The sequence below is a fragment of the Aythya marila genome (assembly GCF_965140915.1).
Source record: "Aythya marila genome assembly, chromosome: 12".
Taxonomy (NCBI): domain Eukaryota; kingdom Metazoa; phylum Chordata; class Aves; order Anseriformes; family Anatidae; genus Aythya; species Aythya marila.
In genome coordinates this window covers 2,606,043-2,894,400 of record NC_139053.1, presented here as the reverse complement: position 1 = coordinate 2,894,400, position 288,358 = coordinate 2,606,043, and the positions used below count along the sequence as shown (strand labels likewise).

The window sequence follows — 288,358 nt, the reverse complement described above, 5'->3', positions numbered from 1 at the left end:
AATGAATTTTCACATATTATCATGAGCAAAGCAATAACAAGGTTTCAGAATTATCCATATAAAGAAATCATTTTCCTGTGAAAGTGTTTTCGGTTTACTATTTAATTAGTATTGCTTTTTATCTGTTCTTAAAATTTTGCCTGCTTCTTCCTCCCTTCCTATACCCCCTCACCCCACCCCGCCCTTGTAGCCTTTCGGTGTTAATCAGCCTGGTCCTTACATCATGTATACAACTGTAGATGCAAATGGATACCTGAAAAATGGGTCAGGTAAGATAATCTCATAAGAATACACATGACTAAATAATAGCAATAGTCTAGGGGAAAAAATGTGGATATATTGCATCATAAATCAGTGATAATTCTCTCACTTTGAACACTGTGCTCAGAACTGTTTATTCCACCCTAGAAAAGATAAAGAAATAAGATATCCTGAAATATGCAATACTTCTGTATTCATATGTGCTGCGGGCTTGAAAGTATTAACCTATGTTTGTTGGTTAAACCAGTAATTAATGCCAGTATGAAAATGCAGAGTACTCCTTCCAGGTGCACAAATGCACTTTAGCAAACTGCTAGGATTAGTTGTGTTCTTGGTTTTATTGCTCTGAACTTTTTCTTCATAAGCAAAATCTAGTAAGAGCTTACTTGTTTAGGTTGAAACTCAGAACTGCATCGTGAGCTTAGAGATTTTCAGGTAGTCTGAGATAGCACAGTATATCAGACTCATGCCCTTAGGCAGCCAGTTCACATTGGGTAACAACTGGCATATCTCTATGATTGCAAATTATCAAGATGAAGGCTGGCAAACTTTGTCAGAGCCAAGTCACAGTACAGCCTTTTTAACCATACTGGAAAATACTGGCAAAGGCTTGTACAGGATTGCTCTCCTTATTTCTTTAGAAGCCTGAATTCCTGTGGACACAGAACTTGCTTCAGTGTACCGTCTTGGGTATTTGTAGTCCCAGATAACTTGAATCTGTTGGCCTACTGAAGCCAATTTTAATTGAAACATATGTGCCTCAAGTAAAACTTCACCAGTTCTTTAAAAATCAAGTTCGGTAGAAAACAAAATTCCAGGTGAGAAAAAGACTTTACTTAGACCAAATAACTGTTGATCTCTGTTTTGTCTTCAGGCTGGCCATGTGGTCAATGTACTTACAGTTGGAGTTAGCCATAGCCTGGAACGTTCTGCCCAAGCAGTAACAAAGGAGCATAGCAGACAAAAGCTTAGTGCTCTGTGGAGGGATTATAGGGACATAGATTGTAGGGCTAAAAAGCATTGCAGGTTCCAGCCAGGAAACAGGACTGCTCGTAAAGAGATGCGGGATGGATATCCATGCAAATACAGACATGTTTTATTTCACAGTTCATGTCCTGGTTTTGAAGGCATTTTGACTCAGGTGAGATCTCTAGAGGTACCTGTTGTGTTGTCCATTTTACTTTATTGCTTATTGGAGTGCCTGTTCTCTTCTTGATGGCTGGGTAACTTGGTTTTTGATCTGTTTTGCTTACATGTTGCATATTAGTCGTAGAGTTCAGTTATGAAGATGTATAGAGACATTTTATTGTACTCATTCCTTTTTTTTTTTTTTTTTTAAAGACCTAAATTCTTGATTTTTTCAAAAGAGCAAAAGTGTAAACAGCTTGGAACCCATTTAATATCTTTATAAAAAGCAAAACTCCTTACTTTCACAAATTTGTGTAATAAAAATTGGTGTTCACTCATCTCTTCTTTCTGCTGTTAACTAAACTTGCATTTGGTCACTACCCCTCTGTACTCTTCAAGGCTACCTTCTTGGAGTATGGACCCATTAATTAACTTCTTGACAGTTGCTCTCACAATTGCTGGAATTTACTATAGTTTTTAGATTAGAAAATGTCTTTCCAGACTGCCAATTAAAGTTCATTCAATGTATTCATTGAATGAATGTGCATCTAAACGAATAAATCAGTGGGTTTTAAGTAGTGTAATGTATTTACTCCTTCAGGCTCACTGGGACTTAATGTGGGCCTGCCTAAATTTGGTACACACATGCAAATATAAACCAACCTAATGAAAACGCTGCTTCATAGTTTCTCTGGCCATGTGACTTTTGAGTAGATACCTACGCACAATCTTACTATCAAAGAATCAGAAGTACTGCCTATGTAACAAAAATACTTTTTTGCATAAGTAAATAAACACATTAGTAATACAATCAAATGGAAACTACTATAAAGTAGCTATAAATCAAATAAACTACAACACAACCTCTGCTCAGATCTAATTATACTCATTTAGATTCATTGTTCACGTAGTTGGAACAGTTTTTCACTCTGCTACATATCTGTAGTTAACACAATTTCAGACTTAAGTCCTATATTTTAAGTGAGGTCATAATATACATTTATAAAACCATGTCTAACAGCAAGTAAAATCTGTATTATTAAATCATTAAACACTTCATATATGTGGGGGACACAATAAATGCTGTAGAGGATTGCATGTTGGCAGACATGGATGATTTTTGATATACTGCTTTTTAAAATAAAATTAATTTTTATAAATTGACTTAGTTTTAAGCAGAAGATGAAAAATAATGCATTTATGGGGTCTCAATGCAGAATATATATTAAAAGCTTAATTCACAGAAATATAAGCTGATCTTAAACCTTACCTTGAGGAAATGTAGAATTACAAGTTCAGATGGGTTTGGTTTGTGTTTGACCCTTTAGCACTCGTTATTTATGCAGTATTATAAAATAACCTCGTGGCAAAATAAAGATGATTGTACTACTGGCATCTGTGTCATGGAAGAATGCACATAGCTTACACATTCATTTTATCTGTGGTGAGGAAAGCTGGTTTAAAATTTGGACCTAATTTATGTATCATTCTTAATCTTTGTTTTCTACTTTCCTCTTCCAAGGAAATTAACCTTTTTCTCCTTAAAAACATTATCTTAGGTTTGGTTGTTTGTGTTTTTTTCAAAGGGGTTGCTTTTAGAAATTGAACGTTTTTTACAATTTGTGCTAAGAAACAGCTAGCAAATATGATTTAATACCGCTACAGTACCATTCATCTTCACTACTACCATATTTACAATAATAAAAACTGAGTCAAATCGTGATGAATTTCCTTTTCTGTTTTGACATTACTGTTATTTCATAATGAATTCCAAGTGTATTTATGACCCTTGCAGTATTGCTACAGGGAATTTTATAATACTCTTTGATCAGTTTCTGAATTGTAATATGTTAATAGATTTGTCTTTAATTTCTGCAAGTACTTCTCAAAATTGAATTTTCTGTAGCTATTATATTAAGTTTGTACTTAAACTTTCTTCTCTTTCAAGTCCTACTTGTAAAATTCAGTAAATGTTTCTCTAACTGGAATTTTAATGGTATACAGGTTACTGTCTTGAAAAGATTTGCCTGTTATATCAGAATTGTGTTCTATTTGACAGTCAGGAAATACCTCAAGCAACACTTTCATGTATGTGTATTGGTTGACAGTACCAAATCCAGATAGTATTTTTGGGCCATTTATAAACCTACACATAATCTTTTCCACATTAAGTTTAAACAATATAGCATCAATACCATTCTAAAGTTATTTTTTGTCAACTTATTTCAATTCTTTATATAATACTATAGAACAACCCATATCCAAAGCTTTGAATTTTATGAAAGCAATAATGAGGGAATCCAATAGTTTGTTACATTTTTTATTATAATCTCTTTCCCAAAAAAGTAACATGAATAACAACATTGTTCTTTATCTAACGAGAACGGTGTTCAGCATTCAATTTATTTTTTCATGTCAACTGATGCTGCTTGTCTTTACCGCTGGTCTTAGCGTAGGAACAGTTATTGGCTGGACCGCTGAAGCCAAACTTATCTATTCTTAAGTTGCCCTTCCATCCCTGGGCTAAAGCAAATCGTACAGTAAATGAAGAAACGTTCACCATTCTGTTTCTGATGTTCCTAATTCTGCAGGTCTTTAGTTCTGAAATATGGTATCTTTCAGGTATACAATATTCATGCAAAAAGTAGAATAACAAGGCACATATGACTGTCCTTATCAAACTCATTTTAAGGCTCTTTGATCTGCCAAGTCTTAACTACAGGAAATTTGCATAATTGAAAGGGTTTTTTAAAACATTGTTAGAATTACTCTCTCTACTATTAACATTCCAGTGTGCTGTTAAAAGATAGCAGAATAATAATTAGTGTATACTCAGTGCTTTTACTTCTACATTGCTCAATTCTCTTTTAATCTTAAACAAGAAATACTGTTAAATTAGTTACAAGGAATAGCAATTACCAAAATAAGCATTAGAATTGAGAAGTATTGGGTCTTACATCTTTCGTTAACATCTCCACAGACCTTTCCTCTCTGAGAAGGAATTCAGTTGTACAATTTCTAATATTGAATCAATTTTATGATCAAATCAAGGTCTGTTGTAAATCTGGGAGAAGTAGGCAAACTAATTTCAGGCATGCACTCACATCTCCTCTCTAAAATCTGCCTTCTTCACTCCCTATTTCTCCTGTTGGAGTTGTTATTTTTACAGAGATTCCACAGCTAAGTGTGTGTCATCCAGGATTTTTAACTCTACGTCTGCATTTCTGGGTTTTTATTGGCTTCTGACACTGCCTGACAAAAACTAGAATAGGCTGAAGTTGAGCACAGAAAAAAGCTGCTCTTAAAGCTGCTCTTGTGAGTTAGGGGGATACAGGAGATGAATTTACTAAAGTTAATTGAATGCAATTTTAGGGGCTTTTTTTTTTTTTTTTTAAGGATGCTGAAGTTTAAAATACAATGAGAAGCAAAAAGTCAATTGTGATAATAAAATAGTAGCATTACTGAATCTCACAGGTTTTGAATGTGTTTGCTTGAGGACTGCAGTAATACTGGCCTTATCAAACTGGTATCAGTTTATACAGCTCTAGTTATTAACAGCTCTGACCTTGGCTAAACTGCAGTTATGTCATTTTTGCAAGCTGGAGTGGTCCACAGTAACAATAAAAATGACTACCTACTTGATGTTTTTGGTTTCATTTATTTTATTGTCAGTAACACAAACTGATTTTCTTAGAACTAAGTGTCCATATGGACTCAGAAAAACATAAATAAGATCAGATACTTTAATGTAGAGCAGCTGGTTAATTTACTGGAGTATTTTCATAAGCAGCACAAGGCCGATTTCATATTGTAGAAAAGCACAAGAGAAGCATTTTAAATTTATTAGATTGTTGCCTACTCAAGGGCTGAACAAGCTGAATGGCAGGATTGTCGTGAAACTTCATACTATGAACATCTGGCTACCTCTAGCCATTGCCATCTTTTTACTCCGTTTTTCTTCCTCTCTGCTACCTCTTCCCTCTTTTACCACAATCTGATTTTGTGTTCCTGCTTGCTTTCTCCCTGTTTCATGCAACATCAGAGACCTCAAAATACCTTCTCTTTTTCTCCTTTGTGTGAGGGCCTGGCCTTGAAGTCTGTCTGTCTGCTGCTTTACACTCAGGTAAGGCTAGCAGCTCCATAACAATAGCAGTACTGGCTGACTCCTTACCGTGGTGACACGCCAAACTGCCGAGGGAAAAATACAGTTCCTTCTAGATCTTGTTGTGGTAAGATCACCTTTGGCAGAGGGAGCCTGCTGTTTTATGCAGTGTGTAGCTTACCAAAACTATTTTTGATACATTTTTTGATGTACCATGTCTTAAATACCAGACAGACCCTTACACAGGTAAGGCTCAACCTGGATGGAACTTCAGGTTGAACTGTTATTTCATGTTTTCACTTCAACCTTTTAATGTTCTCTCTTGAAATATGTCAATAGACTTATTTTTGACTTTGTAGTTAGTATGAAATGAATAGGGTCATAATTACAGCTCGTGTATACCAAAAATATTAATCCTGTGGGCTAGGAACCACAGAACAATAAATTATTCAGGTTTACTCAAAGACCAATATCCATGACTATGCATAACATTACCCTATGATTAGATTCTTCAGATTACTTGTACGGATCAAGTCATGATTTGTTTAAGCAGCTGTATGGCTGAAGTTGTATGGACTGATAATTTTTACAATCCTCATTTAAAGCTCTTCCATTTTGCTGTTTTGGCTTTGTCTTTGTTTTAAGCCTTCTGTGATAGAATGACTTTTTACATGCTGTTAAGTCATGCCCTTATAGCTTTTGGAAATCTGCTTACTCTTTGTTGTTGCATTGAGGTCTCATGCTGTTTAACTAAATTGGATTGTGAGGTGGACACTAAATTCATCGCTGTAATAGCTGCTAGACACTACGTAAACATTGCAGTGTGTACAAGACAATCAAGGGAAGTTTAATTTCCATAGTCAATTGACATTGCAAGATTCATTAGGTAGAATTTCACTGTTCACTATATAGAAGGAAGACTGTGTTCATAGTAAAAGCTTGAATCATTTAGTAAATGAATACCTGAATTCTGTTAAGAGGGGTTTTCTGGTTGCTATATGTGCTGATATAGTATGCAGTACATTTTTCTATGACTTCTTTTTGTATAGAAACCATATTTGAACTCTAGCAATATTGCCAAACTTCATATATTCGGGTGTGAGTATGTGCAGAAAGTTTGAATATCAGCAATATTATGATTTAATTGTTGCTTTACTTGAAGAGTTGGTGTTTCTAGTTTTAATTGTCTAGTTTTGTGGTGTAAAGTCATTTTTAATGAAAACCTATTCTAATGTAGTTACGTCAGCCTTGGAGCTTGGGCTTTCAGAAGTATCACAGGTGTTAGTAGCACTGTATATAATAGGCATCTGAGTTGCAAGTGTGCACATTCAGTCCACTCTCCCCTTTTATTTTCAGGCCTGAATTCCCTGTGGTGCTTATGAGATGCTAATATTCGTGCTGTGGAACCAGATCACTTGCTAAGAGGCTTTCTAGGGAATAAAAAAAAAAGGGGGGGGAGGGGAGTCCCCATAGGATCTGGATCAGTTTGCCAGAAATTGAGATTACAGGAGTTCTACTTAAATGGAGTAATTGGCTACCTTAGAAGTAAGATGTTGGTGAACCTGCAGATAGCTCCAACAAAGAATGTTGTTTTTCCCTTACAGTCTCTCACTTAGTTCTTTATAAATTACATGTTCTTGTGAGGATGTAACTTGCAACCACTGTAATCCTGTTGTCATTAAATCCAATTATTATTAGAGAATTTATGATCATTTTCTTAGCTAATTTTCTAACACAAAAAAAAAAACAAAAAAAAACAATAGTTAGTGATTACTACTACTAAGGATGTGAACCTTCACATGTTGAGTCTTACCTTGTAAATCAGTGAGGAAAGAGGCTTGGCACTAACCATATCAAAACAAACATCAACAGCTCATTTCTTCTTAACTAGTAACAAATAATAGAGTTTGACATAGAAGTGGTGCTCAAAAGAATCATCTTATCTAGAAATCTCAAGCATTTAAGCAATTCTCTAATGCCCACGAGTAGTTTGGAAATGTGGGATTGAATCTTTAGGAGTTAAATAATCATGAGGTGGTTCAATTTTTTTTAAAACGTTTTTATGGTTGACCCAGAAATGCATGTTTGTATTGAACAGCTTGTTTTGTTCTGTCTTTCAAAATACTAACTTGAATTTCCTTTCTAATTTTATTGCAGCTGGGCAACTTAGCCAATCGGCACATTTTGCTCTCCAGTTGCCATATAATGTGCTAGGCTTGGGACGTAGTGCTAATTTCCTCGACCATTTGTATGTTGGCATTCCTCGTCCTTTAGGAGAAAAGGTTAGTTGAAATTTAAGATTTGTCAAAATTTGTGGTGTTACCTTTCCTAATAGAGTTTAGAGAGAAATACTACTAGGGACACTTATTTCGGAAGTACAAATATCAAAGAAGTTTGCCAAAGAAACACCCCATAAGGCCTGGTTTTGGGGGTGAGCGTAAGCCCTAAAGCTGTAACAGTACAAACAAAAGATGACTGGGATTGTCTATAAATGTTAGGAATATGGTGCTTGTTTGTATCATAAATGCATATTAGGCCTGGTGGATTAATTATGGCCTCAGATGTAATGTTTCCCTGGGGCTGGTCTGGCTGGCCTGTAAGCTCAGAATCCTTTCTGCTTTCTGCATGGTGCTGGCACCATGATCAATATGATGGGAGGTGGAAATTGCCATGATAATCTAAATTTCAGGTGAAACATGAAAGTAGGGTCCTGACCACTCTGTCTTTAAAAACCTAATGGTACTACTTTAAGGTATTTGTATTAATATACTGTCCAAATTGTGATTTGGATAATTGCTTTGCCTGCATAAAATTCCTTTGCAGAATTGGATCTTTTCTTCTTTCCCTATTATGTTGTTACCTTATACTTTTTTAAGCAGATGCTGTGTTTCATGTCAGCAACACTTATTTTGCTTTTTTGTTGTTGTTTTTGGAGCTTTTAGAAGAAAAAGCTTGAATGGACGTAAGGGAGTAATCACTTATACTTACAAAGGGAAAAAAAAAAAAAACAGTTGATTTTTGTTTCAACAGAGAATTTCAGAATTCTTTGCTCTTAAATTAGGAATTGTTTGCTAGGAAATGACATAGTCTTTGTTTTTCTTTCAGTCCATAAGAAAACAAGAATGGACAGCTATCATACCAAACTCCCAGCTTATAGTCATCCCATATCCTCATAATGTACCTCGAAGGTAATTTCATCTTGAATTGAACTTCACAAAATTACGTTATTAATGCCTATAAAATTAAGCATTACGTGTAGGTTAAAAAGATACTTGTCTAGAAAGTAAATCAAAAAACAACCAAGAAGGAGGGAGTTAGCTCTCTTCATGTCGTTGCTCCTGTGACTGGGCAGAACACTTGGGAGTATTCACCCAGACTCCTATGTAGTAACCGTTAACAATCAAAACCTATTACCAGCTCAACTCTTGTAAATAATAACTTACTTGCTAGAATTACCGGCATTATTTCTGACAAATTGCAAGCATGGTAATGATGGAAGCAAGCATTTTTGTTTCGCCAAACATGCAATTTCTGCCTAGTTGCATATAAAAGCTTTGGTTCAACCCTTCTGAATGGTATCTGTTGCCATAGGTATGAATATTTTTCTTTAAGTAGAGGTGAAGGGGTTACTTACACAAGAGCTTCAACACTGAATTCATTTTGCAATTAAAATGTTTATCCCAGAAAGCAAGCATGTTTCTGTCTTTGCTGTTAGAGAAAACATTAGTTGCATATTCCAGCTGCTTTTTGCCGCTTGATCTACTAGTGAGGTCAGTTGCATTTATCATGCAGAAATGATTCTGACATCAGTTTCAGCAGCTAATTTTACTATAGAACAAATAACAGTTGAGAAGCGATGTGCCACTTGAGTTGCTAATTAACAACCACAGGAATAACATCTGCTGGAAGTAGAAAATTTCATTAGAGACTTGAGGTATTTAAAGGTATGCATTATATAGAAATTTTCTTAGTTGTCTTATCCTTAAACTATTTTTGCTTTCTTATAGAGAAAATTCATGGACACTGTAGAATAGTGGAGTATAGAATTCCAGGAGAAATCAGATTTCATAATAAATGCTTCTTAAATTCATATTTCCTTTTAATGTAAGTGTCATTTCCTGAGAGGCCTCAACATAAGGGATCCTGCTGACAGCTTTCCCATGACAGGAAGCCTGGAGTATAAGCATGGTGTTACTGAGCCTCAGGACCCCACAACATTCTGGAGATGTCTTCCAGATGGCCTTAAGGTGCCTAGTTTATTGCTCTCCAGCATCTTCCTGACATAATCAACTGGTTCTTTTGCCTACAACTACAGTTGTCCCTGGGTAAACTTCAGACAGAATCCTAACTAACTGTTCCCCATGAGCCTGTTCAAGAAGAGCTTCCTCTGTGGGGTAAACGGTCTGTTACAGGTTACTTCACCCTGCTTCTCCATCTCTCCAGGTCCCAGGCAGTTTTATGGAAGGCTTTCTTATGCACTTTACTTTGTCCCAGGCGGACAGTGTGAGAGAAATCTAATGAGGAAAACATCAGTCCCTGAGGATATCCATGGCATTCCTGGATAGTTAAATAGCAACTGAATTTCAACATGGCATTACATGAAAATAATTATATTAAGCCATATATTTCTAAGTAAAGACTATTAAGCTCCATTCTTCAAGTATAGCCATTAGGTTTCTGTGGACCAAGTTGTTACGTGTTAACACTAGAAAGTTCTTTTCATCTTTTTAAATTAGATCTATTTTCTGCTTCCTAATGAAGGGTATTAATGTTTCCTTGGATTTTCCTCTCTTGTATAGCTGGAGTGCCAAGCTGTATCTGACCCCAAGTAACATTGTACTGCTAACAGCTATAGCATTAATTGGTGTCTGTGTCTTCATCCTGGCAATAATTGGCATATTACACTGGCAGGAAAAGGTAAGCTTAATTAGTAGTATTTTTTCTATATTTTCTATACTATTTAACATTTCCTGATATTTTATAGTGTTGTATGTTTTTGAGTAGTTTTCTGCAGTATAACTTGACACATACTGCATTAATTCCTAAAAGGTATTTATTTTTAATCCAGTATTTATTGTGAGCTTAAAAATTGGCATTGTTTATTATTTAAACTCTAAGACACTTAAAAAGGGAAGTGACGAGAAACATGGATAAGCTTTTGCTATTAAGCTGTTATTCCCAACTAAATGCAAAGTTTTTGTTTTATATCTAAGTGTTCTATTTTGCAGAGTTTAAAGGAGCACTGTACTCAGAAAATGGAACATAAATTCAATTTACTTATCTTGAGTTCTGCTGGTAATCTGAAAAAAGGAAAAACATCTCTTTCTCTATCTTTGTTGATTGCACTAACATTAGCATTCAAGACGGTATAGGGAGTCAATCGTGTGCATATTGGCTGCTTGCTCTGTGTGTCTGAATTATACATGCAGTGTATAGAAATCCATTGATTTGAAGAAGCATTTTGAAAGGGGCCTTTCATGTCACAAAAGAAACGCGTTCCCATTTTTCTTAACTATGTGCAGTTCGCAATCATATCCAACTGGCAGAATTGCCAATAAATGCTACTACATACCCAAACCATAATCTTAGCTGTCAAATAGAATTACTGCACATTTTGACATGGTAGAACTGTTTGTTATTTTGTGCTTCTGGAAATAAAATGACCTTGTTAAATATATAGATAGGCTTTGCGCATGCTTCATATTTAAATATTACTTGTCTGTCATTCTCCACTCTTCAAAATGTTAAATACGGTCTCCAAATAATAGCAATGCTGGGTATGAAACACCCAAAGCAAGGAAATACAAATTTTATGATGACTGTCCTTAATGCGTCCTAATGTACCAAGAAAGCATTGCTAAATGGTAGCTTGGACTATGCACTGGCTGGGTTTAACTCTGTCTTCAAGACATCTTGAGTGATGAGTAACAAAAAATATATATATAAAAAAAAGGTTTTTAATGATTATCTACATACCAATTCTATCTGGAGAAACTGAGGTTTAATGTCAATGTTGAAAACAATTCTATATGTAATAATTCATGTATTTTAATGTAAAGAAGCACTCAGCCCAGAGTGGTTGCTTTCTGAACCCTTTTAAGCCCCATTAAGTGTATGTGAATGAAATGGTGTTGCTTATATGTTAGACTCCTTTGCAGCAGCTGCATCTTGCTCAAAATAGGCACAAATATTTAGATACATGATGTGTATTTCCAGAGTACTGTATAAATACTTGTGAATTCCAGTTATTTTCCAATGCCCTCCCATTGATTTTTACCTTCCCAATTTTTAGAAGAAATGGTTGAGGTATAGCATAAGAAAGTATCCTGACCACAGCTGAATTGTGCACCACTGGCACGACTGGGGATTAAATTTCAAAGTTTTTCTTGTTTCTGAGTTTATGCTTGCTTTACTGCCTCTTTCAGTAATCTTCTCATAAAAATACTGTTCTGCCTAAATGCTGTTTTCCCCTGCAGATTTCTAGAGTACCTATCACAAAGAAAGAAAGGGGAAACATACAGGCAGTTACAATCTCTCCTTTTCCCCCAGAGGATATTGGTCTGTAAGCTGCAGTGTTCTCTTCAGTAGTTCAAATAAACCAATGTACTTTGACCTCTGCAGATAAGTAGTTGAAGTTCTTAGTCTACAGTAGTTCTTATGCACTCATTTACCAGCCACTACTGTATTGTTTAAATAACTGTGCCATTTAGGGATATTATGTTGCTCTGTCTTTCCTTCGAAATTTTGTATCCACTTAAAAAAAAAAAAAAAAAAAAAAAAAAAAGGCTTTCAAATGTCAGTTCCTAAGTTCCTAGTTTTTACTATTACTCCTCTTACAACAGTATAGTCTGCTACATTAGCTAAGGACCTCGATGCTCCTGTATTCTGATTCCTTTTCATTTGCTTTGTGGTGTTGGCGCTATGCATTGATGATAATCCTGCTAGGCAGCTTTCGATGGATTCATCAGAATATAAGTTGGTCGAATTTTGAAGTGGTAATTTTTTCATGAAGCAGACAAAAAATGGAGTGAAAATTACTTTCTAAGTGAGACCACAAAAAATCGTGGAATGTGACAAGCATTTCCATGGCAGAGTATGCCACTCCCCTTTTCCCACCCCAATTTTGGCATTCAGAATACTACTGGCATTGATAAAATCTCTGCCAAAAAGCCAGGCTGATGTATGTTAAACTTTTCCCTGACAGCTCTGCTGCTGCTACAAAATGCAATAAAATCCATAGTGAACCCAAAGGAATCGCTGTCACGTATAAATGTTGTGTGATGAGGAAGTCTTTGGCCTTGAGCCAGAGCAGATGACAAACTTTCATGGCAGAACACATGCACTGATTTCTACCAAAATTGTCATGTATATTTATCAACTTGGGTACAAATCTGAATGCCCACACAACAGCATACTGTAAAGGTTTTTTTTATTTTACTCATCATCAAAAAAAGTATAAGCAAGCTAAAAAATGATTTAAATCTGCTTTTGCTGATTTTTCTTATGATAAGATGTACAGAGACTTGTCTGTCATGAGAAAAATGCTGGTTTCTAGAAAAGTTCACAGCGCGTTCAAAATCCTGGAACAGCGGCTTTCCTACTCTGCCACTGCTTTGAAACACAAGAGGAGGCAGGTGGGAGAGGGCATGTAATAGCACATTCCCTGGATTCTAGGTACAACTTAAATATGCTTCTCTTTTCCAAGCACCACCCAAACTACTCTTTCAGCAGATCAATGTGTGCCCCACATAAATAAGCAGGGGAATACATCCTACCTCGCATTTTCTCAATAAAAACAAAAACATGGAATAGTCTGTTTTTGGCCCAGCTTGGTGCTGTTAATTGTTGAACTGCCATCTTTGTCTGAATTTGTATTTAACAATTTTAAAAAAAAAAAATCTCATTTCAAGTGTAACATAGATGGCAACACTTACAGTTAATCTAGAGTAATTTCATCTCATATTTATAATATAGACTAAATAAATACACAGTAGCAAACATATTTTGTTTTTAAAATATTCTTCTTTAAAAAGCGTTATATGAAATAACAGAAAATAATGGGTCATAAATACAAAAACGGCTGAGCATTAACAGCAGCAGCCAATCTTGAGTAGATTATTGCTGTTACAAACTGACATCATTTAAAAGCTAATTATTGAGGCTTTTACTAAGCTTTTTGCATTTTGTCAAATGAGTGACTTGGAAAAAATCAGCCATACTCTGACATTTGACAACTCATTTCTATAACAGCATTGCTCTAGATCCTGTGAAGTGTTTAATTATTTTTATTTTTATTTTTCAGAAAGCAGATGACAGAGAGAAGCGACAGGAGGCTCATCGGTTCCATTTTGATGCTATGTGACATGCCTTAATATTTGTGAAGGAGCTGCTACTCATTTGCTTAATTGAAATACTAAATTCTGATTTGTAAAATGATTACTGTGGAAAATATTGCTGGTGTGCTATTTGTAAATGTTGCATTATTTGATATTTATTTGGAACGTATTAAAGGTAGAGCTGAATGTCTTGTAAGGCCTTCTGGAGGGGGGAAATGTATATAATAGCATTCGGTCTTTATTTAACAAAACTGTAAATTTATTTTTCATAGTATGAGGGATCATATTGCATGTACCATTGTTTACATACCACCCATTCTTTAGTAATAATCTGACAGAAATAAAGCTGTGTAAATAACGTTTAGCATTTCAGTGAGCAGAATACTTTGTACCACTTGAATGGGTATTGTCATTTATACATTCCTGCAAAGTAAACTGCCTTTCTGAAAATTCATCTTGAGCAGTTCCTCAGATGATGTAATTGTTGATTGATTGTACTAAATGGTGCTCAACCTGAAGTAGTCTGCATTTTTCTTTATTAAAATCCATATGTGCAATAGAATTTAGGAATTGGAGAACTAACAGAAACCTGCAGAGTTGATGCTAGGTCAGTAACTCATGGCATAGATACAGTATTTATATGTTGGTTTTGGAGAGAAGATGACATTTGAAAATACATATATGGTCATAAAATGTATTAGCATGGCACAAACTGCCTTTCTAAATAACCTATAACCATGCTTATTTTAGGAAGGCCTAAAGTCATGGAAGTTACTTTTGGAGTGATTTTGCTATTTATTTTTAAGAAAGGTGAGGGAAATGTTGTTTGGTCAGATGTTCTTGTCTTTTAAAGAAACTTTAAAAAGAATTTTGGAGTGGAAGGAGAACAAGGACTGACTCCCTAAAATTCATTATTGATGGATGAAATTTGCAAAGATTAAATCAAGAACATGATAGGAAGCTCAGAATAAGCAATGTACAGTATGCCTAAATAGTATAAGTCTGTAATAACCACAAAAAAAAAAAAGAACAGCTCAACTCTGTATTACAGTAGTGATTCATGTTAGAGTGGCTCACTATATTCAGGACCCTGGTATACTCCCTAGAAGTAATCAAGCTTGTATTTTTGATAGTTGTTCCTATTTCCATAGTGATATTAGCTTGTTTATTATTGTGCATTTAAGTCTGTCAGCTTGCATTGTTAATAAATACTGTTTGATAAATTAGAACACATTTTCTCAACAAACTTAAATTATAAAAGCATTGGTCTTACAGGCAATCACCTCAGTAGTGTTAGTGATCAGTATCTCCTCCACCCTGAAAGCTGGTATGCTCGTCAATACAGGAAGAGTTAAGAGAGCAGGTACAAAACTTGAACTGATTGTGTCCACCCTGAATCACAACTCAACCCCTTTGTTATGGGGCCAGTGCTGAACTGGCCCATTACAATAGCAGCTCCAAGCCAAACTTGAGAAAAGTACTGAAAGTCTCCTCCGTTACCAAGTTTTTATTTGCTATTTCTTATATGAACTGATAAGATTCCAACAAAGGAGACTGTCATATTACACTCCCCCAACTATTCAGAACAGCATATTTTCTTAATACACACCTTTAATATTTCTCTTAAAGTAGCATGAAAAGGTAGATTTTTTTTTTTAGATAAATTCCTAAGGCTATTGTATTTGTTAAACCCCATTGATAGAATTCTCTCCTAATAGCAAAATTAATAAAGGGTTTCATAATTAAGAGGAAGCACAATTTAATGTGTTCTTTCTCTTGGATGGTTGGAGAATAAGGCTAAATGCATAATGCCACTGTGGCAGCAAAGTCAGCCGTAGCTCTCTGTCACAATATAACAAGCATAGATTAGCCTCCTTATGTTTTTTGGAAAAAAACAATTAGGAATGAAATAACCTCATGCTGACATTTAAGCTGCTGTCAAGTTAACAGAACAATGAACTCAGTATCTGTTGCTTTAAGGTGGTTTGCATGCTCAGTAGCGCATCACTGCATCCCTTCATGTACAACGCTTTTTTGGAGCCTTAATAGCTTTCTTATAATAAACTTTATGACAGATTCTAACTGCTCAGAGCCTGGCTTACAACAGTCCATGCATATTATTTTGAATTAAGGCATTAAATAGTGTTAAACCTCTTGTCAAAGGTTTTGTGTCATACTTTGGCTTTCTTTCTATTCCATAGGCATCAAAAATTTGTTTCAGGAAGGGTGTTACCCTTCTGCCAGCAAGTTTAAGAAAGCAACATCAATTAGAAAGTGTATTTCCAGGTAATCTTCACTGGAACTGAAAAACAGTTTTAACTGCGTAAATTTTCAAAATACATCCACCCTAATACAGCCCTGGTGAGAAATGCTATTGGAAGGCTTCTTCGGTGTGAAATCTCACCTATATAAAAATACTGTTGACATGCCAACTGACAGATGGCTGTTGAAATACCAGCTTGCTTTGTTCTCATTTTCCATGAGAAGCTTTAAGACTGAATCTTCCTGCTAGATTTATCATTAATGCAGTATAATCCCCAACAAAAGAACTAACTTTTCTGCTGCAGATTAATAGGCATGTTCTGTATAGTAGGGGATCCTTCCTCTGATGAGGCCATCTTTAGTAATAGCTGCACTAAAAAGATTTGCTACAACTCATTGAAGAGTGATCACTATAAATGCACCAAGTCAATTCAGGACTCCTAGAACTTCTTTCAGATAAGTGCCACTTAATAGAACAGAAGTCAACCCATACACTTCCACTATATTTTTTTTTAAAGTCGTCAGAGCTTAGTTTTGTCAAAACAATGTTGAAAGGGCTGAATGTGCTAGCTTTAAAGGTATTGATAACCAAAGAGAGAGATTTTTTTTTCCCATCTATTACTCAAATGTATTCTAAAGGAAAAAGCAAATTTTTTTGATCAAAGACTCAGATGTGTCAAGAAACAGAGAGCTATTGAGTTTTTAAGTCTGAAATACTGCTCTGCTGCTTCAGTAGCCATATACTATCCATTTGATTTTTCCCCCATTTTGGCAACCGGATCTTTTTGTTGAGGCTCTAGTAATACCAGCCACAGCTGTCACAGAAAATATCAACCACATAGCACCATTATTGTAATTAATTCCCGTCTTTGGTGAAAAATGGAATCCCTTCTGTGATGCAATCCTTAAAAAACGTAAAATATATTCCAACCTTGTTGCATGACTTGTGCTAGAGAAGTTTTTAGATGTATTCTAATGCTCAGATCTAATTATATTGCCTACCAAATCCAGAAGTGCACAGTAAGCTTCCTGAAGACTATCAGTATCCTTAATGACTACTAGAAAGTTTTCTCAGTTACTTAACTCAGTAGTAAATAACAAAGTCAATTATACATTTCTGTATGATTACATATTATATTGCTATACTGAGGCACCTGCATCTTCCATCATTTTCTAATTAGAAATCATATGTAATTAAGATTTAACAAATGCACCTAATCCTATTGACAAGCCCAAGCAACAGAACAGTTAAAATGCTACTCCTAACTTCCTTTCCTAATTACTCACTCTTAACATCTGTATTCTTGCAATCTCTTTTAAAAACAATACCCAGGTCATCTCAAACAAGTTCAAAAACTGACTGTTGGTCCAAGGCTATTTGTGATGTACAATCTGCTACCTGAAAGCAGCAAATATGTTAGGTAGTGTTAAAATTTAAACTTCTTTGCAGAACAGTAAAACCAAAAGAAGTTTTAAGGAAGAACTATTGGGAAGAAGCAAAATCAGTTCTAATAATGGAAATTGGCTGAATATGAGCCAGCTGAATCAGCTGAATCAGTTCTAATAATGATCGTCGGCTGAATATGAGCCAGCAGTGTGCTCAGGTGGCCAAGAAGGCCAACAGCATCCTGGCTTGTATCAGGAACAGTGTGACCAGCAGGGCTAGGGAGGTGATCGTCCCCCTGTACTCAGCTCTGGTGAGGCCGCACCTCGAGTACTGTGTTCAGTTTTGGGCCCCTCGCTACAAGAAGGACATCGAGGTGCTTGAGCGGGTGCAGAGAAGGGCGACGAAGCTGGTGAGGGGCCTGGAGAACAAGTCCTACGAGGAGCGGCCGAGGGAGCTGGGCTTGTTCAGCCTGGAGAAGAGGAGGCTCAGGGGCGACCTTATCGCTCTTTATAAGTACATTAAAGGAGGCTGTAGCGAGGTGGGGGTTGGCCTGTTCTCCCACATGCCTGGTGACAGGATGAGGGGGAATGGGCTTAAGTTGAGCCAGGGGAGTTTTAGGTTAGATGTTAGGAAGAACTTCTTCACTGAAAGGGTTGTTAGGCATTGGAACAGGCTGCCCAGGGAAGTGGTGGAGTCACCATCCCTGGAAGTCTTCAAAAGACGTTTAGATGTAGAGCTTAGGGATATGGTTTAGTGGGGACTGCTAGCGTTAGGTCAGAGGTTGGACTCGATGATCTTGAGGTCTCTTCCAACCTAGAAAATTCTGTGTGATTCTGTGAAAATTCTGTGATTCTGTGAAATCCAAAGGTTTTATTGTAGCAGTTCAAGGGACTCGTTATTTAACTGGTTGTGCAAGTATTTAACTACCTGTATCAAAACGAGTGGTCCCATTCCCTTCCAGGAACAGCTCCCATTCGAGAATGATGACAGCTCAGTAGAGCAGCAGAACACACACCTGGCCATCCAAAAGCAGTTTTTAATCTCTGTTAACTACTAAACTCAAGCTTAATGGACCTGACGGCACAGCATTCTCTTCCCTGGAAGAGAAGGCACTCTGCAGGCTCAGAAAGTGGGAAGCGAAAGTTTTTTCAGACCTGTCAGCAGTTTACTGTACAGTATTTTAAAGCACCACTTATCACAAGAATTGTAATGAGACAAAGCAACAGGGATGTCCAGATGAGGAATTTCTCTGAAAGCAGCAGTAAATGGTAGCAGAATATGTCACAAATGCACGAGTGGATCCTGCTACCCAGGTCTCCCACACTGACAGATGGATGCAAGCCTGCAAGAGAAGCTGGAAATGCTCCTACGCTTCCCCAAGTGTGTAATAGCTCTGTCTGACCTCCTAATGGACAAACCAGAAGTGCAACTTTTCAGTTAAATTGGCTATAGCAGCCCGGTTCCTTGCAATTACTACCAACTCGTATTGAGCACGAGATTACTGTTTTTTCTTTTTTTTTTTTTTTTTTTTTTTTTTTTCCGTGAAACAATTGACTACAAATCGTTTACTCAAATGCACATTCAGCTTGCAATCTGAGAATCAGGCTGCTTGTCTCATTTCTTGTATCATCAGAAGCAATAAAAATACCAGAGCCAAATGTTGCCATCAGCTACATTGTGCATTCAATAAATAAATAAATAAATAGATAAATAAATAAATAAATAAGCACCCCCTAACAATCTGCACGACAGCATAGTCAGTTTAAATATTTTGCTTATGTACTTCAGAAAGGATACAAACCTGTGGATGACTACAGATACAGTAGAAATCATTACTCTGCTTGGTATTTTCTAGGGTTGCTAAGGTTAAACATTTTTGTTAGCAGAGAAGAGCAGCACAAAGCAGATCCACCTAACGAGGACTACTTTTTACATAGGAATTTTCACTGTAGAGTTGAACATTTCCTCCCACCGCTGTAAAAACGTACAGTTAGGAGAGGAATAGAAAGCAACTGCTTCATTCAGCGCTGGAATGCAGCAGCTCTTGAACAGTTCATGGGAAACTCCCCTTCGAGAAGCGACCGTATCGGCTCTATTTGAAAGGACAGTTCGAGTAAGCGGAATAATAGAATTATGTAACTTGGGATTTTGCCACAACATCAAGCTTAATACTTCCCATCAAGCTGTTTGTAACACTGAAATGGCTCTGTAATGCCCAGAGGCGCTGGGGACCTTTCCTCCAAGGTCTCGGCTGTCCCCTTCAGGCCGCCAGCCGGGAGCAGGAGCGCGGCGCGTTCCCGCAGGACACGCCGAGCTTTGCCGATTGAACCGCAAAGCACCGCGAGGCGAGCGGAGCTTCACGCCTTACGCCCACGCTCGAGGCTGGAGCAGGCGGCCCCGCAGGCTGCACGCCAGCACCTAAAGGCCCGGCTGCCGCCTCCCTGGGGTGGGCTCCAGGCTGCTTGCCCGAGCCCCCCCGGGGAGCCCCCTGCGGCAGGCGGGCAGCCCGTGCCCGCTGGCCCACCTCGGGCCCCGCCGCTCCTCTCGCCGGCTGCCCCGAGGTGACGGGGCGGCAGCCGGGCGGGCAGCGGGCGCCCTTCGCTTAACTTCGTGTCGAGCCCCAGCTCCGCGGGAGCCGTCGCAGCATCCGCACAAAGGGCGTGTGCCGGGCTCCCGAGCCGCAGGCAGCACAGCGCCGCCGGGAGCGAGGGGGAGAAGAGGGGGAACGCCCGGCGGAGCGGGGGCCGGCTGCCTGCCGCCCCCGGGCAGCCACAGGCGGGCACAGCCCTTCGCCTTCCTCCGGCCGAGCCCCCGGGCCCCTCTCCGCAGCCGGGCGAACCCCAGGACTCGGGGGGCCGGGGGCAGCCGCCCCGCGCTGCCCTCCCGGGGCACGGGGCCACCGCCCCCGCTCGGTGCCCGGCCCGGCGGGGGGAGCGCGGCGGCCCCGGCGGCTGCGGCTGCTTGCGGGGCTCGGCGGGGGGCGGGCACATGCGTACAAGCGGCTGAGGCGAGCAAACCCCCCTCGCGGCTCCAACCGGCTTCATTCAGCGGCTGGGAGCCGCCGGGCTGCGAGCGGAGTGGCTCACCCAGAGCCTCCTCCCCGGCCCCCGGGGCGGGCCAGCCCCGACGGTGCCCGCCGAGCCCCGCTCTAGATGGGACTGAGCGCGGCGGCGGCTCCGGGCTCGGGAGAGGGAGGAGGAGGAGGAGGAGGAGGAGGAGGAGGAGGAGGAGGAGGCTGAAGCTCCGGGCATGGCCGCGGGCGGGCGGGGGCCGGCCGAGCCGTAGTCGCGGGCCACAGCGCCCTCGCGGGGGGCCGCCGCGCCCGGCCGCGGCCATGGAGCGCCGCTGATCGCCGCCGAGGGGAAGCCGCCGCCGGGAGACGATGGCCCCGCACCAAGTCTGCTCGGTGCTGGAAGGTAGGAGCCCCCCGCCGGCCCCGAGCCCCCCGCCGTGGGAGCTGCCCCAGCCCCGCCGCCCCTTCGGCTGCCCCCGCCGCCCGCCCTCGGAAACTTTTGGCCGAGGGGCCGGGGCTGCTCCGCGCCGGGGGAAGCCGGCGGCAGCTCGGGGCGAAGGGGGCCCGGAGCCCGCAGCCACCCCCGGCTGCCCCCGTCCCGTCCCGGCCGGGCAGGGTCGGGCTGCGGGCGCTCAGCGGCCGGGGGGACGCAGCCGCGGGTCGGGGGATGCGGGGCTGCCCCGGGGCTCGGCCGTGCGCCCCCGAGACGCGTGGAGAGCTTCGCGCTCCATCTTCTCGCAGCCGGAATGCTCTGGCTGCCCCCCTAACTCTGCCGGTGCGATGTGTAACTGTGGGCAGGGTAGCGGGCTCGCTGTCGGGAGCGAGCTGTGTTTTCAGCGAGGTTTTCACGAAATCAGTTCCTGCTTGACCGGTATTCACCTCTGCTTCACTTGCTCTTCAGGCTTGTAAATCCTGTGCCTAACTACTTCAGGCGCAGAGGTAAACAGCTGAGGAAAGCCAGCCTCCCCCCCCCCCCCGGCCTTTCCTTATCTGTGCTATTATTTATAGAGCCCGACGACAGGCGAAGGGTCTCTGATGGAAAACAAAGCTAAACGTGGCAGTTAACCTTGTGCCTCACGAGATGGTTCCTAGCGCTCTGCATCTTCTTCAGCAATGCCAGACGTGCACCACCAGGGATTTTTTTTTATTAAATTATTCCATTAGGAAATTTTGCAATGTCTGTTTGCATTATTTAAGCCATCGAGGCATTATTGCAGTGGGGAGAACTGTTTCTGATGTGCATTGATGTCTTTCCACGGTATGAAAGTTGTAAAGAAGTCTGTTTTAAATCCAGAATGTTTCCTTAGCCCATGAAATCCCCTGTCTCTGATCTGAAGGATAGTTATCTTGAGGGTTTAAATAAATATTTTTCATTTATTAGCATAATAATTGAGAGAGAAAGTCTTTGCTTTCCGCAAATGCCCATTATATAGAAGTGTTAACCATCCACTGGTTTTAGACACCACAGGAACAAAAGGCTTACTGGGTAAGCCCCAAGAAAATGTAGTTAGTTTTATTTTTCCACTTCCTCTGTAAGTAATGTAGCACATAGTTAAATACCATAAACCATGGTAAAACCACCATAAAATACAAGTGACAATTCAGCTGCTTAATTACTTTCTACGTACACAGACTTGATTGCATTTCAGAAATATCTGATTCTTCACAATTTGACTACAGGGTTTCTCCTGAACAGAGCTCACTCTGATCGTTTATAATCACACTAGTGTCCAGTTAAAAAGAAAAGCACTTCTAAAGGAAGTTTTTAGTATTATTTACAATAAATTGCACAAAGCCATTAGTCAATAAGCTGTTAGTATTCAAAATGCATCACTTGCCATGGCTACAGAAACAAGGTATCATTACTTAGCATCATACATGCCCTTTTATCTCTTCTTCACTAGAAGTCTGCATATAGTCAGTCTTACAGCTAATCATGAAGCAGAAGAAAAAAAAAAAAAAAAAGAAAAAGATTCCTATAAATAGATGCACAGATTTAATCCTAATATGAAACTATGGGAAATAACATTCAAATCAAGCCACCATATTTACAAACTGCATCTTAAATCCTGCATGGAAACTCAACCTACAATGACAGTAGGGTTTTTTTCTCTATATAAATGGCTTTGTAATTTACTTACTGAGTTCTGCTGAAGCCCATAAGAAGCACCCTGAAGCTCAGTACATTGAAAAACCCTATATCTTTCAATAATACTTAAAATGGTTTCAATCAAGTTCTTAACATGAAATGCATGCATACATTTCTGTCATCCACAAAGGCTGTATTTTGGGCTGCGTACCCCAGGGCAGGCGCATCATGCTCACTTTGGGGCAATTCACCTTTCTTTTATTATACTTGTTCAGAACTATAGGTTATTCCTCAGCTATCAGCAATAAGGGCTGACTAAAAGAAACATTTTAATATAATTCTTATTGCCTTTATCCATAGTGTTCAGCCAAACTTGTAAAAGCCTCACGTTATGTACCAAAGCCCATCTCACCCTGATTGTTAGCTCCCATCCAGACAGTAGTGCTGAGTACCGAGGCTGCCATAGTGCTGCAGCTTTTGTCAGAGTGGAGCCCAGCCCACGTCTGCCTGCTCTCTCAGTAGCACTGGGCTACTGGAGGCCAGGGTGCTCCCTGCATTTTGCCCCTTTAAAGGCAAAGCCTTTTCCTCCCTTCTGAGTTCGCAGTGAGTTTTTGACCAGCACTAGAATCATTCTTGAATTCTAGCACAGCTTGCAAAATGCAACTGCTCTGCAACAATAGGGCATTATAGCCCTCTATTTCATACGAGAGAAAAGCAGCCGCTTTCTTGATAAGCCATGTTTCTGCTAAGCATTGGAACTAAATATAGCATCCTGAATTTCCTCATATCTTCCATTCCCCCAGAATGTGTTGGCTATGGGCGTGTTCCCATTTTTCAGCTATGCTCCCCTCCTTCATTTCCATTAAATCCAGACTATGTATTAGTTTTCCACTGCTTTGGTTATTATACTAGATCACCTTAAAAAGCCAACGAGAGAATTCTGTAGTTTCTGTCCTAATTCAACAAACAGGGCTAAAACAAATTACCGCTGCTCCCGGAAAGTCGACATTCCCAGCCTTGCAATGCAGTCCAGAATTATTTCCAACTCTGCAGGTTGCAAGAATGTGGACTTCTATGATTAACTTCCTGCCGTTCTGCTCAGCCCCCTCATTTGCATTTTGGCATGATTTTAACAGCTAATTTCTCACAAACAAGTAGTGTTAGGATGTAAAGCTTCCTTCCACGTGAAAGCTAGGAGTTACAGTCTCCTGTGCCCGGTCAAAATAACAGCCTCCTGTGCAATCAGAAGTTGTACAATCAAAAGTTGTAACAATGACCCAAGAAGCTGAAAGCAAGCAGACAAAAATATAATTCATAAACTATGTTCCTGATTTCATGACTTGTCCACTGAAACCAACAGTGAATTACTGTTTGTAAAGACTAAAGTGGCCCTAATGAAGGCTGTAGCAAGTGTAAGCCAGAATTTCATTTGTTTTTTACCTAAAGATGGGAATAATTTGCAACCATTTCTGCTGCACTCAAAAAAAGAAAAGCTAAGACTGCTTGCACTGTTAAGCAATTAAGGAAAAGTAACTCAAGTAACTATAGAATATTTCAAAAAGGTGCTGTGTTAAATACAAGATTATTTGGTGGTATGCATTATGCCTTTTAATACACATACAAACTTAGTATCCAAAATGTGCTGCTCCCAGAGTAGCATAACTTCAAAAACATTAGCTTTCTAGTTTTCCTAAGACATACTTGACAATGACAGCTAAAATTTTTACAGAATAAGCTGGTTACAGGTGCATTGCTATTAATAGAAAAGTTCAGTCTGTAAGTCAGGTATATAGATGCAGTTGGAGTACAGAGTAACACCAGGCTGAAGCTAAAGGAGCTACTGAATTATGTATCTCTATCTCATGAAAAGCTAAGATGATCTGCACCTTCCCTAAGGTTTAATTCATGGAGAGAGATTAGACAGAAAGATTACTCCCCAAATGCAACTTTATAAGCTATTCATCATTTGTGAACCTGTCAGAAATTCACATTATAATTTATTGCAGGGATGGCGAAGGGAGCAATTAAATGTCTGCAGTTGTACCAGAAATCGCACAGACTCTTGTCCATGTTATTTACCCCCCGAACAGGTTACACATGCAGTGAGGGACATGCTTATCTAGACTCAGGCAAAGTCTTAATTATAGTATCTTGGCTACAGTTGGGGCTCTAGCACTGCAAACAGGCTTGCTGCTTTTCTGCCTTGTATACTCCAATTTGGTTTTTAATTAACTAAGCACTTAGCAGTCTTGGACAACCTACATAGCTTGCTGCCTTTCTTGATACGTGACTGACAACTGCTGCCTCAAATACAGCAAGTGGCTGGGGTGGGGGAGTGTAAATTTTTCAACAAAAAACCAGCAGGTAACTTTTCATGAAAAAATCCACATTTCTTTTATTTTAGCTTATCTTTGTGCTTCACTCCATGTTCCGTTATTACAAAGCTGACCCACTATGCACCAGGAAGGGACTGCCAAGATGTTAACAATACCTGTCACAAAACCTCCTCCTTTAGCAGACAATAAAATCCATGAACACAGAGCAGTCTCTTTTCCAGGGACTAAGAGCAAGAAGCCAGGAAAAAATATTTATGCTCTACATTAGCTGCTCTCAGACATGACAGAAGACAGAAGAACATTTAATATTAATTCCATGACAGATGTTCCTGAAAAGATCTCCACCGAAAAAAAATACGCTGTATTGATAATAAAGAAATGAAGGAATAACAACGTTTGGAACAGTCTGATCTATTTCTAAGTGAGAAGTATCACTATCCAACTGTTCTAGGAATAAGTAATCTCTGGGAAAGATGTATTCAGAATAGTCATGTACAGCAGGATCAGTTCTGTCAGCTACAGGGAACCCATCTGAACTTTAAATCAGTGTATATGTTTTAATAAGGTTTTTGGAACCCCTCATCAACATGGTTTGCACATGCAGCCTTCTCAGCAGTCGCTTGCTGCACACAGCTTGGAGATGAAAAAAGATCTTCCATATAAAAAGGAAAGTATCTATTTAAAAAGTGAAAGATATTATTCTTCTGGCAGAAGTTTTGCTGGCAGAGATACACAGGATTGGATTATAAGTATCAGGATGTGGAGCAAACTGGTAGAATGAAGCAACCCACAGCTGCTCAAATATTTCTGATGGAGGAAGGGATCAGAAATGTTAAATGTTTTGGGCAAACCTGGAGGGGACTCTGTCACAGATCCATCCAAGCGTGAATTACTCTGCAGATGATTTTTATGAAAGGGAACTGCCTGTACCTCCTGAACCAGTTAACCTAATTTCTCTGCAGACATACAGACTCCCAGTTTGTTTCTCTGGCAATCTTAAAGAGAGGAATCCCTACTGGAAACAGCCGGAGTGAGATGAAACTCTTATCTGAGCATAGACCTGAGTGCATTCAGTCTGCTGGCATGCTAATGGCTAATAAGATTTGGATCTTAGAAAGGCACTAGAGTCACTGTTAATAGCTGATGAAGCCCACTTCTGCTACCAACATTTGTGAGGAGGATTAGAAATGGGTTGGCAGCTCCACTAGCATGCTCTGGGTAAGACTTACAAACAGCTGAAGTACATCTTGCCTCATGCACGCCTTCATCTCTGTTACTTTATTCTCTTGCAATCCTGCAGTATATTGCAGTAGCTCAATAAATATTAAATAAATAAATTTAAAATTGAGAAAATCACTGGGGCTGTTAATAAGCTAAGTTTTAGGCAGCCAACTTTATTGCTCTCTGATATTCATTTTAACAATCTGTGAACGTCCTGTTGAGACCACAGAAAAATCAGGGAGTATATACAGACTGCGAACTGTAAGAGCATGTGAGATTCGAAAACTGCTGTGTTTTCATCCTCAGCAATAGAATTGTTTGCTTAAAAAAGCAGCAACAGATGCAATCCAATATTCCTTTTATCAACTTGCAAATGTCACCAAATGCTAGGAAGAGAGGAAAAGAAAACTTATTCCCATGGACTTTACAGTTTGTCTGTTTCTGAGTTAAAAATGGCTTGAATCAGAAAGGCGCTCAATTAGCTTCCTGAAAGAAAAGGAGGTGACCACCCACACAGAATTGCACAAAGTCCAGAGTGCCTCTGTTTTCCTTTTCCCACTTTACCTTGTTTGTCCAAGTTGAAAAAGTTATTTACAAAACCTGTCAAATACTTTGCATACAAGCAGCATCTAACAGCATGGGTCCCTATGCTTGATCAGAGTCCTTACAGGCAACTAAAATGCATATGAACAAATTATGCTGTACGTGTACTCTCGGTCAGAGAATAAGATAAAATGTAACATCACAAATGCCTCCACTACATTAACAGCTAAAATTGAAGTTTAGACTAATGTGGAAAGTCATTGGATGTAATGCTGGGATACTGCAATTAGCAGTTACTGAAAGTAATATTAATTTTAGCATGCAGGGGGGAAATTAAGAGCTGAGTTTAAGAATAGTACACAGGAAAGGACTCATTCCCATAAGGCAAAACACAGTATATAATTAAGATCAAGCATTTGTTACTCAGGGCTGTATCTGCCAGAAAGAAGCAGGCATCCTGGCAAGATGTTCTAACATGCATGACCTGTGTGTTGCCAATTACCGTCTGTTTGGACTTTATGTACACAAGGTGCTGCCTAATCCAGGGAGTACAGCAGAGAGAAAACAGTGAATCCCGCTCTAAGCAACGTCTGTCAGCTTCATCCCTAGGATTCTGACTACCACAAGTACTAAGAACATGTAATGCTCTAAATGATTAAGTCTTCATTTTTCAAATGGTGGAATTTTTCACTCTGTTTCTAAGTTTTGCTTGATTGCTCCCAACTTTGATATTCAGCTTGCCCTGCATGCATAGATGCCCCATTGTTATCCCTGAAGACAGACACTGCTTGCAGAGCTACACAGCACATCTACTGTGTTTTCTCTATATGTGAAGATCCCTAGAGCATGCAGAAAAAGCGGAGGAAAGACGTACCATAGAGAGCTCAGAGCAGTAGTGTATTCCATGAAATCTGAAGAATGCTTCTTGCCAGAAAGTACAAGCATATGTCAGATTTGCAGCCTACAGCACTTGTTTCTCTAAGCAAAACACTGGTTTCTTAATGTTGGTTGAGCATTTGTTTACTATAAAACTATATTATTCCCATGTTTAAAGAGAAATAGGAGCCACTCGTTTTTTAATCTATATGTGTATATACTTCACAAACAAATTAACAGATATTTTTTGCATCTTATATTCGTTTTAGAGAACTTTAAGAAACGTCAGCAAATAAAATCTTGACTCCTGCAAAAAAATGCATGGTTTATTACACCAGTTCAGGGGATTCTTTTATGTTATTCCATAAGCCTATTTCAACAACCGAATAGTGATGATAACTTGCAACGTATGATTAGTGTCTTCACGCTTAAAAGTCTATATTACTGTCTGCAGGCTATGTGATCTAAAACATTTCATGCAAAGAAGTGAAGAAAATGAAAAATAGATTGTTTTAAAGGCAGAAAAAAACCTTGCTGCTTTTTCTTTATTTCCAGTTAATGTCACACAGGTAAAAGCTATCAGAGCTTTAAATGGTAGTACATAAACATGCACCATAATTTGTCTGTAGCAAATACCAGATTCATGAATAAAAGAAGCTCCTCTTAATCTGTCTACCTCAATGGCTTTGCTGCTGTTGGTTTAATGGTAGCCCCTTGTACAGTTTAGATAGGAAGGAGAAACTTAAAATAAGTTGCAGAATCACTTGTCTCTATTGTCTTTAACAACTAAATACGTGGAAGTTTATAGGTCAGTCTCCACAATCTCAGTATTGTCTAGCAGAATTCTCACCACACTCCTCCATGAAAAACAACCCTAAACACCCTTCCGTCTCTTTGATATTCAATGTAGTCCTGCAACTGTGCACTGGTTGTGCTCCTGCTTACATTATCAAGCCACCTTCAAGCATTTTGGGGCACCTACTACTTCTGTTTTCCATACCATAGTAGAATACAGGGCTAAGTCACACATTACCTTTCATCCACACAGAAGAATGTCGTGTCTCAGTGACACCTAAGAGACTTTAAAAGATGAAAAAAGGAGCAACGGAGGAATACTGTGTCTCATTTCAAATTCAGGTGCATTATAACTATTTGAATTTCAGTTTATCAGAAATAACAAGGTGATTTATGATCCTTCTGAAAGTGCTACAAGACTTTTAGTGAATGTAGTTCAGTACCTCCGCATGTCTGCTCTAGTCACTGTGCCCGTGTTGCTGTATGCACTCTCAGGACACCAGTTTAGCACTAGCTCTCCACTGTGCCGTCCTACAGGATCTGTCTCTTCCCTTGACATCTTCCTTCCTTGTTACTGGTTTAAATTAGTCTTTGAAATTTGAAAATGTTTTCCAGGAAGCAATATAGATTTGGGACACCAAATGACTGCTTTGTTGTTTTTAAAAATTACACTAAAATGGGTTAATGGAAGCAGTCTGAAAGGTTTAAAAATATCCTGGCTCATTTTTTTTCCTTCTTTTCTTTTCATCCTGAACATTAATAGGCCTTGTTTCCAGCCAAAAAGCTCCCATTTGCTATCATGCACTGTATTGTGTCGTGTAAATGCACCCAGTTTAAGGCAATGCTGCCTTAGGGGTTTCTGCCCACTACTCTCAGGAGGAACAGATATACATGTAAATATAAGTCCTCTCTCCACCTTTTCGGTCACAGAGATAAGGACAGCCCACCTAGAGAATATTAAGCAGTGTGTTTAAAAAAAAAAAAAAAAAAAAAAAAAAAAAAAAAGATGTGTTTATCACCAGGGATAAAGGTAATGGCAAAGGTTTGCCATTAAAGATTTGCTACCTGGGCTGCTTTGAATACATCTTAGGGATTGAGAGCAAGAGAGGGAGCATTGCTAGAGAAAGGCAAGAGTTGGAAGAGATTTAAAATGAAAAGGATGAAAAGGGCAGGGAACAATGAGAAAGTGGCATATACTTACTATATCCACTCATCCATATAAGATGACAAAATTAAGGCAGTAAGACAAATATTCAGACCATTTATCCTCTATAATTGTCTGCCTACCCATGCTGTTCTGCAGGAAACATGCACTGTTCCTTTGCACTTACACACACACAGCTCTGGGCTATTTATAGAAGTAGCACAGGCTTTAGTGAAAACCAATCAGATTTTCTCAAGTCCTTTTAGGAGGCCTGTTTCTGTCTCCACATCATTTCAAGAAGGGAAATCACTGGTTAGTACAACTGAGTATCTGTTCAGATGTTCTTTGTACCTGTAGAAGAGACCACGGTCACTGAAATAAACATAGATGCTTATGGATGTTCTTAGGGGGAAAAAAACACACAGACCAAAAAAGGTATGCTATAACAGCATTAGCCACAGTAGATAGCTATACTAAAAATAAAAATAAAAATAAAAATAAATGCAGATTTGTCTCTGATAAGGGACTATCTGCATTCATTCTGTTAGTCAAGAAAGTATTTATTCAAGATTTCCGTGTTTGTTTGCTTTATGAAAAAAAAAGGCCAAAACCCATTTTGCATTTTAAGAAGCAGCACAATAAAGTGGTCTAAATTGATTTGAGCTTGCTATGTCCTTGCAAAATAGAGGGTGGTCATCTTTAAGAAATGGAAAAAATGGTCCTTGTCGAGTTGTCTCATAACCATGTGCAGTCTGTTTTAATATGGGTAGAAAGAAGAGAGGGCAGCAGAAACATACATAATAAAACAGAAATGCAAGACTGACACTTCCAGGGGCAGACTTTGATTCCTTCCATCCCTCCCCAAGATAATAGATCTGTACCAACATTACAGTGGCATCTATATGAATTTAGTCAAGATCTCAGTAGTTCGTAGTCAGTGCATGCTCCCTCTGGAGCTCTCAGAAGGGCTGAAAGTCTAATACCAACACAGAGAATTTGCAGATAGAGAAACTGCCATTTCAGCATGAGCAACTAGGATGCCTGAGCAATGAGAGGGAAAAATCGGGAAATAGAATGAACTTCTTGAATGTGACAATGGAGTTCCTGTTGAAATCTTTTTTTATAGGGATGAGGCTATGCCAGTCTGACTTGGTATTAACAAATCAATTAAGAACACAGGAAGGGCCATACCAGGTCAAATCAAAGGTCCATCTAGCCTGCTATCTTGTCTTGCACAAAGATGCAAAAGCAGAGGTCTCAGACTGTAAAAGTAGAACAAATGATATTTGCCTCAAATTCTATCCCAGACTCCCAGCAGTTTATGAATCAAGGGGTTCTTGAAGCAGAATCTTCCACTCTAAGGATGTGTTATGACATTTGTGCATTAAAATAAAATAATCTTAGTTTACTCTGAACATGCCACCTGCTAGCTTTGTCTGATACCCCCTGGTTCTTGTAGTGTAAGAGAAACTAAGTGCTCTCTGTTCCCTGTCTCAGTATGATATTACAACTTGTATTCTATCTGCCCTCAGCCAGCTTCTGTCCGAGTCCTAGCCTGCTTCACCAGTTCTCTAATGTTTAAAATTAGAGGTATTCAAGATGGAGGCAAACCAAAGATTTGAAGAGGGCATAATAATATACTCTAACTTCATTCCCTTTTCCCTTCCTGGTAATCCCTAACAATTCAAGGAGACAAAGCATTTTAGGAAAATCAGGAGATTAAACCTGCTTTAAAGCTGTTGATGAATAGGGGAGTGTGGAATCCTTAGTGTGTGCTGTTCAGACCAACTCTTCTTGGGTGCAAGGGAAGTGTAATCATAAGGCAACGTTTGAAAGCAAGACCATTGAGACAGCTTCTTTTCATGGAAGGAAGGAAAAGGGTTGGGGGAAGAAATATAGCAGAAAATCTTTAACAGGTCAAATATCAGTTCAAATCACAGGTTAGTTCAAACCTAGAAAATGCCAGCATGTAACAAAATGCATCAGCAAACCAGCATGCTTTCAACAGTGTACATCCCAACATCATAGCTTCTGTAACTACTCAGAGTAAATCTCACCATCACGAGAACTTGCACCTGCACTGTTTGCAGAAATCACTGCTATGGGGTTGTAGCAGTGTCACAGCAACCAGTCTTGCAGATACAATTCTGTAGCACTCCTGAAACCTCTGTAGGGATACGACCATGCAGTGTCTCCTGTGGTCCTAATTAATTTTGTGTAAGCTAGGGAAGTCTGTTGTATACACATTATGCATATGGAGGTGTAGGATAAATACTGTTCAATAAAGATGACAAACATCTCTTTCAGGATATAAAAATTATATAGAAGATAGACACCATTTAACTTTATAAAATGTGTTCAGATCTGTAGACCCTCTATAAAGGATTCTTGAAGTCCCTTTAAACAATAAATGATCATTTTCATAAAGGCTTTCTTAAGGAACATGGAAGAAGAACCTGCAGTGTACTTAAACTACACTAGTTTCCTAAAGCTGAAATTAAAAAAAAAGGACATATATGTGCTTTTATGTGCATGTATTTTTGTATGTTCTGAGTTGTTTGGGCTAGTGATTCTAGGATTTGCATGAATTAGGATTGCATAAAATGGTCTGTAATTTTGTTCAATTACTGATGCTTTTCCTGTTCAATTTCTCTTACCAGTGTTGCTGGTAACAATCCTTGTAGTGGAAGGGATTGCCATTGCACAGAAGACACAAGGTACAATTTTGGTTTGATGATTTTCTTTCCAAAAATGTAAGAGTTTAGTAGTGTTGAATTAAGCAATATAAGTCAAAGTATTCAGATTCTCATAGGTCTTGAATTAATTATATGAATTCTGGTATTGTCCATCCCTGCCCCCCCCACCCCCCATCATTTACTGCATTTTTTCCAGTTGAACAAAGCCATCCAGTCACAAAGAACATGAAGGTTCATTTACCCCGTTAGAATTCTATGGTTTTAGAATTTAGAGGTGGGAAAAAAACACCGCGGAAATTCCTGTTTTCTCTATCTGACAACAAGCTTTTCAAGCAGTCCACCCACAAATATTTTTAAAGCCTATACCTCCTGAGGGGGGAAGGCAATAGTTTCACAAACCTTATTTTCTCATATGTGGGATTCATCCACACATCGGAGAGAAGAATTCCTTGAACTGACACCTACAGAATTTCCTTGAACAATTTCTGCAGGAGAGACGAAGTTTTCACCCCCGTAAATAAAGGCTGCCAAGATATCAGTGGAAGGTGATGTAATTTGCAACTTACTGTAGGCAGCTATGACCTGTATCAGCACGGACTCCCTCTCAAAGGTCTGCAAGGAAAAACTGCATAAATATAAATAACATGATGAGAGCACCCCGGTGAGATTTAGGAAAAATCTAGCAGAAACCACATATTCTGTTTCTTTCTCTCTTCAGTTCTGCTGATATCAAAGAAGAGGGTCAAAGGTACTTAATAAGAATGTTAGAAGGATCATACTGCTCCCAAGCCCCTTCTCCAAGGATAAAGAAATCTGATCTAACAAAGCTTCTGTGAATGATCCAGCATGGTGCATGATCACAGTAAAGTGCAACATCTCAGCCACAGATCGTATTTTCCTGCATCCAGAAAAAGAGAGCTTTGATCTTAAATGAGAATCTTAGCTACCAGTGCAATCTACCTACTGCTATTAATTTTATTAACTACCATTGCTGTATTTAATTTATTTACCTATCATAAGCATTTTTTATTCCAACAAACTATTGTAAATAGCTTAAGGGCGATATGCTTTAGTATAGTCTGGAATCAGGGTCAAAGTAGTAAATGCTGACAAATAGTGTGGATTACATTTGCATAGGAATGGAAAAGACACAGGACATAAAATAAAGCTGTTCTATTGGCAGCCACTGTAACTATATGACTTAGAAAAAAGCATCAACAAATCTAAACTCATGTGGGTAAAAAAAAATTTACTCCCTCTCTTCCCTTCCTGAGGATTACTGTACAGATCTTACATTCAGAAATTGTGATCTCATCAGGATATACCACACCACTAAATTGACCAAAAGATTTTCCTAGCTAGATATTAACAAGTGGCATCTATGATAAGAGGGTTCTCAACCAAAACAAATTACTTTCTTCTCTTATAGGCTGTGTATTATGTCAATGTTTTACCTTTGCAAAATCAAATTTGCATGCTTCCAGGAGACATTTATTTGATCTCTTTATTTTCCCTCAAGGTGGGCAAAATATTGGATTGAATCGCATTCCTCCTACCCAGTGCGATAATTGGGTGCGGACTAGTAATGGAGGACACTTTGCTTCACCAAACTACCCTAACATGTACCCACCAAATCAAGAGTGCATCTACATCTTAGAAGGTACCAGCTATATTTCTCTTTTGTTGTATTGTAACCTTACTGTTAAATTGATTATGTTGAACTGTTAAAACTGTCGTTTTAACATATCATCAAGTATCATATAGTCATATTGGTAATATAATCAATTCTTTAGTTACTTGGTTGAGTGAGAAGTTAAATGTACTCTTTTGGGTAACAACAGCACGTGAATATAAAAGGCAAACATGTAGGAATCATCAATATGGAATAAGGCATAACCTCACAGCCAGACAAAGCAGCATCAGATCTTCTGTAATCTATGAAAGCACAGAACTATTAAGATAAAAAATGTGGCTTATCTTAATATCATGTAGAATATTGCTGATAATAAATTGGAAAAGATGGCTGAAGAGCTATCTTTAGCATTTATCAGATCACACTATATTAGTCTAAATCTATCTCAGGGACAGCAAATCTTTATGCTGCCCTTTATTAATAAAAACCCCACACCTGTCTGTCACAGTAGCACTGTACTAAAAATGGACACTTGTCCATTTTTGCACTACTGAAGTTATGCAATGGGGATAAAAAAAAAAACATTAACTAGAAAAAAATACAATCTGATGGGAATATCTTGGATAAAGGCTGCAAGACTTGGGACACACTAATTATTTTTCCTCTTCCTAGATTGCATCCAAAACCCACTGAAGTCAGCTAAAAACACTAGTTTGCTTCATCATTAGATTCATATCAATTAATTGGTGTTTTTCAAGTAACAAGTTTCAGCGAGTTTTTATTTGTCCTGATTAATATGGACCCTCATTTTTGTTTCCATGCATGCACATTGGAAGTTTTGTATCTTCCCTGCCACTGAATGCATGGAGAGCAGATATCCTGCCCAGCTTTAGAGTTCAGACACACTAGATCCAGTGCTGGATCTTCCTTGTACAAGGCAGTTTCCATGGGGCACAGAAACAGCTTCCATGCCTCTGTTCTCACTGTCATTACACAGGAACATTGTGGGAACCTGAGCGAGAAAAAAGTCCTCCACTAAGAGACGGTCCTTCCTGCAGACCACTGCCAATATGTGCAAACCAACAGCCAGAAATATTTTTAACTCATGTATAATTAAGGTGTAAATGTCTAAACAGTGTTAAAGATGTATAAATAAATCCTTTTTGCATCCAGAAGTAGACAGCGTATGATTCATTAATGCTGTTGTTCCAGATACCAAGTAGTATCTGAAAGTTCATATAGCACAATAGATGACACTAGCAAGAAGCACTAAGACTATACACACAATATAAAGGCATGGTTCCAAACTACAGATGTGAAAGCGTGCTCTGATCAGCGATCTGATCCAAATCCTGGTTCAGACTTACCAACATCTGCAGTCATTCATATATTGATAATATATGTTAAGCAATTACACTTCTCTGAGAATTCTACTAGAAGACATCTCCTGCTAAAGGATCTCCAAATTTGGGCTTAATGTTTAGTAAATATATCAGCGAGTAGTAGTTCTTGGTATCTTTTTCTTTTCCATTGTTTTCTGTATCCCTCAAGTTTTTTCCTTTTTTTTTTTAATGTACTTTGTTCCCAGTACAACGCTAATTTATATTTTAATATTAAACCTTGCTTGAATACCTTCGCATATGTGTTGATATGTGTTACACATGATGTTTTAAATTTATGTCCTTGCTGAATTTTCAATTTTAAAGGTCAAAGAAAAAAAAAATCCATGTCATTCCATGAAAAAGTATCTCCCACAGAATCAGTTTTAGAATTTTCATTAGAGTATATCTAAGTTTTTGTGGCAGACTACTAGGCGTATTTTGAGAAGTGTCTAGTCTCTTTATCTTGCTGTTTTGGAGGTCTCTCTCCATTTCATGTCTTCATGTGTGTTTTATATAGATCTCCATTTAATCTTTTGCTCAATTTTTTATGTCTAGCTGCTCCACGACAAAGAATTGAGTTGACCTTTGATGAACCTTATTACATAGAACCCTCATTTGAATGTCGGTTTGATCATCTGGAGGTTCGAGATGGACCTTTTGGCTTCTCCCCTCTCATTGATCGTTACTGTGGTCTGAAAAGCCCTGCATTAATTAGATCAACAGGGAGATTCATGTGGATCAAGTTTACTTCTGATGAGGAGCTGGAAGGAAAGGGATTTCAAGCAAAATACTCATTTATACCAGGTAAAGATGCCTAAAATTAATGACCACATTAATGACCATTTGCTCCCATGGAACTCTGTGGATGTGTTTATTCTGTCAGTCTAGAGCTGTATTTCTTCATAAGTGCATATGAAGGCAAAGTAACAATGCAATAGTTAGAGGTGTCTGTCGTGCTAATCCTGATGGATACCTGAATAAAATCACTTTGGGAAATTGACCAAAGGGAATTACAGGTCTGTACTTTCCTAGTGAAGAAGTCAATTGATCTTGTTTGTACTGAAGGCTTTAGCAACTTCCCTCTTTGGTATTCTAATTTGTACCAACTCCACCAGGGAAGTAATGGAAAGAGCATTTATGTAGACTAGCAGTTTGGCATTTTCAACGGCCTATCTTCTAAGGAATATCAGACAAGATGACACAAAATATCTGAGGTCAATCTATAATAGCACTTTCAGCCAGATGCAAAACATTTTAAATTTTCGTTTCTGAAAAATCAGAGATAATATCTATACAGCCCAAATATCAACTATTGATATAACTAGATACCCTCAAACAATGGACTCAGACAACAGCATTGTTCTTTGCTCAAAGAACTGTAGTTTGCAGGGTATGAAGGAGAGGATAATGCGCTTACAGTGCCTTTAGACAGACAGAAACTACACCTGCTCTGTTGGGCCACTTAAAACTGGCAAGCATTCTTTTTACAAGTGAATTTGAACTGATATCCTTGTGTAATGCTCTATTGCTGTACTTCATAGATACAATACGTGGGTAGCTAACAGCATTTTATCATCCTTTGGGACAAAACACAATGTACAAAAGCTAGCTCTACTGCTACTATAAATGCATAGACATGCATAATTTTTTTATGCCATCTTTACCCAACTGATCTTTAACCCTACAACACATGAAAATACTATACACAATTCTATATTACTATTTATAGAACTGTACACCTTGCTAGGGATTTAGACTTGGAAACTCTCCACATTAACGTAGTAACCAGTCCACTGAGAGTGATCTGCTAAAATATTTCCATGGGGACAGTACTTATGCATCTTGCTAAGTCCGTTTCCAAAGCATCATTAACATCACTTTCAAAACTAACTTAGCCTAGTTCCAGGCTGAAGTGCTTTCTTTGCGTAGACTACCGTCTCATGCACATGTACACACTACGATGTACGTGATTTGCTTGGTGACTTTCTACGCCACACCTGTGATGTAGAAAGTCTCCATGCATCTTGTGAGTTTCTGTGTGATTTGTGAGGAAACACATATCGCTGATATGTGAACCTTGGACAGCCCAGCCCATTTTAGACCCATTTTTAGCCAAGTCCTAGTCCCAGTAAAGTCAAGTACCATTGTTTAACCATTATGAAAAAGTGTATTCTTAACTCACTAGTAATTTACATACAGTATGTTACCATAGTTTACTACACAGACACGTACAATACATTCACTGTGCATTTAGAAGGAGGAACAATAGAAGGAGGAACAATAGAGGAGCAATCAACGCTAAATTCTGCCCTAATAAATGATACCTAGAACTGTGATACTTGGCCTAATATAAGCAGCATGGGTACCCAAGGAAAAAGTATCTTTAGTATTGAGCTGTCTTTTTTTATGTTCATTATTAATAGCAATTAGCAATTTCAAAACATCAATATATTATAATCTACTCCAGTTCAAATTGTTCCCAGACATACAGACAACAATCTGATTAAAATGATGCACACAGAAAGATCCCTGTACTCTTGTGAAGCTCCAGTGATTTCAGTGAAAACTGGCGTAGTTAAAGTTAAGAATGTATCATAAGGACAAAATACCTAATTATAATTTTTGGTGTTAGACTGGAAATCCGAACTGTTAGCATAGAATTACAACATCAATCTTCGTGAAGTAATGTATTATCTAAAAAAAGTTTGTCTCTGTAGCCTTCAATTGATTCAACAAACTTTCTGGCAATTTTTATTGTGACATAATAAAAATGGACATCATCTTCAGATTATAATAAGCCTTGAAGTGATTGTTAAGAATTGATAGCCCCCGTGACTCATGGCTTCTTTCTATTACAGATCCTGACTTCACTTACCTAGGAGGCATTTTAAATCCCATTCCAGGTCTAGTATTACAGTACCAATTTCTTTATATATGAAATTTTAAATTAATATCATATTGCATTTGACAGCAAGGTATATGTTCTCCCTAGACTGCCAATTTGAGCTCTCAGGAGCTGACGGAATAGTACGTTCCAGTCAAGTAGAACAAGAAGAAAAAACAAAACCAGGACAAGCAGTTGACTGCATATGGACAATTAAGGCTACTCCAAATGCTAAGGTGAGTTTCATTCATATCATTCAGCATGTAATGGGTTTCCAAGTAATTAGTAACAGGTAATAGTGATTAGCATAATTTCACACTTTCATTGAAATGAATTATGTATCAGTAGCTTAGGAAATTCAGACATAATATTGTTTCTGAAATGCAACATATACAGCAAGTCCATCATGTTATCTTCCTATTATTTGAAACTTTAAATACAAAATAACCCTGAAAACTGTTAAAGCAACATTTTCCAAGGACATTTGATTTGGCCCGTGGTTTTATTGGAAAACTGCAGGTAAAAATGCTGGCTAACAGCTTTGATAAACTACAGTAAATCTTGCTGCTATGATTTAAAATTTTGCTGCCAATAGTTCTGCTGGAGGATTTGGTTCTGTTCAAAGTCAGCAGAACGTGTACCTGGCTCCTCCCCAGTCTAATTCACAGTCCAGCACCTTCACTAAAACCCCATCTATCTCATCAGCAGTCTGAGCTAAAATGAAAGGTTTTACCTGGAAATGCCTGAGGAGCTATCACTTTTTCTCTTCTGACTTTGCTATAGGATCATACCCTCTGAAAGCGCCACAGTAAAATCTGGTTGGACTTTTCTGAGTCCCAAAAGGCGCATGGTAGCTGCTGGAGTCAAAAATCAGCAATAGATATATAGGTACCTGATATTTGTGATTGTGTCTGCAGCATTACTTACGAATACTACTTATGAAGACTACTTATGAAAAAACACACTATCTTATAATCGTTAAAAACAACTTAAGCTTTATTGTTGTGCAGAGAGAAGGATTCCAAAATACAATAACCTGAGCCTGTTTTCAAAAATAGAGAAGCTACATAACATTTCAGAACCATACACTTGCTAATTACTTACAAATTGCACTGAATATGTAATTTTTCTCTGTATAACATACACATCTGTTATTTGCTTCTGTGTGTGTATTAAAGCACATATTACTACTTGCCTGTACCACATGTACATAAAATTTTAAAAATATGTATTTTTAATAGCAGGACTTGCCAAGCTGACAGTCATTCTTATCCACTGCTAAGAGTTAATTAAGTAGCCCTATTCACCAACTTCCAAATCAGTACTGAAACAGCAACCTAAAAGACAGAAATAAGAGGACAAGACAAGAAACTAAAACTCCACTAATATATTTGAGCCTTTGAGGAAGTGAGTCAACCCCCAAGAGCCCTGTACTAGTCTGAGTAATAGTAGCAGTTTTCCAGAAACAATAATAAAACCATTTTCTCTCTACATTTCCACTTGAGTGCACCAGGTCTCATGCTTAAGTATTTTAATAAATTATTGAATGTTACCAGAAGGCACAGTTGTAGTTGGGTCAGTCCTGAGATTAGATCATCATCCTAAATTATTGAGTTAAAACATTACAGAAAAATAACTCTTCGTATTCTAAGAGTGGTTTCTCGAGCTTCAATTTTGGCAGAATTATGGTGATAAAACCCATTAGATCTGATATGGTTCCATCTCTTGAAAAAACTAAGCATAGACATTTTTAATTTCCTCAATTTGATTTTGCATTAAAAATATATTTTTAAACTAACAATTACAGCAATGAAAGGGCTTACAAAATCTGCATAAAATAAATTTAATAAATCACTCCAGATTTCAGAAAATTACTAGAATTATCAGTATAATCTAAGAGCAAAGACCTTTTATATTTACTTGCCTGGCACACTAACTAGAAGGAGCTTTTGCAGAGCTGAGCCCTTTCAATGGAATTATTCCTTTGTTTTCATATGCAGATAGCTCTACTAAAAATGTGCCAATTTATTTTTAGTTTCCATTGTAATTTCACAGCACATACATAAAGCCAATCATTAAATGAAAATACCAGCACATGCAGCTCAAACCCCCCAAGTTTGTGAGATAAAACATCAATAGAAGATGGGTTCTCAGTGTAGCTGAGAACTTCCACTTGTGAATCTAAGACAGTGGGAAAAAAAAAAAGAAAAAAAAAGACTATTTACAGAAAATCACTTTGCAGATCACAATGCTGAACATGCATAGAATCACATGTGTGTTCAGGAAACATACTTAGGTACCAAAAAAATAGCATTTTCACAGAATAGTGAGATGAAGCATGAGATAGTGCACAGGCTGCACCTTATCATAGAATGTGCAAGGGGAGAAAATGCTGGCAGCCTGCTTCTGGAAAACAGCAGAAAGAAAGGAGAAGCCAGGCTGGACAAGTGTAACCAATTTTTTATGTTCTCTCTTACTGTGTTTTAAATAGAGTCTGTTAACTGTAGGTGGGGGGCATGTGTTGTTTTGTTTTTTTTTTCTCACTCAAGAGTAATGCTTTTGTTTTAGTGAGTTCTTTACAATTCAGTTTTCACGCTAGTTAAGTTTAAAAGCAAGAGATGGTAAAAGGGCAGAAAAGCAGGTAATATAGCAATAGTATGATATTCATCCACACCGTCACAATCTAAACAAGAATTTGAGATTCCTGTCAGTAGGCAGATGCATGAAAAATTGTGCTGTTGAAAAGGTCTTTAGTATTCGTGGTGTCAGCCAGACAGGCCATTTTAAATGCACGGTCAAGACTCGGGCTTATCTGAGGAACGCACTGAGGACCTGATGGTTTAGAACCTCTTCTCCCTCAGCCTCCACATGGATAGATTTCTTCTCTGTCAAAATTATGGACTGCTTGGGAATTTTAAAGATGGCTTTAATTTACAGGTGGCTTAATTATGTATCTCTTCAACTTTCACTAGAATTTTGAGAATTCCAATATAGACCTACAAGGGATTAAAAAGCCCGATGATCTTTCTATGCAACTCTAACTTAATTGCAAGCTTTCTCAAGCTTCCTGCCCTAGCAAGATAAATTGTTTGCTCACTCTTCAAGTACCATGTTGGTCTTCCAATTTCTTTGCTGCGTATGGTCTACCACTTATGTTGCTTTTTCTTTGGTTAGATTTTTATTTTCGGAGGAGTTAAGATTGGCTTAATTTTATTAACTCTTCCTAGATAGCCAGTTTACTTATCTCCTGCTTCCATCTTTATTCAAATTACCCATGGTTTTCATGGTTTATGTCTTTCATAACACAGCTATGTATAAGTAATTAGCTTCCATTCTGAAGCAACAAATTTTAATTTCCTTATTTTGCTTCAGAGCTTTGCTCACAAGATTTCTTCCCTTATATTTTAGCCCGATTTTTATGAATTAGAAAGGCAAGAGAGCAGTCAAAAGACCATTAACTGTTCTTTCAGGACATTTATGTGTTCCTTGCATCTGTTCTAGGGTAACAGACTGTACGCTTAGCAGAGCTGCTTAGACCTTTATTCAGCTCGTGTGTTGATTTTTATTTATTTTTTCCCCAGGGGGAGCAGAAATACATCAGAGTAAATTATTAAGTAAAGATTGTCTGGGGAGGGGGAATGAAATGGAGACACTTATTACAAATTCCAGGTACTATCCCACATTGACCTTTAATGAGAGGAAATGCAAGTTTAAAAGCATTGTGAATCCGGAGTTACACAAATGTATATGGGGACAAAACATCTTATTCAAGTCTAAAAATCAAAAACTGTCTTCTTTGTATTACTTTTCCTGGAGATACTAATTTCTCTTTTCCAACAGATTTATTTACGATTTCTGGACTATCAAATGGAGCATTCCAATGAATGCAAAAGAAATTTTGTTGCTGTCTATGATGGAAGTAGTTCTATTGAAAACCTGAAGGCAAAGTTTTGCAGTACTGTAGCAAATGATGTCATGCTGCAGACTGGGACCGGCGTGGTACGAATGTGGGCAGACGAAGGCAGTAGGCTAAGCAGGTTCCGAATGCTGTTCACTTCATTTGTGGATCGTAAGTACATTTTAAAGTGCCTATTCTGGTATCACGGCACTTCAGGTACTTTAGGAAAAGCCATTAGCTATGTCTTGTGCAGCAGGAACTTATACTATTTCCTTCACATACAAGTAGGTAAGTTAAATACTTGCTTTATTACAGTTATGAGCATGGTTCCTGAAGAACGGCTTTCCTCCTTTCTTAAAAGGTTTCTTTTTCCTTTGAATTCAAGAATAATACAGCCTTAGGGAAGGTCCTTCTCGATGATTTCTACAAACGTGCACAGACTTACTTAGAAGACAGCAGTGAGACTTCCGTAAATATAGTCATTATTCTCATTGGAAATTAAGATGCTTCTTGAAAGCATCCTGTCTGTGAGATTTTCTTCTAAGCACTTTCTCTCTGAACTTAATTGAATTTGGTTGCCTCACATATTTACAAACGACAACATAGCCCACATTGCAGAATGTGCAAACTGCAAAGAAGTGTCATCTTCAGCACAGAAGCAAACTGAGTTTCGAACTGCACGGCAGGCCTGAGATATACGCAGAGAACTGAATAAAACATGTCGCCACTTCAGGAGAGCAGACCTATGCTTGTGCTAAAGGTTTTCAGAAAGCTCTGCTTGAAGAATTAGTAGTACACATTTGCTGCCAAAGACGTAACTGTTTTTGACAGAAGTAACATGTCTGTAGACAGTTCTGAAACGGATCCTGGTCACCATCTTGCAAAAAAATACAAGTTACAGGTAACAGGTAGTTTGATGTTCAGCTCCATTGAACAGGAAAGTTTAACGCAGAATGAAAGATAGTTTCTGCACAACAGCCTTTCTGAAGTAACAGCGATTGATAGTAACTGTCTTATTGCCTGCTTTGTGTACATGGTAGTAAGAACCAGTAGAAAGAACATTTCACAAACTAGTCTATTGTTTAACCTAGAGTAGGCATTTAATAAACTTTATTGTGAATTTAAGTATGTTTTAAGCATAACCTGCTTATCAAATTTGTAACAGCTTTTCCAGTACTTTTTACTTCAATACAATTATTAATATTAGTGATGAAAGCTGGAATTAATTGCACTATCTCAAAAAATGCTATGAACTTTTCCAGGGGAAATTATCCCTATGTATTTTAAATACTATGGAGCAGGGGAGGAATGAAGTGCAAGAGGCTGAAACAGTAACCACTTCTTGAGCTGAATAATTTTCCAAAGTTAGAATTCTAAAGGAATTCAGAAGTCCTTGCCAGAAGAAAGTCTGCAAAGGCATGCAGTTATTTATCTTCTAACTTGAGATACTGTTTTTCTTGGGTAGGGTAATTCAAAAATACGTGCCAGAAAACTAAGTGTTTCCTGTATTTTTAAATAGTCTAGTGATAATCAAGTTTCCAAACTGAAAATAGTGAATCTGGGTTTATCTTCTCTTCAAATCTCTAACCTATTTTTCTCTTCTACCTTATTAATGATTTGTAATTATAAGAAGGCAACCATGAAAACAATCAATATTTCTGAAAAGATTTACATAAATGAGCTAATTGTGCATGACAGTCACCTAACACATACCTAGTGCTGCTTGCAAATTTGACTAAGTAATTCAGCTAACAACATTAAAAATCAATATATTTGATTTCTGGCTTGATTCAGTGCATGAATAATGCTATATATAAAGAACACTGTGAACACTGCGCAAGTTTTAGGTAGCTGTTATGAGAGGAGTCCAGCTATGTCCTTGAAGTCCTGGACTGGAACCAATCAATCACTGTGACTGGTAGTCAGACTTTGTACTCCCCATATAACAAACAAAGGAAAATGAAGTCAATTTGTCCCATTTCCATGGACCTGTGAGCAAAAGCCATCCCTAAAAAACATTAAAGAAACTACACAGGAATGTAAAATAGAGAATGTGCTGGGGGATGGAGAGGCAGCAGCAGAATGCGTCATCCAAAAAGATACAAATGGAAAAAATATGGGAATAAGAAAAGGAATGTGTCTTGCATCACAATTCTTCCTCTATGCCTCCAAAAGAACTACAACTCCATACAGATTGGTACTAAAATACTAACAAATACACATGGATTCCTGACAGATGCTCTGGACACCAATTTCATAGACCTTCCTTTGTCTCAGATATTTTAATAGATGTTGTAGACTATTACATACACAGCCTTTTAAAGTTATTGTATATAAAGGATAAATAAGATCAGTATTGAACTCTGGGGAACACCTCTACTGACTGCCTCCAGCTGGACTTCATGCCTCTGATCACATTCCTTTATGCCTCTCAGTTGAGTCAGTTTTCAGTCCACCTTGCTGTTCTCCTACTTAGTCTGTAATTCATCAGTTTCTCTACAAGATTGTTATGGGATACAGTTTTGGAAACCTCACTGAAGTCAAGATATACAACAACCACCACTCTCCCCATATCTACCAAGCGAGTTTATTCCATCCCAGAATGCAAGCGGATGGCTCAAGAATGACTTCCTTATTGTAACGCTAACGTCTCATTCATAACTGGTATAACTGGCATGAGCTATAACTTTCTAAGCATTGATAATACTTTAAAGCATGTCCTTCATTTTCTGAATCTACTTTCCAAACAATTAAATTCTCAGTTCAATTCAGTAATTATTACATGTGTCTTCCTCGCTATGACATTTTAAAATACTAAAGTTATGCAGATAAATTCTTCCAGAATACCTTCTAAATAAGTTCTGTAGTATGTTAGAGGAAGAAGTACTACAGTGCTTGTACTACAGTTAAAGCAAGCTTCCTATATAGGTCTTCTTGCCAGATTGTCAGGGGTTAAAATTAACATGAAGGTAATACAAAAGCTTAAAATGAATGAGTGGAGATTATGAAAATTAAGTGCAGTAAGAAATAGGAAGACACATAATTGGGTCAGGAAATACAATTTCAAAATTAAAGGCTTGAAATTTCTTTTCTTCTTTAGGCATGACTCCCAGTTTTGTCACTGAGTCTGAAGCCTAACAGAAGGGATAAGTGAGAAACATGCGGTATTCAGGACTTGTCACCCTCCTCTACTTGTACCCTTTGGGTTTCGCTGTCGGTTTCAGAGAATCCAGACTACTCAAGAATAAATTCTTTCTATGAAACCAAGTAATAGAATGTCTATCACATCTATGCTATTTAATATATAATTGATTACACTAATAACAGACACTTCTGTGATAAAAATAACACATTACTGAGACAGAAAAAATTAAAAATAAAAATCTTGTCTAGTGCCCTGAAGTCATAGAGAATTTCCCAAGTATATTATTTAAAATATATATATTCTTTTTCAGGATGTTCTATAAGGATTTTTCTAACATCAAGGAGCTATAACAAACATTGATGCAAAAAATCTTTAGAGCAACTTTCTAGTTAAAGTATTTCTTCAAATTTCCAACTATATATAGACAGATAGATAAAAAGATGGACTTTACTCTCGTAATCCTTGCATTAGTTCTGATAGGAGGATCTAAGAGCTTTGATTCACAAACAGGAATGACTTAGATGCCTCCAGTTACTGAAATCTCTTGCAGTTACTGAAACAGTCCTCTGCAAGCTGAAATCTGATTTGTCTTAAGATATTAATGGGCTCCAAAATGCAGATGTTCAGGAGCTGTTTCACAACCATTTACACAGCACGTACACAGCAGACTGAATAAACTTATAATTGATGGTGAACATGTGATTTAAGTGTTAAACTTTTAAAAATAAGTATTAAAGCCTTCTTCCATTATTTGTGTTGTGTGGCCATCTTTCTGCTACCCATTTTGAGCAAGAAAGTTTTGTTTGTAGCATTGATAAATACACAGGAAACCAACCAACCAACCATGGAGTAAATAATCTGATAATTACTGATGTGCAAAAGAATTGTTTCAGTTTGAAACTGTAAAGAGAAAAGAACAAATATGCATGTTAAAGGTAACAGGAATTTACTATCTTTTTTTTTTTTTCTTTTTTCATGCAATGTATGACTTACTGAAAATTCCTAACATTTTCTTCCTCTTCTCTACTGCAGCTCCCTGCTCAGGCAACACTTACTTCTGCCATAGCAACATGTGCATCAATAATTCTTTAGTCTGCAATGGCATTCAAAACTGTGCATACCCTTGGGATGAAAATCACTGCAGAGGTGAATATAGTGCGAAGTATAGCCTTTATAACCCAGCCTGGTCAGTTTGACTTCCAAGAAAGTCCTGAAATGTCCTTTCCTGGAAATATGCTGAAGACAGCTATTCTAATCTCAGAATGGTGTTCCAAATTTTTTATTTAAACTCAGGAGGCATGTAAGCTTACTGAGGATTGATCTAACTGCTTTACAAGTAAATCTCTTCCTCTTTAGCATAAGCTTTTCATTTTAAAAGAATAATAGCTTAATAGGAAAAAAAGTGTAGTATTTGCCAGGTTCCATCATATCCATTTTGAGTTTTAAATGAAGCAAGTTGTAGGGTCAAGTAATGCCTTTTATTAGGAAAAAAATTGAAACAGCTGGAAAAAGACAGTTCTTCAAGCATAGTCTTTTTCCAGTCTAAAGTAGAAGCAGCAGTCTCCAGAGATAAATGCAAATTTAAAATATTTGTTTTTGTTTTACGTTCTTAATCATTGAGACCATCTCAGAGTACATGCACCTGCTGCATGTGGTGTAAGAAGTGGTGGGAGGAAGGAGGGATTGGTAGGATGTGAAGAAGTCATCACTTATGGAAAATAGAGACATGTAAAGCACTGCTTCTAGAACCCCAGGCAGAGAAGTATTGTTTAAACTGTCACAACTACAACAAGTCATTTCAATATCAGGCTTTGTACAGAAAGTTCTCATGATTTGAAGAAATTACTATTCTACTCAAGCACAGATATATTTATCTGTGTTTCAACAGTAAGCGAATTTTCAGAGTTGAAACAAAAACAGTTTAAGGTCTATTTTTTTCTTGCTAAAGAAGCAGAACAAGAGCTTGTGCTCATGTGACAAATTGAATGGCATAAGTAGGTCTGAAAAAAAAAAACTGAAAGATTAAAATATATACTCAGTTTCAAAGAGAAAGTCTTAACTGTAGGAAGGGTCAAAACCTTCTCTAGCAAAAACCTTGAAATAAAATAGTGTTTTGTTATTATTATTATTTACCAAAAGACTAAAGTTTGATTTCTGTACTCAAAAGCTATTTTGCAATTGTATTTTGGACAAGCATTGTAAAAAAATCACACTGCTCTAATACACTCTAACGGAAGGTGCATGTGTTACATATTCTGCAAGTTTTCCAGCTAAAAAGCATGATCCATAACAGTTAAGTTTTCAGTGGATAAGTAAGTTTCCTCTAAATAATCCTTACTCTTAATAATATTAAAAATATTCTATGTTCCCTACTAAGTGCTGGATCTATTTCCCATCTCTAAGTGCTTTTCTAGAAGCTCACATAGAAGTACACCACTAATGTACTATAGTATTTCAGAAACAAAATTTTATGAAAACTATATCATTAGATTAGAAACAGTCTTTCCCAATCTTTGTACATCTGATGATGAATAATCTACCATGTTTTATGTTGGATACAATTTAAATGCTGCTTCAGTAGTTGCACAGCACATAATTAACGGATAGTTGAAGATTGGATCCATCTTGTCAGCTAAGGCAGACTTAAGGAGACTGATGAAACCAAAAGAACAATTTTAGCTTTGAAAAGAAGGCTTCTCAATTGTGCTCGGTTCCCAGAGGCACCTAGAGTTCTCATTTAGTCCATGTCAGTGACTCCCTAAACCTGATTATGCTGCAGCCTACCTTACGCCTAAGGCCAGTGGGGCATACAAATAAATAGCTAAAAAAAAAAAAAAATAAAACCAGTCACATGCAATTTCTTTTAAGAGACTGGGGAAGACATCACCTTTTGATTAAGACCTTGATGAAAAAAAGTTTTCCAAGAATTAAGAAACCTAGATACAGACGAGAGAACTACTATAGCATTGAAATTTGTATCTCCCACAGAAGTATGCTAACAAGAGCCAAACTGGGTAGGACAAGGGGAGATTTGCTCATTCATATTAAAGCAATAAATGCAACTCAGAATAAATAGGCTAAGCTCTGAAGCGAAACAGTATTTCAGACATGAGGTATTAGTCAATTCCTCAGGACTCTGTTCAGTATATGGGTTGTTTGCATATGGTGGTGTGCAACTCCCTCTATGCACTGTGTGTGGAGTACCTAAGTGTATAACAGACATACCCAGATGCCAGAACCCTGATAGCTGAAAATATGCAACATTTAGGCAACATTTTTTTCTACAGTTTTAAATGCTTTTTCCCCTCGCTAGCAAATGTTGCAGAGTCTATCACTGGAGAAATCTTGCAATCCTCTAAGTGAAGTATTTTTACAGAACAGAAACCTAACTGGAAAATTGGAATCTCCAAAAAAAAGAATTTTAAGTATGGAAAACCATCTTGTACTGATGCTGCCATCTTGTGCGTTTCCATACAAAGTACTACCCAAAAGTGCCATATTGTTTAGGTTGGTTGAGGTTTTTTGCTCCCCCTTTCTCCATACTCTTTCCCTGAGTTTATTACCATCACTAAAGAAGACGGGTAACTAGACTTGCTGAATAAATGCACAGATCTAATATGACAAATCATACAGGTCTAGTCTCTAGTACCATGAATTCATTTCATTAACAGCACAGCACTTACGTGGCAATCACACTGCAGCTTGCTTTATTCTAATATACAGTCCAAAATATGAAAATATGAAAATATGAAGAGCTCTCATAATCCCCATTTTTTCTTTGCAGAAAGGAAAAAAGCCGGATTGTTTGAACAAATCACCAGAACACATGGAACAATCATTGGTATCACATCAGGGATAGTTTTAGTTCTTCTTATCATTTCAATTCTCGTACAAGTAAAGCAACCTCGCAAAAAAGTTATGGCTTGCAAGACTGCTTTCAATAAAACTGGTTTCCAGGAAGTATTTGATCCTCCACATTATGAACTGTTTTCACTGAGGGACAAAGAGATTTCTGCAGATTTGGCAGATTTATCAGAAGAACTTGAAAACTATCAGAAAATGAGGCGTTCTTCAACAGCTTCCAGGTGCATTCATGACCACCACTGTGGCTCTCAAGCCTCCAATATAAAACAAAGTAGGACAAACCTCAGCTCCATGGAACTTCCCTTCCGCAATGATTTTGCACAACCTCAGCCAATGAAAACATTTAATAGCACATTCAAGAAAAGTAGTTACACTTTCAAACAAGCGCATGACTGCCCCGAGCAAGTCATAGAAGACAGGGTGATGGAGGAAATTCCATGTGAAATCTATGTTAGAGGAAGAGAAGATACAGCACAAGGTTCGTTATCTATTGACTTTTAATTTCCTAGTTAAGGTGGTATCAGTGTACATAGAGGACGCTTGTGTATAAGGACAGTGTATATATTAAAAGTGTATTATATGCAGCGTGTGATGCACACACTTTTAGCTAATTATACTTCATTTGGAAAAAAAAAAAAAAAAAAGAAAGAAAGAAAGAAATCTTCATAACTAATTTCTGCTGAAGAACAGTGGACTTCCTCGCATCCTCCCAAGCTACCTGCCCGGTGGAGCAACAAGCCAGACTTTGCATGGAAATTGGAAGTTAAGGATGTTGGGGGAAAGACAGCAACAACCACCACTGTCATTGATCAGCAAGAACAGTGACTGCTACCCTTCTCTTCACATCATTTTCTCTTATTTAGATGTCTGCTTTTCAAGACAGTTTTAATACCTCAGTTACATAAATAAAAGTAGTTAAGTGCACCACGTATATGTCAACATAGGTGTCTTATTGTATTTGTCAAATTGAAAGAGTTAGTGTTAAGTGCCAGTTAAGACTCAAGAGTTACATTACAGCCATCTGTTTCATCTTGCCTGCCATTTATATTGCCTTTAATTATCAGTTCCTCACTCTACGCTTTGTGAGAAATAAGTGTAAGGGGTTACTGCCTTTTTAAAAGATATTGAGGTTTATTAATTTTAGTACTTTTGGGAACGTGATCCTCGCAGCTTGTGGTTAAACACAAGCGCTCATGTTATTCTAGATGCAGACTTCAAACTGTTTGCATTCAAGAAGGTTTAGGATTCTAAGATTCTGCCATGTATTATAGATCCATGTGGCTCCACTGATTTCATCACTCTGTAGTTAGAAAATAATTCTGTTCCTGTGTTTTCCAAGTATTTACATGAATAGACTGTACTGTACATCTCTCTCAAAATAGCCTTTTAGTCCTTATGCAGCCAATCTTCCCTACTGAAATCAGTGATGATACTTTTAGCTCGTGTCCTACTTGCCTGAAAAGGATTGCTCTGACATGTGTGATCACCAGGGAAACAAGGAGAAATCAAACAACTCTTATTAACCTTTATGGAACCTTTCTCGTGCCCCCCGTTGCCACTTGAAAAATTGCACATTTCATACCTTTTTTAATGGTGGTTTGGACCTAATTTTAACATTTTTACAATATAGAACAGTTTTTTCAAATACAAAATTCTCATTGTGTTTTTTAGACTTTTTATATAGTTTGATACTGTACAGACTATTTATTAAATCAATATCTAGCACCTGTACAACAGGCTTGTTTCACTGTCCATTTTAGCAGCTCCGAATAACATGCAGTTGCTGCCATGTATACCACAATTTGCCAAGCATACTTAATAAGACTTCTGCATTAGCCTACGTTTTATTCCCTGGTTTCACAGAATCACAGAATTGTCTAGGTTGGAAGAGACCTCAAGATCATCGTTTGTTTGGATTTATTCTGATATTTTTTTCACAAGAAACCTTTTACTAAATGTGACCTACCAGCTCGCACTAGTTATAGCCTTTATTTGGAAATGTATATAAAACCATATTTACAGTGAGATGTTTGTTGGGCTGACTACAGTACAAAAATTAGTATATGACCTCAGCAACTGAAACCTCTTCTCTTAAAAACAAATGAACAACAGTTAAACTGAATTTTCATTAAATGGAAAAAAAAAATAAAATGTTTATAAAACATAAAAAGAAATGCAAAAACTTACAAAACATAAGAAACTGGGGGGGGGGGCTGGGAGGAGGGGGGGAAGGAGGAGGGATTTGATTGATTATCCTCAACACTTCCCAACTTCAAAATTAAGCCTGTTGTGTATCTAAAAGAACTTAGGCAGAAGGTCACAGATCAGACCCCTAAGGTTATACCCTGGTCACAGTTTTTGTGCTTATCCCAGAACATATTTCAGCTTGAAACAACAAAACAAAGTGGGCTTTTTTTTTTTTTTTTTCAGATGCACTTCATGCAGCTGTTAAAAAAAAAAAAAAAAAAAAAAAAAAAAAAAAAATAGCTAATTTTGACCTGATCTTTTTTAGTATATTTCATTAAAACATTTTTTTGACATATTTCATTTACTTCTCATTGATTTCAGTAAAAAATCTCTCATCATTACCTGTATGGAACAGAATGTTATTTGCTTCAGACTTAGTTGCAGATTCTTTCAACAGGAAATACATAGTTTTACATGAGTCCTTTTTGTTCATACAACTCTGGTAAGTGCTAGGTTTGCATGAATAAGTTTCCTTTATAAGGTATATTTGTCCATGGGATAAAATATTATGGTCCCTTTTCTTTCCTAAGTTATATTGTCTTTGAACACTAAACCTGTAATAATAAAACAAACAGCAACCCTGCAGAGCGCAAGTCTGTGGAGAAAAGGGAAAAGCTTTAGTGAAGAATTCTCAGATGGCCTAAATAATATTTTCATCTCTGTTGCAACTTCCTGGTGACATGGTCAGAACACAGCTGCTTTTCTGCTACCCTAGAGCAGCTGGGTGAACTTCCTTAACCAGTTACGACTTGTAAGCAACATTTTCCAATATCCCCAGGCCCAGCACTTTGTAGTTTGTAGCATAAAGTTGAGATACCCCTGTCTAGCTAACGCCTGCCCGTTTCCCAGTACAGAGTAAAACTCTGAAAAAGGAGAGTTCCAGTATTTCAGTAGCAGCAGACCCAACCCGTATTGTGGCAAAAATCCATACCTTTTTAGGAGCATTCTGATTTTGCACTCATTTTTACCCATATCACCAATACCTTCTGTTAGCTCTGAATGCATGTAAGCAAAGAAAGCAAAGATACATTTCCCTATATACATGCTGACCAGGAAACAGTCAATGACATGACTTATAAATACCAAAACATAGTTAATTTTTATCTTCTATAGTTTAGACATAACACCATTTAACGTGAAGTATTCATTCTCGATAAAAACTGTAAATCTACAGCTGACATTAAAGTAAGTGAACAAGAACCATGATTCTAGAAGCTCTGTAAGGAGATGCCTACGTTTGCAGATATGACGACAGTGGGAATTCAGACTTCATGCTGGTAATGACTGAAGTGTTTCAGTGACCACAGACATATTAATCTGTCCTTAAAAAGCATGAAATTCTCTTGTCCGGAGTAGAATTTATGACTGTAATTGTACACACAAATTATAGTGGTGTATGATAGGAAATACTTTCCATTCTTATTAAACCAGTAAAAAGAAAAGTTATGGAAAGACTTGTCATTGACTTACAAGAAAAAGTGCCTGTCATGTGAACACTTTGCAGAATGTTTGTCATTAAAATATATTTTGTTTTGTTTTTACTTGGTACAGAGAATTCTGTTTATTAGCAGCCCATCTCCTGATACTTGAGGAAAAAATGCTTTCCTTATTTTCAAATCAATTTAGTCCTTGAATAGTTTTTTTTTTAATATCAAAGATCACAATAAAATTTACATTTCTGAACTATTTAAGTATAATCTTTTCACTAAAGTGCTACTTATTAACAGCATAACTAAGAAAAAAAAATCAGCACCTATATTTGAGAAGTTAAGAGCAAATTACATCTTGAAATGGAACCACTAAATTCTTATGGCTATATTGAAACTTTCTACTGAGTGGCTGACTGCATTTTACTGTGAATAGATACAGAGACGGATCATCCAGGAAGATTTATTTATATTTAGATGTCCTTCCTTCAAAGTTTATGTATGAGCCCTAAGATTGCTCAAATCTATGGACTGCTTGCCAAAACATATTTATAATCTATGTCAGACTGAAAGATGAGCTGATTTTACATTATTTGACATCATGCCATTGCAGCTGAACATTAATTTTAAAATCCTTACCCCATTATAACTGAAAACCATTGAGTTAATTCATGTTTTGAAAACAAGTATTTACAGCACCTATCTCAATCTAACAAAATAAAAGCTAGAATCCTTAAGATTTCTGTTCCTGGGGTTTCCAATAACTATTTATATGTGGGATAAATCCTATGAATACACAAATAAATCACATGTTAATATGCTCTAATATGTGATTCTGTGTCATCATGGAATTGCAAGTTTATTTTCTCATTCAAATTCCTTTGCTACGTTTTACAGAATCAGCTTAACAAAAATCTGTTTTCCATCTGTTTCATACATTAACACCAACAGGCATTTATTACTTGTCAGCTTGTTCCCTCTTATCTATCTATCAAAAATAATCCACTATATACCAGATAAAACAGCTTAATTTTTTATCAGTCTGTCTCTTCTTACAGAGCCAAGCCCAGGGAGAATCAAAGCAAGAACTTAATGTCTTAGGATGTCTTTCCATTACCATCATGTAATTTGTGGTAATAGTTCTTATACAGGAGAAGCCCATAAAATTTACATCAAATTCTGCTAAAGAAAAAAAATCCAGTCTTATAATAAACCAAATAATAGTACATAAGACCTGTACACTTCAAAATTAAATATAATTTGCTATTTTGTAATCTCAAACAGACCTTCTGAAAGGTAAGATCTGTCAATGCTGCCAGAGTACTTCACTGGTAGATACCATACTGTTTTATCTCAACAACTACTTCTTCTCCACCCAAACAGATTTCATAGAGATCTTTGATGTAATGAAATCTTATTTCATTACTTTATTAACTTATTCATAGAAATATAATATTATTTACATCTCACAATTAGCCTCAAATTACATTATCACCTACATAAAAGTTGCTTCTCTCTTCCTCCCAGATATGTTTAGGGAACAAGAGTTATACTATAGAAGTATACTGAAGAAATTAAACCCCAGAATTTCAGAGTTTAAACATTATGCTAATTTCTGGTTTTCTAGAGCACCTTATTTGTCACTGGAGAAGTAAGAGACTATAAGAAAAACTCAAAGCTCACAAGATTATCTCCTTAACCTCAAATTAATATGGCTGAACTGGAGCAAAGTAAATTGGTTTTCTAATACACAAAGTCTAGTATTTTATGGGAAAACATTATCAGTATTTAAAAAGGCTTGTTCTTTTTTTTTTTTTTTTTTTCTTAATTGTGAGAAATTGTGAGAAAATGGGCTTCGTTTCCCCTGGTTATCACACTCAGTTTGCTCGTAACACTTGCCTTTAGTAACTACCACATTCACCTCTGAATAACACAGAGCGTAGGCTTCCTGAAGCTGAAAGTTCCACTGGTGAAGTACATCAAAATGTACAAAAACAAGAAGGAAGAAAACAGAAGGGGAGCTGAAAATAAATAATTCTTTGTTCTAAATACAAAATGGGAGACAGCAGAATACTGACCGCTGAACATTTCTGATGCAATGTTTAACTCACCCTTCAATGCACTCAAATTGCTCTCCAGGTAATAAGGCATACAATTCTATTTAAGCAATATGTTAGTTTCCCTCACTTCAGTAAACACCCTCAATACTCCTAATAATTCGGAAAACGCCAGATGCTAGTACTGAGAGTTTACTGGATAGCATTCTCAATTACTGCTGATTATTATATAAAAAAGACTATTCAGTGATTAATGGGGGTGGAAAAGCAGAAAAACAAGAAAAACACTCTTGAAAGCAATTATGAGAATAAGAGATTCTTAGAAAGACAAGTCAATAAACCCCAACTCTCACAGATGCTGTAATGAATCTTCTATTTGTAAAGAACAAACAGGCAAGGTACATAAGCAATACTGTTCATTACTGGCTCTTCCACTGTATGTTTAATAACCCAACAGAGCAATTGAAGGCCTGAGGTGAAGCCAAATCATTTTAATTTTTCAATAGTAACAAAATAACAAAGACCAAAGAATGAAGATGTTTGTTTTGCACTTACCAGAAGCATAAAAACTGCACAAGCCATTTTATCTTCTATTGTCATTACGTTTTATCCTGAACTGTGAAGGGAATTCTGGAATAGACAAAACCAGCACAAGATATGCATGTAAAATTCAAGTGTATAATAAAGTAATAAAAAAGTAATGGATGCTTAAAGTAATCTCCTATATTGGGTAGCTTTTAGAACTCTGTGACTCCTAAGGTTATCATATTCTCCCAGACGTTTCTGCATTTATGTCTGTTTTGACAAATTTCAGTACATATACTTTAGCATAAAATTCATGCAAGAGAGGTAGAAAACTAAGTTATTTGCCTTTAAGACCCAGAACTAATAATTAAAACTTCAAACTTGGAAAGATTTACTGCACTGCAGCTCCCAGATCAGAGTGGGAGTAAGGACAGCATATGGGAAACACATCCTTACTTGAACTAGCAGAACACAAACATGAGATATTTCTTACTGATTATTAGAACAAAAGTGTTGTTGTTTTAAATACACACACACTATAGTCTCAACTTTAGTTAGCATCAAAAAACAAAATGCTTTTCTAAAGCAAGCATATGCATTCCTTGTCCACAAAGCTGTAACAAACACTGGGTAGATTTAAATATCACACTACTGTGTTTAAACTTATGAAACAACTGTTTTGACATCAACTAATAAAAGTATCAATAATTGCATTATATACATTCATGGAAGAGTTTACTTTACAACAAGTTACCAGATGTGTGACATCAGGATTTAATGAAAACATCTGGGCACCACATATAAATGTAACACTCTTTTGCTTCATTTGTCAAATACTAATGCTCGACAAGACAAACAGAAAGCACAAAAACACTTCTTTTGCAGTACTCCCTCCTCCCCTCAGCAATACAAATAAGGCTACTAAGTGGTTTATAGCAACAGTACCATCCAAGGAGCTCAAATTAACAAGCTGCCCTCAAAGTTTAGTGAAAAGCTAATGAGAAGTAGAAAGTATAAAAGATATCCCTAGATTGATTTTGTGTTCCTAAAAAGGTTGTGGACTGTGGTTGTTTATTCCTAAAAAGGTTAGAAAGAAAACAAAAATACCCACAATTATCAAACAAACACTACCAAGGGAAGAAATAACTCACTGAACTGTTTTCCTTGAATCACAACTCAGGGTCGTGGCTTATCCTTGTCATAGAACTAGACAGAATTAATATTGCCAAAGAAAAAGGAGATGGAAAAGTCACTTGAGATCTACAGTACAATGAAAAGTTATTTCTGTAAATCTGCAAGAAAATACAGATTGATTGCCTTGTTGAGTGGTTGAGCAGGTTAGAATGGTTGAAGGAACTGGCAGAAAGTCAAGCCAATCTCAAAGCAGAAGAAACAGTCTGCCTCATATAGGAGATTTGCAAACTAGTCTTCTGGCTGTGAGGCAATCTTCTTTTCTTTAATTACAGAAGCACTTCAAGTAACACTCGGAGAATATCTTAAAGTAATGCTAATTTTGCTTGTAGACCCAGGGCTAGCCTTAACAAAAATGTCTAATAATGTATATCCGGGGGGGTGGGTAAGGGAATATATCTTTGATTTCCTCAGACAAGAGTTAAAGTTTCAGGGTCTGATATAAATCCTGCAAGATTTAGCGGATAAGCATCCAGAAATCAAGGGCCTGCCCAGTCGCCTACAACATCAGAGAAGGGGAGAATACGAAAGGCAATAAAGCTGCCTTGAGATCCATGGCTTTGGAAGTAAGATTTTCTGCAAGTCTTTTGTGGTTCCAACAGTTAGAAGTCAATCCTCTCTGCATCTAGCTCCCTGGCTGTCTTTCCAAGAAGGAAAAATAAATCAAAATGGTAAAATAGTTATCCCCTCTTCCTCCCCCTTGTTGTTTTTGTTGTTGTTGTTGTTGTTTGTTTGTTTGTTTGTTTTGTTTTGCTTTGCTTTGTTTTTTGCACACAGCATAGAACACTAGCTATGATGTCCAGTGTAGCTCTATTCTGTTGGATATCTGACTATAAACTGGAAATTTTGATGATTTTTTTTCAGATAAATTTGTCTAATCTCTAATCAATTATCATTATTACTAACGTACAAATATTTGCATTCTCTTATGACTTTAAGGTTGAATAACTGCTGATGACTGCCGTTGCTAAAATATGAAGAGCTTTTTAGAAGCTAGAGAGTTCTTTAGAAAACATTATCATGCTTTACATCAGTTATATTTAAGGAATGCAAAAAGCAATGAATAAGCCTGCAAGAGCATCTTAGTGACAAAATGTGTGTTCAGCCTCCAATGAAGAAGCCTCCTGTATCATAAAATAAATAGCTGTCTGTAGCAGAAAGAGATAAGCAGAAGGAAGAGAGCTAGCCTGGCAAAAATATATTAGAGGTAACATATTACTTTCAGACAAGGAACTGCCTGAAAACAGATTCGGCCTTGAGAAGCCAAACTATTTTTAAACATTGGTACAGACATTTTGTTTAAATGGTGATGATTTGGTGCCTTTTTTGTTTGTTTTGGTGGTTTTGCTGAGACAGAACATTACAGTATCATAAGATTGTTTCCAGTCGTATGCTTTGAAATCTTGTTTTAAATTATTTCATCATCAAATATATCTAACTAAAATACAGCCTGTCATTTAGAAAAGAAAAAAAAAGTCTAATGCATCAGCAGCAAAATTTACTTTGAGATCATTTATTATTTATCTGGAGATGCAGGTATACAGGAAAAGTTTCATATCTCTAATGCTGTAGTGCTTGATCCCTTACTAATCAATTAATATTAACTCCCAATTAACTCCTTTTCTGCCTTTGTTAATCAACATTTTACCCATTCTGTACCATTCAATGAAAGGTGCCTAAGTAAATCTAATCAAAGCACGGATTGGGATTCCTCCAAATTCTGTATAACTGTGATGCTGACTCTCCCTCCTCCTGTTCGCCTGCTGACTCTAGTATTTCTTTGTTCCACTCTAAGCCTGGTGTCAGGGACATAAAGCTCAGAAACAGGCAGCTGTCCGTCACACAGGCAGGCAAACTGGCTATATGAACTGACTGCTTCAGCAGGATCCTGGTTCTGTCTGAAAAAATGATAAAGGCAAACATCTCATTGTGATGTGCATGCTGCATGCTGAGGAGAGTCCTCATGCCCTGACTTATGACTGATGCCCTGTTTCTCCCCACCCCAGCACCCCATCCCTTTGCTGCAACTACAAAAACTTTCAAAGCATCTTCCTAACTTACTGAACAACAAAGGCAACTCTCAGGCCAAAGGATACAGACAACCAGTTATATAAATGCTTCTTCTTATCAGTGTGGAAAGATATCACTGTACAGCTTTATTGCTTTGTATGTGGTATGAAATATAACACATTTTATTTCAGAAGTACAGTAAGTCATTTTGCCAGTCACCATATTGCTTTTTTTTCCTTTTATATATATATATATATATATATATATATGCATATACATGAAGTCAAAGATTTGCTGCTACTTTCTCTTATGTTCACAGCTTGCCCACAGGAATGACACTACATCCCATACATGCAGCTAATGATTCTTTTTCAATACCTATGCTTAATAGAAATTAAATTTTGCAAACAGCCACAACCAATTTATTTCAAGAAAATAGCTATTCAGTATAGCTATTATGGGATAATCATTTCTTTTTAAGAGGCTTTCATTGTAAGATATTCAATGCCCAGTTCAAGTGATATTGTCACAAAAATCCTTTTTGCTGCCTTTGTTAATCAGAACTATAACCCAGTAACATCGGTCTTCAAGTCTGGAGTGTTGCAAAACAAACAGAAACAATTGTTGCCCAGGAATTCACAAACTACTCATCTGAAACCTGTGCCCTCATCATTTCCTGCATTACATGACATCTGCCTATGACACTATGGAGAGTTTGTTCTTTGTAATAACCAAAAACTTTGGTATAGTGCTCTTCAGCCACTAGCCCTCCAAGTGCTTCAGAGAGTAGCTAATGCTCTACAGTTTTCTAATGGTTGAGGTCATGTTCAGAGAATGAGACCATCTCCCCAGATTTCTTCTACCTTCAAGGTGATTAAAAATAAAAATAAATGACTAAAATATGTACTACTCTAATAAGCCTCTTGAAAAGATCTAGGAATATGTCTGTGGATTTACTCCACGTTTTATAGAAAACGATCCTGACTAACATGAGATGATTTTTTTTTACAAAAGTAAAAGCCCCAGCGATACAGACTTACAGAAGGACAAACACAAACCTCAGGACAAGATGACAATATATGCGTGGAGATAGTTCAAACCCTGGGGAGAAGTCCTTCTATTCATATAATTTGAAATAGATTTTAAAAATCCATTTATTCTAAGAGTCAAAGCTATCATATTTCTGCACTATTCTAACATAGCAAATATCAGCATTTTCAAACAAATTGCTGTCGGCTCCTAAGACAGCATCTTTAGATGCTATTTTAGAGGCAGCACTATCCCTCTAGTTAGAGAAATCATACTGTCAGATGTTCTCCCACTCCCTGGCTACCATCAGCTTCTTGAAATATTTGCATTCTTGGGTATTCATCCATCACCTCTTTCTCACTACCTTCATCTCCACTCCTCCCCATCCACCCTCTAAGTAATCTACAACTCAATCTTTACCAACAAGGGAAGCCCAAATGAACACCAGCATCAAGCACTGAGGTCTAAATTCATTGTCCTATAAACTTTCAATAATGAGAGGGGAAATCATTTTACCTCTCAGAATTGGTTATCTACCTGTAAAATAAAAGTAGTAATACTGAAATACGGGAGTGGCAAGACCTATTCAGGCATTATCTCCGTATGCAAATATAGGTTGCATGTTAGAGAAATGCCAAGGTCACCCATGGGTCAGTTCAGAAACATGACAAGTGGTGCATATCTTCCCCTAAAGTCCTGAAAAGGTAGATTCGGTTATTTGTAACTAAACTCCAAGGTTTTAAATTGTTATAGTTATTACTAATTATGAGCCCCACTAGTACAAGTTCAAGAAAACCCACCCTTCTCTACAATTAAGATAACGCTATTGCTTGTTTTTAAAGTCCACAAAAAGTTTCATATAGCATCTCTTTGGCTATTAAAAATATTTCTTCACCTTTGGAGATGGTGTTTTTTGTTGTTATTGGTGGTGGTGGTGTTTGTGTTTTGTTTTGTTTTTTAATAAAATTGTTTTACTACAAAAGCATTTAAAAATAACTTTGAGTTAACTCCTCTTTTCAGATACACTGGCATAAATGAAAATCCTTGGTTCCATCCAGATTAGGACACCTGAGACCAGAAACAATCTCATTGAATTTGAAGTTCTGAGACAAAAACAGACTGTCTCAGGTCAAAAGCTGACTAGAACAGAGAGACACAAATGTTGCCAGCAGAAAAGGAAAAGAAGCCATGCTTCTGCTGCGCATTAAACATGAGGGATTCCTAATATTAACACTTCAGCTCAGAATGGTTCAAAGCTGGTTACTGAGATGCTTTTTCAAGTTAACAACTTCCCAAATAGAGAGCAAGAAGCAAGTCAAGGTAGGATCCTATCTTTCTTTTACCTTTTATCCAAGTAAATTAGGTCAGCCACACAAACTACAGTATTCTGTGGTGTGGTACAAGATACAGGCATAGTTTAGACAGAGCCACATATGATACAGCCAGAAATCTCTTTGATATTTTCTTGGTCTTCCTCCTGGTCCTCCCTCCAGGATGCCTCTCTCCTCCTTGTAGCTGCCCAAAAGGGACAGCTTCTGTCATTTTCAGAAATGTTCCTAGGCCTATTCCTAATTGGGTAACAATGAAAAAAGGTGTATTAACTTACTTCTCAATGTTTAAAATCTTCATTGATTTTATATTAGAGATCAGTAAAAAAGATCACCATGAATTAAAAAAATAAGTTTTAAAAGAACATGAAGAGCTGAAAACACAATGAAAAGTCAGTAGCTAGTATCTGTCAGATTCTCATTTCTTCCCCTGCTCTGTTTGATATTGGTACTACATGACGAACACAGCAATACCATAGTGCCAATATTGCTAAAAGGCCACAAGGACGTAGTAATTCTCATCTGGGAATTCCTTTACATGAAAAAAAAAAAAAAAGTTTACTGTAACTGAGACTGACTTGCTCTAAAAGTGTTTCATTTGAAAAAGATTGAACTTATATTGATAAAATAAAAAAGCCAGCAATTTCTAATTGTCAGAAAAATGACAGAAAATAATATTTGGGTGCTATATAATTTTGGGGGGCAAAAGTCATACAATCTCCTAAGGAACTAAATCTGTATCCCCTGCAAATAATAGCTAGACAGTAGCTTTACTGAACATACTAAAATATTTTTCAGTGCTAATCTACATACAAGTTTAAGGATTTCCAGAGAGCTCCAGACATCTAGAGTGTTATTTGGAAGAGTAATATATTACGTTAGCAACACTATTGATTAACAGCACAGCCCTGTTACTAAGGTCAGATGTGCTTATTGATTTTTTTCTTTTTCTTTTTCCTTTTTTTTTTTTTTTAAGGAAGACTTTGTATGAATATTAATGGCTAATAATCCTAAACTTGAAAGAACAATTTGCCAGTTGAATTAAATCAGATTTTCTGTCCCCAGCAGCTAAGCTAAATAAGCAAAATGCCACATCTGATCAGGTGATTATTCCTACTGCTTTGTAAAGGTTTTTGAAAAAAAAGTCTTTGTCATGAATCTTTCAGAAAGGGAAAAATCTAAGTAGGAAAGTGTGTGTATATATATATACATGCACACACACATAAAGGTTAAGTTATTGAGGTATCTGAACAGATACTACACAATGACAATCCAGAAAGGGGTGAAAAAGTCAATTGCATATATATAACACAAAGCATTGCACTCTTAGGTCTTTTTAACATCAAAAGAAAGCTGAAAATTGGGAAAAAAATTACCTTTCCAGAGTTAAAACAACAACAAAACCTACAGCTTTATTGAAACACTGCAGTCTTCTACAGCAATATTTGTTTCATTTATTACCAGTGAATGTTATCACCCAACTAATGATCTCATTTTCCTATGCTGACACCACTGGATGTTTTACTCTAACAATAGACTGCAGAGATGCTCACATCACTCATGATCCTGATGCCATGTAAAATAGATGAAAGATGAAGTTCTTTGTTTTTACTGCTAAAAACCCTCACAAACACAGACAAATCTGATTCCTCCAAGAATATTGCAAAATAGAACACAGGAGGTAAGTATTCCCTGTTTTATTAGCAGCTTACTATCAGCATTACCTACTAATAATGTATGGACATCTAGAAAATAAAGATGTTCAAACAATGGAATGGAGAGGTAAGCTTAAATAACTCATCACATCAGTCTTTAAAGAAAAAAAAATTAGCGTACGTTATTGTCACAGCTTTTGCTTTACCGTGTTATCAGTGTTTAATCTTTTTATGTGAAAGACCTGGAAACACCACAGAAATTTCCTGTTCCAAACATTTACTGAGAAGCCATTTTACTCGTTTGTACTTTTAAAAACAATTTTAAAAACAATTTACTTTTAAGCCGCCTACACAGCTTACATGGAAATAGAACATAAGAATATTCCTCTGAATTCTGAGTTACTCTAGAAGGAATAATGCCTCAGTTGCTTCCCTCCCAGAACAGAAGCTTTTAGAAAATGCTTTCACAGGACAGTAGTTTGCTTATTTGCTACATTAATGTACATTTCAGGCTTTTAAGTCAGGGGGCAAAGGCAGAAATTAATCAAAAAAGAGGGCACGCAATGCCCGTTTAACAATTACAATAACGATTTTTTCCATCTTTGACCATGAAAGAGTTCTTTACTTTATCTAAATTTCTCATTCAAGTTGAAAGACTGAGTAGGAAGAGAAAGAGATAAATACTGCTTACTTCATTTACCAGCTCACTTATTTCATTAGACTGGCCACAGCTTACAGTGGTGAGAATCAGAGGAGAACCTTTTCTTTTACATCCTGATAAGCATACAAACGGAAGGCTTATGTTCCTCCATTAGTGCCAGTTAAAGCATGTTGAGGACCAAATAAATAAGCAAAGAATGGACTTTAAAAAAATATTTTTTGTCACGCGATGCTCTAGTAATACCTAGTACAATATCATAGCATTAATATAGAAGAAGAGTCATTAGCCAAGTACCTAACTCCTGCACCGTTACATTAGTGGACTCTAATTAGGAAAAGTCATGAATACAAGTGCAACAGTTGGTGCATAGGACTACTTCCTGCTGCTTCTAGGTGAAGTACAAATACTCTACCATGCTATAAAGCATATGTAATTGTTTTGTGGCAAATTGTTTTATGGCATACGGTTACATAAAGTGCAGAAAAAGAAAAATGTGACCACAGCATCTCTTTAATGGTAAAAGGCATGATGCTCTTAACATGTCTCTATCTCAGATAGCAAATTTACAGTTTAAAGAAATTAATGAGATCTTTAAAGTTATATTTAAAGTTGTCTACAGTGAAAAACTGCAGTGGAAATACATTTGCAAAAACATTAAGGTAGGAACAATAGCAGGATCCTGACTACATAGATATTATATCTTTTATGGTTTTGATTTCTTTATGCTTCCTTGTTTACCCTAATCCTGAACTATGAGAAATTACAGTGTATTATATTTAAATAAGGAAAGGAAAGGAAAGGAAAGGAAAGGAAAGGAAAGGAAAGGAAAGGAAAGGAAAGGAAAGGAAAGGAAAGGAAAGGAAAGGAAAGGAAAGGAAAGGAAAGGAAAGGAAAGGAAAGGAAAGGAAAGGAAAGGAAAGGAAAGGAAAGGAAAGGAAAGGAAAGAAAAGAAAAGAAAAGAAAAGAAAAGAAAAGAAAAGAAAAGAAAAGAAAAGAAAAGAAAAGAAAAGAAAAGAAAGATTACCCACAAAGTTGAACATACAAATAGTATATTAGAAAAAGATCTTTTCAAGTTGCCTACAACCTGGATACTGAAATTTTTTGTGCTATAGGGACTATGCTGATGCTAGCATTTTGGCAGCAGATTTGGCAGCAGGTGATGTTCGTTATTCAGGTCTTGTTTTTCTGGAGTAACAATTACAGTTTACATATAGTCATTTCCTGGGCTCTCAGGCACTCTCATGTAATCTGGTTCTGGGTATGGTTCTTCCCACTTGTAACAAGGATAATACTAAAAACAAAATAAAATGCGGTCGCAAGACAGATTAAACTTTTGATGTGAAGGAGGATAACAGTAATGAGAAAAATCCATTCTGGAGCAGAGAAGGCCAGGTGAATTGTGTTCCTTTGTCTTTCTGAAGAAACAAAGACCAGACAGGCAGGAACAAGAACAAACTCTGTTTCTGTACAGCATCATCCAAATTAAAGCTTGGTAGCAACTGTGAATTATGATTCAATTTAAACCAACACCATTCCATAATAGTTGGAATAGTCACAGAGAATGGCAGCAAGGGTTAATTACTGTACTTGATATTAAATTGAGGTATCTCATTTTGCTGGCTTACATCTATTTAACTTGCTTTTTCCCCACTTGTTTCAAGTCAGAGTAACTAGTGGATGAGAGCACCAGGGGAAATCTAGATAGCTACTAAGTGTACCTAACCGTTAACACATATGAAACTAATTACAAATTTTTAATTGGTATCTTTTCCATGCCAACCTTCTTGCTCCCTTCCCTCCCCCCATACTGACTGCAGTTGACAATACTGACTACACAAGTGTTGACTTGGAGTGAAATATTTCATCAGAAAACATCATCATAAAAGCCACCACTTGACAGCCACATGTCATTGCCCCACCTAGGAGCCCCCCAAGGTGGCGCCCAGCACAGGACCATGCCTGCTGTTGTAGGTGCATGGTGGGCTGGCGAGGCTGGTCAAGTATACCACTGGGTGGAATGGTTCCATTAGGAGGCAGGAAATGACAGTTGGTGTACAGTGAGCAGTCATCTTTTAGGTAGAAAGTAAAAAAAAAAAAAACAACAGTGCAGGCAAGAAGTCAATTTATAGGTTATAGTATTGAACAAAACATATATCCGTTCCCTGATCAAACAAAGCCCATAACTTTTCAAGAAAAAAGCATCACAGTAATGGATTATTTAAAGCCTCCAAGAATGCTTTGATGGAAACTAAGCAGAAAATTAGAGAAAATGGAAACAAAGATTTCATTTATACCTGTGGCTATGAAAGTAGATTACAAAAAAAAAAAAAAAAAAAAAGATGAAAGGCTGTAAGTTCCACTGTTGCTTATAGAGAACCACAACAGGAGAGAAAGCTCAAAAGGATATGCACACATTTCGCTCTCACAGGGAAGGAGGGCTAGAATAGAAATTACAAACTCTATAGATGATTTCTATACAAAAGCTACATAAATAGCTCAATGAAATGAAAATCAGGTAGCACCTGCCTGCCTTTCTCCCCCTGCACTCCTCCCTCCCCTCAAACTGGTTACTAAATATAATTCTTCTTTTTCTGTAAGAATAATTATTCTAAATATACTACATTAAAGGAAAGCAAAATATGGAATACTATGGGATGTTTCTAGCAACTTTTACCAACACTGCTCTAATATAATTAAACTATAACATTCCCCATCCCTGTTTGAAAATTCTGCTTCTATACAACCCAGGCAAAACAAAGTCTCATGCTACTTTATTCAGCTTTCAATCATAGGCTTTAGAGATGATAGTCGAACATCATTAGCTTTTGTTTTGGCAAAGCCTTGTTCATCACATCTATCGAGGTTGCGCAGTGAAACAGTATCATAAGCTCTAACAACCCTGAAGCATATATGATATCTTAAAAGAAAAGTGAAGAAAAGTCTTATTTCTCTCTGACTGTTTTCTTTTTCTTGTTTTGGTATTATTTACAGATAAGCTACAAACAATACTGAGATAAGCAAAAGGAAACTGAACTAAAAAAGCATATGACAGTATGCAGTTTATCAGTAAAAGTAATGACCCCTCCCTGCCTCATTCAAGTTAAAGGGGTGCTAGGACTTACAGGATGCTGGATGAATATGCTTTAAAGATTTGAAGGAGGCAGACTCCTGGAGAATGTGATGGCTGCTAAAGTCTAGGTACGGGCAAAGATATAGGAACAGTCATTATCTGCAACTAGGCTGGAAAAAAGCTCCTCCAAAGTATGAAGTGAAAATCGGCAGGGCTGTCTCACAACAGGCCGCCCTGCCTCATCTCTCCGAGATGACCTAGCAGCCCAGTGCAGTGATTGAGGGCACTATGGAATATAACACTTCACAGATTGTGGGTCAAGCTGGTTTCCTCCTTTACAATACATATTCAGATTCAGAACAGACAGAAAATAAAGATACTAGAAGGTAAGTGTAACATTTTTCTCTAGATATCTCAGACTTGGATGGTACAACCCTCTGAGTAGATGGCAGTATAGATTTTCTCTTTTAGTTTGATTTTTTTTTAATTTATTTTTTTTAATCTCTACTAAAATGAAAGAACTACTACACAATTGGATCTTGCTGTTCCTGTGGAGCTATCACCAAGGTTGGATGTGAAACATCACTAATATTTATACACATAAAGATTACCTTTAGCATATGAGGTTGTCAGGACAGTAGAGTTCTAGAAAGTATAAATACATTTCTGAATATAATTTACAGAAGGAAACTATTCCTACGCTCACCCCCATCAGTTTTCTCAGAAAACTAACTCATCCTGTGCTGTCATACAGCCTCTAAAGGACACAGATGCAAAACACTAATGCAGTTTATATGCTTTTTATTATTGAAAATTAGGGAAAGGATGATTGCTCCTTTACCATAATTTTTTACTTCAGTTTTTCAACCATCAGATCAGGAGGCTATCTTTAGCCCTGTAATGAATGCAGTAACATTTTCATAGAAGGCAAATTGCTGATGGGTGCTATACAAGTTTCTTCTGCAAATTCTGCTCATGCATTCAGCTCTGCTCTGCATTATCGATTTTATTACTGGCCTGGAACTCTAAGAGACCAAGGCTTTTACAAGCTGAGACTAGTAACTAAGTCAGGCAAGTCAGGCAGTGAGAAGAATTTTTAGGGTATCTTGGTATACAACTGGAAGTGCTGCATTGGTGTCCAGGTGCCACTGGGATAGCTCACAGAGCAACGAAGTCCTGAAACGTCAAAGGAACACTTAAATAAGAAGGAGAGCTGTATCAGCCACCTAGCCTTTCAGGATGCTATCTTGGAACCAAGCTATTGACGAAGGTCAGAAAGGAAGTAATGAGGTTGCCCTGAAATGATGCTGAGCAGACAACTACAAGACTGTACTTCAGACAATATTAGATCAGACAGTACAGCCTTACATAAACACTATTGTAACAGCGACAGCAGAACCACAAAATCAGTTATTTTTCAAATAACTTTTTGCAAACATTCATACATATGCATTATCCAAATTTACCAAAGCAGTAATCATCACTGGTGTTTTAGCTTTTATGAAATTACAGGCATTTTTGTTTATAACACACAAGGCCTCTAAGTATGCCTATGCTATATAAATGCAGGTCTAAACTTCTGGAAAAAAAAAAAAAAGAAAAAGAAAAAAGAAAAAAAAAAAGTTCTCATTAAATTTCTTGCCTGCAAAACTGCTATATGCACTCTACTTCTATACCCTTCCCCAATTCCCAGTGCCCTACATTCCATTTTAGTTACAAGTTTACTTTCCTCAGTGTTTCCTGAGGCTTACAGGGAAGACAGAGCACAAGAGAAACATACTCCTTTTTTTTTTCCCCAATGTTTACACTGGTTCTTGATTGCAGCAAAAAGAAATTGCTATTCTTGAAGATCCAAGATGGAGTATGCCAGCTGTAATTTCACCTCTGCAGCAGGATTTAATATGCTAACTTCTTAAAGGATAAGACAAAATTTATTTTCTGCAGCAAATAAAGACAACACAACAAAAGGATAGATATTATTAAGCAACTTGGAGTTCAAGTGAACTAAAAAACTACTTTTTTTTACAGTCTTTTTATGTGAAATTAATACTAATACAGTTCTGGACTAAACCCTATTCTTGTGGACAGGTACTAAAACAAAAATTAAAGCAAACATCCCCATGTTTGTAAAGAAAAGCAATTGCAACAGCAGTAAAATTTGTCCTGTTTCATCACTGTAGAAGCACAAGTGGAAACTGGGAAGCTCCTTAAACAGTTGAGAATTTGGCTGTATTCATAAGAACTTATTCAGCTGTGGAACTTAATACCAGCAGTTAAGAACACGAGGCATATTTGACTGACAACACAAATAAGAGTCCAAGTTTAACTATTCATCAACTTGAGAACATTACAAAATATATAAAACTTTTAGTGTCAGGTTTTAATTAACCCCCCCTTTTTAGATATTTAAACTCACTCTTTAATGATACACATACTTCAGGAGCATCTTACACTTCATTTACAGGCATCACATCAAATAGGACATTGGGATATGAAAGGGAAAAAAGAAGGTGTGAAGTAACAGATATGGAGAACTAAGTAACAGTGAGAAAATGGACATTGCTGTTAACAACAGCTATTCAAAAATTTCAACAGAGCACAGGTCTCTCCTCACAAGTGACCTACTGATTTCAAGCTAAGAATACCTCAGCAAGGTCTTAAAGGTGAAGTTCAATTCTTTGCAAAATATCACTATAAATCCCACGCACCAGGTGGAGTTTACATAGAATTTAAGAGGTACATTACTCTTGTGTCAACTTTCTACTCTGGGATCAATTCTGCCTTAACATACAAAGTAAACATTGAGAGAAAGGTTATTGCATAGTATTTAAAAGAAAATACGACATTCAGGAAAAAAGTAAATACCATCATAGTCTCTGTAGTCTTCACTACCTCAGATACTTGTAAACTAAAAATGAATAGTGTGGCTCTTCAGTCAATCAAGAGGAGTCTGCATACTACATGTAAAACAGATATACAATTACATGCATTTTTATATCAAATTCAGGTAGGTTTTTTTTTGGTAGTTGTTGCTTTTTAACACGGAAATGCAGTGAATATTCTTGAGCAATATTACGTACTCCACCAAAGACCCCAAAGTTCTGTGTTCTCTGGATGCCAGAAATGCCCAGATGACTTCTGACATTTATCCATTGCTCAGACTAACAGCATGAAAAGAAGGTGAAGAATCAGCCAGCTAATGAGCTACTTTCCATTACACAGAATCTTACCCAATTTCTTAATACTTATTGGGCTGACACTAGCTTGTTTTTATATTACGTATATAGAAAGAAGATAATAGAAGACTGATTTGGATTTATGTGAAAGAGAAACAGAAATTAAATATATTCTATCATATTTGTGTATTTTTCCAGTGTTGCTATTATGATCTATATTTTCTACATTTAAATGGAACCTTCATTGGTTCTGCACAGAACTTAGAGAATCTACTAATAAACTAGACAAACACCTTCAAAAACATATTCAGGAAAAGCAGAGACACTATAACACAGTCTAGCGTTATTTAAACAGCTCAGGAAGATTTATTGCTGATTTCTGGGACATATGCTCATCATAAATGGTTTGCTTACTGATTTTAACATGCAACATCAGTATGATCAGTATGATGTTGCATGTTAACTACTTGATTTTTTTTTACTTAAATTTTCAGCATGTGTGAATTCTTGTGTGCTATTGCTGCTATTTCCTGCAATTCAAAGGGTCTTTTTGTTTGTTTTAAAACTCATTTTGGTATATTCTAAAGTAAGCTGATGTGCATTAACATGTAAATTTTTTTAAAGTAAAATTACATACTGCAAAATAAATGGCACATTCAGGATTCTTATGTCATTTTTTTATTGATGGATATCAAATTTGACCGACTGTTTGCACATATTCTCTAACAAATTCGTTCACTAACTTTTGACTACCAGTGTAGATACACAGCAAATCAACTCAGGCTTTTTCACTACTGCAGGCAAAAAAAAAAACACAGTACCACAGTACAGCAACAAAGGGCAAAGAGCAGAATCAGGAGTTAGTGGCCAGGCCTGCCTCTTGCACTGCCATACATCTGGTCCTGCTGTTCACCACCACTTCCCTGGTGATGCAGAGCCATCACTCTACCCACCCCCTGAGTTCTATGATTACATAACGTACAAGAACGCAAGCCTCTTTTTGGCTTTGGATCCATGTTACAAACCCTCAACTTTACAGAAACAGATACCCTATCTGCCCCAACATTTTAGCATAAAAATTTTGGGGGTTTACAATTCCTATTCACACCCATCACAGCCACAAGACTGGGAATAACTGGCACAAAGAGTTCTAGCTGATACTTTTTATCAACTCATTTCATTCAGAATCTGTTGGAAAAAGGTCATTTTGGGGTTGTCTGTCTTCTAAAGAACACGTATATCAAATTTATTCATTTTCCTTGAAACAGCCAAGAGGACAGACTTCAACTTTCATATATTCTCAAAGGTTAGGCCAAGGAGCAAGCATGGGCAAGTGCTCAGAGTATCAGGCCTAGAAACAGGAAATATTCACTGAGTTCCTTTTTCTTACAAATACTTTCTGTATGATCTTCATAAAGAGTCCTAAGATGGTTTCTTTGTCTCAGTATCCTTATGCATAAAACAGAATTACTCATTGCCTAATCCATTACAGTACTCTAAGACATCAACGATGATTATTAATAAGACTCGTAAGTGCCAATTTTTGCTTTAAAATATGTACATACAACACCTCTTAATCTCAAACCAGAAATTTCCTTCATTATCTGACAGAGAAGTGAAACTGTCAGTCTTTCAAATCAAGATTGGAAGTATCATTTAGCTGCTGCATCCTTCTCATACTTACTGAGGCAATGCAAAAAAGGGAACTGGAGGACAGAGCTATTATTATCTCCAGCATAATTTTAACCTTAACAGTGTTAGTATAAGTTTGCCAGAAGTGTATTTTATCACATCCAAATGGTTAAATTTATTTTTATTGGAAAGAAAATTGGAATATAGTAACAAAATATATATATACATAAATCTTGCTGTTACTATCCATAGTAATATTGGACTAGAGTGGAGAATGATGTGAAGCTGGTTGCACAAGAGATCTTAAGCTGTCTCAATAACTATTTTAAAATCACTTCGCTACTGCTCCAAAAATAAGTTTAGTACTGGGGTAGAATTGATGGGAAGCTTAGTGCACAGGTCTCAGGAGCTCACATTAACTGTTAGAATAACAGCAGACACTGCACTTTACGATCCTAATTTAGAAAGTAAAAAATCCATTTGCTACAATTTCTCATCTCTTTAGGACACCATAACCGTATGGGATGTGTGTTTACTTGAAATTTAGAAATCCCTAAATCTTTCTAGTTGCAAAGTAGTCTACAACCTTCATTACCATGTTCTACCTGGAACAGTTGGCTAATATATTAGTACATTAGTTCTAGAGACAGAGGTTCTTCTCATACAGTCTAACTGGTATGCAAAACCCAGCCTGGCTACTCAATATTCAGTTCAGTTGTGTATTTCATATAGAACTAGCTAAAAGAATAAGGCATTGCTGGCCAGCTAGCAGAGAAAAAAGTATGATATGTTCTCTAGCTTAGCAAGATTTCATGCAAATATTTACAACAAAAGAAAAAAAGTATAATTTTTCACATTTATATAATCAGTTCTATTTTATGCCTCATCTCTCAGGACTAACACAGCATATTTTCTTTCCAAAGAATCACTAAATCATTTTCTAAAGGGTAACTCCCTCTTCTATTGATCTCTTCTAGTCATATCACCCTTTTGACACAGCTTTTGCCAGCAGGAAGAGGAAACTGTTATTTGATTTAGCTCATTTTGATGCTGTGCTGTAGCTAGGCTCTTTGCCCTCTCTGTCAGCTCAGAACTGGCAACGAACTCTCCTTCTCCTACACGTTATGGCAGTGCAAGTCTATACCCTTTTGTACCCATACATCATTAGCTGAGATGCTTCCTGTCGGGAGCACTCAGCTGTTATTGCCCAGAGGTTCCTACACTTGACAGGAAAAGGCAGTGCTGAAGGTACAATGTTTGTGGGCTGGAGCAACGCTGGAGGGCATCTGGGCTCATTACTCACTTCACCATCTGGAAGCAGCATATTTATTGTTAGGAGACCTTACCTCCACCAGGGCATCTTATTTCCGAGGTTATCAATATACTCTATGTAGGCCAGCTGCTCAGTTAATTGTCACTGTGCCAAATCCACGTACTGTAATTCTATTGACTGAGCAAAATCAGCTTGTTTGATGAACTGTGATTGTTTCTGGTTTTAGCAAGTAGAACTGAATGACTTAAAGGCCCCAAGCTTTCAGCTATTTTTCCCTGAATAAAAAGCCAAACTGTTTTAAAGCTTAATAAGGTGACAAACACTTAGTAATGCACACAATGTTCCTGCGCGCAGACTCAACAAGCTCTTCCTCATAGTTCTGTGAACATAGTTAAGGAGCCAGTCTGCAATACCTCTACTATGCTTATTCTCTGCTTTTCCTCTACTGAATCCAAAACATTGGATTGTCACATTACATAGAATTTAAAAAGCAGATCTTTCCACAAGTCTTAGCTGCACTTTCACATAGGTCATGATAGATGAAAGAGTAAAGTTGAGTCTCTTGAAAGGATGCATTTTAAAAGGTCTGTCCACAATACTGAACCCACTTGAAATCATACCTATTGAGGTGATGCTAACCCACAAGCAGGAGTTTTCAAGGCAAATCACATTTGTTAACACTAGGATCAAAACTTAATACTAGAATTGAAAGGTCATATTTCTTAGTGAAGTAAGAATAAGTCATACCTACGAATCTGACAATCTTAGCAGCCAGGAATAAGCACTATGGTTTCTACATAGTACTTTAATGTATTACTGAAAATTTTACTTTTTTTTTTTTTTTTTTTTTTTAATGCACAAACAATACAATTGTTAAATCATCTTTTGTTTGACTTTCTACTCTATAATTCCTCCCCACATGCAGCCCAGTGGTTTGACAGCAGAATGCTTCATCCCTGTTGAATGACAGACTACATTACTACAGTCAACAAAGATACAGAAAGAGCTTCTCTCAGTCTATTCTGTACTTTAAATAATTGAGCTTTTCCTTGCAGCTAGTAATCAGAAGACCCAGGATTCGTCCCACATTTATTTCTCTTGGATACCATGCTTGATATTCTTAATGCAAAGGTTTCCCCTATTTTCCATTTAGTTCCTCCGTTATACTCATTTTCTGAACTAAAGGCTCCAAAATATTTCTCCAGAATTTACAGAATACCAAAATGGTTGTCTTCATTGACTCTTAAGTCTTACTCATAAGAAGAGTAAAAAAATAGCAAAATTTATTTTGGGTGTTCAAAATGTTTTCTGATCAACTCTTCCCCAAGAAAATCACTTAAGTAACTGTAAAAAAGGATTATGTGATACAGGCCTCTTTGGAAAGTTCTTTCTCATGCCCTAATAGATAGTCTCTGCACTTCTGAAAGGCCCAATTTTTTTTTCCTGTTTCCTTGGTGATGGATCAGGAAATAAAGAAAACCCTTCACACACAATGCTGTGGTCTCCAGTAAAAGACAATGTAGGGTGTTACAAGTTCTACCTATTTTTATGAGCTGCTCCTGAGAGATTGTTACATTTGGCATTCAAAACAGGAAAGTAGCTCTGGCAGCCAATCTCCATGACACAGCACTTACCTAAACTTTCGTTTTACCTCGAGATATACAGCAAATACCACTCAGCCTTTGACCTCAATTTGTCTGCCATTTACAAAGCTCCTTTTTATCCTTTTTCTTCCCTTTCAGCTATTACCTCTAGGTTTCAGACTGTATGCTTTTCCTTTCACTGAGAGCATTGCCTTATTTCTTCCTATTATTATTTTTGTTACCAGCCTCCAAGTAGAAGCACTGGATTGTCTGACCAGACTGTGGTACAGATTGTGTGCAAGTTTTCACTTCATTGAATCACAGAAGCCCCATTAAGCTCACTACAAAATTATTCAAAATTATACTAAATTTACCAAAGTTTGGTAATTTATACAAAATTGCCAAAATTATTCCTGATTTAATTGTCTATCAACATAATAGTCTTTTTTTTCCAAGCCTCTATTCTCAAATTACTGTGGAAATAATCCTATGTCCTGATATTTGTCATAACCAGACAATCTGAGATGAGTAATTAATGAAAACTGTTTAGTTTGACGAAGTGAAAGGTTTTGTTTGGAAAATAACTTTTACGTTAGGGCACGTTACAGGCCCATAAAGAAAGGAGTAAAATTATTTAACAAGCAAAAGCTCCCTCTAGCGGAAGGATGGAAGGAGGCCCAGTAACAGCTGCTGAAATTAAAACTCACAGCACACATGGCCTGATTCCTCATCAACATACTATCATTCTCTCTAAAGGGTTACAAGTATACAGACACAGGAAATGTGAATTTCTTCCACAAAAGGAGACAAGAATTAAGATGATCAAAACAGTAAGAAAGTTCACAAACTTAAGTCAAGTGAATTCCTAAAAAGGTCAGCAGCATCCCAAACTGCGACAGTGCATCTATTACTTTAAAATATAAAATAAAATTGGAGAAGTAACATAGTTTAATATCAGGCCTTCCCCCCTTTACTAAAGATTTGATGATGAAAATGAGAAAGAAATTGTAATGTTTTTTGAACTACGTATTTCAATTTTATTCAGAAATGATATATGCCCAGTTCAGAAGAACTAATGCTTTCAACTATCTTGTTTTAGGGGAACTATTTTCTTCACTGATAGAAATAATAGATTGCAAAGTTCAGAAGTTTATCTGAATATATTCAAGAGGAACGACAATAATTGTTTTCATGCTAGGACGACTGCTTCTCTGATAACCAAGGGAAAAGAAGACTTCTAAATCTGAAAAACTAAGTATTGTTATTGCTTCTCCTAGAAAAATTCAATTCTGTATTCACTTCTTTCTTCCCCTTTAGAATTACAGAGAAGTTCGTTGAGTAACAGCAAGAAATTCTATTTCCTCACCTTTCCCCCTTAGCAAATGTTTCATAAGAGGTCATAAAAGAGTGATTATTCAAGTGAAAGGGTATGTAGTCTAGTTAACACTTATTTTTCCCACATTTTAATGGAGTAAAAAGGTAACAGGTATATAAATAGCAACTTCTGTTATTAAGACGACAGAAGACCTGCAAAACAATTTTATTATTTCCCTCTGCTAAGTCATGTATTGTTCCCAAACGCGGAGGATTTTGTTGGTAGCTGAGAGAAAGGCAGACATCCCATGCTTTCAGATAGTCCACATTATTAATTCAGTGACAGATAAAGCTATTCATATTTTAGCTTGATATTCAAATGTTTCAAAATGGCAAAGCTTAGACAGGCATTTGGTAAAGCTCCAGACTTTCACTTCTGTTGAAATCAACAGTAAAACAGATTAAATTCATCTGAAGCAAGACTAAAACATTATGAAGTAATCTTTAGAACAAAACCAAAGACACAAATTGGTGGATTGTTAAACTAAAGAAATATATATATAAGAATAGAGTTGCCATTTAGCACACGACTTCAAAACAGCACTTTTAAGGTAGTCAGAAAATATCATCCTAGCTTGTAATATTGTTTCATCCCAGAAAGCTTCAAGCGTGATGATTCTCTGACTTTATCTAAACGCAAAAACCTGTTTGTTACCTAAAACTTCAATCAGATGATCCCTCTGCAAAATAACACAATTCTAGGCAGTAACTTTTTTTTTTTCCTGTATAAAAGAAAAAATTTCAGTAATGTTAATAACTAGGTGAAGCATTACTATATTTTATTTGCAGTCTTTATACAGTCAAGGAAGTTACTGAAGTAAAATATTTCATGTAAACAATTTTATCTGAGACAGAGCATGAGCATGTGCAATGGAAAATATTTATAAAAAGCTGATATCCAACAGCTCCTAATAAATTCCTTATGCTTTTCCTAAACACTGACTATAAAGGATCGTATTTAGCAACACTTTGACTCTTGGCTGTAATAAGAATAACTACAAATACAAGCTCAAAGCATAGAGGAAATAGCCACAAGCCATCATTGAGTTGTAATTCAGTAACAGCTCGGGGGAACATGTTCCACGGACAAGATTCCATGAAGAGCTGAACTGGCTTCTTTTGAGACAGCCATTGAGTGATAGATCATTGGTAGACTAAGGAACAAGTCTTTTTCTTTTAAAAGAGTAAGCCAGCTAGAAATAGCCGACTACTTCTATAAAATGTTTCCGTTGCATTCTATATACATGTATGTCCTAGTCTCAAAACATTAAGAGCCAGTTATCTGCATCTTTGCTGCCTCCTTTCTTCTAAAGGGTATAAAGGGTATACCCTCTTGTGGACAAGCACATTCAGAGGCAGTTTATTACCTCAAGAAGCCATATATAATTTTTTGCTAAAGCATTCTGAAGACTATATATTTCTTCATTTTCCCTTGCTTCCCCTTCCCCTGTAAGTACTTCCTTCTTCCATGCACCTACCCACCTACCCTTTCCTTTAGAAACCCTGTAACAGCATAACTTAGATCTGACAATAGAGCGAATTTTCAATACACTATCCAATTTCTGTTGCTCAGAAGGCAGGCTTCTTTATTATTATTTTATTTTATTTTATTTTATTTTATTTTATTTTATTTTATTTTATTTTATTTTATTTTATTTTATTTTATTTTTATTTTTCCCTGTATTTTAACTGCAAGTGGAAGGAACTGTACCCCATATGACTATTTAGAGATTACATAAGGATGATTCACAGATACTTGTGGTCTCATCTGAATAAGGATTAAACTGATGTTTGTCTCCAGTTACCTTCTCTAATGTTTTCTCTCATCCTTGCTTAAGCCTTTGTACAGTCTGTTCAGCATTACCCAGCTTACCACACTTTACTCCACGGTTTTTACCTTCTCATATATTGTAAATTTAGAGGGCCTAGTGTATTTTATAACAGTTGCAACATACTTTAGGAGAAATATTAGTAGATACAGAAGTATTGCAACAGTATCTTCAGTTACCTGACAAGAAAGCATCCTTCTTACCCTGCCTTGAAACAAAGCTGTTTGTTCAGAATATGCCCTCCAAGTAATAACCAAGAACATATTTTTCTTTACAGAGAATGCTTACACATATTACATAAAACAGGACCTAATAGGACAGATTGCTAAAAGTGTATGTTTCAAGAACATGCAAACTTTAGTTACATCCAAATTAAGTCTGAAGGTATAAAACCTGTGCAAATATGTCTTTTTATACAGACTGTTTTTGCGTATGTTTTACAAGATGTAGCCTTTTTCTTAAGAAAGCCTTCGATTCCCACACTACTCAGAATTAAGGGCAAAATCGCCATGACCAACAGGACTTCTGAGTAACATGCATAAGGATTTCCCAGAGTGCAAGTAAGTTAAAATTGTTAGTAGAATTAAAAGATCAGATACTTACAGCTAACATGTTTGGTTTTTGTTGAATATCACAGGATACACTGCACACAGGAAAAAAAAAAAAAAAAAAAATATATATATATATATAAAAACAAGTATAACTAATATCAGAAAACATAATTAAAAATAACAATAGTTGGCAAGGCTAATTTTCATTATAACAAGGGCCTTACTTGCATCTGAGCTGTTACATGCAATAGACATCCTAATAAACTGAAGCACTTTTTCCAAATACAAATCTTATTAAAAACATCTTGTCTAGTCCATTTACCAGCAATTTCTTTGCACTAGAACAGGAAGAAAATTGGGTCTTGTTCAGGAATTTAAACAATAATAAAGAGACTCCAACAGGGTTAGCAGAGTTTTTCAGCTTTGATTGTGATGAATTGTCCTCCAAAACTGTATTCTTGTTATTTATTTTTATATAAATTATAAAATTGAAATTGATACATTCTTTCGTGAAAAAAATCATTGTATACTTGAGATGTGAATCACTTTTTGTACTATCCACTCACTCTTTGTTAGTTAACCATGTGGTATTTTTCCCTCATTGGCTTTCTATTCATAGTATAAAAATTTAAGAAATCAGACTGCATATAACACCAACTGCCTAATCTGATGAAATTGGATATCAAAAAGGTTCAAAGCAATGGCCAGTTAGGCTCTTGTAGTGGGTTTATGTGGCAAGGTTTTGGTAGCAGGGGGCCATAGGGGTGGCTTCTGTGAGAAGGATCTAGAAGTTGCCCCATGTTTGGTAAGGGCCCCACTGCTGACCAGAGCCAAGCCAATAAGTGACGTTGTTTGCACCTCTGTGAGAGCATATTTAAGACAGGGAAAAAAACGCTGTGCCACACAGCAGCTGGGAGAGTGAGAGGAGTGAGGAACAGCCTTGCAGGCACCAAGGTCAGTGAAGGAGGGGAAGAGGTGCTCCAGGTGCCGGAGCAGAAGTCCCCTGTGGCCTGTGGTGAGGATCACGGTGAAGCAGGATGTCCCCCTGTAGCCTATTGCTATAAATGAAGATACAACTTAATCTGAATTTAGTAATATTTATAAAAGGCAAGTAAACAGCGCTGGGTGCGTGGGGAATCTACGCTCTACCAACACGCACACACGAACATTGAACTTTCTAAATATACAGAACATTGCTTTTACATATTAAGCCCGAGTATGCCTATGCATATGTACAATCAGAAAAGGTAACCAATAGTTGTTAACAAACAATCCTTTAAGTATAGTACTGTTAATGTCCATGACTGGGGAGCATAGTTGGAGCTGGTAATCCTGGTTGAAGCGCTCGCATATCTTCCATGACTCATTAATTTCTCTAAGATCATATAACAGTCTCCATTTTCCATTCCTTTTCTTGATTACAAACACCAGAGAATTCCAGGGCTAGTCGTGGGAACAATATGCCTCACTTTAAGTTGTTCAGCAACTCGGCCTTCAGGCCTTATGTATCCTATTCTTACCGGATCGAATAAAAACATATCCGTCTCCTTTTCAGGGCCAATATTTTCTCCACGTTCCTCTTTGAGGAAGGGGAGTGACAGAGCGGTTGTGGTGGAGCCCAGCCGCCCACCCGAGTAAAACAATCACAGCTCTGTAATTTTTAAGTGCATAGCTGCATTCTTATTCAGGAAGCTTTTAAGCAGAACACATTATAATGATTGTTTAAATTTGATTGTATAGCACTAGTTTTAAGTAGGAGTCAATGACGCCTGCTCATACACTCATCTGTCTAGGAAGACTGTTAAACATATAAGGTAACTTGGTACGTTTTTGAAGGGTGGGGGTTTACTTTATCACTAAGGTGAGACCAAGCTCTGATTGTGATATGCATGTATGGAGTAATAATTCGTGTCAAGAAGATGGTTGATGTTAATAAAGGGGGAGATGTGGGAGTGTGGCCCTGGGGGTTGACAAGCCCCATGGTTGGTGATAGCATCAGACTCTTAACAATGAGGCCATCGGGAATGTAAAGAGTTTAGAGGGCACACAAAAGGGTGATTCAGGAGACCCCATGCTGTCTGGGGTTGCTTGTTATCCAGCTATTAAGGCATGGAAGTTGGTGGGGGTTTGCTGGTTGAAATTATTAATATTTATTGTTTAATGTTATATGATAATCATATTATTAGTGTGGTTTCAGAGGTTAACGAAACACGGGGAAAGACGGTCTCGCATGGCTTGGTGTCAATCACGTTTTGTTGCTTTCAGGAACTTTGTGGAGGGCACAGTATGCGCAGAAGAGGAGGGAGGCAGTTGAGGCCGCCCCTGCGGTCTGGACGAGATCCAGGAACCCACAAGGTCTGCGCAGGAACCAAAGGCTGCTAGCAGTGATGGGGGAGAACCGTGAGCCTCCATCCCCATGACCCCAACAACACCACTGAAAGACACTGCAGGTGCCAAAAGGAGGAGTTTGTGAAAATACTAATTATGATACCAAGCGGGGATAGGTCATACATGTGTATAGGTGTACTTGGGTTTCTTATGATTATGTAAAAGCAATGTTCTAGATATTTAGAAAGTTCGATGTTGTGTGTGCGTGTTGTGTTGGTAGAGCGTAGGCTCCCCGCGCACCCAGCACTGTTTACTTGCCTTTTATAAATATTACTAAATTCAGATTGAGTTGTATCTTCATTTATAACATGAGTCTCCAGTGACTAACATAATGAATTCTTACTTGATTTTTTAAAAATCTTTGTAAAATGCTTCACCTGAAAAATGAAACTCAACTTGTACCACACAAATAACGCATAAAGGTCTGAAACAAACTGAGTTTAAATGATCCCTTTTGGAGCCCTTGTAAAGCCAAAACAGTACCTTGAAGAGCTAAGAAATATGCTATTTAAAACAAACAAACAAACAAAAACTTCATATGGCAACTGTTGTAGTTTTAACATAGCTGCTTTTCATCACATTATGTGAATATAAGTAATATTAGAAACTAAATGATTAACTTACCTGGAGGAAATCAATGAAGAAATAACAAATAACAGTAATAATAATAATACATACAAAAGAAAAATAAACACAATGTGCAAGTGTTAAGAAAAAGTAGGGGACAACTTTTCAGCTGTGTGCCCAAAAAGTTCCATCAATACAACTCATGAGTAGGGTGTAAAAGCTATTCGACTACATTTTGACTTAATACAAAAATAATGATCCAAGCTTGTGGTTTTTAGCTCTACTTCAAAATAGAACATAAAGTTTCATCCCTGAGGAGTTTTCTTATTGTTTATTGTACTACATATTGCATTAGCATTTGGCTATGTAAGACATAAAACAGGACTGTAGTAACAGGGATGTTTTTAGCAAAGGAGAAGCAAGTATACAAACACTGCTTCTAAACTGCCTCATTAGCTTGGGCTCAAGCTGATATGCCAAGCTCACCTCCCATTCCTGTTATCCATCATTCCGCTGGTTTACATTCTGGCATGAGTGGTGAGCAAGCTGCTCAGCTCACTGGACGGGCAAGCCTGGGCTGAATCATACTTGGTGAACATCATCCCTACAGACATAGATAGGAATGGTACCCCACTGGTTTCAGCTAGGTTACCTTTCCTGATCTTCAGTTTTTGCTTTTGTTTTGTTTGTTTTAAAATGCAAAGACACAATCGCATGCTACCCTATGGTATTTTAAATATTGCTTGTTCCAGTCCTACTGATTCTGCTTAGCTCCTAAACACATCAGGTTGATTTGCAGAAAAAAGTGCCCCTCTACAGCCTTATAACTTTTCTTCCTACCTGACTGCCCACTAATAAGAAAATCCTGGATGACAAAAAAAAAAAAAAAATCTAGAATCATACAAATCAGTGAGCACAAAGGAAAATCGCCAAGGTAGGTGTACATGTCAGACAGTTTGTAAAGTAGCTGACAAGTCTAAATACTGCCTTACCAAAATAAAAGATTAATTTAGGTAGTACAAGACATGGGTAAACTAAATGTTTTACTAGCCTTACTAGCATCGGCCACATATGTTAATCCATACACTTATTGAAGACTGTGCAGACAACTTCTGAAAATACTGAAGAAACATACCTCTTCTTATTAATTTTTTTTTTTTATTTCTTTCTTCATGTCTCTGAGCTAGACTAATAATTAGAGTCTATGCGACTGTCTTTCCAGTAGCTGTTTTCTATCCTGTCACTGTTTTCCTCTCTCTAAAGAGAGTCTCCATTTCCCTTTGAAGTTCTTGACTGCTGCCACACCTACAATACCAAAGGCAGATATTACAATGACGTACTAAACTAGATTGTGCCAGACTTAACAAACCCAATGATGGAATTTAGGGTTCTGTAAACAAGGAAGGAGCAGAGAAACCAGCAGCAGACTGCATTTCCCAACACAGCCATTGCAACCACAAGCTATAGCAAGGAACTAAAGACGAAGTCTCCCTCCAGATGATGAGGAAAGAAGCCTCCAAGCGCACAGATCTGCTCCCCTGAGGCAGAAGGCCTACTCAGATCTCTATACCTCAAACACATGAATCACTTCAAAGCACTTTTTCTGTGCTCTCTCTCATGGGCCAAGTCACTTATCCACTCCAGCAGACTCCCCCCCAGGGCCTGCCATCACCCACCCAGTCCTTCTGCGTGCCCTCTCCCAGACACGCTCTAGGCTCGCCCCGGGAGCAGCCAGGAGAGTGTTTTCAGTCCCCTGCCATCTCAGGGGCCCGGCCCACAGCCAACTCCACCTCAGCCGAGCACTGCCCATGGGTTCTGGGGCTCTCTGGTGGCCACTGCTTGGTGAAGGGCTGGTGGCCACACCTGAGGAGAGGCACCAGGTGAGGAGAGGCTCGAGCTGCTGCCACAGCAAAGGGACTAAGCACTATGAAGCGCAACAGGGCTGTTTATTTGCTGGCTAGAAGTGGTGTCTTTCTGGGGCATCAACACTGCTTGAGCACAACTAAACAATCTAAACATCTAAAAGACATTTAGATGTTGAACTTAGTGATACGGTTTAGTGGAGGCCTTGTTAGTGTTAGGTCAGAGGTTGGACTCGATGATCTTGAGGTCTCTTCCAACCTAGAAATTCTGTGATTCTGTGTTCCTCTGAGTCACTCCAGGCCTGGCACCCGGTGCTTTTTTGAGATCGCAGGAGCCGAGCAAAACCCTCCAGCACAGGGAGCAGCTGCGCACCCCGACGAAGCCTCAGCACCCCGAGCCTGAAGGCGAAGGACGCCACTCAGGCGCCGCCCCGCGGGGCTCCGTCCCGCGCGGCCCCCACGCGCCTCCCGCCTCCCTCCCCGCGGCCGCGGCTGCCGGCGGCGCCCCCTGGCGCCAGGCGGCGGCACTGGGTCAGGCGCCCGAAGTGGGCCGAGGGGGCGGGGCCGCGGCGCCGAAGGGCGAAGGGGCGGGGCGAAGAGGCGGGGCGGGGCGGGGCTCCCGCGGCCCCTCCCCTGGCGCCTTCCCTCCCGGCGGCGCGGCGCGGTGACGCGGGGCGTGTGCGCGTGACGTCGGCAGCGGCTCTCGTCCTGCTCCCGGGCTCGCCCTCGCCGCCCCTCGGCCCGCTCCGGCCCCGCCGCCGCCCGCTGCCGCCATGGCGAACGTGGCCGACACGAAGCTGTACGACATCCTGGGCGTGCCGCCCGGCGCCTCCGACAACGAGCTCAAGAAGGTGCGGCCGGGCCGGGCCGGGCGGCGCCGCCGGGGCTGAGGGAAGGCCCCGGGCTTGGGGGGGGGAGGGGGTGCGGCGGGGCCCGGCCCGGCCCGGCCCGGCCGCGGTGTGAGGCCTGGGGCGGGGGCGGGGAGGGCCCGGGGCCGGGTGGGCCGCGGGGGAGGGCGGCGGGGGGGGAGGAGGGAGCGGGGCCCGGCGGGGGCTCCCCGCGGCCCGGCCCGGCCCCGCCAGGTCCCCGCGGCGCCCGGGGAGCCCCCGCTCGTCTCGCCCCCGCGGCGCCGCCCGCCCGCCTGCCCGCCCGGCTCCGGGGCGGCGCTCGCAGCCGGCGAGAGCTCCTCGGCGAGGAACGGGCGTGAGGCGGCAGGGGGGGGCCGCTGCCATTGTCTGCCCCACGTGTAGGCCTCGGTGGGGTCCGGCTGTGCTCACGGCTCCGCTCGTTTTCAGGCGAGGTGAGGTGAAGAAAGGAGCGAGGAGGGAGCTCGGGGCCGGTTCATCGTTTACCGCATCCATTTGGCTCAGTGGTGCAGAAACCTTTTTCTTTTTATTTATTTATTTTTTTTTTCCTTCCCCAGAAGAAATTAAGCACCGTTTACACGTGAGGGAGGATAACTAAGGAGGCAGTTTACTAGCAGTGACCTGCTTCCGCTGCTGGGTGGTGCTGGAATTACCGACTCCCCCGTCATGCATGTGCTAGCCCAGTTTGTGCAGGGATAGGCAGATGCAGTGTTGAAATAGTTTTAGAGGTGGAAGGCATACGGCAAGAAGCTCCTGAACACAATCAAGTAGATCTTTTTTTTTTTTTTCCTTGCTAAGTTCTGCTAAGGGCCTTTGGTCTCCTGTAAGCACAAAGAACTTGTAGCAGTCCTCCACTCACTAATCTCAATGTTCATTGCTGTATGTTATGCTTGTCTTGGCATGTAAAATTTTGGGCTGCCCACAGCAGTGAGAAGTTCATCCATCTCTTATTGTCACAAAGAGATTGTGTGGATGCTTTATTCGTCTAATATTTTAACTTAGATATAAAAGTATAGAAGAGGTAAAACTAATAAAATATATAATAGCTTGATCAAAAGGGTCTGACTGAACACTGAGGAGATAAACTAATTTCTGTTGAAGCTATAGTATGGTGTTCATATAAGCCTTGATTCTGGATCTGTTTCTGATTAAATAGTGGTAGCTTGCTTTTGGGCCATGAGTAGTCTAAAGGATTGCTCTAAACCAGTATGCTGCCATAAGCCAAGGCATTAGCTCTCTTTATATTTTTCAAGATCACCACGCAAAAATCATTTTTAGCTGAATAGATAACATTATGTAGGTTTTCAGTTTAGATGTATTTTTTTTTTTTGCAATTATACTTCCTAAAATATGGGGGAAATCCATTTTTATTACAAAATATTCAAGTCTGTGGAAGATTAGGCTTTGTTACTGATGGTTAATTCCTACTATAAGACCTATGAATTTGTTCTTTACTTTTACTGTGTTTTAGAATGTTTGACTTGTAATGTTCATTTTCTGTTTTGCTTCATTACTTTCTTATCAAACTTTATTTCTTGGTTGCATGTGTAAGTACAGAATATTTCAAGGTAATCAGTAAACAGGTAACTGCAGATACAAAAAAGGATTTTGATTTATCCCAGTACAAAATGATAAGTTGGGATCTCTATAAAGCTTCGTGTGTAAAGCTCTGTTCAAGCTGTAGTTCTATGGAGTTTGTTTATTTAGATGCTCAGTTCTACAGGAATAGAGCTATTAAAAAAAACACCCTTAAGAATTGGTGCGTTTCAATTATTTGCAGCTGCATCACTGTAGCAGATTTTATTAATATGTATAATAATAATATTAAAAAAAAAACACTTTTATTAACAATCAGGGGACAGATATTGGGGAGTGTTGTGGTGGAGTGGGGAAAGAGTTGCAGTCCTTACTGTCAAAAGCTCAAATTGTAGAAGTCCTGTTATTTGCTTTTACCTCTAAGGTAAAAAAACAAAACAGAACTACTGCTGTAGAAAGTCATGGTCCTGAAAATCGAAACACTGGTCAAAAAAAGCATACTGAAAAATCTTCCCTGGGAATCTGGTCTGGCTGTACTTACTCCTCCAACTATTTTGGAATGATGAAATTAAAGAAAAGCAGTGATCTGTACGTTCTGCGCTTGTAACTCATACACTTATTTCAATGTGAGCTGAAACTTTCCATTATTAATAGGTAAGGAAGAATAAAAATTGATGTGGGGATTGACTGATAGACTTGGGTGAGAAGCTGAGGCAGCCATTTTGTTGTCTTGGTGTGACTGAGGTGAGATGTGAATGGGTTGAAACTTAGGTTGTGGATTTTGAGGGGGATCTGTAGAGTACGTCATTTTAATGAAGCACATTTTCCAGTGTAGTTCCTAATGCATGTTAATGAAGAGAAGCAGGCAAACTAGTTCTAGCTATCATGTGCTGTAGTTGTGTTTAAATCCAAGACTGAGTAGTTAATTTACGCCTATAGTAAAGTCAGAATTTTTAATGTACAATTTCAATGTATGAGTCACTTCAAAACATTCATTTTTTTCCCACTTTATTAGGGTTTTCTTTCTTACTGAAGACACTACTTGAATTTCTCAGAAAAGAAAAGATTATTCAAGACTGAAACTAATTTTGTACCTCTTTCAACTAGGCATACAGAAAGCTGGCTAAGGAATACCATCCTGATAAGAATCCAAATGCAGGTGACAAAGTAAGGCTTCTTTTTAAACTATTGAAGTTTGCTATTACAGTAGCATCTGAGGGACTGAATAGAAGTTTTGGGGGCTGGGTATTGCAGTTGTTCAAAAAATATAAGAAATGTGAAAGGGAAGTATGTCTTGTCTACTTCTTCCCAATCTCCCTGTGTACCTCGTGACAAAATGCACCAGTTAAGTGAGTCAAATTGGTTGAGAAGGTAATGCTGAAGGGAGAACTGCTGCTTTTCATCTGCCAAGATGATGTCAGCTGTCACTAGCATCTATATAGGTATTTCAAAAAGATGGACAGCCCGCTTTCCAGTTCTTTCCAAGTATGCTAATATGTGGAAAAATGTACTTGTGGAGAGACTTAAAACTGCAGCATAAAACACATCGTATATGTGGAAAGGTTGTATTAGATATATTGTACTAATTGCAGCTAAAAAATGTTAATTCAATTTACTCAGTTGATTCTAGCAGAACTAAGTTCTGATGGTTGTTTAGAACTCAGCAGGGACGACTGTAAAAAGATCTGGTTTTGTAGACAAACGTGTTAGTGTGCATTTTATTACGTTGTTCAGGTGTGAGCCTATTCTAAGTGCCTAACAAGTCTTGCGGTCTTTGCCAATAGTGTATAACTGCGTTTTTGCCTGGTGGCTACTTCAGTATTGTGTACCTGTTTTTTTTTTTGCTGTTTGTGCAGTGTCTTATGCTAGGATTAATAAAGAGTACGTCAGTGGCTATTTGCAATAAAATGTCATTTGCTTATGGTAAAGCAAGAGGTAACACAACTATGCCCAAATTTGCTTTCCTCTCCCTTAATATAGAGGGGGTAGAAAATTGTTCTGTTGTGTGCCACCTTTATCAGGTGTATGTGCTGGACAAGAAACAATAGTAAAATGCTCCTTTGAAGTAACAAATTACCGTGCACTGATTTGACTCTGTCCCTCTTCTAGTTCAAAGAAATAAGCTTTGCCTATGAAGTATTGTCAAATCCGGAGAAACGTGAGTTATATGATAGATATGGAGAACAGGGCCTTCGAGAAGGTAGCGGTGGAGGCAGTGGAATGGACGATATTTTCTCCCACATCTTTGGTGGTGGATTGTTCAATTTCATGGGTGGTCAGAGTAGAAGTCGTAATGGTAGAAGAAGAGGAGAAGATATGATGCACCCGCTCAAGTAAGTATCTTGATGCTGCAATTCACACTCACTTTCAAGCTTTCCTGATTGGTACTCTAGTTTGTGTTCTTGGTATGCTCTTCAGGTAAGATTCTGCAGTCTGTACCTACTTTTCAGACCTGGACTACTTTGTCACATGTAGTCCAGAAAGCCAAACTCAAGTTCCCTTGAGTTACTTTTAATGTTTGGTTGATCTTGTGTCAGATACTTTGATTTGCCTGGTTATTAGCCTGTAAATACTAGACACTTTTGTCATGGTATAGCTCTTCAATTATGTTTGGAAGTTGTAATCCGAAATTGCATTAAACAGACATACACTGCTTAATTGCTGGATTCTTGCAGAGGCACTAAGTCTCTTGAAAGACTTGCATTCATAGCTTACCAGCTGGAAGTGCAAACTACATAACTAATGGAAGAGTATTTAAAAAAAAAAAAAAAAAGCTTGAATAGCATATCTAAATTTTATACATCTTTGCTTGCAGTCATGACTGGCTTTTTACTTGCTGAGCAGCTCCTTTCAGACTTCTATAAGTAAAGCTGCATCTTTTCTGTGTTTGGCAAGCCATGCTTAAAGTCTGTTTACTTTTATATGTTGCTTAGGTTAGTAGCTAATACTGTGCACTATATTACTAATGAGCTTTGGTTTTGTTACTTGTAAACACTGATGCCAGGCAACCTTTTATAGCTCAAAATACATAGGAATTTCTGTCCACTAACTTGAATCCTTTCAGGAGGAGCACTGTTCATAAATGTCTATCGATATATGAAGGTTATTGGAGTTCACTAGCGTATTTAAGAGCTGGGGGGGGAAAAAGTGTGAACAAATGTAAAGAATTAAATAGCCTTTGGGGACATGTCCCCCCCCCCCCAGCCCCTCGAGTATGTTATGCTTTCCAGTGAAAAGCTCAATACAGTAGTAAATATTCTGTGTATATTCTTATGTATGTGTGCTATACGTACCATCAGGACAGTCTAAGAGAGGTTCTTTTTTCACTTGCTTGGTAGAACTTGGAAAAAAAATCAGATGTGACTAATCAAACAAAATACTATGTCTGCTTGTTTCCTGTTGAGAAAACAAACTAACCTGGTTTTGATTCTGCTGATTATATTGCAGCTTTTCTCTGAATTATATTTGGGATTATGTCTCTGTTTTCATGTGTGCTGAACAGTTTTTAAGGATTCCTTGTGAAAGCTAAAGTGATGCTTTCAAGGGTCTTATTTTAGTAGTGTATTTAGATTTTTTGTTTGTTTGTTTGTTTTTTTATGAAGAACTGGTTTTCTATAACTTGTCCCAGGCAAGTATTTTAATTCTGTGGGGAAAGTAAGCTGTTAAATGATAACCCAGGAGAAAATGTTTTATTTTGCAGAGTTTCTTTAGAAGATCTCTATAATGGAAAGACCACTAAACTACAACTTAGCAAGAATGTCCTTTGTAGTGCGTGTAATGGGTAAGTTTGGTTATGCTTCTGGGTCCTCTGGTTGCTTTGTTGACATACAATATAATGAAGCATATTTTGTGTCAGATTTCTATCAGTATTTAACTTACTGGAGTCTGCTCTCACATTAGAAAACCGTTGAACTTGAATTTTACTGTTGATGGAACTGGAATTATTCAAGGGATTTGGGGGGGTGACTAATTGTCAGTATAATTAGGCATATTAACCGACTGCTGTAGATGTTGTCATGTTTCCAAAAAGCTTGCTTTTCATGCAACTGGTGCTTTCTATTCTAGTCAGGGAGGGAAGGCTGGAGCTGTTCAAAAATGTAATGCTTGCCGGGGTAGAGGTGTACGTATCATGATCAGACAGCTGGCTCCTGGAATGGTTCAGCAGATGCAGTCTGTATGCTCTGACTGCAACGGAGAAGGTAAGCCAGCTATTCTGTATTCCTAAATGTGCTTGCTTGTAAATATTTATCTTGACTGTTAAGAAGAACTGCTTCATAATTTCTATCATATAACAAATTTTGTCTCATCCAGGAGAATTTTGCCCCCATCTAGTCAATTGGGTCTCAGTCTGGTCCCAATATGGAGAAGTCATCCTACTTAGGACACGAGTGTTACTTGTTAATACTGTTCTTCTGTTAAAGACCAAGATTTTGTTTTTTAGAAGTATTTTTGATGGAAGGATTTTTTGATTTCTCCTATTATCCAAGGACAAATATAGGTTAGAAAACAGAAACCTATATTTTTAGAAGTTGAATTCAAGGTTATAAGATAGGATTTTGTTAAATCTGTTGTGTTTGGGAGAACAAGTTCAGCATGTGCTCTGTACTTCACGTGATTTCTATTTGGATCATCTGCAATTTTCACAGTAGTAATGCTACCTTGTAGATATTACTCTGGATGATACCTGCAAATTACAAAGCTGTATTTTGTAGCAAGTAAAAATTTCGCAAATGATGTTTTTGAACATGGTTTTCACAATTCAAATACGTAGTTCCAGCTGCATCATAATGTTGTGCTTCGTTTCACAGAAAGGTGTGGTTTAAGCTGGAAAATTTTGTCTTAAGCCAAGTGCATCCACTTGTAGCTCTTAAAGTAGTACTGTAAATAAGCACTGAAAATTGTAGAGTGTATGACCAATTAGTCTTTCTTTCTGTACAAAGACGTTAGCTTACTTGGAAAAATAAAGACCAAGTAGAGGAGAAGTTAAGGCATGTTGGATAATTATCATTAAGCTTGCTGGAAAAAGTGTGAAAAGCTGTTCACTTTTGGAGTAGTATAAAAGTGAAATCCCGTTTATACCAGAAGACCCTAGATTCATCCTGGAGGAGAATCTATGTATTTCCCTTATGCAGTTGATTTGACCAGCTGTCTTAGCCCCCTTTTTGTGTGTAAGTCTTCAGTTTTACTAGCTGCATTTATGTAATACTTCAGTGTTGTGGTAATATTCTGCAATATGTGGCTCTCCCAGTAATCCTTTTTTTTTTTTCACTGTTGTTAATAGAAATGGAACTAAGCTTCCTAAATTCAGTAGTCTGAAATTTGTGCTCCAGCTTTTAAGGGAGGGGAGGCGCTTCTGTTCAGTTTCAGCTTCATCCTTTCTTTTATAGTGGGCATCCTCCAGCATAACAAAGAATGGAATGCAGGCTTTTTTATTTTAAAGAGAAGTTGAGTGGTAAGGCTACTGGAATTGAACTTGGACCTAAAGAAAGGTAGAAATCATAGACAAAAGTCTTGTTTTGCCTTTCTTCTCCAGAGCACATCCACTTTTCAAAATCCTTGATAAGACAGCTTGGAAGCTTATGTGTATCTCTGTATTCCCTTTTTTGTTTTTCCTTCCCCTTCTCCCAGCCAGGTTAAGTTGAGCCTTCCTTTCTTGTGAGGAATTCTTAAAGCAACATTGAAATAACCAGTTCTCTTGCATGCATTCTTCAGCATACTTTAAAATTAGTGTGTGTTTTCTTCAGAGTTGTATGCAACTACGTGGAAATCTCTGAACTCCAAATTTGTATCTTTAGGTGAAGTAATTAATGAAAAAGACCGCTGTAAAAAATGTGAAGGGAAGAAGGTGATCAAAGAGGTAAAAATACTTGAAGTTCATGTAGACAAAGGCATGAAACATGGGCAACGAATTACATTCAGTGGAGAAGCAGATCAGGCTCCAGGTGTGGAACCAGGTGATATTGTCCTCTTACTCCAAGAAAAGGAGAATGAGGTAATACTTTACAGTTTATATATTAAATGCCTTTTGTTCTAGTCTTTTAATATTGAAATTATATGGATGGCCATTCATTTTAAAGTAAATCACGTTGTTGCACCTCTGGGAGAGATGGGAAATAGCTTTTAATAGATCTATAGCAAGTAATGTGGCTTTATTTGTGAGCCAGAAAAAACTTCTGTAAGACTGCAAGTCTTAGCCAGAGGACGTGCAGATTCCGGTGCTTCCTCATGCTAATAAATTGTAGCTTTCTCAGAATGACTTTGCTAGACATAGGCACGGTGAAGAGCCATTCGGGATTTCAAACTGAATCTTCTTTGCTTGTGACATTTACAATGTTAAGTGTTCTTTTTATTAATCTTTTGAGACATGGCAGGGAACTCCTATTAGGCAGCACAGATGGTGCTTTCTGTCTTCTACTGGATCTGGAAATACAGCGCAGATATTCACAGATCATTTAACAAAATACTAAGAAATGAGAGTAGTTTGTGCTAGGTGGTTAAAGCTTTATGTTATTCTGGAGTATATATGTTGTGCTTTTGAATTAAATATTGCATATGAATCTTCTTCTAAGTTCAACCTTCTCTTAGGGCAAATTTGGGGTGACTTTTGAATGCTTTTGTTTCAAAAGCAAGCTATTACAATGGAGAAATAAGGGTGCATTTTACTCTGGGGGAAGAAACTGTCGAATGAAATGGTGGTATAAAAATCAAAACATTCTGTCTCAAAAAATAGTGTTGGGTACAAATTTAAGTTTTTGTCACCTATACGGATATCTTGGTTATTTGAAGATTAGGTACTATGTAAACTTTTCACTGTGGACTGCTGCTTTGTCAAAATCAGTGTTGTAAAGCTGCTTACACTTCTCCCGGGATACTGGATGAAACATGAAATCTTGTTTTTTTTCTTTTTTTGGCCAAAAAGGGAGAAACAATCTGTAAGCATACAAAACAAATGTGCATGACAGCATCAAATTCCAGACGGCAGATGACACTTCTGTCTTAGTCTTCTAATAAACTACATCTGGCTTTACAGTGTTAACCATTCTGAAAAATACCGTACCTTGTGTCCTACTGAGTAAAACTAGACTGATTCTCAGTCAAGCTTTTAGTGTTCTTAAAATCTTTCTTGAAGTGGGAAGGTGATGAAAGCAATGTTTTTGGAGGTCTGCCAGTAGAGAAAGCTTAATATATTCTGATTAAGAATCCAAAGTGCAATGGTTTAAAGATCTCTTAAAGACAGCAACCTGCCCTATGGGCAGTTAGGAGAAGCAGGTATGTGCGACTATTGCTTAAATGCTGAGAAACAAAAATGTGTTGTTGTGTAGGAGGAGTAGTGACAAACAGCCATAAGCTTTGTTTGTAGGTAGGTTGTGTGGAAGACCTTGGTATAAGGAAGCACTACTGCTATACAAGCTGCCTTGTCTAATTTGCACCTTCCATCATACTATGTACTGTAGCTGGCATTATCTTAGATGACATTTTCATAAGGTAAAAACTTTCCAAATGTGTTAAATTAGCTGATGTTAATAATTATGCATTCTAAATAACAAGTCTTGTGAAGGTACAATTTTAGTACTAGAAAAAATCCCTCATAATTCTGTTTTTCAGGTGTTCCAGCGGGATGGAAATGACTTGCATATGACACACAAGATAGGACTTGTTGAAGCACTGTGTGGATTTCAGTTCACATTTAAGCACCTTGATGGGCGCCAAATTGTGGTTAAATATCCTCCTGGAAAAGTAATTGAACCAGGTAAGCCTGACCAGATAAGAACTCCTTTTACCATGCTTTTGTGGTTCTTAAACACTTTAATTCTGTTCTTGTTCTCTTGTTACCTGAACACAGGCTAAGAGAAATGAAGAGAATTTGATAGGGTGAGACTTACTCTGAAGTACTCTACAGATTACTTCTTTGAATTACAGGTTGTGTTCGTGTAGTCAGAGGTGAAGGAATGCCACAGTATCGCAATCCTTTTGAGAAGGGGGATCTTTACATTAAATTTGACGTTCAGTTTCCTGAAAATAACTGGATTAGCCCAGAAAAGCTTTCAGTAAGTAGTCTTTCAAGCATAAACCTGGTGGTCTTATTGGACAGCTTATGCAAAGTGCTTGTGTTGTAGCCCCTGTATTTGTTTTCCAGTGCTTAAATTTGGATAAAGTACAACTAATTCGTTCTGTTAATATTGTTTGTAGGCAACATGTAACTTGAAAATACCCATTCAAGTGTAAGTTTCTGGAACCCATTTTTAAAAGCTAAGTGGGTATTGGGCAGATGAGAGTAGGAGGAATTATCTTTCTGCTACCGTGTGATAAGTTTTCAGAGTGCAACTGCATTTACTGATTGCATGCTGGTTGACAACATGTGGAGCTGTTGTGCGTTTTTTTAAGAGATGTCTTCCAGTTGATAAAAATACTCTTAAATGACTATGCACTTGGAAGGCTGACACCAGCTTAGTCTTAGAAACCAAACCTGCTCTGAGAAGGAGTTTTGAAGTTGTGGGGGAACTATTCATTTTATTTGGAAGCTGCAGATGCAGTACTGAATGCACTTCTTTTTTTGGGGCAGGAACTTGAAGATCTTCTGCCAGCTAGACCAGAATTTCCCAATGTAATTGGTGATGCAGAAGAGGTAGATCTTCAGGAATTTGATACCACTCGTGGTTCAGGTGGTGGCCAGAGACGTGAAGCTTATAACGATAGTTCTGATGAAGAAAGCAGCCATCATGGACCTGGGGTACAGTGTGCCCATCAGTAAACATTTGTCTAAAAAGTTGCACAAGGATTTTCTTTCAAATTTTGCCTGACTTGTTTTCAACAATCCAACTGGATTGTATAAGTAATCCAGATGAACCAATGGACATCTATTGCTGTATGTGTAACTTTTAAATTGGTCTATAGTATCTACAGAGTGTAATTTAAACTAACCACAAAGCTTACATCTTCATTTTGACTGTGTAGCAGAATAAAGCACTTGAAAGGAAGACGAGACTCCTTTTCACATGGGTTTTAAGTTTGTCCTCGTATCTGTGCTTGATTTTTACCAGTTTTGTGTAGATCTTAGGTTTCATATTTTAAATTTGAATTCTACATTGTAAAGTTTGTGTACAATTTGTCCTGAGGCTTGGTATTTGGCTGCACCTGCATAAGCTGCTACAAGTAGAATAAAGAATTTCATAGCCTGTATCTATCATCTAGATGCATGGTAAATGGGCTTTGCACATAATGGGTTTAGAGCTGACTGGGAACAATGGAAGACTAAATTAGAAGTGGTTGTAAGTTTTTTCTACCATCTTGTGAACGGTTTCTGAAATAAATAAAAGCAGTTGGTGTATAATATAATTCTTTTGCCTTGTAACTTTTACTTTTCTAGTGGTTTTAATTGTTCTATGTACCAACTGACTCTGAGGTGGACATTTTACAAACAGGGAGGCTGAATCTGCTTTAAGACGTGGGTTTAGATAAGTAACAATTGTGTGCTGAGTAGAAGTCTTCTCTTGAAATGAGGTTATGAGTAAATGAGCATGGGGGAGGCCACAGCCATGACCCCGCTGCATGAAGAAAATAAAGAGGGTTTCTGAGTGCCATCAAAAAATTTCAAAACCTCTTAAATTAAGATGATTAAATCCCCCAACAACAGTATCTTACAAAAATGAACACGATGCCTGGCAACTTATAGTTGCATTAACATAGTTTGTAAAGAGATTGAGATTAGCATTCTACTTGACAAAGTGTTTTGACCTCAAAGCATACTAAATGTAGCTGGGTTTGTTGCTTGTTCAGCAGCTTCATTTTTTGTCATTGTTGCTTTAACTGTTAAGGTCTTGAGTTTCCCAGATGCAGTCCTGTTCCATTTTGTATACTTTTAATTTTAAAAGTCAAAAAAAATCTTAAGTAAGTATCAGGTACAGCTATGTTATTTCCTCACAGTATTAAGGAACAGTGTGTCAGTTGCTGTTAGCCACTTTTATGGTGTAGTTCCTTTCCCTCTTGAGTAGAGGAAGCTGAAAGATACCCCTAATTTTCTTTAAAAAGCTGAAGGGTAGCTTAAATGTCAACAGTTATCCAAGCAACTATTAACCAGTAAGATTAGAGGGACTCACTCCAAGATTTTTCCGTGCACTTTGGTAGGCATTGGCATGTTGCTGAACATCCTTGTAATGAATTCTAAAACTGAAGCAAGAATAGAATACTGCTTGACCTGTATTTCAGTATTGATTTGTACTGTGGCAGTCTCATCTAGTGAATTTTTGCTTATTTTTACTTACCAAAACTTCAAGTTGATTTTGCATGAAGCCATGGTTACATGGTGATCCTTCTCCTGGATTGTTTTGCCAAGAAGTCAATCAACTTAAGTTGCAGTGCTTAATAATTAACATACTTGTCTTCTGCTCTTATGTAATAGTTGTTTTTTTTTGTTAAGCAGTGAATATATGCTAAACTTCTATCTTCTGATCTTCAAATTGTTGATCTGTTTTGGGAGGGGATTCATGGTAACTTCAGTGGCAGCACGCTGAACTGAAGGCGGTAAGGGAATGTAGAGTTCATCGCTGTAGTGTGAGTTAGTTCAGTTCTGTTTGTGTTTGTAGTCAAGTTTGGTTTGTTCACTTAGGCTTCTGACAGCAGCATCTTTGTGATGGCTTTTTCAGAATTGCCTTTATTCTAAGCATCCTCCTCTCTGCTAAGAGGGTGCCCCTTTACTAAATTGTAGTGTAGTAAAAACTATATATAAGTTTAACATCTACACTGCCTCAGTTCCAGTATTAAAGTTGCAAGTAATACTACTACAGTAACTAATGCTTTTTAGTTTACAGCTAAACTTCATTGCTTTACTACAGCTACTAATACTTTAAGTAGGTCAGTGTGATTGTCCTATGGAAAATAAACATTAGTTTAGTGTTGTCTAATAAACAGCTTCAACTAGAGCACTTAGTCCAAAGGCACTACTGTAGATGAATGAGTATTCCCTGTGCTGGCAGAAGAAAATGTGATCACCAGAATTGTAGTAAAGCCACTTTAAATATTATTTTCATGTCTTCATATTAGTATCAAAAAGCTGAGAGAATAAAAAATGAGGTCTAGTCTAGCTTATTTCAGGACAAGTTTAGTTGCACATGTACAGTGACTAAGATTGACCTAAAGTTGGCTTTTATGGAAAGTCATATTTTTCCTCTTGAATGCGCTTAATTTGCGGAAGTGTTTGCAGGTGAATATTTATTGATAAGCTGCTGCCAGTGGTGTGATTCTTGTCACCAAAAAAAAAAAGTAGCTTTGTTCTGCTGAAGATCTGTTTGCAAAGAAATTGAAAAGTACTCAGCGGAGCAAGATTACTTTTTTCCCCCCCAGACACCAGTATGTCAGACTTAATATTTTAGAATATTTTAGAAGCCTTAGAAATTTCTGTGTATTAAGGAGGTAGTTGAACATCAGGATTTTTTTTTTTTTTTTTTAGTTACTAACCCTTTTTTTTAGCTATAGCCTTCCCGTATTGCCTTAGGCTAACGGAAGTTAAAACAATTGGTATAAAGGAGGTAGGAACAGAGTGATAGAAGCTTCCTAGCTTGGTCATACAAGAGCAACTTGAGTTGATACAAAAGCTCTGTTTTGTTGGTGTATCTTGTGAATTTGCCTTGTTAGAGGGCCTGGAAATGCTTCCCCAGCTCTTGAAGTTAGCTTTGTGACTAAAAGGCTATTAAATTTAAAACCTCAGATACTTTAACAGAGCAGGCTGGATTAGACAATGAGCTATTTTGGTATTATCACTACCTCCATACCTAAACCCCAGCAAGGTCCACAACAAGGGTGTGTTGACCTGTTTTTCAAAGCCCTACCTAACACTATACTGGCTCCAGAAATTGTGCAATACTGCAATTACAAGTTCAGGTTCCAGTATTTGCTTTGTAATTTCACATACGTTAGCATAGTACAGGAGTGAAAGGTTAAATTATTCATGTTGAAATATCCATTTGTCTTCAATAATCAGAAGCAGATACCATGGTGATGTGATGCTCATCAATTTAAGTTAAAACTGACAAAGATTAAACTATTAATTACTCACAACTAAGTTTTCATTAATGACTTAAAGTGAAGACACACTATAGATTTGTGTGTAATTTGAATGAAAGGCTTATTCATCTGTTTTCTGGCTACCAAGTGAGAGTGGGCGTATTTTTTAATAGTCCAGGTTTAAATGTGTATTTTAACTTCATGTTCTTTACCGTTGTCTTCCATGTCCTAGAAAGCTTTTTCTTTTTCCTTAATTGAAATATCTGATCATGGTTTCAGGAAGTGTGTGGTGGTTTTACTTGGGTGGGCAGCCGAGCTCCACCACAACCACTCTCTCACTCCCCCTCTTCAAAGAGGAACGGGGAGAAAATAGGATGGGAAGGGCTCAAGGGTTGAGATGAGGACAGGGAGATCGCGCGGTAGTTATTGTGATGGGCAGAACAGACCCATGGGAGATGGTAAGATTTATGGCCTATTATTAACAAGCTAGAGAAGTGAGAAACAAAGGAAAGAAACCAAAAGCACCCCCCCAACTGTCCTCTTCCACCTCCTTCCCCCGAGCGGTGCAGGGAAATGGGGTTTATGGTCAGGCTGTAGCGCTTCTTCTCTGCTGCTCCTTCTCAGTCACTTTCATTCCCTGCTCCAATGTGGGGTCCCTCCCCTGGGATGCAGTCCTTGCTGAACTGATCTGGCGTGGGCTGCCCACAGGCAGCAGCTCTTCCAGAACTTCTCCAGCTATGGGTCCGTACCACGGGGTCCATTCCTCAGGAGCAAACTGCTCCAACCTGGGTCCTCCATGGGCAGCAGCTCCTGTGTGTGCTCCTCTCCATGGGCTGCAGGTCTGGCCTCAAATCTGCTCTGGCAGAGATCTCCCACAAGCTGCAGCCTCTGTCAGTGCAGCTCTGCCTGCTCCACCATGGCGCTCCATGGGCTGCAGGGGGACATCCTGCTTCACCATGGTCCTCACCACAGGCCCCAGGGGACTTCTGCTCTGGTGCCTGGTGCACCTCTACCCCTCTTCCTTCCCTGACCTTGGTCACTGCAAGGCTGTTCCTCACAACTCTCACTCTCCCAGCTGCTGTGTGGCACAGCATGGTTGTTTTTTTTTCCTGTCTTAAATATGCTCTCACAGAGGTGCAAACGTCACTTATTGGCTTGGCTCTGGTCAGCAGTGGGACCCTTACCAAACATGGGGCAACTTCTAGATCCTTCTCACAGAAACCAGGTCTATGGCTCCCTGCTTATAAAGCCTTGCCACATAAACCCACTACACAGTAAAGTACTGAAATACAGGTTAGAAGTTTGTTTCCATCAACTAAAGGAACTGTTAGAAGCTGGTCTTTATTTAAGTTTTAAAAGTACATTTCTTCCATACTATTTTTTGTCACAGTGAAAACACTTTCACTGAAGTCACTACTGGCAGAGTAAAAGCCAAGAGCATCCTCAAGTTGTAGAAATAGTTAAGTAGTAACTGGGACTGGCATGGTAAAGAGATGTCAAAAGTCTTTCTTTTCAGTTACTCAGAAAAATATTATTAGAAAAAAGGTCCTTCAGAGGAAAGCTGAATTACCATGATCTAATATATTAGATCATAGCATAAGACTTAAGAATTGCTTATGTCAAAATTGCAAATATCACCAAATGAAATTACATGGTTTTATTCAAGTTTTTATTACAAGTTTTATGCAAGCACTTCAAAACATGCACTTCACCTTAAGTCCTGAGTTGAACTCAAGGCGATTGTCACTGGGAAGACCCCACAAACAGTAAACTAATAAAATAGTAACAATGTTGGTTGTGGCATGCATGGAAGAATGACCTTAAATAGCTCTATGTTATGTAAAAAAATACTATTAAGAATATCAGAGTTAAAACCTGTATTCTCCATCAATCTATTATTCACTTTATTATGAATTGAACTAAAATGTTAACTAAGCTTTTATGAAGTTGGGAAAGTGGAAGAATTTTCTTCTGCATTTATATGCTTTACAGAGATAAGAACACATCACAGTTTAAGCTTTTGTATAAATTTGTATAAAACATTTATTGGGCAGTATACAGCTTTATTAAGACATTATAAACATTCTCTGAACACTTCAGGGGAGGCAAGCAAGAGATGTCATACAATCCTTCAGTCAGAAGACAGTTCCATTAATTTGGTTTAGCTGTGGCCTTTCCGTATAGTACAGTCAGCTCGCTCTAAGGGGGGAGGGAAATAATTTAGTTCAAGGTACCAAACGGTTCTTATAAAAAAAATAGAAAAATCACCATTGCTAAAAGCAAGTAGTGAGCAAGCACTCCCTATTCTCTACCTACAGAGGCAGGACCTTGATATAAAAATAAAGCTTCTAGGTCTAAAAATACAGCTTCTAGGTCTTTATCCTAACTCATTATAGCTGCATTTGAATTAATACCTGCAAGACTATAGTGATTAATATTCCTTAGGCCTAGATAGATACTTACTGCTGCAGATTAATTCATCTAAAAGTCTGTCTTTAAGAAAGTCAGGCACTATATGCAGCAAAGTTCTGTTCCATTTCATTCCGTTTGAAAACAGTTTACTTCCTTGAACCAAAAGTAAGGTAGGTAGTATTTCAAATACAGCAGAGAATTATCAGGAGTAGTTCTTACACAACAAGGGACACTGACTAATAGATTGTAAGAAGAACTGAAACTTAGCTGTAGCTTTGTAAGTCACTGTGAATGGGATAGAGAATGGCAGCTTGCACCCAGGGAAGGACAGACAACAGAGCAATCTAGAAGGTAGAGCTTATGCTTTTGTTCTCCCCTGGACAGTTACCAAACTGCACATGCTTCTAAGTGTTCTTTTCTACATTATGTATGTGCAGCACTTCTCCCCTCCCTGTTCCTCCCTTACCCTATTTCTCCCTCCAGCCTATGCCAACAAAATCAGGCTTAAACCCCAAAGGATTATGCACTTAGAGCTGACATCTATAACAGTGTCTCGCGTGAAAATCTCAGACAAGGTGTTTGAATAATTGCATGTAAAAGCCTACTAGTTTAAGCTTACCACTAAGTTATGAATATGCTGTACTGTATCTTGATTTAGTAGTTGCACATCAATGTTACGGAGGTCTCCACCAGCCATACAGAGGGTCTAAACATGAAGAGAAACAGTTTTAAGATGAAAAAACTACTCTGAAAGTTTCTATTTGCATGGCCTATTTTTCTGAAAGCCATGTGCTTCCTGGCTATGTTGTGGAATTTTAGGAATTGTTCTTTCTTTTGCATAGCAGCATCTCATTTAATGATAATAACAACTATTATTAGTATTACATGATTCACAGATTAGCTACTCTAAGTTGAGAAAACTTTTTAAAAAGAAGTTTGATACCTGTCCATCAGCCAAGGGAATGTTTACAAATGGAACAGTTCTGTGTTGGGGTACTGATCTGCTTCTTAGTAACATGCTTTGAACTCTTCCACTGGTAGGTGCAGTTCTCGAGACAGTCTGTTGTAGTCCAATACTAGAATAAAAGAAAAAAACATTACTTTAAGGTTAACTTCCTATGCTCCGTAGATTTTCACACATGAAATAAATGTATGTCATAGCAAACATACCTAACAAAAAGGCAATCGTGTTTGCCTCTTCCAGTGCTGCCAGAAGCACCACTAGGTAATGTTGTATGTCCATGAAACACTGCAGTAACTTTCTAAGTCCTTGTTACAGGCCAGGGGGCAAGCTGACATTTGGACCTCTCACTAACAAGAATATCCACTCTTCAATATCAACACTGAATAAACAGTTTTGGGAAGAGGAAACTGCATGCCTCTGGGCTTAAGATAAGTCTGTTTCAGAGGCAGGTAGTAAGAAATACTGAAGCTGCTAGCTCTGAGGTACAGGGCATGCCTTATGTCATACAAAATAACTGAAGTTCTTTCTTGATACAATTGTTTATACTCCACAAAAATGTAAGATTTGATTATCTTCTGCATGGCAACAAGTCTGACATTTATAGTAAGCCAAGATGAAATGGTGAAAGGTGCTGGTTCCATGACCCACTTAACTATCAAGCTTCTCCTCTCTCTCCACCCACTGCAATCTGGTGACTTCTGCCAAAACAGAACTCTGTAGTATATGGAGAACGGTAACTGAAAATCTGGATGGTTCAATGAGGGAAGAACTGATGGTCAGTTTATTTTTAAACACAGGCATGCATATTGGTCACATTTCAATCAAGCTTATGCTCTGAGAGGTAGTCTAAGCTGTAAACTATATCTTTAAAGAACGGTAGATGGGAATAGAAATTAGATTATAAATACATGTTTTGGTTTGTGTTTTTTTGTTTTTTTTTTTTTTTTTGTAAATGTGGGTGTTAATTGGCTCAGTTACAACACTGCATCCTGTACCTTCATGAAAACCTAAGTAAACACCCACACTCAAAGCAGATGTGACTGGTTCACATCCTCACTACCAAACTTAATGGCAGACCATAAAGATCTAGTAAATCTAGAATAATGATTAATTAGTATCTAGATTTATATTCATTTAGGTGTACAGTGTCTTGATACTCCTTACCTTTTAGATGTCTTTGGCGTGGCTTTTAAATTTGTAGCACTGCAATCAGAGGCAACAGTCTTAACAGCCTCAGAAGAGTGAACAGACCTGAAAAAGAATTAAAGTAGTGATTTGTTTCTTGGTTCGTTTTAATTTCCTCATCTATTTCTAGTTTAGCTTGGATGAAGATAGGTGGTGAATTAGAGAACGTTAAAGTGTTCCATGATATATCTAGTTATATGTAAGTGAAAAAGCCCTCCTGAAGTAGACATATTAAAACCTAATGCCATAGGGAAATGAAAGGATTAGTTATATTAGTAGGTAAGGGAGGGCTGCAGTAGCTGACTTGGGGATAATTAAGGGATCACCCAGAACTTTGTGTGAAAAAGTCTCTTGGCAAGTTCCTTTTTCAGCAGGATTTAATTTTACACGTTCTTAGGACATTTGTTCTGTGTGGTTGGCCTGAATATAGAGAATAATTTCTTTCCAGTTTTGGGTTTTAACTCCATTCACAGAAATTTGAATGACAGCAATTTACTTCACAAGCTCCTTTTGCCCCCTTTTCCCATCCACATTTTGAAGATACTGTAAAGGCATGGTTTTGGACCAATGTTATTGTACTTGAATAAACACAGTCTTCAAAAACTGAAAAGCTAGACTTCCCCAGGCAAAGTGGCCTTCTGTATTTCAATTTCATCAAGCCAAAAATTCTATAATCCCAATTCAAGGAAATAATGTAAATAGGGCTAAGACTATCTAATTTCTTTTAGGCACCTGGATACATTATTTCAATTGTCTTTCTGAATACAATTTGAATGTATCAAAATAAGTGCCAGTGGGTTCAAGTATATATGCCAGAGGTAGAACAGGAACATCTCAAAGAACTTTTTCATGCAGATACCCACTGTTTTTTTATTTATTTTTAACTCATTAGATCTTATAGTGAGACTTGAATTTGGTCCATCATAGTATTATCTTGAAGGTGTGTTTGCAAGTGTCTATTTCCCCACTAATGACAACTTCCTTTCAGCTATGTTACACAACAGTTTATTACTCATAACAAGAAGCAACAAAGATGTTTCCCTTACGCACTCTGTTCCACTAGGTATTTTGTTTGGAAAGCTGTACTGATAACTTTCGCAACTGTGCACTGTTCAGTGAGCAAGATCTTTTTGTCAGCTAGAGGTACTTTCTTGTTTAAGGTTCACATCGCTACAATACATCTGATACAGGTTATTAAAGGCATCTGGATCGGATTTATTTTTATCAGGCTCAAATCTCAGCTACTTTATGTGAAAATAATTCTATTCAGTATTTATAAGTTCAAGTAAGTTACACAAGTTATAAAAGGCAAGACTTACCTAGAAATAGGGTTCAGTTTGCTATTTAAACCAGAGCCCAATGAAACCAGTGACTTTGTTCTGCATACCTGAAAGTGTGCATATTAGACTGCAGTTAACAGAAGTGGCATTCTAAGGCAACACAATAGATATTTCCAGGGAAGAATACTGTAGGAATTCACTGTTTAAAAAGAAGTTAAGCCCTATAGTGCTGCCTTTTATAGTTTTACATATATTTAAAATGGCAGGTATGCATTCTAAAACAAGAGATTTTTTAAAATGTCAAACCATGTTTGTTCATACTGAAGTTCAGTACAAACAACAGCCTTTCTAACATACACCCTTCCAACTTGTAGCCTTCTTATAATGAATGCCTGTAACTCCACATATAATCTTTTTGCCTTTGTTGAGTCATCATCTTTACACTTACATCAGTGTCTGGCTGAGGCACTGCACAGAAGGACTGAGGTGGTAAAATTAATACACCTTTGCTGTTTGTTTTGGAGAGCAATGTGGATAAAGTCATACAAACATAGAAAAACATTTATTGTAATACAAGGTTCAGTAACTAGAAAAAGTTTCAACAAAACACGATTCCTCAAACCATCAAGACTTCAAAAATCAAGAGAGAATGACTACTTCAGTACTTGAAAGTCTGAATGAATTACTGAAAGTGCAGATCCCGTGTTTTATTATGAAGTTAACACACTATGCAGTTTAGCCTGGCTTAACTTACTTTAAATTGAATTTGAAGCAATTGACTTTTCAAACGAACAAGCAACAGGTCATTTGCCTGCCTGGTTATGGACCTAGCAGGGTTCATAGCAGGTCTGATTAGACCCTTATGTTGTTTATTTAGGACAAACTTACTTTTTTAGATATTTTCTTTGCAGAAGTATGCTTGGCATCTTCATATTCAACAATTGTAGTTACCTTAACTGGAAATATATTAGAAAGACGAGGAAAATAAAGATCTCATGAAGATCATAAAACACCATTTTTTTTTCCTTTAATGCTATTTATCCAGAGTTATGTATCAATTCTGTTATTTGATGGTCATTTGCCTGGGACAGAGTTCAAAGCAAATTGTGTGTTTGTCACAGACATGGTGACGCACTGGATAGTTAAAAGGCACTAGATAACCCTTTAACCCCCAGATAAAATTGAACTGCATTTCAGTGGTAGTGTCCTTCTTATCACAGTTCGGAGTACAAAGAGGAATGGTACTTTCCTTGCAAGCTTCAGGTCAAAGCAGAATCTATGAGATAACATGGCAACATTCCCAGCTCCTCTGCTATACTGTGATGCACTGACAAGTCACTTAAATCTGTCTCTTCTCACTATTTTCAGTGATAAATCCAAAGAGTGGGAAACTCTCATGTTTTCAAATACCTGAACAGTAGCATAGCTCATGATCCTCTGCACCAAAAACTGGTGGGACCTTTATGTTATATTTCTAGCTACACACTTTACCCTTTTATATTCTCCAGGCTTAACATTTGCAAATATTCAGTTGAAACCACTAAAATCACACAAAAATTAAGAGCAAAAATATATATTAGTAGAGTGACTTGCCTTTTTTGCTGTTGGTCCTCGTCAGTTTGGGATTTGGTACATCTTCTAGAGAAGAGTCACTCTACAAAATGTTTATCCAACAAAGAGGTCAACAGTTTTTACCCAGCAAATGCATATTATCTTACAGAAGGCAGTGAAACAAAGGGGCATAGAAGTAAGTGACAGAAGTAGGATTGGCTAAATGCCAGCTTGTTTTTCAGGAACATCCGGATTGCTGCCTACAGATGATCCTAAATCTCTAGGTAGTGTTCATAACCGCACCATGCCTGGCTGCATAGCCTTTTCATCTCATCTTCTTTTTAAACATATAGCCAAACAAAATCATTTGCCTGAAATCTTTACAGTAGGAAAAAAAGATCTCTAGTCTGCAAGGTGTGATACACTTACCACTGCAGCAGCAAGAGCCACTTCCTCCCTTCCTTGCAAACCTGTAACACAAGCAAGTATAACCTGTTCATATACTATTTCTTGCATAATTGTTATCTGCAGGTTCTTATCTTACAGACTGTGAAACTGAATAAGTAATTCCAGATTGCAGTTGCTTAAATAGATAATCTTAGGTAACAAGTTCTTTAGGATAGTCAGTTCACTAAACAATAATAAAGAAAAATCTTTGGCTACTTCAGTACATTTAATCTTTAAAAGTATACTAAGCTTAGTCACACAGTATATAGCCTGACTTCAGAGAACAATTTTTTTTAAAAAAAAGCATTGCACTGCTGAAAGCCAATGCTTTTAGGTAGAAGCTTTCAAGAAAGGCATTCGAATGTGCATTCAGCGCAAAGGCTTACAGTAAGTTCAAGGTCTACAAGAGTCATAGGTTTGATCTTTGTGTTGCCCCTGCAACTTCAGCTGCAAGGAAGATTCCAAAAACATCAGTTCTCAGCAGAATATACATCTGATGCTGAGTGTCCACCACAGCTTAAAATGCTGCATAAAAATGAGGTTAAAATTAAAGTTGTTCATGCATCACCACCCATAAACACTACGTGAGAAAAGCTCAATAGTCAAGGACTTCAGATTAACAGAAAGACAAAACAATCTCTGGGGCTAGGATGAACATGTTCAGATGAAAAGCAGTTCTTAAGTTTTTAAGCACAGACACTACTAAAAACTTGTAATCACTCCTTGCCTCTTCAGGCTCTAAGTAAGATGACTTAAGAGCACAAGAAAAAGACAACTCCAGACCAAACTGTTACCTACGAATTCTACACCCTGCATTACACAGATCAGTCTACCTGAATGAGAGTTTTGACTGGTCACCTGCAATGTAACACCGCTGCTTAAAATATTCAGCAGGCAAAGAAACCTTTTTCATAAAAGTCCCCCAGCTTGCAGCTTTTTCTCACATTAGTCAAGGGCACACATAGAAGTTCTGATGTCTGATTTGCTCACAAATACCAAGTGCTTTGATCACACATACTTACTAAGCAAGTCTTTTCTTTTCATTTTTCTGATGGCAAGTGGTATCTTCAGCAACTCCACTGTGAACGCCTTCTCAGCTGTTTGCAAGAGCGCATCAAGCTCTTTCTTCATTTCCCGGATGCTTTCCTTAGCTTTAAAACAAAACCGGCTTTTATTGCCACGCGTGTTAAATATTTCCGAGTATGAGATCTGCTGGATCACATAAAACAACTTCATGTTTTCGATAGGGTGATTTGACTTGGAGTCAAAGCGATTTGCAAGCAAGCCTCCAGTTCAGGCAGCTCCGCGCAGCTGCACCTGTTTCCGAGCGGATCGATGAAACACTGACATCTCTAACACCAGAGCAGGTTACCCTCTTGCCCACCTTCTAAGGAGAAGCGTGGCAGCACCGCGGGCGGCGCAGAGACGTTTTAAGGGCACACCGGCCACCGACGAGCACCCCGACACCACGAACGCCTCAGGCCGGCACCGGGGGAAGGCGCCCAGGCCGCGGGGCCCCTCAGCAGCCCCGGGCCCCCGCCCCCACCGCCAGGGCGGCCCCTCACGGAGCGGCGGCGCCCGCGGGGGCCGCTGCTGGGACTCTGAGCTCTGCCCACCCGGCCCCGGCCCTACCCTGCTGCTCGAAGTCTCTGAGGAAGAGCGCGGTGCGCTGGGCCTTCTTCTCCTGGGAGAGCGCCCCGCGGTCGGGCTCCACGCCCGAGTCGGTGCTGCGCCGTTTGACCGGGGGCTTCCTCACGGGCATGGCTGCGACCACCCAGGGACAAACGAGCGGCTCCTGACCCCGGGAGCTTTCCGAAGCGCGGGGGCTTCTCCCCACCTGCCTCCCCTCGCTCCGCCCCGGGGCCGAGGCGGGCACGCCCTGGGGGCGGCCGTAACGGGCGGCCCCGGCCCCAGACACGGGCTGGCGGCTGGGAGGGCGCGGGGCGGCCCGGGGCCGGGGGCTGGAAGCACCGGGAGGCCATGGCCGGCCTCGTCGGGAGGGAGAGGGGAGGCGGCGAGGACGTCCCGGGGAGCCCCGGGGCCAGGCACGGCCAGAGAGGCGCAGCGGGCTGCCGCGTCCTGACAGGAGCCGAGCGCGGCAGGTGGGCGGGTTAGGCGCGCACAGGCGCTTTCTCCTGGTGGAGAAAAATGAGAAATTCCTCCTAAAATACGCTTCTATGAATTGCTCTGAAGCAGGCGCTGCTGGCCGCTGCACCGGAGGAGCGGCGGTAGCGCCGACGGCCGCTTTCGTCCGGCGGGGTGAGTCGTACCCGGCGCCGGGCTGTGGGGTGCTGGTGGTACTGGTGGTACTGGTGGTACTGGTGGTACTGGTGGTACTGGTGGTACTGGTGGTACTGGTGGTACTGGTGGTACTGGTGGTACTGGTGGTACTGGTGGTACTGGAGGTGGTGGTCCTGACGGTACTGGTAGTGCTGGAGGCCGTACTGGTACTGCTGGTACCTCTGGTGGCGGTGCGGCTGCCAGGGGCGGGTGCCGGGAAGCCGCGGCCCCGTTCCTCCTTATTTCACTGCTCGTTCTGCCACAAGGCGTTATGCAAATCCCTACAGTTTGTGTAAGCTCTGACCGGGTGAAAGGAGAAAAATGTAATGGTGTGGAGCATCAAGGATACACACAGTACTGAATGCATTAAAATATTCAAAGGTATATTCTTAAAAATGTAATTCCTTGTAGAAATGTGTGACCTTATATGAATTCAAATAATAATAATAATAAAAAACACACCAGAGGTTTGAGTATTTTAGGTTTTATACAAATAATCTAACCTGTATTCTTTACTGATTGAGGGCCTGCATTAAAAGGAATTTAGATAATGTTGTAAAACACTAGGGTTTTCTTCATACAGTGTACACAATTCATGTTGTAAGCTCTCCGAAGTTAGTAGGTTCTTCAACTCTTCTTATGACTGGCACAACCTCAGGATCTACTGAGCCAGATGGGACGGACTACATCACTCAAACAAACCTGTGAACTCAGACTGACAACTCGTAGTATCATTTTAGATCAGCCCATGTTCTTGTTTGTAAAGCAAACAACCCCACCACAATGCCCCCAAATAAGTGCCCCCAAGTAGATGCTTCAGCTCCAGAAAACACTCCAATACCTGACATAAACAAGGATATAGCCAGCTTTTGCTTTTGTTTTAGTGGTGCAGTTATACACACAAGCAGGACTAGCTTCCCTTTCCCTAAACTGTATTTTCTTTTGAATTACCAAACATCGCTAAAGATATTCTGAGGTATCACTGCAAAAAAAGACAAGATCATCTTGCTTGGTATGTTTAATCTCATACAAACCATGTAATAAGACTTAAAAAAAAAAAAAAAATACCAAACAATCCCCTCACCAAACCTTTCAGGCCACAATTGTTCAGTCTTAGTCAAGACTGATCCTCTCTATGAGGAAATAAATCTGTTTTGCTTAACTCCTGGTTACAACTCCTTAAAGAAAAATATTTGATTAATTATGAGTATGTCTAAGATCATCTGTATGTTCAATTCTGCATTGGTGAGGAATAGTTTTGTGACAAGTCCATCAAATTTCTAATCCGTAAATTGGAGCGATGCATAAATCAATGGTCTAATACATGGATTAAAGTAAATACTATTTCCAACATGAAGTTAAATGCTTCAAATAGTGCAATCCAGGAAATCTTGTTTCAGTAACATAGGAAATGGAGAACTATTGCTCTTTCTTCTTTTCTTTTCATTTTTTTTTTTTTTTTTTAAACATGTGCTTTATTGTTTGGAATTCTCATACATCTAAAGTACCATTATAAGGAGCACCTGTAGGAAAATCAAACCTAGAAGCATGCACTTGAAAGTAAGGATTGTCTGTTATTAATCAAATATTTCATAGACATTGAAAATAAACCTCCTTTCTTAGCTTTACAGGATTGACCCACAAAATGCACATCTACCTTATCACAGTACATACAAATATTGTGGATGGACAATAGAAATCACCACTCTTCCATATGAGATGCATCAAGAACAAAGCGTTATTTCTTATAATGTCAGAAACATAAAAGGCACCATAATAGAATGTTAAAAACAAAACAAAACAAACAACAACAACAACAAAAAAAAAACAACGCTTCAGTTTATGCCATTATATTTTGGTTTAAAAGTGTAAGAATTGTGGTCCTGACGTAAAACAAAAAGCCTTTGACACCTGTAAAGTATCATTAGAAACTTGTAAACCTTTACATTTTTCCAGAAGTATCAGGTGCAAATGCAAGGCAAATATAAAATCTATCGACTTATTAAATTACAAATACTACCCCAATGAAAAAGCTGTAGTTACAAAAATATAAAAAATATTCTAACTCCCATTGTTAGATTTTAGTTTCAATCTACAAGTTTCAATCTACAAGTCGAAAGCCAGATCTGATTTAGACACATTTCTAGACTAGGAAAGCGCTGTTTGTCATATTTTTAAATCAATGTTCTAACCTCTTACTACAGTTTTGCTTTATAAATTTGTTTTATTAGTGCATGTTAAGGATGCCAAGGGGAGAGTGCTAACAGATAAAAGCTTGCATTTATCAATGGATAGTAGCAATGTGAGTGTTCCCTGTCTGCTGTCCTCCCAGAAATCATTTCACCCATCACAGATGAAAGTAAATTTTTTTGTGAAATGTTTTTTCCCCAAGCTTCCATACATACATACTTTGTGTAGCAGCATGTGATTTTCATTTTTGAACCTGTGTCCACTGGTAGACGATTGAGAAGTGCTAAGTTTTTTCTCACAACCTTCTGTGAGGAGCAGTGAGAAGTATACCAACTGCCAATGCTACGTCATAGCCTAGCAGCTGCTGTAGCAAGGACAATTATTGTCAACATCTCTGTCTTCTACATGGTTTGGCACATCCTTTATCCATATCTTGATTCTCTAGCCCTTGGCTTTAGTATTACCTGGATCAGCATAGGATGCTGAAGCAGCTACAAAGGCAGCCTAACAAAGTGCTGGTAGACATTAAAATGAATTTACTTTAATCATTTAATGACTAGATGAAATGGGATATTCTTAATGAATAAACTCCATGAAATGCTGAGCCTAAGCCTGACAAATGTTAATGCTTTCATGGCTGAATACTGGAAGGAAGCTATGTTTCTTCAGTACTTTACCAGTGCTAGCAGAAGGCATCCAGCTTCCAACTCTAGGCAAACTGAAGCCTTCTTTCTCTGTTTTAGTGGAACTAGCATGGATTAGTGGAGTAATACAGCTGTACTCCTAGATGATTACTTGATTTAGCTGTGTTTTAATAAGAGTACAACAGTATATGAAGAAGAAGCTAATATTCCTCATTATGTTTCAGTTTCATACAAATAGGGTTCAAACAGACACCATATTCACTCCTGTGATCAAAACTGTATATTCACTCTGATTATGCTGTGATGGCAGGATTTCTTTTTAACAGAAGTTCAAAGGTATCTACATACATCTGCCAGTGATTTTTTTTAAATAAGCATGCTGTACCTACACGTTTAATCAGATCCAGAGAACACTTCGTACTTAAAAACAAAAAAAGAAAAATCCAGTACCTTGTAGTACCTTGCAGTAGGCTTCTGAATTTTTGTTTAGAATTTTAAGATGGGAATCATGTTCCTAGCTAAACAATTGCTCCGAGCATTTCTGTCTTATAAAAACAACAACAACAACAACAAAAACACCTCCCCAAAAAACAGTAGTAGATGTCATGACCAACTCCTTTCCCCAGCCTGTTGAGTCAAAAGTTCAAGAATGTAACTTCCAATCAAGGCACAAAATCATTTACTGACTCCTTCTTCCACCGTTCTCTTCTCATTTTCCCCTTCCTCTTGAAAGAAAAAAAAAAAAAAAGTTGGTGTAACAATGTCGTATATTAACAGACATTAAATTCAATTCAGTAAGTCTTAGCTGTATCTGAAATAAGTTCTGTCTATTTTGAATTTAGTTTAATTAGATGAACAGCACATTTTCAGCAGATTCTTGTTCATTTTCTGCATTCACCTTGAAGTGGAGGGGATGGAGGAAAAAGCCACAGCAGTTTCATGCATATTTTTCAAGAAACTTTATGTGGAAGTCTTTCATTTTCTCCAGTAGGATCTTCAGCTTTTCTATTGGAGGAAGTATGGTCATTCTGAAAAATAATATTTAGAAGAAAAAATATATATCCAACATTGTCTTCAAAACAAACTGATGTGTAATCTTGACACAGATGTTGACTTATCTCAGGGCAATGCTAGTAATATGTAAATCTAAATATCTGTTTTGATGTGGTGCTCTATTTTTTTGCATTTATGCTTTAATCAAATATTAAACTGGAGCAATTAGTTTCCATTGGTTAATGTATAGGAATTACAGAACTTTTATTTTTTTTTGCTGAGTGATACAAAACATTATCAGGAAGAAAAATCAGTGAGTCAGTTTCCATTTTGGTGGCAGTTATGTCAAATACTTTTTTGTTTAGTATGAAGGGCTGGTGATTATGAGTAGATGTACATTTCTTTCTGAATTGAAAATTTAAATACAATTTAAACAATGTAACATCCCACACTGCATGTTTAAGTCCCCCTTTTCCTTCAGCATAATCTGAAGATCACATTGAGTTATCAGCCTGTACACAAGAATTACAGAGGAAAAAAAAAAACAAACAAACATTTTTCTACACATGTACAGGGATGGACTTGCAACAGCTTTTCCCTGGAGCTGCATGCACCCGGACATCTAACTCAGCTCTCTGTACTGCTGAACTTGCATAGCTAATGGTACCCTCTGTTACACTGCTTCAGACCAAACAAGACTAAATTCCATGATAAACTGCAGCTATCCGTGGCTTGATTCTAATAAAATGTTGTTTATTGGAAGCAAGAGCAATGGACTCTATATTCAGTTTTGGTATTAAAAGATTTAGTCCAATTTCTTGTTTCAGTAAACAAAGTAATTCAGTGTGTGTAGAGCAGATTTATAGGGGAAGGTACTGCATGTTTCACATGATTTCTCCATATTGAAACACTGTTCAATTCCCCTCCGCTTATTAATGCCTTAGCCGACTTTAAAGCTTAGAGTATAAGCTACTAATTATTGTTTTTATTTGTGGAGAAGACATTTCCAATGTCAGTGTATAAAAATAGAATAAAGCTATATCAGCAAGCTGGGAAAACACTGTAAAAACCCAAACAGCTCATCTAGCAGATCAGGTCTGTTCAACAGAAAATGTCAGTAGAGTGAGACGACATCAATGTAAATAAGATTCCTTATATTTAGTCAGAAAATAAAGTATTGGGATGGTACTTAGTTTATTACAGTTCATTTGATTTTAAATCAACAGAAACTGTACCTGAAATGGTAACTTCCTTCTCTTTGGCCAAATCCACTTCCAGGTACAACACAAATTCCAGTCTCTTCCAGAAGTTTCATGCAATATAGCATGTCGGGTGCCATTTTATGAGCCTAGTGGAGTGGATGCTTTGGAATTAATGAAGTCAAAATATTCCAAATAACTATAACTCATTTAATGACTTTTTTTTTTCCTGAAACCTTGTCTTGCATTGTTAGTTCCTATTTTAACTATTACTAAATACGTGAAGAACAATTCCTAATTATACAGTTCACACTTAATTAAAAAATGGTAATTCATGGAGGAGCAAGGGTAAAGAACCTACATAAAACACTTGTTTTGAAAGAAAGCTTCTAGATAATTTTGTTTTACTCCTTGACTGGCTTGTAGCTTTTTGTGAAAAGTCTCAAAATCGTATTTACAAAAATCTAAGCTACTGACATTTGACAAAATGAAATTAGAGCGGTGTGTTCCAGTTCTGTTAGCAGTTACTATTTTTTCCCTTGAATTATCTGCTGACTAGAAAGTCCCCTGATTAATAACTATGGAAGTTCTTACATACATGCAGGTTATACACCTTGTCACAGAATCAGCAGAAAGAGCCCTGTTTTTGCCCTCAGCTATGTAGTTATAATTCCCTTTAAAAAATGTATGTTACATATTGGGTAATAGAGCTCCAGCTAGGAACAAGACTTGTCATTTAGTGATATAATTGACTGACCCCAATGAGGGGAAAAAAAAAAAAAAAGAAAAAAAAAAAGAAAAAAAAGCAATTGTGCAGAACTAAAATTGGTAAGACAACCTCCCTCTCTCTTTCCTATGCTTGCTGAATGTGGCTTCTTTACAGGGTCAGTAGTGTTCAGCTGGTCACAGTCCCAGGCACATAACCTGGCCCAACCTAGCCTGGGCAGGGGCAGCAATCTGGAATGTGCATGAGTCCAGCTACCTGTCTGTCCTGTGACTTTATTTAACACTACCCTCCCTGGTTAGCATTCTCAACCTGGATGTCTTACAAGCGTAGAGAAATGCTCTGTTTATTTTTTAAGTAAAGGTCGTGTTACATTTAAGATCATACATATCCAATGAAGTCCTTTTTTTTACATGGCCTTACTCTACCTTTGGAATAAAAGTTCATCGTTAAAAGTAGCAGGCACAAGCATGTGAAGGTTAAAATGGACTGGAAAAAATGGATGACTGACCTTTGCCTCCTCAATGGCTTTGGCAGGGATAAAGATCCGTGGGAAAGCATACATAGCTCCTTGAAGTGGATTGCAGTGAACTCCTGGTACCTTGTTAAACATGTCTTCTGTCAGTTTTGCTTTTTTGGCAAGATTGTTCAAAACAGACTCCTTCTCCTGTTTAAAAGGAAGGTGTTCAGTTTGGCATATTTGAAGTGGCAGTAAAAATGCTAGAGAAAAAAGGGATGCTTCAAGGAGCCTACCCAGAATTAAGCATTTCTAGGACTCTGCTGAGCTTTCAGAACAAGTGATGCTCCTAAATCCAGTCTTACTTTTACAGCCAGCAATGCAAAAAAAGGCATTAGCAAGATATAACTATGAAGTGTTATAGATAGACAAAAACCTGCTCAAACCTCTATCTGCATGTCCTGTTCTTCCTTCCAAGCGTCCACCCTTGGCTATTTTCAGAGACCATGTTACCTGAACCTTTGGTCTGACTCAATACTGTAATTTATTAAGCCATATTTTGTTTCATTTGTACAGGTGAAAAAATATATGTATACTTTAACACAGAATGCCATATAGTTCAGTGTATAAAGGGATACCTAAGAACCAGGCTGAGTTTATAACTCTGTTTGAACTTATATTCCTCTTTAGATTTAGTAAAAGCAAATATATATATGTATTTTTTTCTTATGCTAAACACAGAAGAAAAGTTGAACTTAGCAGCAGAAGAGGTGATTTAATAATGCCTTCTTAGCTTTCCTTTGGCTCCTAAGCAGAAGAACCATAAAAGGAATAAAAAATATTTTTAAGGTAGATATATTCAGCTAATATAAAAACAAACAAACAAACAACTGCATAGTTCTGTAAAATGAAGAAAAAGGCCTGGTCTCTATGCATATTTTGAGTTCACGGTGCACAGGATAGGTTTAGGAAATGTACAACAGAATAAGCATGTTATCACTGACCTTTATGAACTGTGAATAGGATTCTTCTCCAGGTACTGGAGGATTAACTACAATATCCATTGCTGCTTGTCCTGAGACTGGAGAACAAATGCGAACAGAAAGCAGCTTAACAAGCTGTCCTTTCATTTCTGGGTGCAAGTTAATGACCTCCATATAACCTCCTCTGTAGCCACATCTATGGAGTGAACAGAAAAGATCAGTTGGCCCCAAGTGTATATATGCACTTTTATATGTGTGTGTGTATGTGTGTATATATATATATATACACACATACACACACATATATATAAAAAATACTGGAAAAGCGATGAAAATAATTGCAAAAGTGGCAAGAGAGTTAAGATCTTGCAATATGTAACACACGGGTGTTGAAACAGCTGCTATAATCATTGTTCTAAGATGGCACTAAATACCATGCCATTAAGCTCTAGTATCCCATACAGGGAAAATAGCGTACATGTGGCTTCCCTGTTGGACAAGTTAACTATTAACATGGACTGTTTTCTCTTCAGAACAAGCACATACAGCTGTCACAGAATGCATTTAATCAGAACATTCTTTTTGTTCCATCTCTTCCTCTCCAAAACAACCAAACCCAAACAATTGTAATATTAAATGTCCTAGTGACATTAAATGTACTTAAGCTGTTCTGTTGGATTTTGGAGAGCCTCTTTTCCTTTATCACAGGTTTAGGACTGTAGGATTTCAGCTTTGTGGAACAGAGGCATTCGGTGTCTGAAATAAATACATTCATAATGTTGAACTATTCAGTACATTGAAAACCACAGGGCTAATTCATCACAGCTTAAATGTTTGTTTTCTTTTTCTTAACATTTTTTTAAATTAAAATCAATAGAAGACACTGGATTACCTTCAGGTCACTAATGAAAAATGTCTGTCCAATCAGATTAACAGGGAAGGTGAAAATTTAAATTAAAAATTAAAATTAAAATGTTAAATGAAAACAGACTTACTCGCCCATGTATCCCTTAGATGTAGAGTGAAAAGAGGCCAGTTCAACATTGTTATAGTACTCAGGTCCCATCTCATACAGAATCTTTTTGAAGGAATGAAACTGGCATCCTTCAGAGTACACATTGTCCTGGTAAACCTGAACAGTCAGAAGACATTAATGTACTCTGTTCCTCCAGCTAACGATAAAAGACGGCCTTTTAGAGAGCCAGATCTGAACTGAAGACACAGTTGTTACACTTGAAACTTAAGCCTTTAGAGGACACAAGGTTCTTTGTTAAGTAATAGTTACTGTAATGATGTGTTTTATCTCACGTAGCCATACTTAATAGTTTAGCCTTTGGAAAAACATTGAACTTCTTTATATAATTTACCCTTGACTTGTACATTTAAATTGATTTTCCTTCTGTTGCTTTCATTTTAAGTGCTCTGAAAATCACACAGGTTTTTAGGTCAGTTCTAGCAAAGTCTCTTCCTCGTGTTTCCTGCTTGTGTCCCCTACACTTTCTCTCTAGTTCAAATCCAGATCGAGCCACCTTTCATTAACCCCCCAATATTAATAATCTCATATGTTTGTCCATGTCTTTATATGATAATAGAGAATCTGTTCTTTAAAATGCACCACTACCACATATGGAACAAAGTTACATTTTTTATGCTTACTCTTAGCTCTGCTTTTGAGGGAACAGAATATACCCTTACCTCATCAGCCAGAAGAAAAAGTTTCTCTTCCCAAGCAAAGTGTATCACATCTTCAATGCACTTTCTGCTTTGCACCTGTCCTATAGTTTGATTTTTAAAGCAAGAAAAATAAAGTTAGTGGAGCATACAGACAAATCTTTTAGTGCAGACCTACTTAGACAACTACCTTTTCAATAAGATGCTCCTCTGTCTCAGAAAAGGGCTGTTGAATTTTAGAATACAATTCACTAAGTCTGAAATCGAGGAACATTTTTAGAGGTGTTATGGTTCAAGGCAACTTAGTCCATCCCAAACAAAGGAAGCATGAGCATCAGTAATTTACTAACAGTAGTCTGTGTATAAGTGATCATTTGAAATCCTCACACGTGTAATGATTGAACAGGTTATTTCACAATGCAGTTTAAGCACAAGTTTGACAGATAATTGCAAGGAGATGAATTATTGTGTTCCTGTTTGTGAGCCAAGCCACAGTAATTGACACTGTGCCTTCCTGACTCAAGTAAGATGTATTGACTCAAGCCAACTTTCTGCAGTGAGCTATGAATATATACACATAGATTTTTACTGCAGTTCACCTGACAAGCAACATAAAGACCACTTACGACTGTTTACAGTCATTTAATTTTATTTGTTACCTTCCATCCCCAAGCCACTAATAGTAATGCAAAATAATGTTAATAAACATGATGTGTATAATGATAACTGACAATTGTCTCGTCCTAGTAGTCTCAAATAGGTTGAAGAAAATGAATCTTATTTGAAAGTTTGATTTCTTTTAGCTTGGTGAAGGAGCCCTGGTCCTTCTGTATTTGTCACACTGTTTAAGGTTCCACTTGATCCCATGGAAGCCTTAGGATTTCTGCAGGAATATTGCTGAGATAGGAATCTTCCCACTGAGTCCAGCTCATGCAAGAATAGCTGCAACTCCACAGCTCAAACAAATCTGGAACAGTGCAAGCTAGTTTCTCACTAAGCAACCTCAACTGTGCAAAGAAAGAAATCTTTCCAAGAGGGGCAGTGCTTGCCACTGAGTTCAGAGTCATCTGCAGTCATTGCCTTACAGGCATCTTAGAGACGAGATCCTTGATACAGACCAAAAGTGACTGAAAGTCATTCCCCAAGACTGTAGAAGTTAAATGGAAGCAATGACTTCAGATGCGATGCAGTGAAGTGAACCTGCTCCCTTCTCTCTCCCCAAGTTGCTGGAATTCCATGATACCAAAAAGAAGTTTCTGAAAGTATGCTGTACCATCCTACATAAAGTACTGATCTCTAGAGCTCAGCTTTAAATATTTGATACGTATTTTGGATTTGCCTGCAATGTCAAATGAATGAAAGAGAAACAAAAAATGTATTAGAAAAACATCAATACAAACATCAATACAAGAAAACCACTACAGACCTGTGGGATTTCCTGGGTTGATGATGCAGAGGACTTTTGGATGGCAATATGCCTTAGCTTCATTCAAGGAGCGGCGAAGTTCATTCACATCTAGAGACCAGCAATTTTCTTCATCCAAATAGTAGTTCACCTGGATGGCACCGAGTTCAGATATGGCTGCTGAATATAAGGGATACTGTGGTATAGGGATCATCACTCCTGTTCGGGATTTTCCACCTCCTGAGACCAGGATCTTTAGAATTGTCTGGGGAAAAAGTAGGAAAAAAAAAGTCCTAAGTCAGAATTATTAGTATACTCTAGAATATGCTGTTGATCTTTCTTCTTAAAAGAATCTAGAGTTAAGATAGATTTCTAAAAGCTGACGGTCCTTTCCTTACATCAAAGAGTGTGTTTTTTTTTCAAGTTAAGTTACTGACTGGGTAAGAATGGTCTAACTGAGCTTCAGAGAATTCCTCTGCATGTCACAGCTCCTGAACATGATGTCTGATCAACTTCAAAATGTAGAAAAAAAAATTCTGAGCACAAGGCTAGAGGAAAACTTGGAAAAAGGAATATCTAGATCATGAGTATATGTTTGTTTTAGTTTTTGTTTTTTTTTTACTGTGCTCAATTACAGTTAGAAGCAAAGAAGCCTCAGCTAGTTGTTGCTCATTGCCTTCCACTCGTATTGTCCCAGTGAACACAAGAGGCCAAGAAATAAAACCAAAAATTAGCACTGGGGCACATGGAGGTTCTCCTTTGTAATGGGAGACCTGTTTCAGATTAGGAGCAAAAGTGGCCAGGTGGCACCAAAGCTAGAGACTGGCATTATGCTTTCATGTTCAAGAAATACGAGAGAGCAAAAGTCTGCATATCTTAGGATGCATTATATGCACATCTTATGCATTATATGTAATTTATGCCCAGAAAACACAGGCAGAAATGGAATGCTTGTGCTAAGATAAGTCCAGAGGATTTACCTGTTCCCAACAGCTGTGTGTCTGTGTAGGCTTTTTATGTGTGAATTAGATAAAAGAGTACGTTTGGTGTGGGCAGGGGAAAGATTTCTTGCCTTTAGAATCCATGGAGAACTGAAGTACAGGTACAATCAGAGCAGGCATCATTACCAACATGTTATTATAGTGTAAAAACAGAAATAGCACTTCAGATGTAACAGCAGTACCCTTTAAGTTTCCCAAGCTTCTGGAACAAAATCTGCCTTTCTGTGCCTCTCATCACATACTCACTCAGTTGCTAAGCTAATGATTTATAATCAACATCATTTTATACCCACCACTAGTTTAAAAATACCGAGCATCCAACAAATGTAATCAGGAATTAAATGCAAAATTTAAAATAAAGTCTTTAATACTCTGTGTCCCCCATGTTATGGAACAATGGTTGTTCTATCCTTGGAAGTTCCAAATAATAAGACTCTTTGTACTGCTGACATTTTACCAATGGCAAAATCAAACAAGCATGGTATGGATTTGATGCGCTATGCCAGCTACAAGCTGCCAGTATAACACTCGGCATTGGAAACTCTAGAAAGCCAATTCTCTAAAGTCATGAGGAGAGCTGTTTATGTCTGAACATTGCCATTCTGAACTCTGCCACTAGATGTCATTTAAAAACAACAGCAAGCTTTAACAAACAAGTCTGCCGTAAATAAATAGATAAACAGATAAATAAATAAATAAGGCAAAGAATTATTGGTTGATGTAATATCAGCAAACGTGCCTGTGTAAAGTAAAAGTCTAACAGAGACAGTTATTTCTCTTAAATGATTACCATCTTTGAACATTGGTTGAAGCCAACACCTAGTTTCTCCCAAAGATAGCTATTGAAATGGATCTTTGTGATTTTCACTGGCATTAATCTGCACTAGCAGAGTGTTTATTAGGAAGAAGAGCTCCCAAGACTTCTCACCTCTTTGCCATGGATTGATTGACCTTTAGTGCTTAATGCATTCTAACTATGGAGGACATCATTCAGTCTTAGTGGTCTGTCTCCTATATTTATATTGTAGTGTGTAACTTACACTGCCTATACAAAAGGTACTGGTCAATATATATTAAGAGACTCCATGGGTCTGTTACTTAGCTGGCACCTTAAATCCTCATAATTGGGTGTATTTGTTATCAATTCAGTTTGACTTCAGTATCTATTAGATCAAACTCACAAGAATTTGTGAGACCAGATGTTCAACAGAGATCAATATTTCTGAAGGTAACTAATGACATATAATTTATACCAGGAAGAGACAGGTTTAATTTTAACACTTACAGCAATGCCATCACTTGCCCCAGTGGTAAGATATATGTTATCTGGATCTGCAGGAACTCCTCCATCTCTTCTTTCAATATATGAAGCAACATCTTCACGGATGCAATTTATTCCTTGACTGGCACTGTAAGCTCCTGTGAAAAAGAGAATGAGATGAGAGTTGTGTACAATGAACGTCAGATTTGCTGTTTGCTAGAAAATCCCCTGAGCTGGTGGTATATTATTTTTTTTTAATATGAGGGCTTTGGATCCCTTTTTTTTGCTTTCCAAAGAGCATGAAAGGGAGTTGGATTGTTGGTAGAGCAAAAGCATTTATTTGGGATGAGACAAATACAATAATTATCACTAACATACAAAAATAATAAATTTAATAAAAGCAGGCTTTAAAGGCTACTTTGCAAACTGGGTCAGCAATCCCATTTTTACTTTCTCCCAGTTGCTTTCATTATGCTGAAAGCCATTTCAGGTCAGTCACAATTATTTAAGTAATGGGAACAAAGAACAGGGGTGGCATGTGCAATAGGAGAGAAAATAACTTCTTAAAAATTCATGACAAAAATAAGATTTTTATTTGCAATATGAAAAGAACATGAAACCATTTCTTCCCAGTCTGAAAAGCAAAAAAATCCTGAACTGCTTCCCTCTCCCTCCACAGCAACTCCCTCAACCATTTGCAGTTACCTGTAGCAGAAACATCTAGTATCACACCAGTACACAAGGCTTGTGAAGTTTACAGAGCATAACTAATAATCTAATAAAGTAAGATTTTAGATGCTGTGTGCATCATTGCTGAGCATGTGCAACGAGTAAACAGTAAAAACAAGTCTAAGCCTAAGTGAGGAATGGATTCAAGCTATGAGGCCTAAGGCTGATGGATGGTGAAGTGACAAATGTACATGTAGTTTAGAACACTGTCATGAACCTGCAGAGTCTTCTCTGCCTTTTGGGTGGAGTGGAATAATTGTGCCTGACTTAACTCTTATCGCTCAGTTATATCCTATAAGTCAGCCTAATAATACTTCTGTAGCAGCGCAATTTACAAAGACAAAGAACCTTTGCAAGTACTGTGCAACTGTATGGCACCAAGTGGCTATTCAGGGCACAAAGTTCCCTGATGTCCTAAAAATTGACTTTCACACAACAATAATCTATATTGGGTTTGTATAAGGGTCTTCTACCGCAGCAAGGAAGCCCCTGTTAAAGAGGGGAACAAAGCTAAGCTACCATCCTGTTTTGTGCTCCTTTGAAGGCTGAGTCTCAGTGGGAATATACAGAAGACCTGAATTCAATTTTCAGGCCTATACTTGATTGTACTCAGTTGGTAACTTTGACTAAAACCCATTAGTTTTCACTGTGGCATGCAGATAAATTAAAAAACAAACAAACAAACAATTGAAACCAGTCAAAAAAAAAAAAAAAAAAAAAAAAAAGTCAAAAGAATCCCAGAGTATTTGAACACAATAGAAGTTGAGGATGTGTCTGAGCCATCACATGTGGTCTGGGAGAATGAGACTCAATGCTACTAGGAGGGTTTTGCCAAATGAATGTTCATGAGAAGTGAGGTTATTTTAGTTCATACCCAGAAGTCAAGTAATTCATATTAAATTTGCAATTAATAGATTTAAGCAGGCCAATATAGATGCAAATACACCACTTCATAACATATATAGATTAAACATATATAGATAAAGCTTAAACATATATAGATTGCAAAATCACTTCTGTGTTGAACTGAAAAATGTTTTAGAAGTTATTTAGAACACAGCACTTAAAGCTACGTGGAAGGATCAGTTTTTGACTTCTGATTTTTTCCAAGAAAGCAAATTCCTCTGTCTCGGCCACAGAAAGCAGCAACAGGTTTTCAAACTGTCAGTGAAGTGCTTGGAGTCAGCGCCACGCAGCTGCAATTTCACTCAGGCTGCGTATTTACGGAGTGCTGTACAGAGGCTAGTGGGTACCTGGGGCCGAGAGCGGGGGCTGATAGATGGTACTGAAGAGACGGGTGGAGAGGAAGTGTAAACCAGTAGAGTAGATCAATAAGGTCTACAGTGTTCTTGGTTTTAGGGAATTCAGAGGGACAGATGTTCTTGGTACATACCATAGCAGGGAAAAAAAATATAATCCAAGACTGCAGTTTCTGACTTACAGAACTTACATTTATCCACTGAAATTAAAAGGGTGTATTCAGAATGTTGTGAATGTTTCAGGCCTACTTCTGTGCCTACTAAGCTAATGCAAATTACTTGAAATACGTGATGATCTGCTGAAAGAGAGATTTTGTACAGGATCACATATTTCTGAAATATCATACAAGGCTAAATTCCATTCTGCTTAATCCAGAAGTGTGGGACCAAGACTCAGCATTCTGAGAGCTCTTATTACACCCCCAAACTTGAAAATCACCACCGAAAATGACTGATGAAAAATTCGGTTATATCCCCAGTAACTTTCACATGACAACCAGTATCGTGTTGATGAGTTGTTCCTGAGTGAGCTACGAAAGGATTTCATGGAGTCAGAGTAATTTCTCCGTTTTGGTAACTGTATTTTTTATGTTCTCTGTATAGAAACAAAACCAATGCAAAGAAGGCAAGGATAGAATGCATTCTATATTAGGCTGTGTTGTTAGGAATAGTCTAAAGCTGAAATACTGCTAATATAACCCCTAATTAGGTTTTGTTTATTTTATTAAGTTTCACCTACCCTAAAAGTATGCCAGAGCAAATAGCCACTGCGATCACAAAGATTAAGAAATACGCCAGTTAATCTCAGATGTACTCTGAAATGTCACTGTTCACTGGTTTTTGGACCTGAAAGAAGGTAGTTTGGTGTGCCAGACTCTTTGCCCTACCCTGTAGCTGTAACACAGCCTTCACAGTAGAATTTTTAGTGACATTTCCCAGATACAAGCAGACATCACAGCTGATAGAGGAGAAGCAATTTGTCCCTTCTATTTTCTCTCTGCTGAATTTGCAACGTTTGTACTTATTTGTGCATAGATTATATTTGTACTCTTGTGGGAGCACTGGTTGAAGAACAGAGTTCTTTAGTTCTTTGTGGGGTTATTTTGCCTTGGAGAAATGGGGTTCTGATATCTTCAGCTGGAACTATCTGGGATAAATAAAAAGCTACCATGTTCTGAGTGTGCTCTTCCCTCTTTGCAGAGCATTATCACCTTGGTATGCGTGTTTCAGATACCCCAGCTCATATCCTGGCAAACATATTTGTGCAGTTGGTTCAAAATGAAGGTACAGGACTGTGAGCTGGATCAGCTGAGATGACATAAAGTTTGTTGATCCCACCACTACAGTGACTGCATACTTCATGGCAGGGAGAGGAAACATCTAGAGTTGATAAAATTGTAAACAGCCCCTCCTAGGATCGAGCAGGAGACATAGCTGTCAGTCCAGGTCTAACAGATGTCAGAAGATGCCTAAAAGACATTTTTTATAGAAATAGCACTCTGCAACACTTTTCTGGTAGAAAAAAAGCTTAGCATTATGTTTATGGTTATGCCTAGAAAGTGTTGTAGTGAGGACCCTGTGAGTGTGTAATCTTTATCTTGCCCTCTTCTGTGACAAGTCTTGTAAAAAATTGCACCGTTACTGCTTATCAGTGGGCCGCACCGAATCTCCTCCTATCATTTTGCCCTACGCCATCTCCCATTTGTCTTGTAATCATATAGAACAAGATTAGGAAATTTCAGTACTGCACATATTGAAACTACCTTAGTTGATTCTATTGCACATAAGAGCAACTGAAACAGATGCTTACCTAAGCTGTTACCTCCACAACCCTGCAAGATCCGTCTGGCTCGCTTTTTCGCATCTTCTGGAAAACTTGGGCTGTCCAGCAGGTTTGGGTATGTGCACAGTGCCACAACCTAGAGTGCCAAGAAAGCTGTAAATTTGCCACTGCTCAATGGTTATTTCAAGTTGGTAACATTACTGTTAACTTTCCTTGGACATGAAGATCACAACTTAACTTTTTAAAGCTAATTTAAAACAAAGGCTGTTGATGAAGGGTTTGCAGTTGTTTCTTTATGGGTAGTGCTTATAGAAGTGAAGAATCTTATCAGGTTCCAACTTCTGCTACTAAAAGCAGTTATAGAGGTATTAACTCTTTGAATTACAGATGGTAAAGATTGGAGTCAAAGTGAGATCTGCGTAGTGCAAACACAGCGAAACAGTTCATTATTCAGAATAGGAAATCTGTAAATAGCTCTGTCCTCCACTCTTTGTGTATTACTAGCCCACTTTATTGACAAGAAATAAAGAGTATAAATATGGAGCAGAACTGAAAAATGTGATCAGAGTTTTAAGTCCCAATTTCATGTTCTGTAATCCTTCCCCAAAATAACTTACAGTTATTATCAATATGAAGTTGTGAGAAATAATTAAAAAAGAAGTGGTGGTGTAGAACATAGTAAAAGTAGAAACAGCACCTAGCAGAATTAAATTTTTGAAGAAATGTAAGACAAATCTAGAGGCCTTGCTTGAGATCAGCTTTGATTTGCTCCAGTCTCTCTCATGTTTACGTTCACATGGTGTAATATGGATTGGCTGTTGTCATCTTGTGGGCAAGTGACTGAAGAATTAAACTGAATGCACATGCAGTCATGGGGAAGAAGGATTTCCCATTTACCCAGTATTTTATTTAATAATATTGGATCTGAATTAATTTGAAAGAAGCTCTGTTTTTTCTAGCTTGTATAGCTCAGTTTTATAATCTTGGCACATGGACCCCCAGATTTATACGGCTTCAGTTTGGCCTCTGAAATTCTCTGAATTTATAGTATTATAGGCTCATGATTTTACATGTGTGTGTAAGGGATGTTCAGAAACTGTTTTTACTTGTAAGCTTTTTATTTAAAGAGTATAAAAATACTTTTATTAAATAACACAGTAATATAAAATTTGAGTAGTATAAAAATAGTATTTATTGAAATACCATAGTGGGTGGTGGTTTTTTTTGTTTGTTTGTTTGTTTGTTTGTTTTCCCCCAGCATACTGCTGCAAAATCAGGAGTAGTACAACTAGTTGCACCCAATTGCAAGCAGATTTTAAGTATACTGTCAGATGAAGAAAAGCTTTTTTTTTTTTTTCCTTAAGAACAATTGCTATCTTTTCTAAAGTGCATTACTGATAACAAATGTGCTGAATGATAATACAGAAGTATCAGGAGAAAGGATGGATGGGCAATGATCTCAAAAGTAAGGAAAGCTACTGTGTTAGTTATAGGACTTCTAGCAGAAATCCAAACTTGTAATTCTTTATCAAAGGCTTACAAGTATAAATGCATGTAAGGAATCATTAATATTAGTAAGAGAGTCAAACATGTTAAGGTATTCTTCATAATATAATCAAAAAAAGCAACAATAATATTTTATTATATTCTTACCTGACGAAGGAAGGTGATTGGCCTCTGTCCCATTGCATGTGCATCTCCAATGTTGGCTTTAATTACTTCAGTAAAAGGTTTTTTGATTCCCTAGAAGGAGAAAATTCACAATGGGCTGTTAGGGCTGAAACAGATGATAAAGAATTCCTTTTTGTCATATGGCTGTAAGTAAACAGTGCATAATCTCAGAAAAGAAAGAAGTTTAAAGCTTAATGCATTTCTTTACAATAGCAGATCATAAATGCTTTATAGAAATGATGCTGTGACACAGTTTTAAATGACTGATAGTCTTTTTTTTTTTTTTTTTTTTTTTTTTTTGTTAAAGTGTTTGTTCATTTTTCTGCTAGCTGCAAGTAAGAGATTGACTTGCCTGGCAACTGCAGTGTGAGGTAGAAAAGCTGAAAGAAAGGCTTTCTGAATTGCCAGCATGAGAACAACTTGTTTGATACACCTGAGGGCAGGAGGGATCAGTCAAGAAGCTAAAAAGATTTGAGAATATTTGAGAAATCCACCAACAACAGAGACCTTGAAGCCTTTAGTTCTTATTAGAATTTGCTTATACACTGCTTGCTTATTTATTTTCTGACTATTTACATTAATTATGCATTATGTTATGTCCCCTACGTTACCATATACAGATGTTTCATCATAAGGAACTCTATGATAAACAGCAAAAGTGCTAAATAGTCACCATGAATACTTAAACGCTTCTTAATTTCTGAAATCTGACCAGACAGCTGTTTTACCAGCGAGGAATTGAATAGATCAAGAGAACAGAGGGAAAACAGTTGCAGAATGTTGGTTAGCCACCACAGCTCTTTAAAATGGCAATTAAAAAAGAGGAAAAATGGTCAGCAACTGCCCGGTAGAAAAAACACCATTGATTTAAATAAGAAAGATTAACTGAAAGTAAAGGTCAACATAAAGACTAAATGAGCAAGGTAAGAGCAATTTTATAGCTTTTCTAGTGTAACTTTGGGTATGAGAAATCGTAGGGAAGCCTTCAAACCATGACAGGATTTTCATGCAGACTAATGAGCTGCAAAATTATACTGCCTATGTGTTGGCCTGCAGTGACAGATCAGAACCCAGATATGCAAAGATAACAATGACCAAAATATTAGAATTCACCAGGGTTACAAATTCCAAGGTATGCCAAAATTTGGAGGCATAGCGTGGCTAACAGCTTATTCTAGATAATGTGGTTCAAATTCTCTCTGTGGATCCAGTTCAAGGCATATATAACTGAGAACATTTAGTTTTTCATTTGTTTGTTTGCTTTGTTTTCATTTGCAATTAAATAGGTGGCATTAAGACAAGACAATTGAACTTATAGGATCCTGACTTAGCAGGGTCAAAGCATTTTACATGGCCTTAAATTTGGCAGGAATTGAAAAGTGGTTCACTTAAAATAATTGAAAGTGACTCATTGATTACATCAAGTCATTTGCTTTTATGTTTGCTGATATAAATGAGTGCCTAAATAAGAGCTGCATTTCAATCTTAAATTACAGACTAGGAACAGAGATTCCAGATAAAGATTACAGATATTTGAGGCTGAAGTTCAGCATTTTCTGAGTAATGCAAATGGTTAGAAATAAGTTTTCTTCAATCAGTGTCCACTGATAGCATAATCATTTCACTCTCATTTATGAATAAGAAGGTAAAGAAGAATAAGAAACATGTAGAAGGAGAATGAGTTCAGTCTGAATGAAATTAAGAAAGATTCCTGCACATCTTAATTCTGTTTGGTTCTTTTTATGGTAGACAGAATCTGGCTCACTATACTTGCACACTAATACAAATGTGTTAAAGAATAAGGGATGATATTTTCTTTGCCCTGAGTTAGGGTATTGTCTAAAAAAGCATAACAGTTCCCAGCAATAAGCAGAAAGAGATTTTCTTTTCCCACCAGATTAAAAACAGAACAAGCAAAAGCCCTAACACATAAATTTAGTACATTAGCCAAACCAGATGGTTTTTGCACACAAATACTATTGTGGTCTTTCACAGCAACACTCTCCTCCTTCCCTGCCAACAGGTACTTGTTTTTGTTTGCTTTAGTCATCTTAGAACATAGTCATGTGTCTGCGGACACTGTGTGCCATTGAAAATATTCCATGGGACTGGTTCAGGAAGAAGGCTTTTAAATGGAAAATGCCACGTAAGCAGACACAAAGCTGGCGTACCAATCTTTTAATAAAGCAATTGGCAATTACTTGCCCTTGTATCTTTTAAAAAGTGCCCAGAAGACTTTTCTCTCTGCCAATGACTCAGCTTGTAGTTGAAGAAAGCAGGGGAGCTGGGAGGAGTTAGTGAGGATCACCGTGTATCTGTTTTGTCAAGTAATATCTCCTGCTCTGCAATGGTAACTTGAAAACAAACATGCCCACTGAAAACACTGGAAGGTTTTGTTCTCTGTTCCTGGCAAACGCACCTCTTTGAGAATCTGGTTGCATGAAACTGCAATGACACCTTTATAAACAGGTCCTTGGACAAAAATCAAAGCACGTGTTTCAAAATAGAACCTTTATCGCCACTCTGAAAGTTTGGGGGAGAATTGTAAAAAGGCAATTATGAACAGCTCTAATTGAAATGATTGGGTTAGACATACATATGTAATAGATGAACATAACACACAGTGAGCTGAAGGCATACACGGCCTTCTGAGATGAGGGTAGCCAAGTAACACAAAGAGCAAAGCCTTAAAATAATCTCTCTAGCATTCCTGCGGCACTGTTTTTGTACAAAACGTGTACTAGTCAAATTCTTCGGGGTAATAACAACATCGGCAAGGCTTGCTAAAGCGGTGAAGGTGGGGAGCAGTATCTGAAATCCTAGAAGCAACCATGCCAGATGCTTCATTCAAAGCAGAAATCAATCCTCACGGTGACAAGGGAAGCTGTGAACAGCAAAAAGCCTCACTTGAATTGCTAAGCTGTTCCCCCTCCCCGATATTAAGTCGTAAGTTAAGAAATAAGAGCAAAACACGCAGAAGGCGCTGGAAGCATCGCCGCATCGGGATGCTCCCTCAGCACCCGGCAGCTTCATCAGCACCCGGCCGCGGTGCGGGGCTCGGACGGGGCCGGGGGCTGGCGGAAAAGCCCCGAGCGGCCCCCAGCGGCCCCCAGCGGCTCGCTGCCGGCCGGGGCGCTGCTCGGCCCCGGGGCTCGCTGCGGGGAGGGCGGCCCCGGCCCCGGCGAGCCCCCCGGCGCCCCAATCAGCGGCGGCGGCGGCGGAGGAGTGCCCCGGGGGCCGGGCAGGGCCGGGCCGGCGGCGGGGCCGCCGGGGAGAGGTCGCCCCGCCGCCCCCGCCTCACCTTGCGCAGCTCCTTCTCGATCTCGCCGGCCTTGAGGACGATGGGGCCCCGCACCGCGTACTCCACCGCCTTCACGTAGGGGTTCATGGACTCCAGCGTCAGGATCTTCTCCCGGCTCGCCTTCTCGTTGAGCTTCACGGCGGAGGCCTCGGCGGCGCTGCTCCAGCTCGCCGCGCCCTCCCGAGCCGGCTGCGGGAGCCGGGGCCGCCGCTCCCCGCCGCCGCCGCCGCCGCCCCCGGGCCGGGCCGCGCCGCGCCGGGCAGCCGAGAGGAGCCGCAGCATCGCCCCGCCGGGCCGCTCCGAGGCTCCCGAGCGGCGCTGTCGCCGCGGATCGCCGCGTCCCCGCCGCCCTCGTCGAGGCGAGGGATGCGGGCGCCGCTCAGCCCTGCCCCGTCCCGCTGCCGAGCCTAGCCGCGGGCGCTGCGAGCGGTGCTGCGGAGCGGCGCTGCCACCAGAACGGCAACACGGGCCAGCATTGCATCAGATGCCGCCGCGGAGCCCCGGCCCCGGCAGGAGGGCCCCGCTAGGCTGCCGGGCACGGGCGGCCATCCTCCGAGCCCCCTGCCCGCCTCCCCCCCCCCGAACCCCGCGGCGAGCCGAGATGGGCAGCGGCCCGGCGAGGGAGGCGGTGCTGCCGGGCGGGCTTTGTAGTTCCTGCAGCCCCGGGCTGCGCCTGCCCACAGCATCAGGTGATGGGCAGGGAGCTGCCGCACCCACAGCGCCACCGGCCCCCAAGCCCGCTGCTGCAGCTGGAGATGGCTTTGGTGGGGGTGGCGGTGATGCTGATGGTGATGGTGGTGGTGGTGGTTGCCTTTGTCCGGGGCTGGTTTTCTGCTCTCCCGCCCTCCCGTGCCCTTGGATGCGCGGCAGAGGCTCGATGTGCGCCCCGGGGATGTCACAGCCCTTTCGCTGCCCCCTGCCCAAGCAGAACCTCTGGCCGAGGTTTCGTTCCCGCAGGCACAAGTTGGTGCCATCACAGCATCCTCGTTGTTTCCATGTGATGGAAGTGGTCCTCGCACTCAGGGTCTGCTCTGCTTCCGTGGCAAATGGCTGGAGGTCTGTCATCAAATGCAGAAGCAGAATTTGAGGGATGGAGGGGCAGCTGCTCTCTCCTCGCCACCCGTGGGGAGGAGAAGGCCCCTCTCACCCAACCTTGGTGCCCTGAAGGGGCGCCTTGTTTGTGCTCAGAGAGTGGAATAAGGGATCATTCACTCAGGAATATTCCTATGACCTGATGTTACCTCCCTGAGTAAGAGCCTGGCCTGTAAATTGGACTTCTTTCTGAATTATTTTTGTAGGACCTTCTTTTTCTTACTTTCTCTTCCTCCACTGACTTAGAGAGACCAGTTTCCTATTTTGGTTACCTAAATTAGGTGGTTCAAGGCTTGGGTTCTGTTCTGCGTGTTTTGGTATCTCTCCTTGGCTTATGAGGGAGGGGAAGGCAAGCTGCTTTTACTGAGTTTGGTTTTATTTTGTTCCATACGATTCTATCTTGACTCTTTTTTTCCTGTCTTTACTATTTATTTTTTTCTAATGAGCTTCTGCTCGCTATAGTGTTTAACTCCACAACTAATTAGTTCAAGCTCTCTTTCTGTTTCAAGTGCAACATTTTAGCTATTGCTCTGTGACAATTTAAAAAACAATCACAACTCTAGAACTGCAGTCAATTCATAGTTATCAGAATAACAGAAGTGGGATTTTCTTGTTGTGCTGAAGGGACCGTCCAGAGGTGGTGCAGAAAACCCATTTGTTTTACCCAGGAATTTCATTTTTTATAATTTCAGTCTTTGTGCTGACTGTAATGAAAGCTTTTTGTTGTTTACTGCTCAGCTTGTGAAGGCTCTTGGGTGGAGTGCATCTGAGCCTGTGTATCCTCCTTCCAAAATTCGCTTCACAAAATGGCTTGATGGAGCACATATGTGTGCTCCAATTCAAGTTCCAAGAAGGACAGCTTCAATAAGTGTTTCAGGATTTTTTAGTCTGCATCTCTTTCATTTTGTTTTGTTTTGTGTTGTTGTTACTGTTTTGTTTGTTTGTTTTTTCTTCCATATTTTAAACATTCTTTAACTTTTTGAATGTGAAGTTTTGGAGCCTGTATGTGGCTTTTGCAATACGCTTTCATTGAATAACCTGAAGCTGATTTTGCAATAAGCTTTAACCAGATAACCCAAAATGTTCAACTTTTTTTTGAATTCTTATATGAATTCTCGGGAAAAAAAATGATATTTACACTCATTGGGTATAAGTGGACTTGCCAGACATCTTGATATGACTGTTAATGTTTAGGGTTCATTAGCGATCAAGGTCAGAACGCTATCCGCTCAATTAAAAATCTAAGTCCACTGGATTTGGAACCACTAGTTTTGCTAGGGGAAGTACAAAAATTAACCTTTGTTCTTGACCACCCTGTTCCACCCCGAATCCGCCCCCCAGAAACAGCTGGCATAGCAGAAAGCTTGCAGTCAGCATTGCCATGGTATCTCTGATTGATCCCCGAGAAAGTAAAGGTACACACTGCTGCCTGACATCTCTGGTCCTGCCTCTAGCTGACAATCCAAACAAGACCATGTTTGCAAATTCTGTAATGCTGCTTGTTAGCACAGCAGTATCGGAATAACACTAACAATCTTAAAACACATGTTGCACAAGCCAAAGCATATGTTTGTGATAAAACATTTGAATGAATATAAACAGACGTGAAATTCAATAGACTGATTAATTTCCCAAGTTTAGAAATGTACAAAGTAAACGAATAGGATGAAAAAAGCCTTTCTGTGTTCAACATCATATGAAATGTTTGTTTTGTAGAAAAAGTATCTGTTGCTTTAATTATGATAAATGCAGTTTATTTTAATAGGGATACTTTCAGGAAAGGAAATAGCATGTGTAATGAACTTCCAGTTTTGAGGTGAAGTTGTGCCTATGGACATGAACAACAGAACTCCTACTGGCTTCAGGGGAGTCAGCATGCCACTCCACAGTCAGTGTGACTCTGTATTTGTGTGTGCTGCTCTGGCTTTTTGAGGCTTAGCATATCTACCCATAAAATGAGGAAAATAAAACCTATTTTGTGAGCAAAGGTACTGTGGAATTAGTTAATGCATGCTTGCAAAAATGTTGTGCAATGACCTATTGAGGATGAAGTGTTTTTTTGAGTTTACTCATGAAAATCTTCCTTTCTCTCTCCCCATGCCCCTGAGTTGAATGGCAGATAGCATGCATAATTGCTGGCTCATGCTATCACCCATCAGAAAAGACTAAGGCTTTTGCAGGTTGGCCCATGATGATCAGCTGGCGTGATCGCTGGGCAATTTATACATCCTATACAAATCATATGAATGCAAGTTTCAGTAACCTGATGGTGGCAAGCACTGTGTAGGTCTTTGATCCCCGTGTCGTGTTCCACCTTTAGTCATAAAGAAAGACAGAGTTCAGTTTTTTTTTGCAGTCATAAGAAGCTAAAAGGAATTTCATGTTGATGTTGAGGAGTTAGAGATACAGAACAACAGCAAATGTGAACATAGGTAGAAAGAGAGATATAGAGCTGGAGAAAAGCCTTGATAAACAGACTTAGCTGCTGTCACATCTTTCCATTATGACAGACAGCAAGCTGTTTATCATGAATGGCTGCGTGGTTTAAACCACATGATTATAATAATGGCATGTGGTAACTGAGCATTCATTTTTCTTATGCTGTTTCATATAAATAAGTGCACAGGATAGAAAACTACCTTTACAATGGCCAAGTATTGTTAATTATATTTAAATAATTAAGTCCTATTTAAATGGAATCTGACTTCGATGAGACATTAAGTAAACCATATTACATAACCTATTTGTTTTAGGCAAAAACAAGAAACTATTTTTGTGTTCTGAGTTGTATGGTGGATGACTGTTTCCTGTGGAATACTGCTGATGGTAGTAATTCAGAATATAATGAGCATCTTCAGAGAAATTACTGTTCTAACTGTTCTGAACATAACTCAACATAAACCTTTAAGATCTGGTCTGAAGCCCTGTGCAGTCAGTGGAGAAAGTGCCAGTTCAGTGACTTTGTATCTTAACGTTTACCAGCTGTGGTGGTTTCACCCCAATGGACAGCTGAACTATACCACAAGCACTCTTTCACTCCCTCTCCTCAAAGGAACAGGGGGAGAAAATAACATGGGAAGGGGTTCAGGGGTTGAGATAAGGACAGGGAGGTCACTCACCAGTTACCTTCATGGGCAAAACAGATTTGGCGTAGGGAGATTAATATAATTTGTTGCCTATCACTAGCAGACAGGAACAGTGAGAAACTAAAAGCAAACTAAAAGCAAATTAAAACCACCCCATCCACCCTCTTCCACCTCATCCCCCCCCAAGTGGTGCAGGGGAAGGGGGAATGGGGGCTGTGGTCAGTCCCTAACACTTTGTCTCTGCTCCTTCATGGTCACTCTCTGCCCCTGCTCCACGTGGGGTCCCTCCCACAGGATGCCGGCCTTCCCGAACTGGTCCTGCGTGGGCTGCCCACAGGCAGCAGCTCTTCAAGAACTGCTCCCCTACGGGTCCGTACCATGGGGTCCATCCCCCAAGAGCAAACTGCTCCAGCACGGATGACCCACGGGCTGCAGCTCTGGCTCAGGGCCTGCTCCTGCAGGGGCTCTCCATGAGACGGGGCCTTCTCCAGGCCACATCCACCCTTTTGGAGAAGCCGGAGCTGGCTCTGCTCTGACATGGGGCAGCTCCTGGGCTCTGCTCATGAAGGCCCTCCCCGCATCCCCCTCTCTACCAAACCCTTACCATGTAAGCCCCATGCACCATCTCTCATTTTTTATGATATGCAAAAATAAAGCCCAACTCCCAACCCCAAAACAAACCCAAAAGGAAACACATGATGTTGTCTATCAAATTTTCTTCAGAAGAATTAATTGAAAAGGTGCTCTATGGAAAGAATGGAATTTTATTTTGAAAGGGATATTTTATACACAAAACATTTCAAATAAAAATACTATTTTATTTATTTATTTATTGTGAGAAATGACGAATTTGATGAAACCAAATTGTTCTGAACAATGTGTGGATTTTAATAGCTTCCCATGCAAAAGGCCCGACATGTGAGACAAAAAAAAAAAAAAAAAAAAAAAAAAGGAAGCTTTTTTTATGGAAAGGTAGCTGCTACTGACATTTAAATTATTAATATTTCAGTGAAAGCTTTGTTTGAAAATACCGTCTGCAGGTGGTAGGCATCTGCATCACAAAGCAAATAAATCTCTGTTAAAAAAACACTGGTGACCTGGCCCGTAGGACTTGTTTCGTAGATTATGTTCCAGCTTGATTAGGGAGGGATATTTCCACCAAGTTTTTACTCTGAGAGGGCTTTAAAGACTCAGTGTTAAAAAATATATGGACAAGGTCATATTTTATCACTTCTATTGGACACATTTGCTTTAAGAATTGAGTAAAATCAAACAGTGGAATAGAAAAGTTGAAGGATTTTTTTTCCATTACTAATATAGAAAAATATTAAAACATTGGGAGCTAGGAACTTAAATGTTTCTTTCAAATTCTAAAAGAAGCATAGTAATGATATGGAAAATATATGACTTCTGGATTTTGTGCTTGTAAAATTATAGTTGCACAACAAAATACTGCAGCATGCAAGAAGCCAGTGTGGTGGGCATATACATGTATGTTGCATTCCAGTGAAGGAGGAGAGCATCCCAAGATCTCAGTTCATTCATATCAGCTGAACTGTATTGTGACTGCTGCAGAGAAAAGCCATCAAGGGCAGGCATAGAAAAACTTCATGTGTAGCTTTTCATAAAATACAGAAAATGCATAATTTTATTATTTTCTCTTTTAAATTAGTGTAAAACACATTTTAAATGAGGCTTAGTCCTGCAAAGTACTACTCTTACAGACTCTCTAAGAGAGTAAGTACCGGTACCCTTAAAAAGATATTTGTTGCTTTTTCTCAGTGTTGCATTCATGTCTGAAATGGCACAAAAGAAGTAGTCCTGGACTTTCAGAACTCAAAACTAATTTAATAATAAATTAGAATAACAAGAAAAACATCACAGAAGCATGAAACAGCCCAGGCTGGAAGGGACCTTGAAATATCACTAGGCCCAACCTTTACTATGTATCTGCATGGCAAATCTTAAAAATCAGTTGTCTAGCAATGCATGCTATCTTGTTTGCATTCAATAAGGAAATATTTTTATTTGTATTTGAATAGTTGAAGAGCAGTCACTGACTATTTTATTTGCTCTAAAGAGAAGGCAGGATGTTGTAGTAGATCTGTGTTAGTTCTCTTGTGTATTCATTAACTCCTTTCCTAGATACTGTTACATACGCAGCAGAGCCCCCTGCTGTTAAAGACCCTCTGAAATGCTTGATTAGTTTTCTATGTTTTGCTATGTCTGGACCTTCTTAGTTAAGATGAAGAAAAATCCAGAAGTAGTCTGAAGGTCTTGGTTGCATGGATTTAGTCTTCATATAGGAATGAACTCTGCATATCCTCCTGCCTGTATAGAACACAGTTGTGCTTTTGGCAACAGTCACAGTTTATATAAAAAATAAACTTGTCTTGGTGTATCTCTGAAAAAAGACCTGTGCTGGCAACAGATTGCTATAGTTTGAAAGCAATACGCAGCGAGAGAAGGTAAGCAAAACCCACCTTCCAAGAGAGAATTTAAATACTCAGAAGAAAAGGAAAAGGGCAGGTCAGCCAATGCAGTCACTGCGTGTGCAGCAGAAACCACAGCACACACATGGGGGAGCCCAAGATGATCACAAGTGCAGAAGAGTGTCTTCTTGTGCCTGTGTGGGAGCTGGGCCTGGAGCAACCAAAAGGCCTGTGGAGTTCTTAGGCATGGTAGCTGTCAAGGAGTAAGGGAAAGGGTAGGAGAAACAGAGAGGCCACAGAGTACTTAGGTTGACTGTCGGGAGTGTAAGATTAACTGTCAACAATAACACTTGAGAAGGAATGGTAGAAAAAAAAACGGTAGGCCGTACTGTTATAAGAAAGGATATTGAACATAATAAAAGTTTTTGGTATCTTATTCATATATTAGTAGTAAGGGTGGAGTGGGTTGGTGTTACAAACTGGGAATCTTGAGGGAACTTTTGAAGGTATAATTTTATTTTATTTTATTTTATTTTATTTTATTTTATTTTATTTTATTTTATTTTATTTTATTTTATTTTATTTTATTTTATTTTATGATAAAGTCAGGCCCTGCTGACATAGAGAGCTCTAGTAATTTTCCTGGTGTTTTGATCCTGACAGTAACGTTACTGTAGCAGGACACTGCTGTCTGAGAACATTCACTGTGGTGTTCAGAGACAGGAGGTTGTATATCTCACATTTATCTATAAAAGATAGTTAGTATTTACATATGCTCATTGTGACTTAAAATACTCAGGGCGTGTAGAAAACCACTATATTTGTGTGGAGAGATGACAATCAGAGTTCAGACAATGATGTTCTTTACTACCAATACTTAGGATTTTAAAACACTTTCAGTTATATGTTGACCATATGTATATTGTGAATTGATTTTTGCCTACAATTCATTCATGCACTCCAACATTGCTTTCATTTCATAGTAGCGTGCATGAAATTAGCATTGCACTTAAAGGCGAAGTACTCTTTGTTCCAGTGGTGGAAATACTCGTAGAATAGTTTAACAAGGTCCTTTGCTTTATGTGAGTAGTTTAAAATCAAAACATTGAAGTTATTTTATGGTTTTTACTTTTTACCCTAGCAAAAAAAATTAAAGCTGTCTGGAATTGTTACCTCTATCAGCATTCGTTTTATCACCCAAAGTCAAACAATCCTTTGTGCTGCAACAATGCAAAAGCTTCCACTGGAATCAGCTGTGATATGTCGGACGTCTGGTGAAAAACAGGTAGGAAAATTATTCACCAAACAGAGCCTTCTGGTGATTTGAATTTTGTAACACTTTTATATTTAATCAATTATTTTAAGAAGAATGCAAAAACAACAACAAAGAAATGTGACAGCTGGTCTATTACTGGAATAGATTTTTCATTGCCTTTAATTCATTTTCGTATATTGATTAATATACAAATATAAATACGTGAAAAAATATGAAATCAATTAATATGAAATTATTTTGTACAAATACAGATCATAATCATCTGCATTTAGGTGGCTTCATGAATTTCTCTCCATTTCAAGGTATGCCCCTCTCCACTAGGATGCTCTGAGATGGCTTAGCAGGATGATTGCTAAAAAAAGGGTGGGAAGATGTTCTCTTGGGCCAGGTGGGAAATGTGGATCCTCGACAGATTGTAGGTGATTGAAGTGATTGTAACCCTTCCATTTCCCTGGTTTGTATGTGGAAAACAGCATAGTCTATAGTTGTGTTATTCTGTTTTGTCCAAGACTGCTCTTTGGAGATGTGGCCTGATAGTCACAAGGACAAGTTGTCAACAAGAGAAGATGGTAAATGACTAAGAGTGATTGTACTTGGACCCAGAACTGCAACCTCCCACTTCAGATGGTGAGAAATCTCTACTCCTCAGATCATGGTTAGTATGAAATGAAAGAGATTTGTTTTTCAGGTTTAGAAAGGGAATATTTTCACGTGTGGACCTTGCCATATGAGAAGGTTGACTGTCAAGATTACTAAGAGGAACCACATTTCAAAAGATTAAGGTGAGGATGGATCAAGTTACTGTTAAGTTTATGTCATGTGGCTCCTCTGTGTTGTCTCCTAAATATTCCAGTTTTCCTCAGAATACATAGATGTAATTTGTTGTTCTATGTGGCCTTTCAGAAGATAGTTCAGTTTTTACAGTCTGCATTTAAGGTATACACAGCAACAATGTTGCTTAGAAATCTGTAATAAAAACATTGCCTATCTAGAGCATGTGTGGACTTTTATGAATCTGGAACTCCATTTTTGAGTTTCATGGAACCTGCAATAAAACAGTGTCAACAGCTAAGCTGAATGAACCCAGCCTGAGTGAGACTCTAGGCAAGCTTACTTGGCAACTGGGGTACTGTCAGCTGTCTGCTCTGTGAGGGCAGTCAATAAGCTGCTAGAAGATAAGGCCATTAGGCCTTCAGCTGTAGGGGGAGTTTTACTCCACGAGGAGCTATGGAAAGTGCTAGTCTGCCTGAATGAAGTGTCTTTTGAATTTGCCTAACAGGGAAAAATTATTTGGGCTGTCCTGGCAGAAAAATAAATACTCTCTTGGTGGCTTCCCGTCCATCAAGAACTGACCAAATGCTTCATAGTAAGTAACTCAGTAAGGAGCTAGTAGACAGTGTTAAAATCTAAATAGCTGTACAAGTCACATTTAAAAGCATCCCCTAAACTGCTTTTAGGTCAATTGCCTTAAAAGAGAAGTATAGATAAAAGTCTTATTTAAAAGGTCTCTCTTCCAATGCTTTTTCTCAAAACTTAGATGCAGCAAGCTGAGTTCAAGTCTGAACTACAAAAGTAAAATAAAATTTTGTTATACTGGGCTCAGTGCCAGCTTCACAGATGCACTCATTGCTACCCGTGTAAAAACGTTACAGATCTAGGACAGTTCTTTAATATGCACTGGCAGCTGTATGTGAGGCTATTTTAAACAATAATCTTCAAAAATAATTTTCTGTTGAGACTTTGCAGCGCTTTTCTCTTGTAGGTGTTTCGTAATACAAGAAAAAAAATCAGCCAAACTCGTGTTAATAGCAGTATTCTCAGCAGTACACAGCAGTATTCAGCAGTATCCATTCTCACCTTCCTCCTTTTTAGCTCGAGGTAAATGATTCAGATATACACTTTTTTGTGGGAATTCGAAGCATTTACATGCTGATACCAAATTACAGTCTCAGCTCTAGCTTGAAGGAATTTTGGAGTGGAAATTAGTATTTAGAACTGCTATTTTTCTTTAAAAATGCATTTTATAAGAAACATAAAAGTGCATTTGGGTTACATTAGCTATTTATATTTTTAGGTGGGAGTGACAGGAAAATTAACATGCTAGTATAAAAACATGCAATTTGCAAGCAAAACGTTTAGAGGCACCCCAAGCGTTCAAACAGCAGGCTCGCAAAGATAAAGGAGCAGAAGGCAAAGTGTGTCCCCCCCCAGCTCCAGCCTTCTCTGAATTGAAATCCAGCCCGGAACAACGCTGTGTAGCGCTGCCCGCACACTTTGTGCACCCCGCAGCGCTGCCCAGGGGGCTCGCTGAGCCGGGAGGGCAGGGAAGGCGCTGCCCTCCCCTCGGTTAACTTCTCACAAAGGGGGCTTGCGACTGGGGAGCCGTTTCGGAGCTGGGGGAGCGAGCCTGCAAAGGGCTGCCCGGCCCCCAGCCGCGCCGAGACCCCCTCAGCGGGGCGCTATCAGCGAGAGGCCCCCGCCCAGCCCGAAGCGGGCACCTCAGCGCCGGGGGCCGCTCCCCGCCCGAGGCGGCCGCTCAACGGCTCCGCCGCCGCTGGGCGCCGAGGCCCGGCCTCCCTGCCCTGCCTTCCCTCCCTCCCCGGCCGCCTCGGAGGCGGGGCGCCGGCGTTCCGGTAGCGGCGGCGGCGGCGGCGGCAGCGAGCATGTCCTCGAGCAGGGCCAAGAAAGTGAAGATGGCCACCAAGTCCTGCCCCGAGTGCGACCAGCAGGTGAGGCGGCGGCAGGGGGGGCCGGGGGCCGAGCCCCCCGCCCTGCTGCCCACCCCGGGCCCGGAGCGGCGGGGCCGGGCCCGCAGCACCGCACCGCAGCGCACCGCCTCGCCGCCTCCCTTCCTGCTTTCTCCGCCCGTGCTGTCTTGCTGGAGCTTTTGTGTCCTCAGCGGTAGCGTGAGGAGAGGTCGTGCCGGGGGGGGGGGAGCTGCGAGGCGGTGTTTGTGCGGAGTGCCTGGCCTGGGTTAACGCTGTGTGCCTCTTGCTGCGCTGTGCCCAGGGGTTTGGTGTGGCAGGTATTGCCGTTCAGGCGCTAGTGCTGGGTAGTGGCTAATAATTCATTGAAAATCTGGTGAACTTCGTCATTGGTACAACGTCGCTCGGCCTCCGGATGACTCATGTGGCTGAGGCCGCTCGCTGGGCTCTTGGCTTCGTGGGGGGCTCAGGGGCAGCACCAGCGCGACCTGTGCCGAAATTTCTGTCAGTGGGGCCAGGCGGGTGCTTCCTGCAGTGCTTTAAGCGTGCAAGCTGCGGCCTTACTTGCACTTCAACATCACCGACAGTTCATTTGGTCTGTGACTGTAGTCCAAGCTTGTCTTCATCTATGCTTTCTACTCGCGATGATGTTAGTAATAAAAATAAGCTGGCATGTTACAGCAGCGCTCCTCCGCTGGAACAATGGCACAGCATTGCAGGAGGCTGCTGTGGGGCTCAGGGTAGGGGAGAAGGCTCTTTCATCTAATTATGGGAAACACATTTGTTATGTGATCCTGAAACATGGCTGGTGTACACTACCTTAGATTTACTTAGAAATAAATGAGAAAGAAACCCTCTCACACCATTTTCCTGTATTTACAAGATCTTAAAAGGTAAGCTTAGTTGTTCCAACTTGCATAATTTTGACAGCGTTCCTACTCATCCTGGAGTGGTTTGGAATGTAAAGCCATGCGGGGCTGTCCTTTCATGTTCTAGGCAGTAGATGAACCACTGCGAATGCTTCCATGTTAAGCACGTCACTCCAGTGCTGTTTCTGAGAAAAGAAAGTTACGTGCCAAGTTCTGGTGTGTAGTTTGTTGAAAGACAAAATTAAAAAGAGTTAGGAGTTGAGGATGAGAGTGGCATGTGTGTGTTTTCTGTTTCTCTTGGTTTTTAATTTAATGTAAACGTCAAACTACCAGTGATGGGGAAGGCAAGTAAATATTATAGGCTTTTCAAGCTGATGCTGAAACTTTCACTCTGTTCTGCTGCTTAAAACTAAACCAGATGATATGCATATGTCAACACAGGCTTTTTGTTAGCAACTCTTCTGTAGCTAAACAAAGAATTATGTGCATGCTTGTCCTGCCCTGGCGTAAGGATGGCTCACAGGGCCTTGTTTTCCAGTGCCAAGTGCTCTCAGAGAGGACAAGAAGTAAAGCCTTGCCCTACTGCACTTAGATCTCAAAGCTTCTTTTGAAAGGGGGATTATTTGCCCCAGAATAGCTGGTTCAGGCTACTAGTCAGCCCTTTGCAAAGTGTGGGGGAGGTTCTCATGTGACACTTCAGTACAGGCATTTCCAAAATTCCGCAATAAACAAGGATTTTGCATTTGTTTCTGATTTTTGTGTTCAAGTGGTATGCATGGAAATATTTAAACAGCCACAAATATTGGAGTATAATATTGAGTAACACTTCTTAGGCTTTTAATTTTTTTTTTTTGATGACATTTAGATGATATGTAATTGCCATTTACTGTTTTTTTTTTTGTTTTTTTTTTTTTCTTGTAAGAGAAGTATCTTGATCATATTTTCACCACCAAAGCACAGCTCTAGTAAGCTAGGGAGTCTGGAATACTTGCAGTCAATCATAGGAAATAATACTACTTACCTTTGGGTAATCTTTCTTGTATGAGAAGCTCGATCTATTTTGGCTAGGTAAACACTGAACAGAGTTAAAATAGTGTTTGTTAAAACTGTGTTGCCATAATAATAATTGTTACAGGATCTTACGTGTAGTAGGTCATTTTCAAAGGATGACCAATAGACTTCAAGGAGTAAGCCCCTTCCCACCTTACCTTGCCTGTAAATGACATGCACGTATCTAAGTGCCACACATTTAACATGACAACCGTATTGCTCTGTTAAACAAGGTGAAGTTCATTGAGAAAATACTGGGTTTGCTCCAGTGCGCTTTGACTATTTCCCTCCCTTTCTTTTAAGGCTGAGCCCAGAAAGGTGGAGAGACCCGGTTAATACTAGCAGTCCTGTATCACCGTAACAAGGCAGGTGACCATCTGCTAGGTAGTGTGGTGCGATACCGCATTGTTCACGTGCCAATATAAGAGTAAGCATACAGGCAATTGTGATGAGTTTTAGAGGGTTAAATAAATACATAAAATATTGCCAGGGTTAAATAAACCTTGACTAGAATTGTTTTTAATGTCACTGTTTACATCAGAGGGAATCAAAATGTCTCCAGTTAGTTCAACTGAATCAAAAATTGATTTGTAAGCTGCTCCTAAAATGAAGTACAGGAGTTAAGATGTGCTGCAGAAAGCAAAGTTGTTTCTTTATTCTGAGTAGCTGGTAAGTTCCTCTTTAAAATTAATGTACTATTTTTACATTTGTTTTTCTAGCCGTTAGAACACTGGAAACTTTCTTCTGCGTGTCTGGTAAAATTCAGCAGACAGTCATCGTTCTGTACTCCTGGTTGTTTCAGTGGACAGTGGCAAACTTGTAGAGACCTGTCATAAAGAATTACCTTTGAGAAATTACGTCCTGCTTCTTTTCTCTGCTGTCCTGCTGCAACATGACTTGATTTTAATGGGTGTTATTTTAATCTCTTCTAGATCTCTCGTTTATACTTGCTTTAATTAGTGTTTTCAGTCTTAAACCTAATCAGAGCAATATGGTATATTCTTTACTGCTTTAAAATATCTCAAAAGATCTTGGCTTTAAGTGAAGATACTGGGTTTTGTAATTTATCAGCCTTGCTTTTTTTAATTGCTTGGAGTAATTTTTTTCGCATGGTTTGTGTAAGTGTGGCATTTCCAAATTTTTCTCATCTTGTTTTAAATTGTGTGCTGCTCTGGGCTGCTCAGCTGTGGTCAAGAGAAGCTCTTTAGCCTCTCAAACTCTTCAGTCTGCAGTCAGCTTTTGACTAGCCATGGTAGCTTGTTTGCATTTGGAATTAACTAGGTTGTTCTGCGACTACCTGGCCTAGTCTACAACCTGTTGTAGATCATGGTACAAATGCATCTGTTTCGCTTCAAGCTCTGTTGTGCCTAAAGCTGCTCTGCTCACAAAGAGTTGATTTTGAATGTTTCTGAGGTTGAAAGTATTCAGAATGCATTGGCAGTTTTAATTTACACTTTTTTTTTTTTTTAAAATAAGTGAGGAAAGCAAAACTAGGGATGGCTTATTGTTTTGACTGGGGATATTTGAGAGCTCTGAAAATACATTCCTATTCTAATTCGCTCCAGTTTTGCTGCTTTCCATTTTCCCTCACCCTCTTTCTGAGAGCCTGGGGAAAAGGGCTTGGTGTACAAAATGGTCACAACAGCTATGCATTTCAAGCTTAGTTTCTAACTACTGCATAAAGAGAAGGCTTGCTGGGTGTTTTACTAGTTTTGCATACAACTAGATAATGATCCAGGCCATGGTTTTTCAGTACAGATTAAGTATGAAGAAGTATCTCTGAGGGCGCAATGCAAGCTACTGTTTTTTTCATCAGGCAGGAATTCTGTCATAATTTGAAATGATCTGAAATGCTTTTGTTTTCCCAGGTTCCTGTTGCATGCAAATCATGTCCCTGTGGCTACATATTTATTAGTCGAAAGCTCTTGCATGCGAAACGTGCTGAGAGATCACCACCCATTGCAGGTAATACCAACGAAGGTCCAGAACGAGGGGACAACAGCTCTTTCCCTTTGTTTCTTGGAAGCAGAGCATAGAATATTTTATGTCTCTGTAAATTAGCTGGTGTCAGTTCACTTTCTTTTGAATTTTTGCCTATTAGATTTAATGTTTCTTCAATTTTGAAGGGGAAAGTCTGGTGTTTTCAGTCTTATTTCCTTTGTACTTGTGATGTTGGCATTATCCAGCTGCTCGCATTAGTCACTATGCAAAATAACTCCTTACAGAAAGCTTTCTGTTAATCATGTTTTGAAGATCAATGTCTACATGTGCCAAAGAGATCAGATTTCACAGTACATGCTGATTGAAACTGCGTTTTCTGAAAGCAGTTATCCTCTTGTTTGAAGAAGTTATGCTAAATTGTACTTATTCATGAATACAAGAATGGAACTTTGTATAAAATTGGGAGTATGTCTGATTTCAGACCTGGTGTGTCTTGCTTTTTCTGCATGATTAAATTAAAAAAAAAAAAAAAAAAAGAAAAAGATTCTTTGTGTCCAACTCATGTCCTTTGTTGTTGATGTGCGTGTTTAGATATTGGTTGAGTGTGCTTTCTGGCATGATTAACGTTCTCTTTATGTTCAATTTCTATTATTTCCTCAAGTCCTAGTAGGATTTAAGGAGAACAGGCACCTGTTGGGGAAGATGTTTTTGTTTAAATAATCTGATTTATATTGTTTTTCTTTCTTTTTTTTCTTTTTTTTTTAATTATCTAAGAGGTATACAAAAATAAGAATTTGATACGTTTAATTGCTATTTTGAGGGGTACTTGTAATTCACTAACTAGTAGGAATTACGTGATCTCATGCTAGATAACTGAACTTCAAAGGTGGCACAGGTAAAAGCAAAGTCCATAGTACTGTCTGGAAGGGTTGGTCAATTTTCTTTTCCCCTCTCCCCAGCTGTTTTATTTAAAACTTACCAAATTAAGTTGAAGGCCATAGTATCATAGTATAGTAGAGCAAAGCCCCTGTATAATACAGCTTTTGTATTAACATGAGTGACAAGTTAACCTGCTGTCCAATTCATGGCCTGTGTCTATGTGAGATAATTGAGATAAGAAGCAAAAGGAAACTTGATTCCCCAAGAAGATATATGTGTGTCTGTATTGTGCTCATAAGTGTAACCGCAGCTTCTTTAAAAAAAAAAACAAAAAACAACATGGTTCAAGTATTTTTACAGTGTAGTTACTGTAGGTGCTCCAGCCTTGCAAGTGTGCAGCTGGTTTGTGTTGAATAGCGTGCTGTGGTTGGTATACTATTTTCACTACCCAAGCTCACTAATCCGTACTTAACTTTCAAGTGAAACTCATGCGAATCCTCTTTCTCAAGTGTGTAGGCAGACAATATACCTGTTCAGCATCAAGTAAAATGAGGCTTTGTCTTAGGCTGGGTTTGTTAGAGAGATATGTTATGTAATATGATGTCTACTGATAGCATCACAGAATCAGTATCTTGATTTGTGTGAGCAGAGGGAACAATTTCAGTGTTAGTGTCAAAAGAAGTAGTATTTTACTGTTCTGCTCTATGATAAACTATACATTTTAAACTTGTTTTTTTGTTTTTCTTTTTTTTTTTTGGACTAATGGAAATAGATGCAGTGTACTGTCTTGATGGCTGTGATCTCTATTTTTTTCCCCCATCTTGTAATGGGAAACTAAGAACTTGTTGTACGTCAGCAGGTGTCTCATATTGCAAAATGCTATTTGCATTTGAAGTAATTAAAGGCTTGATCCCTGTAATCAAGAAATGAAGTATCATTCTGCATTTGACACCTTAATTTCTGTGTGGATATCATGCAGATGTAATTGTTCTGTAAAGGTACGGACATGTAAGATTTAAGGGAAAAAGATTGTTGGGAGGGGTAAGCATGAAGAGTAAGTTAGAAGAAAGTCGAAGACAGTCGTGGCTCACATCATATCTCTTCGTTTGTGCAGAAAACAAGAGTGAGGCCAAAAGGAGACGAACCGAGAGAGTTAAGCGAGAGAAGATAAATTCTGCAGTAAATAAAGATTTAGAAAACCGAAAGAGATCGAGGTCTAACAGCCATTCAGATCATAGCAGACGAGGAAGAGGAAGACCTAAGAGTGCCTCAGCCAAAAAGCATGAGGAAGAAAGAGGTATGCAAATTGGAGACACATATTCACTGCTTTTCTTATTTCTGTGAAGATTTTCTTAACTGTTGTGTTATCAGTAAACCTTTACAAACAATGTAACTAGTCTAGTCCTGTCAATACCTTGTGCTACAACACGGAGAAGGGTCTGTTGCACATACGTAGGGACCTTTGGTTTTATGAAGCTTCTGTGCCTGATTGGAACTAAATCTAAAAGATTAAATCAGTATTTTTAGTCACTGTAACAAGTTTCATCACACAGGTTGAAAGCCATGGAACTGTAATGCTTAGTGTGTGTTTTTTTTTGTTTGTTTTTGGTTTTGTTTTGTTTTTGTGGTACCACTGTGCTAGATCACTAGGACAAACAAGATAATGACGCTTATTGGCAGAGAGTAATTAGGATGATTGGGTTGCTTAAAAAGTTCTTGAAACTCTTTAGGGGGCCCAAAGTAAAAAGGGCATCTTTTGTCACAACTATGACTTGAAGTTTTACCTCATGTTTCTATAGAATAATATTCCAGAGGAAAGAATGCCTCTTTGCTTATTAAGGTGCCTTGGTGATCTGCTCTTTTTAGTCTTTATACAATAGAGACAGCTACATGCACTTGAGTAATATTGGCACCCTTCAGACATGTGGCTATCACCTAAGACTCCTGTCTTTTAAAAGCCTGTTGGCATTGCATTTGCTATCGTTGTTACATGTGGCTTACTGATGTGTGTATCTTCATAGTTTCCCTATTATTGATCCAAGCTGGACTTGTCTACATACACCTACAGGATCATTTTGAGGCATTTTACCATCAGTCTAGTTCACACACAGCTTTGGTGTGAAACTTCTGCAAGCTTGTTGGGTTGTCGTTATGCAGGTAAATCTTCTTTCCTGGCCCCAAAAAAGAGGAAAGCAATTTAAGCAAAGGAAAAGATCCATATTCTTTGTGCGTGCTTGGTAGTCTCTGAAAAGCAGGAATTTGAAAACATGAGGAATGGAAAACTAGGCTGGATCTGTTTGACCTTTTTCTGCATACTCTGAGGTGTGGCAGTGTGCCAGTAATCTGAGGTGGAAAACCAGCAATACAAATGCAGTGAGGTCTTCACATAAGAGCGCGTATGTGGTTGTGCAGTTTTTGTCATTGTTGAATCTCACGTGAGAAGATTTCCTTCATCTTCTTGTCCTGTCCTACCATGCCCTTCACTGGTACTGCAATTACTGTTACTGTTTCTTCTTTGACCTCTTCTGCAGAACCAGGCACAGCGCTTGGGTTCATGCCCACTGGTAATATATTTGCTCCTCACCAGTACAATACACGTCATTGGCCAGGGATAAGTGGGCTTATGATATTACTTCTGGATATTGGGCAGATATTTTTTTTAAAGATTCAAATGGCTGCAATGGTTATAAAAATGAATTCATCAGAGCACTCATCATCATGTAAGCAATTACTATAAAACAAGTTAACATTTACTTCTCCTTTTTTTGTGGTTTATAAAATTGGCTTAGCTGCTATGTGGGGAGTAATTAGTGGGAATTTTAGAAATGTTCTTCCTTCTCTGTTCCTGCTGCTTGGTAGTATTTTTTATGTAAAAACATGCTAAGCAACTTTAATTCTACTCTAGTCAAGGTGATTTTTGCATGACTCACATTGCTAGTCCTTGTATCAGTCAGCATAACGTTGAAAGTGTTCGAAGTCAGGTTGGACAGGGCTTTGAGCAACGTCATCCTGCGAAAGATGTTCCTGCACGTAGCAGGGGGGTGGACTAGGTGACCTTTAAGGGTCCCTTCCAGCCCAAAGAACTCTCTGATTCTGCAGAGGTTGGCTCTGGAGTGTGAGACAGTAGTTTTGTGTTAGACTTCAAGTATGTTATTTCCTTGCTGAATTATGTTTCTAGGATATTTTGGGTACACTTTGCTTGCCACTAGAAAGTGCTCCTCTTCCCCCACAAATGACTTGAAAACAGGCCATTGCTTGCAAGGCTCCTAGATATTTGATGCGTGTTAGGTTTCAGCAATGCCTAATGCATTTGTAAAACAACAACAAGTGGACAGAGAATAACTGAATTAAAATAGCATGCAAGAGTAGATAATTTGTCCATTTGAAGACCACCCGATTGTGAAAATTTCCTTCCTAAAAAACACCCGTGACATCTGTAGCCTTGCTTCCCTGCTTGTGTAATGCTCTTTTCATACATAGTCTTTTGTTCCTGTTAGCCTGTGCCTTTGACTAGTTCTTTTGTATCCTTCGTGACTGGTTCGCATTAGAGGAAGGAGCTGTAGAATTCAACAGCAATTAAGAAAATAAGAATGGGAAAAGCAAAAGAGCTTTTTAAAATAAGCTCTTTTTCCTGCAGATTCAATAAGAAGGAATAGGGGAGGAGGAAAGAGGAAGCAGACGTAGATTGAGGGGATATGGCAGAGCTCTGGGACCCAGAGGATACTTCTATAACATGTCAGAGCCATGTGATGACACTGCAAAACAGGAGCTTCTCACTGAAGGCTTGGTTTGTTGAAAATGTCACTTTTTTTTTTTTTTTTTTGTCGGAAATGCTAAGATACATTTTGAAAGTAGAAACACGTCATAGTAATCTGATTTTGATGCTGTTTTGGTATGGTTTTGTTTTGCTGTGTGAGACTGTACAGTAAATTGCTAGACTGGTTATCAGGCTGCTGTCTTATCTAGGTAGCAACCTTGATTGTATTTAAGAAGAAAGGGGAGGGGAAACATGTAACAAAACCACTCCAAAACTGTATGCTTCAGGAAGTGGTATTGGTTATTCTGTTCCTCAAAGAGGTTACCATCAAGTGAGACTCAATAATCGGCTCCTAAATAAAGGAGTGGATCTTGTAAAGCTATTACATTGCGGTGCTGTGATGCTACTTAAACTGAAGTAGTAAAATTTCTTGACCCAAGTTTTTCCTTCCTATCAATTTCCTACTGCGTTATTTGTGTATTTGCTCGCCCAATGTGCACGCTTGAAGCAGTGTCCTGTCTTGGGTAGCCAGAAAGAATTCATAGAATCGAAGCACTTTGCATTTGATTCCATGCAGAACTTGTGAGGAGCGAGGGTCCACGTTTGTTTTATGCACAGGTGACAATTTAAAGGGCTGTAGGTCCAGTGTATTGGGTGGGATCTGGGGACATGAGACATGCTTCAGAAAGCCTGCATGTTTTCACCTAAGTAGCCTCTTAGTTGTATAGTAAAATACTTGGTCTTTCGATGTCTTAAAGAAATGGTACTGTGATTCTGTAATACAGTCTTTAGCTAATAATAGAGAAGTGAGTCAAAACTACTTTCAGATAGGAATGTGAAGTGGAAAGTTTTAATAGTGTCTGTAGAAACCATGGTATCCTATGAATAGCATGTGAAGAAATGTCAGCCAGATGCAAGCTCTTCACTGGCTACTGATGAGAGCTGAAATTGTCTTAAGAATGCATAAAGCTTGCAAACCTGTGTTAATTCCCAGTACTGTTGGATATCAAGATTTCAACCGATTCTTCAAAACTGAAGTCTATCAGAACTGGCCAGTACTGCAGAAGGGCAGGAGAGAAGGGAAATCTGGGAAAGCCTGGTGAAGTCTATAAAGCTAACATTAAATGGATGAAAAAATTAATAGTTTTAGTTTTGCTGGGTGCTGACACATTTTGGTGGCGTCTAGGTTTGTCTGGATCAGGAAGTCTGAAAAAAGGGGAGGGTTATAGATACGAAAACGGAAAAGATTAATGTGGAATAAGTAGTGTGTATACAGTGTCTGTACTCAGAACAACTCCCTGCATTGTTAGTTTGGAAATGGGGGGAGGGAGGAGGTGGAGCAATCCAGGCTGTGTACACGTAGAAATAAATTTGTCTCAAAGTACAGGGAAGGACTTGTGGTGAAACTGTTTTTTAGCTTTCATTTCAAGCTCAGTACACTAAAGAATATTGGTTTTTTTGTAGCCAAGGAACCAACAGAAATCACTTGGGTTCCAAATATCAAACATGCTTTGATTTGTAGTACTTTGCTATGGCAAGTTTCATGTCTGAAGTTTAAATGCTGATACGTCTTGGTGTGTCCAGTCTTCCCTGCAGGGAGAATGTGTACGATTTTAAGTTGCCTAGAAATCTTTAGGTAGAGGGTTTTGTTGCTAGTATCTAGATCAGCATTTAGTCAGAGCACAGCAGTAAAGGACTTTTTCAGTTTCTCCCACTTAGTTTAACCTATGCACTTGACTTCCAAGGGAAGGGAGGCTGTTGGAGTGGTGTCCTTGTCTGTAACACAGTCAGATGTGAAGCCAAATGTAAAGATGCTGTTAAGTGTATGAACCCAGCAGAGGAACAACAGTGTGGGTAGGTGGGCATGAAGGTCTCCTCCCATCTAGATGACTTCAAGGTGATCAAGTCAGACTGTCACTCCAACCTACCAAGTCCCATCACTAAACTGTGCCCCTTAGTGCCATAAGGGCACAGGAGATCTTTTTCCACATGGTGCTTTTATGTAGTGAAATGCTCTCTGTCTTCTCATTAGTGAAGAAGGGCTTGGTCCATTCTTGCAAAACTTTTTGGACCTGAGCTCAGGGGAACTTACTGTCTTTTGTGCATGTTTTTCTCTACTGCCTAGGTACTATGCTACAGGTTTTACTTGGTCAGAGATGAACAACTGTTAGCTTGTTGAATAAACACCATTACTTTCCAATCAAACATTTGTATTTCACCTACCCATTGATGACTTAAACGTCTAGGTGGAGAAGCCTGTCAGAGTGTACTGCACTCAAAAAGTGTGCACATGTGTGTGTGTGTTAATGAGACAAGGTTCAGGTGAACGTCATACTCTGATTGCAAATCAATCTAGGGTACTTTGGAACTTGGAGTAGAAATGGAGCCCCGCAGCTAGACACCAATTTTAGAGCTGTGTGTTACGTGTGTTTCTCTCTGCTGCATCTACAAGCCTGGTCTTCAGCTGATAAAACTGTTTTAGTTTTGTTTGCTTTCTTCTAACGAGTCAGATACCTGGGGCTAGCTAAACTGGAAGATGAATAGGAGTGACCTAGAGTAAATGGTATTTATGAAAGCACTGTTCTATAAGTTTTCTCATCTGCTAAAGTACTTGAGCACTGTGGTGTACAAGCTTCTTGATGGGTTGTTGTTACGTGTCTGTAGCCATGATCTTATCTGGGATAAGACTTAAAGTCTCCAGTATAGAAAGTCCAGAAATGTTCATGGTGACAAATTGGGCCCCTGACTTCTGCCACGTGTCTGCCAGTTGCACTTGGTCACTGTAATTAGTGTCTTGGGTTTCTGTTACTTGGATGTAAAATAGGGGTATGAATGTTGTATTTAATCAGTATATTGTGAAACATTGTTTTCTAGGATGGGGGCTGTTTGCGTAAAAGACAGAAAAAAAGAAAAAAACACCACCAGGAAACCAAATCCCCAAAAAACTGGAGGAACACTTGAACACAGTTCTGTGCCAGGAATCAATATAATGTTAATGACTCATTCTTCCTTCATCATTAAAGAACAGAAATTCAGTCATGCATTTGGATGACTAATTTGGTGACTCTTCTAGTACCTTTGTGTTCCTCTCTCCCTTGCTTATCTCTCAATCCCTCCCTGCATAGGAGTTGTCTAATTTATTTTCAGTTCCTGTACACCATTCAACATTATAATAATGCAAGTTACATAGTAGTTAATTTAACTTCAGATAATGGAAAAAGCTTCTAATAGTGACTTTTTTTTTCTTCTACAGAGAAACAAGAAAAAGAAGTTGACATGTATGCTAACCTTTCAGATGAAAAGGCCTTCGTATTTTCAGTGGCCTTGGCGGAGATAAACAGAAAAATTATCAATCAAAGACTTATTTTGTAACTTGTAAGCACAATCTGATGCATTTATATGCGGAATGGCTAGCATATTTCCAAGGTGTCATGGACTCTCGGGAAGTGTGTTGTCTGCACCAAAAAGGACCATAATATATCCTGTTAAAATTCTGCTGCTGTTCTTGGAAATCAAATTCTGTCTCTACAAGTCAGAAAGAAAGTGCTCTCGAAATTGGGCTATGAAAATCAGAAAGCAGAAGTGTTTTATGCCTTGAAGACAAATGCTAGACAAATGCACAGAGAGACTGCACACTTGCTAGAGCACTTCTTTTAGATTTGCTGCCAGAAATGCAATATTTTAAATATTTCAGAAAGAAATGATTTTCCTTTAAAATTATATATTTCAGATTTTTCAGCTGTATTTCAGTTTACATATGTACAGTTCACCTAACTTTTTAATAAATTGATATTCCAATATTTTATTGAACTGGAAATTAAGTACATTTGTGATATTTAAAGTGTGTTGGTTTTAATCCTCTTTGAAATCTGGTATTCATTGTAGGGATGACTTTAGATTTGCCTTTTTTTTTTTTTTTTTTTTAATAGATGTGATATAATTGTAATAGGAAGAAAACTCAAGCCATTTCATTTTGGAGGATTATTCTGCTTTACAAATTTGTATTGTTTATGAGTTCTCTCTAGAAAAGGGTTTCCTATTACAAAAAGTTGTTTTTTATAAAAAACACATATACTTTTGGGGTCAGACTCCTGAGGTTTGAAAGCTGTATTGTGACTGTTTGCTGCGTGGCTGCTTTGTCCAGCTGGTAAGTACTTTTCCTGTATTCTTGGCCTATTGTTTAGTGGAGAGCAAGAGAAAATAGTTGTGGTGTAGATTGGCAGCTAGCATCTTCTCACTAGTGTTTCCAAGAGATGACAATGTGCTGGTTAATTTTACTCTCATTGGCTTTTTTTTTTTTTTTTTTCTAAAAGCAGTTTTGTCTTTGGACTTTTGATGGTAAATACCAAAGCAAAACTCTGAGTGTGGAAAACAGCTGTTTTGATAGAAATAGGTTCTGGGAAAATATTCAACAAAGTAATCATTTTGTTAAAGTGGAATAGTGCAATTTGAGCTGAAATCCCTACATTAACATGTATTTCTTACTTTCTTTTTAAAAAACAAACAAACAAAAACAAACAAAAAAACAACACCTCAAACACTGTACAATCCTGAGGGAGGAGTTGTGGGAGGCAATCGCATACATAAAATCTGACGTACTTGCTTTTTATCACCTTTCATTTACCCTCTTCTAAGAAGGGTTATGCATTTAAATGTCACAGTTTTTCTGTAGTATTACTCATGCTTTTCATTACCACATTAATAGTGAGAATTACCTTGAGAGATTCTGCTACAGAGATGATCTCTGGAAGCAGAGAATTTTATTAACAAAGCTAGTCTGTATACGTTTGACAGCTTTAGTTATTGTTTAAAGGAAGGAGCTATGTTTTGAGTTAGTTAAGCCACAAGGGACATCTTAGATGCAAACTTTGTAAGCAGAAGCTTAAAACACAAAGTGATTTTTAATTCTTAATGAGTAATTGGGGTCCTTTTTAACAATGGAGGAGGGGGATGGGTGTAGAAATGCAATTAAACCACTAATCTACATTTGTCTTTATTTGAGTAAATGAGAAAATGTGAACACAAGACCTACTTCCCTACATCATATAAACTTCTGCTTTCCAGAATTGTAGCCTGTCACAGATAAAAGTAGTAAGGACAGATGCGTAACTCTTAATAATAGAGAATATGCATCATAATGCCTATTTGCATGGTAAGTTTTTAAAGTCAGAATGACAAAAGGGAAGTTCTCATTTTGAAAGCTTAAGATACAATCAGATTTGTGTTGCTTCTGTTGTCAGAATGAGTTTTACTGTGTTAAGAAGGGATAAAGAGAAATACTAATGTCAAACTGTCTCTTTGGTGCTTTAACCTGAATTGCTACAGGTTCTTTCTGCTCCCATACATGGAATTAAAGTTCTACTAATAGATGTTATTTTCAGAGGACTGAAGCTAGTGTTGTTAGATGTGATGCTAAGATTATTACATTTAGATTGGTACCTTTACTTTGCTGTTAAGTACCGAAAATTCATTCATGCCTCTCAAAAGTGCAAGGCCTAGTTTTCCTCTTCACTGGTGGAGAATCTTGAAACAGTAGTTAAATTCTGTTTCTGTACCTCTTTCCTTTGTCTTTCCCATGTCTCTGCCCTCAGTTCTTTCACAGTTGTGGTCATGCTATTTTTTTCCCCTTTCTGGCTTCCACTTTCTTAAAGGAAGCTGTGATGTAAGCAGGTAGTCTTGAAAATATCCCAGGGGTGGGGTGGTTCTCTGTTAGTGGACCACCGTGGATTTTGCAAAGCAAGAGTCCTAACTTTATTTTCCCACCAATGAAAAACAAAGCAGTGTTTCATAGCTAGACAAGACACTTGTGGCATCTTCCAAAAGCCCTGGTAATTTTGTAGCTGTAAGACATAGGTTTCTTGGAATATATTCAGTGACTGAACTGGAAAGTGTCTTGTATTCCATCAACAAGATGGAATCTCAAGAGCTCTTTCTTTGTGTGTTAGAGCTGATCAAGGGATAAAAACACTGTGGTAAGTCACTGTAATTTGTAATTGTAAAGTGTATTGCATCTCAGTCTACAAAATTAAAATAAAGCCAATGACAGCTTAATGATGAGAGTAAAATCCTGTGTATTGCAGACTGTTTGTGCCTGTTTTCACAGTAGCTCTGACTTGGAAACTGCATATTTTTCAAGAAGTAAGAATAAATAACACTTCAGGAACTAACAGATGCATTTTGTGACTCTAGTTTCAGTGAGATTATACAGCCTGCCCTGCCTTTGAATTTTTTTTGGTTCAGTCTGACTTAATCTGCATTTCTCCAATCTGCAATCTGACTTCACTGCATTTTATAGCATGAGGCTTTGCACAGAATAGGCTTATTTGAGAAAGAGTCAATTAGGCTGCATTTTTTTTCCATTAACTTGAAAGAAGATATAACAACTACAAAAATACTGGTTCACCACTATACCACCTCTATGTTGACTTATCTGTCTAGATAAAATTTATGTTGTGAACTGAATGGTTTAGGATTTCACAGGAGAACTGCCAGCTTAGAAACCACCATCTAACCAGCTCTATTTTTCGGCCACTTTTCCTTTTCTGAAGAACGATACTTCCTGTGTTTATATAAGCTTGTAATAGCATGTCAGACCATCAAGTGAGTTCACAGCTCAAATTGTGGCTTGAGGTTTCTGCATTTACTCTATTCTGCTACTAGATGGCAGCCTTATTCTAAGGACAGTTACTGTATGTTCAGGCATTAGTACTATTGAAAGAGCAAAGTATTCAGTTCTCAGTGGAAGCACAATGAAATGTAATCATTTTTCTTTAGAACGTCACTTGCTTGTCTGTAACTTGAGTTTAAAATCTTGCTAATAGGTGCTTCTGACCATCTGCAGTGACAATAGGTATCTTCAATTGTTTTGGGATGGTAGCTCTTGAACTGTGAAAATTGGTAGAGAGAAGTAATTTGTCAGGAGCACAGAATAACTCTGAACTTTCAGGTGGCAACCTTATAAAAAAATGGTTTAAGGAAACTCTTCAGCTCTCCTGAAGTCGTATCTATCTATCTATAGATAGATATAGCTATAGATAATATTTTATTTGGTCAAATTTTACAGACATGTCTAACATGTTGGTTTTAGTGTTATAATTTATTAAAAGAATAGAAAATATGATGGGAAGGAGAGTACTTTGCAAATTAGAGTTGTCCTCTGACAGGACAGAAGGATTTACAAGGGGAGATTGGAGTTCTGAGAAACTTGCTTCAAATGATGCTCAGGTCACAAATGAGGTCTTTGGGGTGGTTTTGCTTAGTGCTTTTGAAATCTTTTTTGTTGGGGGGGTTATCTTTTTTTTTTTTTTTTTAATGTGAAATCTGCATGGAAGCTACTAGCAGCCCTGTGTCCTTTTTTTGGGTGCTTAGTGTCTTACTGCCTAGCAGGACACAGTGCTTGCCTTTTGTCCTTCAAGATACTAATAATCTTTGAATAAACAGTATAACCAGAAAGCTGTCTTAAACCACAGTTTAATTTAAACCTCTCTGAATTGTTGATCTCGAGCATATGATTCCCTTACATGCACGTACACATTCAGGTATTGCTCATACTGTATTTTGTATCTCTAAGCACTTCTATGCAAGTGTCTTGTTTGAATTAGTGTTTTTAAAGCAAATTTATTGATAGTCTCTATTTCTGGTACTTTTGTTGGTATCGTGGAACGGTCATGGGGAGCAGGAACTAGATTGCTTGCAGGAGAAATTGACCTTGAAGATGTCCTTCAGCTGTTAGAGGGTGCTTGATCTTCAGGACCTGGTCTGCCTCTAGCAGATGTTGGGCTCTCAGTGCCAACTGTTTAACTCCGTAGATTTCCTGTTGTGCCATACTTTTTGCTTATTATGAAAATATAGCAAAACAAATGTTAATGAGTTTAACCAGTACTTTCAGATGCGTCTAAAAGCAGTTGATCCTTCGAAGTATGTACAATACCATCAGTAGTATGTAGGAGGTTTCCTACTTTATGTCAGTATGGATCCTGGTAGATATCCTCTAGCAATTCTAACTAGCATTTTAAGATGTTGCTTTCCCTAGTTGTTTGCCTCGTCCCCCTTCTGGAGGTTTCTACTTAAGTAGCAGTGGTGGTAATACAGCTCTAATAAGCAGTAGAAACATTATATTTTTTTCCCCTTCTTTAGGCTGTCACTTTCAGAACTCACTAATACTTACAAGATTCGAAGTCTGACTGCACCAAAGCTATGTCTGATTAAATATCCTTTCCATTAGGAGGAAGATGTTCAAATTGATCTAACACTGCAATAACATATTGTGTATTTTTAGTAGATATTGTGAATTCATAATGAATAGAAAGAGTCTGTAAATTAACGTACTAAAGAATGTGTTTTTTCTGCTCTTTAGATAGGGTTGTTCACAGCTGCTAGCTGTTGAATTAGATTTGCAATCTAAGTAAAAAACATGAAAATCATTAGCTAAAAGGCAGTGGAAATGGATAAATGTGTGTATGTATTTCTCCAGGGAAGAAGAAGAAAAACACAAACGAAAAACAAACAAAAAAGCTGCTTTCACTGAAGTTGTCTAATTTCAAGTTCAAAACATGATTCTCAAGAATCGCTTGGTATCATCATGCAGCATTCTCCAGGAAAGAGTCAGGTACCCTTTCCTCTTTTCCTCCTGTCCCCGCAAGCTGCTTGTGGTGGTTCTTAGCTTTGCACATAGAACTTGAGCTCCATCTTAAGAAAGTTAGTTTACTGCCTTCAGTCTTCTACTGTGATTTCTATCGTAACTTAGTCCTTAATTCTGTCATCAGGATACTATTTTTAGTGCTGGACAGCATTGAAGGCCATAATACGTTGTTAAGAACAGTGATTGTTCCAGATACTGGGAGTACAAACATAGGCCAGCAATCTTCCAAGTCTCAGAGGGTTTTATTCTGTTTTGGAATAAAGAGCTTTTGAATGTTTTACTGAATATGTCTTGCTAATAAAGAAAAATCTTCAGACTGAGATCTGAGTTGCTTTATTTGGAGAATTTGTGGAACAGGATATATGTTTGTGTGTACATGCACGTGGGAGCGCTAGTAGTGATTAGCTGCATGGCTGGACTCTGTGGAGATAGGAGCTGGGACCCAGACTGAACCTGGATAACAGCAGAGAAATGTTTCATTTTATGTCACTGAATGGAAATGGAGAAGCCTAATTTAGATAAATACTAATAGCTGCATTCTCAAGGATAGTCAGTAACTGTCCTGATCCAGAAGTGTCCTGTGATTACTCATGAATCTAGTTGCTTGTCAATGTATTTTCTTTCATTGTTGCTCGTGCCCATTTTACGAAGCTCTGAGTGTCTCATCCAAAGTATATAGCTTACATTTCTTGGCGCTGACCAGATTATGAATTTGGCAGCTTCTGTGATGTTGCTGACAACATTCACAATGCTGTCTACCGGCATGGAGTTACTTAGCAACTGTGAAGCTCACGTTTACATACAGCTCCTGTGGGTGCACCTACATGTAGTTTGGGGAGGGGGAGGAAAAAGGGTTAGAAGAGTTCAGAATTTGCAAGAGGAAACATACTTTAACAATTTGTATTGTTCAGCAGTTTTGACTTTGAGACTGGTGGCACTTGTGCATAGGAAAATAAATCTTGTGAAATGCTTTGTCTTAAAATCTTTATTAGATTGGTTATACATTGCAAAGACTTCAGGGAAAAAAATGAACAGAAACCTACATCTACCATCTATGTAAATGTCAAAACCATGGCAAACAGCAGGGGATACATCCTTCTTTGAATGTCTGCATTATAAATGCATTTCTGGGAAACAAAAGTATTATTTGAACACTGGAAATCTAAGCAAGTCAGAAAAATGACAGGTATTTTAGACACGTGTGTCGTGCTTATACTAGATAAATGATTTCAGAGATTCAGTCGTTGTTTGCTGCTTGTCAATTTACTACTTTTTTGTTGATCAAGCTGTAGTATCTTAAAGGTTTTTTGACAGCTTGTACTCTTTCTGCCTGCAGTAATCCTAAAAAGCCCTGTGACTTAAAAGCCCCCTGGGAGGCTGTTAGTGTAAATAATTACATTAATCCCAATTTCTGGGATCTCAGGCATGCAGTTCTCATTATTAGCCAGTGTAAGAGCTGCAGCGGAGCTTCCTTATATAGCAAAAGGAAGGAAAGTAATTGCGGCTCATGCCTTACGTGAGGAGGAGGCAGGGACCAGAGTGACTGGGCAGGAAAGCTGGGCCTGGAAAAGAGCAGGACACAGAATGGGTTGGGGAAACAACACAAGTCAGGAAAAGGCAGGGCAGACAAAGAAAGGAAGGTGTGGGTGATGGAGAGGATTTGACTGGAAATTGCATGAGATAGAGGTTAAGCTAGACAGAGCTGGAGAAGGGTAGAATGACAAGAACTAAGCATCTATGTGTTAAGGCTACTATGGCAGATACATGGAGATCTGTGGGGTCTCATGGGGGAGAAGGTGGTGCATGGGTTTCAGGTCTCCAGAGATGTGAGAAGAAGAGAAGTTTGGGGGAGGAGGGAGAAATGAACGGAGAGGTGCTGTAATAATAGAAGAGAGTAAAATTGGTGCTGCTCAAATTTTTCTGAATTGAGCAGTTCCTTTTTTTTTTTACCTAAAAATTAGGTAGCATGACCAATGAATGCTCCAAAGCGTATCTTTTTTTCTATGTTGTTTGTGTTTTCCCATCTATATCCCAGGTTGCGCATTTATTGGGCTTTTCTCGTGGTTATTAGCTACTGGGAAACCGATTCAGACATGATGCGAAAGGTGCACGAGATCCCCCACCAGTGGGAGTGGTGTTGGGAGTGTTCATCCCTGTTTTGCAGTATGTTTCTTCATTTTGAATTGACTCTGAAAAGAAGCTTTTCAAGGACAATCTTGAACTTAATTAATGACACTGTTCTTAAGATGAGTGTCCAACAATTCATACCACCGAAGTTAAAATACATCTAAAATACTTATTTCTGAATTTCAAACTCCAATGTAAAGAATCCTGAAAATCTGTTTTCTGTATATATGTTCCTTACACATACAGTCTTGGTGCATGTGTACTTAATGGGCCTTATTCAGAGAAGTTGTGTTCTTTAGTTAATAGAACATTAAACTTAGAGGTTGCAGTTGCCACCTATGCTGTGTGGCTGCCTCAGAGAGGTCAAGAGGGTAGGAGAGGGTTGTGTCAATTGAATGAATTCTTCATGAAGTACAGAATAGTGCATGTGCTAAGTGGGAGCTTGATAGAATTTGTCATGCAAGTGGCAGCCTGCATATCACATTTTATTTCTTCCAGGAGTTTCTTGATCTGCACTTCTCACTATTGTAGGCTTTTTTTTTTTTTTTTTTTTTTTTTGAGGGCAAGTGGAGGAATTCTTCTGTTTCAGGTTTTTGCAAAAGGCTACCTCTCCACGCTTTGTAGTATTTCCTGTTAGAAACAAGCTGCTGGGCAGTAAATCTGTTATGACCAATGCTTTACAAAGGAGAATAAGGTAAAAATAGAAAAATTATTCCAACTTCTTGTTTTTACTGTGCATTCCTTCACTAGTGGACACTAGAAGGCTGCAGGGACTCTCTGCCTCAGCATCTTGAACTTAGTTGTTACTGCCTGTAGGGCTGGCCTGTGTAACAAGGGTTTGTGCTATACAGAAGTAAAAGACACTTTCCCCAGATGTCCCCCATCCTTACAGAGAAGGCTTGAATCTGTTCTCCTCTGGACCTTCTTTGAGATGATTAAAGCTAGGTTTGCTATGCAATATGGTGTGCTTTGCACTATTACCTTTCCATGTTGCCAGGAGAGAAAGATAGTGAGTCACTTTGCCTCCTTAGTTTGATTTTGTGGTGGTTGTAGCTACTTTTCAAGCATTTACTATGTAAGTTGGCTTTCATGAGTTTATACAGCCGTAGACATTATGCCCACCTGCTTTGGTAAATGGAACAAAAGCAGAGTAATGAAAGAATGAAAATCTTCTAGCAGTTGTACTTGTGCTAGTGCTTTGCAGGCTGGATTCACTCTAGTGCAAATCTGTGGGCTAACGAGGTTAAAGCAGAGCTGAAGATAAAGCCCAGAAGATCCTATTCTTTTAAATGAAAGCTGCCTGCCTAAGGCTGTCTCTGCTGGTGTTTTCCTTCTGAAACAATAAGAGTGAATACTGCGTGTTTAAAAATGGAATATAATTTATGAGCCTTCTAGCCCTGGAGATGAGTCCATGTGTACCTAGGATTTAAAATATAAAATTAATATTAATGAGGTGGGGAGGCTTTCAGACCTGGCCTTTACTACTAATCCATTGCAAGCTGAGCAGCTCTAGAAATGCACTGATGCTGGCACAGACACAACCAGGAGTTGACTGCTCTTAGAAGATGCATCATCAGACAAAACGGTCACAAACTTCTGAATGTGTGTCCTGATCAGATACACAGAATATTTCTGATATCAATACCCTGCTGATTTTGTTTGCATTTTCCTGTGAATGGTCCTGTGTGCTGGCATTCAATTCTAGCTCGTTGCATGGATGGAAGAGTAATGAAAGGGTAAGTTGTGGGTAGAGTTTGGAAATCTATTCTGGAAGGGGACTGTGAACCTTTGGGTAGATGTTTTGGGCATAGTCATGGTGAGTTTAACTGGGCAGCATCAGTGTCACTAGTTCCCTGCTCCTGATTAATAATATTGATAAAAAAAAAAAGCTTTAAAATACTGAGGTGGTACAGTAACTCTTAACAGTACAAAGCAAATTCCCTAGGGACTATAACTTCTACGTATTGATTTTTTTTTTTTTTTTTTTTTCAGGAAGAAAGATACTGTGTATTAACTGCCACGTTAACAGAAAATTTCAGCTAAGGAGTGTTGTTTAGATTATAAATTCCATGAATGTAGGATGTGTTTGTGGAGCAACGAGTGTCCTCATAATTCACAGAGCCTGAAGCTGGGAGATGAGAGAGGTCACTTTAAAAATGCTGATCCCTTTCATTTTGCACTGTATTTAGTGCAGGAATTGTAGTGTCAGCAACTGGCTAGGGAAGGGAAGTTATTAATACTTAAGTCTCTTAATGTTACCTTTTCTTCCTTTCTTGTTTTTTACTCTGAGTTGCACTGATCTAGTTGTCAAACACTTCTGTTTGCTGGAAAGAAGGATTTTTGGAGTGTGAGTGTAGCAGATTCAAAGAGTTGCTCTGAAAGTTAAAGGACTAACCTTGATCTTTATTTCATTTGTTGGTGGTTACTTGCATGATTTTTGTAAAACTTCTGCATTTATTCTATAATACATCTCATGGTGTCTACAAAGCCTATACTAGAATACCTGTATTTGAACTGAGTACACTCCTTGTCTCTAGCTCTTAGTATTTTATCGGGTGAGAGACCAAACTGTTTTTTCTTGTGTGTAAAATCCACTAGCCTTTTCTCTAGTATCAAAGAAAATGTAGCCCTGTGTCCATTGCCTATTTTCTGGCCATGTCAGTACACTTAGTTTTGTGAAAATGGGACTGTTTGCTTATTGTGGATGGAATATTTTGTAGCTGCTGCTGTTTTGTTGCTTTTGATACCTTTCTGAAAGCACAGTCATAAGATATGAAACGACAATGGAGATGAAAAAAGATATTTTTTTTTTTTTCCAAAGATGAAATAGAGAAAAAGCAAAGCTAGTAAAGCTTATCATAATAATTATATTCTTAGTTATAATTAATAAAAATACTGCAGGAAGGTGTTGTTTTATCCTACAGTTCCGTATTTAGATCTGCTAATGGAAGGTTGCAGGCTGAGCATTGCTTGTTCCGGACCACTTGCCAAATTTCCTAAAGGATTCTCTTTGTCATGCAAGCTTTCCTCCATGGCGTGCCACTTACATGCTGTACATGCCTCTGCTGCCATGTTAAGTAATATCACCTCTTGATAAAATCTGGAGTAACGACATGATTATTTGTGCCATTGGAAAAAGTTATAAAAACACTTTTGTTTTTCCCCTGGACACAGACATCTCTGGACTCATGTATTAAAGCTGTACACCTTTTGAATAGCTGTAGTTCCATATCCTAGGAATACTGCTCTAAGTGCTTCCATAAACCCTGTAACAGTCTCGCCATATCCAGGCACAATATCTCAGCAGCATTACTCATTACTGCATGGAAGTCCTAACTTTTTCTTGTACCACTAGCCAGCTGGTGTGTCCTAACATTTTGGGGCAGTTTTGACCTAGAATTCTTAGGTTGGTTCTGCCTTGTAAAAGTGGGGAACAGTAATAATAGATTCTAAAGCTCTAAAAACATTCTGGAAGCTAGGAAGGGTTCAACTCAGTCTTACAGGTGAAAAAGGCAAAGCACAGAGCTCAAGTTAAAATTTATTCAGGAGTCTGGCAGTGGAAATGGGCCTCAGATTTCTGGAGGTTTAAGGCTGGTGTCTCAGGCAGCCTCAGGTTGCCTGTGTCTCATACCAGCATGTCAGGCTACTAACTTTTTGGTAGAACTATGGGCTGCAGTCAAATTATCCTGTACCCCAGGCAACCCCTGGCCTTTTCACTTGTTGTTGAATGGCCTAATAAACATTCCTTGTCTGGCAGTTTAAAAAAAAAAAAAAGTTTCAGCACATTAAGCATGGCCATCTCATCTCTGGCTTTTGCCCTGTGAGTTACTCAATCATCCTAATTCACTTTTTTTTTCTGTATTTATTTATTTTTTTTAACAGCATATTGGTCAGCTTGCTATACAACCCCAAGTGGAAACGAAGCACTTGTTTTTGCTGTGAGAAGGGTAGCCAGATCTATACCCACCCTTCTGGACCTGACATCTCTTAGGTCGTAATGATAAAGGTACAGTATCTTCTCTCCATTGCTTGCCTGTTTATTTTAGAGGAGAACTGATGTGCACTCACCCTGTGGTAAAACAAAATTTTATTATGATTTAGTCAGGGAAGGCTTGGCCCATGCTAAGCGCAGATATTTCTGGGCTTGCTTGTCCATCGGTGCAAAAGTCACTGGTCCTTTGTGAGTAGCTGTGCTTGTGTACCAGTGCCTGATGTGAATTAGGTTAATGGGAGATCACTTGGAAGTAGTAATAAAACAGAGCTAATTTTACTGCAGCTTGTTGACAGTGGGAAATGCAGGCACAGCACAGATGAAAACTGTAAGCAGGCTTACTCTTACATCTCTAGAACTTACTTTCCTTCTTAGATCATTCAGTATCTTGGTATCTATTGTCTTTGTATATTTGTACTCCACTGACATAATTTTATAGCTGAGACCAGTATTAAAAGAAAAAAAAAAAAAAGTATATTTTACCCTAGGCAAAATAAAAAGCAATCAATTAGGTAAGGACTAAATGCATGAGGAGCAATGTTCAGGTGTGTTATGGCTGCTTATTAATCTGACGTTGAGTAGAAAAATTTTTAAAGGATATTCTAAATTTACGGGATCACAGACGTCGTGCCTACATGGACTTCAAGGCAATGTACACTTGTGTGAGCACGTTGTTTGGCCATAAGGTATTTTACAAACTGAAGTGAATGGCTCTGCATGTAATGTCAGACTGTAGAAATGCTGCCTGAAGTCATAAACAGCTATCTGAATTCTAATGGAGGATGAATATGTGTCCTCTTTTGTCCATTTGTTTGTTCCCTTTGTTCCTATGGTATAGCTTAAGAAATGTGAAATGAAAGAAATACTCATATGTATAATCATGTTATTAAAGCAAATGATGTATTACTGAACAAATGGAAAGCAGTCAGATAACTCCTGTCGCTGCTTAGCTGAAACATTCTTTCTGTAAGTTACCACTATAGCTAAGTTAGACTGGGCAAAATGGACTTAAGGAACAGACGAATGCAAAGCGGGGACTCTTCAGTGACTTCAGGAGATTTGGCTGTCATCTGCTGTTATGTTGTTTCCGTGCCTTACAGTAGCTCTTATCAGTAATTCAGGAAGTGAGCTGCTGGGATGCAGATAGAACTTAGTGCTGCTGATAAGGAAGTGAAATGATTGAAATGCCTGGTGTAGTGTTAGATAAGATGAAATGCCTAGTTTATCACAGAAGCAGAATTCTAGCAAGATCTAGGGAGGCTGTGCAGCTTTATTCAAGCCTAAAAGGCTTTAGGGTACATGGGAGACCACCACACAAGCCAAAAAAGATGGGAACTTTGTATCAAGAATCTTCTCTGCACAGATCCCTTCGTTTAAGCATGGGAGGATTTTGTGTTTCTGATTATGTAAAGAGATTTACGGTAAGTGTTTTGTTGTGACCTCGGTTTGAAAGTGAAAATTTACTGGATGGGACAATATTGGTTTCTGTGCTGTTTGTAAAGTGCTGTGTCTATTTGATATGCGTGGCCAAATTGTACAGTCTGTCTGCTTGCAAACCACCTGCTGATGTCAAGGAGGTACCTCTGAAATGCCGAGTGTAGGCTTTGCCTTAGTAAATAAATTTATTTTTGTGAGAGTCTTGACACATTAAACTTGTGTTCCAAGCGGTATATTTGTAGAGTAGGGTGCCAGACTGCCATTCAAATTACGTGAAGGTCAGTTGTTACAGCTTTTTGCTGTAGTTATCATATGCCTCGGAGTTGCAAGACAATGAATCTGTCAGGCAGGCTCATGCTGAGACAGTTTCGTGAGGAGCCAAATTCTGCATCAAGCCACTTAACCTGTGGTAAAAGCAGTGCAGGCAGCTTGAACACCATGTGCTCAGTAACTCAGTAATGTGTATTCTGTGGTACTATGTAAAAGTTTTGATATCAGAACCCTACTGGGCAAGGATCTGAGGAAATTAAGTAAAAGTGTGTCTGTGTCCAGAAAGTTACTACTGACCAACAGACTACAAAACAAGAAGAGAGATGACATTCTGGTGGAACAGGATATAGGGATCTACTTTTCCGCTATTGTAACCTATCCATCAGTGTTTTAAGGCTATCTGTGGAGTTAGGTTTCAGTTGCTATAGTGGCAGGGAGTCTGGGGAAAACACAATTTGTTTTCTTCAGTTTGCCTGCATATTTATCTTTTTTTTTTTTTTTTTTTTTTTTTTTTTACTGGCTGAGAATTACCATTACCATCCAGATAGAAGCAAAAAATGAATTTATTCAACCTTAAAAAGTATGCCATGTATATATAATAATTTTCAAGTTTAAAATAAATTAAAAAAATAAATAAATTTCAAGGGTTGTTTTGCATGGGAAACTATCAGATATTTTTTTCTTTGTAAAGACTACTTTCAAAAATTTGAAGAAGGGATTGTCTCATATCTTGCTTAATGATAGCTCTAATGGACTTTCTTAAAGAGTTTGCATTTGTTATCGTATTAGTTCCTTAAAGAGCCAATGAAGTAAATGAACTAAATAAATACTAATAAACAAAGTTCTGGTACAGCTAGAGAAAATGACAAAATTTCTACAAATCTCAACAGGTACAATTTTGTTGCAAAGCCACAGATTAATTTACTGTTACATAGTGGATCTTATATGCTCAACACTAGAATATTATTTTTTGATAAAATTTATAAGGTTAAAAACAGAGCAGCTCAGAAGGCTGCTCAGAATACATCATATGGAAGGAGCTGCATGATGTTCTTGTCTATTTATGGCAACATCACATTAAAAAAAAACATTAGTCTATTGATTTAATGGAACGTACTAATGAACTGTTCATCATGTTGAACAGATAATGCTGTGTTTGGGAATGACGTCAAACCAAAATGTCAGAGATATCTAGATCAGCAGGTGCACATAATGGACTTCAGTATAGGAGAGATGACTGTTTACTGGATCTTTAATTTTCTTTACATGGTGTTCTGGTTACTAGAGGATAATAACAATGCCAAGAAGTGCCCTTATTTAAAAATAAAAATCCCTCTCTTAGGTTCCTATAAAGAATGTTATTAGCTAGGACCACCGAGCGTAGTACCTGATGTTTGCTGTACCACAATGGTCAGATGGAAATGTGATAGAAAGAATAACTGAGGCTCTGGATTGCACAAGGCCTGAAACAGTTGTGCAAACTGCCTTTGGGAGAACTTTCTGAAAGTACATCAGCAGCCAAAGCACCCTCAAGTCCGGCAAAATGGTTTGTGATGGGCTTGGGGGCTGTTCTGGGTAAAGCTGCCCCTTGTGTAGCTGGCCACAAACACTTCATTCACCTGCTTCCAGTGCAGCCTGACATAACGTTGTGCTCGTGGGTTTTGCTTTTCAAACACTTAATCCAGTGCAATGTAAAATTGTGCTCGAGGTGATCATACTTAAGTCAACTGTGAAGGGCAGACAAGTAGCTGTGGGATTGGTATTATTGCCTCTTAACTTGGAAAAATGAGTGGAGGAGTGAAGGAAAAACTCAGATATATTCTTGCAGCAGTTGTTAGTTGTTACATTGATGAAGTTGAAAACAATTATTATAAATTAGTAAGTTAGTATAGCTCTGTGTGCATTTTTGTGCCAATTTTTCAAACTTGTAAAAAAAATCTTTGAAAAAAATCTTCCAAAGTAGGAAGGGAACAAAAAACAACATCAAACAGTGCAGTTCAGTGATTTCCATCTTCTCTAACGAAATCACATGTTGCTGGCAAAGCAGAGACTTTTGAGGGATCTGATTGAAAGGCAGTGAAATTTGAAGTCAGTAAGAATAGTTGTACCAGTTTCAGTGTGCTTTAGAACAAACTCTGGATAATGCAAGGCCTTCCTATGAAAAGTTGGCTGCCTAGAAGTAACCCTTTCTTAGGCAACAGAGATGAGAGAGAGAGGGGTCTATCTTCCTACTTTAGCGGGAAGAATTTGCTTTTGCTGGTTTTATTTCTGTGGGCCTTATTGCACAACCGAGGCTACCCTTCTGTGTTTCAGTGCATTCCTACTGACTTAAAATTACTTGTACCTGAGCAAACTACTGTAGACACAGTAGCTTTTGGTAGGTATAAAAGGTGCCTTAGGGCTCTCTGTTGAGCTCACATTAATAGTGAGAAAGCGTCTTGTAAATGAGAGCCAGTTTGCTTCTCAAATCCAAGGGTAGCTTTGATGGCAGATCATTTGACTCAGCAGGCTTTGCAAGGAACTGTCAGCATTTTATGTAAAATTACTGAAATTCAGGGAGAGCAGAACCACAGCAGGACTTCTCTGGTTTACAGAGAGCTCTTTGTTGAAGAAGGAGGAGTGAGAATCATTACCACAATACCAGGGAAACATTGCCAATGACCAGCCTTCTATCCAGGCTGATAAAATATTTTATTACCTGTTTGGATAAGAAAAAAAATAGTTGGCAAGAAAATGAGACAGCTTCTTAATGCTGTTTCTGTGGTAACAGTTCTGGTGGTGAGAATGAGCTTGGGGTCAATTGAATAAATGTGAGCAGGCAACAGGTGCTCTCTTGGTCTCTTGAGAGGAAAGCAACCTGGAGGAAGAACTTAAAGGTTCTTGTTAAGCCATGTGGGCAAATGGTAAACAGTATTATCTAGAAATCTTGTCACTTTGATGTTAGTGAAATGTCATAATTGATCTGTTCAGCTATCTGCTGTCAGCTGCTTGACAGAGATGCATTAAAATAATAAACATGATCTCGGATTCATTAACCTGTCCATAGCTGTGCCACTGCCTATGAGCGTTTTACTTAGACTCCTTTTATTTTCCTTTTAAAAAGGAATAAAAAAGGAAGAAGGCAGGATTGGCGAGAGTGTTTCTGAATTTACTGTGTTAACAGTTTTGTCATTAAATGTACAGAAAAAGGAAAAAGACATTTATATAATGAGTATTATAGCTTAGTTGATGTGATACCACCATAAAGTTGAACTCTTGTACACTGAGCAATATTTAAATTTATTACGCCAGGGTCACTTGGGGAGACTGATAGTGTTTTATAGACACTTTTACTGTGCAAGTGGATTTCAACCAACAGCTGACGTGAGTAATGTGTTAAATGTCAGGTTCTTGGCCTTCTAAAGCAGGTGTGGGCCAGTTCCGAGTTCACCACCAAACATGGCAGATGGAGATCTTTTGTCTGATCTCAGCAGGAAACCCAACTATTGGACCAGGCAGACTTAGCCAGACTGTATGGCATATTTTGATTTTGGAAGTTATTCCTCTAAATTAAAGCTGAAGCCTATTTCAGGGCTTGCCATATGTCATGAGAATTGGTATCTTGCTGTACCATTTCTCTGTGGATGTGCTTTATTATATTTATGTGTCTTGGAAGCACACTGCTTGTGAGAAATTACTCGCTGGTGTAGGGCTTAATTTTTTAAAAGTTTAAGTACCCTGAAGCTTAGCTCTTCATTTGCTGGGTGGAAAATTGCATGTTTATAAGCTGCAGTGACTACATGTAAATTAAGTAGATTTTCAGCATAACTTGAAAAAGTTGCCAGCTGATTGCTGAATATGTAAAGGATATTTATTAGTATTTTTTTTGCCTGAGTAGCATTTAGCAAATGTAGCCAGATTTTGAGGTTGTCTTCTGTCTTTTGCTTTTTGTAAAGTCCTAGCATTTACCACCTTTAGTTCTTTGTCTCCTTAGAATTCTGTTGCATTGCAACCATTGCAAACTTCTCCCAAAGTCCACACGTTCTCTATAAAGCTTTGGCTTTGTTTAGGCCTTAAAAAGCTTTTCATTTTCCCTTTTACCTGTGTATTTTCAGTCACTTCCAGTTTTACTGTGTTGCTGGAAGCAGTGCAATAATCTAATGAGATGATCTGTTGGAGCAGCTGGTTTTAACCTCTGTGACATTTCTTGTTTGGGACATAAGCCTCTGGTATCACTTTAGTACATGCTGTAGATTTTTGTTTTCCCCCTTTGCTTCATCTCTTTTCCTACGGCTTATCTTTTTTTTTTAATTCCTTTGGGTGAGAGCTAGCAAGGAGTGATCAGAACTGAGCTGCCGTGTCCTGGATTCTTAAACCATCCGTTGTGTTGAATGTTAATGTTTCTCTTGTTTGGCATCAGTCTTTCACAACTGGGAGTGTGTGTGGGGCTGAAGCCAAAGTGGAATAAACTCTCATTTCCCTCTTGAGAATAGAAGACTCTTTGGCATCATCAGTTGAAGGTCGCTTGCAGTTCTGGTTCTCCAGCATCTGTGTTTCTTTTTTTCTGGCACTCCCGAGATAGTTGATAGCTTGGAGATATTTTAAAGGTATCCTACAGGTTCATTTCAGTTCAACTCTTCATGGAATGGAGTCAGTTGCCTACACAGTCCAGATCACACTGCTCATTTTTTTTGTTATCTGGAAAGAAACAAGCAGAAATCAACAGGAGACCAATTATAATAAGAAACTTTATTCTAAATTTAGATCCAGACTGTGATGGACTCATGTGGCTCACCAGTTTGTTTAGCCAGTGACAGCATGGGGTGACTGAGCAGAGCTCTGCCGTGCACCAAGGTCCTGTGGGAGTCCCTGGTATTCATTACTCACCTAACAATTCATGCTCCTTGGATGTAATTTGGGAGGTACTGGAGATGAAGCAGCATATGTACTAAGTGCAAAATTTCATTATAAGCAATAGGTCCTCACAAAGAAAAAGTGAGTTTAATAGGCTAATGCATTTCTTACAGTAACCGCACTTTTCTGTGCAATGTAAGGGTGGGTACACAGTGATCTGCAACGGGCTTTTTCTTTTAGTATTGAAAGACTTGAGAGTGTCTCTCTTCAGCATTAGTCATTTCTTAAACTTAGTAACCTTCCTTGGATTTTGACTGCAGAAAAAAGTATCACGTTGTAATCATGTAAAACTGAACATGAATTTTAAGCATGGTCCTGAATGGAAAGCAGGTGGCTCTAGAATCTAGTTTATTTGTAGGAGAGAAAAAGAGAGGAAGAAAAAACAATTCCTGTAGCTTACACAGTAGAGTTCTATTTTGTTCTGAAAACTTGCATATCAGCTACTGCCCCATAACACTTGTTTCTCTCCTCTCAGTTTCTTTCAACATAGTAAAAATGCAATTTCACTTATTAGCTGGGACCTGATATAATGCTGACAAATGTTACGTTGTGAGTTTGTGCAGCCCAGCAATTAGTTCTCTTCTGCTCCTAAATATCTTGTGATAAAGCTTTAGATGTACAGTAGTATTAGGAAGGGGAGAATCTCCACAATCTGCTGATGGGGTATCATAAAACTTGTGCCATACTATCCCAGACCACTGTGAAAGTACCACTGACAATATCTTTCGGATTAAAAGTGATATGGTATGAAATGGCCAACTCCCGTCAATTTTCACAGGCCAAGTTTTCTTCTGAAGTAATTTCTTGGTATTCAGACCAATATATATTGACAGTAATAAACAATCGAAGTCTTAGAGTTCTTTGTGTCATTTGCAAAACTGGTTAGTGGCCTCTAAACATTGCAGAAGTGCCAGATTGCCTCTAATCACGTTCTGGCTTTAAGTAGTCTTACCGCAATGTTTTTCTTGTGCAGATAAACACGTTCTCTCACAGAAATGGCAAGGACTTAACACCTTGAGAGGGTAATTTTAATGCTGATACTACTGACTCTGCAGTGTGCAGAAGGATTTTAAATTCTAGAATGTCTTATACAGAAAAGTCACTGTAAGAATTACAACTTCTTCCCATACACCCTTTCTGAAAAGTGAGGAAGGGCTTGGAGGCAAAGGGATGCTTCGTATTACAAAACCTGTGGCTTTGATGTGGTTCACACCAGGTCTCTTGCTGCTCTGATATTTCCCCGGTGCTTTTCCCCCTTGCTCTACACACGTGCAACAGTGAAAAGGCATTTCTCACTTTTTTCACTTTTTTTTTTAGTAATTTTCAAAAATCACGATCATAATTTTTGTTGGAGACACGCTAATGTAATTCAGAAGTGAAAGCAAGTCAGAAACAAATCTGTGAAATCAGACCTATGATTTCATAATTTTGTTGCAAACAGTTGGACACTTGCTCTGATTTTTCACTTGGTTCACTTTCAGAGGCTGGGAGAAAGATTTAATTTTAGAAGTTTCAGTTGACAAAGACATGCTGGTGCTAGATACGTATTTCAGATCCTTGTCATTGTACTCTATTTTTAAATTCAAGTGACAGCCAACCTAGTGAGTACAGCTTGTGTCTATGTTGCATGTTCTGCCTCTGTGTTGGAAAGCTGAACTCTTCCAAGCCTTAGCACGAGGCCACCAAATTTACTTTTCTATTTGCTCTGTTTAATGAGGAGAAATGCTCTAGCAAGTTCTTTTCACAGAACTAAAACTGGTCATGAAAAGTGTTTCTCCCTACAGAGGTCTGCTCAGGCATTGGTGATTGCTAAGATGCTCGCCTATCAACAGCCACTTGAGAAAGAATTTTAAATGGTCTTGTGACGTCAAGGAGGCCCAAGAAAATTTAGTCTGGTGCCAAATTACCTCCGTCATTGAAAGCATGCAGTAAGAAATAGATAACACAGAAATAAATCTTTCGTGCAATAGCTATCTAATGATACGCTCTGCTGACTCCAATAAGTGAGGTTGTCTGGAATAGGAATAGCAAAAGAAGATGAACTTTCAGACCCTCATTTTCTAATTTATGATTAATGAAAAGCCAGCCTAATCTATCTGACATCCTGCTGTCTGGACAGAATGTCTGCGGGTTGCTTGGATGTTGCAGAGGGAAATGCCCTGACCAAGTTACAGCCTTCGAAGGTGAACAGCTTAAGTACGATGGATAAAAAATTGAGTCTCTTGAACGAAAAGATGGACAAACTGTTGCATTTCCAAGAAGACCTGACAGGCAAACTGCAGCGAGTTAACAAAGGTATTGATGATGTAGAAAAAGGCATTAACAAGCTAACGGTATCACGAGCAGCTCCTGATGAGCCAGATGAAATGAAAAAAGGACTAAAGCTATTGGACAGTCCTCACCAGCCTGATATCCAGAGCATATGCTCAGAAGTGTTGAAATTGATGAAAACAGCCCAGCTAGATGCCTTGAAGCATAAGGAGAGGCTGGCAAAGATAGAGAAGAGGTTTGATACACTGGATAAAGTGATTAATTTTGTGGGAGAAGTATTGAGAAATTCTAAAGTAGTGGATTTTATTCTCAAGGGCATTGTGCCCTGGAAGAAGGGAAGTCCACTGGAAATCCTTGTCGAGGTTGGTTTTGTTTTACTGTTCTTAATACCTTTCTTTGTGCTGTAGCAGGGCTCTCCTGATGATTTCTTGTATAACACGTGTAATTCCCATTTTCCCTGTAGTGTTGCTATTACAGGTTACTGCCATGACCTTTGAATTGCAAGCCTCTTGAGACAGAGACCTAGGCTTAAAATGTGTCTTGCAGGCTTACGTCTGAAGTGCCCCAAGTGTGCCAGGCAATCCTATAACAAGTATGAGGAGCAGACTGCTACTGTAAAAGAAGATTCAGCTTCTAACGGTGCTTGAAGATCAGCAATGTCATTCAAATAAGCGGCTTAACTGAGGTTCCTGTGAAAGTATGACTAATATACTGGAAAGCGTTTGCTGAAGGAAGAAGCTTCTATTTTCTTGATTGACCATGAATTCCAAAAACAACACCAGTTAGTAAAACTTACGCTGACTTCTGTTCACATGACTGAGCAGCCTGGGCATCTAAGTTGTCTTAAAACTCTGTCTTTATGATGGGCCTGTGACTTCATGAACTCTACTGACATTGTGCACTCCTTAAATCAAATAGTTCATGGGTTTCACAAGAGCAGCTTGCATCAGTTTGTACTTATCAACTCCAACACATTTTTTAATATAGTGAGGAAGCAACAGTCAAGACTGGTATAGTTGATATGGTATTTTGGAATTGATTAACCTTGCTTTTTAAAAGTTACAAATGCTTGGAATTAGTTTTGGCCAACGAGAGTTTTGAGCCTTCCCAGTGGCTTGTATCCTAGGCAAAAATAAAAATTAAAAAAAAAATGTGGAGAGGGACTCCATGAATTGGAATATGTTTGTTCATTCCAAGAAATCTTCTGCACACCTGCACAGAGGTGTTAATTACAGTAAGGACATTTCTAGCATGAATGCAAATGTCCATTCCTATCTTGATCAGAATGTTTCTGCCAGATCTGTGAAATGTTTTGGTAGATGTTACACCTAAACTCCTATAAAAAAAGGACAGTGTTAGATGCTAGCTTACCTTGTGGGGCTTCCTGAGAGCTCTTTTGGTCTCACTAAGCATCAGAGGCTGACAAGTAAGCTAGACTCCACAGAGACAGAAGAATTTATAAGGAGTTTTCATTAATGCCAAGACCGGATAGAGATGATACTTGTACTTGAACTCTTCCAGTTCTACAAATTTTTGGAAAAAAAAAATAAAAAATAAGTTTGCTTTATGTTGGGTAAAGCTGCTGTTACAAGTTGCTGCCTGCAGTCACTGTGTAAGGCCTAGAGACAGACAGGGTGCTTTGTGGGGCTTATACCTTGAACTGAGCTGACAGTGCAGTGTGTTAATGGGCAGGTGATGCTGAATGTAGAGATGATTTTGTTACCAAATTGTTATTTTCCAAGTGAAAAAAAACATTAAGGAGGGATATAGATAAAGGTAGGGAGAGGGATGGTGGTGGAGAATTTCAGGTGGCCTTCTTGCATGCTGTCAGGATTAGGTGTCAGATATCCACTATGTGCTGCTTCAGTAGTGTTTGCAGAAGAGGAGGTCTGAGGAGGTCAGAACTTGATCCAAGCTTCATGGGTAGGGGGACTGAGACTGAGAGGTGAAATGGCCTTCTCTCTCAGTGACCTGATGGACCAGGAGGGGGTGGCGGCCTCTGTCCCAGGCTCTAACCACTGCCTCGCTTGTAGAACAGGCTGTGGATTGGGCAAGCAGACTTGCAGGGCTAACTCCTCCTTTGCTAAATGACTATCGTTATTCTCCTTCTTTGCTTCTGTTTTTTTTTTTTTTTTTTTTTTTCTTCTGAACACTTTTTGAAATTGGAGCATAAGATTAGTTATAAGACCTTAAGATATATTTGTACTTTGATCACAGGCTGCTGAGTAGTCTATGATATTTGACCTAGGTTTCAATTAGAGAGGTAGTGTACATACGTGACCTAGCGGGGGTAATGTGGAGCAAAGCGTGGGTGAATTTGGAAATACATGAGCTTGTGCTGAGTTACATGCTAACTTTGGTGGTCCCATTTTTTCAGCCTGTTTTGTGGCGTGTCCAAAATGTTCAGTTGCACTGGGGTTGCACTCAAAAATAATTTATTTGCTTGTTGCTGTTCTCCAACCTTTGCTGTTTTGTAACAGCATGCAGCTTATCGCAGAGCTGGCTTTGCACAAGGTTACTAAGTATGGGGATGGGAGTGGGGAGGTTATGTTTTCATTTTTGGGTGAAGCTGTTTGCTGATGGTATGACAGCATTCCAGGGATGCCATAGGAGTGTTTATGGAAGACATTTTCTGGGTTGGAGTCAAATTAATAAAAGACTGTGAACTGAGCTTTGTAGGATCCAAGCCACTTTTTTAATTAAAAAAAAAAAAAAAGGAAAAAGGATAGGGGGGAAAAAAAAAGGGAAAACCAACAGCAACAACAAACGGCATTATATTGTTGCTTATCCAAGGCTTTCTTTGCACATAAGATTTTGCAAGAATAATGTTACCCCTGGTCATTGTTGCAGGTTTGCTTAGAGCTGTAATAAAAATGGTAATGGTATTTTAATATTTTGGGGTATTTTGTTTGTTTGTTTATTTATTTATTTATTTATTTATTTATTATTTTTTTTTGGGGGGGGGAAGGGATGGAAGAGTGTTCTGTTGTGGAATCTATAAGGTTGGAGCATGAAAAGCTTAATCCATAACTGTTTTTACTAACAAGTGAAGGGTCCGATTTGTAGTAGACTTCTAATCAATTATCTGCAGAAAAAAATGAGGCATTGTTTATTTCCTTATATAAATGAAGATAAGAGGCTGCTCATTACTAGATTTTAATTATATATCAGCCAAGAAATAGAAATATGTCTTTTATTAATAGCCTTTTTAGAAATAGCCTTCTTAGAATTAGCTTTTTTAGAAATATGCCTTTTCTTATTTTTGTAACGTTTTTTTGCTAAATATTTGTTATTTATTTTTAATTATATTACAAATGTATTTCTGTTTAAAGTGTTTAGTGATGCTGTTAAAAAAAAAAATAACCCTCCTCTGTGCTGTGTTAATTAGAGGATTACATTTGCTTAAAATAAATCTGTGCTGCTAAAATAAAATAAGATTGCTTTTAATCATAACAGAGGTGACATATAATGTCAAGTACGTATACAAGAGTTGCAATAAAGCCAAGGGTTCTTTGTCTGTATCACCTCTATTGTAGTTCAAATCATGAATCTTTAGATTTTTTGAGACAAATATATTACTGTATCTATAAAGATATTGCTTGTGTTTCAGTCACCAGTCAACAAGTGACAGAAATACAATGCAATTTCCTCTTCTAATACTTCTTATGCTTTGTATATCCTGTTTTTTTAATCAGCGTGAATACAGATTACATGAGGTAAAATCTCTTACAGTTAAAATTTTGGAAAGCAGAGATCTAATGTATTATTCTGTGTCATCATGTTTTAGAAGTATTGCCTTTTTGCAAAAGCAGGGAGAGACTCAAGAAAGTGGAAAGGAAATACAATAGTACCTAAACATTCAGAAGGTCAGAGGTGTCAGCGTCCATTTTACAGGGTCTCAGTACCTACAGAGTTAGAGGAACCTAGTGGGAAATAAGCATCTTGACTATAACTGTTATTTTTGTGTTCCGCTGTTGTTTTTAGGCCAAAGATAAGCCTGAAGAGAGTGGTGCAAAACCTAAGCATGGGCTTAGTAACAGAGGAACCCAAACTGAAAGCAAAAAGCCTTTGGAAGGTATGTGGCACTCTGGGCATGCTACTGTCTTTGACTCTAGAATGTGCAGCAGACAAACTGAAATCTAATAGCCTGCTGTTTCCCACTACCTGAATTACTCAAATGTGACTGAGTAACTTCATCCACCAGTATTGGGATTACATTTTATGTAAGAACATCTGTCCCCCAGATTGAACCCCACAAAAACCTGAAACAAAAAGCAGCATCTTTGCTTGGCTACAGTTTCTTTGTTTTCATGTAACAGTGATCTGATTTAAGAGAGCAGTACTTGTGAGATACCATGAAGGTGGTGGCAATATCGCACAGCAAACCTAAACCATACAACTGGCCCAACCCTCTCCCTCTCTGAAACAGGGACATGTTGACATTGGGAGTATCTTTTTTAATCAGCAAGTTTCATTGCCATGTCAGGGCTAGACTCCTAAATAGGATGTAGCTGTCTGGGTGTTGCCGTGTTGCATCCATTGCCTGTGAGTTGCAACAGGGTGAACGTGATGTTGAGCAGACCCTGTCATTGCTGTTGTCTTCACAAAATGTCAGTGAATCCTTTAAATAATGGACAATCCCTTTTTTAGCTTCAGCATTTAGGAAGCAACAAAAATAAAGCAGACAACTGATCACAATTTTGAGTCCAAGGCTACACAAGTTTGTGAACTGATCTTGATAGCCAGTGACCTGTGCATGCTGAACCATGAAAGAAGTTACCAGAGAAATTTCCATTATTAATATGCACAATCATTGTCATGGGAAAGCATGGAAGAACCTTCTTTCCCTTTTGTGGAAAAACAGTTAAGATGCTGATTAAGCCATGAGATTTAATAATGGCTGTCTCCAGCATGTTGGTGTAAGTTTTTTTAAACCTTTCAGTGGATGCATTCTTGCTACTTTTTCAGATGTACCTAGCTCCATAGGTTGTTTTGAATGGTTGGGTTACTTTGCTCCTTTTCTTTTTGCTGTCACTTTTGTCAAGGATAGCTTATTAATGGCATGTTTTTATTCAGAGACTAAAAGTGTGAAAAAGCTAAATCTAAACAAAGAAGCATGTGAGAAGGTGAACGCTTCCAGTGTTGTAGCAAACAAAGCTGACTCGAAACCCCAAGCTAAAGAGAGGACAGCACAGCAGCAAGCAGTAGAAGGTGCTGGCAAGAAACAGAGCTCTAAGAGCTGTCAACAGCAAAAGGACATTGGTGTCAAAGCCTTGAATCAACACAATGGTCTTCCCTTTGTAAATCAAGATCACGTAGGCAACCAAAATGTTCCTGTTAAAGCACACGATATGGATGGAGCCCCACGCCTAGATGAGTGCTCCAGGCAGCCTGTTCATCAGAAACTTGGAGAGAATGAAAACAAACCTCCATTGCCAAGTGCGGCATCCCGGGAAGCTGTGCCCTCACCATCCCAGGCTATATCTGACACAGGGTGTGAGGTGACACGTACCAGGTAATGGCCTCGTTGGTAATTTTCTGTATGATCTGAAACCACTTCACGTGTTAGAAGGAAAAAAAACAAAATGTTATTAAAGGAGGTAGTTCCTGCTTAGGCATGATTGAGGGGTAAAACAGCCATGCTGAAGAAAGGTGCAGTGAGACCTTACAATGGTTAAAGCAAAAAAACTCAAAGCACCAAGAGCCCCCTGTAAATTTTCATGAAGCCAAGAAGTCAGAGGGCTAGACCTATAGGAGACCTTTGATATGATAGTGGCTACTGTGTATTAGAGATAGAAACGAGACTGCCTTTCTATAGCTCACATAGATGGACTTTCATAAATCATTCCTTTCAAAATCCTTTTTTTTTCTCTAAACATGAGGATGAAAGAAATATAAGATATTTACTTGTATATAACAAAACCGAAGAATTTGTTTCATTTCACATCCTTGGTGTTTTCAAGGATTTTTTTCATGCCTTGATTACTTAAAGGTATGACCAGATTGTTCATTTTTTTTCTTTTTATTCTTTATTGCCTAATCTTTTCCTCATATAAGTGCTTTGCAATATGACTTTTATAATCCTTTTCCTTTAAAATTATTTAATCAGGATTTGATTTGAAGTCCATTAAAAACAAACAAAACCCTACCAACCAAACTCCAATAGATGCCAATTCTGTGACAAACTTTAGGTGCCATGCCTTCCCTGTTGGGGTTTGCAAATATGTGTATGGATGGATGGTATATACAGTCACACCTAAGTATAAATGTACATTACTGTGTGTGTGCAATTACTCTGTTCCTTCTGTATACAAATTGATACCTGAAGCCCAGACAAGAATGCAGTATTACTTTTGTATGTGCATACTTGAATTTGGAAACTTTGAATTTTATCAGTACTTGGAAATATGGGGCAGACGTCTAAATTTCATCTAGATTTTCCTGTGCACTGGGTAGGTGTCTACTGGGCTTACCGGACTCCTTTAAAAAAAAAAAAAAAAAAAAAAAAGAAGAGAGAGAGGGAGAGAGAAAAGAAAGAGAGAGTTGTCCTGATCTCAGCACCTAAGGCTTCACAAGAGAAAAGACGTTGCAAAGACTGGCTCATTGGGTTTATTTCTCCTAAGAGGCTAAGCGTAAGGACATGGTAGAAGAAAGCAGTAGAAGCTTTCAGCACCACTGCCTCATGCCAACATTCAGGAGCAAATTTGTGTACAGGTTATAGACACTGTTATCTCCAAATTGGTTGGTGTAATAGCACTATGAATCGAGGGACCTCCCTGTATTTTGCCTGTGGGTTATAGTCTTTGGCTTGTGAGTTGAAAGCACCTTGCTTCTAGCAAGCTGGCGTGGGTCTGTGCTGCCTCAGAGGCTCCCACCTTGAGGTTGGCTCAAGGTGTTTGTGAAGCAGTTGATGAACAGTTGTGCAGCCCCTTAGAAGTTTGGTTTGGGGGGTTTGGAGGCCAACAGTTAACGAGAAGGCAGAACCTAGAGTAAATCCCAGAGGAAGGCAGCCCTCCTGAACAAGGTACCTATTATGCTTGTGAGTTCGGTAAATGAGTCTCTAAAAATGAATGCTACTTTTAATGAAGTCTGTAAGCCCACACAGAAGTGTCAAAAGAACATTGTGTTCTCCTGTTTGGAGAAATGCCCAAGAGTCCTGTCAAGTTCAGGCTTGTCTAGATAGCAGTGGAAGTGTTTGCTCAGAGCAGAGTTCAGCTGCCCCAGTAGCTCACTCCTGGTGCAGTTCAGATCCATAGCACAATGCGCAGGGTGTTAAAGGTGCTAAACATGAGAAACTGCGGCTCTTATTAAGCAAAAGTGGAAACAATTTTATTTTACATATTTTGTGATAAGGTAGCTCCTTGGGAACAGGCAGTAACTTCTGGGAAATGGGATGCATTTTCCCCTAGACTTCAGAAATTTTCTTTCATTTCAGTTATATGAAATCTACTTGAAGACTTCACAGGCTTCAGTTCAGCCTTGCTGAAATCAGACTGTTACTGACAGCTGAACCAAACAGCTGACTCAAATTACAATACAAGTGTATTTGGACTGTAGGTGTATAGAGGTTTGATTTTAAACCATATTCTTTTTAGGCAACAAGAGAGAGGGGGAAAATGTTTAAACTTTTCTTGTAGCTGAAACACTAAAGGAGAATAGCATTAATGGAGTGAGAGTTAGGAAAGTTGTGTTTTTAACACTTGTCTGTGGGAAGAATGCTATCCCATAAGACAAACACACATTTGAGTTTGCAAGTCAGCAAGCTGCAAGACAACTAGCATGGATGTGAACATTCAGATACGTAAAGCTGTATGAACAGTCAGACTCTGAAGTACTTGGCCTGTAGTTGGTGAAGACAGTCACTACCACCTTTCTGCCCACGAGCAGTAGTTTATTAGACCAACTGTAATAGCTGCAAAAAGTGGAAGAGCTTTCAAATGGTGGGGCTAATACTTTCCAGTCTGTGCGACATCTTGTGTTCAGAGAAGGCAGACATATACACAGACAAGGATGCAGAAGAAGCATCAGCACAGTTTTTGGTGCTTTCTAGTGTTGTATTTTTTAAGAGGATTGATATGGTTAGGTTTCTTTAATACTGTAGAAATCTGCATTTTAATTTTCTTCCCACACAAATTTACAACAGCAAAGCTAGTCATCTGCATGAAATGTCAACTGTTTGCTCTGCAGGATATCCATCAATGTCCATGTGGCTGAAATGAAAGAAAAGATCGAGACCAAGGAAGAAATCTCAAATGATCACAGACACAGATGTCCCAAAGTAAAATCCCCACCCTCTACATCAGCAGAAGTACATGAACAGCTGCCTGGTAAATTAAAACTTAAACAGAGTCCTAAGAACATCATCACTGAACCAAATCAAGAAGTGAAAGGGGACAGTAAGCAAAATGAACATGCATCAAAAACAGGCAAGCAACAGCTGTTACTGAACAAGCCCAAACCAGGTAAAAACACTGAAGACAAGTCAGAACTAAAATGTAAGCCTAAAGCCTCACAAAATACCTCTGCAACAGAGCCAAAGAAAGATCTGGGGGTAGAAGTGAAAATCCATCAAGAAACAATAAAAGCAGAAGATTCCTTGACAGTTACTGCCTCTGAGAAGAGAGAATCTGGGTCTGCATCTTCAGGAGGAAGTGAAAATGATGTAGGCCAATGTGCAGGAATGGTACCGCAGAACACTATGTCATTGGAAGCTAGCAAAGAGCCTTCCACACAGGATGAAGTGGTCATTGGTAGGTTGCTTGTACTTACTTTTGGAAACTTTTACACTTTTATACGGTTACTCATATGTATTATAGATAAAATAATAGCTGGAGTGGTACTTGCTCTACCACCTGTGTCTTACAGTTCAAGAGCACTTACCAAAACACTATAGATACCTTTGATGATGAAAAGAAGATCAAATATAATTTTTTTTCAAACTTCCAGATAATTTTGTCAGGTGACATCTTTTGTTAATGCATAAAGTAAAATGTTAATACTCAAAGTGTCCTGTGATTTTACTGTGTTAAAAAAGCAGGGTTGAGAGTCAGGAGGTGGAATCCCATCCTCAGTTACAGGCCGTTATTTCTCATCTGTAAAAGACTGTTAGCAGTAAAAGCTCCTTACTTGAAGCAATAGAGAGGTTTTGGATGTTTTCAGTACCTCCCTTGTGGCTCTCTACAAACGCAAATGTATATATTTTTGTAATCCTATTTTATTTACTTTTTTGATAAAAAGCCAAGTACTTGAGTTTGCATACTCAACTGATTCTTATTTAAAATGAAGAAATAATTCCGTTGTTTCTGGATATTTTACTTGCATTCCACTCTAAAAATAGTAAAAGAATGTCATGTTTAATGTTATCCAGAAACTGCAGTGCTTATTCAAATTCCAGCAGAAGAAAAAGTGATGACATGGTAGATGAACAAGAGCAAAGAGAAAAGATGAGAGAGGGTAGTCCTGTACTGAAGTGCTTTATACTAAAGTTCTGTTTTGAGCATTTTCATGAGCAGCTTACCAGCAGCAGTCTGTGGTTGGCTTGTCTAGGCCCTTGGTATTTTTCCCTTAGAGCCCTACTGCCACAGAAAAGCTGAGTGCTGCAGCAGGGGAAGAGCTGCATTTGTGTTTTGCATTCCCAGCTCTGCCTCAGCAATTCATCTCTGAGAAACTGGGCTTGCCCCTTCAGGAATAGTGATGCTGAAAGTGAGGGGATGTATGATTTGTGGAGCTGTAGGTACCAGGATCACAAAAGACAATTGAGACTTCTCCTTTTACTGACCAACACAACACGGTGGCATGCATGTCTTGTGGACTGAAAACACTGGTACAAGGAAGCGGAAGTTGCAGTCCTATGTGGCAAAATGTCTCGATAACCTGGTTTCCTCCTCTTTAGATGACAGCCCTTCTCCCCCTGCTCCTTTTGAACATCGCATAGTGAGTGTCAAGCAAGCAGAAGTGACAACGTGCTACTCAGTGTGTCGTCATGAAGTACTTGGGGGGTAAGTCTCTGTGTCCCTAAAGCTGTACTGCAGGTGGTGGCGAAGTCACAAGGAAACGCAGTTAGATCACGGACCAGAGAGATCATTTGCAGGTGGCTCCAATGTGCAGCAGCATGGGAGTGGCAGATACCATCTCACTTCTTTACTCCGTGGGTTTGAGTTGAGCAAAAGGTGTCTAGCTGTTTTTGGTATGTCTTATGAATACCTTCTCTTCTATTTTGATATAGTCACGGTCTGTAACATTCTCAGTGCCTTAAGCCTTGTAGAAGAAGTTGGTTGGAACTGAAAGTACAGCAAGAAAAGAGTAGATTTTATCTAGGATAGTGAAGCAAAGAAAAAGAATGCAAAGGGGATGTCAGATCTTTCTATGCCTCTGTTCATCCTCATGGCTTTTTTTGGGCTATGATAGTTTCCCTTGTATCAATCTGCCTGTGGGTTGGTATATAATCTAAGGGCACTTCCAAGGTCTTTAGGTTACTGGTTTCTGCCTCAGTTCAATTTTCAGGCTCCTAAGTGTGATCTTGGATGACTCTCTTTTGCATTTGTTGTTATGATCCTGGCCACAGCTGGAGTTGTAAGAAAAACTTGTAATCCTCAGGCAGACAGATGCAAGGCATTTCAAGTCACCAAAGCCCATTAAGTCAGGCAGCTTCTAAAGATCTTTTTTTTTTTCTCCCATGCTGAATATTTTGTGAAAGAAAACAAAGGGGAAAAATTATAATTATGTTGACCTTGCATTTAGTCTTCACTCATGGGAAATCTGCAGCTGTTTCAGCCTTTGTGCGGCTGTATACTTACTTATCTGACAAGAAGCTTTGATTAACAAGCTAATCCAAGTACGAATATGGCTCAAGTATAAGCCTGATGATGCAATAGCAGTGAAGATGATGTTTAGAAATCATCCCAAGGGACATTAATGTATCTGGGTGACACAGGGGAGAATTTACAACATGCAAGAAATGCAGCCTGTGGAGTGGCTACGGTTACGGGTGTTAGTCATTTTAAAAGTTATGAGATCAAGACAGAAATATCCTTGTTAATATACCCACTAACACATCACTGAAGGACAGCAAGTGGGTACAGTTACAGAACCGAAAAAGAATATCATCAGGTCACCATACCGCTATGAAACGTAGTAATACGAAGGGGGCATAATATTTTAATGTAAGCATTGAACAACTGGCTGGAAAGATAAAACTAATCCTTCATAAGCTGAGAGAAAGAGGAGATTCATGCTGCTGGCCACCTGATTCTGTTCACTTTGTACTGTGCTATTTTTAAATCAATGATAAGAATAGTTTTAAAAGTTTTTTTGCAGTGAGCTGTATTAAACTGTACTCCGACTTTTGTTTGGTATCAACAGGGGGCGTTTTGGGCAAGTCCACAAGTGCACGGAAATAGCAACTGGTCTCAATCTGGCAGCCAAAATCATAAAAGTGAAAGGAGGAAAAGAAAAGGTAACCATGATCCTGTGAACCTAAATGCGCATACTGTTGCTTGTTTTACATGAGCGTATTGCAAACACCTTAGCACTACCTCACTGAATCAGACCACAGAAGTCAACTTCTCATTGCATAGTGTCAAATATTGTAAAATCTGTCTTAGTAAGTAGTAGCTTGGGCTTTGTTTGACTGCTTGTCATCTCCAGTGCTTGTGATTAAGCCATTTGTTCACATGAGGCCTGTGGTATAGCTTCTGTAGGGTTTGAAATAATTGTATTTGAATATATTAGAAATTAAGGAGCATATTTGCTCATTTTTTGTTAATTTGTTCCTTTTTCAGGAGGAAGTGAAAAATGAAATTAACATAATGAACCAATTAAATCATGTGAATCTGATCCAGCTTTATGATGCCTTTGAAGCCAAAAATAATATCACTTTGGTCATGGAATAGTAAGTTTAAATTATCTCTGAAAGTGTCAGTTTTTGGAGTTTGCTTTGGTCACTAAAAGAAACCGAGAATGATAACTCCGAGGTGTGAAAAAGTCTAGAGTAGCTTCACAGCCTGCGAGAGTAGAAAATACTTATTTTCAAGGTAATTTCTTCAGGTAAAAGTATATAAATATATTTGGCAACCTTGTAGTTTAAGCAAGTGCCAAGAAAGGTAGCTATCCAAGTGCACGAAACAAATTACAAGATAGTTAATGAACAGAACTTCACTGTGGTTCGTTTTTCATTTTAGTTTAACTTACAGGCCCCTTAACATTGTACCTAGCTATGAAATTCTAAAGAAGTGTTGAGGGTAAGTAAAACCTCAGAGAAAAAGTAAATGTGAGAGACCCAGACAAGAGGAGAAGTGAAGTGTTTCAAGTAGAAATAGAGTAGACATGGAGAAAGAAAGTAATTCCTTACGTTCATGGTCTGCTGCTATTTGAATAATATGAAGCTTAATAAGCATGCCTTCCCATTTGCAGCTTAAAAAAAAATAAATCTAAATCAAATATGGAATTCACAAAAGGGAGGTCTAATGATGTATGCCTCCTGGCCCTGGCTTTTCTGTGTAGTTGCATATTGCTTTTCATTTATAAACAAACTGAATTTCCACTACAGAACTAATTGTTAATGGTGTGAAGGAAAAAAGGAAACAAAATGAAATAGCAAATATAAACATAGTACATTTAAAATGTGTATTTACAATTTTTAAAATAGAAAATTAGAATTGTTATGTTGCAGAACCTTGTTGGAGCTATGTTTAAATGTAATGTTCTCTTAATTTTTGTGCAGACTTAATTTCAATTGTCAGCTCCTGTAAAGCAGCTTTCAGTTTTAGAAGTTTCATTCATTACACTGCGTAGGTTGAAGAGTTTCTTTCTCTAGGCTTTCTCCAGTTTCCCATCTGGTCTCCAGGTTGTGTGGTCTTGAGTTTGTTTGATTCTCCCTGCACCCACCAAATATTATTCTAATTTGGAAGGTGCTGTAGATTAATACTTTATCTCACACACAAAAAGAATTTTCCTGAAGTCACTGAGAATACTGATACACTTCTACTGGATGGTAATATTAGGTTCTGTGCTAAACTAGGACTTAAGTTTCCAATTTAGAAATAAGATGAGCTAATGAGAAATTTTAGCTTTTTTAACACTTCTCTATGTCAAAATTTTAGTCTTGATGGTGGTGAATTGTTTGACCGGATTATAGATGAAAACTACCATCTAACAGAGTTGGATGCAATCTTATTTACCAAACAAATCTGTGAAGGAGTCCACTACTTGCACCAGCATTATATTCTCCATTTAGATCTGAAGGTCAGTAGTTCATACTCTTTACTCTTTAGTGTTGCTGAAGTTTGGACCACTACAGTCTCTAATTGCAAGAAGAGAATTATTTAATTGACTTATTTCATTAAAAAAACAAAAACAAACAAACAAAAAAACCCTTCCTTAATTGAGTAGTCACAGTGAATGAAGCTTTAGAGATTAATATTTTTTCAATGTTTATTTGGTAGCTTGCTTTTGAAGGCAAAACTTCTACTCTGTTTTCACAGAGAAACACAAAAGTTCACAGGAACAAAAGCTAAACTTCTTTATAGATCAAAAACCAAACCGTTCGTTAACTCAGTATGCCAGTCAAATCTCTTCTGTAATGGGAATAGAAGGAAAAGAATCATCCTAAAAATTATGACTACTGTCTCTGAGGTTTTTTTTTTTTTTTACTCTTTTGCTAGATTTGTATGTCAGACATAAATGTGACTAAAAATACTCTTATCTTTTTGTAGCCTGAAAACATATTATGTGTAAATCGCACAGGAAACCAGATTAAAATTATTGATTTTGGATTAGCAAGGAGGTAAGAGTTAAGTTACGTTTTTTTTTTTTTTTTTTTTTTTTTTTTAATAAACATGCTTCTGGTAGTTCTTGTTATATTTTTGTGTTTTGGGGCCCTAAAGTGATTCTGATATGTGTATGGGTTCACTAGTATGCTGCTGCAGTCATGAGTTTTCTGCTGTGTGCATTAATTATCTAATTACATTTTCAAATAATGTTTCTGTTGGATAAACCTATGCTGCTGTTCTAATTATCTCAAAATGATTCCCCATGTAGAGCTTTTACTCTAGGGACATCATGAAGGCGCTAGAGACTTCGTGACTGCTGAGTTTTGTTGTGCAGGTTCTAGTTGTGGAAATTATCTTCTTCAGAGTCCCACCTCAGCAGTTACACTGTGCTCATATCTGTTATATAGACCTTTACCCTGAAGTACAGCTGGGCACATCCCACAAAACTTATGCTCTTCTAACCCATTTCAATGGAAGCTGGTCTATTTGTGTTGTGTTGGACAGTATCTGCTGGAAAGCATCCTGTGGAGCCTGGCAGAGAGTCTTCTATCACTTTCTGGGAGATGCCTCTGCAGGTTTTATTGCCCTTGGTCTTCCTTTTTGTTTTGCTCTGGCAAGGGGATAGCTGATGGTTTATTACACCTGTGGTCACAGCAAAATTCACCAATTTATCCTTTTAAGACCTTAATGCTGTCCTAGTTGTCTAGGTGAGTCTGGATGCTCTGTCCTTTTAGGCGTGTCTTGATTTTTACAAATGAGAGGTTTGTTTCCCCAGCCTGCTCTCAGCACTGACGCATATCTCTTTCTGATAAAGGTACAAGCCTCGTGAAAAACTGAAGGTTAATTTTGGAACTCCAGAGTTCTTGGCTCCTGAAGTAGTGAACTATGACTTTGTTTCCTTCCCAACAGACATGTGGAGTGTAGGAGTCATCACATACATGTTGTAAGTAAGCATGTGAGGGATTGTGGCAGTGGCACCAAAGGCTCTGCAAGAACACACCAGTGGAGTGTATCTGCAAAGCAGGAATGCAACAGCCATTGAGTCCATTTGGATGTGACTCCGAATTCATTCTGTTAAAAACAAATAACCCCAAGCCACAGCCTTTTAATATGAAGATATAAGGTGGATACTGAGTCTCTAAACAACAAGTAACCCTTTTGATAAATACATAAATGTATTTACCAACTTATTTAGCAAGTTCAAGTGGGCCAGGTCATGATTACTCAGAGGAGTGGACCAAAGCATGTCTAAATTTCCATTTTGATTGCATTCTTGAGGATATAGATTAATTTTCACATTTGCAGTCTGATTATTTTATTAGCTGGGATTTGGTGTGCATCTGCACAGAGGGGTTAATATCAGATGTTAGGCCACAGGTTGCGTCACAAATGAAGGTAAGACATCTCTGATATCTGCATGGTGGCTGCAGAGGGTTTGTCTGTCCAAAAACTGTGGCTTCTGACAAGCCGATTCTGCCTGAAAATTTCTCAGAATTTTGCACAGATGCTTTCTGTGAATGAGATAAATTTCTGGTTTAATTTGTTAGCCAAAAAGCAGCTGAATGAAGGAATAAATTATTGAAACAATAAATCAGGGCTTAGAAACTAATTGAAAACAGGATGCTATTGTTCAGAATTCAGTTTAATTCAGGCCAAACTGGGATATGCACCTTGGTTTAGGAAAGCTCTTGAGCCCTCCTAGCTTTCCTAGCTGAGAATGCACTGAAGTATGTACTTGAATCCCTGCTGAATTATTTTTCTAGGGGGATCCGTTAACAGTGCTCCCTGACTTAGCCGCTAGACAGTAACACTAATGATATGATGATGCTTTATTGCTCCGAACTATTGGCTCATCTTTAATAGGGACTGAGAACTTGAACACCCCCCTCTCCCCATAACTGAGAGCCCTTCCTCTTGATAAGCTAGCTACAATTATAAAGCAGAGGATTCAGGAGAGGAGAAACTCATCTTGCATATAGATACTTACCTCCTATTCCACTTTTTTCTTTTCCTTTTTTTTAAGGCTTAGTGGCCTATCCCCATTCCTGGGAGAAACTGATGCAGAGACGATGAATTATGTAGTCAATTGCAGCTGGGACTTCGATGCAGAAGCATTTGAACAGCTATCAGAGGAAGCAAAAGACTTTATTTCCAGACTACTTGTGAAAGAGAAAAGGTACTTCCCTTCTCTGATCGCCTAGTAACATGAAGTTCTTCCTAGCTGACTGTTTGAGTTAGTCAACAATGAGAACTTATTATGTGATGTTTTTGTTTGCTCTACCTGTGCTTACTGGGCAGTTTCTCAGTGATTCAGAAGCCCCTGTTTAAAAGGAAGATGTCTATGTACCATAGCTGAGGAATGTTGCCTTTCACAGCAGCATCAATACAGGCAGAACAAAGGAAATCTGGAAGGATTTGCTCTGTAGGAATCTGTCTTTAATATTCCTTCTCTGAGGAAAAGCTATTTCTTCTTTTTTTTTAAAAAAAAAAAAAAAAAGAAAAAAAAAAGTTTTTTGAATGCCACAGAGGATAAATGGAAGCTGCAGCTGTGAAAATGTGCATAGTTCTCTTCAAAAGTGGTCTAAATGCATTTGGTAGATATTAGGGAGCATTTGGGACTTAACTCTGCATGTGGCTTCTTATTCTGGGCTCCAGTGAAATAAAAAACAATTGTATGTATGAAATGCCAAGAGAGTGAGGGTGATGTTGATGTCAGACTATGAGTACGGAGATGGATGGGGTTAGTGGGTAGCAAGTTTTTTTCTCTTGCTGAGTAGCGATACAAAACTAATCAAAACAGGAAACGATGCACACAATAAAGTAGATTGTGTGTATGAGGGGAATTCAAAGAAGTGCTTAGAATATTAGTACCTTCGAGGTCATTACCTAAATCAGACAAATCCATTAGATTACTAATTACATTCTGAACAATTTTTTTCTCAACCTTTTCTGTCTCTCTTCCCCCTGCTGCTTTCCCTCCCCAAACCTTCCCAAATAACACACGTTTCTCTATGACTGTATTTCTCAAAGCTTTTGTAGAGGTTTTCATGCTTGGGCCTGCTGATGAATGTCAGGGTATAATCTGTGCTTAGCTTGATCCTAGTTTAGGGTGAATAGACATTTGTGCTTTTTAAATATGAGGCACAGAATAAGCCTGCATTATAGGGGTAGACAGGTAACAGTAAAAATATTTTTTTTTGTATGAAGTGATTCTTTCAGCGGTTCTTGATTCATATAACAAAATGGTACATAAACTGATGAACCCGGACAGCTGCTGCTTCAAAACATGTGCCTCGCCCCAACCCCACCCCAAAAAAAAAAAGGAAAGAAAAAAAAAAAAAGAAAAGCACAGCTGAATATTTAAGGACAGGACAATCAACCCACTGCAGACCCCCCAGCAGCTTTTCACACCACTCACTCCTTATGTTGGAGTGCAGGATGTCGTTAAGACCCTATGATCTGGGTTGAACAGCATTTCAAGAACATGCATTGGTTTATTTAAGGCAAAATTCATTGATCAGTAATATTGAGGAGCACAGGGCTCTGAGAATGGCAAGAGGGTGGCTATATTTACATGTTAGATTTCCTTTCCTGAAGCTGCCGGATGAGTGCAACGCAGTGTTTGAAACACGAGTGGTTAAACAATCTGCCTGCCAAAGCCAAGAAGTCCAAGCTTCGCCTGAAGTCCCAGTTGTTGCTGCAGAGTTACATGGCTCAGAGAAAATGGAAGGTAACTAGATTAGCCTGGAAAATTTACGTCCAGAGGAAAAACAGCTCAACACAGGCAGGGACATTATCTGCTTCTTTGGACCATGGCTTACTTTTACTTGTAGGGTTTTTTCTTGTTAACATGAGTTTGGGAAGTCTCCTTCTAATTAGTATTTAAAGTTTTACATCTTATTTCTTTAAAAGTGCAGAGGCTTCAAATGCTGTTTAGCTTACTCTGATTTTTTTTTCTCATAATGGAGATATTTGTGCATTGACAACAGCTGCTTTGTTGTGTTGTCACTATAGGGTAGGGGTACAACATAAGGCAGTTTTGTGCCTCGCACTGCAGAGAGTGGAAGAGAAAAAAGAGAGAAAAAATTAGGTTTAAACACATCCAGAGAACTTGTCAGGACCTTTCTGATAAGCCCATACTCTTTCAGAAGTAAATTTTGGTTAAAGAAATGATAGATGAGAATTTCTACTGGAATCTTTATCGGATAGTAATAATTGCTCCTGAAAATTGAATGTTGTAATCTTTTAAGAATAAGGAATGGAGGAAATGTGAGGACAACTCAGGTCCATTTCCTTCTCTCCTGTCACTGGAGAGCTGTAATTTCTTGTCAAGGAGTTAAACTTGAGCCTTCTGCTTTCTCCATTCTTGCACTCCAGCTGTTTTATCTCACACTTTTGCATTTGTGTTTTAAAAAGTACATCATCTAAAGACACGAGGACCCTCAGGTCCTTTTCTGCAAAGTGCTTTTCAGCCAGTCAGCCGTTAGCATTTACTGGGCATGGGGTTGTTCCTGTCCAGGTGCAGAACTCCACATTTCCCCTCACTGAACTCGATGTGGTTCCTGTCAGCCCATTCCTCCAGCCTGCTGAGGTCCTTCTGGGTGGCAGAATGACCCCCTGCTGAATCAGCCACTCCTCCCAGGTTTCTGTCACCTGCAAGATTGCTGCGGGAATGCTCTGCCCCATCATCCAGATCATTAATGAAGATGTTAAGCAGGACTGGACCCAGTATTGACCACTAGTAACGGGCCTCCAACTAACTTTGTTCCAGTGATGAGAACATTTGGCCTGCCTGTTTGGCCAGTTTTTTATCCACCTCAGATTTTCACCAAGAGTAGCATGTTTCAGTACTTTCATAAAAGTAGGACTTTTATACAGTGAGCAGCTTCAGCTGGTCACTGTATAACCAGTCCTTAAAATACTCAGCTGTTATGCACAGCGATGCACACAAGGTGTGGGTGGCTAGAGGTAAATGGATTTTTCTTCTGCGCTGAAAAAAACTCCATGTCGGCCACAGCAAGTCCTTTACTTCAGTTACACTCACGCTTGGACTATTCTGTTTTGTTCACAGAAACATTTTTATGTGGTGGCTGCTGCTAACAGACTGAAGAGGTTTCAGAGTATGGCTGTCAAGCTTCCATAAGCTTATAAGAAGCATCTAGCACTCATGAAGATGGACATGAAGCCATGGGAGAAGGACTCCGTATCTTCAATAGTTTCTACCCTTTTCTTTTATAACGTGAAGTTTTGCATCGGTCTTTCTCGAATATTGTGTGTTAGTGCTTAGGTTCCTGAAGTGCCTTGAGGCAGAGGCACTGAAATGACTTCTGAAACCAGAAAATGCCTTGGTTTGTTTTTACAAGTTTTTAGTTGTACATAGTGATGGAAGAATATGGCAGTTAGTAGGGCTGACTTCTTGCTGAAGGCTTTGATTCTGCAGAATATTGTTGGTCCAGAAAACACTTGAGCAGTTTTTTGGTTTCTCACACTAAGCATGGGGTCTCTAAAGGCTTTCTTCACAACTGCTGTACATCATCAATTTCAGAGCACTGCCAGACACTTTTTTTTTTTTTTTTTTTTGCTCAGGTGTCTATTACTTATGGGGAAAAAAAAAAAAAAAAGATATTGGACACCCTTTTCTTCTATAAGTTTTCCAAAAAGATTATTTTTTTCTAAAACATAAGGGTGATGATTCAGTACAACTACTCGAGAGTTTTTTTGATTCTTTTTGTTTCCTATTTTCCTTTAAAAAGAAGGTACTACCTGGTTAGCAAAGAAGACAAATCTGGTTTGAAGCAATTTAAGTCAATTTGTCCCTTACTGTTTTTTCTTATAGTCAATTGAGTTGAGGTCAATTGATTGAACTTTTACTTTGGGGGGGAGATAAGGGAAACTGCCACGAATAAAAGTTACCTAATGACTGTTGGTTCTGTGCAAAAAGACCTCATGTTGTCCAGTGAAGATTTCCAGACCCTTGATTACACATTTAAAATTTGTGAGTGCTTTTCATTGGCTGTGACTTAAGTTTTAGTTTGACGATTTTTTCTCCTTTGTGACAATTCTAATCAAGTTTATATGGAAAATTGATATGCTGTGATATGCAAAACACATCTTAATGCTGTTCAGTGGCAGAGAAATAGCATATTGCCTGACTTTGCCTTTGGCCCAGCTGGGAGGTTGAAGCCCTTTTTCTCCACTCTGCTCTCAAACATTAAACTTTCTTCACTGTACTTATTTGCAATGTTAAAACTTCCTGACGTATAAAGAGCTGGAGCCACTTAGGTCTTGCAGCTAGAAGTATAACTTTTTTTTTAATTAGACCGGTCTTGCAGCTAGAAGTGTAACTTTTTTTTTAATTAGACCTATGGTTTCCTTTATTACTATCCTGGTTTCTGCCAAACTCAGTGTGAGCTGGACGAGCTCTTACTACTATTAGCTTCTGTTTTTTCTTAAAATTAACGTTCCAGCAAAGGCGTCAAGCTTCCATTAACTTTATGGACTTTTATATCTCTTGAATTAGCAACAGGGTTGTTTGCTAAGAAAAAAAGAGGATTTCAAGAATGGCTTACCCTTGTCATCTTTTCCACTCTAGTGCTTCTCACTTTTTACTCCTGTATTCTGGGCCTCTGCAGCACTTCCAGAATCAACACAGGGAAAAATGATTAAAATCAAATGAGGCAATCTTGACAATGTATCACCTTCTGTGAAGGCCCACTTTTGTTTATGTTTTTCTTCCACAGTGGTTCTGCATGCTAGATGTGATTATATTCATTGGTCTGTATATTTCTGAACTAATACTAATAAATTACATTATAATGGAACAGGCCTAATCCTCTTCTTTGTTTTGAAAAATAAAAAGTCAGACCTGATAGCATCTTTGAATAGGTCTTAACTACAGAATGCTCATCCACTAGCTTGGGTTCTCTCCCATCCTGAAGACCCTCTGCCACATATTAGATGAGACTTAATAGATGTTTTGTTACAGCTCCTACTCAGGGGGGTTGAATAACTTAAGATTTTTCTCTGCCCATCAGGCATTTGTTTGGAGTCTGTTCCCTGAAAAAGTTACTGGTTCACTTTGGGACTCTCGTCAGGAATGAATTTGTCTCTTGCTAATTACAGTTGACCAGAAGTTATTTCCTTTCTTTAATGCTTCAGTTGCATTGGGAGGCAAAGAAATGAAAGGTAAATGTTTAGTAAGTTTTGATTTTCTACTTAGTGTGCTTCTTCTTCTATTTTTGTAAGAGGGTGATAAACATAGATGATCTCTGCTGTCTTCTATTTCCTCTCCATTTTTTACAAAGAGAGGCTGCATCTGGCCTGTAGAACTGCTACTGAGTTCTTAACAGAAAGAAATCCCTTTTGTACTGCAGAATGACGTGGTTGCAGAGTCTAGGAAGACCGTCTCTGCAGCCTTATGGGATGTTTCACAATGTGAAATTGTGCATTTTGCTTTGGGGTTTACAAAAAGCTAAAAGGACACATGGTCTATAGGACACTGGAACAGTAATTACGAAAAAAACAAAGTCTCAATAAACTGAAAGCTAAAGCAGGAATTAACTATCTGTAAACCCTACTGCCAACATTGTCACCCAGGTAAGCAGGGAACATGCACTGTGGTGAGGTTTTGGCAAGCCATTAAAATACTGTTGAGAAGTTCATGTGAGGACAGTGTTTCAAATCTTTATGTTCAGACAAGTTAATTTCCTATGGGTTTTGAAATGAGGGTTTATGGAAGTTGATGTCTGTATGCACAACTCACATAGAAAACACAAGAGAGGGGCAGCAGGCTTGGTTTGACTTTAATTAAAGTTATACTAGCCCTGCACTGCTAGAAGTTGTGATTTTCCTTCACTATAGTATAATAGGTGGGATAAAAGTGTAGGACTGCAGAAGTTGTCTCCAAGAACTATTGGGCAGAGCCCTCTCCTCTTCAGTTGAAGCTCATGGCCCTGAGATGCAAATTACCCACTGCCCTGGCTTTGAAATCCTTGTTCCCCAGATATCTTCCACAGCACTGTCCTCTGTCTTTTATTTTGCCCACCCTCTAAGGGTTTTACATGTGAAAAGCAATTGCCAAAAACCTGACAATATAGTAAAAAGCTTTTCTCTCTGGTATCTTTATTGTTTCTTGGAACAGCTGGTCACCCCCTTACATGCACAAGACTTTAGTCCCACACAGGTCATAAAAACTAAGTTTAATTCAGTGATAAAAATATTTATTTGGCAGTGAAAACAATTTATCAGACTTTGACTGTTTAACAAGGCACCATTAGTCCCCTCCCTCTCTTTTCACTGACTACTTCCATCCTGAGGCACAAGGTCATGTAACTTACAATTTATTCACATTTAATATGGGATTGAAATGTTACCTGCTTCTTGCAGCAAGGAAAACAAAGCTATCTTACTACCTAATGTCACAACTGCTTAAATGCCAGCCTGGCAAGTCATCAAACATGCTTTTTACAAAAATCATCTGAATACCAACATCATTTAATAAAATAAATCCTAAATATTTAAAAAGTAGCTCATAAATAATATTAGCTGACTACCAGCCAGCTGTCACTCATATGCTACTGGAATACTTGTTAGAACAGAGGGGGAATTAAAACTATGAGCAAGCAGCAGTGATATTACAAGGTGGCACAGAATCAGTACCCCTATTGGCCTGTTGTGCCTTAGCAGCATTTTCCAGAATTCTCTTTTTCCATTCTTCATAGTCTTGCTTTGTTTCAGTCTTTGGCTGTTTACATTGCACCTCATCATCATCATCGTCTTCAGATCCTATGATAAAAAGAGCAAGTCCATGATGGGCCATCGGGGCAATATGGTGCTGGGAATAACCAGCAAGCATACAGAGATAAACCTATTGATGTACAAGGACTATCACTGCATTATCATCCTGGGGTTTGCTCCTCTGCCCGCCTCCCACAACAGTCACTACTTCTGTGGCTGAATGTAAGAGTTGTACTCAACTCCACAGTATAAATGCCATCATCCTGCTGTGTTCACTTAGTTCATTTGTTAGGCACTGGCTTGCAGAACTGTATAAGCTGCTGTCAACTGATTCTTATAGGATATTATAACTCAAGTATCAGTATGCAGTAACAAAGCCCAGAACTGCTCTGGTTTTAGTTCACAGCTAAACGCCACTTACCGTCTTCCTTCTCGCAGTGTTCTGGGTCAGTCTGCAGGCTTTCGGATGTCTCTGCAGCCAGGGGGACATCATCTTCTAAAAAAATAGAAAAAAATAGTGTCATTACCTCTGCTTTGTATTACAGATGCCCACAACGTGCTGGAGACTGTATACAGATGCACATTCTTCCCTAATCTGATACAGAAACTACCAGCTGCCCTTACTTAGCTGCTTGTCTGGGGGAGGGGGATAACTTCACCATGGGCAGCTCCATGCCTAGGTAGAGAGTAGTAGCTTTTGGCCTGGGTTCAGGCAGTTACACTCCAGAAAACATCATGTATGAAATATGAAGACAAGTGAAGTAGGGGTACTGGCAGTAGTAGTGTGGGGATGAAAGTCTGGGAAAGGAAAAAAGGAGATAAGTAGGAAGGAGCAGAAATACAAGGATGGGAAGTCACGTATCGTGTTTAAATCTTCCTCCACAAAAAGGAGGGAAGAGAGATTCAACAACAGGTTTGAAAGACTCTCCTCATGTCTGCCTGCGGCATGTGGAGGCCTGGTGTCAGGTAATGGCTGAATTACCACCAGAAGATCAAGGCTTAGATGTGTGTTAACACTGCAGTGGAGGAAGGGAAAACACAGAAGTGTCAGTCAAAGCAACAGAGGTAGCAAAATGTTTATGGTAATTTCCATGTTTTGTTGCTATGTTAACAAGATGCAGAAAGCAGGCAAGGAGAATCCAAGATACGGGAGAAGCAGGGAGTAAATTACTGCAGCACAGACTTTACGGAGCAGCAAGCATTTGAGTAGAGAGGAAAACAGGTATTTTTGGCCTTGCCACGTTGTAAGCTGTTGTGACTTCCCCAGAAGCAAGTCGGTCCCAGACTGTGACTGGGAACTGGACTGCAGGCAACATACTGGAACAGTGGGCAGGTTTTACTAGAAGGGAACAGCTGAAAGTGATCAGAATGAAATAACCAGTGGAAAAGGAGAGAGGCATTGTGAGGCCAGGTGATGGGTATGCTGTATTACAACGGTAAGGCCAAAAACTTACTGCTGAGCTGCTGGCTTATCTTCTCCATTTGATTGCACAGCCGATCAAATATTGCTTTTTTCACCCCAGATGTAGCCAAGATTTTAGTTTTGTCCACTTTTAGCTTTAAGCACCTACAACAGAAAGTTGATTTAACCTTGTAGGAAACAACACTTCAGCAACTATCACTCAGGTGAGGTGACGTTTACTGTACCAACACTGTGAGAATGAAGAAAAGTATGCCAGAGGTTTTGGTCCTTTCTAACCCTTTCCTCACTTAGAAAAAAAAATAGCTTAAAAAATAAAAAGGAAAAAAAAAAAGACCCCTACACTACCTGATCAAGACAAGTCAGGAAGTGAAGCCCATGGTTAGTTCAAATTACAAGGGGAAACTACTAGAATGAGATACTATGCAGGTTTTAAGGGAACCAGGGCAAAATCCTATTACTGTCAAGAGCTGAATGGGACCACTCAGAGAACATTTGTCAAGAGCTGTAAAACTATGTGGCACCTGAACTGCTTCCAAAAATTGTTAAAAAGGGAAGATATGTGTGCAAGCAAATTCTTACAAAGCATTGTCTGAGTCAAACTCTCCTGATACCCATCTTCCAAGCTGATACTGGCCTACAGCTAAGACAGATCCATCTCCTAGAGCCACGGGATGCGGTGGTGTAGGGCTCAGAGCTTCTCATTCTTCTGAATAGCTGCTTCTTGGTGCTCAAATGTAAGCTAGTAAGCCATTCTTGCAACTCTAAGCAGTCTTCCACCAAAAGCCACGTACAACTTTTTGCTTTATGCCTAGCTCAAATCTAGTCTGACAAAGGAAAAAAGTTCTCGTTAAATCTAAAAATGTGACTATTGTTACACAGCTTATGCTGAAAAGAAGGAGGGCAAAGTGCAAAAAGGCAAAGTGCAAAACACTAACAGGAGTTCTTCAACTACTGCTATGGATAATATGTCCTAATGGAATTATCCACAGCATCCACCAGACACCAGGGAAGACATATTTCATTTGTTCTAGGACAAAAATCTCAAGATTCTTTTCTGTGTATTTGATACAAATACTTTTGCTTCCTCCTGAAGGCAAATGCAGTGTAGCCTTGTTTGCTAGGCCTGTCTCCAGTTCCAGGAGTAAAGAAAGTAGGGCGTGCTAGGAAGGAGCCTTCCGACTGTTCAGGCATGTAAAAAAAAAAATCAACTGCTTACACTGTAGGCATTATCTCTGTTGATGTCTCCCTAGGTATTTAAGCCCATAGAAGTTCCCTCAAGCTGTACTTACTTGCATGCAGTGAATAACGCAGCCGTTGTAAACAGTGGTTTTGAGAAATCAAGGTCCATTTGCTGTGCTTCGGGAAGGCTGGATTCGTACCTAAAAAGCAACAATAATTGTTTAATGCATTCTCCACAAATGAAGCTCTTGAGACTAATTTGTCACATGGCACTCAGCAGTTGAACAGGTCTCACATTGGATCACTTGGTCCTTTGTAACTTAGTCAAGCACAAACAGCTGTTACTGGCTGAGCAGAGCAAAACAGGGAAAAGAAGGGAGTGGGGATCACCTCCTCTATTTGAATTGAAGGTATTTTGAATTAGGGGTCTGAATCAAGGCATGACAGTGAAATCTGGTGTTCCCCACCTACACCTGCTTTTCTCTCTACATTACACGTAAAAATTGCATTAAGATACTTTACATAAATCCATTCTATTATATGGGGTAGAATTATAGTTTGATTCCTATAATACATATTTAAGGCTTCATCTGGCAGATGACTTCTAGCTGTTCAGCACTGTGAAGAATTTAATTTTTTACTGTCCACCTGTCCCCAGGCTATTTGTTTTAGTTTGTAGTTAGCACCCAGAAGCATACACAGGTCTTTGTTCCCTGTCCTGCAACTCAGAATACTTTGAATCCCTGGCAGTTTTTAAACACGCTAGCAGGGTAACAGCACTCCAGAGCTCTTCAGTGATTGCTCTTGTTAAAGTAGATGCTACACAGAGCAAAGCTTTAGTTAAATCTGTTGAATCACTGTTGAAGTGTTCTACCTGATGTTTTTACATGTAGAGTAATGTGCGTTTTTAGAGATTTGCTTCTCCAGAAAGGAGGATTTGTTTCTACTGAGCATTACGTCTGAACTCTGACATGATCATGTGGAAGCGTGATTCTGTGGATAATTACAATGACTAAATGTCTTATCTTTTTTATATTACTCTGAGTTATAGGACTGGGACTCAGACAATGGCTTACTAAGATTCACAATCTAACACGTTTTTAAAAGTGGCCTAGATAAGTGGCTGGATTGTCAGTGCTAAGAACTTACCTCACTGGAGTCCAGTCGGTGGGAGATACCTGACCCTTGCAAACAACAAGCTCTCTACACATTTAACAAACAAAGACTCTTACTAGCGATTACTGGTGCGATCTTGAGAGCTTCCTCACCTCTGCAGTATTTTTGAAGCGGTATTTACTGCCTCCGTACAGCAGAACTGCACCGCCAGGTCTCGTATTCCCAGTCTTGGGTTCACCTCTAGCAAACACTCCAAAGACTTGATGGAGTTCTGGTAGGTCGTCTTGTTCAAGCCGGAGAGTTTAATAAAGTAGCTCTTTCAGAGATAAAGACAAGCCCCGAGGATTAGTGGAAGACTGGCATCTCCCCCAGACAACTGACAGAGGTTAGTAACCGCGCGCTGCCCCAAGGTGAGGTTCAATCGCTGTATTAAACAGCTCCGTGCAACGCGTGCTGTAGGCGTTCACTGCACAGAGGCAGACTAACCGCCGAGAACGCCACATCCCTTAAGGCCGTGTTGTTTTCAGACTTTTACACCCGGAGTTTGCCTTTTTTTTATGTAAGAGGACACGGCCCTTCTTTCACACACACAACCCCAGGCTAAGCCAAAGGCCGCCGGGCTCAGGGCGGCGCGGAGCGGTGCCCGGTGCCCCCCCCCCCCCGCCCGTACCTTGTCCAGCGGCCTCCCGGCGGCGCGCGCCGCCAGCTCCAGGCACATCACGGCGCTGCCCGTGGCCGTCGTCTGCGCCAGCAGCCCCGGGCACCTCACCTGGGCCAGCCGCAGGAACTCCTCGGCCTTCCTGCAACACACGGGGAGCGCTCCGCAACGGAACGGGCCGGCCCGGCCCTGCCCGGCCCTGCCGCAGCCCGTGCCCGTTCCCGTGCCCGTTCCCGGCCCCTCACCTGACGACGCGGGGCTCCCCCAGGCCCGCCCTGGCCGCCAGCCGCCTCACGGCCCCGCGCTCCATGCCCCGGTCTCCCCGCGCCGCAGCCGGCGCCGCGCCTGATTGGCCGCTCCGCACGCCAATCACCTCCCCTCGAGCCAATGGGCTTGGAGCGGAGCGCTTCCGCGGGGCGAGCCAATGGCCAAGCGGCGGGGCGGGGCGGCGGCAGCGGCGGGGCGCTCACGTGACGGCGCTGCGGGGCGGGGCTGGCGGGGGCGGCTCGTGGCGGCGCGGCCATGGTGAGGGGCGGCGGCGGCGGCGGCGGCCGGGCCCGGCCGGGGGGGAGGCGAGGCGGGAGGGAGGGGGCGGCGGCGGCGGCGGCGGGGGCAGCCCGGGGGCAGCCCGGGGGCAGGGCCGGGCATGGGGCTGCAGCTCGGGAGCGCCCTCGGTGGGTGGGGGGGGCCCGGCGGCCGCCGCCCGGTGCGGGGGGGCTGAGGGGAGGGAGAGGGGGAGGGGGAGGGGAGGCCCCGGTAACGGCCGCCCCGGTGCCGGGGGAGGCAGCGCCCGGGGGGGGCCTCGGGGCGAGGAGCGCCTCAGCCCCGGCTGAGCGCGGGGAGCTCCCGCGGGCCGGCGGGGCTCGGGGCCGCCTGGCTCGGGGTTCCCGTGGCGCTGAGCGCTCCGCGGCGCTCCGGGCATTGCGGCTGGGCCGCGCACCGAGCCCCGTGGAGGCAGGGCTTGCCCGGGGCCTGGGCCTCTGGGGCCGGTTCGCGTGTGGGGGGTGGCGGCTGCTGGGACGGGTCGGCGCCGGGCCCGCAGGGGCGTGTGTGCGGCGCTGACCCCCGGCGTGGGGCTGGGGAAATGAATGGGGACGTCTGATCGGGCAGGGGAGCGCTGCGTCCACCCACGCTGCAGTCCCTGTCCCCCCGTGCCAGTGCCCGTGGCGGCTCAGAGGCTTCCTGCTGCTCGGCCTTTCCGTGGGAAATGGCCTCAGCCGTGCCTGCTCTGGTGTCCTCTTTCTGATAAGAGCTGATAGCAGGTGACTCAGGAAAAGAAAACCCAAGCTTCCAGCTATTAAATGTGGGTTAATCCCCTCTACCAGCCTGGGCTCCATGGCCATTTCCAATGGCCAGGCTTCATTTAAGCCTTGAAGCAGCGTGCAAGTACCCTAAACTCAACTTGGATTTCTTAGACGTTTATTGATCGTTCTCTAAATAAAAAACCCACAGCCCCTGGTTCTTGTTAATGTCTCCTGGCTTCCTGTGGCAGCAAATGCCAGCTTAAACATGAAAAATAGTAAATGTTAAACATGAAAAATGTTCTCTTTGGCTCACCTTCATGCTCTGTTGTGTGACTTAACAGAAGTTCTGGGGTTGCCTTCTTTATTGCAGGGTTGTGCTTCCAATATGGTACAGAATGCTTTATTGTTAATATCGAGGCACCCCGCGATGTTTGCAGTAATGTGTTGTGTGCGCTCTGGCTCCATCAGTAGGATGGTGATTGTCATGATTTTCCTCTGTACCTGACCTGTCCTCTGTCGTGGGTAGCGTTCATGTTAAATGTCTTGATAGTGACGGGGTGGCAGTCCTAACTGGGAGGAGGCAGAGAAACATGGGTAAGTCTTGTTCACTGAGGTACTAAACACAAGCACGTGAGTGAACAAAAGGAAAAGTCGTATGTGGAATAGGCTGGAAGTACATCTAAATCAAAGTGGAAGTATGTCTAAATCCAAGTGCTTTATATCACTTGGAGAGTTGATGAAAATGCACTTCAGAACAGAAGTGAAATCTTCTGCTCTATTATGTATACTCTTTGTTCAGCTTAAGATACTGGCTTTGCCAGAATACAGACTGCTTGTGATGTTCCACAAGCTTGCCTTGAATCCCATGTATTTTAATTGTAGATAATTCTGTTAAATGCAGTGATTTACTGACAGAAGTGAAATGAGCGTCTTGTCAACGCAGTGACCCAAAATGATAGTCATCACGAGTGCTGCAAGTCTGAAGTATAAAACAAACTATGAATGGATGTCTTCTTGGGGAGATGGGTGTTAGAAACCAAGTAAATCCTACACAGTAGGTGTAATGTTAACTGTGTGTGTTCAAGAGTTATTACGAGGTTGAGCATGGTCGAGAAGAACGCTTGCAGTATGCTTCACTAATTATCCACAAGATTGCTGCCTGGCTGATAAAGGTGTGTGCGTGGGGGTAATACCAGTTAAATTCTTCCAAGCTAGTTTGGGGCTTAAACATGATTTTATTTTTTTTTCCCCAAGACAACTTACTGTTTGCTAGCTTCAAACTGGCAGAAAGCAGCCTTAAGGCTTCTCACAAAAAAAAGCACACCGTTAAAAAAACTACCAGACAAAAAGCTCCAACACAAGCCATGCCAAATCTGTGTGAATTAAGCTGCTGTGTTGTGACTTCCTTACTGTGGCTGTGGTAAGGTGCAGCAGTGCGATCTTTGGATATAGGAGAAAGCTACAGTTTCTTGTACAGCAGCTGAAGATGCAGCTGAGAGGCAGTTCTGTGTCTGCTTCCCACTGCTGCTCTTCCTTGTGGCTTCCAAGGAGAAAGGTTGGAATAAGTACCGTAGAAAACTTTGTTCACCTCAATTTTTTTCTTCGAGGCTTGTAGTGTATCTAAGGGGGGCTAAGGCCCAAGCATGTAAGTCTGAGTGGCTGCAGAATTGATTTCCATTATCTTGTGTGCCTGTGGTAGTTCAGATCTCCCTGTACCCGGTGCTGAGAAGGCAGGACAGGACCTCTTGTGCCTGGATGAGGGTGCTGCTGCTCTTCCTCCCATGGCCACGCATCCTCCGCTTCCTCCTGAAGATTGGTATTTGCAGATTGGAATAGGACTGCACAGCGCAGTTGTGTTTTTGGTTAAATAACACTGGAAAATACCTTATTCGGTTACTAGGTTCCCAGCTTGAAGTGGATGATAAAGAGCATGAGCTGCGTTATTCAGCACTGCGTCTGACAGAACTGGTTCCTAGCGTGACAGGAGCCATGCCATCTGTCCCTGGTAGTCCTTGCTTTGTGTTATCTTCACTTTGTTTGCCTTCTGCTGCTTCTTCCACAAACTTCAGGCTTGTGTGTCTGGCACCTGATAATAACCAGGTCACATGTGGAAACACCGTATAGTTTTGAAGCTTATTACAGTAAATAAAAAGGGTTAGCTGATGCTTTTCAGGTTTCAAAGTCTGAATGTTTAAGGAAGAGCAGGGACTGCTGTTCAGGTGTTTATCTCCTGTAGAAGCCAAGCTGCTACAAACCCAACACCTCAGTGCAGTGGCATGCTGGTTGCAATCACGGGTAGGTTATCTCACCACCTGTGCGATGGTGAAATGCTGCCATTGCCCAGCACCGTGTAGTGAAGGCAGTCTTGCTGTGAACCATCACTTTCCAGGCTGGTGATAACAGGGAAGTGCTTTAATGGAAGAACTCAGAAGTGTCCTTGCTGCAGTCCCAATGCTAAACATCCTGTGGGACCTTGTTGCTCAAATGTAGAACAGGAGTGAAAATGGCATCAGTGGCTGGGCAGCTCTCCCAGCACTCTGTGGCCTGGAGCCCTGCAGGCTGCGGGACGGGGTTTGGGAGGTTGTGCCTGGTGTTAACATCACTCCGCTCCTCTGACTCGTCCTTCAGCACAGTGGCTTGTGATGTGGCTGGGTTATGTGGTGTCTGGGTCAGCAGCGACGTGTGTAAAGCACTCGTGTGAGTTCAGGGGGCTGCAGGGCATGACAAGCTTTTTGGCAAGGATGTAGTTCAGCAAGCCAGTTGCGTGGTGTTCGGATTTGGTCGTTGCACACTCGTGCCAGCACTGTCAGTTTCTGTTCCTTAAAAGTTGGATTTGTCATGGGAATAAAGTTCAGTGCTGAGCAGAAGGTTCTTTGGGGAGAGGGCGCTTTCAGTCAGGGGCTGCCTGGTTTGTAGCTGCTGAACGGCCCAGGCGATAAGGCTGCCTGCCCCTACTGCTTTTGCCTTATGCTTAAATCCATTTTTGGAAGGCATGCACTTTGTGGTTAATTATAAAGAGAGCTTTGTAATAACGGGTGCAGTCACACTAATTAGCAGAGGCAACTTTTTCTGTTGACAAAATAGAGGTGTTAATTAGTTATCGTGCATGGTTTGGCCGTTACTGAGACCCAGAGAGTCACAGAAGTGTTGGCTGGAAGGAACTTCGATCTTGTATGGCTTCCTGCTTGAAGCGGGATTGCCAGTGGTGTTAGATCAGATCAGCCTGGACTCTTGTCTAGCTGAGGGACTGAAAACCTGCAAGGGCAGAGATTCCCCACCTGGTCAGATGAGATCGAGGCAAGAACAATATTGCTTGGCACTGTCTGCTTTCTGTAAATAGAAAGGGGAAGTAAGGAGAATGTGTGAGAGATGCTCTGTGGGACTCAGGGATTTGCAGTTACAAAAAAGAATCAAGTACAGTGGTGGATATGGGAGAAAGGAGAAAACACGGGTGTGTCAAGGCTGCAATGCCCAATCACTGTTAAATTGGTGTTAATTTTTTTTTTTTTTTTTAATGAAATTATAATATTGGTTCTTAAAAGGTGTTTACAGGGACTCCAAACACGAGTTGTGCAACAGAAATGAGTACTGAAGATCCTGTTTTTAAGAACATTGGGGTGATGTAATTCATGGCCTGCTAGCTTGTTATCGAGATAGCTGGTTAGAAAGAGGAGACCGGGAGCTTTCTGTACACGGTGGGTGGGGGGAACAAGCAAAAATAGTTGAGAAATTACTGAGGCTGCAGACGTGGAGAGCCAGCTGTGGGCATGACTTGTACGTAAATGGTATTTGTCAAGACTGGAGGAGATGTAATTGGGACACGAAGTCAATGCTTCCATCTCTGGAGCCCCAAGATTGGGAGAGGCTGGTGGGCTCTAAGGAGGTGTTGAAGATCAGGCCAAAGCACTAGGTGGATGGCTGCAGGGAGGCTCTGTTCTGTTGAGTGCAGCATCAGTTACTGGAGTCACTTACAAGGAGGTGTGTACGGAGTTGGGTTTGAATGGAAGTACACTTGGACATCTTGGAGGGTAACTTGAAAGAAAGACGCCTGTGGAAACTAACCTCATCTGTCTGGAAGAGGGCAGGGAGTAGGTGCAGTGGAAAGGGCCCGTTAACAGCTGGGCTGAGGGGACACCGAAGTCTGTCAGTGTAAAGAAAATGCAGTATGGTCCTTGGAAAAGCAAAAGAGCTTGCAAGTTCTGAATGTCAAAGGCCTGGAATATTCCTCTTTGAGGAGGAGGGTCACTGGGACAAGGAGGGGACATTAAGAAATGACGATTCTCTTCAGTTTTCTATTGCCTTTGGCGAGTCATTCCTGCCTTCCAGGAGCTAACTGTACTTTATCCTTTGCTTTGCTTATCTGGAACTTGTCCTCAGCAGAGCTGTGTGGCTCAGATAGCAGGTTGCTGATAGGTTGTGCCTTGTTGTGATCTGAGTGCTCCAGGCCTTGCTTTGAGGAGTAACGATGCTTCGACGCTTTGGTGCAGTGATGTCTTTGTGTTCTCACAAAGCTTTTTGTTGCCCGATACTCTGATTGGATTTTTGACCTGCAAATGCTGGAAAAGAAGGGCAACACTGACCTTGTTCTTTGCACTCTAAGAGACAATGGTGCTCAGAGGCTGTCTGTAACTAATCTCTTCCCTGTGCTCAAATTTTTGCAGAGTAAATTTCCCTTAAATATCACATAGCTATTTGACAGCTCTCAACTGGTCATACTGCAGTGCCACTTGCATTGTGTTCTAAACCATGGGGAACCGGTTTGAATCAAGTCATAAGCAGATGATAAAAATAGTCTCTTTTTTTTTTTTTTTTCTTCCAGCCAACAACACAGCAATCTCCTCAGGATGAACAGGAAAAACTCCTGGATGAAGCAATTCAGGCTGTTAAGGTGCAGTCTTTCCAAATGAAGAGATGCTTGGTAAGAATGTGACATTAAAATGCAATGAAGCTTCTCATCTGTTAGGAGTGAAACAGTAAATCAATACTAATCTCTAGTGCTGTGAGGAAACTTAACTCTTTATGCATCCTTGCAAACGGATGAGGCAGCTACTCAGTGAGACTGAGCCTTCGGTATTCCGTATATGCCTATACCTGTGTTTGGCACAGTGTTTCTCAGGATAAATGATAAAGGTGCATCTGCTTCGGTTTGTGCTTGCATCTGAGTGAGGCTAAACGGAGAATATGCCTGCCACTTGTCACCAGAAGGTTACTGCTCAAATGCGTTGTACATGGAGCTACGTGATGATAAAATATATCCTTGTCTGTGTTCAACGTACTGGTGTTTATTCACTGTAGTCTTTTTTCATGAGCCACAGACTGTGATGCTAATAATTCATTATCTGCTGAGTAGGATAAACGTAGTAATGAACTGCAGACTGATGTGTGAATTCTCCTGTGACTGGAAAAGAAACATTGACTAGGATAGTACTGAGATATTTGTCTTGACATTTTAGCCAATGCAGCAACACAGTATATTGTGAAGCTTTCTTGGGTTTGAGAAACTGCTTAAATCAGCAATGAAAACATAAATATTCCTGTATGTTTTCATGGGGCTAGCCAGGCTAAGTTTGTAGTTAAATGACAATAGCAAGAAATGTAATGCCTTTTCCAGTTTTACACTGTGTGGAATGCTTTTGAAATCTTTAAAGTAGCTGCAGCTGAACTTTCTACTCCTATGTGTGAGTGGATGACCCTAGCAATTCCTTCCGCTCTCCAAAACTTATGGCTGTCTCTTTTGTGTTCAACAAGTATGTTCAGGTGGTAGACTAGAAGTTTGTCTTGCACCCTGTGATGCCAGGGAATTGTATGCATCATGAGCACATGTTATATGCGGAGTAATAAACTGTCTCCTTCAGAAGGGAAAGAGAAATCTAATTCTAACAGCGGTTTCTGCTGGCAGTGTGTGTCCTCTGACTGCTAGAGGCTTCTTCATGAGATCTGAGCAAAACAACAGGCCAGATAATTTTTTAAAAGTTAATTACTGTTTGTCTTGCTGAATAGAATTTGAATGGTGTGTGTGATTTCTACATAAGCAAAACCTTTTTTCCAAAACTCTTTCTTACTGTATCGTAAGATAGGCCTCCTTACCGCCTTCAGGTGTCATGTTCCACTTAGTTCAGAGGGCAACGTAGTACAAGGTAGATATTTGCTTTAATTGGAAGTATCGCTCTTGTGATGTTTAGATACTTAACCTTTGTATGGTTTCTATAAAAGCCAAAAGTGTAGCATTCTTAAAGACTGCAGTTGCCTAGTATTATTTGTGACAGGCTGTTCTTTTTACCTCCCATAAAGGACAAAAACAAGCTCATGGATGCTTTGAAACATGCTTCCAACAAGCTTGGTGAGCTGCGGACTTCTATGCTATCTCCAAAGAGCTATTATGAGCTCTGTATCCTTTGAAGATTAGAGGATCAAATGGTTGAAATACTGAATTTGGAATGATAAGTTCACTTGATTTTTTTTTTTGTGTGTGTGTTATATAAGGACATCTCCTTAATCTTGGATATGTAGTAGCACTTTTCTCCTCTGTTACTTATCTGGATGTATTGTAAGAGAATGTACAATTGTCTGATCATTGTGCAAGTGTTTTTCCTTTGGTATAAAGTAGGTCTTTAATGTCTTCCGTATTTTCCATTCTGAGTTTTCATCAGTCTAGCTCTATAAAAATGAGCTCTATTGAAAGTTCTGCTTGCAGTATGCTGCCACAAAAAACAACTGTAAAGCAACTTATTTTTAGCCTTTCGTTTTCTTAGATTCTAACCCTAAGTCAAGTGCCGTGATGTATTTGCTTGTCTGTGCTGCCATACCTGAAGAATGGGAGGCTTTTCACGAAATTTGGGAATTGAATGTGATTATATTTGCATACTGTTTTCTCCACGTGTACTGATGAGGATGAGATTCTTCTGTGACATGTAGTATGCCTTTACTTACTTAGCAAGTAAATGAATGCAATGGAACTATTTTGACTTCACTTGTGCTTCTTGCTCTTTTCTAATATGCTGAAAATAAGAGTTGAAGGCTTGGGGTTAGTTTTGCACGTTTATGTCAGTAGTGATGAATTTTTCTAAAGTACTACACGCTTGGGCTTGATTTTTTTTTTTTTTAACCTTATGATTGTATTTGGAACAGCGTCTTTCTTCCTTGGTGTGAATGAGCAAATATCTCTGTAGATCTGTTGCAGACATTCTGAACTAAAATCCTTAACTAAGAGAAAAAGACATGGCAATTTCTGATGAGCTACACTACTTGGAAGTCTACCTGACGGATGAATTTGCCAAAGGAAGAAAAGTGGCAGACCTTTATGAGTTAGTACAGTATGCTGGAAATATTATTCCAAGACTGTAAGTATATATATTTTACTATTTGTTAAAGACTAGTAGATAATAGTCAGATTCTGGGTTCTGATCATAGACTCTGCATTCTTGCTTGGCAACAAGACCTGTTTGCAGCTGTAAATATTACCTCTGCATATCTTAAGAGTGGATTCCTTTGAGACTTCTGAGAGTTAAGCCAAGAGTGCAACCGCAAAAGGTCAGTTCTTGATTGTGTGCAAAAACGAAAACATTGGCAGGAAGGTGGAAGCACTTGGATGTGGAATAAAGCAGACTTCTGGGTATAGAGCTGGTCGGTAGAGAACTAACCAGGTACCTCATTCTGATCAGTAAGATCAACTACATGTTTAGTATGTGAGAGAAGGAAGTTGAAAGCTTTTGTAACTTCTTAAAGCTTTGTGTTTCTGAGTATGTAGTTCTTAGACTATGGATTAACATGTAGAGATGATACTGAAAGGCTTATGTTTAAATATATAGCTGTAGGACTGGAGTGGATCTACTAAATATTTGGGGTTAGGACTTGGATTTTGCTAGGCATTGCAGTTTTTAATTCCTGACCACATGGTGGTGCCAGAAAGAGGCTTTGGGTGTACCAGGCTGCACCCTCATTCAGACTTGAGGGTTTGGTTGCCACAATGTCTTTAGCTCTGCATAATCATTTGCTGTCCTCCTACCTGCTTGATGCAGGCTCTGTTTCTCCCCAGTGAACACTTCTGTTGTATTCATGAAGGCGTATCCGTGCATGAATTAGAGAAGCGTGCAGGGCTTTTAAACCACGTATTTGCAAGTTCTGAGGATTGTAAGTTTTATTTCTCTTAAGCTGAAGGGGAGTCAAGTATACTGGTGCACTAGTCCTTTGTGTCTCACGTGTTCCTTCTGCCTGTTGCTTAACGTAGAGATGCTGATGGAGTGAGTACAGGCCTGGAGACCTCGGAGGAGTGTAGTCCACTTCCTGGTAGACCACAGTGTGAAAGAGGCTTAAGTGCTTCACCATAATACATATCTTATCTGTATGGGCACAGTTGCTTTCCAGTCTTGCAAGGTGTTGGAAGTATAGACAAGCCAGTCTGAAAGCATTCAGAACTCTGTGCATGCTGAGTATTTATACATTTGAGGTATAAAGCCCTGTAATGAGGTCACCTAGCTGTTCAGACTTCCTGTGCTCTGTAGCAGAGGAGAACGGGAGCTGAAAGGTGACACAATATCTGAAGTTATGGTACTTGAAGGTATGGTATGTCATTTAATTGCTTTCTGTGCTTTGATTATGCTGTTGGAGTAGAAGTGGGCTATTGCCTGAAATGCGGTATTGTATTCTTACTTAACTGTTGTTGTATTCTGTGCCTGTTGCAGGTATCTCCTGATAACAGTAGGTGTTGTCTATGTCAAGTCGTTTCCACAGTCCAGGAAAGATATTTTGAAAGACCTGGTGGAGATGTGCCGTGGAGTACAGCATCCTCTTAGAGGCCTCTTTCTTCGGAACTATCTCCTGCAGTGTACCAGGAATATTTTACCAGATGAAGGCGAGCAAACAGAGTAAGACAGGCACTAATCAGCATATTTAAATTTCCTGTATGATTTTCTTGAGATTTGAAATAAGTAGGTATGTTAAAATGTAAACCACCTGTCGAGACTACTGAGTTCTGGTAGTTTTGGAAGGGAATTATTAAGGTTTCCTTACTTAAGTGAGGACATGAACAGTTGTTATGAACCTGGACATCCCACCACATACTTCCCCAATCTCCTATCTTAAAAAAGATACTTACCAGTGGATGGAAAGATGGATACTTTTGACAAGCTTTTCCTGTTCCTAATCTGTTCCTCAATTGCAGTGAAGAAACCACTGGAGACATCAGTGATTCCATGGACTTTGTGCTCCTGAATTTTGCTGAGATGAACAAACTTTGGGTGCGAATGCAACACCAGGGCCATAGTCGTGATAGAGAGAAGAGGGAGCGGGAAAGGCAGGAACTGCGAATCTTGGTAGGAACAAACCTTGTTCGCCTCAGTCAGCTGGAAGGTGTTAATGTGGAGCGATATAAGCAGGTAGGATGTCTGTCCATGCTTTCCAGCTTCTGCTGCTTTTTCCACATGAATTCAAATCAGTGGCCTAGGGATAATAACGGCTGTGCTATAAACTTGATAATCCTGATGCTTCTGAACTGCTATTAACTGGAAGTTCTGAAAGCTAATGGAGCTATATAATGTGTTTACAGGCTAAGGATAGGATTCATGCATTTTTTCCATAAGCTCTTCTCTAGGGTTGGCATGACTTTTTATGACTTCATTTTACTGATTCCCACTTTAATTAGAGAATGAGTTAGAGAGATGTACGCAGTGTTCTGTGGTAGACTTTTAAAGTTCAATGAAGTTATGTTTCCCAAAGCATTTGGTAAGTGAACTGTTTGTTGCATGAAAAGATAGCCAAGCAAATGTGTGTTATCTAAAGTCTGTCCCTTGTAAGTTCTACCATAGCAATGCTGCTGAGACCCCCGTGTAGTGATAGGTGCCAGCAATGCACATTCCTGAGTTTAAACAAAACAACAAGCACGACCGTAGGTTTTGATTTAATACAATGTACCAAAGGGACAGAGGTTTGGGACCAGCAAATTTTTTCTCTGAAGGATGGAACTGCTGAACACTGAGTCTTTATCAGAAAGTTTTTCATGTGAAGAGTAAGCTGAGAAGTGTTAGAAATACTGCTCTACTTGGATTAAATCCATGTGTGAATATAAGATCAATGGCTCTATAAACACTGCAAGACTTTTCTTATTACAGATCGTTCTGCCTGGAATATTGGAGCAGGTTGTAAATTGTAGAGATGCTTTAGCTCAGGAGTACCTCATGGAGTGTATAATACAGGTAAGCTGCTTAAATGCGGTTACATCATTGATTTTGAACATGGGGACACTTATTCCTGTGCTTTTAGTCAGATTCAGACTACTTTCACCTCTTCCTTGCGAACTGGAAAACTTTGCTGGGTCTCTTACCCAGTGGCTTGATGCATATTACTCTTCAGTGGGTGGGCAGAGGGGAGAGGTATGTGTTCTGTGTGCCTTCCATTGCAGAAACTTGTGAACTATGTGAGTAGCCATGCCTGCAGTAAGAATTGTGGTAGGTAGCTGGGACATCAGCTCACCAGTTTGTCTTGCATCTGTTACTTCATGTACTTACTCACACAAGGTCAGCTTTGGGAACCCTAAATACAGTCTGTCCGGTGACTGTTTTAATATGTGGCTATCTGATTTTCAGTGACTCTGCTGCATTTTGCTGTTGTGCAGATTAAGTTTATAACTGGATGACTATGGATCTCAAATTTCAGGTTTTCCCAGATGAATTTCATCTCCAAACCCTGAATCCATTTCTCAGAGCCTGTGCTGAGCTGCACCAAAATGTGAATGTGAAAAATATAATAATTGCTTTAATTGACAGGTGAGTGACCGGGGGGTGGAAATTGGCTCAAAATGAAATGTGTATTGTACGTAAGCAGATAATAATTCTTCTAGCATTTGAAAGCTTTCAATTTATCATATTTTATTCATGTCTAACTTTCTTTCCGTGCTGTCTTCATCCGCACTTAAAGCTGTTAAGAGTATTGTTCCTATAGTTTCTGCTTAATGGACTCTTTTACAGCTTCCAATGTATCCTACTTTAAGGACGGATTAAAACTTGTAAACAAATCAAGCCAGGAAACAAGTTATTTAAAGTTGACCAACTTCATGTTTCTAAACTAAAGTGGCAGCAATATTCTGCTTTGACAACTATATCCATCACAGGTACCTGTTGAAAACTTGAAGATTCCTGTAGCTAATCTTATATTTACTTATTCAGAAAAGAGCTAGTAGGAGATGGAACTACCTTAATTTTTAATTTATGTCTAGCTTCATGCCTGTTCTCTTAAGTGTTTTTTTTTTTTTTCCCTGTGGAGGTACCGTTTAAAACTGCTTGCACTAAATTCAAACATGGGATGGCGCCACCTTGGAGTATCTTTTGTGTTGTGCATTTGGTGGGGAAGCAAATCTGCCTTCCTTCAATTGGATGTTCATAGGAAATCATTTGGTTTCCTATGGTTTTCTGCCTGGGCTGAGAGTTTTTGTAGTTTTATTTAAAAATGAACAAACATGGCAAGTAAATCTAATTTCTGAGCCTGTCTATTTTGTGAGACTGTCTTCAATAGACATCACAGGATCTTTGCTAGGTTCTTACAATAGCATGTAGCAATGTAATTCTTGTAGGGGGACTTTCCTTATGTGCCTTCTGCTGTCATGTCTACTTAGAGGACTCAAAGAGCTTCAGTATTACTTGCGTAGTAAGCGTTCGGTTTTTACTGTTGCAGATGAGCAACAGTAAACAGCTGACTGGCAGTGAACCTGCTGTCCTCCTAGACTTAACACTGCCATGTTTTATTGTTTGGGCAACTATTAGTGTCCTCTGGAGCCCTCTCATTTGGAGATAGGATAAGAATAAAAACAGAACAGCACGATGATTTGGGAACTTCTGCTTTTGACCAATTTTAGGCCAAATGTTGGATGATATGTCTGTATCAGCTCTTAGAATCCACGTGGGATAGATTCTGTTCTTGTGTTTGGATTGTAGTTTGGAACAATTACTGTGTAGTTCAGTTCTGTGTATTTAAGACCTGGATGTGCTCCATACAATAGTGCCTGTTGCATTTCTTATCTTGATTTCTGGCATGGAATAATTGATACTGGACATTAGTGAGGTGGAGGAACTTGTGAAGCTTTTGTACCAATTTCCATGGGACTTTTCCATTTTAAAGGAATCTTTTTGAGAACTCATGTTGCTTTGGGATCCTTCTTGATTTACTGTGCTGTTCATAGTTTGTAATTATGCTGCCATCTGCCTGCAACTTGATGATATTTTGAAACCTGTCAGTCTTACCCTCTGAATTGTTGTTGGGAGAAGCTGTGATTCTCCTTGGTTTTAGAAAGTCTGCTTGTTACCACCCCAACAAAATATAAGAGTTGAATTTTTATTTTCTGTGGCAGTGGATATTTTTGGAACCTTAGCCTTTTCTTACCTGCTTTTTTTGTTTCAGGCCCAAAGTTAAAGTTCATTCAGAACTGACATTTATAAACCCTGTAAGAAATAAACTTTAATCAGGTAGCTTTTCCTAAATATTTTTGTATGTCTTTCTGTAATTCAAAGAAAACAATCTCTTAAAAATTAGCAAGCAAGCATTATAATGCTACATTTTCTTCAAGCTGCAGCTTTGGTAAAGTGCCAACTTTCTATAGACATTATCTTATTTTTTTCTGATTTCTGCAGAGGTGGTGGTTCACGCAACTTCCTCCTGTAATGGATAGAGGTAGATCTACAACATCTTCTGGGTGCTTGCTGGATAGCAGTTCTCTTGCTTTGCTTTTCTGTTTTTATTGAGGAAAAAAGCCTCACAAAGCAATCTTCTCCACTTAAAATGTACTTTGTATTTTGCTCTTTACAAACAGTGGACGTACCAAACATGTTGGTATGCAGTTAGTTTGGAGATGAGGAATATCTGAGTCGTAGCTAAGATTCTCACCACCACCCTTCCCTCACCTTGAGACTATTTTGCAGGAAATGGATGTAATGTAGATGCAGAACATTTGCTTTTCCTTTAGGTCACTCTGTAGTTCTTTCTCTGCTGGGGAGACAGAACACTTTACTGTGAGGTGAAGAGCAGAGATTATGAAACTTCTTTCTTGCTCTTTCTTTATCCTGCTGTCACTGTTAACATTCTTTTCCAGGACTGATACTTACCACTCTCGATTGTTCTTACAGCCAACTTCCACAAATGTCCTTTTTGCTTTGTAATAAAGCTCTGCAATGAAGATTGCATATACACCTAAAAGATGCAATTTTTTTCTGTTAGTGTCTGACCCATATTTGAGGAATGGAGAAACTATCCTGACCAAGCTGCTTTTTTTTTTTTTTTTTTTAGGTTAGCTTTATTTGCACATCGTGAAGATGGCCCTGGTATCCCAGCAGATATCAAACTGTTTGACATCTTTTCACAGCAGGTTGCTACTGTGATACAGGTATGCTGGGTGTTCCTGCATGCGGTCTATCTTTTTTTTTTTTTTTTTCAAAGTTATATGCTTTTAATCAACTCAATGCTGTCTTAAATCTCAGTCTCGCCAAGACATGCCCTCAGAGGATGTGGTATCCTTGCAAGTTTCTCTCATTAACCTGGCTATGAAATGCTACCCGGACCGTGTTGACTATGTTGACAAGGTGTTGGAGACAACTGTGGAAATATTCAATAAACTTAATCTGGAACAGTAAGTAAATGTCTGTTGCATTCTCTGTGGAGTGGTAATTACTTTAAATTCTTGACTTCTACTTTTAATCATGTTTTTGTGAGATAGGAAAGAGTCATGCTTTAGATGTGGAAGATCACTACTCTTGGTTCGAGCTATAGAAATTCATGATAAACTACAGTGGGGAAAGTATGAGCACCCAAGACTTACTCATCCGTGCTTAAATCATTCTGCATAGCTGTACAGATGCACAATGTGTATGCCAAGATGTGTGTAGCTGCTATCTATTCATCCTGTGTGGCACTCTAGAGTTTTTCTCATACTTTATTTGCAGACATAGTCTTTCTGCTGTCAGCAACTTAAATCATGCAGTTCCCATTTTATGTCCCAAAGAGCAAGATATGACTTATTCTGGTATTTTATTTCAAATCTTCCTAGCGGTTGGTTGCTTAGATGTTGTGGTATACATCAGAATTGGTATCGAGGCAGACTTTCAATCTGTCTCTGTGTGAACTAATAATTAACTGTGTTTTTACATCTATTTTCTTTTAGTATTGCAACGAGTAGTGCTGTTTCAAAGGAGCTGACTAGACTTCTGAAAATCCCCGTCGATACTTACAACAATATCTTGACAGTTCTGAAACTGAAACATTTCCACCCACTCTTTGAATACTTTGATTATGAGTCCAGGAAGAGCATGAGTTGCTATGTGCTTAGCAATGTATTGGATTATAACACAGAAATTGTATCCCAAGAACAGGTATGACATAGGTCAACTGACATAGAAATTCTAGGTATCTAAACTACTGTTTGAAGAGTTGAAAACATGCTGAGTGACCTTGTGCAGAGCATGCTTAGTTTCCATACTCCTTCCTCCCCTATCTTACTAGTACAGGCTTTGTTCTGCTTGATAATTCTGCTGCCTGAGTTCTCAAACACCTTATCTTTACACATCTTCCCTAACCTCACCCTGGAGACTACTTCTTAAGTTTGAACAAAGACCCTGAATCCCCTTAAAGCTAGGGCATTACCTAATGAGGGTTGGATAGTACTTCTGGAATCTAAATTTTGTTTGTACATTTATGCTGTTCCACTTCTGCTGAGAAAGGACTCTTCTTCAGCGAATAAGGCTAATGAATCGCAAAGCATCACCAGTTACCAAACGTTCCTAGTGCTTTGTCGGCACAATGAATAGCTGTAAAGATGTTCCCAGTTGCTATCAGCTTTTATGTTCATAGACTACTTGGGTTTAAACAGAGCTTATGTTACATTTAACAGGTTGATGCTATCATGAATTTGGTATCCACGCTGATCCAGGATCAACCAGATCAGCCTGCTGAAGATCCTGACCCTGAGGACTTTGCTGATGAGCAGAGTCTTGTGGGAAGATTTATTCATCTTTTACGATCAGATGACCCTGACCAACAGTATCTGGTATGGCATCAGTGCTTCTGAGTGTGTTTGTGCTCTGTGAAGTGTCAGTTTTGCATACCTTACAGTAACGGATTTAGTGTGGCTGGAAGCTGGAGTATCACCGCTCTGGCACTACAAACTCAATACAAAATGTATAACAGTGTGAAATGCTGTTTATTTAGAAGTAGCGGGTGAGGACTTGAAAACAATTGTGGATTTAAATTTCTAGTCCCATGAGGTGGAAGTTCGGATGTAACTATATTAGTTTGTGGTAACTCTTGATTAGCATTCTACTTCATATAACTATCTCTCTAAAAAGCAGTAGGTGAGATTTGGATCACTTAGGTGTTTAATTTCATGAACTTTTTTTGTCTCTTACAGCAGCCTGTACAAAAGGACAGCTCTTTCTGCATTTAGGTTGACAATAGAATATATCTGATGCAGTTTTTAAATGCAAGCCCAGGCAAATTCCATCTCACTATACAGTCCAGACTGTATCTGTAGTTAGTATAGTACAAGTGTTGCCTAACACTTATTAAGCAGCTGTAGGAAAAAGCTTCATCACAGAGCTCACAAAAAGCTGCATGTGCTGCACAGATGTAATTCTTGTAAAGCAGCTCGTATGTTTTCTCCCCACACACACTGAAGACATTGCCATTGCAACTTACTTGATTACTCCATGTCTTTCTGATGTTCCCATCTAATAGTGCAAATTGTTATAGGTACAAATAACATACCTCTTTCAAGAACTCTCTAAGCTTCCAGTGCTTCTGTTTTTAGATCTTAAACACTGCTCGGAAACACTTTGGTGCAGGTGGGAATCAACGTATTCGTTTTACGCTGCCACCATTGGTTTTTGCAGCATACCAGCTTGCTTTTCGCTACAAGGAGAATTCCAAAGTGGTGAGTTGACCTCTAGATACCTCTTGGATGCTTGTTTCTTTTTGCTTCTGTGTCTTTAAGAGGAGGGGAGGCTTTTTTTTTTTTCTGGCTACAGCTAATAGTATACTAAGACTTGATACAGAATACTAGTGTTTTTTCACCCCTCAAAGTAAGGTTTTATTGGAGATGTGAATGATTTTTAATTTAAGGAGAACTTTTTTTAGTAACTCGAGTTACCTCAGTATTTGACGAATACTTGTGTATTTGAGGTGAAACAAACTGGGTAGTTCTGTTTAGTCCGAAGGTGACTGATCATGTTTTTGCATGTAGACTAGAGAACTACAAATCCTGCAAGTGATGGTGTGAAACTGATTTAAATCTAGATACTGAACTTCAGGAGGTTCTAAATATGTAGTTATGCTATTGTAATCCTAAAAGCAAGTGTTTCTCTAGAGATTATCTTGTACAATACTTGTGAAAGTGCACACTAAAACAATCACTATTCCATTTGTCTCCTTGTAGCTTTCTTACTGGAAGTGTTAGCTTAAATGTGTGTTTTTCCCTTATTGTGAGGAAATAAATGAATGCTGTTTGTTTAAAAGCACTTCAAGTTGAATGTTTTAAAATCCTCTTGTACTTCTGATTAACGTTCCAATGAATGACTAAATAGTTTTTTTTACACTTCACTACTTCATTAATTAGGCTTTTGATCAGTTATGTTTTAAGCACAGCTGTGGTAATTGCAACTCAGTGTAGACTTCTGAGGAAGGTTTCCATGAGCTGACAGGAAAAATAGATGTGAGCTTTCTGTAAGTAGAAAAGAGGCTTTGTGAAGACCCACTGAGGTCAACACATTACTGCTAGGGCCATCTATACCAGCACACTTAGCTTCAGTAAGCAACTGATTGGAGCAGCATGCAGAAATCAACAGATTGGAGCACTTAACAGATTCTGTTTCAACCCAGTTTCTTTTTCTTGTAACAATGGTCTTGTTCCAGCTTTGACTCGTTTCATTTCTTTAGGATGACAAATGGGAAAAGAAGTGCCAGAAGATCTTCTCATTTGCTCATCAGACCATAAGTGCTTTGATCAAAGCAGAGCTGGCAGAGCTGCCTCTCCGTCTCTTCCTACAAGGAGCGCTAGCTGCAGGAGAGATTGGCTTTGAGAATCATGAAACTGTGGCCTATGAATTCATGTCCCAGGTAAATGTCCACCTGTTAGTCACTGTCCTGCAGTACCTTGAATTTGGTTTGGGTGAGCTTCCTGAACACTGGAAGTTCTAGTGTGATTAAAACATCCAAATCGACAGCTAGCACTATTAGATAGAAACTCCTGGTCTTCATTCTTGCTTCCTGGAATTAAGCTCCATTGCTACTGGTCTGAATACTCAGTCTGATAATGTGGGGTGTGCTGCATTGCTGCTTCCTCCTCACATAATTGGTTTGCTGGAGCAGTGTGGCTTTCTCAATGTAGAATGCTCCTTCATTGCTTCTAAGATCTCTTCCCAGCTCCTCTTGTCTAGCTAGTATTGTCATGATCACAAGCATTCTTCAGAGGTTCTGTAAAATTTGTTTATTGCTGTCATGTTGGGCTTTACTAGTAAAAATCCTTTTGTTGAAACATTATTGGTAAAGTAGATTTTCAGAATAGGTAATAACTTAAGCCTTTGTTGTTGCAAAGGTCTCCCCCATCCATATCAGATTAAGAACTGACTTAGTTGATGGTATCCAAATTACAGGCTTTGTCCTAATCTTTCCTCTAATGCCACCATTAATGCATTGAAATGAATCACTGACAACCTTGTGCCTTTCCTTACTATGTTGTGCTGTGTCACAAGGGCCACTGATAAAATTCTGAAGATGAGAGCAACATGACAATTATGTACCTTCTACTAGAGATAATGGTTTGAGATTTTCAGTCTTGTGCATTCTCTGAAGGTGCCTTATCCTACACAGCAGCAGTGCAGACACTTCTTACCCACTCTGTAGTCGCTGACCTACCACTTAAATTTTTGCTGAACTGTAGTGTGTATTTCAAAGAGCCAGATCCTCTTCAGTGACTATTTCTGCTGCTGAAGTTTCTTTTTTGAACATATGCTTGAAATAAGGAGAAACTCAGTCTTCAAATACTACATGAGGATTACGTTCCTGTACTATTACTACTTAAAGAAGTATTTCTTTCAAGACTCATTTCCAGTCTGTGACTTTAACTTGATTTTGACAGTCTCAACAGAAGATCTCAATTGTGCGTCAAGTTTTTAACAAATATAAAACGGATGCTTTATTGTCATGTGACATGCAAGTATATTTTTTTTCCTGATGCTGTTCTAAAGCAATAATTAAGACTCTTGCCTTCTCCTTTGACTAGGCCTTCTCTCTATATGAAGATGAAATTAGTGATTCAAAAGCACAGCTGGCTGCAATCACCTTGATAATTGGGACATTTGAGAGGATGAAGTGCTTCAGTGAAGAGAACCATGAGCCTTTGAGGACTCAGTGTGCATTGGCAGCTTCTAAGCTCCTTAAGAAACCAGACCAGTGTCGGGCTGTGAGCACTTGTGCCCATCTGTTCTGGTCTGGCCGAAACACTGACAAGAATGGAGAGGAGGTAAAAATAAATACGAAAATAAAATTAAAAATGAAGTGACAGCAACATAACACATAACGCAGCTATGTAACTTCGGTTACATAGCTGTGCCTTCCTTCTGAAGGCACTCACTTCTAATGTGGATATGTCACTTTGTGGTGCAGATATGGTTGGAATGTGTTCCAGTGTATGAAGCTAATAAAGCTTACAGCAGTATAAGGTGCATAAATACGAAAGTAAAGAAACTCAAAAGTGGAAGTACTGTGCAATTTCTGTGAATGTCAAGGAGTTTAAGACTGGCTTTCCAAGTAGTTTGCTGTGTTTTGCCTGTCTGTATAGTAGCTGTGTTTGTGCATAAACTACTGAACTTTGGAGATGCAAATCGAAGATAAAAGGCTGCTTTTCTCAAATGATCTGTTGTATTTATGAAGAGCTCTTTGAAATCTTCTTTTAGTGCACATTGCCATATATGTGGCAAAATTGAGTTTATGGTTTGATACTTGAAGGCTTTCAGCAGCTGTTCATATTACTGCTTGATTTAACAGAATGCTTACCCAGACTATTAAGTCAGGAAAGGTACAATTCTACTGACAGCTTATTCTGTACAGTTGGTTTTGTTCTGTGCAGTCTGTTTTTGTAGTAAACTACTGGGAAATGCCATTTATGTGCAAAGGGAAACAAGTGCTATTGTTCGCTATGGTTCTATGTCTTGTAACTATTTTGTTTTTACCTTCTAGCTGCATGGAGGAAAGAGAGTGATGGAATGTCTGAAGAAGGCTTTAAAGATAGCAAATCAGTGCATGGACCCTTCTCTGCAAGTCCAACTGTTCATAGAAATTCTGAATAGATACATCTACTTTTACGAAAAGGAAAATGAGGCAGTGAGTTGAAATATTCTTTATTTTTTTACAGAGCATTTATTTAAGTTCTTTATTCATTTATACCCCAAATCATATCTATTCAGCGTGCTCAGTACCATCTCTTGAGAAACACAGGTTCTAGTAACTAACAGAATAGTCAATTTTTGAAATGCTAGTAAAACAGAAGCCTCCACATTATAGGTAAAACTTAATTCTTCCTTACACGAGGAACGAAAACACTGAACATCTGAAATCTAGCCCTGAACTTGTGAGACTTGGATACTTGAAACGTGTGTTTGACAAAAACTGACTAGGTCTTGAGATCCTGCTGTTTTCTCATCTAACTTCAGAGGTATCTAACTGAAGAAGTACTCAGGGAAAGATGATTCTCACAGTTTTTCAGGGTCACTGCTAGGAATACTCAAAAGACTGGTGCAAGCTTTATTCTCAAGAGACTGGTATAACATCTCATATGCCAGTCTAAATTCTGCATCTGAAAACTGGGATAGTAGTTGCCGCATACTTTTTTTGTTACTACGTAGCTAGTAAATTTATTAAGTTTGAAAAGCTGCTTGATCAAATAGAGATCCATGTCCCTTCTTAAGTCATCATTTAATCAGAAGCAAATGGTAATAAATATCTCTCTAGACATTGCCTCTGAACTATAGGATTTTTACGGATTTGCCAGCTTCCAGCATCTGAACTGACTTCCTGCTGTAGTACTGTTCTAGAATAGGAAATGCTCTATCTGTAGATGAAGGTGAAACACTGAGTTACAAAGTACTGAGCAGATGTGTAAGAATAGTCTCTGATAAAGAGGTGGTCTGCAGTTCATTTTGTACTACAGTGTTTGGTGTAATGCTGAACTTGATACTATAGTCAGCTGTACTTTCCTGGGTAGTGACAAGGTCGCTAATAACTTTAAATCTGATACTGCCATCCTGACTGACTTCTACAAGACACTGCATAGACAACTTGATTGTGTGCTTTATGTGTTTAAAGCTTTTTGTGTTTGGACTGAATTAACTGGAGAGAAATACTGTGCTAAAAGTTTAATAAAAAAAAAAAAAGTGTAGGCTCTAATGACTTAAGGGGCTGTTCACATTTGCTGGGATCAGGGGGAACTTAGAGAAATCCAAAAATGGAAGTATTGGGTCTCCTATGAGGAGCAAGAGAAGGCAGAGTCCAGTAGTTTGTCTGCATACACTCTTACCAATAATACTATTGATATTTGGACAGTTCTTAGAAATACAAAGTCTATTAAAACTAATATTTACATGCTCGTACATAATTGTCAATTACTTTGGTTATGTATATCTTCTCCTGTAGGTGACAATTCAGGTTTTGAATCAGCTCATACAGAAGATAAGAGAAGATCTCCCGAATCTTGAATCTACTGAAGAAACAGAACAAATCAACAAACACTTTCACAACACACTGGAGCACTTGCGTCTGAGGAGGGAATCACCAGAATCTGAGGGGCCAATTTATGAAGGTCTTGTTCTTTAAAGAAGATATGCACTGTACTTCTTTCTTTTCATTTACGTACATTATGTTTTTTTAAGATAGATTATAGATTGTGCCTTTCAGAAATGTCAAGTTAAGTTAACATTCATGTGTTCAGTCTGACACTTCAAACACTTGTGTTGAGTACTCTAACAAATTTGAAAGGTTGGACCAGCAACTACAGGTTTCATCAGTTAGCATGGCTGAAACTTTCTTTGGAATCTGTGACATGGTAGGGCTCTTCTGTTTCTGATTTCTCTTGTCTGTTCACTGTTGCTTCTGTAGCACTAGAGTTCTAAACTGGCAGTGACTGTCATCTGAAACTGTGAGCGATCCTTACAGAGCATCAGATTTTTTGGGATTATTGTATGTAAGGTTCTGCTTGTGCTTTCCTTTTAATGCAAGTTAAGACTAAGTGTAATATTTTTCCCTAAAACCTAGAATATATTAATGCATGTTTGGAGAGTTTTAAAATACCATGTTCAAAAAACAGAAGTTATATTTTGCATATTAAGGCTCTGTGACATTCAGTGAGGGCCAATACTGTGCACAGGGCATATTTATCAAGATAATTTTGTTCCAAATAGTATAAAAATAGAGAAATTGCCATCTATATAGATATGTATAACCTTCATTACTGTAAATTTAGGGGAAAATGCATTACACAAGTTTATTCAGTATCATGATTTTGCACCAGTGAAACAATAAAGTTGCTATTAACACCTGTTGTTTCATGTCTGTTCAGAGCCCTGTTGAACCTAGTGCTACCTTCTGATAAAAGCCAAGGAACTTCTGCTTTGAAGAGACAGAAGAATGATGCTGAGAGGATGTATGTTCACATTTCAGAATACTTCCTGACTTGAGATTGGTGCAGAATCCCTGTAGGTTGTAGGTCTATGCTAAACAGACAGGTGGCAATTAAATGACAGAGCTGTAGAAATTTGAGTGGTAGAACCATTCCCAGTGGTAACTCTTGTGGAGATTGATTTAGTCCATTACTTAATGCCAGTTGCTAAAAACTAGGTTGAAATGTCTCTGCTTTACTTTAACTGAACACAGTGTTCTAAAGCTACCTGACTGACTTCCTCACTCCCTGTCTTGGTTACTGCTACTAAAACTGTCCAGGCTCGATTGGATAAGGCAGTGAGACCTTGGTGGGTTGTCTAATAACTTTATCACCATGTGATTTTGGTGGGCAAATACGATCCTAGGAAACCTAAGAATTATGGAATAGACGACACTTAGGTCATTGCTCTGCTGGTTTGGAGGGGGAGGTGGAAGAATGGGGAGAACTTAACGACCTCACTTGGCTAGTGGTGTAACTAATGCTATTCAAAAATGTTTATGTTGATCTGTATCTGTTCATAGCATCGCTCATTTAAAAGAACAGGTTAAAGCAGATTTTATGTTAGAAAACATCCATAGCAGAACACAATTATAATGTTCATGTAGATACACTCATATAGTCCGAATATGCTCTCTTAGCTTACAATATTTGTGAACCGTGTTTGTTTCATTCTCACGGTCAGTACTTGTAACTCAGGAATTACCTTTGAAAAAGAGTTTTGTGGTTTCAACTGCAGTTACCCAAATGTTATAGACTGGAGCTTTTTTCCACGTGCCATTTGATAAGGCTACAAAGTTATGACTTCCACAGTTCTGAATTACTTTTACTGGAGTTTTGACAAAGTAAACTTCAAAATTCTGTCCATGAACTCTAAGGTCAACTGTACTAACATGCATTTTGGCTGTGGCAATGGACAGCGGTGGCTGTTCAATAGTTATGACTTGTCAGAAAAGGAAAATGTTTGTAAAACAGTGTAGAAGATGCATGTATTGGTGGAAGCAAATTACCTTTTCCACCCAAATCAATGCTCCCTTACTGCTATACTTGCTCAGCTTCTTTAGTAATCTGGCTGTTCTGGCACCTCTTGTCCCATGCTGTTCCTAAACACTACTCTTCAATTGTTTCATCTGTCACAATCTTATCTGTTCTACTTTGGGGGGCAGTACTGTAGGCACTGCAAAATACCCTCCCCAAAATACATGGTACACTTAACAGCTAAGACACCCTGAGGTCCTTAAAGGGTGGGGCTGAGGATAAAATATAACAGGCCCAAATTAACACTTAATGAAATTCCTTACTAGTAATACTTTGAAAGTGAGATCCCTCCCAGTTATGGGCTATGAATTTAGTATTCCCTTTTTGGCACTCTAATGCTAGTGCACTATCACCAGAAATTACGCTGTTGGCATAATTCCCAAAGTTTTGAGAAATTGCCTTTGTTTTCATTGCTTATGTGTTTCTCCAGCTACATGAATGACTGTATTTCTATACATTCCTAAATATCTATGCTTGTATCTACTTAGCAGTATTCCTTTAAACTCCCAGTGTACTTACTATTTGCAGGTGAGTATTAGCCAGTTTATGTTCATACTGAAAGCAAGATACACTTCTGTCAAATTCATTTCTTTTCACATAAAAATATGAGGATGGATTTTGGCTTTTCCTGGGCACAGGAGTTTTATAAAGGCTTTCCTAAAGCTCATGTGGCACAGTGGGTATAGAATAGGGTTAATGGCTGAATTTACCCACAAAAGCCAAAATGAAGTCTCATAGAGTGAATGTAGCACACAGTGCCCATGACAAGCTGCTCTGATGATCATCAAAAGCGTATATGGTGCCCAGCACAAACCAAACACACAGACAATAATTGCTAAAGACTTTGCTACTCTTTTATCCCGGGAAAGTCTAAATCTATTTGCCATAGTGTTAGCAATGTCCACTCTGGTGGTGATGTTGCATATGTTTTCTGCAGCTTTATAGAAATTGTTCTTACGAGGTTTGGTCTCGACATCCACCTGAAGTGGTGGAAGGTCTTGATTGACATTCAGATTTAATGACTGATTGTCAAACTTATGTAGTCTGAGCCTTGGAGCCTTTATGGGGGGAGAAAGGCTGCTTGCTCTCTTCTCGTGTTTGTGTCTGTTAGAAGGTTTTACAAAAAATATGGTGTGCTCCCTTTTTTTCCCTTGGAAACTCATTTCACAGTCCTCTTGACCAGGTGATATGTTTTCATTTCTGAGGGATGTGCGTTTCCTAATGTTGAGGTAAATACTTAAGTTAAAGTATGTAACGGTGATGAAGGGCGTAAAGAATTCAATCGTAGAGGCAATCATTAGGAAATACCAGTTGTAGAAGAATTCTGCATGACATTCTCCTTCAGGGAGGATGCTCTTTTGGGCAATGTACTCCCAGCTGAGAATGGCTGGACCGTAGAGAAGAAAAGCAGCAATCCATACAATGATCATCTTCAATATTGCGTTTCTGGTCATCCCTTTCTGTGCCCTGTAACTCACCTGAGAAACACAGAAGTTACATACATTAGTAGTATCTCAACAGGTACTATTGGTACCTTGGAATGTGGCCCTCTCAAGTTTGATGGTCAATGATGATATATTGTTTTGGAGATAGGAGTTATAACAAGCTTACGAGAACCACAGAAAAGGTATGTGTGAAATATCCATTCTAACAAACATTATCAAGGTGACTGGATGTGTTCTGATAATGTGCATCAGATCACAAGCTAGAAAACGAAGGCTTTTCCTGAGCAAGTATCCACTGCAGTTTCTGGAATTGGTTGTCACTAGTTGCTTATGTGTTCTATGGCATTAGCTGTGGCACCGGTTTATAGCTTATCTAAAGATGTAGCCCTTTAGAATTCATTTATGTATTTTAAATTAAATTATTTTCATCTTTTATTAAAAGAATATAGCATGCATGGATATTCTTTTAATTGCCTTTCTCAATGTGAAAACTGCCTATAAAAATAAATAGGTAAGCTTTTCTTTTTGATATCCCTAATTTCTTACTTTTCTGAGTTACTTGCAGAACTACTATGTGCAAATAAGATTTACAGATGGAGTGTTGTGGTCTGTGAAGTGCTTCACAGGAAGAGTAATTACCCTTTAGGAAAAATAGAGAATCTAAGATGCAAAAAAGTAGTAAGTATGCCAGTAATATTAAGTCAATAAGCCTTGTCAGCAAGAAAATTGAGTAGAATCTTAATATCATCTAACATGCCGTATTCTAATTTCCTGGTGTATTGGACAATGTTCATGTAATGAATTGGAGTTCAGTCTTCACATCTCTACAGTGGCCAGCCTTGTGGACTTGTGAGAAATATTTTGGAATATGAAGTCCTTGAGCTTGAATTCTGTGTAGGATTCATGCCTACTTGCCCCAGTCTGTGGATCTTGATCTCCAAAGCTGTTTTAGTTAGAATACCCATGCAGCTGAGGAATTCTGAGTTTGTCTGAATTGGGTCTAATTTTGCAATGCTTGGCAAGACTGCTACTGAAATAATTAGTAGCCTTGTAGGAAGATTAAAACTTTCACTGAGAGAGTAATTTAGAACTTTATATAATCTTGTTCATATGTTCTTAAACTGCCCTAACCCAACAGGCAGCTTCTGTACTTTTGCTTTGGGAGAGATTTTTATATGAAAGATTAATTTGAAGCATTTCCAGGTGGCTGAATTCTTTCACTTATTACAGTTTCCCCTTCTGTTTCTGAAACTATCCAGTCTATATATTTATACTGTGTGTATAGTCATGAGTGTGGCTTATGAAAGTAAAATTCATGGCTAATACAAAACTTAGAAAATAAAGGAATGTTGTGTTGACTATTTGAGAATTAATCTGTTCATTTCTCTCGGAAAAAAAAAAAGTTGGTAAATAATAACTTGCATATAATCCGTTTAAGTGCTCTTGTATTCTCTCTTTGTGCTATTTACTGAAAAGGTATCGCTGCCTCACTGTGATTTATAAAGAGCAATGAAGCTAAACTCATGTTTAAGGAAATGTGGGTGGAACAGAGTGCTGAAGAATAGCTGCAAACTGTGTGTAGAAGAGTGAGACCTATGGGCAGACAAAATGTGTTATTTCAGCACTATCTAAAATATTTAGTGGCATTATGAAGTGAAAATGAAGTTAGGTTTTGTTCTTTGGAAAGTCTAGTCTACTCCTTTTCCAATAACTGATGTGCTGCATGAGTTGAGGCAAGGCTATTTCTGTGGCTGTTGCATCGAAATAGCATTTCGTGCCTTCAAAAGAAATTAGTTACTGTTAATTTACACTCTGCCACTTTTAAGCCATGCACCGCTGTCTGCACTGATACCTGCTGCAAACAGTTCTGCCCTATGCTGTAGCAGAGTTGCAGCTGGCTACCTTGCTGTCGATAGGTGTATTGCTGTGTTTTGAGGAAATGCTTTGTTTCAGCTGGGTACTGCCTTTTTAACCTTAACCAAGGTGGGGGTGAGGATGAAATAAGTAAACAGTGCTCCCTCTGCCCTTCTAGCTTCACCAGCAGCATATAACACTATTTTAGAAACTGGCACAGGTGTAAATGGGAGAAGCACCTGTCCGTCCTGCCCCAGGTGCTCTCTCCCACAAGCAGTAGGTTGTGTCTGGACAGCTCCCCCTCCTGTGGCGGCTGAGGCTCAGTTGGGGGGGAGCTGGCAGACCTGAGCCCCCCCTCCTGCTTGACGGGGCAGCCGTGGAGCCCCTGCAGCCCCCCCCCAGTCCATGCAGCTGCTCCAAGCCCTGTGCTGGGGGCTCCCCGCTCCCACCCCCAGCTCTCTGCAGCTCGGGACAGCCTGCCCAGCCCTTACCGCCTTGGTGACGGAGATGAACCTGTCGAAGCTGATCAGGACGATGTTGAAGACCGAGGCAGTGCACACCAGGTAGTCCACCACCAGCCACAGCTTGCACAAGCCCCGGCCGAGCCTCCACTCGCCCGTCAGCACGTAGGGGATGTAGAGGGGGATGCAGAAGCCGCCTGCGGACAGAGCTGGGCGGTGACACCCGCAGCGCCACCCCTGCCCCCCTCCCGCCGGCCCCGGCACTCACCCACCAGCAGGTCGGCGATGGCCAGGTTGAGGAAGAAGAAGTTGCCGTGGCTGCGGAGACTCCGGTCCACCACGAAGGCCAGGATGACCAGGGCATTGCCCAGCACCGTGGCCAGCACCAGCAGCCCCATCAGCGCCGCCAGCAGCGCCGCGGCAGCGGCGTTGAAGGGCCCGGGGCGCTGCCCGCCCCCCGCGCAGCCGTCGCCCCCCGCCCGCGGGCCGCCCGAGTGGTTGAGCCACGGCGCCTCCGGGCCCATGGCTCCCGCGGCGCTCCCCGCGCTCCGCCGCTGCCCTGCCCGGCTCTGCCGCCCGCCCCGAGCCGCTCCTGGCACCGCCCCGGCAGGAGAAGAGGGGGACGGCACCGGGCGGGGCGCGCTGTGGGGAGCCCTGAGGGGCGTGGGGCTCTGCCCGCCTCCGCCGCCCTGAGGGCCGGGAGGGGCCCGGTGCCGCTCCGCAGCCCCTCGTGTGAGGCGGCTCCCCGAGGGGCTGCCCCGACGGCTCGCTGATGGCCCTCGTCGAGCTGCTGCTGGCTCGGCAGCCTCACCTGCCTCCTGCGTTTTTATGGCTTTTTAGTTGCCCTACGCTGCAGATCCCCCGTCCCGTGGCGTGCCCTGAAAATCTGCGCTTTTGGCCGCGTCTGGGAGGCTCCCCGCGCTCAGCTGGCCCAGCGCAGACAGGGCCTGCAGCACGCAGCCTTCCCTTCTGGGGGGTATCAGGAAGGTCTCTGCTGTGCCCGGCTACTTGTTTTCACAAACACTGACAGGAATGCGGTATTTCTGAGACTCCTGTTTTCAAAACTGGCAAGAAATGTAGACGATGTTTCAAAGGGCGTTACGACAATGATGTTAGGCTGCCAGTTTTCTCAGATCTGTACCTGAAATCCAAGCACGTGAGCAGCTGGGAAAGAGCTAGGAGGTTTTCAGCTTCTGGCAAGAGGACAGGCCCAGCCCTGAGGAGGAGTGGGACACACTGAGGTCTGTTATGAGTGAAGGGTAATCTAAGAGAGATTTAACCTTCTGTTGCCCTCCTGATTTGGCCCGTTGGATCATTATCTGCTTTAAAATATGAGGCCATTGATAGCCTTTGCCTTTCTTTCCACAAGAGTTTCCTAATGACTGTAAGCAGTTTGGGACTTGCTCCTTTCAGTATGGCCCCCTTCTACTTAAAACCAGAATTTGCTCAGAAGTAATCACTGGATGCACATAACTTTCACGTAATTCAACCACTATTTCACATGTGGTAAACTTTTATACAAGCAGTGAAAGACTGGTATAAATCTGCAGTCTGAAATAACAGATTTTAGAAGCAATCACAACAGCTTTCTGAAGAGAGGACTTCACTTGGACATCAGGTAAGGCAAGCAAGAACAGCTCTTTAATAACTTGTCTGTTATTTGTCTGAGGCTGTGTGTATTCCGAGTAACTGTGGACTGGCCTTTTCCCCAGAGAGATGCATCAGGCCTTTGTCAATTTTGGAAGCACAGATTCTAGGCCAGGTAATTCCTGTAAATCACTATCTCATCAGAGGAGATTTTGCAATTTACGGTAGTTATAATATGGCCTCTCTATTTTTGTTAGTCTAGAGACAGAAATGTCAAGTGCATATCCGATGCATGAGAGCAAAATACTCTTCTTACATGTTACTGTATCATTATCTCCCTAAAGCAAATAAGAAAAGCTACACAAAACAAGTGACAGGAACGCTGAAGTCCTAGTTTACCACAGTGATTATTCCTTAATCTGTGGACTCATTATCACTTCCCTTTGAGCTCAACTGGCATTTTTCCATCACTTCAGTTTGGGCGGGATCAAACTTGTTGATAATTACTGCTATCTGATTGTGCTGTGGAATATAAAAGATAAAAGAGGCAGCCAAGAAACACAAAGAAGAGAAAATAAATAATCACCAGGAGAACATGAGAGAATTCATTTAGTCTTTCATGAATAATTACTATATTCTTCAACTTCTCCAAAGTAAGGTAATTTTCTAGCGGTTCAATGAGTCCGCAGAATGCACACTTGTGTATTATATTTGAAGTAGCTTTTGTAGTGTATTACCTCCTGGCAGACTTTGAGATTCTCAGTAAGCCCCATAATAACCAGCATTACTGTTTTCTGATGCTCCTCTATTACTGCTAGTTTGACAAGGCACAATGACTGCAACTCTTAAAAAAATTATCTTCTTAAAAGGATGAACCATCACTCCATAGCTCTGCACTGCGGCAACTTACTGTTGAAGACCATGCTAATGCTGGCCAGAGACCTTTGCAGATCCCAAATCCAAATTGTGCTAGGTGGCCAGCACACTCAGAACAGCAGGTTTTACTATTGCAGGTTTCAAATATTTTCTTTTTTCCCTTAAAATTGATATTTCCAGATCCAGTGACTTACTGCCTTTTTTACTGAGCTACGCTGATTTTCTTTTAAGAACATCAATTACTGGGAGAAAAGCTTCACTTCAAAATATATGTTGTGGTGGTATAGATATACGCACATTGTGGGGAAAAAGCATAAAACACCTGTGGATGAGAGAAGAGAGCTACACCTTACCTTGTCTGCTCCATTGTCAGAGCAGCCTGTCCTGAAGGGAGAGTACTCTGATAATGGAGCTTGGCGGGATGAAGTAAGAAGAGCTGAAGGGCTCTTTGTAAAATGTCTTTGTGTAAGACTGAATTGAAGACTTCTGAAAGCACACTTTGTTCCTGGTCTTTATCTAATCCTTGGAGCAATAGATAATTTATTAGAATTGGTAAAGAGGAATAATAATAGCCCCCCAAAATCATGAAAAATACATTTTCCAGGGCATATCAATACCCACATGTTCTGAAATTCTCAACTTTGTTTGTCCATGATTTCTTTAGTGATGACTATTTTCATTTCCAGAAGACTTCTTTCAGTGATTTTTGAAAAGGGAGCTGTCTGAATCATTCAGTTTCCCATGACTCTAGCATACGTGGGTGAGCATATCTACCAAAATGACAGAAAAACAGAATGTTTTTCCCATACCCCAGACAGATGACACTTTTCCAGAACAGGCCAAATTCAGCTTCCAAATAGACTTGGGCAACCACATGGAGAGGAGGTAGATTCCAGCTGGCTACGTATCGTATAGGTTCAAAAGATGCAGAAGACCTTCTCTGTTAATACCTTCTTTGAAGCACAATTAGTAGTAACCACGTTTACATTGGATGTTTGCCAGAATTTTAATTGGAAGCTTAATTGTTGTGTCTTGTACCAAATAACATATTGTACATAACAGTTCTTCCTCTGCTCGTTCCTTTTAAAGATATTTAGTTTAGTCCCAGGACTCCACTTACGGGATAACTATTTCGTGGTATGGTTTGGGGAGCCACAAGCTGGCTGGTACAATGCTTTACTTAAGCTTTGCTTTCTAGAGAACTGAAGAGCAATTGTTGCAAATTTCAGTGAAGTACATGAAAGCATACCATAGCTGGAACCTGCACTCACATAAAGGAAGATATTCACAGAATTTTGCAAATTTCTGAAATAATATTTACTTTGTAATAGCTCCATTTAATATGTATATGTTACATCAACTGTTCTCTACTATTTGGTATTTGACAGGAAAAAAAAGCCTCCTTGGCTAGGAAAAGATTTTTAGACTGACTGAAAGAAGCCACTAAATCAAATTCTGCTGTCAAACAGATCTGATTCCAGTTAAGCAGGAAAACTAAATTCTGCAATGATCGTTTCCTATTAACCTTGTAGACTTTGTCAGTCAGGGTTTTGCTTGCATAGTGATTCACTTTGTTTTGTTTAATGTTCTCTAGGTGTCTCTACCCACGTGATGCAATTCATACTTTAAAATAACTTGTTCTTGCACATGTGGAGAAAAAGCACCCATTCGATCTGTGCCAGTGGAAAGACATCCAGTTCAGAGTACTCAGTGTTACCATCTGCTGATTATGAGTTTTCTTCTCTTTATTAAAGAACCAGTCAGTAGGATTCAGTCCTGTGCATAATGAGGGTTGTGGGATATCAAGGTTTGGTGTAGTTAGCAATACTAGTGGTTGCCTGTAGGTACCCCCACCTGGTTTTAAGATGGGCATGGTTAGAGCTTCAAATTGATTTTTGAAATTGTTACTTCCTTACTAGCACAAATGAGAATAATACTGCTACCTGCACAGTCTTTATGAGCAGCTTTGTCACCTGTTCAGACTTCATAAACTGCTTTCCATCCACTTCAGGTGTGATTTGCTGCTTCATGAAGTCCCATGTTGTTTACATGTAAACAAGAATGCAGTTTCAAGGAGGTAATAGGGCCCAGGCCAGGCTGACTTGGTTCTGCACTTACGGTGTCATTACTGCCATGTCACTCGGAATTCATCCAAATGAGGTCACCTCTAGGTCTGGCTTCAGTGTTTCAATGGCCATTAAAGCAAAGAAGTACTCACTCACGATTTTTATGAATATGGATCAGAAATTTGAAATATGATTTAACTAGCTCGCTTGGGAAATCAGACTTCAACAAGGTACCAGAAATATTTATCCCATAGGCAATTCCCTCGAAGTCATACCAAAATTCTGTTCGTATTGAGAAGCATAAGAGCTAAATATATTATAGCCACTAGGAGGAGTTTCGTTTCTTTTTGTTCCTGAACATGTTCAACAGCTTCACCTTACTTGTACCCTGTATTCCCAGTTGAGTGATGCAACATATTTGGCATTTGTGTCCTTCCCATCCTGACTATTTGATGTATTAATGTTTCAATTAGGCAGTTTCACTCATGCAGCCAGCATCAGAAGGTATCATCATAATTTTGTCTCTTGGTTGCAAGAACACTACAGAGGGTTGATTATTTTTTTTTTTCCTTTTAGTTGTACTCAGTGGGATGTAGACTGACTTCCAAAAAACTCTCTTAACAGTATATTGGTGCTGAGGACACTGCAAAAATCAGAGCTACCCAGACTGTCATTTATTTCTCTTTCTTAATTCAATCTTCCTTAATCTGTATAAAAGTCAATTTTCCTCTGGTCAGTCACCTCTCTCCCTTGCACTGACAATGTCCAGGTACATAATCGCTCCCGCCCGCACAGCGCACTGTAAGCGCAGCAGGTACCGAAGTCCAGGAGCCCAGCGCTTCTGGCATAGGATGCGCTTGCGAAACTCCTTTTCCACCAGTAGATGGCGATCCCCAGGAATGAGCTGGGAGCTTGCCAGCCTTCTGCATCTCCTTCAGACCTAAGCTGGGAGGGCATTTCCACAGCAAACTGCTAACGGACCCATGGTTTATAATATTCCCCCGAGCGTCTCTGGATTTTCTGTTTGTATCAGCAGTAGGTGCAGTTGCATCGTAGCTATTGTAGTTTTACAGCTTTGAGAATGACTCAGGATTAATTTTTTCCTTGAGGCTGTCCATTTTTCATTTTCAGTTGCAATAGCAACCCCCAACACTGTGACTTTAGTGCCCGTGACTCTTTGGGAAGTTAATGTCTATTTGCTTGAAAGGCAGGGTGTGAAATTTGGAGTTAGTGTGAGAGCATTGCCAGCAGAAGCTGAAGTTAGTGGTGTCAGACAGCATGGTTTATCATTGCTCTTAATTAGCGACCCAGTTACTGCCATGTAGGCGTTGTAAGTCAGATTCAGACCATTCTGATACTAACAGATAATGTTTGTTTCCTCATGTTAGCTGTGGGGTGTAAATTCTAACAGAGGAAAATGACAGGAACTCTATTTTCCTTTATTTCAAACTTTACTTTCGTGTACTCTCTCATAAAAATTTTCTCACTTTATGCAGGAACCCAAAGAATGCCTGCTGTACTGTATCTAGACCTATTTGTTTTCATCTGACCTTTGAAAATTACACGGGTTCTTTATCCACATATCAGATGTTAGTTGTGTCATGGTCAGTGTTACACTGGAACTTTATAGTGCAACACCCTTATCATACTGTCCATGAAAATTGTACGCTGTTGTTCTCTTCTGTATTTGGATGGTTGAGGGCATTGCTATGCACTGTTTTGGAATTGCATGGAGATATTATTTAGGATTATATCTTTTTTACACTGTGCTTAACAGTATAAGTAGGAACTTGAACATCAGTTTGGAATGAAATTTTGTGTTTTCAAGATTTCATTTTGGACTGGAAAACTGCAGCATTTTGTAAGAGCCTTTTCCAGTTCATTAAAGAATACAAGTCTGTATGACTCTCTTGCTTTGTATTTTTACTCCAACTTTATTGGCCGGAGACATACTTCGTAGTCTTTAAATAAAAAGCAATTCTTTTGAAGAAATGACTGTTCTTCATGTCCTTAAATCTATGGACATGGGACCATAAGGATCTGGACAGAAACACTGGGCTTAAGTGTCAGCAGAGGAAATTAAGGAAACAGTAGTTTAATGGCAGTAAAACACTCTACCAGATTGTCTGAAACTACTGGGGAATCACCACCAAGAATTTCAGCAGACACCTATTAAGAGGGATGTAAAAATGACTGAACCTGCAGTGGGGAGGGAAGTGGGTTGTCTAACCTCCCAGACTGCCTCCAGCCTTGTTTCCTGTAATTCTGCAGGTCTGCAGTGGTCCCGTGTCTTGTCATTTAGAGGCGCATAGAGGTGGTTAGAGGTTGAATGAGGAAAACCTGAGAGGAAATTTTTTACTGATACACCAGCTTCAGATAGGCTATAGAGAATTGGGTCTGCAATAGTGTTTTGAGTTCAGCTGTTCTCTGTGTTAGCTGTGATCCTGCAACATTTATATATCCCCATAGCAAAGTAGGTGGTGGTCACTAGACTAGTAAGCACAATTGACGTGAAGGAATACAGCAGCATGCCAATTCTAGTTAACAGGCCAATTGGGTGGTTATCTGAGCTTCAGTTTTCACAAGTTTTAAAAGATGGTGAAGGGATCCAGGCCCTTTCCTGGACTGGTGAAGTTTGTATATTTCTTTACACAACCAATAGTGACGTGTTTAACATGTTGCTGAGGGAACCAAATGCCAAAGCCCATTGAAAAACTCAAAGTTCAAGACTAACAATATCAAAACAATAGAATGGTTTAGATTGGAAGAGTCCTCTGGAAGTCATCTGGTCTCTGGACCACAGAACCGGGTCAGTTTTTGAGTCAGATCATGTTGTTGAAGGCCCTGTCCTTACAAATAGGCTTCTTCATTTAATTTACTCCTCAAATTTTCCCTTAATAAGAAGAAAAAGTGAAATGAAAAGCATGTTCATGTAAGAAAAAAACAACACATTTAATGAAACTAAATCATTACCTTGATTCATTACATGGTAATTAAAAAATTAACTTGAAAAAAATAGAAGCAACAACAACAAAACGAGAGGACGCTTCAAAGACATTTTCTTGTTAGGTTAGGCAGATCTCAAATACAACAGATCACAACCAAGAACAGGTCAATTGGGTAGAAGGTAAAATAATTAAATAAAAGAACTAAAGTTAGGAAAAGAAAGTGAGGTTTTTAAAGAGGCAAGAAGTGGATGAGCACATGGAGAATGAGTTGTGAACATGCTTCTGTTACTTCTGTTAGAAGTGTGATTTGTGAATACTTTTTCTGAGGTACTCCTTTTGGGTCACTCAAGCTATTATGTGATTTTCTTACAAGAAAAGAATGTCATTCATCATTTCTACTGTCACACGCAAAGGACACTTACAAGTTATCCCGCAGCCAAGGGATTTGCACTGCCCAGCACAGGCTGAAGCCAGGTTGTCAGCACAGCACACGTGGCAGCACAGCACAAGTTTGGGTCTGCTGAAGTTGTGGTTCACCAACTCCTCCATGTACAGTGGCCTCCTGAGCAGGAGTGCTACCAGGAAAAACAAAAACTCAGCAGTATGCACACAGTTAGGTCTCCCCTCCCAGCTGTACCTTGCAATGGCATGGATGTAGGCAGTCTTTGTTGCTATAAATCATCAATTTCTGAAAGAGGCGTATCATTTAAAATACATAGCAAGTGATCCAAAAGCCACCGAGTTCCTTCACTGACTTCAGTGTACTTGAGTCAGCTCCTAATTGCACATTTTGCTGGAAAGCACAAAAGGCTCAGTTTTAACTAATTGCAGAGGGAATATTACGGCACGTAAGTAGGAGGCAGAAACCCATGTTCTGTTCTTGGCTCTGCCATAAACTTGTAAATTTGGCTTCATAGAAAATCACTCAGGTTTTGTGTGTCTCAGTATTCTTGCATGGGACAAGGTACTTACGTCTTCTTTTGAAAATATATTCTAGAAGCTACAGCTTTAAAAATTCACAGCTAGAGAGATTCGTAAAACAATGTCAACAGAGCACTAGATTTCATATCCTTTTTCTGTTTGTAGTTAAACTCAATAGGCAAGGCAGCTCCCACCCACTGCATGTTCAAATGTATTCATCCTTGCATGCAGTGATTAAGCAGGCTGTTCCCATTAGTGTCAGTGGGAGTTAAATAACCAATTATGAAACATTAAGAGGAAATGATAGCCTTTAATCATCCTTAAAAAAAAAAAAAAAAAAAAGCAACCCCAAACCCAACAAACACTTATTTCTTTTTTAAATAAGTCACTGCCGCTCCTCATACGCTTGAAGTCTGTACTCACTTATGTGCTAGTGAAATATCACAGCCCTATCTAAAGCTTTGTGTAGTGGAAGTTAAAAACATTGCTTCTGTGTGTTACAGGTAAAAGATGAGCAAATCTGAGTCTGATTTTTCAGTGATTCTCCAAACCATGAAACCTGTGCATTGAGCACAATGGGATGAATTTATTTTGGTAAATGTATCGTTAAAAATTTAGAGTCTATCTATATTTGGCATAAAATTTTGACCCTCCTTCCCTCAAACAAACAAAAAACCAAAACAAAAGTAGAGAGTTGCTTTCTATGTTGAAATGTTATTTTTAGGGAGCATTATTTTTTAATGAAATGATTAAGCATTTCAATTTGAAAGGCAGTTTTAATCTCAAAATTGTACTGGGAAAAAAAAAGGGGGGGGGGGGATAGAATAGTTTATTGTCTCAAGCATGGAACTAAGAAAAAAAAAAAAACACATTCAATAAGTTGTAAACCAAATCCTTTTATACTCTTCTTCTGCTAAACACGTTTTGAAATAATCCCATGGGAATATAGCAAAGTGCAGTAAGTGTACAAGTATTCTCATAATTCCCTCATTTAAACGGGGAACTGGTTCTTACATTCAAAAGTGACTCTATTTTATTCAGAACAGAGTGGAAACTACATGACAGACTTCAGGTGCATGGTCTGGTGCTTTCAGCAGTGCACTGATTGCTGTGAACATCCAAGGAGCTGTTTGTTCAGAGCCTGCATCTTACAAGGAATTGATTTGAAGGTACTAATGCACTTCTTCATTAAAATGAATGTCATCTCGCCAGTTCGAACTCATTCAATTTCATACTTATTAGAGAGGATAATCTAGTATTGCTTTGAAATGAAATTTCTAGGGAATTCATTTGTCTGATGAAACATACAGCACAGATTCAGACTGTTTTTCTGCTTTTGCTATAGGAGCTATTTGTTTTTCCCATTATCAAATCCAATAACTGGTTTGCTGTAAAAGAGAAGCAGCTACCTGGCATTCTGTAGCGCCCTACTGTTCCTAATGCACATCCAAAGAGAGAACCAGTATGGTGCATTGGGCTGCCAATGTCCACCCACACTGCTTGCATGGATATATCAATGGAATAATAATCAGTCATTCTATTTGTAGTTTTCAGCTTTGGGAAACAATCTCATACTTAGCCACTCAAAAGAGAAGCACCTTTGCTTACCAGAGTGGCTAATAGCTCACTTGAAGCGAGCACAGGGAAGAGAGTGGTGAGGTGTTCTGGGGCTGCCCAAGGCTTGTCAGCAGTGCACTCTGCCTTGTTACCCTTTTACAAGGTAACATGGGCACAAAGAGATACCTTGAAGGGAGAGGGTATTGAGTTGAGCCTTGTGGTAAAATGAGCCCTAGGGAAAAGGGTTATTTTGTAGCTAGTTCTGTGTAGACAACTGAAGTCTCCACTTACTGAGTTTACATCAAGGCCTACTTGTGAATTCTTGTCTTCTGTTTTGATATTTGTTCTCTGGAAATCTGGTTCTGCTGTAGCAGATGAATATTTATCCTTGTCTCTTGATATTTCTTCCCTGTCTGCCTAATTCAGTGTTAGAGCATCAGTGGGTAAGAAAGAGGCAAAAAAAAAAATAAATTGAATGGTAAGTGACCTTTCTAGTCCAGTAAACTTAGGTCTTCAAATAGCCTGTTTTGTTTGTTTGTTTTATGTGTGTGTTTTTGATTTTAGAATTGAAAATAAGCTTTTAGGAACTCTTTCTTCAAGACTGTGCCTGTTGTGACTGTTTTGAGTGTTTTATTCTACCTATTAGGCAAGCAAGAATGAGAGAGAGACTAGTCCCTTGGGCTAGGTACTAACCCTGTTAATGCCCTTCCCTGAGGTGTGGGAGGCTCTCGTGTCAGTCTTTGTGCACATCTTATGGGCCATGTACACCAGTCCCTGCTATCTTCATTGTCTGTAAGCCCCAGTCCCAGCCAAAAATGGTAAGAGACCAGATCTTCCACTGTGGCCAAAGGAAAGCTGATTTTTGTGATGCCAGGCATTATCTCTGCACTGGAAGCTGTACAGGTATGAGCAATAACATGGAGTCCTTGGCCCATCATGTCCCACATTTTTGCCATGCTACAAAGCACACTCCAAATGAGTGTCATCCATAATAAATGACAGTTATTATGGCAATAAGTAGATACATGGTCTACCATCAAATAGTCCTGCACCCTCTGTCTTAAAAAGGTTGTAGTAGAACTGAGGAACTTGCAGAGAAGATATGCATCAAATGGAATGGTTTCCGCACAGGAATGATTAAATCGATTAACTCGATTCAAGCAATTCTGTCTAGAAGAGAAGTGATTGACAAAGGAAATGATGAATGCTTGTCAAATGAGCGGAATGCCACTTAGGCATAGGGGACAATATTCACAGTCACTTCAAGAACCAAAGGACAACAAAGAAAACTCCAAGTTGACATTTCCTCACACAAAATAACAACTGTGGATGCCGAAAGTTTGCTTAAGTTCCAAAAGAAATTGGATTTTCCATTTATGAATTTATCCATTGAGAGTTATTAAAGAAAAAGATGCAACTTAATTGTCAACAATTACCCATGCTGTGAATCCTTGGAGATGGGGGACATTCTGGGCAATTTTCATTACACAATTGATTTATTTTCCTTCTTTTTTCTAAGCAACGGTTTCTGTGAGAGAGGAGACTGGTCTGACCTGGTTTGGATGTTCTCGTGTTAGCCCTTGTTTTTCAAAACCTCTGCCTTGATCTTAACCAGAGCTGGGTGATGAATACTTGCATCAAAAGGAAACATAATTAGGGGCTCCCTGTTGGTAGCAGCCTACCACCAGCCAACTGGTGCGAGACTAAATAATAAATCAACTTCATTTCTGAAAACATGCATTCATAAGGTAGGGAACAGATAATGGAGGAAGAGATATCAGAAGTATTTTGTAAAATTTGAAAGGGAATATCAGAATTAGCCATCTGTTTTGAAAGGCAGTGAATAGACCTGGACTGCTGTCAGGCCTTGGCTAAGAACGGCCATTTCAAGTTGAAAAGTCTGAATGTTTGAGGAAGATGTTTCATAGCCTGCTAGGCTGATGAGGCTTTGACCTCAGACAAGTCATGCATACTCAACAGCTCTCCCTGCCTCTTTTCTCACTTGGGACTCTATCTGTGTCAGATCAATGAAGTTTTCTTTGAAGCTAAGCTCACAGCTAAAACTGTGAGGATGACTTCAGAAAACTGGCAGGTTTTGAATTAATGTTAGCTGAATTGTAGCTGTGTTTGGATACTCAGTTCATTCACTGTGTTAATGTCAGGAAGGGAAGAAGAGAAAAGTACTCGTATCCTGTACTGTAAGAATGTTACAACTGATGTGGTATAATCTGGGGGGTTGGGGGGCAGTGTAGAAGGGAGTAGAAATACCAGGGAACAAATGAAACCTTTTCAGTGATTACCAAAAATATTTTTCCAACTTTGAGGAATCTGGGGCTTTTCTGTGAAATATATACATTGAATATTTTCTGAAAGGGGATTTATTTCCTTCCAGTTGAGAAAATAGCAGGGTTTTTATTCAGTATATCTGAAAACTTCTGGGGGATCTTCGTTTATATTGCTGTCACCTACACCTTTATGTAGGTGAAACTTAGATCATATTACAAAGGGTGTTAAGCTGTTTTTTTACATTTTACTTGCCTTTGATGTGACACAGAACCATTTAGCCATCTCTTCATGCATATGAAAAAGCTAAAAGACTGAGGAGAGAGCTGAACTTGGGTTCCTCACATCACTAGAGCTGTAATAAGGGCTGTTGTAGGAAGACTGGGGTAAGGGGGCAATGTGCACTGCAACCTGCTTATTTGAAAGTGGTGTTTTTATTATTATTGTTATTGTTATTGTTATTGTTATTGTTATTGTTATGTATAACCTGTCTATTTATTTCCTTTTCAAGACAGCACCAGAGTTGTTGAATTCCAGCATATATCGCTCCTTGAGTACAGGAACTTGACATGTAAATTTGAGTCAAAAGGAATTGAACTGGGTTTCTTTCCATGTTTGCTTTTGGCTAGCTTTTGTGCCTTCCTTCTTAGTGTGTTGAATATTTGTGAATGTTTTCTTAAAGTGCCACAGAATATAACAAAGCACCTAACTTAAGTGGTCTGAGTACTGCACAGGGAGCCTAGCATCTACGAGGCATAGCAGTGCCTAAGGGGCATTGCAACACGGACACACAACTGTACAGGTTTCTACAGATAGTCTCTGCTTGGGGGAATAAATACCATATAATTTTCTGAAGCTGAAAAAATCAACAGAACTACAGACCTGTTATCTACAGGATCTTACAAACTACTCTCCACAGAGAGTTAAGGAATGGCAGGCTAATTAGCATCCGAGACATCTGAATGCTAAATGGGAGAAGTTGACATCTCTCACAGGAGACTTGAAAACTTCAGGATCGTATAGCAAAGAAATGCTTAATAATAAGGATACTCTTCCACTGTCAAGAAAACACAGTGTGTAAATTATCACTCCTCAAAGCATTCTCTGAAGAAGTGTGCTGGCTTTAGAGAAATCAGAGATTATTGTTTAGAGAGAAGATCACATTATCATATTTATCTTCCTTCAGTTGTTAATATTAACATTTTGATTTTACTCTTGATTTGATTTATACTTCCTCCATATTTCAAGTGACCTCACCCTGTTTATAATATATATATATATATTTTGTAAGCCTTTCACAAAAATGTTGACCTTTCAGCCAAGAAATTAGACTGACCTTTCAGTATATGCACAGTTATTACATTTAACTGTGTAATGGGGGGTGTGGGGAGCTGTGACATTGCTCTGCATATTCATAGCCTTCTAATCATCATCACAACAACCTGTGTATGCAGTCTGTGAGTCAAAATCCAGATTTGAGTGGAATATTTGTCTGACGCTGACTGTTGAATATTTAAGGGATAGTAAGAACAAAGTGATCTAGAATTTATTGAAATCAATGAGATTTTTCTGTGTTCTTCACATAGTTTCATGTCCCAGTCAAAAGTGTAATTGAGTTACATTTGTCTTTTGTTCTGTTGCGCTGCAGGATCATGGCTGTAAATTACCAGATGCTGCTGACTGAGACTATAAAGTAGGTGCCTCCCAAGGTTAGTAAGGACACTGAAGTTTGGTGTCTCTGCTTCCCAAAGGCCAATACAGTAACCTAGGCTTTGAACATGTAAACTGCAGTGAGATGCCTGAAGTTACTGTGTATACTCATTCACCCACGTCTATTTAATAGGACTATTGACACAGTGTAGATTTATCAAATTTATTTTTTAATCTTGCTCATAAGGAGGATGATCAGAAATCTGCTATGTAAGGTTTTGGAGCTCAATTTCCCTATGACAGGATACAAATAATTCTTAATAACTCTTAGTGTAAGAAGCAGCTCCCTGACAACAGTGAAATCTTTCCATACTAGACTGTAGTAGGTCAATAATGTAACTCAGTGTAATATAATGAAACAGCATGCTCATGGAAAACACAGTAAGTTCTTTGGAATGAACTATGGAATAAAGATATCATTTACTTGATGGCACATTTAGTAAGTCTTTATCTTTTAAAAATAAGATATATATATTTTTTAATATACTGTGTGTACTTAAGCAAATTCTGCAGAATGAGGCCTCAGATATTAAAAGAATGAATGGAAATTCAATATATCTCTGTCTCCTTGGCAATGTAGTCCTGTATTTCCTGTTTCCTGGGCAATTTACATAATTATGCCAACTTACTGGACATCTGTTTTAATATCCACAGACAAAATTGCATGGCTGAAATAGCACTGCTTCCATCTTGCCTGTTGAGATAACCTTTTGAAGTTGAAAGAAAAATTCAAAGTTGGGCACGTTCTAAGGAAAATAAAAGCCATAAAATTAAGATATGGACATATGGTTTGGATTTCTATCCCATTAAACTTCATCCTATTCAGTCACATCTGAGCCAAGCAAAGTTCAAGTGCTGACTGTCTAATTAGACACAGCAGGATGCGATGTTTCTTAAGGCTGCCCCTCAGTGTTGTACAATCCAGGCAACAAAAATTACCCAGAAATGGCAATTCAAAACTAGGAATTTAGCAACCCAACTTTAAAAGTGTTGCTGTCTCTCCTGCCAGCTGTAAGTGTAAGCTGCCTCTCCTGTGTAGTTGAAAGAGCCAATTTCATAAACTATTATCATGGTCATGGCTGGGGAGCATGCGTTACAGTTACCTATGAAATGTGGAGGGACTGCTCCACGCTCCATGGTGTGAGCCCCTTGCAGTCCTGTGTTTCTGGGCCAAGCCCTGGGGCATGGCTGTCCATTAACGTTCTCTCAGGACGCTGTGGAGTGAAGTTAGGCAATGGCACTTACAGAGCTAAGGTAACATCCCAGACAGGTCAGGGTACAGCCTACCGGGCTGAGGAAGAGAAGGAATTTAATTTAGAAATGGGTATGTCTAGCTGGATGAAAAAAGGGTTGGATGTTACTCATGATACTGATAAAGACTTAGCAAGCCTTTTCTCCTATTTCTCTCCATTCTTCTTCCAGTCTTTTCAAGTTTTCTTATACTCTATGTTCAGGATCACTTTTTGTGCACCTCTGTTAAAATAAAACAACTGAATTGATTCCTGCCATTACACACATCTTTATTTGCTGAGAGACGTCCCTTCAGTAATAGGATGGCATCTTCTATGTCTCATTTCTCTGTAAAACCTAAGTTTCATATTGAAATATTTAGGGTGAAAGCCAATCTGGAATTCCTGGAGTCATTCTCAGGACACAGTTCAATAAATTGCTTAGGCCCTGTTAGCAAAATACCTTTAACTATAAATTCATTTACACAGAGATAACAGAGTTAGCATAAAATCAACTATGCACCCAAACAGTGCTGTGCTGAATTTATACTCAAATATAGCCTAGGTTTGGAGGGATAGTTTAACACTGAAGATAACTTTTGTCCTATTTATTTATTTATTTATTTATTTATTTATAGGTATCTGCCTTATCTTCTCTGCTATGTATTTTTGTTTTATAGTAACATAAGAAACCTAGCTCCTGTGGTAAACGGAAGAAGTATGACTACTCAGCCTCCTTTGGTGATGAGCTAAGCCTTTACTATATGTACAAAGAATAAAATAGAAATGGTGTGAAATGTATGTGTCATCCCATAATGGATATTAATGGGTTTTCTTCCATCAGATATCCCTTCAGAACTATTTGTCTGACACAGAAATAGCCTTATTTATTTCATGGACAGGGTGAACAATTTTTTGGGAAAATTTCAGACTGAAAAGGGTAGAATGAGTCTCTCTTTACTTTAAATGTTCTCCTTCTGTCTCCCCAATTGTCTATTAGAAAATGGTATTTTTTAAGTATTCCTAAGAAAACTAAGAAAAATAATGTTTGTTGTTGTTGGTTGTTTGTTTCTGTTTGGCCATAGGATTTACTTATAATTTGCTCTTAACATTTGATATGTTGATAGCAGCCTACTGCTCATATTCTCATTCAAAACTTTATACAAATTTTACTCCTAAGACAGTCTCTGGAGAGTTGCTCCCTGAGCAGCCCGTGTTCTTCTTAGCTGCACAGACAGCAGAATAGCACATTCGTCTCCAAATCCTGACCAGGCTCCACTTCAGTTCTAGTTTGCTAACAAGACACCTTAAAAATAAGCAGAGATGCTGCCTGCTTTAAATGAACCAGCTGCCTTTTCCAGCTGCTACTTCAGTAGTCCGTGTCTCCCATCTGTTTGGTTCCAATAAAACAATCATGTTTGCAAGGATCTAATTCTATCCCCAGATAATTCAGTGAGATCAGGATCCCACTTAAAAAACCTGCATTGCCTCCTGTGCTGCTTGTTACTAACCTGTGTGGAGCACTGAAGAGCAAAGGGTCTGACCTGGGGGAAAAAAAAGAGAGAACAGGCTGTGTGCATGCCTATCCTGCATGGCCATTAGGTGGGAAGCAGTCCAGGAATGGCAGTGGGCTTCTGTAGCTGTGGAAATAAAGAATCCTTTCCTTTCTGCACAGCTTCTAGTAGCCAGCTACCTTCCTGCGTTGGGTGTCCCAGCAGTGCAGTGCTGTGTGCAGTATGGACATATCTTCCATCTCATAGCTGGGCAATCACAGGATGGTTGGGTTGGAAGGGACCTTAAAGGTCATCTAGTTCCAACCCTCTGCCATGGACAGGAACCACCCCCCACCAGACCAGGTTGCTCAAAGCCCCATCCAGCCTGGCCTTGAACGCCTCCAGGGATGGGGCATCCACAGCTTCTCTGGGCAGCCTGTGCCTGTGCCTTACCACTCTCCGAGTAAAGAACTTCTTCCAAATATCTAATATAAATCTCCCCTCCCTTAGTTTAAAGACATTACGCTTTGTCCTATCGCTATACTCCCTGACAAATAGTCTCTCCCCAGCTTTCCTGTAGACTCCCTTTAGGTACTGGAAGGTTGCTGTAAGGTTTCCCCAGAGCCTTCTCTTCTCCAGGCTAAGCTGTGTGTGACATGGTGTATGCCTCATTAGTGAGCTTCTGTCCTGGCTACTCTCTTTACTTCCCATTAACTGGGGGACCAAACCTGCTGTTATTTATTTATACGTGGGCACAGTTTCATTAGTATTGTAGTTATAAACTTGAAAAACACGTCTCAATTTTCAGTAATTTTTATATTATATTATTTTATATTTTTATTTTATTTTATTTTATTTTATTTTATTTTATTTTATTTTATTTTATTTTATTTTATTTTATTTTATTTTATCTTATTTTATTTTATTTTTGTGGAGGTTCCCTTTTCTGGGCTCGCTTCTAATTTGCTTTACTCCAGGACCAGTCACACTGCTGCGCTCAGTTGGAATCACTGCATGATATATTTTGCACCATCTCCCAGCATTAACTTGTTCAAAGGAAACTGCAGGCCAGAAACTCTAGCCCAAAGTTGCATTGCCAAAGTCAGAAAGATTAAGACATCTGCCAGCTAGGTGACGCCAACAACTCCTAATGGACAGGCACCTAATGCCCAATCACAGTCATTTCCAAATAAGCTGGACAGTGATTATCAACACAAATAAAACAAGAAACCATACAGTGTTTTTTTTTTTTTTTTTTCTTTTTTTTTTTTTTTTTTTTTTCTTTTCAGAACTTTATGAATCAAGTGGATTGGTTGAGGAAAGGCTAGCAAGGGAAAAATGCAGCAAGCATTAAGTGCAGCATTCAGACATGCTGCTTTCTGCACAGGCCACAGGTGAACAGTATGCACAACCTCTTAATGCTTTTCTGTAGTACGCTGCCTGTATGCATCATCCATGCAAGCTCTGTGTCTATCTAGCACAATCCTCCTTGCAAAGTGCTACAAAGTCACTTGGAAGAAATGCTAACGGAAGAACGTTCCTCATTTAGTACTGGCAGTGATGCTACTTCAGCCTGTCCCTGGCATGGACATGCTGCTAATAACAGACTAATTAGGAGTCTGCCCAGCTGCACAGCTGTACCCCTGCCTGTGTGCTTCCATGCCAGTGTGTGACGGTTACTGCCAGATTAGCTTTGTCACATCCCCAAATAGATGTATTTGATGTATATGTGTCAGTGTTGGAATGCTGCTTTGCTATAAATGAACTTGCTTGTTAAGGGGTTTGGATGCAGAACTGAATTTCTGCAGTGCCTGGATGGGAATACAGCTTGACTTTAGTGTGCAGCATGGCCTTGTTTTCCTGCTGAAATAACTGTCTTGCTGTGTAAAATCTCTCTCAATTATTTGCTGGTTAGTCATTGTCATGTAAATCACAGGTCAGCACTTTCAGAGATGTTTTTAGCAGTAGCCCACCTGTGTACACTTAAGCAATATCAACTGAAGAAAAAACAGTAAAGCAGTAGTAGACATTTCTGTATCAGAAAGAACAGGATTTAAAAGCATACTGCATTTTTCTACCAATTTATATCTTAAAATGAAGATCTATATCTTAAAATGGAGATTTATATCTTAAACTGAAGAAGGGTTATAGCATATTTTAATGACAAGTTCATTTGAGTAACAAATACAGCATCCTCATTCTAGTCTTTGTTGCATGGACTCCTGCGTACGGTTTTGTCTTGACCTTTTTTTTTTCTTTCTGTCTTCTCTAGTGCAGTAATGAGAGCTTTTTTGTACTCTTTCTTACATAACTGAGTAAGAAAGTTGGCAATACTTAGAAATATAAAGGAAGAATTCACATACTACTAATTAACATTATAAGTGTCAGTTGAACTTAAACTCTGTGAAACTTCTTGGTCAGTTGTTCCCTACAGGAATGCTTGAATTTGGAAAGCACTTGATAAATGGAAATTTAATATATCTTTTAGCTGTATCTTGAAAATTTTGTTCTGATGACACACATTAAGCTGTGCCTCATTACAAATTCAACTGCATAACCCAAACCAGGCATACTCAGTGTCCAGTGCCAAACAAAAGACATGATCTGATAGATTCTTCAGGCTGAGCCATTTTTTAATTTTTCTGGAGGTTCAAGGTCCCCACTGTCCCTGTGCAAGTATTTCTAGCTGCAGACTGGCCTTTTACAACCTCCTCTTGTACTGTTTAGCTGCTGACTTTGGCATGAGATACAGATGTTGGTACTAAGTTTTCCCTTAAGGTATGACAAACTTATTCACCGGCCTCTTTCCAGGGTCCCTGTTCTGCATATTGAAACTGATGAAATTTGATCATGAATAATCTGAATGAGTCAAGGTCACTTTTTTTTTTTTTTCTTTTGAAGTATAAATTTCCTCCTTGGATTCTCCAAATGTTACCAGCCTATGATGTGAACTTCTTGTTGAATACCCATTTCATGTGTGAGTGACACTTATTTTCTTTGAGGCTGAAAGCAAGTTGATTGATCCCTATGTAAACAGCCCTCTTTTCCTAGTTTTTATTGTTGTTGATGTTGTTTTTGTTTTTTAAATTTCATATCTGTCTTGTACCTGTATCTGGGTCTAGTGCTTTACTTGGAGTAAGCACCATAACCGCGGAGTACCAGCATATCCTAAATTAGCATATATGTTGTTAAACACTAAGTATCTCTACATCACTAACAAAGTCAATGCCTAGTTTGCTTTGAAATAGCAATTTAAACTTGAAGCTCATTATTTCTTCAGGAAGATCATTCATTGGCAAGTGGTGAATACACTATCTTTTTTCAGTCTTACCGATGGAATATTTAGGACATTTCATTTTGTCTTATTATATATGCTGAAAAGCCTGTCTGTGTCTTCATACGATGCAGATTTCCATACAGTGTGATGAACAGATTCCAGAAAATAGCTAAAGATAAGGAGGGATGAGGCATAAAGAAAACAAATGCATGTAAATGCTGGATATTGTGAGAGAAATCTCAAATAATTTTCTTCAGACAGGATCTCCTGTGAAGCTATTTTATTCGCAATTGCAATGGCAGGTGTCCTGTCAATTAGAAGTGCATTTTAGTAAACAAATCCTAAACTTTTATTCCCTATTACCTGATGCCTGGTCACCTCCCCAGTCTCCTCATTGGCTGAATACTACAGGTTCACAAGCTACTCAATGCTCCTCTATACCATATATGCACATTTTTTTTTCTTCAACCCTTTAAATTCTCCTTTTTCTTTCTTTTTCTTTTTTTTTTTTTCTTTTCCTTTTTTTTCTCTTTCTCTTTCTCTTTCTCTTTCTCTTTCTCTTTCTCTTTCTCTTTCTCTTTCTCTTTCTCTTTCTCTTTCTCTTTCTCTTTCTCTTTCTCTTTCTCTTTCTCTTTCTTTCCCCCCTTTCTTATGTTTTGAGAACTTGTGATCTTTGTTTTACTGTTCTTACACTGCTCATCCTGTTTTTCTCAAGCTTCTACCTTATTTTGGAACTGTGAGGCCTTCCACTATCCACTTATCTGCTTAACATTTCTCCTTATTATGACTCCACAACTACCTTTGAATACAGAAAATTAGTTCTCTACTGCAAAAACATGACTGTTTCTCACAATATTCCACTTTGGACCAGGTTTGTTTGGTACAGTTAGCAAAAACCTCTTCTGGTCCTCAGTACAGAGCTCAGAACAAAGGCGGTGTTTCTGCCTCTCTGTGTCTCATCCTCTCAGAGGTGAAAGATCTGGATAGGTACCAGTGTTAACCCCTAGCTACCAACCACAAAGCCCCATACGGGGAACAAGGACCATGCATTTTCTTGGAAGCCTTTGAGAGAAGTCTCTTTCCAGGTTTGATAGAAATGTGATCTCTCACTGAACACATTTATTGGAAGTATATTGATCGTATACCTGTAAAGGTTTTTCAGGTGTAAGGCCTGCTGAAAGAGGTTCACTCCTCCAGACCTGAGCAGGAGAACAGCAGATAGCATACCATGCAGGGCACCACGGTGCCATTGCTACTGGCAGCATATGAGCCTCTGTATTGCTTTGAATAAAGTTAGATAATAAAGGGATACAAACTCCAGTGACAAATACATGCTAGTGGTGCAGTTATGGGTGTTGCACAATGCTCAGCAGCAATAGAGGGAAGTTAGTAAAAGGTGTTCTTTATAGACAAGGCTGGGAGTGCTGGAGTTTTACCAGTCTAGCAGGAAGCCGTATATTTAGTATGTTAAAGATGAGATGTAAGCTGGGCGTGCTGTTAGCCAGTCAGCCTTTATTCATCATGAACACAAAGAAGTTTATGTCCGCTGAGAACACCATGCTGCCAGCTGCCTCCTACCCCAGCTGAGCACACCCACACTTCCCGGGGACAGGTGCTGAGTACACCGCAGTAATGCTGCTTGGGAGGCGGGGGAATTAGGCCACCCTCTACTGCTTGTATTTTCATGCAGCTTTAATTTCTGCTCTATTGTTTGCTTCCCCAATACTTTGTTTCAAGCAACAGATGGGACCACTGTCCTACCTCATATGAGGCTGAGGTTTTTAATCTAAGAAACAATCTCTGCTTTTGAGTTGTCCTTTATTTTAAATATCATGACATCTATTCTATTCAAAGAACACTGACATCAGAGGAGGGGGGACTAAAAAGAGATAGTCAAAGAAAAAAACTAAAGCATAATAATTAAGAGCCCTATCTATCCAATAATAATTATTAATATTGCTAATTTTCATAGCACTTTGACAATATCAGTTTTTTTTTTTTTTTTAATTTTATTTATATTTTATTGGTATTAGTATAAATGGAGTTGCCTTGTATCAGCAAGAGAAGAATTTTTGTTTATACCACATAATGGGATGTGCATTTCCCTGCCTCGATATGTGTGTGACATTGCTTCAGGCACTTTCAAATCCTTCAAGGTAAGTTTGCTGCCAAATGGGAAATTTGCCAGATGGCAAAAAGTGTACAGAATTTTATGGCATGGAACAAAAGTAGGGCTGGGACACGCTAGCCTCAGTACCTACGGATATTGCTATTTAGATTCTGGTGTCTGCACAGAGGGCATCTGCAAGAGCAGCAAACATTAGTTTAGGTACTGGGCTGGGATACACAGAGTCACATAGAATATTTTAAGCTGAACGGAAATCAAGCAAGCATCTAGTCCAATCCCCCCTAACTAAAGCAGAGTGAGTTAGGACAAGTTATTCAGAGCTGTTTCTGGAGGGGTTTTGGATATCTCAAAGGACAGAGACTCCAGAACCAATCTGGGCAACCTGCTGCAGTGTTTGACCACTCTCAGAGTAGAAAGGTGCTTTCTTATGTTTAAATGGCATTTCCTGTATGTTCCTGTTTATGTCCATTGCTTCTTGTCCTATCATTGGGTTCCTTAATCAGAGATGAGAAAATTGATTTGGCTTTAGAAGTGGGACTGAATAGGGGAAAAACACTCACTCATGCTTTGCTCTTCAACTTCTGAAAGATCAGAAAACCTCGAGAGCATTCTTCTGACCCTTCATATTCCAGGTAAGAGCTGTGGAGCTCTGGGTGAGCCTTAATGCTGATTCTGCTGCAAACTCTGTCACTTCACAGAAATATTCAACGTGTGTGTCTTTGAGAACTCTAAGGATTAGCTAATTAGGCCTGATTCACTCCACTGACAGTCTCCAGGCTGTGAGTTCCCACAGACAGAAAGTTGTACAAATAGGCACTCTGAGCTGTACATTTGATACAAAGCACAAGTCACATTGTCTTGGAGCATATGATTTTGTGGCATGACAAGCATTTGAACCAAACTGACTGCTTTTCTGCTGCCCCTCCACCAACCCTGCTGTGCTGCCATTCTTGATTAATGTTTCTTTTGAACTAGTAGGGTGCTGTGGCGTGACACAGACCCTGCAGCACAGCTGGGACATAGTGCTTGGTGCATGGAGACCACCAGACAGCAGCTGGAGAATTAGATTGCTGTGACCCTGGTTATGCCGCCGTATCTGTCTTCTCAGTGAAGGAACCCCCAATGCATCATTTTGTGCAGGACTGTGCAGAAATAGCTGATGCTGAAAGGTAGCAATTATGTTTTAACCTAATGCAGATGGAGAACAAGTTCTTAGTGATTAGTCTCTGTTTCTAAAAGGAACTGCAATAGCATTAGAAAAAGAAATACACAGGCCAAACTTAAATACAATCTGAATGATAACTCTTCCTACCAGAACAGTAACGTGATATTCTGTAGCTCAGGAGATGGCTGTAAATTCTTCTGCAGTGTATTTTCTACCACAGTCACCTCTCTTCTCTCAGAAGAGAAGACCAGCTCCTCACAGGCTAGTGTGCACTGGTATGCATGTGAAAAGCCATTAATTTTAATGTAAAAGATCAATTTAATGCTTGAATTAACAGCCTCAATTTCAGTCTCTTTTGCTACAAAATCTTTCTAGACTTTCATTCTTCTTAGACACGTTTCACTAAAAGGATCTCTTCTTTCTGTCTTCCCTCTAATTTTTTAAAAATTTGGTGAGCAAGCCACAAATATTTGTGTCCCCTCCTCCATGTGTGTAAGAACATGCTAACTTGCCTGTTGTCTTCTGTTCTGTTCCTTGAACACACATTATTTTTGTGTGACGTGCAGCTCTTTGAGGCTGGTTTGCTGAGTGGCTGCATTTCATTGAAAAGGCATTGAGGGATATGAATGTCTCAATTTTCTCTCCATCATCATTACATCCCATTTGTTGCTGGGGTATTTAATCTGCCATTTTGCTGTCCATTCTCCTTGGGTATAATCCAATGTACTCAATGCACGCATCCCTTCAGTTTGAAGAATTCAGCAGATAAGAAACTTCCTCTGTCATCTTTTTAGTTGCAAATGGTCCCATAAACTATGCAGAACTTGTAGAGTAAACCTTTAATGCTCTCCAACTAATATTTAGTTTTCTTGTAGTGTTGCTCAGGGGTTACGTGAGTAACTGTTGCTGGTCAAGGCCATGGATCTGAGAAATTAGGTCCTCTGTGCTTTGGTTCTCCATCTTTAAAATAAGATTTTCTTGGCCCCATGAGGGTGTGGTAAGGATTGATCTGCCATGGTTTTGATGCACTTGTGTAAATCACCTAAGTGCTGTTGCACAATGATGGTATCTGTACATCACAGTAAATCTGTGAGCTGGATTGAGCCTGGGGAAATCCTACTGTCCAGTACAGTGTTACCTGTGTAATGCTACATTTGAAGGGAACTTCCAAAATTACTCGCCTTGAAATAGTTAAGACTATCAAAATAGTTTCAAAGACATTTGGAATAGTTGGCATTGTTTTTCATATTGGGGATTTTTACTTATGCATGACAGCTTGCAGGGATGGATTTTTTTCTCTGCATTTTTCCTGTGTTGGCTAGCTAGGAGGAAAGCTACCAAGGGCTACAATTCTTTATCAATTGACTTATTTTAAGGAAAATCTTTAGTTATTTTGCAAAGAAGCCTGATTGTTCAGACATAGCAACAGATTCTCATCAGCACACAGTGTTTTGCTTTGCTACAAACAAAAAAGATATATCTTAAAAAGACATCTACAAATGAGCATACAAACATCATCAAGAACTTGTTTTCTTTTTAAACTGGACAAGGTTTATTTTCCATTTCAGTACAATTCTGTTCTGCATTATAGATGCTATTACAGAGTGGCAGTGTGTACAAAGGAAAGAAATGTAGTGGCTTCAAATGCATTTAAATGTAGCATTTTTATTTTTTTGAATAAATAAGGACCTGTTTTTGACGGGTAAGATTTCCAGATATGTACAGAAATGCCAGAGGAAAAAAAAATGTTTGTATCTAAAGAGTTCATTCAAAAGAAAAAATATATGTATTTTAATTTTAGACTGCGTAACCATTACTTTGTTTATTAATTTGGATATAATTTAAAGATAGTATATACAGGTTGAAATGTATTTTTCGTTGTCATGTTTGAATTAAAACATTTCAGTAAATAAACAGAATAGCTTTTTCTCCTCCCATCCCAGGTGTTCTGTTCATTGAATTTCGATCTAATTCATAGTTGGTTTTGGTCTCCCAGAAGACCCATATTATATTTAATCTACTTAAAACCAAAGCCAAAACAAAACAACCCCTCCCCCCCCAAAGCAAGTCCCCTGAACAAACTATGATAAGCACATAAAACAATAACTTTCAATCAGGGCATTTGGGGGGTGGAATCTGGAAATGTGTACACCCATGAACCCAAATGTCTCCAAGTACGTATGCCATCCTACCTACAAGAAGATTTGTGCATATTTTATCTAGATTAATAGTTTGCAGTTGTCAGGAATTACTGAGCCACATATTCTATTGTTTCAGAAGCCCACCACAAAATATACTCCAGTATCTGCTGTATTGAGCTGAAAACTGGTATTTTGTCTGAAATGCTTTTTCCTGACATGTCTTAAATATACTTTTAAAATTTCAAAATATTTTAAGAATTCCGTTAGAGAACGTGTTGACTTTATTATTTGAGCATATCTGCAGTTATACGTTGCACTGTTATTACACATAAGCAGACACATTTATGCGGTATGTAGTAGAATTGTTATAATTACGCACAAATTGCTAAGCAGATTGCAGACTACAGAAAACCAAATCAAAACCAGAAAAACAAGTAGAAAAGTCCGGTGTGACTGTGCATACTTTATTCTGGCTTATAATGTCCAGAATGAACTGGCTGCCTATTACGGTTCTGGCTATCAGCTGAAGTAGCATACTTCAGATAGTTCCAACCTTTCAAACTACCATCTGTTAAGACATAATCATAAGCCCACTGACAAGTGTTTGTCAGAAATCACTTCATGCTAATTGATCTCTTTTCCGACACACTTCAGAAGCTAATTTTTAAGACCCGAGAGCCATCATTACAACACATTAGTCGTCAAGATAACGACACAGCTGTTCTTTGAGAAAAAAAAGAAACCCAAATCCTAAAGCACTTGAACTATCACAAAATTATAAGAGAATCATTTTTAAATAGCCATGTTCAAAATTTTAACTGAAACGAAAGGAAGGATTAATCAAAACAAAATACCCCATCACCAACAGCTGCATTCTTCTGCATCTTTAGTAAATTTAATTTTGTTTTGTTTACAGTGAATGGAGAGGTGCAGTGATCACATGAAATCAACACTGCAAGCAATTTTCATTCTTTTCAAGCATGCCTTCTTCCTGACATAATTATGCATAACGATTCGTTGTGTTCTGCATCTGCAGTAATTATGATTTCATCCTTATCTTTAATCCCCACATCTTTGCTATTCGTCCAAAGATGTGGTCAGCAGCTCTGGAGAGGCAGAAAGGGTAAGGGGCCAGTGATGGCAATGATGCCTATTCTTACTAATGCTGATAAAAATTCTGATGGAAATAGGGCAAAATACAGCATTCACTGTGTTATATGATGTTAAATGCCTGATAAATAAACTTCACATTAGTCATAAAGCTGAAGCCTGTTTACAAATTCCATTTTTGCCCACAGTTGCTATTTATTCCCATCAATATTTCAACATCTGTTGGAAAATCTGCCTGCCTATTTTTTGTCTCTGAAGAAAGAAACCATTTTATTATGGGTTGTGTTCCTGTTTTATCTTTGCAGTCAGTTGAGGGACACCTTGTAATGTTCAGTCTGTTCTTCTAGGTTCTTGAGGGCAACTTTAAAACACCTGGAAAAGGGATTTTTTTTAGCTCTTTTCATGTCTTCTTCCACAGAGCTGCATGTCTGGGGAAGCGGCTGATCCAACACTAAGGGAGCATGGCCAATAGCACTTTTGTTGCAGATGAGTCTTAGTGAAGTAATCTGCATAGACTTGAATTTTCCATCATTATGCAGCTTCCTCCTCAAAGTTATTACCTAGATTGAATGTCCCCTGAGATGAAAGCATGGCCGAGAGGGAGATATATCTCAGTAAATATGAAATAATGGCAATTCCAAATGAAAAACCCACCTACATTACATCAGTCCTCAGCTGGACCTGATTCTACTCCTGCTGAAATGCCTTGCCTACTGTATAGTGGAACTTGAAAACATATGAGGAGGTGAATGGAAACAAAACTGCAGTATCCTGTTTAATGAGCAGAAAGGCTGCAATCTGTTTTACCAACTTCCTGCTAAGAAAAGCAAAGGCTCAGTTTGCAAGGTCAGTCAGCTGAAGCTTGCATTTCTGAAAATGAAGGAGTTAGTGATACCAGGCCTGTTTGTGGTTAAGAGAAAGTCAATACTCAGCAGACAAAGAAGTATAACTCTTGAAACTCTTTAGAAGTTTGCAAGAAAAGAAGTGTCTATGCAGCATGTTCACAAAGAAGCCTATGTAGAGGACATTCTGAAAACTTCTTAAAACATATTAGAGAAAACAGTTCAGAAAGCATCCTCTGTTAATAAAGACAAGCAGCAATGCAAGCAGGTGATTTCCACCTCTAATTTTTCTGACTTCTGGAATTCAGATATACTGATCACAGTGATGTGGCTCCATCTTTGATATATGTAGACGTTTGGATGAAGAGAGAACTCATATGTGAAGCTCCAAAATAGTTCTTAAAAGAAAAAAAGGATTTGACTTTTTGAAGGAATGAAGCTATACAGGTTTGCAGAAGTTTAATTGCTTTTCTAGTTACATTCAATTTATTTAGGATTACAATGATGAAATACCTGACAAAGAACATCAGCTAATCTCCCAGCTAATTAACAGCAGTCTACAGTTCTATGATGCCATTCTTCCCCAGAGGTAAAAAGTGGTTTACAAACGAATTAATAAAACATATGCAGTTAAAAATATTATCTACATTTACTGGTTGGTAAATGGAGGCCTAGAGAGACTAAAGTGATTGCCATAGTAACAAAGGAAATTTGTGTCAAGACCAGAAAAACTATGCAGAATTTTTTTACTGTCTTACGTACCAGTCTCTCTCTCTCCCTTTTTTTTTTTTTTTTTTTTTTTTTTTTTTTTTTTTTTTGTATTGTTTCTTTCCCATCACTATGTGAATCTTTCTTGGCTTGTCTCAATTGCTTATTCCACACGTATTTGATAGACATCTTCATATTTGACAAGTCTTACATCAACTAACTATTTTTTTTTTCAATACATGCAATAATATAATTTGATCTTTTGATATATTTTGTATTTTAAGGTTGCCCTGTAATGAGATGTGGTAAAGAAGATATTACTATTTCTGTAAGACATCTTAAAGCAGAAACAGCCTGTGTTCCCAACTGAGATATACATATTGATGATATGATATACATACAAAGGAGAACTAATACCAAAGGGTTTATCTTCTAGCACTGAATTAGAATAAAGATATTGTTTCTTTGGAGAGGAGCACTGGGTAAAACACTCTACCGTTTTTCCTGTAGGTTTTTAACTTTAGAATTGAGATTCCAGTTGGCATGAACAGACACTGCCCCAGGGAAATCAGTGGCACATAATGGAGTTCTGGTTCCAAACCATCCAAGTAAGTTTGTATCCTGTATATATTTCTGTGGACAGCTGTTTTTCCTTTGCAACCCCATATACAAAAAGAATGGCCAGGGAAATTTATTTCCACTGTATGCCAGTCTTGCTCCACATGGGCTCGCAGGCTGACTTGTATATGTCAGCTTTAGCAGCCCTTCTGCCTTTCTGCTCCTCTTAGCTGGGAGTGTGGATTACCACCAGCCTTGGTGACTGAATTGCATATATGTTACTGACAAGAGCAATTGCAATGCAGTTCCATTCAGAAGTGCGAGAGTTGAGTACAGACTTTCCTCCTTTCAAATACAGATGTGTTCCTGCGTTCCAGGTAAATTTTTGCCAGTCCTTTGCACTTCACACAGACCAGTCATAACAACTCACAAAAAAAAAAAAAAAAAAATTAAGCCTGGAGAAAAGTACAGAGAAGAGCAACTAGTGAGATTAGGGGAATGGAGAGCCTGCTGTGCAAAAGAAAAAGAAAAAAAATTTAAAAAAGAGAGATAGAGAGAGGTAATTCCTGCCTAAGAATAAATTGGGCAGAAAAAACACTAAGAAAAACACTGTAGAAAGAAAAAGGGCTGTTAAAGCTTGAGAAAATAACTGATGGTTTGCATTGTGTTTGCACATTCAGGCTGGCAAATGGAAGGCTTTGAACAATAAGGGGACTGGGTTTCTATTTAAGAGGACTGAGTTTCTATTTCACATATGAGGGGGAGAAAAAACTACTGCAGTGGAGTTTTTTGAACACAATAGAGCTTGATCAGTCCATGACTTAGTTGCATGCAGTAGGAGAGGAGGAACAATCCCTGCTAGGACTGTGTTTCTTTGAAATATAACAGCTCTGTTGCAAGGCTCAGGGATAATTAACTCAACGTTGTGGAAGCATCTCAGACAGTGGAACGTGTTCTGCTGCAGCCATGCTGAAAGGTGAACATCCCACCAAAGTAGGTTATGCCTAAGCACTGGAAGATGAGCTTCATCGTCTTGGTGGAATATCCCTTTTCCATTACTTTTCTTTCTAAACATCTTCTTCCCTTCCATTCCTATTGTGAAATTTCTTATTGTTGTTCCTCTGTTATTTGTCCTTTGGTTTAGACCATTTCTTACTCTTTTTTTTTTTTTTTTTCCTCCTATCTTTTCTACTATTACTCAATTCCTCCTGACTATGTACAGCCTGAATATAATTTTGCTGGTATGTGTTGCCGGGGTTGGATTCAAAATCCTTAGTCATTCAGTGAAGTTTTCTTCATATCACAGCCATTCTTGTGTGAATATAATGAATGTGTGTTGCTTGCTGCAGAATCCCAGTGCTGTGTAATTGTAGCAAAGAACTGATGTAATTAACTGTATCACTTCTCTCCTTAGTCACAAGAGATCCTGTTTCAAATGTAATACAATGTACAATGGTATTGGAGGTTTTGTAGGGACAAACTCCCAATTATTAATTACTTAAAACCTATCAATTTATAAACCCTTCACTTACAAACATATTCTGCTTTGAAGGCTGACCTCATCAAGAGTTTTGGGAGAAAGTTAGGTATTTTAGTGTAATTTTGTAACTGATAGATCAAAACTATATGACTATTAGCTAAACGTGCATACCCAGTATAATAGTTAAGTTCTGTATACTGCAGAAAAGTCATGGGGACTAAGACATGCTTTTTTCTGCAGGGGTTACGATAGGTTGATTTCAGCAGTTCTGTGGCAACCCTGATTTGTGTAATGTAAGGATAAATAGCGCTCTAGGTTTGCTGTGAATGTGTAAACTGTTACAGGCACGTGCTGCTGCTGCAAAAGCAATTAATATTTTGAAAGCTAACATGAAGAAACTCCAGCCTCGTAGCTGCTTAACCATGTGGTTAGAAATCTAAGGCAGCCCCCTCGTGGCCATTTAAGTTTTGAAGCAATTGTGGTTTCAAAAAAACATTTTAAAATAGTCATTGCTTGGAGAAAAAATGAATGCCTCTCGCTGTAAAATATCTACCCTGTAATGTTACACTCGTTAAAGGTGTTGATAACACCAACAACCTGTCGTATTAATATTGTTCAAAAATACTTTTTTGGGGTATCAATCTGAAATGATGGTATTTCCAGGAGCAGCTCTCTAAAACTTGCCTTCTTACTTGTTATTACTGAAGATGAGGAATGATGCTGCTAGTTAGCCTCATTTGCCCCTGTTTGAGGGTTAATTTGTTCCTACAGACAAGTAAATTACTATTGTTATTGTTGTTGTTATTATTATAATTATAATTATAATTATTATTATCATCAAAGGACTTGTAAATTCAAGCTTATACTAAAAACAGAAAGCTGCAACCTAAATCTTATGTATTCCCTAATATGGCCAACTTGGAGAAATCTCCTTGTAACTTATCCTCCAGGCTGTGTCTGTAAGATTTTGTTGGCAAATCTGCCAGTGATGTGAGAATTAGCTTATTTTCCTTTGCAACAGAAGCATGTTTTATTGATAGAAACATGTACGCACTTAACTCTTCTTTGAAGGCAAGATTAATCTCTGAGCAGAAATCCCGCTGTATCCCTGTGCCCTTTAAAAGCAGGATTTATGAGGGACTTGAAAGCTGTCTAGATTTTGCACTGACCTGTGCCTATCTGTGTCTTTTACTCCAAGACATATGCTCTGTTTTGTGGGTAATCCAGCAATTTCATTTCTTGATAAGACTGTAAGTATCAGTGTGCTTCAGATACACGACATTCAACTTTATCTGGCCAAGTATTTCTGAGTATCTCTGTTTCCCTGGCTGCTTTCAGAACCCACGCATCTCTCAGAAGGTGCCAGGCCTCTGGTGCCCAGCGCCCCTCGCCGCCTGGCTCCTCTTCTGAACGCCTGGCCCCGCAGCAAGCTCCTGGGCATGCGAGCGGGCTGGGCAGGGGCAGCCGGGGAGCTGAGGCCGTCTGAGGAGAGGTGAGACAAATACAAAGGAAAGGAGGAATCCAAGCAATTCAGAGCTCAAAATACAAAGTAGGTTGGAGAGCTGGGTCTTGAAGAGATGCAAGGCAGAAACGTGATGGGTGAGACACAAAAATGGGTGAGACACAAACTGGACAACAGGAGATTGAGGCAGTGAGAAAACCGAGGGGAAAAAACGCGTGCCTTGCTTTTTGAGTGGGCACATTTTGTGTTGCAACAGCTCAGAGCTATCAGCAAGGCGTGTGGCCTTGGAGTTCCGTGAAGCATCTGTGTGGCGAACTACTATTTTTTAATATTTCTGCGGCTGCGCGTGGCTGGCTCTTTCCTCAGGGCGCGCCGTGCGCTTGAAACACCCACACAGGCACGCGTGGCCCGGCAGAGCGCACCGCCCGCCCGAGGAGCACACCCGCGCCTTGTCCTCTGGGCGCAGGCTCGCTGCCGGGCTTGCGCACGGCGGGCGCGGTGAGGCCGAGCCCGAGCCCGAGCCCGAGCCCGAGGCCGCGCCCCGCGGCCGGGGGAAGCTGCGGGCGCGGGGAGGCCGCCGAGGGGGCCGCGCCGCCGCCAGCCCCGCCTCCAGCCCCGCCTCACGGCGCCAACGGCCCGGCCGCCGCCCGCCCAGCCCCAGCCAGTCAGGGCGGCCGCTGGCGGTGACGTCGCGGAGCGGCGGTGGCGGTTTGAAAGCGGCGCGGGCGCCATGGACGGCTCCGGGCCGCAGGGGCAGGGGCAGGGGCAGGGGCAGGGGCAGGGGCAGCCCGGGCGCGCCGCCGACCCGCGGGAGCGCGCCGAGGAGGCGAAGCCAGGTGAGGGCCCGGGCAGGAGCAGCTGCGGCCGGGGCGGGTGTCGCTGGCGCTCGCTTTGGGAGTGAGTTAATGGCAGCGCGCGGACACCTTGGCTCTTGGGCACCCGTGTTCGGTGCCAGGCTGGTGTCTGTGGCTGCAGGCTTGCAAACCACGACAAGCTAGGTTAAATTGTTCTGGAAGGTGTCTTGTGCTCTGGGGCTCCTGTTAGCGCTGGTGCCAGGCATTGCTGTGATGGCTGCTGGATTTGATCAGGAATGTGTAAGCGTAAACAATATTTTAGTTACAGTGTGTGTGTGTGATATGGTTTTACAGGAGTTGTTTGAAAACTTTCTGAAATTTTGCGTGATTAAAGTCAACTTTTCATTGTCAGTGTAGGAGGGCTTTTTGTTATGTGTTGTAGAAAGCAGGTCCGTGATGGATCTTGGGCTGAAGAGGAATTCTCTGGGAATAGAGGAGTGAGCGATGATTGCGTTCAACTGATAACTTGTGGGATTTGCTTTGTTCCAACTCCTCTGTCCAGATCAGCTTCAGGAAGATGAGGATATCAGCAGTGACTATGGGAGTCGTGACAAACCAGGGACTGCTTTGGGACGGACTGTACCAGATGGGAATGCACTTCTTCCAGACATATTTCATACTGATCATCTCTTGTTTTATGAACGATTTAAAGCTTACCAGGATTATATTTTGGGTAAGAAATTCCTTAGTGGAAAAGGAACATGTAGTCAGGTTTCTTAAGCCATCCAGTTTAAGTGGAGTCAATTCTGTATTATCCTGTGAGATATTCCTAAAACAGGGGCTAGAAAAGATGCAGTGTGTTGTGTTGCTGTTGGATTATCATATTGTAACTTCAGCTGCTCTAACTGGTAGAGCAGGAGGTAATGGTTTTAACATAAGTAAAAAAAAAAAAAATCTTAGTGAACGAAAGGAGAAAACGCTAATGCTGGACGCTGTGCCTTGTTTTAATTGCCATTTCTAGAGCTTTTTTTCTTTAGTAAGGCTGCTTAGGATAAGGCAGAAGTTAACTGTTTAATAGTACTGGTGCTGATACCCTTAATACCTGGGAGATTGAGTACTGCTTCTTCTGGAGAAGCACAAAACAGATGACTCTCTATCTTTCTCGCTACTGAGATAAGCAGCAAAAATACTAACAGTTATGAGCAAAATAGAATGAAGTCTGAGTTAAGATGAGTTAGAGGAATATATTAACTGTGAATTTCATTTATCAATGATTTTGAGGACTTTTCCTTCTTTTCCTGCATAACTGTACTGCTTTAATTTTCTTTTTAGCTGACTGCAAGGCTTCTGAGGTGAAAGAATTCATAGCTGAGTACTTGGAGAAGGTCCTTGAACCATCTGGATGGCAGGCAGTCTGGCGTACTAATGTGTTTGAGGTTGTCATTGAGGTAAATGGAATGCAGTTGTTCAGCCATTTGTCTTCAATTAACATCACTTACCTCTCTAACAGGCAGATAATTTATCTATGAAGTTTATGAGCTAGTAGAAAATTATATCTTTTTGGTATCTAATTGTCAGTAATAGCTAGAGCAACAGGAATTTCTTTCAAAAGGAGCCTTATTCTGAAACACTATCTTGTGCGCTGGTGTGCTTCCTTCACCTAAAAGTACAAGTATCAGATCACAGGTTCCAAACCTGCATGGGATACTCAAGACAGTGAGGCACTGTTCCTCCAAATGAGTTCTTTAGGGCCGCAGCATGTGTTGTAAATCCAGAAAGCCATGCACTAGATATACTTGCTATGTTTGGCATTGTTGCGTTGTTTAACCTTGGAATTTGGCTGTTATTTGTTCTGCTATTTAAGTTACTTCTGCTGTTGAATTATAGTAGAATCAGTGAGGTAGGTGAATCTAATTTTCTTTGAGGCATCAACCTAAAATAAAGTGGCATTGATATCTTGCAAATAAGCTTTATCTGGTTCCATTGTGCTGATACAGTTTATCATCTGTGTTTTTTTGGACTTTGCATTCTTGGCAGGGTACGAAATGGATGATTATTGCTTTTGGGATAGGTTCATCAGTGCTAAACCAAAAAGTCTGTACAGTGTTTCTTTCAGGCTTTCCATGTGTTAAAACACTGCACAATCACCTTTACATGAGTTTCTGAAGTGCTGGGCAAATGACTTTCAACCTCAATGTGGCAATACAAAGCCTGTGTAATTGGCCTTATGCGAAGGGGTTGTGACAAGAACATCTCATGTGGGCTAATTTCAGGGATACCTTTGCTAGTGTCTCAGTATTTCGGTGGCAGGACTATGCCTAAATGAAAGCAATATCTTCAAGGGGTCCTTGCTGAAGCCGGGGAAGGAGGATCCCAATGCAGTGTGAGTGCGCTGTGAGGTTGGACGTGGTGGGCACAGAGGGGATAAGCGCTCTTGGTTCAGAGCTGGTTGCTGAAATACAATTTTTTCAAATAACAGGCTCTGATCATTCATTATTATTATTTTTTTTGTTTGAACTTGGACATCTATTGTATGTTTTCAGAAGGGAAAAAGCTTTGAATTCCTTTGGCTTTTCAGCACAATTAGTAACAAAATGGCTTTCACTGGCCCAGACCAACTCTGGGGTTTCTCTGTGTCTTGTGGGTACTTGGAAAAATGAGCTACAAAGGAGTTCACGAGAACTGTAAAGTATTGATTCAAGTCTGAAAATACTGCTTTTCCCTGTCTGAAAAAAAAATATAATAGGGAAGCAATTTACTGGCCTTATATGGATGTTATGAGGGTTTCAAACAAAGTTGTGAATGTGAGGCTCCAAATCTTTTGGTCCTGAGAAGCTCAGCTCTGGGTTATCACTTCAGCTGACCATGTTGCCTTTGCTGTACTATGCAGTGTGCATTGATTTATGTGAGTCAACTGGCAGTTCGTGAGGCATGTCATGTTCACCTTCCTCAGCTGCATCTATTGCTCTGCCTAGGGAAATCCTAAGAGCTATTCGTTCCAACAGGTTGTTGACGTGGAGTACTGGGCTCTCAAAGCGGTTGTTCGACTCAGCGAGCCTTTCCTGTGTGAGGCACAGGTCAGCACCTTCACGTTGGAATGCATGCAGGAACTCTTGGAGCTGAAGGAGCGTCAGATCCCACTGCGGGAGCTGTGGGTTGTGTATGATGAGTCGGGAGAATTTGATCAGACAGCGCTAGCCGTGGAGCATGTCAGGTACAAAAACACATAAGGTCTTATTTTGTCTTATGCAGCTGGAGTTGATAGCAAAAACACAAGGCCTGCTTTTCAGCAACTTACTCTCTGTACCAAAAGGAGTAGGAGGAGGAAGAAGTCTCTGCATTGCTTTCCCTCTCTTCTCCACCCCAGACTTCCTCAGGCTGTATCACCTTGTTGGCTCTAGTGTGGTGTTTCTTTCTATTCTGAAACTTTTTCATATCTCTTTCTCTTTTGTCTCATTCTTTCTTTTCCTGCAATTTGTCTCTTCCCCTAAATTTGCTCTTTCTTCATCAGGTGTCTGTTCACATCTTATTTATTCTACTTTATTGTCCTTTCTTTATCATCTCTGTCTGTTCCTCATCTCTCTCACAGTAATGTACTATGTGCTGCATGAAAAGTCTACAAATTAGCACTAGGACTGGATAAAAAAGATAAAACAGAAGGAAAGACTTTCTTGCCTAGAAAATAGGCTATGTTCCAGAAGTGGTGGGTGTGGAAGGAAAGAAGGAGAAGAGACTCATTTCGACCGTTGCTCAGTAGTAGAGATATAAGCATGCGTTATGGAAGTGACAAACTCCAGGTAGAAAGGAAATCTCAAGGATGTCTAGCCAAAAACAACCAGCCAAAAAGTGTCAGAATCCTGAGCGTGCAGGTCTTATTTTAAAATCCAGCTTTTAGTTATTCCATCTATTTTGGTGAAAGTCCATGGGACTCAGGCTGTTATGGATTTTGAACTCGAAACACAAAATAAAAATCTTTATGCAGGTAACAACAGACAAGAAAGATAACTTTTGTGACTACTAAATAGCTCACAGGATGGTGACGTGAAATCGGAGAGAGGTGATGTTTTGAGCTGAATTCTCAAATAGATTACATTCCTACTTCCAGTGGTTTTGTCTCTGCTTGAGTAAATCTGGCCTCCTTTGTGTTTAGACGCTTATTTTGTTTCAAAAGGTTCTTCTACCAACACATCTGGAGGTCCTGGGATGAGGAGGAGGAGGATGATTTGGATTACTTTGTGCGATGTGTTGAGCCTCGACTGAGATTGTAAGTGGTTCTTTGATATTATTAGGTAGAACCACAGGGAAAGGCCATGTGGGAATAGTGACAGACAAATTTCAAAGAAAACTCTTCACTAGTAAATCAAAGCAAGTCTGTTCTAGCAGCAGTCACTGTCTGATGCTCAAATTTTTTTATAGGAAGAGGGTGCAACTGAAATTGCTGCTCGAATCCTGCATTTTTTTTCCCCTGTAATCCTTAACCTCCCATCAGATGGCGCTCCAAATCCAGCTATTGCCTCCTTTAACTTCTAGGCTATGAAATGTAATCCTAACTAAAGCTAGCGTGGAATGCTTTCATACCTTTGGGCATTGAATAAGAACCAGAATGGAACAGAATGTAAACAAAAACTTGTAAATTTGTCATGCTGAAGGAGGAGTGTGTTCATTTCTTTCCTTTGTAGGATTAGTTGGCATTAGGCTTACTGAAGGTGGATTTTTTTTTAATGCCATCTGGCTATATGAAACTGAAGCAGTGCACAAGAGCACAATCTGGTTAAAATTTTGAGGGTGCTAAATAACCAGAGCATACAATAAAATATGCCTGGGAAAGATAATTATAAATGTTTCTTTTGCTGTATTTTTTTTCTTTCCCTGATGTTTGACACGGTATGTTTGTTATGTTTTTCATGAGTTATTGCTCATCTCCTTTTTTAAAAATCATATAACTTCTCATGAGTATCCTGAAGTTTGTATGTCATTCAGTTGCATGCTTACAACTTTATTTACTCTAAACCTTTGTTTCAGAGTAAGCTTCAGATGACTATTACCTATCCACCTTTAAAAATTATATACTACTTAGAGAAGAAAGTAATATACTTGTGTGTGTCTGAGGGTTTTGGTTTTGCTGCTTTTAAAAAAACACCATAGCGTTGGTGCAGACTGCAGAGAGTTTTGACTTCAGTACTGGTATAGAACTTCTCAGGTTCTCTTTGGGTTTGTATTTGATCTTTCAAAATTGGAAAGGGGAAATACACTGACCCCTTGCTCTGAATTGCAGGCATTATGACATCCTCGAACACCGTGTGCCTTCTGGGCTTGTTGCTGATTACCAGAATTACTTGTCTCAAGGTGAAGAGCTCTACAGGAAGTTCTTAGACGTGAGGAACAGCATATCAAGCAGTGATTCAGACTCTGAAGTAGAAAACGTCTCCATGGTGGAGGGACTTCAGTTGTATGAGAAAATAGAGCACTTGAAACAAAAGCTAAAACTAATTGAGAATCCACTGCTGAGGTACTTAGTGGGTTTAATGCAAGGAGGAGATCCCATGTGGGAAAGTGTGTGTAGAAAATTCTTTACTGAAGAAAGCACTGATGGCTTTGCTCATGTTTTAGGTATGTGTTTGGTTACCAAAAATACAGTGGTCTCCAAGCTAAAGGACAGAGGCCAACAGGAACCAAGATCACTCATGTTGTGTCTTCCACCATGATGGCAGGTCTGCTGCAGTCGTTGATAAGGGACAAACTTTGCCCTGAATCTTGTGGCGAAGAACTAGAAATACAGGTAAAGTAACAGCAATGGTCTGTTTGCCGTTACTCTTTTCTCCTCAAGAAACCACATGGAAGGATAAGTTAATTTGTCATTTGGAAGATTTTGCATTTGCACGGTGCTTTTTTTTAATTTTTTTTGCCAGTCTAAAAACAGCTCTTTAAACAATAAATGATATGTTTATGATAAGTTGTAACGATAAGTATGTAATGATAAGTTGTCAATAATTTCTCCTAATTTGTCTGCTGAGTACTTTATAGGAGCAGTGAGGGGGGGAGGGGGGAAACAAGCCTTCTGTAGTAATTCCACAATAAAATGTGCTAAGGTGTAATACTTACGTTTTGAGATACCCATTTCTTTTGATGTTATTAATAATGAGATCGGGTTTCAAGAATGAAGTGTTCTGTTGCTCTGCTTCTGTGTAGGGAATTTATTTACTTACTAAGAACAAATATACTTAATTAAATTCACATAGGACTTAGCACTTAAGTGTTTAAGAATAGTCTGGAACTGTAGTTGGACCATGCTCTTAGAAGCATGGTTGGATTTTTTTTAATTTTTTTTTTTTGGGGTGGTCCTTTGGAGACCCAGGAGTTTGACTCTCTGATCCTTGTGGGTCCATTCCGACTTGAGATATGTTATGATTCTTATGAATCCTTGGGCGCAAACGAAATTGCTTGCTGTATTCTGATCATGTTTGTGAATTGCAGGTGGGCAAAACAGACCCAAAGGGAAACTCTTGAATTAACTCTTGGGTGATAAATCTGATTTTTCTCAGCAACTGAAAAATTCTCATACAATGCTTACCATGGAATTTGCTGGAAAGCAATAAATGTGCAATTTTTCTGTACTATTTTTTACCCTTCAGTACAGAACGGCGCAATACTTGAGAAGGACATTAACCTGTGCTCTTTAGGCATTGATTCACTTTTTTTTTTTTTTTTTTTCCAAGAAAAAGTGCCGTGTGGACCCTGTATTTGCCATTGTAATAGCTAAATGCTGTTTTGGAGTGACATGTTCCAGGAGTGAGGAGTTACAGTGGTGTTTGGCCAAGCTCAAATCTAATAGCTGAGTTGCTTGTAGTTTTTCTTTTTCTTCTGTAATGTCTTTAGTAATTTATACAAGTCACTTGAAGCAGAATTCAAATGTTGGCCTAGAATCCAGGCCATATTGAGGTCTGCTTTCTGGTGCATATGTTCTTCAATCTGCCACTGCCCCATTTTTCTCATGGGGGGATGGACATAACACAAAGGAATGCTTTGAGGCTTTTTTTTTTTCCAGAGAGTGCTATGATTCTTGAATTCAAAGTAGAAATTGCATATTATTGGTGCCATTAAAAAGGGCTTCTTTTAAGCAAAAGCTGCAACACTTAATTGAAGAACAAGCTTTTAGGGCATAAATGCATCCATTTTATAGCATTTTTTTAGGAGCTGATTATATTGTTTTTTCTCTTACAGTTTCACAATGATCCACTGGCAGCTGTAAGTGCTTGTTACGAAGGAGACACAGTCATCATCTGTCCTGGTCATTATGTTGTAGATGGCGTGTTCTGCATTGCTGATTCTGTTGAATTAGAAGGTAGGGGACTTGCTAGAATAATGGTCCTTAAAATAAAGTAAATAAGGGGTCTTTAACTTAGCTCTGCTTAAAGGTTTGTTATATTTTTGCAGAGTTTGGCTGGAGCATTTATTTTTTTTCTTTGAACTGTTCCTATTTCTGCTCGCGGAGCTGTGTCTATTTCAGGAAGGAGTAAGCCGTTTCATTACCCATGATCATTTCTGCAAATAAGTTTTAACTTTTGCTGATTAATGGCAAATTCGCTATTTCCTCCTAACTATTTGCCTGGATAGATCCTGGTTATATAAATACTAGAGAGGATCCAACAGCAAAGCAAGTGTGTTGATTTTTAATTTAATAAACACTAAAATCATTCTGGAAAGGTCTCAGTTTCTAAAGTATTTGGGAGAGGTCCTTGTTTTCCTTTGCTTGTCCTGATCTGCCTCAGAGGCATAGTCAGACTCACTGTCAGGGTAGAACTGGTGAATACAGAGAAAGAGCCAAGTGCTATTCAAACTTAGTTTATGACATTTGTTGCATATCAGCTATGTGTGTGGGGGCTACTGATGTGGATCTGTGCATTATGTGAAGCACGTATACAGAGAGTGCTATTGGCTTAATATGCCCTTTTATGCTGTAGAAGTGGATGCAGCATATATGTCTGTTTTTCTCTCAAAATATTTGTTTGAAATACTTTTATCTTGCCTAGGATATGTTGCTTTCTCTTCCTCACAATTCTTGTTTCCTCAGCATAATGTCTCTCCTTTAGGTATGCATGTTGCAGTGTAATGGTCTGTGTATCACTGGGGTTTGTGCAGCTGTTCAGATGCTTCTTCAGCTGCATTTCTTATCTTGTCAAAGCTGCATAATGGGGAAGGCTGGGAGTTTAATTTCCTGCTGTTCTGGATTGTATTTTTCTTGTCCTTATTTGATGAGTATCGTTTTCTTTCTTGCCCTTCTCTTGTGTGTGCTTGGTTTGCATAGAAATGAATGCTGATGGACAATGCACCTGCAGGATAAAGGAGCTCAAATTGTTTTATTTGTCTGCAAAATGGCATTGTTCTAAAATTGTGTGGGATGGTATTTGACACCTTCTTTTGTAGTTTTGAGGAAATGGGAATGCAAATGGTGAAATAGCACACCTATTAAAGGATGAGCTACTCTATTTTAAGGAGCAAGGCATATAACTGTATCTTTAGTACAAACCACTCTCCGGGTAATGAATATGTCAGGGTGTTTAATCTTCTTATATGGACTTCTGTTAGAAGTTTTTATGGCAGCAATAGCAGCTGAAAACATTTGAAGTAAGAGCATCAAGAAAAATTCTGCTGGCGCTAATCTGAATAGTTGGATGTTTTGGTGGCTTTTTTTGGGATGAAAGGGTGACTCATCAAAGAAATAATGTTATTTTGCTTAGTAGAGATTTTATTTCTTTTCCAGTCACTGTGCAAGGCAGTACTAAGGTTGAAAGTACGAGGATTAGTAAGTCAGGGATAAACAAAGACTTACAAGAACTAAGTAAAGTTAAAGCAGTAACAGATGCAGGAAGCCCTAGTCAGGATAACTTTAGCACTTGACAAAAAATTGTAGCAAAGGTACTGAAGAACTCTGCTCCACCTTGTTTAATAGTTTAAGCTGGAAAGGAACCTGTAGTATCAACCCATCCAAAACCCATGATCAGTGTTACTGGATGACAATTGCCTGTAGCTCCTGTGGAGTCCCTTAACTTACAGGCAGGGCATACGGCCCTGACCTGGCTGGGTATTGACTACTATTTGATATCAGGTGAATCATTCCTTCTCTGTTCCTTGTCAACAGCTTCCTTTACTGCTAGAGCTGCTGCTTCAGAAGTGAAGCAAATTAAAAGCTTGGTTAGAAAATCTGTAGGTACTCTGTAGGACAATTATTCCTAAAACTTTTTCCATTGTTGTGTAGTTAGACTGGATCTGCTATTTACGGTCCCACAATGCTCTTTCTTTACATACTGGAAGTAAACTGCTCCCTGCCACCTCCTCCCTAGCAGCACTGGAAAAAGATTCCTGGGTAGTATAGTGTACTTAAGTATCAGTCACTCAACTACATTGAATCTGCTGTCTTTAAAACTTTCTCCTGACTCTTGTTCAAAGGCTTTCTTTTCTTTTTTTTTTTTTTTTTTTAACCTTTCTACTTGCACATTAGAGTATTTATTTATGTACTTGGTTAAAAGCTAGCATCCTGTTCAGGCACTTCTTATCTAAGCTTCTGTGTGTGTTCAGAAAATGATAGGACTCATGCTGCTCTAATAGATGTTGCATTATTGCTTTCCTTATCATGATTCTTGGCAGTGACAAGCAGTAAAAGCTTTACATGCTCATAAATTGCCCTGTAAGTGGTTGAACGCTGACAAGTGTGGATGGCTTTAGTAAATCAATGCTGGCATATGCTTCTGAAAGTTTCCTTTTTAATCTGAATTAATCTGGAAGTCCCTGTAACACTGGAATGTCAAGTATTGACCCAGGCTTCTCTAAATAGAGAAGCTGAGTTAAGTTTAGTAACAATGGGGAGTCCTTTGCACTTGTTTCCTTGCCTTCTGATGGGGACTGCTTCTCCCTGCTCCCTGTGCTATTTGGAGCCTCTGCCTGCTGCAGTGAGCTGCTGTACTGGAAGCAGGCTGCGGGTTCCCATTGTGGCTGTGGTTACTGCACCTCCATACCATGGTGCAGTCTGGGGAATAAGAACTTTGCCCTCAGCAAGTGTTAGCCCTTTGTTTAACTGGCTAAAATAACTTTGTATTTTATTATATTATGTGTCTGTCATTCAAGGAAGGGAACTTTTGAGTTTGGTTGTTTTTTGTTGGTGGTGGAGTTTTTTGAGCACCTGGGTCTTGGTATAGAGGAGATGTACATGTAAGGTGTGCCATGGCCACTGGGGGAAAAATCCTATTCAAGATACTCAAGGACATCTCGAGTTCCAACCTTCTCTTACCTCATCTGAATGTCTGCTTAGGTACTGAGCATCTGATTACCAGTTACTCAAAAAACTTGTGTCTTTCACCTCTGCTTTCAGGCTATGGCCTGCCAGATGATATTGTGATAGAAAAGCAAGGGAAAGGAGACAACTTTGTTGACTGTACAGGAGCCAACGTAAAGATCTCCAATTTGAAGTTAATACAACATGATGCTGTGGAAGGGATTTTAAGTAAGTATAAGAGTACCTTGAATTTTTCGTGAATCTTTTATAATTTTCTATTAAAATTAAATCAGGGATCCACTCTTACAATTTACTGGTTTTAACAAAATATTGTAGGAAAGAATCCTACAGATGTAAATGTTAAGGCTTCCTTTCTGTTTCTTTCCCACTTGCTTATAATGTGGACATCAAAATAACTTCTGTTGTTTGTACTTTCAGGTTGTTGTGGCTCTTTCCACAAAAAGAAAATTTCTCTTTCCACAAAAGAACTCCCATGACAGTATTCAGCTGTAGCTGAACCCAACCAGCTCTCCATTGAGGAATGGCATAGACTTTAGAAATAGTATAGACCTTTGTTTGCTAAAAACACATTTGAACTGCCATTCAAATAATCCCAAGTTGTATCCAGTGAGTTTGGCCACGACCTTCTGTCTTTTCAGAAGGTGCTAATTAATACTTTGCCTTGACAGACATTTGTTTTTAAATGTTTTAAAATGTTTATTAATACCCATATATTTGTATTTAATATATTATTAATTCAGAGGATTCTTAGGCGTATAGAAAAAAGAATCATTGTTGTCACTTTCAAACAAACAAAACCACCCAAAACTAAAACATTTCTAAGACAAATCTTTGACTAGGGTTCCCTTACAGTTTTTCTGCTGATATTAGGAAAAACAGTGTGAGTTCCAACTACGCATGGGCAAATCAATAAAATTAACATAACGTATGATTAAAATGATCATTTTCTCACATTGTAGAAAACACTACAAGTCCATGTACCTGTAGGAGGGATTTGCCTTTGCGTAACCGATTCATTTAACAATATTTGTTGTCTGTGTATAGGTGTCCATCAGGGGAAAACTACTCTGGAGAATTGTGTGTTACAATGTGAAACTACAGGCATAACAGTGCGAACGTCAGCAGAGCTTTTAATGAAAAACTCAGATCTGTATGGTGCGAAGGTACAAATGAATTCTTAACTCTGGCTATTTCCTAAATTAAAATAAAGGGTTCTGGTTTGAAATAATACTTCAGTAAAGGGGTGGTTTCTGTCACTCTTAAGAGTACCTTTAAAAAGTGTCTTGGACAGCTTTGTGTTAATAGGTTTAAGAAATTGTTTACAGTGGTCTTGTGGCCTTCAATAGTATCTAGTGAAGTATCTTATGTTGATTTGTATGTGATGATACAAAAATGATACAGTTACAGGGGATATCTATGAAATAATGACTGCTGCCTTGCTGGACTTATTCTTGTCCTGCAATACCTTTAACGTGATTTTTTTTCTTGTACATAAGTCATTTTCTAATTAAACCATGTATTTGGCAAATGAAATGCCCTTTTTGGACACCTTATCCATTGATTCTTACGGAATGATGATAAACACAGAATTGAACTCTGAATAGGGCACTTTGGAGAATGATGGGGCTTTGAGTGTTGGGGTGGATGACTAAAGATCAATAAAGCAATGCAAAGTTGTGTGGTTACTCTTTGCCAGAGATTTTTATGGGCTGGTGGCAATAGTATTATTCATGGGGCCTCAACGTTCATATTACTGCTCAAGTTAGTTCACAAAGCTGTGGAGCTGGGGTGGTAACGCAATTTTACCTTGTGCAGCTGGTGAATGAGCACAAAGATCCGTAATGGAGTTGTCAAGCCAAACTGTAAATGTGCCCCAAATTATTTACGTTTTGTGAACTGCAATCTGTTTTATCTTGTAGGGTGCTGGTGTGGAAATATATCCAGGGAGTACATGCACCCTGTTAGACAATGGCATACATCACTGCAAGGAGGGAATACTTATAAAGGTCAGTTCAAAGCATAATGCACTTTTTTAAAATTAAAAAATAAATATATATTCTTCTTAGCATTCAATTCTTATAGCTATTAGGATTGGTGCAATGACTGCTGTTCAAATTGGCTTATAAACTTGCTGCTTTGTGTGTCACATCTAATGATGATGGTGCTTGTTGTTTGCCTTGGGTTGGTACACCAAAGCAATATATTTGTTTTATTCCTTATCTGTCAGAAAGAAAATCCCTTTTGCACTGTCACTTGTATTGGCTAGCATGTTATTAGCCTATCCAGAGAACTGACTATCTGAAAGTGGAAAGGTTTGCATCCCTTTAGCTGGACATAACATGCTGGATATCTGTTTCTTTGCTGTAGAACTTCTTAGATGAACGTTATGAGATCCCCAAGATAAGCATGGTCAATAACATGATCCATAATAATGAAGGATATGGTGTGGTCCTGGTTAAACCAACAATTGCCTCTGATGTAGAGGATGCTTCAGCAGTGAAAGGTATTTTTCTGACTTCCTATAAGTAAATCGTAAAAACATTAAATATATACCATACCTATGTTTTTAGATTGCCTAATCCATAATTGAATTTTAAATTTTCTTATGATCTGTAATTTGATTCATCTTAAATCTTCATCTTCAGCAAATTCCATTGTTCTGATAGTTATGGATTATAAACTTCAGACAAATCCTGTGAATCTCTATGCTCCATGTCATGTGGATGCTTACACTTTTAAAGTCCTTAGACATTTGATCTATGCTCCTGATCAACCAGAGCCTGTGTAACTGATGGGCTACCTGAGTCATACAGAAAGAAGAGTGTAATCAGCAAGAAAGCAACTATGGCTTCTCTTATAGCTGTTCTGGTTCATAGTTCTCTGCACAGTTTTCTTCCTTTGTACACTAGATCTGAGACGTGGATTAGCCCAGTCTCCCAGCACAGAAATTATTTTCTGCAGTAAATGAAATGTTAACAACTCTATTTCTCTTTTTATGTCTTAATCAAGAAGTGTCATGGTCTCAAGTGCAGTGTGTAAACCCACTGTAACTTTCTCTATTATCATTATCACTTGGCAGCCTGAAGTCATCACAAGAAGAAAACTCTTCTTTAAGTATCATATGCTGTATTTGAAATATATGGCTGACATTAAATTGTTTTCCAGAAAGTATGGGTGATGCAAATGTTAAGACTGAAGAAAACATAATTCCAGGAGTTTTAACTGATTTGGCTGTTTTGAGGATGACATTCTCATTGTTTCCTGACTTAGGGAATACACAGCCTACCTTGTCAGGTGATGGAAGAGCATGTGTAGAGGGCTTCAGACAAGAAGAACTACCTGAATGTGTGACTGATGAGTTGGAGCTTTATGAGCAAATTGAGACTTCTGAACAAACTGAAGGCAATTATGAAATTGCAAATGAACTTGGTGCTGCTTCTGTGAAGAAGAACCAGATGCACAAGAAAAGGCTGAGTAAACTGGGAATCACAGAAGCTGATGACAACTTAATGTCACAGGAAGTGTTTGTTTCTATTGTGGGCAATCAGTTCAAATGGAACGGGAAAGGGAGTTTTGGTACATTTCTCTTCTGACTGTCCTGACTCCTAGTGGCACTGCAATAAGAAATTTGCACAAGCTGTTATTTTCACTCCTGCTTTCCAAGGAGTTAACATGTTCTATCAGCCTTCCGTAACATTACTAGAATGTGACAAATATTTATTGACAACGTATATATTGCATGTGGAAACTTCACTTCTTTGCTGCAAGCATGGACAACATGGTAGAAAGCAGAACTCTGCTTATCGACATACTTGTTCGTTGCTAGCTCTGATGAATTTTGTAGTATATTTATTTAACCTCTCTTAAAAAATCTTCCAAAAAAAGGTTCACCATGGAAGAGTGGCTGACAAATGTACAGCAATAATTGGTACACCTTCCTCCATATGTTTATAAAAGCACAACTAGTCTGCGGTGCCTCCTATGAGAGACTGACTGAATTTGTATGTTGAACAGAAGCTAGTGAAATGTTCTTATGAAATGTAGTAGTTAGCTGCCATGCTTTATACTTGAAGGATTTTTTTTAGGGAAGTTAGCATCTGGAAACTTAGCATCATTCAGTCAGCTTCGTGTGCCATCTGTTTACTTCCAACAGCTACCCCTGCCTATGCAACTTTTCCTTAGGGAAGACAGCATCAAAATAAACTATTAACATGAATAAGGAGCAAACAAAACAGCTATTTGTGACTGTTAGTTTTGTTCCTACTGTATATTTCTGTGCCTTATTCTACAATATTTAACACTGCTCTGTCTCTTGTAGCAGCAGAGGTCTTGGAAATAAATGGAAAATTAAAAATACTTTGCACTGAAATCTCATCAGCACACAGCTGTGGAACATTCTGCAAAACAAAGGCGTTTCAGTGTCTTACTGTTGTTCTAAGTCATTTCTTGAAAGAAGACTTGAACGGACTGCCTGAATGAAGACTTCCTTCTCAGTGCCTCCTTGATCCTTAATTGCAAATCCAAACGCCTTATTCCAAATTTTTATACTGTCTTTGGTTATTGTAGATCAGTTTTTGAAGTGATATGTGGAAGTATATGTGAGAAGATACTCAAAAGTGGTGCAGGATGTCCTGTACAATATGGTATTAAGAAGGAGAAAGCATGTTGCCAGCAAATAGAATTCAGAATAGTTCCTGCAAGTACCTTAGCAGATGTATACATTTGCTGGAAATGCAATGTGTTGCCTAAGGTGGATGTCAGTCATCTGCTCCAGGTTTTTCACTCCGTCTGTTTCTTAAACTACAGTGAGAATCAAAATTCACTTCAGTACATAGTTTGTGTGAGCAGAAGATGTGAAGAAAAAAAAAAAAAAAACTAACATATGTTTCTTCTTTTTTTTAATGAACCATGGAACATTAATTGCAGCTTTCTTATCCCACTGATTCTGGCTTTGTTCTGCTCAGGGCACACGACTTCAGGACTGCACTTTGAGTTTTAATGAGACTGAAAACCATGACAGTGTCTCATCCTGCACAAACCAACAAATATTTGCATTTTAGAGACTCTAAAGAAATACTTGAGTCAGGTGAAAACCCACTGCTCAAGCTAGCGCTAGTATAATATCTTAGGCTATTCATCAAGTCACATGCCATGTTTAATGCTTTGATATTATGCCTTTATTTCCTGAGTGTAATACTAATTAAATAACTGGGCCTAAAACTGATGTTGTTGTTTTTATCTTTTCAAAACCATGATTTTCCTTGAGTGAGCTGCCTTCATGATGTGTACACAGTATTTCTTTCTCTTGCAATTCATCTTAAAGCTGTCTTTTTTTTTTTTTTTTTTTTAAAAAAAAAAAAAGCTTATCTACCTCTTTAAAATTCAGTTTTAAGTCAGGGAAGGTACAAGTTAAAATATTCATCTTCTGCTTTCAATACTGCAACTAGTTTGCCTGTGCCAGAGGCTGATGTTGATTTTGTTATGCAGGTTGTCAGAAGTTGAAGGCTCAAAATGTGAAAAGATGAAGCAGCTAAAAAAATTTTGAGCCACTTCCTTTGTGCAGCAATTATGAAATTGTAGCTTGGTTCTTGATGATACTTGAACCTTGAAGGACAAAAGTGAATAGAGTCTTTTCCTCTCTGTGGAATTTGGCTTTTCAGTTATGTATGTCACTTATAAATGTAGGCTTCTTTATTTTGCAGTTCTGAAATGGCAAAGGAGATATGTTTAAATATGAAGGAAAGAACTGAAGGAACTGTTGACCAAAGCAAGATACGTGCTCATCTTAGTATTGCATTTTGCTGTAGGTTATGTTTGCATTTTCTGCTCTGTGTAAATATTTTCCTTTTTCCTTGAAGTTCGTATTTTTTTTAAATTTATTAAACGTTTCTTAAAGGTATTTGATGCTACAGTGATGACTAATGATCTTTTCTCTGGGAATGTTCCCTGCCTCCTAAATTAGAAACTAATTCCTGAATGCGTTCTAGCATTCTAGCACAGCTGTCAAAGAAAGCTAATGAAAATATTTAGTTTCAAGAAATGCTTAAGCAGCTGCAAAATCACTTGCAGGATATTTCCCCAGCCCGTGTGTATAGCCTGTTGTTCTTAGACTTGCCATGTTTTGCCCTTAATGTGCGATGTAGTTTATCCTATGGCTTGTCTGGGACACTAACGATCCAGCTTATTCTTTGTCTGGCCTTTCCACTATTTATTCTCTTGGCAACTTTGAGCTTTGTCTTTAACCTTTTCCCTGTCTCTTTATTGTTGCTGAGCAGCACAAAGCCAAGGATTCAGGTTTTTCTAGCAGGATCACAGAGGTAAAATCACTTCACTTCCTTTCCAATTTTAAAACCTACCAATGGCTACTTCCATACAGATCTGAGATACTAAGATGTGTTGCTCAGTTCTTATAGCTGTATAATTGTATTATACAGATGCTACAACACTTTAATCAAGAAATCTTGTGTTCTCAAAGTTGTAATGATGAGATTTATATTCCACAAATCATGTTGATTGGTATTAAATTTAATTATGAGGCCCATATCATTGTTACTTCAATGCTTGCTGTAAGGCTGGCAGGCTTATAGTTGTCCAGGTTATTCACTTGATTTGCAAAAGAAACAAAGCCTGACAGTACTAGGACTTTTTTTTTTCCTCCCTTTGGAATTTGCAGAGTTATTCCAAATCAACATCCCAGATCTGGAAAAATGCTACACACACACAGAACTTAATGAAAATAACTCAAAAAAAAAAAAAAAAAAAAGTTTCTGCATAACTTCTGATGTGACTTGATTAGAGGAGCAATCAATGCTGCAAGGTGCCTGTTTCTTATTGCAAGGTAAGGGAGAGCTGAAATAAGTCTAGCCTTTTTTATATGGAAATAAATAATGATGTCTATGTATGTTGTCAAAATGATAATTCTACATTGCAACAGGCTTGTTAGCAGCAGTATGTTATGTCAGATTTTTTTTTTTCTTCCGGTGCAAAGGAATTTTGTCAGCTGGCTGGAAGCTTTTTAAGGCAACATTCTGCCTCATTTACTGATGTGTAGTGTTTTTTTTTTTTCCCTGCAAGCATAAAATCTGTTGGAAACATACAAACACTGGGGATTAAAATGGAAACTGATCTGAAACTGGTAGGTTCATCTTTTATAGGCCGGACATGATTTCTGCATGGTGCAATTTGAAACAGTGTGATGCAGGGCTCTTCTTTTTGTCTGTTTACTGATAAAATGAAAGCATAATTATCAGAATTTCTGAGAAGGAGGAATTTTCAACATCTTTGTTTTAAAACTGCTTTAGAACAAACAAACAAACAAAAAATGGTAATATAAATCATTTGTTAGTATGATGGTGGCAGTAAGTGGAGTTGAAAGATCTGTATTTTGACATATTTTTAATGTGAGCATTCTGGGTTATCCATCTATTTTCTAAAAAGATCTGCCTTGTTTTTAAGGGTGGATTATGGATTCTTAAAAACTTTTTGCTTTATTTGGAAGTCAACTTTTAAGAGTGATATCTAAACTAGTTAAGGGAGGATCAAGAGTTATACAAGTAATACAGGTATTGATCAACACCAAGGAAGGTAAGAAGGGCAGGAGTTAGCTGAGCTTATTCTTGTACCAGTCAGTAGTTGTGTGTCTTCTGCGTCCAGAAACCAGCAGCACATCCCATCCTATCTTTGTTTCTAGTTAGCTGTGAGTATAGTGATGTGAGAAGGAATTTTATAGACTGCATTTGTTGCAAAGACTTACAAAACCTTGAAAGTCTGAGCTAAGGGCTGAGGAGCTGGTGTAATAGATGGTCTGCCTGGATGATCCCTTGTGAGTTCCACTCTCAATATAAGCAGCAGTTGGTGACAGCCTGGATGTAAGAAGGTTTCCTTAGCAGATGACTGAGGGAGATCAAATCTGCTATTACGGCTTCTGGTGATTTGCCTGATGGAGTTCTAGTCTTACTTTCTAGTGTACCTATAGCCAGGGTAGCTGCAGCAGCTGAGCAACCAACTGCTTTAATAGCTGGTGCCCTGAGTTGGTCCTGTTAGTTCACATTCGTATGTGAGCTAGCAGTTTTAAAGCCACAGATGTGCTCTGTGGGTAGATGTAAAAATGACACTGTAAACAGGTGTAATTGTTGCCATTGAAAGTAGTACACCTGCATCTGCTAAGGCAAGATCTGCAAAAAATATTTTGTGTAGGCATCTTAGTTCAATGTGGCTTAAAAGCATGCTTTTAATAGTACCCCTTTGACTCCACAGAATTGAAGGGGTTGGAAGGGACCTCAAAAGGTCATTGGGTCCAACCTTCAATCTTCCTCTTTCATTAAAAATCTTATTCAGAGTATAACAATTATCACAATTTAGGATTTTTGTAATAGAAAGCCAAAAGCTTTGGCTGAACCTGCAACTATAACACAATTACAGAATTTTATTGTACTGACCTAATTCATTTAAAAAAATATATCCTTGACTGAGCAGTCTGCTCTAGATGACACCTGTTGGTTTTTAAGTTTATTAAAAAGAAAGGATGAAAGAAAGCAAAATGGAGAAGGTTAGCAATTTTGATAGGTCAGGGGTTGGGTAGTATGTAACCAACCACTGTATTGGTCCCCTGGGGGTAGAAAGAGAAATGAAGGAGAAGGAAGTCAGTGTGTGTGTTGAGCAGGCACCATTTCAGTGCTGCTCCTAGCACCACTGTCCAAATACTTGTAATATTACAAATACCTCTGAGAGACTAAGCTCACATCGCTGAGGTATGTAACAGGCGAGATCTTGTGAGATATTGGGGAAACTCAAAAAGGTGCTTTTCCAGGTTGTGTGCAGGGAACAGGCTGGTGGTGTTGGACTTCTCATTACTCAGCAGTACAAAGCTCCTCAGCTCAGAGTTCCTCCTTATGTCCTGGACAAGCAGATTTCTCACTTTACTGGTTGAACCAACTATCCAGTTGCAGTAGCTGTCTGCTGTCTAGCACAAGTAGTTGCTCTTTCCTCATTTTTACATGTGTGGCTGTGGATTACACAGAAATATCAACAAAGTGTTGAAACTACTTTCAGCTTCTTAGTCGTGTTGTTTCTAGCTGCTTTGGACTGACTCTTGTGATTGACTACTGCCCTGTGGGGCTCCACAGGCAGGTTTCATCATCTGCTGACCACAGTACTTGTGTCACACTATGTGATGCATTTGTGTGATTTTTGGTAAATGACCAGGCCGTTTTAACCAACTCTAGTAGGCCTTAATCTGTCAGCAGAAAAATAAAACTTAAAAGCAGCGGTAGAACACAAGTACCACTTTATTGAGAGTTCTCAGTCTTTCAGATCTTCCCTTCAAAAGCTTACTTCAAAATAAGCACTTCTGTTCAAACACTTCTCCAGGTTTGGTGTGCTTGTTTAATGGAGTGAAGCATGTTTGTCACAGGTATTTATCACATTTGCACATTCTTGACCCTCCGAGTCTTCCCATGGGGCTATTTTTAAAGGAAGTGCTATTCCCTGATAACGTCCACAGCTCATTGCAGCTTGGGAGAGAAATACCACAGGTTCAAGTTTGTCTTTGGCTGGCAGATTACCTTCTATCTGAACTGAAGTGGGCTAATGCTCAGTGCTTCTAAAGCTTTCCAAAACCCTTTTTTGATATTCTGAAACAGAAGGTACTCTGCAGAGTATCTGACCCTGTACTGTCCTTCCACCCAATTTATTTCTCTGGGGGGTAAATAGCTGTGACTAATGTTGCCCTGTTAAGTGGCAGGGTATTATGATGTTGTCTCAGTTTCCCCCGCTGAGATTAGAGATGGCAGCACTGGAAGGAACAACAGTCTGAACAGCCCCCAGTCCGGATCTCCTGCTGTACTCTTCACCCTGCAGCACAGTTGGGATTGGTGCAACACCTGCATATGATCTATCAAGTGAAAGCCCTTAAAGATAGATTAAATACAGGTAAGATTTGACTCAGGACTGAAGGGAGTAGATATATCACAGGCTACTCTACTTCTGTAAGATGCCAAAATATGTCTAAGCTGCCCTCTGTGCAGAAAGTGACACTGCTATTCATGTCCATAATCAGCTGTATCCAAATAGGATTATGTATGTATACAACTCTGATTAAAGAAATCTTAGTCCACAGCACATAAATGCTCTTAAGGAAATTTCCCTTCAGGCGGTTATCAAAGGAAATGGCTCAGCTCTCCCAGGCAGTGGACCACGTGCACTGGATCTGGCCAGGCTTGGCATATCCAGCTGGTTACTGATGAGGGGAGCTGGTGCTGTGATCATGTCCCATGGCAGTCACCTGCTGCTGAACGTCTCTGGAGGAGGTGAAGAGGAATGATCATTTCACTAGGACAAGGTTTAATGTTTAAGAGAAGGGAAGGAAGCTCGGCTCCCCTTACACAAGGAACACATCTGAACTGATCATATACATGTACATTCCATAGAGGATTTAGTTGCAGTACAGAGTCCTGTAGTGTTTAATTTCTATTTTAAATACCAAGAGAGTTTAAATTGATGGTTTAGACTACCCAGTTAACAACTGACTATTTTAAACTGTTCTCTCCTGAGCCCATCGATTCCACCCTGCAACAGTTCTGGAGATTTTGACAGTTTATTTCTTGCATACAATTTCCAAAAGAAAACATAAGAACATTTTGCACAGACTGTGCATCAGAAACTTCTCCCCTTACAACCGTTTCCAACTTTTGTACCTCAGCACATTAATCTTCAATCCAGTGTGTTACTTAGCAAATATTCGCACAAGCTGTAATCCTAACCACTAGTTTCCTCTGTCTTTGAAGCATGTTCCATGTTTATTTTCTTAATTATTTCTTCATTTTATTCACTTATTTTGCCCTTTTTTTCTAGACTATGCTGTAGTTTTCTTGCCAGTTTTCAGACGTTGATAAAATAGTGAGCTGAAACCATTATGGAAGCAGCCTTCTCAGCCCCCGAGTCAGATTGATGCATTAAAGGGAGTGACCGTTGGCTACCACCATGTCAGATGGCATTGAAGAAACAGAGAAGATCATGTTTGCACAAATATATTCCATGCTTCCTTTCTGTTTTTTTTTTTTTTTTTTTCCCCCATGTTTTTTCTAAGAAAAGGATATGTAAGAAGCAAAACAAAGGAAAACAAAGCCCAATCCAAGCTAAAAACCAATAAACAAACAAAACCAAAAACCACTACACCTCTTGGTGATAGTTTTCCTCTTTCTCAAACAGTTTTGCCCTACCTGCTCTCTGAGCCACGTGACTGACACAGACGGTATTTTCATGCTGTGCAATTAGAAAATAAACTTAGCTCAGGCTGTCCTGTGATATTTCCTTGAACAAATGAATTCCTGTCTTGATTCCCTTCTGTCACCTCACTGCTGTGCCTTCCAGCTCTTCAAGGTCCTTGAGTAATGGCCAGTTCTGCACTCTGCTTTCATCTCTTCCCCATGTAGGTTTTCATGTGAATCTCTTTCTTCTGCAGGCTGACATTGCTGTTATTTTCTCTTCAAATTTCCTCTCTAAAGCACACTTCTGTTTTTCTTTAAGGCCATTCTAATATGGTGCAAATGGTAAAAAGGATTTTATTTTTTCATGTGTGAGATGAAACCAGCCAGCACTGCTTGCTTTCTCAGAAGCAGATGATGTTTGCAGGCCTGGCAGCACTCTCGTAAGTGAAACTACAGCTTGTGCCACGTGGGTCAGAAAACTAAATCTAATTTACTGTATTCACTTGTAATGAGCTGAGTAATTGTAAGTGTGCCCAAGGGAAAATTCTGAAGGAAATGTAATCTGTCTTACCTGTGATGGTGTTTGCTTTCTTACTTCATCAGTTTTTAGTTTCATAAGAGATGCATAAATGAGTCAAGGCAGAATTTAATTGTATATTAAAGAAAGCAAACAAAAAAACTGAACAAAGCAGATCCAAGCTGACATTCACCACCAGCAATGGGAATATACACACATCTATTTCTTACAGTTATTTTACAGCAGAAATAAAGCCAGTTGTGTTCAGGGTAGGAATAGCCAATGAGTACTGAAAGAGAGAGTCTGCATTATGGATACATCTGTATTTTCCTACAAGAAGTCAGCTTGGGAATGCATCCAAAGATGATTAAATCTGCTCTACTAAATAATGAACTATGTAAACTAACTGCGAATATGTGAAAATTCTTTTGAATTTAAGAGGAAGCCATCCTTCTTCTTTTTAAAGTACATTTCTCTATGCTTCAACTGGAAGACTGGGTCCTCAATTCTTCTTCATATGTTTACTCTGAGCATTTAACTTCATGCCATGTGGTAAACAAACAAACAAAAAACAACCAACAAACCAAAACCCACCAACCCTTCCTTTTTTTTGTTTCTGAGTTCCATGTAATGATAAGAAGCTGACAATCTTCAATGCTTATTTTAGAAACAGAACTGTAAAGAAATATGCATTAAAATTTAGGTGGATTTGGTGGCAGATGGCATCACAAGGCAGGCATGTCTTGTATTAACTATAGATCCCAGTGCATTGATACCAGACAAAAAGCAAGATAAAGACGTACAGAAAAATAATAAGGTACTGCAAGCCTAGATCTTGCTTGGAAAGACAGACAGTCTTTGACCTTAAAACGGGATGGCAGGAGTTGCTGAGGGCACTTGTTCTACTTGCGTCTAACTGCTTTTCTTGGTCTTTAAAGTACTTACTTATCTCATGCTATGTGATTAAGGGGAAACACACTGCACAACACATGACTACCTCAAGCACATACCATTCCAGTATGTCTGCCTTATGTTCCATTTCCATTCTTAGAGTGGTTTCGTAAGCAACCGTGTTATTCTCTGTAGTATTGCATTCTGTAGCAATGCATTGCTTCCCAGTTGTGAAGCTTTGCGTCTTCTTTGGATGTGAAGAAACAAGCCAGTAATTTTCTTGTGATGGGTAGATTCTTGATGATTTTAATTAAAATAATTAAATCCAGAGAGAGCAGCTGAATTAATCCGATTTAGGTTGTTATATCAGCGTATCTGTTTACATGGACATTCTATTATAATAATTTTTATTCTGGCTCTTCGACCATCTACACCAGGCTTACACTTGCTGTTTGCTGAATAGTAAAGTGGTAAAGTAAATGAATTTCTTCCACTTTTTAAATTGCAATTGCTTCCCAATCAATAAAGAACTTGCTTAAAAAAAAATAAAAAATGCACAGATGAACATTGACTTTTGTTGCTTCCCATTAGGTATATGAAATACTTATATTTTTACTCCTAATGACAAATCAATTTCATCATTTTAATGCAAGCTAAATCCTACTGGTTGAGAATGTTATTTTCCTGTTTTCAAGTTTGAATATCTTCTGTATTTGTCTTCCTTCACTGAGTGCAATTTGAACAAACCAATAATTATTTTGTTAGCACTGTACAGAATTTTTGTTGTCTATATTGCTATTTTAGTGGGAAGACTTGTCTGAAATTACTTAAATATTATGGGGGAATTATAGGAGAGGCATGGAGGAAATTATCTTTCACTCTGATAAATGTGTACTATAGTACATAAAATGCTGTGATAGAAACTTTGATGAGACCAATAATCTGTATAAGGGCCCTTTGTTATAGTGAAATACACCTTCTCAGCCTAATACCAAAAATAGCTAGCAGGGAAAGCATTCTCAGAATCTACCTTGCATTATGTTTCATAGGGAGTTTTGATTCCTAGAATATAATTGCATTATAGGTTGGATAGTGAGCTTAAATTAGGATGTACATTCTTATAACAAGGAAATGTACTCACTTAGTTTTGCTACTTTAATAATGCTATTTCAACGTGACTTTGTATAATATTGTTAATTCTGTTCTGTACATATCTGCCATTGGTTGCTACCAATACCATTTGTCAAAATTTCCTCCATACATGATGCATTTAAAGAAAAACTGTAGGGGAAATGCTGTTGATTTTTTTTTTTTTTTTTTTTTTTTTTTAAATTTTAAATTGTGTCATCTTTGTCTTCATAGCATAAATTTCTTCTTCCATATGTAAGTCAGATCCATTTCTAGACCAACATTCCAAGTACCATAACAGCAGGGCACTAGAAATATCCACATACCAAGTAAGGATGAGGAAGAAGGGTGGGGAACTGACAGAAGTATATATACTTTAAAAATCTTTTGTTTCATTACTGGAAATGATGTGCTAGTTGTAAATAAGAGGTGTTGCCAATTGCTGCACTTTATAAGGTGGGGTGGCTTATACAAATGACCTTGATCAAGAGCATGCAGTGGAGATGTCTCTCACTCCTGCACTGGCAGAGATGAGTTTCCTTCAGCAGAAGGGTGCTAGTGGGTGTGGAAAGCACTAAAGCTGTTTATGAGAAACTGGTTCAGAACAGTCCGATAATCTCCCAAATGCCAGCCAGGTAGGACCCATCATAGGCATACTCTGAATGCAGTACCAAATACAAATTGTATTTGCCCTCTAAAAGAAACAAAACTTTCAAAGAGCATTACTTTCAAACTATTCATCATAATGTTTGTGTCAAATGTTTAAATATTTTTGTTAGTATGATTTTTAGGAAATATAAAATTTCATGAAAAACTTTGCAATTTTTCATTTCCAGCTCTAGTAAATAAAAGTCCATTGGAAATGTACTGAATGGATTTTTGCCACTAGCATCTATTTCTTTTGTTTTCCCTCTGTGACATTTGTGGAATAGTGTACTACTATACACTTAGATTATTCTAAAATTCTCTGTATTTTTCCTTAAATACCTAATCTTTTTCCCTCTAAAAGGATGACCCCTACAATTTAAACTCATATAGCCTAAGGGGTTAATATTATTTATGATGAATGTATTTATGCTCAGATAAATATATAAATGTTTATTCAGGGTGGAAACTAATCAAATAACTAATAAAAAATAACCCCAGGTGTTTTAACAGAAAAAAACTTCCAGGCAAAAAACTTCTAAGATTATTTTAGGAGGCACAAATGCAATGTTGTTTAGTAGAAATCAGGTTTTTATTTTTATTTTTTTTCTGGCAATGTCAACTATTAGGGTCATAATTAGGGAAAAGAATTGGTGTTTTCAAATGGAATAGGAAAAAATAGATTTTAACAGAATTCCCATAGTACCTCACTAAAGAGATAGACAAAACAGTCAGACCAGACTAACAAGCACTTAGGGAAAAAAATTAATCAGCAGAAAGCAGGCTGCTTTGTCTCCTTAGCTATACACATAATCAATGCATGCTCTTTTGTTTATCAATGGAAGCTGGGTATGGTTTGGTTAGGGAGATGATGAACTTCTTCAGAGTCAGGACTTCTTGAGTCCTTCACAGGACTGTGATGGTTCATGCTCTTGCTAACCAGAGCAGCAAGACAACCTTTTGACCTGTGTACTAGTTTAATTTATTTAAAAAAGAAATACAAGCAATTAAATGAGAGATGATGAGATCATTAACAATCAGTGAGATGCTTACCTGGAAAGTGTGTCAGCAAGTGGTAAGAACAAAACAAGCCCAAACCCAACAACATAACAAAGTTACAACCCTGGATGTGCAGAAAATTAAAACTGGAGTGTGAGCTGCCCCAAAAGCTGTTTTGGAGAGTGTTTTATCTAACTTTTTACTAAATCCATTGCTGTAAATAAAGCTAAGCCTGGTATACTTTATTCTCTATTCTAAATTTTATATCTAAATACTTCAGCTGAAGGTTTAAAAAACCTTTAAAAAAACCTCATTAGTTTTTTTTTTTTTTTTTTTTTTTTTTTTTTTTTTTTTTTTTTTTGGTAACGTGCAATGTTTTAAATCTCCTTTTACAATGCTGAAAAGAGGTTAGTTAAAACTGCATTTCAATTTCAGTAGGCAAATAGCTGTAACTTTCCAATTTTGATTCTTATATGTAGGCAGAAGGATCTAGAGCTAGATCAGTTATATCTGGCTGATTATTGCATGTTCTGAGTGCATTCCTAAGGTTTAAGGCTGTAGATGGCCCTTTAGAAGGACTTTTATTTGCCCTAAGCTCTGTGATTATACAATAATATTTTTGATTTTGGAAAATATTTACCATTTAAGATAAATGAAATTTATCATGTTTTACAAATGAATTTAATGCTGGCGGATGAGTTTGACTGACAGTCCTATGGTCAGAATGCTCTATTTCACATCCCAGAACAGATACACCAGCAAGTAATGATGTGCTGTAACTTAAAAATTCATAGTGAAAATTCAGTGTCTTGCTTTATTAATACTAGTCAGGTATTACATCTATTCTGCTAATGCAGCCAGTAAAGCACATGTCTCTCCTGTGATACGGTGACTTCTTTTTATTAAGGTGGAGATCTGCGTACATATAAAATGTGATTACATAAACAATTTGTATAGCTTTTGCCTGAAATTTCTGTAAAACGCACTTACTGCAGCTGGTAACTATAGCAACAGGCAAAGGAGGCTCGTTTAAATTTGTTAGTTCACTCTGGGAGAGGCTTTATATTTTGTTGTCTTTTCCTTCAGATAGGCCACATGCTGGTGTAGCATCCCCACACAATTTACATCTCACATAAATTAGGGCATTGGGAAGTACAGCATGTTCCTCTCATGTAAATCACATACCTGCGTGCTCGGCTGTGGCACTTCCTGATTCCTCTGAGCTACATCGGTCATGTTTTGTGTGCGAGGCTGTAAAGATGATGTCATGAGCACTCGTACTTTATTTGTCCTACTTCCCTCTTCTAACATGTGTCTTGCTTATTTATTAAAAAATATTTTTTTAAAGGCATGCTCTAACTCAAGGTGAAAACATCAGGAAATGTGGGTGGACATAAAAAGTACAGTATCCTGCCAAGCTAGACAGCTTTATATATCAAAATACAGTTAGGTCTTTCAAGTTATTGCACAGAAGTGGAAGCCATACCAACATGCTGCACAGAGTAAATGTCATTAGCTGAAATAGGATGTCTACTGAAATAGAAAACTAGTAAAGAGTATGTGTAGGGTAAGTTCTAATGGAAGAAGAGACTGAAAATAAGTGAACGATAGCTACATTCATCACAGACTTGTGTTGAACCTTATTCCTGGTAAGTATTTAGCTACTGAAAACTGCTGGTTCACAGCAAGAGAAAGATCTTCACAAAGCTGTTGTCCACCAGTGGTCCCTGTTATACTTGTAACTGTGGACAAGTAAATGGGACAGGCTCTGCATACTTTGAAGTTTCTACAAAATATGAGAAGCCATGATGATTACAGATGTTTTCTTTCTTGTGTGTAGGTTAGATTTGCATAAGCACTCAGCTGAAATAAATCACACCTGTAGCCAAATGACCCAAAGTCTTTATTTGGGTAAGGATTTAACAGCAACAGCAGACCTGAAGCAGCCATACGTTCTCTGTTCCATATGACTCTGTTGTTTGCCTGCTAGAAACGAGCATCTAAGAACATCCTGCTGGATACTGCCAGAGATGGTAATTCACTTAGGTATCTCATCTGCATACAATGCAATGAAAAGTAGCTTAAAATTAGGTAACAAAAAGGTACATTTACTACATATAAACTCAGACATATATGATCTTTCTGATTTTCCAAGAGTCTGTGGAAAGTTTCAGTTTCCTCCATCTGCCTCAAGTCCCTTCTTCTGCACCTACAACAGGGTATGGATGCTGCAGAAGCCTTGAAGTCTTTGCAATCTCAGTTTTCTCCTTAATTGTGATAACATTTAATCATAGTGCATTAGATTGATTTGATTTTTTTTTTTTATTTTTATTACAGCTATCTGGTTAGGGGAAAAAACATCATAATGGCAACACAGAATGGTAACCAAAATATTATTCCGCAGAATTTGTGCTCTAGCAGATGTTTCTCTTACATAAGTGCTGCAATCAGTACAAAGAATAAGGAGCTATGTGGCTTTTGTGCTGAAATGTGCATGGGAGGCTTTTTCATTTTATTAAAAAAAAAAAAAAAAAAAGTAGCCAAGTAGCCTGTGGGACTCAAATCCAACTCAGCACTGTGATTCAGAAGAGTGTCAGGTGAATGATTCCTCCTGGATGACCTTGCTCATTCATAAAAAGAACAGGAGTAATTTTCTTCTTCAATAGAAAATCTAGTGTTTTCCTAAAATTCATCTTGTGATTATGATATATGATCTATACTTTCCTGAAGCGAATTCATTGGAAGTCAAGTCTATGACATTTCTCGAAAGAGTACAAATAGCACAAACAGTTGTCCTGTACTCAATGCTAGCAAGTAGAAACTTGTAGCCAGCAGCTCAGCCATTTTGTTTCTAGTAGGTCTAGGTTCAACTCCCTCTTCCTTTAGTTTCTTTCTCTGCTGTTGCAGCATCTTTCCTACTCAGAAAGAGTAAGGCAGGAGCAATTTATTTCTTCTCTGTCTTTATCCTTTTAAACTTTCTACTTTGATGTTCCAACAAGCATGTTAGTCTTTTCAGATTTTTCCTGTACCTGATGTACCTAAATTATATTATCTGCTGCAGTGTTCTGAGCTATTTACGCTTTGTGCTTTGTCACAGTTTCCTAGCAGATATGTGCATGACCTCTCTTCTCTAGGTGCACTACAGTCCACCATATACTGTCTTGTGGCACACTGCACTTTCCCTATGTTCTTGGTTGTTATTTTGGTATTTTTCACTATCATTTGGAATTATTTTACCAACATTAGGCTAAACCTTCCTCTGGAATGTAAGCATGCTATGTCAGTTTTTAATGGTCTTAATTATTGAACTATTCTTTGAGCTCTGGAATAATAAATATCTGTCTCATATTTGATTCACCATGTCACTCAACCCTGTGTAAATGTATTTAGGTCTCAGGGATGTGCTCCAAATACTTTCATGAATGTTAAGGCAAACAACTTATTCAGGCCTTCAGCAACACCAGCCTTATCTGTCACTATTAGTGTATTCATGTTCCTTAATGACCCCATCAACTTCTTTTTTTTTCTGGCTGCTTGCTTCTTTTTCATGTTTATCATTACTCGTTTTGAAAAATGTCCTTTTAATTTGCATTTTGATGAATATTCTTATCATTCCTAAAGCACTCAACTAGCTGTGATCAAAACCAGCACTAACCAATTTTATTATCATGTTAATATTACTTAAACAATCAGGTTTCTGGAACCAAGCTATCAGCTGTGCTGTTGTTTTTTTCTTTTATTATAGACATTACATTTTCTAAGTTCTTTATTTTTCAGTTCATTTCAGTACTATTTCTGTTATTCTCAGGTATGTAATCTGAATCACCAAAGACTCACATCCTTTAGAAGTACTGTTTCTTAAAAGTGTGTTCTCAGATAATCCATACCATCAAAAAATCAGTAGCACATAATGGGCATCAGCGTTAGTACATTCCCCCCAGGAAATCCATTGTGGAGAAATTTAGAATTTTCTTTATATTTATGCAGAAAAATCACCATTGCTTATCCTTGGTGTGTAGGGCTATATGAATAAAAGCTGATGGTCACATGAAGAAGCTGTTTCTAGGCTGTTAGATGTCTTTTACGATCACTTACTGTGTTTCTCTTTTAAAAAACAGGCTTGCTTTTAGCTGTGGTAGTGCACTGAAAGCATAGCACAGCTCGTTGCTAAGCAGAATGTGCACCTCAGTTCTATGAGAAAGTGCAAGTAAAGCATCTGTGAGCTTTAACCTCCCCCAGACATGTATTAAATCAAAAATATAAGAATTAAAATATAATTAAAAATTCTGAAATAAAGTCCTTTTTGTAGTCTTGGTGCCTGGATCTTTGCTTTGTGGTTTCTATAAAGGTTTATGTATTTTACCTCCTGAGGTGCTACAGTGTGAGCTTTTGCTTAAGATAACAAATACTGGTATTGTAGCAAATGCCATTGAATGCAGCTGTTAGCATGCCAGTCATTTGCTGTATTATTTTCTCTTTCCACAGAAAGCATTCATTTCCTCGTCATACAGCTTTCTTTTGAGGTTTTGATTGTTTGCATTACAGTTGGATTCCTAACTTCTGTACTTAAAATAGACAAGACTGACAAAGGGGAAGTGAAGGGGTAAATGGCAAATCATAAACAGAGAGAGAGGGACAGTGGTTTTCCCAAGGTCACACAAAATGACTGTAGAAGAACTGGGATCAGTCTAATCATCCTTTATTCAGTCCCTATTTTCTGGACAAGAGCATTTTGGTATCAATACATGACACAAGTGTTTCTATCTGTGATGATTTTATTTTCCATAAAGAATTAACATCTTAC

At 39.1% G+C, this 288,358-nt stretch overlaps 11 protein-coding genes and 1 long non-coding RNA gene across 16 annotated transcripts in view; 8 read left to right on the top strand and 4 right to left on the bottom strand.

Moving 5' to 3' along the window:
* The window catches only part of ITFG1 (integrin alpha FG-GAP repeat containing 1), a 72,856-nt gene extending 56,867 nt beyond the window's left edge, over positions 1-15,989 (top strand). Inside the window, exons 14-18 of the mRNA XM_082770043.1 lie at positions 191-269; positions 7,649-7,773; positions 8,597-8,679; positions 10,291-10,408; positions 13,794-15,989. Coding sequence (XP_082626169.1) covers positions 191-269; positions 7,649-7,773; positions 8,597-8,679; positions 10,291-10,408; positions 13,794-13,853 — 465 coding nt within the window. The 3' untranslated portion in view covers positions 13,854-15,989. The remainder of the gene's footprint in view (positions 1-190; positions 270-7,648; positions 7,774-8,596; positions 8,680-10,290; positions 10,409-13,793) is intronic.
* A 4,736-nt stretch (positions 15,990-20,725) lies between these two features.
* NETO2 (neuropilin and tolloid like 2) lies at positions 20,726-49,655 on the top strand. Of its 2 annotated transcripts, XM_082770230.1 has the most exons (9): positions 20,726-20,892; positions 32,154-32,210; positions 33,709-33,849; positions 35,760-36,008; positions 38,063-38,107; positions 38,197-38,324; positions 41,929-42,157; positions 46,164-46,277; positions 48,916-49,655. In XM_082770230.1, the coding sequence occupies exons 1-9, from the start codon at positions 20,859-20,861 to the stop codon at positions 49,494-49,496; spliced, it is 1,578 nt and encodes a 525-aa protein (XP_082626356.1). In that variant the 5' UTR covers positions 20,726-20,858; the 3' UTR covers positions 49,497-49,655. The 2 variants fall into 2 exon arrangements, with proteins under 2 accessions (XP_082626356.1, XP_082626357.1); XM_082770231.1 differs by lacking the exon at positions 46,164-46,277.
* Positions 49,656-83,100: 33,445 nt separating this feature from the next.
* On the top strand, positions 83,101-94,178 carry DNAJA2 (DnaJ heat shock protein family (Hsp40) member A2). The gene is made up of 9 exons (XM_082769665.1): positions 83,101-83,281; positions 85,940-85,999; positions 86,942-87,165; positions 88,533-88,613; positions 88,898-89,031; positions 90,628-90,824; positions 92,438-92,582; positions 92,753-92,880; positions 93,396-94,178. The coding sequence occupies exons 1-9, from the start codon at positions 83,204-83,206 to the stop codon at positions 93,582-93,584; spliced, it is 1,236 nt and encodes a 411-aa protein (XP_082625791.1). The 5' UTR covers positions 83,101-83,203; the 3' UTR covers positions 93,585-94,178.
* Positions 94,179-98,801: 4,623 nt separating this feature from the next.
* LOC309882851 (borealin-2-like) lies at positions 98,802-106,487 on the bottom strand. Its single transcript, XM_082770335.1, has 10 exons — positions 106,304-106,487; positions 105,694-105,822; positions 104,654-104,694; positions 104,267-104,327; positions 103,562-103,629; positions 102,713-102,780; positions 101,373-101,459; positions 100,188-100,320; positions 99,864-99,950; positions 98,802-99,031 (listed from the first exon to the last, which is right to left on the bottom strand). Exons 1-10 carry the CDS (start codon positions 106,431-106,433, stop codon positions 98,984-98,986), a joined length of 852 nt encoding a protein of 283 aa, XP_082626461.1. The 5' UTR covers positions 106,434-106,487; the 3' UTR covers positions 98,802-98,983.
* Positions 106,488-108,397: 1,910 nt separating this feature from the next.
* Positions 108,398-128,762, bottom strand: GPT2 (glutamic--pyruvic transaminase 2). Of its 2 annotated transcripts, XM_082770133.1 has the most exons (12): positions 128,223-128,762; positions 124,904-124,993; positions 123,278-123,386; positions 119,504-119,637; positions 117,239-117,482; positions 115,837-115,916; positions 115,137-115,273; positions 114,163-114,337; positions 113,213-113,368; positions 112,014-112,126; positions 110,684-110,813; positions 108,398-110,510 (listed from the first exon to the last, which is right to left on the bottom strand). In XM_082770133.1, exons 1-11 carry the CDS (start codon positions 128,502-128,504, stop codon positions 110,723-110,725), a joined length of 1,611 nt encoding a protein of 536 aa, XP_082626259.1. In that variant the 5' UTR covers positions 128,505-128,762; the 3' UTR covers positions 108,398-110,510; positions 110,684-110,722. The 2 variants fall into 2 exon arrangements, with proteins under 2 accessions (XP_082626259.1, XP_082626258.1); XM_082770132.1 differs by having other exon boundaries at positions 108,398-110,813; positions 128,223-128,761.
* A 9,913-nt stretch (positions 128,763-138,675) lies between these two features.
* On the top strand, positions 138,676-151,109 carry LOC309882491 (UPF0547 protein C16orf87). Its single transcript, XM_082769651.1, has 4 exons — positions 138,676-138,837; positions 142,601-142,697; positions 144,667-144,849; positions 150,563-151,109. Exons 1-4 carry the CDS (start codon positions 138,772-138,774, stop codon positions 150,679-150,681), a joined length of 465 nt encoding a protein of 154 aa, XP_082625777.1. The 5' UTR covers positions 138,676-138,771; the 3' UTR covers positions 150,682-151,109.
* A 189-nt stretch (positions 151,110-151,298) lies between these two features.
* Positions 151,299-162,084, top strand: LOC309882687. The gene is made up of 3 exons (XR_014318340.1): positions 151,299-151,456; positions 155,783-155,917; positions 161,960-162,084. It is a non-coding gene; the product is annotated as an uncharacterized lncRNA (long non-coding RNA).
* A 1,252-nt stretch (positions 162,085-163,336) lies between these two features.
* On the top strand, positions 163,337-191,067 carry MYLK3 (myosin light chain kinase 3). Of its 3 annotated transcripts, none has more exons than XM_082770040.1 (13): positions 163,337-163,489; positions 174,924-175,014; positions 176,016-176,454; positions 179,127-179,689; positions 180,832-180,937; positions 182,301-182,394; positions 182,720-182,829; positions 184,040-184,181; positions 184,652-184,722; positions 185,523-185,651; positions 186,732-186,884; positions 188,306-188,438; positions 189,780-191,067. In XM_082770040.1, exons 1-13 carry the CDS (start codon positions 163,397-163,399, stop codon positions 189,849-189,851), a joined length of 2,196 nt encoding a protein of 731 aa, XP_082626166.1. In that variant the 5' UTR covers positions 163,337-163,396; the 3' UTR covers positions 189,852-191,067. The 3 variants fall into 3 exon arrangements, with proteins under 3 accessions (XP_082626166.1, XP_082626165.1, XP_082626167.1); XM_082770039.1 differs by lacking the exon at positions 163,337-163,489 and adding an exon at positions 170,643-171,301; XM_082770041.1 differs by lacking the exon at positions 163,337-163,489 and adding an exon at positions 173,617-173,815.
* On the bottom strand, positions 190,315-198,157 carry ORC6 (origin recognition complex subunit 6). The gene is made up of 7 exons (XM_082770042.1): positions 198,066-198,157; positions 197,833-197,962; positions 197,315-197,478; positions 196,157-196,246; positions 194,899-195,011; positions 193,866-193,940; positions 190,315-193,492 (listed from the first exon to the last, which is right to left on the bottom strand). The coding sequence occupies exons 1-7, from the start codon at positions 198,128-198,130 to the stop codon at positions 193,320-193,322; spliced, it is 810 nt and encodes a 269-aa protein (XP_082626168.1). The 5' UTR covers positions 198,131-198,157; the 3' UTR covers positions 190,315-193,319.
* Positions 198,158-198,323: 166 nt separating this feature from the next.
* VPS35 (VPS35 retromer complex component) lies at positions 198,324-220,621 on the top strand. The gene is made up of 17 exons (XM_082769972.1): positions 198,324-198,345; positions 203,884-203,982; positions 205,356-205,452; positions 206,281-206,404; positions 207,746-207,928; positions 208,225-208,438; positions 209,171-209,254; positions 209,715-209,824; positions 212,334-212,430; positions 212,525-212,673; positions 213,205-213,412; positions 213,931-214,086; positions 214,846-214,968; positions 215,970-216,149; positions 217,315-217,554; positions 218,271-218,414; positions 219,723-220,621. Exons 1-17 carry the CDS (start codon positions 198,343-198,345, stop codon positions 219,900-219,902), a joined length of 2,391 nt encoding a protein of 796 aa, XP_082626098.1. The 5' UTR covers positions 198,324-198,342; the 3' UTR covers positions 219,903-220,621.
* A 194-nt stretch (positions 220,622-220,815) lies between these two features.
* On the bottom strand, positions 220,816-226,065 carry LOC309882666 (histamine H3 receptor-like; the record flags this gene model as incomplete). The annotated part of the gene is made up of 3 exons (XM_082769973.1): positions 220,816-223,259; positions 225,572-225,738; positions 225,810-226,065. 3 exons carry the CDS (start codon positions 226,063-226,065, stop codon positions 222,375-222,377), a joined length of 1,308 nt encoding a protein of 435 aa, XP_082626099.1. The 3' UTR covers positions 220,816-222,374.
* Positions 226,066-257,812: 31,747 nt separating this feature from the next.
* Positions 257,813-273,014, top strand: SHCBP1 (SHC binding and spindle associated 1; the record flags this gene model as incomplete). The annotated part of the gene is made up of 13 exons (XM_082770191.1): positions 257,813-257,918; positions 258,439-258,609; positions 259,209-259,324; positions 260,882-261,090; positions 262,048-262,140; positions 263,152-263,385; positions 263,487-263,655; positions 265,098-265,218; positions 268,243-268,374; positions 269,212-269,330; positions 270,087-270,173; positions 270,535-270,670; positions 271,438-273,014. 13 exons carry the CDS (start codon positions 257,813-257,815, stop codon positions 271,758-271,760), a joined length of 2,016 nt encoding a protein of 671 aa, XP_082626317.1. The 3' UTR covers positions 271,761-273,014.
* Positions 273,015-288,358: the final 15,344 nt, after the last annotated feature.

Bases quoted from the DNA above. Each gene is read 5' to 3' on its own strand.
- NETO2 (XM_082770230.1), top strand. From the start codon at position 20,859: ATGGCCCCGCACCAAGTCTGCTCGGTGCTGGAAG. The intron at 33,850-35,759 runs GTACCAGCTATA...TTTTATGTCTAG, and splicing joins GTGCATCTACATCTTAGAAG to CTGCTCCACGACAAAGAATT. The intron at 42,158-46,163 runs GTAAGTACATTT...TCTCTACTGCAG, and splicing joins GTTCACTTCATTTGTGGATC to CTCCCTGCTCAGGCAACACT.
- DNAJA2 (XM_082769665.1), top strand. From the start codon at position 83,204: ATGGCGAACGTGGCCGACACGAAGCTGTACGACATCCTGGGCGTGCCG. The intron at 83,282-85,939 runs GTGCGGCCGGGC...TCTTTCAACTAG, and splicing joins CCGACAACGAGCTCAAGAAG to GCATACAGAAAGCTGGCTAA. The intron at 92,881-93,395 runs GTAAGTAGTCTT...TTTTTGGGGCAG, and splicing joins TTAGCCCAGAAAAGCTTTCA to GAACTTGAAGATCTTCTGCC.
- LOC309882851 (XM_082770335.1), bottom strand. From the start codon at position 106,433: ATGCCCGTGAGGAAGCCCCCGGTCAAACGGCGCAGCACCGACTCGGGC. The intron at 104,328-104,653 runs GTAAGTGTATCA...AACATTTTGTAG, and splicing joins TGGCTCTTGCTGCTGCAGTG to AGTGACTCTTCTCTAGAAGA. The intron at 100,321-101,372 runs GTAAGGAGTATC...CTTTTATTCTAG, and splicing joins ACGCCAAAGACATCTAAAAG to TATTGGACTACAACAGACTG.
- GPT2 (XM_082770133.1), bottom strand. From the start codon at position 128,504: ATGCTGCGGCTCCTCTCGGCTGCCCGGCGCGGCGCGGCCCGGCCCGGG. The intron at 123,387-124,903 runs GTAAGAATATAA...TTGGCACTCTAG, and splicing joins CAATCACCTTCCTTCGTCAG to GTTGTGGCACTGTGCACATA. The intron at 119,638-123,277 runs GTAAGCATCTGT...TCTTTTTCACAG, and splicing joins TTGTGGAGGTAACAGCTTAG to GAGCTTACAGTGCCAGTCAA.
- LOC309882491 (XM_082769651.1), top strand. From the start codon at position 138,772: ATGTCCTCGAGCAGGGCCAAGAAAGTGAAGATGGCCACCAAGTCCTGC. The intron at 138,838-142,600 runs GTGAGGCGGCGG...TTGTTTTCCCAG, and splicing joins GCCCCGAGTGCGACCAGCAG to GTTCCTGTTGCATGCAAATC. The intron at 144,850-150,562 runs GTATGCAAATTG...TTTCTTCTACAG, and splicing joins AAAGCATGAGGAAGAAAGAG to AGAAACAAGAAAAAGAAGTT.
- MYLK3 (XM_082770039.1), top strand. From the start codon at position 170,789: ATGTCTGCGGGTTGCTTGGATGTTGCAGAGGGAAATGCCCTGACCAAG. The intron at 176,455-179,126 runs GTAATGGCCTCG...TTTGCTCTGCAG, and splicing joins TGTGAGGTGACACGTACCAG to GATATCCATCAATGTCCATG. The intron at 182,830-184,039 runs GTAAGTTTAAAT...TCAAAATTTTAG, and splicing joins ATCACTTTGGTCATGGAATA to TCTTGATGGTGGTGAATTGT.
- ORC6 (XM_082770042.1), bottom strand. From the start codon at position 198,130: ATGGAGCGCGGGGCCGTGAGGCGGCTGGCGGCCAGGGCGGGCCTGGGG. The intron at 196,247-197,314 runs GTGAGGAAGCTC...GTTGCTTTTTAG, and splicing joins GCTTCAAAAATACTGCAGAG to GTACGAATCCAGCCTTCCCG. The intron at 193,493-193,865 runs GTAAGTGGCGTT...TTTTTATCATAG, and splicing joins ACACTGCGAGAAGGAAGACG to GATCTGAAGACGATGATGAT.
- VPS35 (XM_082769972.1), top strand. The intron at 207,929-208,224 runs GTAAGACAGGCA...CCTCAATTGCAG, and splicing joins GATGAAGGCGAGCAAACAGA to TGAAGAAACCACTGGAGACA. The intron at 216,150-217,314 runs GTAAATGTCCAC...TCCTTTGACTAG, and splicing joins CCTATGAATTCATGTCCCAG to GCCTTCTCTCTATATGAAGA.